General features: G+C 37.7%; 5 protein-coding genes and 2 pseudogenes across 6 annotated transcripts; 1 reads left to right on the top strand and 6 right to left on the bottom strand.

Annotated features, from left to right (window-relative positions):
- Positions 1 to 37,159: 37,159 nt before the first annotated feature.
- On the bottom strand, positions 37,160 to 84,540 carry LOC110200785 (vomeronasal type-2 receptor 26-like). The gene is given in 6 exon segments (XM_020976185.1): positions 37,160 to 38,506; positions 56,330 to 56,453; positions 57,623 to 57,841; positions 69,996 to 70,802; positions 80,602 to 80,893; positions 84,299 to 84,540. Coding segments are annotated over 6 exon segments (2,592 nt in total). The 3' UTR covers positions 37,160 to 37,598.
- On the top strand, positions 38,841 to 39,218 carry LOC110200726 (large ribosomal subunit protein P1 pseudogene; annotated as a pseudogene).
- A 16,534-nt stretch (positions 84,541 to 101,074) lies between the features above and the next one.
- Positions 101,075 to 208,270, bottom strand: LOC110200738 (vomeronasal type-2 receptor 26-like). Its single transcript, XM_078148883.1, is given in 11 exon segments — positions 101,075 to 102,021; positions 107,409 to 107,532; positions 108,677 to 108,961; positions 125,097 to 125,674; positions 130,360 to 130,435; positions 141,905 to 142,776; positions 145,242 to 145,365; positions 147,381 to 147,599; positions 153,487 to 154,287; positions 178,135 to 178,426; positions 208,026 to 208,270. Coding segments are annotated over 11 exon segments (4,563 nt in total).
- Positions 162,424 to 162,858, bottom strand: LOC110200786 (large ribosomal subunit protein P1-like). Of its 2 annotated transcripts, XM_078148949.1 has the most exons (2): positions 162,751 to 162,858; positions 162,424 to 162,675 (listed from the first exon to the last, which is right to left on the bottom strand). In XM_078148949.1, exons 1-2 carry the CDS (start codon positions 162,818 to 162,820, stop codon positions 162,476 to 162,478), a joined length of 270 nt encoding a protein of 89 aa, XP_078005075.1. In that variant the 5' UTR covers positions 162,821 to 162,858; the 3' UTR covers positions 162,424 to 162,475. The 2 variants fall into 2 exon arrangements, with proteins under 2 accessions (XP_078005075.1, XP_078005074.1); XM_078148948.1 differs by having other exon boundaries at positions 162,424 to 162,858.
- Positions 190,887 to 194,549, bottom strand: LOC110200678 (uncharacterized; annotated as a pseudogene).
- Positions 208,271 to 212,431: 4,161 nt separating the features above from the next.
- Positions 212,432 to 220,668, bottom strand: LOC144455472 (membrane-spanning 4-domains subfamily A member 4A-like). Its single transcript, XM_078148884.1, has 5 exons — positions 220,579 to 220,668; positions 219,579 to 219,636; positions 215,371 to 215,544; positions 213,149 to 213,228; positions 212,432 to 212,623 (listed from the first exon to the last, which is right to left on the bottom strand). Exons 1-5 carry the CDS (start codon positions 220,666 to 220,668, stop codon positions 212,432 to 212,434), a joined length of 594 nt encoding a protein of 197 aa, XP_078005010.1.
- A 6,711-nt stretch (positions 220,669 to 227,379) lies between these two features.
- On the bottom strand, positions 227,380 to 240,350 carry LOC110200716 (membrane-spanning 4-domains subfamily A member 6A-like). Its single transcript, XM_020976129.2, is given in 7 exon segments — positions 227,380 to 227,987; positions 228,223 to 228,324; positions 231,260 to 231,496; positions 235,613 to 235,669; positions 238,124 to 238,258; positions 240,192 to 240,289; positions 240,292 to 240,350. Coding segments are annotated over 7 exon segments (771 nt in total). The 5' UTR covers positions 240,338 to 240,350; the 3' UTR covers positions 227,380 to 227,891.
- Positions 240,351 to 245,384: the final 5,034 nt, after the last annotated feature.

Genomic DNA, 245,384 nt, shown 5'->3' on the forward strand with positions numbered 1-245,384 from the left:
TTGACCTCTGTGTCACATGAGTCTTTCAAATAACCTTGATGACATTAGAAGGCACTGAATCATTATCATTTTGTGGCCTATTAATAAGTGATATGAGATTCTCTAAACAAAATCATTGGAGCCAGGAGACAACCTTGAGGAATGGGAGTGGATTCTAACATTTGGAAGGGGAGGAAGAAAAACCCCATTCCTGAGGGAAAATGTTCTTAGATTCTGGGGACAAGAAGGGCATACACGTGGATTTCTTATTTCCCATTTTTTCTAATTAATGCAAAACATTTTGAGCCCCCCATTACCTGAGAAAGGCCTAAAATCTAAATTGACTAATCGAGAAAGGCATTTTTTGGATCACTCTGAGCTTAACCTACCATAATGAATACCTGTGTCCTTTGGCATTTGCTTTGCTCCCTGAGTGAACCCAAAATGCCCCTTCCTTTGTCAGCAACTGCAAGGCCAGACCAAGCTAATCAGGAACATTCTTCTGTTTATGACTGACCAGGATGCCTTGAACTGGACACTGTCTTGAATAATGGGACTTTTCTTATCTTGGTATTTTATGGATACCTGGTATCTATGTATGTATATAAATGTATATCTATACATATATACATCTATATCTATATATTATCAAGTTAATGATAAAAGAACATAGACGTCCTGAATATATAATTTTAATTGACACCTTGACATTCTCTTATCTTCTTATATTTACAATCCATCCTATTAAGAAATTCCTTTCTCAAATTATGGTTAACACATATGAAGATTATAATTTTGATTGACACAGGCATCCTGAGTTGGGATTACTCTAAGTATGTAAAGGATCTCCTTCAGCTTGTTTACCCCTAAGTTCAGAATCATTTTCTGACTCCATGTATGCATGATTCTCTGGCTTAATTAGAATAAATAAGCATATCATAGCACATGTGTGGCCTGATTCTGTTTGTGCCTTGGTCGAATCTTTAGTAAAGTGAACCCTCATTCTGTTTCTTCTTAGGACAAACCTTCAGTTAAGAGGGAAACTGATTCTGTTTCTTTGGATCAAACCTTTGGTAAATGGTTGACATTAGCTAATAGTGTTCTATAATAGAACAACTTGGCAAAGGGGAGCCATCAAGGAGCAGGCTCAGTGAGTGGTGGCAGAGGACAGCTCTGTCATTAGAGTTTTGTGAGTGAGGGAGAAACCAGCCTTTTCTGTTAGAAGATAAAGAATTAAGGCTAACCACTGACCCAGGAAACCTAGATGACTGAACTTCCCAGCAGATGCTTTGCATCTAGGGGAAACAGCTTGGGCATATCCTTAGAAAGTCGGGTTCAAAAGAGCCTGAGAAGTGGGTTGCCAAGACCAAATGTGTTCCTAAACAGCTACGTCTCTACAAGTGTATTCTATGTAGGCCCATTTTCCGCACTGGTGCTGGGCGCAGTTGTATTGTAAACCTCTGACTTATGGCAAGGGGTTATTTCGTTATTAGTGTTTATATCATGCTATCTCAGGAATGCCCTTGCTCTGAGCTGATTATGTCTACTGTTTGACTATTCAAACTAAGCACACCAGAACCTGCTCTTCATGTGCAATTTCAAAAATTTGGTCACATGGAGCACCTTGATCCCTGAGCAGTAATCATTTGGGGGACTTAATTTCTAAGTTTGGGGAATAACAAAGAGAAGGCTATAATTGGATGAAAGATTGTTAAAGGGGAAGAGGTCTTATCTTGATTATTTTTACAATCACATTTCTCTTGTTTTGTATGATCTTTTTAAAAAATACATATATTTTTATTTTTAGTCTGGGTTTCCCTATCTTACCCAGACTGGAAGTGCAGTGTATACTCACAAACCTGGCACAAGTGATGATTAGAATAAAATTTTGACCTGCTTCACTTCTAACTTGGGCCAATTTGCCTCTCCAGAGCATCCTCAGCTGCCCACCCTCTTCCTAGAGGCTCTGGTACCCTATTGTTACCAGATTTAGTTCAGATGCTCAATTGGCTTGAGCCCTACTGTAGCTCAGAGCTCCACCAGCCTCTGCCTTCTGATTAGCAAGTCGAAGGTCCTTGCCCCAACACACCAGGTTTATGTTAACTTTTCCCTCTGATTATGTAGATCACTTTATTGTACTTCTTTAACACAGCTATCCTGAATTATTAGATCCTAATGTCATCTTTTTACGTGTCTTACTCACTTTTGAAACTTTAAATTCCTTGAGAGCAAGGAGAGCAATTTTTACATATTTACACATTATTTCTTCCCTAGTATCACACGGAGCACTCAGATCAAGCTTACTAAATGCTTGCTATGTTGGAAAAGTTATTTCAGGCAAGAATAGGAGACTGATGGGTGGGTTTACTTTTTTCTTTCTTTTTTTTCTTTAAATTTGGTTTTGTTGTGCTGTCTTCTGCCTTGACATAGCTTGCATTTATTTAAAAGTGTGCATGTTGTTTTCTTAAGTAGACTATTCGTTCATTGAGTTAGAGACTGGATGGTTTTGACCTATGTTTGTAGTGCCCTGATTCTAGTACAATTCCTCATCTATACCAAGGACCTATCGAATGTTTGCCTAGTTTGAATCAATGAATCTGTTAGAAGACTCTTCAGATGACTGCTGCTACATGACACAGTGGGTAGCTCTATTTAGGGCCCACCTCATGGTTGGCAGGCTCAGAACACCAAGGTTTTAGCATCCAATTCAGCCACAAGTAGATTTTATGCCTTTGAACAAATTATTTGTCTTGGCCACTTGCCCTCAACTTTAAAATGAGAATCTTGATGTGAATAAATATCCAAAGTTCCTCTCAGAGCTCACAAAGCTCATCCTGTTACGTTGTTAATGTTTTCGTCTACAAGGATTTTAAAATTTTCTTTGTATGAGCTTCTTATTAATTTCTTTTTGTATATATTCGCTTCCACCTAGACTAAATGATCTCTAAGATTCCTTCAAGCTACACATCTATGCTCATATGTCACATTCTTGCCACCTTATTGGTATAGAAGCATCAAATCTTATTGGTTTAGGAATCTTTCCTTATTGGTAGAGATGAATGCTCTGTCCCACATGAGGGCCAGGGTAGAGTTGGTGAGAGTGAGAGAGCTCCAACCTTCTTCAGTCCCCTTTGGTCTCTTCAAGTTTGAAATCTTTTTCAGGACTTCTTCAAGCATTGAATCACTTCAGACACTTCTGGCTTCTACCTTCAAGAAGAAAAATGAGAGAGGAAAACAATTTGGAATTATACCCAAAGACTTATTAAATTGCCTATACCCTTGTTTTACTTATTTATTTTATTGTTCGTTTTATTCTGTATATTAAATTTTAAATAAATAAAATTTTTAAAAAAGGTAGAATAAGCCAACCCCACATCATATTGCTGAAGGAAAGTCTTGGGAAGACATGAGAAGAACAGGTAGTCTCCATCTTGTCCCTATCTCCAGCTAGCTATACTAGAGACTTCAGGGAGTTTCGCATGGGTGAAATCTAGAACTTTCTATCTCAGTTGAGCTCAGTTAACTCACTCCCAATAGAGGAGCTACTTTACTCTGTATTGTCTAATATGTATTCTCCTATGTATACCTCTTATGATTTCTGTTTTCCTCTGATTTGGATAATTTCCCCCCCCTCTATTTGCTATGTATATTCATTTTGGAACTGGCATTAGGTGGGAAAGGGGTCAAACCTTGATATAGATCTTAGGGTCACCTTTCCCCAAATAATAATGACAAATTAGTCAGAAGTTAGACTGAACTCTATCATACCTCATAGACTAATAACATTTAAAGGACCAGACAGGTATAATTTTAGTAGAGTAATCCCTCTCTCTGAGGCAAGGTAGCCCCTAGCTTTAACTTTTTGCTTCCTCTCCTACCAAGAATGCAGGCTCCCTGGGATACAGGTGGTAGGAGAAGAGGCTAGAGATATCTATTCTGCCTTCCTTTGAGTCACACAAGGCCTCCCATTACTACCCTATGCCTTTGCTACAAGTGAGCCTCTCTTAACATTATTTTGTTTTATGCTATACCATACTGTGTCATATAATATAAAAACAAATAGCAGTTGCCCACAAGAATAACATTCTAGATATTAAATGGAACCAGTATTATATATTCAAGAGACAAAGAGACTTTCCTTCACTTGAGGGGGTTGAGATTGTTCCTGAATGTACAAAAACATATTATTCTTGAACAATTTTCCTTGACCTTGCTAAATCAAGTAGGGGAATAAATCTAACCCTGGTTTTATTAATCATCTGAAAATCTAAAATAATACCTGTCTATGGTTCAATGACTTAGTAAACAGTGAGAGTTAATATCAGCATGGTTGCTAGTGAACTTGACTTTTATGAGCTTTAATTTCTTCAGTTTTCAAATGGGGGATGGTGGCCTCTGATGTCCCCTCTAATTCTATGTTCCTGTGCTCATCTTTTCCTATGCTTTTCTCCCTCTTAAGTTCCTCATTTTGGTAATGGCATCGCCATTCTCCACATCATCTATGCTTGTATCCTCAGAATCATCTTTGGCTCCCTATTGCCAAACCAGTCAGTGGGCAAGTCTCTTTTTTTCTTTAAGAGTAACTGGGTTGTTTGAACGATTATTCCTCATGCAAGAAAGATAATGTCAGCTTGCTCTTCCCTCTGCAATTTGCTGCTTTCCCTTGTTAAATTTGGCCAACTGTGTCTTAAACCTCATTCCTTGATGTTTATCTGATATCTCTAGACAAGTGATATCAAAAGGGAGCCTTTAAAGCATCCATAAGGATCCACTCACGCTACATATTTACTTGCAACACTATATAGTAATATTATCTGTGTTTTGTTGAATTTTTATTTATTTTGTCAAATATTTTCCAATTTCATTTTAATCTTTTTCACGTTCTGGAGTGTTGTGGGGCTACAAGCAGCTTGGGGATTGCATGATTCACTTCTCTGCTCTAGACTACTCTGCTTACAGGATCTACTCAGGACATATTTCTGGGTGGCTTCTTTCTAATTGCTTCTTTTCCTTTGGCATGCATCATCCAGGATCCCCTCTACTTTCCAATGACTTGCCAACAGTTCTCACTCAGGTACTCAAGCAATTAAGAGTTTCCCAGGCAGAGGATGCCAATTCTGCCTCCCCCAAATCTCAGGCTTCCAAATTCTTTGCTCCATTTCGATTGTAAAAAAAAAAAAAAGACAGTTCACTTGAAAACTGGCACCACTTCATGACCGCTCTCTCTGTAGCCAGTCTCTTTCTTTCCATTCTGCTTGTACACTTCTGACTACTGACGATTATTGTAAAGACGGATTCTCAAGATAACTGTACCTTTGCAGAAAGTTCTTCAACTTTCTCATTACTTATAGAATACAGACCAAATTTTCTTCCCTCTTTGAAGACTATCACTGATTTTTGTTGCAATCTACCTTTCCAAGGATTTCTTATCCTTACGAACTCTAATTTCCAGACAAATTAGACTATTTCATCTTCCTCTTCCCTCTATTTCCACCTCTAATGGTTCTTGCTCTTACAATGTCCTTCACTGAGAGTTCTGACTAATTATCAGGGCCCATGCCATAGTGTCAGGTGATGGCACAAAGTAAAACATGATTTGGACTGGGACTGTGTAACTTTTATAATCTTTTTTTATCCTCAGTGCTCACACTAGGACTTTGCAAACAGTTAGTGCTTGGTAAATGCTTCTGTAATTGGATTACAATTTCATTCAGGAAAATGGGGATGAAAATAAAGGGGGCAGGGTGGGAGGAGAACTTGAGCCCCAATCCAAGAAAAATGATTGGATATGATATTTCTCTGACTTCTAAATGTTTGTATTTTCTGTGGGAGGGTTTCTCTAATGAACTCATGGAATTCTCTGTTCTGTAATGTGGCTTATTATGACAAAGGTGGTTGGGTAACTGGAAATAATTATATTACTGTGAGTTCTTTTTAATAATAGTATTATTCATTTACCAAATATGAATCCATGTAAATATAAATATATATGTAGACTAGATAGACACATATAATATTTTATTGTGTATTGTATAAATACATATATGTGTATTGTTTAATACATATACTTTATTACATCATTATATTATGTATACTATTTGCAAAATGCAAAAACAGATATTATTTGAGATATAAAGATTTAAAACACATCTTAGCTTAAAAGCCTAAGGGCCTAGCTCCTGTCACTGACAACCACACTTTCTACCCTTGTCCCCTGCCCACATGGGCCCTCTGCCTGATGTAACTTCTGTCATTATCACTGCAAGATATTTTTTGTTGACAGAGGAAGAATAACTTTTGGAGGCCCCACCCTGGCTTAGGAGGGGTCAGGAAGCTTTGTGGTCCTCTCAAGACCCATGAGACATACCAAGGCCCTTAGGATAGAAAAGAGTGAAATACATTACAAAGCATAGCTTTCACTTATGTTTTTCACTCTAAACAAGGGATCCAGGTGCAGACCTTCTGGGCAGCATGCTCTCCAGAGCTCCTCCCTCGCCACCAGAGTTCATGGTGTCTGGCTTGGGCCTCAGAGACAGGCTCATTGTTTTTTTTGTTATCCTCCCAAATGGAGGCACAGAATGACAATCTTTATTCTATTGTCATGGATAATTCATAATAACCTAGGAAACAATGTGAGCTAAAAGATTTAGAGCAAAAAAGTATAAGAAACAAGTCACTAGACTCTCCGTCAATCTAAAGATACTGACTACAAAGTGAGACAGATTTTTATGTATTAAAAACAATTAAATCAGACCAAATTAACAGAAAACAACAGGGTACAGACCATGGTACAAAATTAAGTACTCTGATTTTGAATTGGAGGAAAGATGAGAGACTTTACAAGTTGGGTGGGCAGAACAAACAGACGTAGTTTCCTGAAATCAGAAAAAGAGGTGTTCCACTCTTCCGCCATGACTATATTCAATCAAAGGAACATGGAAATAATTACTGCTCCACCAGCAAGGTGTCAGTTCTCAGTTAAGATATAGAGGTTGCTTGAGATGTATAATTGTGAGAAAACACCTTGCATCATTCTTCAGATCTGACAGGGTTTCTGGTCAATATAAGCTGGGTCTTTAGGTAAGGGTCTCTAAGCAACAGGTAGAGTTGGTCCAGCTTCCCAGCCACACAGAGCAAGGTTCAAACAATGCGATAAAGTTTTCTCATGATTCTCATAATTGAATGAAATTTTCTCACAAGGCAGAAATTTTTTTTTATTAGACCCATAATTGAATAGAAAGGGAATTGAGCTAATTCTGGAATTGAGTCACAAGATGGAGTCATTGTCATTCACTCCGTTCCCACACTACTGAACATTGTTTTGTCTTTGCAGGTGAGAGTTAGAGGTTAGAATTTGAGCATCTGATCAGGAAGGAGAAACTCTAGCTACAGCTATGTATGCCCATAGAAATGTGAGTAAACACGCCCTCCCTGCTGGGCCTACTCCTGTCACGTACTCAGGATTTGAGTCATGACAGATTTCATCCTCATCCCCAAGTCTTCTCAAAAGTGAAAAGAAAATCTTCATTTGCTTCAGTGCAATTATTTTACTTATGCTTTTAAAAATCATATTTATCTGACATTACTTTCCCCTAACATGTAAATAGAAGCCTTTCTTGAACATTTGTGGACAGCCAAGCAAAAAGTTCAACCCATTGTTCGTATCTTGAATTTTCATCTCATTCTGTATCTCTAGCCCCTCACTTGTCTTCCGAGACGTAAGAGGTCTATTTCGTCATCTATCTTCCAGAGTCACCATTGATCACTGTCTTGATCAGAGTTCTAAAGCCTTTGAAACTCTCTTCCTTTCCCAATATTATTGTAGTCATGACATAAATAGTTTTGTGATTCTTTTATGTCATGCTTTTGAAGTTTACACTAGTCAGTATATGCCTCTAAATCTGTCATTATCCTAGTTTCATATGGCATAAAAATATTCCATTTTACTCGTGTCATGATTTATTTAACCATCCCCCCAACCATTAGACCCCTATTTTGTTTCTAGCCCATTGTTGTAACCAAAAAGCAAAGCCTCACTCCACCATAAAGCACTTCCATCTAAATAAAATTGTATACTAGTCAAAATAAATAAAATATTAATAAAAAAATCTCTATGGCAAGGACTGAATTGGAAGCCACACTGATCTCTGGTCTACAGAGGGTGGAAAAGGCCTAGAAAGTGGAAAAGGCTGGAAGTCACAATTTCTCAGGAATTGACTGAGGAAGGGGTTCCAGGGCCAACACAAAAATAAATCTGTTCTTTCTTCAGTCATGATTTGGGGACTTGGAAGATGATTCCCTAGTCAGGAGTGATGCAATCAGGCTGACTCTGTCCTTCCTGATGTTTTGCTTTCCCTGGTTAAATCTAACCAGGTATCCCTTATGACTCAGCCCTTGTAATATTTTGCCCCTGCCTGTGCCTCTGAACTACAGTTCTCAGGATGATTTCTGTGGGTCAGTTCTGATTGTCTTTCTTCAGTCTGGCTTCAGCCTTTTCCTCTAGATCATATTGTCCAGAGCGGCCTCCTCCTTCTCATGTATCCTATAGAGAGCTTACAATTTATTATTTTTTCTAAAACATAATTCTGGTGATCCTACCCTAGCAGAAATATGTCTGATGGCTCTCTATTGCACATGGTGGAAAGACCAAACTGTTTCCTCTGTCATCAAAAATGCTTATTTGGTTCTGCTCCGAGCTAAGCCTGTTTCCACCTGCACCTTAGTTCTGGACAAACCAAATTCTGGCATCGCCTCAATCTCGGCTCTCACTGTTCTCTGTTCTTGTAATGGCTTTGCTTTGCAGTTTTACCCCTCATTCTTCAAGGCCAAGTCCAAATATTATCTTCTATTAGCCTTCCCTGACCCTGACCCCCTCGGTCAGATATCATCTCTCTCTTCTCTGACGCAGGCCAATGTAATATAGGAGAGAGATAGTTTTGCTTCCAATTTGCGAAGAGGCACAGGAGAAAATCTGCGTTGAAAAAGATTTCTTACCACATTATATTACATATGCATATGTACTGCACACGCGTAACATTTGTTGGTGTCACTGTTCAGTCGTTTTCCAGTCACGTCCAACTCTACGTGACTCCTTTTTGTGGTTTTCTTGGCAAAGATACTGGAGAGGTTTGCCATTTCCTTCTCCACCTTATTTTACATATGAGGAAACTAAGTCAAACAGGGTTACAGGGTCACATAGCTAGTAAGTATCTGAGGCCAGCCTTGGACTCCAGTCTGCCTAACTCCAGTCTTGGCACTCTATTCACTGTGCCACCTAGCTACTCCATGTATAACATACATATATGTTCATATGTGTTATATCTCTATAAACATCTATTCATGCATACGTTCACTATGGTATGGGTAGGAGGAGAATTTGACGGTACACAGTTTAGAGAATAGCAGTTGTGGAAATGAGCCAAACTATTCCTTGATTTACTTAATTTGCCCTATGAAGCTGGTGGTATATTCCACTCTTTGCTTTTAGTGAGGGAAGTGACTTACTTAGCTTAAAATCTTGCATTAATTTGAGTTTTTATTCAATTAGGCAGTAGATTGAGCTCTGGATTTGGGATTAGGAAGAAATGGGTTCATATCCTGGCTCTTACTAGCTATGAAGGCCTGGGCAAGGCATTTAATGTTTTTCATCCTCACTTTCCTCATCTTCAAAACAGGGATAATAATGCTACCTACTTCACAGGGTTGCCTTAAGAATGGAACTAGATGGACATATGTAAATAGCTATGTAAATGCTAGTTTTAATTATTAATATTAGTACTGCTCATTCACTCAATAAATGTTTGTTAAGTATTTATTATAGAGAAAGGACTGAGGTAGAGTGTATGAGTGATAAAAGTTTTAAAAGCCATCTGATTTGGGAGCTGGAGATGCCAGGCCATGGCACAGATGATTACACTTTCTGACCTTGTTACCTCACACAGGTCTCTGCCTGATGTAATTTCTGGTAATCCATAATCACCAGAGGAGCCTGTTTGTTGACAGGAGTAGAACCCTGGGAGTTCCCTTCTCCCTAGCCCCAACCTCATTCTCAGGAGGGGTCAATGGGTCTTTCGGTCTTCTCACAACTTGTGAAATTAACTAAATCCCAGGAGATAGGAAGTATATTTGGAAGCATATCGCCAAGCAAATTTTCTACTTATTACTAGAGACTCAGGTGCAGAGCTCCAGGGTAAGGCAGGCCTCCACAGCAATTCATCCTCTGACTAAGGTTCTTGTATCTGGCTAGTGCCTAAGGGACAGGGTAGCTGGCCTCCTGCCCATCTCCATTGACAGTGACACTAAAAACAAACTTATAAGTTCTAAGTTTTCAGCCTGGAAATATACCCTAATTTTCCCAGCTAATCTACATCTTTGGACCAAACAATTTATGGTGGAATTTAAGAAGGATAAATGTAAAAGACCACAATTTAGGTTTAAAAAAAATCATCTTTTCAAGTACCTGATAGAAAAATCATGGTTAGGTAGGCAAATATCAGGAAAAAAAAATCAGGAGATTTTAATGGAGCACATGCTGAATATGAGTCAGGGTCACACAGATAGTAAATGTCTGAGGCTGAATTTGAACTCAGGAAGACAAATTTTCCTGATTCCAACACCGGTGCTGTTTCCACTGTACCACTTATGGGCAAAGGGATGAGCCAGATGTTTTCCAGGTATACTTTCCAGCACTAAATACTCCAAGTTGTTTAAAATCCTTTAAAGGAACATAAAATTAAAGAAAAAATGAGATTTAATTCTTGACCTATGACCCTTCGGGGTAACTGCTCAAGCGACCTGATAAATCGTGCTCTTCTATCAGAAGCACAATCCTTACTCATTGAATTCAAATAGCCCTACAATTTCCAGAAAGCATATAATACCGCCCACCTCCTGAAAAAAAAATGGTCTCTACCCCACTAAAGGATGAGTTTGAGGTGCACAGAGAAGGGAGCAGTATTCTCAATTCTGTTACCCTCATGAAGGGAAAGACTCCTCTGTTGTCATTGTCATCTGATTATGGTCTCAGATCCAACCTATTAAACTTAGATGCTATGGAGCATCCAGGTCCACTTTAAACTTCACGTTGTATTAAACACAGGGCGTTATGAGTTTTACTCGGGTGCTCATCCTCTTCTTCTCACTGCAGTAAACACCACCAGCACTTCCTGGCCTTCAGTTTGCTCTAGAGGAGATCACTAAGGACTCTCATTTGCTCCCCAACACCAGCCTGGGATATTAACCCTTCAGTGACCCTCATGATGGTGGCTCTAGCTGTGGAGAACTCCTTGAGGCGGCTGTCAGCACTGCTCAGAGCTTGCCTAATTACAGCTGTGATGGGCAGCACAAGTCAAGGCTGTCCTCAGGGGAGCTGCCGCTCCACTTTCCATGGTCGGCTGGCACCCTAGCCTCTCTAAGGTCACACAGACTGTTCCTACAAGAATGGACTAGAACCCTATTCAGAACTTCCTTATTATTCAGGTGGTTCAGTGGACAGTGTGGTAGGCCTAGAATCAGGAAAATCTGAGTTCAAATCTGGCCTTGGATACTTAACTAGCTCAGTGACCCTGAGCAAGTCACTTAACCACTATATGCCTCAGTTTGCCAAACTGTAAAATGGGGATATTGATAGCACCTACCTCCCAGGTTTGTTATAAAGCTCAACTGAGATAACATTTGTAAAACCCTTAGCACACATCTGATACACAGTAGCTACATCATGCCTTGTAAATAAAATGCTAAATAATGTGGTAGCTTTCCAGGATAATTGATTATCTTGTTTCTAGATCAGAAGTGTCAAACTCTAATAGAAACAGAGCCTAGTCTCCCATAAGGATCGACACTGGCCTATCAGTTCTGGCCAAATTAATCCCCACATTTACTTATAAAACCACATATCAACAGTATTGATCTTGTATTGTAGTTTTATTTATTTCATGAAATATTTACCCATTTAATTTAAATTTTCCAAAAGGTCATTTAAACCATCTGAAGCCCATAGGGGCAGAGCAGATCAATCACTACACTTGGCCTATGGAAGAGCTAAGTTCAAATCCTCCTTTCCACACTTGCCGTGGGACCCAGAGCACTTCACTAAACCTGTCTCAGCCTCCATTTCCTCAGCTATAAATGGAAATAATAATGGGACACACCTCCCAGGGCTACTGTGGAGATCAGCTGAGAGAACATACGTAAAGTGCTTTGTAAAACTTAAAATAGGATGTAAATGCTGCTTATTATTGTCATTTACTTGAATATTTTGTGTATCTGCAGTCATTGGAGGAATTGGCATTTGCCACTGGGTCAGTGCATATTTCAGGATGGCCCCCAGAACATTCTTATCTACATCTTCCCTTTTATCTTGTTATGAAGCACTTTACTTGTGATCTCAACTTTCCACTGTATTTTTGAAATTTTATATATATATGTATATATATACACACACACGTATACATATACATACACATACATACATACATACATACACATACATACACATATACAGATATGTGTGTATATATGTGTATGTGTGTACGTGTATATACATACATATATGTATATGTATTATATATATACACACATATATACACACACACACACACACACACACACACACACATATATGTATATAAAAGCTCTCTAAGCTAGCGAATCGTGAACTCCACTAAGGTCTACCCAACAGTAAGAATTTTGAACAGAGTTCTAGCAAGAGGGTTAGCTTGCTGTCTCTGGCCTAGCTCAGCTAAATTCTGAGAAGCTCATTCCCATCAGATGGCTCTTCAGGTGATGAATTATTCGATGATGTAGACACTTCAGTAATTCAATATTTTAATGACTCTGTTATCTGCCTCAGTTAATTCATCTGTAAAATGAGGAAAATAATAGCATCTACCTCTCACAGTTATTGTTTTATATTAATTTATTTTCATTTATCAACAATCACTTCCATATGATTTTGAGTTTAAAATTTTTCTCCCCCTTCCTCCCCACCACCCTCCCCAAGATGGTGCACAATCTGATATAGGCTATACATATACATTCTTATTAAACATATTTTCACATTAGTGATGTTGTAAGTAAGAAGTAGAACCAATAGGAGGAACCACCAGAAAGAGGAAACAAAACTCAATAGAAGGAAAAAAATAGCAAATAGTATGCTTTGAACTGCATTCAAATTCCATAGTTCTTTCTTTGGATGTGGACAGCATTTTCCATCATGAGGCCTTTGGAGATGTCTTACATCCTTGTATTGCTACAAAGTGTTAAGTTTATCAATATTAGTCATCACACAATATGGCTGTTATTGTGTACAATGTTCTCCTGTTCCTGCTCACTTCACTCAGCGTCAGACCATACAAGTCTTTCCAGGTTTTTCTGGTCAGCCTATTCATCATTTCTTATAGCATAATAGTATTCCATCACATTCGTATACCATAACTTGCTCAGCCATTCCCCAGTTGATGGGCATCCTCTCAATTTCCAATTCTTTGCCACCACAAAAAGAGTTGCTATAAATATTTTTGTACATGTGGGTCCTTTTCCCATTTTATGATCTCTTTGGGATACAGCCCTAGAAGTGCTATTGCTGGGTCAAAGGGTATACACATTTTGATAGCCCTTTGGGCATAGTTACAAATTGCTTTCCAAAATGGTTGGATCATTTCACAACTCCACCAACAATGTATCAGTGTTCCAATTTTCCCACATCTTCTCCCACATTTATCATTTTCCTGTTTTGTCATATTGGCCAATCTGATAGGTGTGATGTGGTACCTCAGAGTTGTTTTGATTTGCACTTCTCTAATCAATAGTGACTTAGAGCATATTTTTATGTGACCATAGATGGCTTTAATTTATTTATCTGAGATCTGACTGTTCATATCCTTTGACAATTTATCAATTGGGGAATGACTTGTATTCTCATAAATTTGTTTTAATTCTCTATGTATTTTAGAAATGAGGTCCTTGTCAGAGACACTGGTTATAAAAATTCTTTCCCAGTTTTCTACCTTCCTTCTAATCTTAGTTGCATTGGCTTTGTTTGTCTCATAGTTATTGTGAGAATAAAATGAGATAACATTTGTAAAGCAGTTTTTACAAACCATAAAATGTCATATAAATACTGGCTGTCTTTTCATTGTAAGGATGAGGGACTTTCCCATAGTTACACAGTTAGTAAATGTTTGAACCCAAGACTTCTTGGCTCTCAAGGCCCCTCTCTATCTATGACTCCAAGATGTTTCATATATCATTCTAAGTTCAAGCTATTTCATTATTCATGGCTTTAATGGAGGCTAAAACCTTAGAAATATTAATAACACTAAATTATAATAATAAAAACAACAGCGGTAATATATTATTGCTATCTTCATTTTGCAGATGAGTGAACTGAGGCAGAGAAAGTTTAAGTGTCACAAAGAGGTCAGCATCACATGTTTGCCATGGGATTTGAACCCATATCATCCTGACTTTACTGAGTCCTATCTACTGAGTTGTCTCCTGAATATAAACAAAAGAAATGCACATAAGCTGAGCTTTCTAAAATATGATACTAAGTTTTCAGTCTGATCCACCAATTATGCAAAAGTTTTTCTTGAAATTCACTTATGGCATTCTTTTATTCCCATTAGGGAATTATTCTAAAAGTCTAATTTTTATAGTTTAATGGTAACAATAGGTTTAAAACTCGATTTGGAAGATTTTGTTTTAATTTTATTTTTAATTCGTGGAATAAAACAACATTCCCATAACACAGTTGAAATAAGAAAGGAGGATTGTACATGAAACTGCAAATGTATTATGCACAACATGCTATTTCTTTCAAGTACACAACAGACATCTTGTAAATTTCCTTTTTTCTGCACCCCCCAGCCTCGTGCCAGACTAGAGTTGGCTACTATCACACACCTATAACAATAGGTATACATGCGTGCACACACACACACACACACACACATATATAAAACTATTCCACACATACTTCTATTTATCAGTTCTTTCTCTGGATGTAGATTGCAGTCCTGTATATAATGCTCTCTTTGTTGTACTAATTTTGCTCTTCATTATTTCATGCAAATCTTTCCGTGTTTTTCTAAGATCGCCAAACTCATCATTTCTTACCACACAGTAATATTTCATCACAATCGTATGTCACAACTTCTTCAGCCATTCCCCAGTTGATGGGCACCCCTGTGATTTCCAGTTCTTTGTCACCACAAAGAGAGCTGCTATGAACATTTTAAAACACATAGCTTATTTTCCTTTCCCCATAATCATCTTTGGAAACAGATCAAGCAGTGGTATTGCTGGGTCAAATGCTTTAGGTAAGTTTAACAACTCTTTGGCCATAATTCCAGATTGCTCTCCAAAATGATTGGGTCATTTTTACAATTCCACCAAAAATGAATTAGTCTCCCAATTTTTCCACATCCTCTCCATTTTTTACTTTCCCCTTCTATCATTTTAGCCAATCTGGTAGGTGTAAAATGATATCACAAACAAAACTCTGCAAGGAGAGATAGTAAAAAATGCCCCATTTAAAATAACTCTGGACACTATAAAATTCTTGGGAGTACACCTTCCAAAACAAACTGAAGAACTACATAAACAAAATTATTAAAAAACCTTTTTAAACAAATTAAATCAGATTTAAATAATCAGAAAGGAATTAGTTATTCATGGATAGGCAAGGCCAATATGATAAAAATGAAAAATTTTCCCAAACTAGTTTATATATTCAATGACATCCTAATTAAATTACCAAAAATTTATTTCACTGAATTAGAAAAATAAAAACAAAATTCATTTAAAAAAACAGAAAGTCAAGAATATCAAAGGGAATAATGAAAAGAAAGTGTGAAGGAAGGATGTTTAGCAGTGCCAGATCTTAAATTGTATTATAAGACAATAATTATCAAAATGATCTGGTTTATTAGCATTAAAATGCTATATAAGTTTGTTGTCATCTTTTTGAACTTTTTATTTTTTACTTTCAATTGCATTTCAATTATCTGCCAACATGTTATAACCACTTTGCAAGTTTCATGAGGGTGGGTACTACGGTAGATTCATTTCATATGGGAGGACAGATCTAATTAGGAACATTGAACATAAATGGAGAAGTGACTTGTTGCCCAAGTGTTCCATGCTCTGGTATACTGTAACACATATATTTTCCGTGTGCTCTGCTGTCCTTTATTTTAATGGCTGGCTCATTGGTCTGTGATTGTGCTCATCATTAGGTACACTTTCAACTCAGTTCCTGAAGGGTAATCTGTCAAATCAGCAAGCATTTACCAAGCACTGTTGGGCATCGTGTTGGTGACTGTGACAGTCAATAGGGATACAGTAATGGAATGGTCTCATTATTTCCCCACTAATGCAGGCTTTATATTGTGCAGTATAAGCACAATAAAACCGCGTGCAGTATAAGCACAATAAAACCGCATGCAGTGCCATTTCATTGCACCTATTTGACACTGTAAGCTAAATTCCTTTAGACCCACATGTACAAAAATATTGATAGCAGCTCTTTTATCTGGTGGCAAAGAATTGGAAATTGAGAGGATGCTCATCAATTGGGGAATGGCTGAACAAGTAGTGGTATATGAATGTAATGTAATGGTATTGTGCTGTAAGAAATGATGAGCAGGCAGACTTTAGAAAAACCTGGAAAGACTTGTATGGACTGGAAGTGAGCAGAACTGGAGAACATTGTACACAGTAACAGCCATGTTCTGTGATGACTAACTTTGATAGACTTAGCCCTTTTCAGTAATGCAAGGATCAAAGACATCTGCAAGTCTCATGATGAAAAATGCTATCCATATCCAAAGGAAAAAAACCCCAAAACTATAGTTTGAATGCAGATCAGAGCATACTATTTGCTATTTTTTCTTCTGTTGGGTTTTGTTTTCTCTTTCTGGCGGGTCCTCCTATTGTTTCTAATTCTTCCTTACAACATGACTAATGTGAAAATATATTTAATAGGAATGTATATGTACAGCCTATATCAGATTGCATGCTGTCTTGGGGAGGAAGGGGGGCAGGGAAGAGGAGAAAAATTTAAAACTCAAAAGCATGTGGAAGTGATTGTTGGTAAATCAAAATAAATTAATAAAAAATTTAAAAAAAGATAAATTCCTTGACAACAAGGATAAGGCCACTTATAAATCTCCATAGGCTCAGTATGAACAGATGGGAGCACCTTATGAAGAAAAGTTTATGACAGAGAAATGGAATTATGTCATCCAAGAAAGAAGATGGTATGATTACATGGTAAGATCAACAAGAACTGATGTAGATTGTGTGATCTCTTAGTGTCTTGGTGATTTTGAGAGAAAATGGGGAGGGCACCTAGCAATAGAATGGTCCCACTATTCTGAACTCATGAGGAAAAGTGGGTAAACATCACTCAGGATGGAAGAACCAGCGTAGCCCACATTCCCTTTTTCTGGAGGGAATATTCACAATGAGGAGATCCAAGACCCATAAGAGTGTTGTGAATACTAGAACATCCACTGTACAAACAAGATATAGGACCCTGTCTGATGCAACTTCTGGTAAACCAGAATCACTGCAAATATTTGGCCTGGTGACAGCAGGAAAACTTTGGGAGACCTCTCTCACTCAGGAAGAGTGTTTAAGAGTCTTATGATCCTCTTAGAATTCTTTGGGAATACTAAAGTTCCAGAGACACAAGGGAGGGGCATAGATGATGAAATTTGTTTTCCTCTTGAGGTACTTTTTTTTTCTGAAAGAGAAACACAGGTACAGAGCCATTGCATTATGGCCCACAGAGCCCCTTACTCCTTAACTGAGGTCATCATGTTTGTCTCATACTTAGGAAAACAAAGGTAGTCCTCTTTTCCACCCTTACCCCGAAAGTCACTGAAAATGATGCCTAAGAGGCAATAATGTCCCTAAACACATATTGTTCTTTCCATTTTTTGCTTGTGTTTATAAACATAAGTGTATCTCACTTAATGTCTCACAAGTTGTGAAAGATGATCAAAGACTGATCTATCAGAGTAGATACTTTATCCCCACAAAAAAAAATATGTTCATAAAGCTAAAAGCAAAGATATTGGCCTAATTGTTTTCCCTTGCTCCTTAGTTCTTTATGGATTCTGGGTGTGGGCCACAAGCGTGGGTGAACTTGGTCTCATGTTTTCTAAGGAGTTTCTGTTCTCATTTCTGAAGTTTCCTCTTTCTGAGTACTGGATAGCAAAGCATCCTCATAATTTGAAAACACATACATACATACATACGTACACACATACATGTGTACGTACACAATATACTTATATGTGTATGTATATATGTATATATGTGTGTATATGTGTGTATATATGTGTGTGTATGTGTGTGTATGTATACATATATGTATATATATGTACATATATATGTACATATATAAAATGTATTTGTGTGTTTGTAATGAGGATTGTCCCCGATATGTAAAATGGGGATTCTGTTGTGTGGCTCAAAGCACACAACAGTCTTTCTCCAAGGGGTATTTTAATTCCTGTCAGGAAGAGAAGCAAGAGGTTGATGCCAGAAGCTTGATCACTCTGCCCTCATCAAAGAGAGAAGGTACTGGGATAGAATTGTCTCTATCTGCTCCCTTATATTTTGTTAGTCTAGGGGATATGGTTTTCAGGTTTTCACTGATCACTGTTCAATAATAGTAATGGGGATCTCAAGCTTTATATCTAAAACTTGATTCCCTAACTCTGCATACATGTTCCACAATGAACACACATTGGAAGTAGCAAAGAATCCCACTAATCTGAATGGACAGCAACACAGTAAATCAAGAAAGTATACATTGCAGAATATATACTAGACCAAATAGAGTGAAGGAATGTTGGGATGAGGTCACTCAGATCAACCAAGAGAGAAAAGAGAGAGAGAGAGAGTTCTAGATTTCACCCCAGTGGAAATTCCCTGAAGTTTCTAATGTAGCAAGTTGGATATAGAGATATGATAGAGACTATTACATCCTTTCATGTTGGCTTTTTCCCAGAGTCTTATTCTCACTTTAGTAACCTGAAGTGGAATTGACATCATCCATCTTCTTTCTCAAATCTGGAAGCCCAAAGTGTCTAAAATGACTGCAGAACCCAAAGAGCTGAGACTGGAGTTCTCCTTTCTCCTGGGCTCTCCTTGACTATGGCGCTTTCCTCATGCAGACACAGGGCATTGATCTGTATCAATGAAGATGAGTGTGTCAAGATGAGAGCTGGGTTACATAAACATGCAAATATGCATATGCATTAAATATATAGATGTATACACACATGTGTGTATGCACACAGAAAGGTAAAAAAATCATATCCATATTTATTTACACAGTCTCTCATACTTCTATGCTCCTTGAAGAGTATGTTTTTTTGAGCATAGTGGGGAAAGCCTCTGTCCAAGCTCAATCACTCTTATTATTTTTCTTTTTAATTCTTCTACATCCTCTTGTTCAGTTGCTTTCAGTTGTGTCTGACCTCTCTTTTGGTTTTCGTTTTTGTTTTGCAAAGATATTGAAGTAGTTTGCCATTTCCTTCTTCAGCTCATTTTACAGATGAGGAAACTGAGACAAACAGTATTAAGCGACTTGCCCAGGATGACATAGCAAGTCAGAGTCTGAGTCCAGATTTGAATTCAAGGAGATGAGTCTTCCTGACTCCAAGCCCAGCACCCTATCTACTGTGCCACCTAGCTTCCCTACATCCTACAAGGTGGTTAACCTTCTCATTTTTATCCCATAAATTCCTTTCACATAATCAATTGGATTTACCTTTCCTTTCTCTCAGCTATTCTTCCAATGCAATTGGATTCCTTTGTCCCTATCTCTTAGCATTTATTTTCCTTGCTTTCAAACTGAAATCTAATCTACTTTGGGAGGGATATAGGAGGAACTCTATAGTTCAGTAGTCCCATTAAATATTCCTATAGAAAAAAACAATTTAAAACAGTTATTCTAAAAAAATCATGCCTAAAGTAAATATCTTAATATTGTTTACTTCTTCTTCATCTACAAGTGAAAGGGCCTGATAGAGATTTCATTATCATATGCCTCCAAATGAAATTACTCATGTAACATCTTGATCAATGACGTGGAAAAGGAAAAGATGGTAAACGTCAGATTTACAGATGATATAAACCTGAGAGTGATGCATAACACATGGACTGAGTTATGATACAAAATTCTTGACAGGTTGTAAAATTAGACAGAATCAAGTAAAAGAAAATTTAATATTAATACATGCAATTTTGCATTTGATGTCAAAATGGAATTCATAAGTAAAAAAAAAGAAGGCAGCATATTTAAATGAAACTTATCTTTAAAAAAAGATATGAAGACTTAAATGCTCAGTGTATCTCAGCATTTTGACAAAGCAACCAAAGCAAATAAACAAAAAACTCAATATTACCTTGGGCTGGCTTAAAAAGAGAAATTACTACCAGTGTTATGGAATAAAGTTATAGTGGCCCAATGGATAGATCAAAACACCTCAAGTCAGAAAGACCTGAATTCAAAACCATTCTCAGACAATTTTTTCTTCTTCTTTTAAATTTTTAATTAATGTATTTTGAATGATCAACAATCACTTCCATAAGCTTTTGAGTTTTAAGTTTTTCTCCACCTCACTCCACACCTCCCTCCCCAAGACGGCATGCAATCTGATATAGCCTATACATATATATTCCCATTAAACATATTTTCACATTAGTGATGTTGTAGATAAGAATTAGACCCAATAGTAGGAACCACGAGGAAGAGAAAACAAAACACACAACAGAAGAAAAAAACACTAGCAAATAGTGTGCTTCAATCTGCATTCAAACTCCATATTACTTTATTTGGATGTGGATAGCATTTTCCATTATGAGGCTTTTGATGATGTCTTAGATCCTTGTATTGCTGAGAAGGGTTAAGTCTATCAATATTAGTCATCACACAACATGTCTGTTACTGTGTATAATGTTCTCCTGGTTCTGCTCACTTCGTTCAGCTTCAGACCATACAAGTCTTTCCAGGTTTTTCTGAAGTCAGCCTGTTCATCATTTCTTATAGCACTATAGCATTCCATTATATTTATATACCACAACTTATTCAGCCATTCCCCAATTGATGGGCATCCTCTCAATTTCCAATTCTTTGCCACACAAAAAGAGCTGCTATGAATATTTTTGTACCTGTGAGTCCTTTTCCCATTTGTATGATCTCTTTGGGATATAGCCCTAAAAGTGCTTTTACTGGGTCAAAGGATATGTACATTTTGATAGCCCTTTGGGCATAGTTCCAAATTGCTCTGGTTGGATCAATTCACAACAATGCATTAGTGTTCCAATTTTCCCACATCTTCTCCAACATTTATCATTTTCCTGTTTTGTCATGTTGGCCGATCTGATAGGTGTGATGTGGTACCTCAGAGTTGTTTTGATTTGCATTTCTCTAATCAATAATGATTTAGAGCATTTTTTCATATGACTATAGATGGCTTTAATTTCTTCATCTGAGAACTGTCTGTTCATATCTTTGACCATTTATCAATTGGGGAATGACTTTGTTTTAAATTTGACTTAGTTCTCTATATATTTTAGAAATGAGGCCTTTATCAGAGAGATGGGTTGCTAAAATTCCTTCCCAATTTTCTCCTTTCCTTCTAGTCTTGCTTGATTGGCTTTGTTTGTGCAAAACCTTTTCAGTTTAATGTAATGAATTATCCATTTTGCTTTTTAATTTCTCTATCTCCTGTTTGGTCATGAATACTTCGGTTCTCCATAAATGTGATAGATAAACTGTTCCTTGCTCTCCTGTTTGCTTACAGTATCAGCCTTTATATCTAAATCATGAACCCATTTTGACTTTATTTTGGTATGTTATGTGAGATTTTTATCTATGCCTAGTTTCTGCCATACCCTTTTCCAGTTTTCCCAGCAGTTTTTTAAAGAGTGTTCTTATCCCAGAAGCTGGGGTCTTTGGGTTTATCAAATAATAGATTACTATAGTCATTGACTACTGTGTCTTGCATATTTAACCTATTCCACTGATCCACCCTAACTCTATTTCTTAGCCAGTACCAAGCAGTTTTGATGATTGCTGCTTTATAATACAATTTAAGATCTGGAATTGCTAGGCCACCTTCCCCTGCATTTCTTTCATTAGTTCCTTTGATATTCTGGACCTTTTTTTCTTCAAAATTATTTTTTTCTATATTTCTTTTATTACTAACTATAAAATAATTTTTTGGTAGTTGATTGGTATGGCACTGAATAAGTAAATTAGCTTAGGTAGATTGTCATTTTTATTATATTAGCTCGGCCTACCCATGAGCAACTGATCTTTTTCCAATTATTTAGATCCCACTTTATTTGTGTGAAAAGTGTTTTGTTTGTAGACTTCCTGAGTTTGTTTCAGGAGGTAGACTCCTAAATATTTAAAATGTCTACAGCAAGTTTAAATGGATGTTCTCTTTCTATCTCTTGCTGTTGGACTTTGTTGGTAATATATAGAAATGCATGATTTATGTGGGTTTATTTTATAGCCTGCAACTTTGCTAAAGTTGTTTATTATTTCAAGTAGTTTTTTACTTGATTCTCTAGGATTCTCTAAGTATATCATCATGTCATCTGCAAAGAGTGATAGCTTTGTTTCTTCTTTGCCTATTCTAATACCTTCAATTTCTTTTTCTTCTCTTATTGCTAAAGCTAACATTTCCAGTACAATATTGAATAACAGTGGTGATAATGGACATCCTTGTTTCACCCCAATCTTATTGGAAATGCTTCTAGTTTGTCCCCCTTACATATTATGCTTGCTGAAGGTTTTAGATAGATGCTATTTATTATTTTAAGGAAGACTCCATTTATAACTATGCTTTCTAGTGTTTTTAATAGGAATGGGTGTTGTATTTTGTCAAAAGCTTTTTCTGCATCTATTGAGATGATCATGTGGTTTCTGTTGGTTTTGATGTTGATATGCTCAATTATGCTGATAGTTTTCCTAATATTGAACCAATCCTGCCTTCCTGGTATAAATCCCACCTGGTCACTGTATATTATTCTTGTGATAAGTTGCTGTAATCTATTTGCTAATATTTTGTTTAAAATTTTTGCATCTATATTCATTAGAGAAATTGGTCTATAATTTTCTTTCTCTGTTTTGACTCTTCCTGGTTTAGGTATCAGCACCATATTTGTATCATAAAAAGAATTTGGTAAGACTCCTTCTTCACCTATTTTCCCAAATAGTCTGTATAGTATGGGAATTAATTGTTCTTTAAATATTTGATAGAATTCGCATGTAAAACCATCGGGTCTTGGAGATTTTTTCTTATGGAGTTCATCAATGACTTGATGGGGTTATTTAAGTATTTTACTTCCTCTTCTGTTAATCTGGGCAATTTTAATTTTTGTAAATATGTATCTGTCTCACTAAGATTGTCAAATTTGTTGGCATATAGTTGGGCAAAATAATTCCTAATTATTGTTTTAATTTCCTCTTCCTTGGTGGTAGCTTCGCCCTTTTCATTCTTGATACTAGTATTTGGTTTTCTTTATTTTTTTCATTAAATTAACCAAAGATTTATCTATTTTACTGTTTTTTTTCATAAAACCAGCTCTTAGTTTTATTAGTTCCATAGTTTTCTTAATTTCAATTTTCTTAATTTTTCCTTTGGTTTTCAATATTTCTAATTTGGTGCTTAATTGAGGATTTTTAATTTGTTCTTTTCCTAGTATTTTTAGTTGTATGCCCAATTCATCAATCTCATCTTTTTCTCTTTTATTTATGTAAGCATTTGGAGATATAAAACTTCCTCTAAGAACTGCTTTTGCTGCATCCCATAAGTTTTGGTATGTTGTCTCATTATTCTCATTCTCTTGAATGAAAATATTGATTGTTTCTATAATTTGTTGTTTGACCCAACCGTTTTTTAGGATTAGATTATTTAGTTTCCAATTTTTTTAGTTTATCTTTCCATGGCCCTTTATTACATACAATTTTTATTGCATCATGATCTGAAAGGGATGTATTTAATATTTCTGTCTTTCTGCATTGGATTGTGAGGTTTTTATGCTGAGAAAAAAAGTATATTCCTTTCTGTCCCCATTCAGTTTTCTCCAGAGGTCTATCATACCTAACTTTTCTAATGTTCTATTGCCCTCCTTAACTTCTTTCTTGTTCATTTTGTGGTTAGATTTATCTAGTTCAGAGAGGTCGAAGTTGAGACCACCCATAAGATCTTTATATTACACATTACTACTACTACTACTACTACTACTACTACTACTACTACTACTACTACTATCACTACTACTACTACTACTACTACTACTACTACTACACATACCTACACACATATATGCACACACACACATCCTTCACCCTTTGGAATTCTTTTCTTCATAAATATACCATATCATGTTATTAAGTTGTTTCCTCCTTTTAATCTAAGAATTCTAGTCACTCTTCTATAATGATTCCATTCTATGCTTCTTTAGATACCTTTAACAAGTAGAAGATAGGAATCACTACGAATTCATTGTATAACCACAGATTTGGTTCAATTTCACACTGACTTCTCTATGTCCCCTATCTCCCATTTTCACAAACACGCAACCACCTATTGTACTATTCTATCATACAAAATACATTAAATTACCTTTAGGAATATGGGGAGACTGCTCTGTTCTTAGTATACCAATTCAACTCCATACCTTCCCTTCTCCTGATCATTTAATTATTTAAATTTTTTTCTTCCTTTAGGTTTTCTTGTGCTTTGATGGTTCTCCTTGTTTGACAGAACTGGAATATACCTTCTTGGAGGGAAGTAAATGTTTCCCCTATTAGAAATTTTTGTGCAGAGACTTAAGAACTTTTAATGGAAACATTATAGGGAGCAATATTGATCAGGTACAAATTCAGAGTGTATTCCACAAATTTTAATTTTATGATATGAAAAGTCCCATCAATTTGCAAAATTGCAAAAATTATGTTCTTTATGACCCAACATCACCAATATCAATTAATTAACAGAAATTAATTCAGTGACTTCTACGTACCAGTCATTCTACTAGGTTCTTGAGATAGACATGTTAAACAGGAAAAAAAATCCTACTCTGAAGGAGCTTCCATCATCATTACTGTTACTTTTTTCTTTCTATTCATTTAGATCAGCTATGGTCCATTTGATCCACTACTGGCTGATAAAGTCAAACTGCCACATGTCTATCAGTTAGCAAACAGAGACACCACTCTTCCCATGGCAATAATTCAATTGATGTTGCATTTGGCTGGACTTGGGTGGGGCTGATTCTTTCAGATGATATCATAGGAGAGAATTTCTTCAATGATGTGAAGGAGGAGATGGTTAGGGATGGTATTTGTGTGTCCATTAAGGAAACAGTTCCCTAAAACTTGCTGTATAAATTCAATCAAGAAATAAAACTTCTTTCTAGGATCTTTGTATCATCTTCCAACTTGATTATCATCTATGGAGACACAAATTCTCTATGAGAACTTTTCCCAGCAATGGATTATTTTCTACTGTATGGGGGGGTTGTTGGTTACCACCTCCTCCTGAGATTTTGCTCTAAATCCAGACACTATAACAAATAATATTTTCACAGTACAATAATATTTTCCCATGCTAATAATGAGGTTCCTGGTTTCACAGATTTCCTAACATCAGCAAATCCCATAAAAATCCTGAAGACATTTTCTTAAAGACTTTCTGGGAGACAGTCTTTACTTGTACCCTTTCAGAAAAAAAGACCTGGAGAAATGGTGTTTTATTCTTGCCCAAAATATAACTCCTTGGGGGATGTTGAGCTTGTTTTTTTTTTTTGACATCATTATGTCTGACTTGAGTTTTAACATCTACAATGCTGTGTATGCTGTAGCCTGCGCTCTCCATTAAATCCTCCACACTCAGTCAAAAGAAATATTAAAATTGGACCAGTCCCACAACTTTCTTGGAAGGTAACATTTCTATTCTGTTCCTGGGTTCAGCACAGGAAGCTCTTTGTCATTCAAGGGTTGGTTGTCCATTCTGTGAATATTAATCACAATGTCCTGAGCCTTCAGTTTTCCCAATTTTCCCATGTTATTTTTCCCTTTATGTTTTTATACACAATTACATGTTATTTTGAGTGAAAAAGAGGAGATTCCCCCTGATGATAACAACCATATAATTCTGATCTGATTTGATAACTTTGATGAAATTGTTGATGCTTTTCTTTCTATACATCAAATTAACTAATCATTAGATAAGTATTTAGCAAGTACCTGTAATTTGTCAGGTAGTAGAGATAAAAAAGAGGTAAAAGGCAATCTGTGTCCTCAAGGCACTCATAATATTAATGGGAGAACCAGTGCGCAGATATATACAAAGAGGCCATATATAGGATAAATAGGATGTAATTTCATAAGGGAATACACTAGAAGAAGAGAAGTTAGAAGAGGTCTTATGGACTTCCACTTCTGGGAGCCAAGATGGTGGAGTAAAAAGAAGGTTGTTTTCACCCTCCCATATCAACCTCTAAAAGCCCAGAAAATATCACCCCAGGAAAAACCCTGGAACAGCTGAACCAGAAGAAAGATGAGGGCAATATTCCAGTAGCCCAGGTAGCTTGAGGGATTAATGAGAAAGGCCCCTCTTGCCCTGGGGGAAGGGAAGCAGTATGGAATGGGAGGTGTCCCAGCAAGTTAGCAGGAAGCCCCACTTTAGCATACCAGGAGGATATATTGAAACCCAGGTGATGGAGCAGGCAAACACCACTACCTGGACCCCCAACTGCTCAGTGCAGTCAGGGAACCAGTGAAAACCAGCTCAGAAAACTACCAGGTGTCTCTGCATTCTACAGTAGTCTCCCATGGCCTCAGCAAAAATCTATGATGCTCTTTAAGGGGCCCCAGGTGGATAAACATCCTGAAACATCCATCTGAAAGGAGCTGAAGAAAATTAAAGGAAAGGAAAAGCAGGCAACATCCAGGGGCCAGACTACCAATCCCTCTCCTAGAGTTCCAGCATTGCTGACTCCAGTCCAATCTCAGTTAAGTTGCCAGAACCCTACAGCTGCCAATATCAGAGGACCTAGCACACAAAGCCAGTGACAGTCCCAAGCCTCCCAACACAAGAAGCATGGGTCAGCGCCCTCTGCTCCCCAGCAGGAGAGCTCAATCTTTAAAGTCCAGCAAATAAGCAAACACCATGAATAAGAAGGCAGAAATTCTGAAGAGGACAACATTGTCAACAAACCCACATCTGGAACCTCAATAAGGAATATGAAGTGGTCTGAAGCCCAAAAAGCCTTCTTAGAAAAGCTCAAGAAGGATTTTAAAAGTCAAATGAGAGAGGTAGAAGAGCCCTTAAACAATACAATTGACCAAATGGAAACAAAGCACCCTGAAGAAAACAAGTCCCTAAAAAATACAATTGGCCAAATGGAGAAAGAATTAGAATTGGGCCAATGGAAGCAAACGACTCTGTGAGAGACCAAGAACCAGTCAAACAGAAACCAAAGAATGAAAAAAAAGATGAAAAAGTAAAATACTTGATTGGTAAAACAACTGACCTGGAAAATCAACCCAGGAGAGACAATTTAAAAATTATTTAGACTTAGATATAGATATAAAGTCTTGTAATTTCAGAAAAAGCATAGAAGAAAAGGCAAAATAAAACATCTCTGCATTCTTCTCTTCCATGTTTTTTAACCTGGATTCCCTTCTCTGGTCATAAATATTTTCTTTCTTTTTTGCTTTTTAATCATGCTTTCTTCTTGAAATTAAAAAAAGAAAGCCTCAATTTCCTTTCCATTGGTGCCTCAGCACCAATGCCTGCTGGCCCTCCATGTCTTTGTTACAAGTGCCTTCTGACAGGACTGACACTTAAATTTCTCCAAGGAGCCATGACCGAGTTGAATGAAAACTTTTCCACTTGGCAGCGGCTGTGAGGAGTCATAGAACCTGCCAGCTGACATGTAGGGAAACAGTGATTTTGTTTCACATTTTTTAATGAATTGAAGCAAGATTGAAATCTTTCCAAAGGCCAGCAGGTCTCGTCTTGCACAGCATGAAATGTGAAAAGGAGATGTGTTTTTTTCTTCCCTAATATTCAGTAAGGTGTTGAGTATAGAAGGGATAAGGCTGGGTATAGGAGCATAAATTGAGAGTTGAAAGTGAATACGCATTTATTAAACACCTACTATGTGCCAAGTACCATGCTAAGTGCTACAGATGTCATTTAATCTTCAGTAATCCTGCGGTTATTATTGTTATGATTCTCCATTATTATGATCTCCATTTTGCATTTGGAAAAACTGAGGAACGCAGAAGTAATTTGACCACAGACAGTAAGTGCTTTAGTATTTATCTGTACACAAGTTTTCTTGACTCCAGGGTCCTTGCTCCATCCACTGAGCCACCTATTTATCTCTAGAAGAGATCTCAAGGCATTATAAACCAAACCTTTCCTTTTTAAATGAGAAAATTTCAGAAGGGTTAAGTCACTTGCCCAAAGACATCTCCAGGTAGTAAAAGGAAAGAGCCAGAATTGAAACTGGGTTCTCCTGTAGCTAACAGAAATTTAAAATAAAAATAAAATAAAACAAATGCATCCAATTTATTTGAGTTCTCTTTTTAGGGTAGAATATTGCAATTTCCTTTTCCCTTTGATTATTTCAAAGAATAATATTGAGTGAAATTTGAATATAACCAACATATCAATTCAGGATAGCATCACCTATCTCCAAAATGGAGTAATTAAATGTTAAGGATGCAATGCAATTTTACTAAAATGCCAGGTTCTTCTGTAGTTCTTGACAAAACAGTTGTGTATCTCTCCCAGGACGGACCTCAGAATGCTCCCATGTCTATTTTTCTTTCCCTCTTTCTCCTTACCTTGACTACATGTGAACTTCTCAATCCAAATAGTTCCTGGACTGACTTATCTGTCCTAAACTGAACAGAAGGGATTATTGAAGAAATATTTTCAGTTAGTCATAGTTGGAATCTGTATTTGTCTTTTCCAGTATGGACTTAGCCCGACCATGTGTTATTTCTTCTCTGAAGAAAAAATCATATGAGATTATGTTGTCAAAACAAAGAAGGATCAGTGTTTTCCCTCCTACATCCAGAAGAAAAAACATCTTTGGCGAGATGGAATGAAAAGAGAGTGAACAGGATTTCACCAGTTCCTTGATCACATCTTAAGTTTGTCATTTGTACAGCTAATGTGGCCCCTGAGTTCCATGTGTATCTACAAGTGTTGCTTTCGATCATTTCCCCTTTTCTTCTCTGTGAGAATTCATTCTGGAGAGTGGGAAGACTTTTATGAACTGATCCAATGAAGTGAGTGGAACCAGGAAAACAATTTAAAAAGTAACAATAATATAAGATAATCAACTGTGAAACTTGGGAACTCTGATCAACACAATGACCCACCACAATTCCAAAAGAGTCATGATGGAAAATGCTATTTACCTCCAGGGAAAGAATTGATGGACTCAGGTTGCAGAATGAAGCATATTTTTTCTTTCTTTCTTTTTCTTTTTTTTTCCCAGAACATGACTAATGCAAAATTTTGTTTTGTTTGACTTCATATGTGTAACTGATTTTGTATTTCTTGCCTTCCAAAAGGGTGAGAGAAAAGGTGAAGAGTGCAAGAGAATTGGAAAATTAGCATAAAACAAAAACTGAATGCAAAAATGAAAAAAAGAGATTGTAAGTCATGGAACATGATATTCTATAAGGCAAAGGAGCTTGGATTACAACAAAGGATCAACTACCCAGCAAAAATGAGCATGATCTTTCAGAGGAGGAGATGGATATTAAATGTAATAGGAGACTTCCAGACCTTCCTGATAAAAAGACCAGAGCTCAACAGAAAATTTGATCTTCAAATACAAGACTCAGGAGAGACATAAAAAGGTAAACAGGACAGAAAGATACAATATGTTTTTAATAAGGGCAAACTGTTTACTAGGGAAGATGACACTTATAACTCTTGAGAACTGTATTGTTATTATACCAAGTTGAAGGGGTATACATAAAGGGGGTGGAATAAGTTGACTTTGATGTAATGATAAAAAAAAATCTAATCAAGTGGGTTAAAAGGATCCAAGTAAGTAGATTAATCTGATCTAAGAAAATGGTACTGAGAGAAAAGGAAAGGAAGAGACAGACAAGGGTAAATTACACTACAGAAAATATATTTTGTATATTTAGAGCCTTGATACTATCAACCACAGTGCTTCAGCTAGGATAATTATGTAACAAACTTTGGTAAAATGAATGAATAATAGTAACAAAAATAGAAATCAATAATATTGTGAGTCTGAAAAATCTGATAGATCACAATAAGTACAATAGGTCAGTGTTCCAACAGTTAACCGTGAAGGGTGCCCCTACAGTAGAGAACTAGAGTTCTGTGATGGGTGCAAGTTCTGCAACCTTTGATTCATGTCACTTAATGTCCAGTGATTGTGAGCATTGTCAGCATTTTGATTAATCAATGTAAGCTGCCTTGTCAGTGCTGACTCCCAAGCCAGAGAGGCAGCTCTTGAGAAAGCTAAATTATTACTACATTCATTACTCATATCATATTTATAAATATGAAAATTATAAATTCCCTTCGAATCTTTAATATAAGGATTCAAAACTATTCTGAAGGATTCATAATGAACAATGCTCACTACCCCCAGAGAAAGGCCTGATGGAGTCTGAAGGTAGATGGAAACAATTTTTTTGAAACTTTATGTTTCTTCTATTTTTCATTTGTGTTTTTTTTATTACAACATGGCTAATATGGAAGTGTTTGAATGACTGCACATGTATTCTGTCTTCTATCAGCCCCACTCCTTTGATTATCCCTTTCTCCTCCTGGTTCCCCATAGGGTAAGATAGATTTTTGTGCCCAACTGAATGTCTTTACGATTCTCTCTTGGAGCCAAAGAGAATAAGATTCAAGCATTTCTGACTAACATCTACACAATCTTTTTCTCCATTATGTAAAACAACTTCATTTATCACATCTTTTATGTGAAATAATTTTCTCCAATCTTTCTCTCACTTCCCCTTTCTCCTAGGGCATCTCTCATTCTCAACCCTTCATTCATTTTTTCAAACCATCCCATCAGGGTCAACTCAAACTCTTGCCTTCTGTCGATGTATACTCTTTTAATTTCCTTAACAGTGATAAAATTCTCAAGAGTTACAATTATCACCTTCCCTTATAGGAATGTAAAAATTTTAACCTTAATGATTCTCTTATTATTTCCCTTTCATTTTTACTTTTTTTATACATCTTGAATCTTGTACTTGAAAGCCAATTTTTCTATTCAGCTTTGATCTTTTCATCAAGAATGCATGAGAGTCTTTCATTTCGTTAAACATCCATGTTTTCTCCTGAAGGGCCATGCTCAGCTTTGCCGGATAGGTTATTCTTGGTTGTAATCCTAGCTCTTTTACCTTCCAGTATATTATATGCTGAGTCCTCTGCTTCTTCAATATGGTAACTGCTAAATTTTATGTGATCTTTTCTGGACTCCTTGATATTTGGGTTGTACACTTATGGATGTTTACAGTATTTTCTCTTTCACCTAGGATTTCTGGAATTTTACTATAATATTCTTGGGAGTTTCCCTATTGGGATCTCTTTCAGAAGGTGATTGGTGGATCCTTTCAATTTTTATTTTACCCTCTGCATCTAGAATATTAAGTTAGCTTTCCTTGATGATTTCTTGAAATATGATATCTAGGGTATTAATTATTTTTCCTTAGTCTATATTCCATTTCAGAGTTCTCCAATGAGGTATTTCATATTTTCTTCTTTTTTCCTTCTGATCATTTTATTATTTCTTGGTGCCTCATGGAGTCATCAACTTCCACGTACACAATTCTAATTCATAAGGTATAATTTCCTTCAGTGAAATAATGTACCTCTTTTTCCATTTGGCCAATTCTATTTTTGAGGAGTTGTTTTCTTCAGTAGATTTTTGTGTTGATTTTTTTCATTTAGTTAATTCTACTTTTTAGGGTGTTATTTTAGCAGTATTCTTATGCCACTTTAACCAACCTGTTGACTCTTTTCATAATTCTCTTTCATCATTCTCATTTATTTTCCCAAATTTTCTTCTACCTCTCATTTAATTTTTAAAATCTTTTCTTCAGCTTTTCCAAGAATTCTTGTTGAGTTTGTATCCAATTCACATTTTTCTTTGAGGCTTTCCTTGTATGTGCTGTGAGTGTTGTCTTCTCTGTTTCTGTCTTGATTTTCCCCATTGTCATAGTTACTTTTTACTGTCAAGTTCTTTTGTTGTTGTTGGCTCATTTCCCCAGCCTATTTCTCGAATTTTAACTTTATGTTATGGGGTTTGATCGGGGGGGGGAGGCACTATACCAAGCTTCATTTTTTTTATTCCTCCTGCTATTTTCAGAGCTAATTCTGGAGGTTGTGTAAGTTTTTGATGCCTCTGAGATGTTAGGATCTAAGGAGAGGTCCAGTCTAGTCTCTCCTGTCCTGCTGTCTGATTTTTACACCAAGAGGAAACTTGTTCCCCTCGGAGCATCAGCACTACCATGCCTCCTGGCCCTGAGACTATGACCAGGTCCCCACTTTCCCACTGCCACAACTGCCAGTGCTCCCCTATGTCTTGGAATTGAGACCAAGGTCCCTACTTCCCTGTGAGTGACCAAAAACACTCCTGTCTTCCCTGACCCTGCAACCAGTGCCCCTAATTCCCTGAAGTAACAAGTGTTATCATTTCTTTTGGCCCAGTGACTGTGACTGGAAACTGCATAGGGATAATGCAACAAGGTCCTAAACACAGCACCAGCAATTAGTCCCCTGCAATCTCTTTCTGACCAGTTGTCTGAACTACCCACCATCCATGGGCTGAGAGCTCCTGAAGGTGTTAATGTCTTCCAGTGGTTCCCTGCTGACTTGCTGAGCACAGTCTGTGCTGCACTGTCCACTCTGTCTTCCAGGCTAGCCCTACCACCACCCTGATGAGACAGATTTTCCTGCTGACCTCCTAATTTGTCTTAAGCTTGTAAATAATTTCACACAATGTTTTGTATTTAATGGTTGAAGTAAAGCAAGATCTAAAAAAAATTACCATCATTACTTAATTTTGTTCCGCTGTTATTCTCCCTAGTTGCAGAAGTGGCCAAACATGTAGATATTTAGCGATATATTATTGAATGTAATATTTCACGTAGACTTGGATTGACTTTAATGAAAGCTCCACAAAAAGGTTCTGGATAAAACAAGGCCTAGTTACTTGGAGTAATCAGGAGTTGGGTTTTGGCAAGGCACAAATAGAAGTGCTTGTTACTGTTTGGGAAGTCATGAAATCACAGAATTTCAACCATGGAAGAGACCAGATATTGGGCCATTCTTCAGTTTTTTTGTCTTTCATTTATTCATGAAATACATATTTGCTAAATATTTTTATGTGCTATCACTATTCTAGGTGCTAGGTATCAAAATGTAAAAATTAAATCTTCCTGTGTGTTTGTAGCTTACATTTGATTGTTGGGAAACAACATGTACTCATACATACATATATAATAAAAATACAAAATATATACACAAAAATAGATTAAAAATAAATTGCTGGAGGTTGGTTACAGTAAATGAAAGGCTCAGGTCACACTTCTTGTAGCAAGTGGTATGCAGGATCAGTTTTGAAGTAAGCAAAGAACTTTGAGTGGTTGAATATCCATGTTAGGTCCTGCCACCCATGGGTAATGGACTGTGAAAAAGGTATCATTTTGGAAACAGGTGTTATAATTTCATGTATGAGGTACTGAAAGTAAATCAGTTTGGATATAGATTGCTTAAAGGAGAGTGTATGTAATAAGACTACAAAGGGAATGAGGCATACATCAGAGACTGAAAGGCTATCAAAACCCAAAAGATGAGCTCTTATTTGCTTTTACAGGCACTAATTTACTATTGGTGTTTCTTTGTTCCTACAGCAGAGGAGTGACATGGGCACACACACCTGTGCTTCAAATGATATTCTGGCAGTTTTGTGAAGACCCAAACCCCTTTCCCAAGGTTAATACATACAACATACATGGTGAGGGGTCTTCTACTCTTTAATTGAAGATCTACATTGAAGAGGACCACACAATTTCCAAAGGAAATCCATTCCATATTTAGATAAGTTTAATCATTAATGTGTGTTTCCTTCCATTTACTCAAAATTTGTCTCTCTGTAAATTCTACCCATTACTCTTCATTCTAAACTTGAGATCTAAGCCAAAAAATATAGTAACATGAGTCCTACAAATCAATAGCCTTTCGTCCATGATAACATGTTCCTCCTGGGTTTTTTGAACCACTATGATTCATTCTAACTGATCATAACTGACATGGTCTCAGGGCCCTTCATCGTATTTCTTGTTCTTTATCACCACTTTTCCAACTACTTTCCAGCATTTTCTACAATGCTGTGCCCAGAAAGTACCACAATACAACACAAGTTGTCTGATTACAGTCTTATACTGAGAGACTTTCACATTCTTTGTACTAGGAAAAAATTGTTCTCTTTAAATTATTTAATATTTCTCTACAATGTTTTAATACTTATTTTCTGATATAGTAACCACACCTCAATGGTGATATTTTTGTGTTGTTGATTTTGAAGGCAGAATTAAAAATGTATTTAGTCCTATTAAACATCTTAATTCAAAAACTGAGTTAATAGTTTTAATATATACTTTACTCATATATGCTTTTTTGAATACTCCATATGCTTTTTGTGTGTGTGTTACAGGAATAGTTTAATGTTACACGTATAATGATAGGACTTCAAAATGGAGTCATTTAGACTAAATGGCCCTAAAGCCCATAAAGCTTTTAAGCAAAGATAACCTTTTGTACATTTCCATGGTTAGTCTCTTGTCAGGAAGATGAGTCTTGAAACTTTGATTGGATAAAATTCTGGACTGAATGGAGTACTCTGAATTAGTGCTTTTCTGGTGTCTTAGATAGTTAATGTTAGACTCTTTCCCCAATTTGTGGTCTAAAGATATAGAAACTTTCTCTACCTACATCTCACCAAAGCATTGCATTGATAAGTAACCCTGAGAACTTTGTTACATATAGGTTTGATAAGTAATACTTATTCCTCCATTTGGCAGCAATAACCCTATTTATAAGGAATATAGTATTACCACCTAAACTCTTCCTTTCAGTGTGTTTTCTCCATGATGTGTCTCTTTAACACTTATCCTGGGTAAGTTTCTTGAATTTGTAAGGATGAATCTCTGATTATATTGCCATATAGTGTATACACACACACACACACACACACACACACACACACACATACACACACTTACACGTGGTTCTTATTTGCCTGCTTGCTGAACTGAACTATAATAAAGCCTTTAATTTTATCTGCTTCCTGAGTACCAATCTGTAGAAATTTCCAGACCCAGGTCTTTGCTTTAACCAAAGCTGTGAGGCCAAATAAAACACAAAAACTCTATCTATGATGCCAGTCAGATAGAAATATGGCTGACTACATATCACCCAATCAGAAAGCAAAAAACAGAAATAACTGCTTATTTTGGTTCTCCACCAGTCCAGGTTGGAGCTGTTTCAAAGAACGACTTGTCAGTGTTTATCACTGCCTTCTGAGACAGGGAGAAGAAGCCCACTATGATTAGGTTCTGGGCATATTTTTGTGATGCTTTTGCCTCTTGGATATTATTCTCTGTCTTCTCTGTGGATGCATGAGGAAAGGAGGTCCATTTTCTTGTATCTTGGTGAAAGTCAAAAAATGTGTTGACCAGAATCTGAGTGTCAGGGTCTCTGAGGACCATCCTACTCAGTAACTCTGCATCTACATCCTCCACCTTGAGTTAAAAATTGGTGTGAAAAAATAAGTTTGGGAATCTCCTTCCCTGCTTTCAGTCTCTTGAGCCTTTGAAGCCTACATGGGTCTTGAGATGTCCATAAGACTCTGTAATCTCTCTCAAACGACGGTTTGGGGAGGGGCAGCTAGGTGGTACAGTGAATAGAGTGCCAGAGCTGGAGACAAGAAGATTCATATTTTTTTGTGCGTTCAAATATGACCTAAGAAACTTATTAGCTGCATGACCCTGAATAAGTCACTTAACCTCATTTCCTCAGTTTCTTTAATCTGTAAAATAAGCTAGAGAAGGAAATGGCAAACTACTCCAGTAGTTTTTGCAAAGAAAACCCCAAATGGGGTCACAAAATGTGAGTGAAAATTAAAAATAAACTGAACAACAACAACATAATAGAAGCTCAAAGTTTGTCTCACCACATCATATAGAAGGTTTCTCTCTAACATGTACTCTGTCATGTATAGTAAGCACAAAGAAGTAAGGGAAGCCTATTTAGCATATATTACCTACATAAAATTTCTCTCCAGTATGAGAAACCTAAAGAGAAATAAAGTATGAGCTTGTGAAGAAGTGTTTTCCACATTTATTATATTTATAAGATGCCTCCGTAGTAGGCATCCTCCATTATTCGACAACCTGACTGTCATCAGCTGATTTCAAATGTCTGCTCCCTTTTCCTTGCTGACTTAAGAACTCGATCTCTTATCTCTGTATTTTCCAGAATGGTATTCCCAAGACTATGTCTTTGGAATCTCATTTACTCAGAAATAAGCTTCTTTTGGGATACCTCCTCAGTCTCCTGGATAGAATCCTCGTTAGGACTTAGGAGAAGCCTGGAGATTCTCTATCAAGGATGGTAGGTAAGTGCTTCTGAGTTTCTCACCTTACCAGCACTCCCTCAGTGCTGGGCAGCTCTCAATAATATTCCACAAAAGTTCATGGCTATGCAGAGACATGATTGATGGAAAGTCATTGCAAGTGTGGCAGATAGATGGTTAAGTGCATAGAGCGCTGGGTTTGGATTCAGAAAGACTCATCTTCCTGAGTTCAAATCTAGTTTCACACACGTACTAGCTGCGTGACTTTGGACTAGTCACTTAATCTTGCCTCAGTTTCCTCATCTGCAAAATGAACCAGAGAAGGAAATGGGAAACCATTCCAGGATCTCTACCAAGAAAACCCCAAATGTGTGGAGAATTGGACACAATTGAAAAATGACTAACCAACATCAATGGGAAATACAATTTCTTTACTTTTTCATTGACCACAAATCACTTTATTTGAGCCTTTAACATTGTCTAGGAAGTTATGTTACAGATTTCTATCTCTCATGCGTGTGTTCAATTCATCTATTGAGACTGGCAAATGTAATGACTTATATGACAGAGATACAGAAAGTGTAAAGAAAATGTAATTCCAACTTTGTAAATGAGAAATTTCTGAGTCAGAATCTTAATTGGAGTTATCCAAGGATAGAAATTTAATAAATGCCAAATAAGAAATTGGAAACACAATCTTCATATTTTTCATTTATTTTTTCCACTATTATATGTAGTCTCAGAAATCACCTAATGTGATGCCTTCACAAGGCTAATAGATTCAAATGAAAAATAAAGAGATGATGAAAACAGAAATTAAATGCTATTGGAGCTAAACATATTTGAAATATTTTTTAAGACAAGAAGTCAAGAGATACCACTCTGTGACTAATTGGGAGGAGGCTGAGAACACCTTACTTCCCAAGAATAGCTGCCCTTTTCAATATCTCCAGGGTGTTTCTATCTGACCTCAGAAGGATCACATAGCACTTGGGAGAGAAGATGCAAATGAGAATACCAGCACTGGAAGCCAAGATGGAAAAAACTTCCACGGCTGCCATGGCCTTCCCCCTGGTGCTCTGATATGTGGGCAGGAAGGATATCCAGACACTGCAGAATACAAGCATGCTGAATGTCAGGAACTTGGCTTCATTGAAAGCGTCTGGCAGATTCCTGGCCAGGAAAGCCATGGTGAAGCTCTCTAAGGCCAGGAAGCCCACGTAGCCAAGGACACAGTAGAGGATTATGATCGAGCCCTCATTACACTGAATGACAATGAAGCCAGTCTCAGAGTGTAAATCCATCTCAACAAATGGGGGGTATGTCCCAAGCCAGATGCCACAGAGACACATCTGTATTACAGTACAGATCAAAATGAGAGAATAAGATGCCATGGAGCCCAGCCACTTCCTGAGCTTGCTGCCTGGCTTTGTGGCCTTGAAGGCCAGAACCACAATGATGGTTTTAGCTAAAATGGAGGCAATGGTCACTGTAAACACAACAGCAAATGTGGTTTGTCGCAGGACACAAGTGGCCGTGTTAGGACAGCCAATGAAGAGCAAGGAGCAGAGGAAGCAGAGGCTGAGGGAGACCAGAAGAGTGTAGCTGAGACTGTGGTTATTGGCTTTGACTATGGGGGTGTCTCTGTGCTTCACAAAGACTCCAAGGACCAGAGCAGTGAGGAAGAAGAAGCAGAGAGCTGCACAGGCCAGAGCCATTCCAAGAGGTTCTTCATAGGTTAGGAAGGTCATAGTCTTGGCAAGGCATCTATCCTTCTCCTTGCTTTATTGATATTCAGGGCACTGCAGACAATGTTCTGTATCTGCAAACAAACAAAAAAGTGAGTCCCACTGTATCCCATGTAGATAATAGTTTCATATCTCTAATAAAGCACGGTTTTAGTCATTCCACATAAAGCTCAGCCTAGTCAATCTTTTGTAGTCAGAAGGACAAGAAGGCTTAATAAGACAAACATATTTTAGTGCCTTCATATCTCCACATATGGAGAAAATAATGTATTAAAAGTATTGATTCCCTCTTCAGTTGTCTGTAAGGTGCTTGGTTCCTTGAAAGTTAAGGCCGTGTTGTGGTGACCCCTCACTTCATCTGGCAACTAGCATCACTACAAACAAGTCTCTCCTCATCGTTCTGCTGAAATGGCCATCTCCAAGCTTGCTTGCATCTACTTTGCCCTCATCCTTCACAATGATGATGTTACAGTCAAAGAGGATAAAATCAATGCCCTCATTAAAGCAGCAGGTGTAAATGTTGAACCATTCTGGCCAGTATTATTTGCAAATGCCCTGTCCAATGTCAACATTGCAGGTCTCATCTGCAATGTAGGAGTTGGTGGACCTGTCCCAGCAGCTGGTGGTGCTGCTCCTGCTAGCACAGCTGCCCCAGCTGAGGAGAAGAAGATAGAGGAAGCAAAAAATGAAGAATCCGAGGAGTCCGATGATGACATGGGCTTTGGTCGGTTTGACAAAACATTTTTTGTAACATTAAATAAAAAGCTTAACTCAAAAAAAAATTGATTCCCTATCATTTGTTTACTAGACAAAAAATTAAACTGTCTATAACCCTATTCCAACATTAGACCACCTACAATGATCCCTAAGGGGTTACTTTATGGATAATCATACATTTTCACAATACAAATAAGACATTCAAATAATTTCTTCTGTAATTTTTTTTGTTAGATGAAGGCCACATGATGAATTCAATGAAAAAGACTTTTTTAATGCGTTTATTTTAAATCAAGAGTGTAATTGTGAGTCTTTTGGGTCCTATATGGTACATGATTCTGCTTATGGAAATAAAACATTCTTTGGTTAAAATAATTTGCATAAATATATATATGTATATGTATGTATATATGTATATGTATGTATGTATGTATATATATGTATATATATATATGTATATATATATATATATATATAAAACCAGAAACTGTATTCACATATGACCATGCTTCCCTAATTTCCACAGTTTAGTGAGGATTTGAAACCTGTCTCTTTAATGTTTTCCACTCATTACTGTTATACCTTTGTTGTGTATATGTGCATTCTCCAGTCTCATGCACTTTCATTTTCACGGGGTCTGTATCTTATATTTTGTACACAATGTTGTTTTTTATTGTTTGTTATTACATTATACTATCATTAACTTTTAGGTTTATTTGAGCTTATGAGATTGGTAGAAAGTGAAACACAGAGATAGAAGTAAAAGCTTATGGGAAAAGGTGTTTCTCTGAGTCATTAAATAAATAGCATTTAATAAAATGGTATTGTGGCTTAGTGATAATTCATTGGTCAACTGGAGGGATGTTGCAAATTTAGTCTTTATTGTGGAAATATTAGGGAAAATACCTTTCTTCCAATAGACAGTGGGCTAATAATACATAAGAAGTAATCTGTAATAGGTAGAAAGAAGAATTATGAGTTATACATAATATATACATGGAGTACTCCACTCGTATCACCATTTCATTCATATATCAGCACCAACAAATGTTTACAACATTCTAATGCTACATCCCATCAGGGAATGGAAAGCCCTAGATTTAAGTATATTAGCTCCCAGAGATTTTACTCAACCATGGCAATCAATGAAGAAAAAGAAAATTAGGAAAAGCGAACATCCTAAAATGTGATCCTCAGTCTTCTATACTCTACCCAAGATATGCATTGGAAATACCTGAATCATGGAAGAAGAAATAAGTCTCTGGAAAGTAGTTTATATGTCAGTTAAAAATATTAAGGACTTTTTATTACTGTACTCCAAATGTGAAATGTTTATCAGGTGAGCAAGGAGATGGCATATTGCAGGAAGGCCTGAAAGGTATAAATATTGACATTCTTGATGTATGAAGCATGAAAATAAAAGGAAGATAGAGCTGAATGGAAAGTTGTTTCAAACCTTTATCTTTGAGATTAAAAACTTAATGGATTTGCTGAAGTGAGAGTATTTTGAGCTATTTTAGATTCTAAAATACAATGAAGGTTTTAGCCACAGACAGGAGTAATGCAGAGTTTCACAAGGCCTGTGAAATGTGAAAAATTCATGTTGTTGTAATTGTTAGTCTTTCATTCTTTTTTTTTAAAGATTCATTAATTTATTTATTTTTAATCTTCAACATTCACTTCCACAAGATATTGAGTTCCAATTTTTCTCCATCTCATCCCTCCCCCAACCCCAAGACAGTGTGTATTCTGAATACCCTTTCCCCTAATCTATCCTTCCCTCTATCTCACCTAAATCTCATATCCCTTTCCTCTTCTATTTTACTATGGGGGCAGGATCGATTTCTATACCTCATTGACTGTATATCTTATTTCCCAGTTGCATATGAAAACAATTTTTAACATTTGTTTTTAAAACTTTGGGCTCCAAATTTTATCCTTTCCTTCCTCTTCACCCACCCTCATTGAGAAGACAAGCAACTCGATACAGGTTATACATGTGTAGTCATGCAAAACACTTCCATAGTAGTCATGCTGTGGAAAACTATATTTCCCTTCATCCTATTCCCCCCCTTTATTTTATTCTCTCTTTTGACCCTGTTCCTCCTCAAAACTGTTTGCTTCTGATTACCCACTCCCCCAAACTGCCCTTCCCTTTACCATCCCCCCACTCTCTTATCCCCTTCCCCCTATTTTCCTGTAGGGTAAGGTAGCTTTCTATACTCAATTGAGTATATATGTTATTCCCTCCTTAAGCCAAATCCAACGAGAATAATATTCACTCATTCCCTCTCACCTTCCCCCACTTCCCCTCCACTGTAAAAGCCTTTTCTGGTCTATTTTATGTTAGGTAATTTGCCCCATTCTACCTCTCCCTTTCTTCTTCTCCCAGTACAATCCTCTCTCACACCCTAATTTTATTCTCCAGATATCACCCATTCATGTTCAACTCATCCTGTGCCCTCTATCTATCCATCTATCTTTACATATAATTTTTCCCTCCAACTACCCTAATACTGACAAAGGTCTCATGATTTACAAATATAATGTTTTCATGTAGTAATGTAAATGATTCAATTTCAATAAGTTTCTTATGATTTCTCTTTCTTGTTTACTTCTTCATTTTTCACTGTAGTCTTGTATTTAAGTCAAATTTTCTATTCAGCTCCGGTCTTTTCATCAAGAATGCTTGAAAGTTCTCTATTTCATTGAATAGCCTTTTTTTCCCCCTGAAGGATTATACTCAGTTTTGCTGTGTAGGTAATTCTTGGCTGTAACCCTATTTCCTTTGACCACCAGAATATCATATTTCAAGCCCTCAGATCCCTTAATGTAGAAACGGCTAAATCCTATGTTGTCCTGATTGTGTTTCCACAATACTTGAATTGTTTCTTTCTGGATGCTTGCAATATTTTCTCCTTGACCTGGGAACTCTGAAATTTGGTGACAATATTCCTAGGAGTTTTCCTTTGGGAACCTCTTTCAGGAGGTAATTGGTGGATTCTTCCAATTTCTATTTTACCCTCTGATTCTAGAATATCAAGGCAGTTTTCCTTGATACTTTCTTGTAAGATGATGTCTAGGTTCTTTTTTTGATCATGGCTTTCAGATAGTATAATAATTTTTAAATTGCCTCTCCTGGATGTATTTTCCAGGTTAGTTCTTTTTCCAATGAGATATTTCACATTGTCTTCTATTTTTTCATTCTTTTGGTTTTGTTTTACAATGTCTTGATTTCTCATAAATTCACTAGCTTCCAATTTCTTATTCAAATTTTTAAGGAAGTATTTTCTTCAGTGAGCTTTTGGACTTCCTTTTCCATTTGGCCAATTATTTTGAAGGCATTTTGCTCTTTATTGGCTTATTGGACCTCTTTTGCCATTTGGGTTAGACTATTTTTTAAGGTGTTATTTAAGGGGTGTGTGTGTGTGTGTGTGTGTGTGTGTGTGTGTGTGTGTGTGTGTGTCTCCTTTAGCAAAAACAAGTTGACTTGTTTTTCGTGATTTTCTTGCATCACTCTCATTTCTCATTGCAATTTTTCCTCTACTTCTCTTACTTGTTTCTCAAAATCCTTTTTGAGTTCTTCCATGGCCTTGAGATGATTCATGTTTTTCTTGGAGGCTTTGGATGTAGTAGCTTTGACTTTATTGTCTTCTTCTGGTTGTATGTTTTGATCTTTGTTACCAAAGAAAGATTCCATGGTATGACTTTTTTTTTTTTTTGGCAGTCTGCTCATGATCCCGGTCAATTACTTGACTTTCAAACTCTTTGTTAAGGTAGGGGTCTGCTTCCAGTGTGGAGAATGTACTGTCCCAAGCTTCCATGGTTTTGTGCAGCTGTTTTCAGAGATACTTCTAAGGACCTGTAAATTTTCAGTTCTTCCAAGTTGGTATGATAAGGGGCCAGGTGTTTACTCCTTTCCTGGCCTGTGCTCTGGTCTATGAGTGAGCACAAGCACTCCTTTATTCCTTGGAACTGTGAGGAGAATTCCATTTTCACTGCCACTGCAAGCTCCACCATGCCAGCACTCCTCCTACCCCCAGTATCGCCACCCAAAACTGTGACCCAGATCCAAGCAAGGTCAAAGCAAGGGAATCCTGCCTCAGCACCAGCAAAGAGATCCCTGCAATCCCCCTCTGATCAGCCACTTGATTACCCCTAAATCTGTGGCCAGGAAGCTCAAAAGCAGCCGCTGCCCCGTGTGCTGGGACCGGGGCTGAGACCAAGCTTCTACCTTGCTGTGTTCACAGAGTTTTCCTACTAACCTTCTAAATTTTCTATGGCATTTGTGGGTTGAGAAGTCTTTAGTCCTTCATTCCTGAAGAGGACCATGACATCAGAAAGTTGATGCCATGACTTGAAAATGAATTGAATTTAAGGGAGGGTTTTGCAAAGTCATAATCCTCACTCTCTCCTCTGGAGACATCTGGGTTCTGTGACAAAATATAGATCAGGACAACTGGAGATGGTCCTAAATGCAATGGAAGACCTTGCCTTTCTTTAAGTTAAGGTCTTTCCCAGGTTTCAGTTTGATTTACACAATGCCCATTCTGGGATTAAGGTTAAGTAAGAAATGAGGCAAAGAATAGCCCCTTTTACTTAGTAAAAAAAAAAAAATCAGTCAGGGGGGAAAGCCCTCAGGATTTCTGACCAAAACAGAAATTATTGGTATTTACATTAATCCTGAATTATCAAGGCCCAACAATGACCAAGTAGGGCTTGTGCTGGTACCTATTGTTGTCCAATCAATGACAGCCAGAATGATTTGAGTTGATGCATGATCTTTAAGAATGAAATTAAGAGAGATGAGGTTTTTCTTCCACTTCCAGGAGCCAAGATGGAAGAGTGAAAAGGTAGTCGCTGTCACTGTCCCCTATCAACCTCTGAAAACCCAGAAAATATTACCCAGAAAAAAAAAACCCTGAAACAAATGAACTAGAAGAAAGAGAGGGAGTAGTAGTTCAGCAGCCCAGCAAACGGATCTCCCAGTGCCTCAGCAAAAGTAAGGGAACCAGCACTACAAAAGGCCCCAGGCAGATAAGTGCCCTGCAGCATTCATCTGAAAAGAGCTGAAGAAAGCAACCTAAAGTCCGAGCCTTGCTGATTCCTGCCCAACAAGAGGTAAGCTGCCATAACACTACAGCCTCCAATTGCCAACATAAGAGGCCCCAGCACAAAAATCCAGTGACCAAGACCTAGGCTCCCAACACAAGAAGCTTGGGTCAGTACCCTCTGTTCCCCAGCAGGAGAGCTCAATCTCTTTAAAGGCCAGGGAATAAACACCATGAGTAAAAAGAATTGTCCCATAGATTCATCTTATGAGAAGAGTAAAGATCAAGACAGAAATTATGAAGAGGACAATATTGTCAACAAACCCACATCTGCAACATCAAAAGGGAATAGGAACTGGTCTGAAGCCCAAAAAGCCTTCTTAGAAAAGCTCAAATAGTCAAAAAGTCTTAATAGTCAAATGAGAGAGGTAGAAGAGTCCTTCAAAAAATACAATTGAATTGGAAAAAAATACACTGAAGAAAACAAGTTCCCCAAAAAACCACAATTGGTCAATTGAAGAAGGAAGTACAAAAACTAACAGAATAAAACAATCTGTTAAAAACTAGAATTGGACAAATGGAAACTAATGTCTCTATGAGAGAGCAAGAATCAGTCAAACAGAAACAAATAAAAATGAAAAAATAGATGAAAACGTAAAATACCTCATCAGTAAAACAACCACCCGGAAAATCGATTCAGGACATACAATTTAAAAATTATTGGACTACCTGAAAATCATGATGAAAAAAAGAGCCTGGACCGTATCTTTCAGGAAATCATGAAGGAAAACTGCCTGGAAGTCCTAGAACCAGAAGGTAAAATAACCATAGAAATAATATGCCACCCACCACCTGAAAGAGATCCCAAATTGACAACGCCAAGGAATATAACAGCAAAATTCCAAAATTACCAGATGAAAGAGAAGGTGCTGCAAGCAAGAAAAAAATTTAAATATCATGGAACCACAGTCAGGATTACACAGGACCTTGCAGCTTCTACATTAAAAGACGCAGGGCATGGAACATGATATTCCTTAAGGCAAAGGAGCTTGGAATGCAGCCAAGGATCAATACCCAGCAAAAATGAGCATCATTTTTCAAGGGAGGAGATGGATATTCAATGAAATAGGGGACTTCCAAACCTTCCTGATAAAAAGACCAGAGCTCAACAAAAAATTTGATCTTCAAGTACAGGACTCAAGAAGGACAAAAAGGTAAATGGGACAGAAAGATACAATATGTTGTTAATAAGGGGGGTGTTTAAACCCTACAAGGGAATATGACATTGCAACTTGAGAACTGTATTGTTATTACACCATGTTAAAGGAGTATACATAAAGAGGGTGGATATTAGTTGACTTTGATGTAATGATAAAAAGAAATCTAATCAAGTGGGTTAAACGGATCCAAACAAGTGGATCAATTTGATCTTAGAAAATGTACTGAGAAAGGAGGAGGCAGACAAGGGTAAATTACATTACAGGAAAAGACACAAAATCCTATTACAGCAGAGGGAAAGAAGGGAGGGGGGAGCATTGTTTGAACCTTACTCTCATCAGATTTGGCTCAAGAAGGGCATAACATAATCAGTTAGGTATAGAAATCTAACTTGCCCTATAGGCAGTAGGAGGGAAAGGGGAAAGAAAAGGGAGGGGAAAGAAAAGGGAGGGGGGAAAGAAGGGAGGAAGAAGCAGTAAGAGTAAAGGGGAAAAGGAAAGGGATAATAAAGAGGAGGGACTGAAGGAGGTGGTGGTCAAAAGCAAAACACTAGTGAAGGGGGAAAGGAAAAAGGAGAAAGAAAAGCATAAATGGGGGAAAGGATGGAGAAAAAACACAGATAGTAATCATAACTGTGAATGTGAATGGGATGAACTCTCCCATAAAAGGAAATGGATTGCAGAATGGATTAAAAACCATAATCCTACAATATGTTGTTTACAGGAAACACATTTGAAAAAGAGTGACACATACAGGGTAAAGGTAAAAGGCTGGAGCAGAATATATTATGCTTCAGCTGAAGTAAAAAAAGCAGGGGTAGCAATCCTGATCTCAGACAAAGCAAAAGCAAAAATAGATCTAATCAAAAGAGATAAGGAAGGAAACTACATCCTGCTAAAAGGCACCATAGACAATGAAGTAATATCATTACTAAACATATATGCACCAAATGGTATACTGTCCAAATTCTTAGAGGAGAAGTTCAGGGAGTTACAGGAAGAAATAGACAGCAAAACCATACTAGTGGAGGACCTGAACCTCCCCCTCTCTGCACTAGATAAATCTAACCACAAAATAAACAAGAGAGAAGTTAAGGAGGTGAATAGAATATTAGAAAAGTTAGGTATGATAGACCTTTGGAGAAAACTGAAGGGGGATAGAAAGGAATATCCTTTTTTCTTGCAGTACATGGCACGTACACAAAAATTGACCATGTACTAGGGCATAAAAACCTCACAATCCAATGTAGAAGGGCAGAAATATTAAATGCATCCTTTTCAAGATCATGATGATGCAATAAAAATTATATGTAATAAAGGGCCATGGAAAGATAGACTAAAAAATAATTGTAAACTAAATAATCTAATCCTAAAAAATGATTGGGTCAAACAACAAATTATAGAAACAACCAATATTTTCATTCAAGAGGATGACAATAATGAGATAACATACCAGAACTTATGGGATGCAGTGAAAGCAATTCTTAGGGGAAGTTTTATATCTCTAAATGCTTACATAAATAAAATAGAAAAAGAATGAAATTGAGACATGGTATAGATCTTAACTTAAAAAGACAAAGGTATTCCACTCCATCTAGGGCCACCTCCAGTAATCCTGAAAAAATATTACTAATATATCAAATATACAGACTACCAGAGGACCAAATAAAGAACTTAAATAACTAATATCAGATGAAGAAATTGAACTAATTGTAAAAGAGCTACCCAAGATAGGGGTAACTCTTGTGCCTGGTGAATTCTCAGGAGATTTATATAGACCTTTAAAAAAATGATATCAATACTACAACATTATTATCAAGAATTTAGAAATATTATCAGATGCATTTAATGAGGCAAATGAAGACCAATACAGCTACCGAGGAAGCGTAAAGCACAAGAAACATTTTTTTATCATTAATAAATATTAACTTAAAAATTTTAAGTAAACTCTTGTCAAATAGTCTACAATGATTTATCCGAGATACTGTTCTACCTGTTTAAATTGGATTTATATTACAGATGAAATAGTAGTTCAACATTTAAAAATATGTAACATTACATTTAAAATATCCAAAATTTAAAAAAAAAGTCCCTCCATGTGCAGAAAAATGCTTTGACAAAATAGAACAAATGTTATGCTGGAAACTCTACAAAACAAATGTGAAAAGGGACTTTTATAATATCACAATACACATCTTTAAAAAAAACATTTTATGCAAAGACATTTACTAGAAACTTTCCCAATAAGTACAGAAATAAAGAATGACAAATCTCCTTCTTATTAATTAGTATAGTTCCAGAAATGTTGCTAAGGGCATTAGAATGAGAGAAATAAATTAACACATAAGGATAGGTATAGAAGAGGTAAAACTATTCATATTTCTGAATGTTAAGATGATTTGCTTAGAAAATGCAGCAAAGATACTGAGAAATTAAATAGAGTTATCAAAGCAGCCTAGGCAAAATACTTTTTTTAAAAAAATCTATATTTTATATAATGAAAAATCAAAGAGCATATAATAAAAGAGGAAATCCCATTCTCAATACCTGCAAAGTACATAAAATCATCTATCAAAGTGTTTGTAATCTTTGTGTTGACTCCATTATGAAGAGTTCTTTAAAGAAATAAATAACAACTTAAATAACTGAAGAAATATCTGTACTTCTGGCTCTCTTGTTTTAATATGATAAAATGAAAATTATCCATAATTTCCAAGAGGCAGAGGTAAAGAGAGATTGTAGTGCAGGAATGGGAGAGAGCTAGGGAATGGAGATGGACCACTGCAGCAGGTGAAAGAGGAACTGACTGAGGAAGTAAAGTTTCAAGCTTCTGATCATGGCAATTTATGAAACAGTGCATGTCAATCGCGCAATGGATAAGGATCAGGTATTCTTAGCTCTGACTTTGGGCATCAAACATAGGGGAGAAATTTTTATTCAGCTTTTGGGCAGGCAAGCTATGTGAAGTCACAACTGTGACCTCACCTCTCCTTCCACCTGCAGGAAAATAGCCTTTCATAAAAACTCCGTAGAGTACTCTAGGTAATCTTTCACCAAGGGAGTTTTTCATGAAAACTGCCACCAGAGTTTGTACTGCTATTCTTGATCCCAAAACCATCCATGCTGAGGTAAGGTTTAGATATTAAGCTTGGGATTATTAAAATTTCTCCAAATTGGGGGAGAAGTTTAGTATTAATTTTCCCTGTTGGATTAGGTTTTCCCCCAGGATCTGGAAAGATTAGGATTGGGCTTTCCCATAGGGGTAGGAAAGGATTATGAATTCCAGTGGTAGTAAAATATTGGTGGTTTGCCTTGGATAGATTTTTGGTAGTTTAAACTGATGGATGTCCAAGATAGTTACAGGAATGATTTGAAAGCATACAATTGTAATATGGGATGTCTGGTATACACGTGCAAGTGATTTAATTTACAATTTGTTTTGCTAATTTGGCTCTTTTGACCACTACAAATTTTAAAGAAAATATGGCTAGCAAGTATGTGTTTGCTCTATTTAATATTATTTGTAGATTCTGCTCCCTTGAAAGTTTTTTTAAAGGGGGAAATGCAGCTAGTCTGAAAAAAAATACCTGATAAAAATCTGTAGCCATACAGTTTAGTATTCTGAAGCATTTCTCCCAGGTGCTAAACTCTATGACCCAGTAAGCAGAGCTAACTCCCACTTAAAGCTTTCAAGGGGAGAGTAAATTAAAAAGAAAATAAAAAGAAACTTCAAGATATTTTTCCTCTGTCTTTTCAGCCGTGATTGTGCTGCACAGACATAAAGTCAAATTATGAAATAAAAGAAAATATCTTTTTCTAGTTTGTAGAACTATTAAAAAAAATCATGGTTAGTAGATTTTGGAGACTGATCACCACAATGTTTAGAGACTAATCATTTCAAGATACCAGGGGAGAATTCCTGGAACTTAGATTAATGCCAGGAACTCACTCCCTTCTCTTTGTCCTATCTGATACGGCACCCAGCAGAAGCTTCATATATGCTGAAATATCTTACTAAATGTTGAGATATCACCCTGTAAAAGTTGTTTTAAGGAAAAATAAGAATTAAATGTTGACGTTTCAGGGGTAAAGAACACGGATCTCTTTTTCCCCACTCTGAAGAGTGATAGACCTGTAGTTTTATTATAATGAAGAAAGGCAACTAGTTTGAAAATGATACATGAGAGAAGGGAAAAAAAAACAGTTATGCAGTTTTTATTTTATCAATACCTCTTATTAACTATTCCCGGATAATGAAAAGAGAAAAGATTGTTCAAATCAGTGGGCAACTGAAAAATGAGGAAAATTTAATTAAACAATAGAAAGGGTGATTAACTGAAGAGGGGTCCATGAGGAGACCCCATAAAACACGCTCATCGTCCCTGATCCCAATTCATGTTATAGATAACAGGTGGATACGCACAATTACCTGTCTGTGAGAAAGTGACCAGAAAGCAGAATTGTCTTTTAGGAAGGCTGAAGTAGAACTATCAAATCATTATTTAACAGGATTAATTGTTGAGGCAAATTAAAAGCAAACTCAACAAAGAAAATTAGAAGGAAACGCTTCATTGCTATTAACAATGGGTTCTAAATTTGACAGCCAAGGTTGCTAATAGCCCTAGAAAATTAAGATTTGGATTTTGTGGTTGTAAATCCAAATTTGATTTGCTTGAGATTGGTTCTATAACTAAATTATGAGATAATAAAATTATTCTCTTCTTAATTATGGAATTGAATTTTTAAAAATATGCTGGAAAAATTCAGGGAAGCCTGAGTTACATTCCATTTTCTGAAATGTATTAGCTGTATGATCATAAACAAGTTATCTCTTTTACCTCAGTTTCATGATCTGTAAAAAGGAAAATACTAATGGCACCCACCTCCCAGGATATTTGTGAGCATTAAAATGATATAACGATGGTAGGCACTATATAAATGTTCACTATTATTACTATTACTAATACTTCTTTAACTGAATATAATTACATTACAGATTTTAGATGTTATAAGTATCAAATGCCAAATGCAATAAAAAAATAAAAACATTGGCCAGGTAGGCAGTGTAGTGAACAGAGTGCTGAGGCTGGAGACAGTCATTTTCATGGGTTCAAATCTGGCCTCTGAGACATACTAGCTATGTGACCCTAGATAAGTCACTTAACTCTGTCTCATTTTTTCATCTATAAAGTGAAGTGGAGAAGGAAATGCTGAACCACTCCAGCATCTTTGCAAAGAAAACAAAGAGTCACAAAGACATGAAAATGGGGTCACAAAGAGTCATACATGAATGGAAATCTAAACAAGAAAAACAACAATAAGTTTAATGACTTTTTGTGGGATAAATTGGAAATGCATTTGAGTGAATTGACATCACCTGACTGATAATAAGTATTGTTTTATGATTTAAATACATGATATTGTATATGTAATGATTGTATTTCTAAGTACTCATATTGTGAAATTTGGGAAATCAAAAATACTGTTAAACAAACAGCATTTTTTTTGTTACTGGATGTTGTTAAGTTATGAATTAAGCTTTTAAACGAATGGGGTAGAAGAAATAGACAAGTTAAAACCATTAAATACCTAATATGGCATATTGTATTTTAAGTAATAATAAGAAATTTATTATGAGAAAGTTTTCATTTTAATTTTTCATTATCACTTGTGAAAATTATAAAAATGTATAAGGTGGCTTGAAGATGGAACTGCAACACATTAATATGAGTCAATTATCTGATATTCACTATATAACTGAAATACCAGAATATGGGTAGTTTTAATTTAAAGTAAAGTAAGATAAAATTTTATAGATTCATATGCAAAAAATTTGTAAATAAAATGAAACTGCTATAGAAACATTCACAAATTAATAGTATTCAAGCTGTAAACTATGGTCAGAGAAATCTTGCTTTTTGAAATTAAAAACTCTTGGGTCTATAATTTACTATTATTTTGAATTTTGATTAGATGGATAGTTTCTAAATTATCATGAAGCCAATAACAGAAAATTACATGTCCACCAGTCCAAAAGCTTCCAGAGGTGGATTCTGACCCTGGGAAAAGTTGAAGAGGTGACCTTGTTGTGGCCTAAAAGAGGATAATCTTGACTCAATTTCCCTATTGTACAATATCCTTTTTCAACAGGAAATTTTCTCACTTGGTTAACCCTGAGCCTTACTCTCATTAACCTGTGACTATATAGTTGGCTATCAGATGACTCATACCTGGAATCAAACAGAGCTAAAGGAGTTTTCCCCCATTATGGTACACATCAGGTCAGTCTGTGTTCCTGAGCAGACACTCTTGACATTGCTATAACTATATCTTTTCTTTTGCTTTCATAACAAATGTCTATAATCAGGACTGTTGAGCAGTAGAAGCTATATAAATACTAATAGATTGGTACTAGGAAATGGCCGAGTTGCAAGTATAAAAAACCTTGCAATATTACTGTGTATTTGTGAGCATACTAAAAGGGGAAAATATTTTCCTAAAGGGTGAATTAGACAAAGTAATAAGACAAAGATGTAATAAAAAAAGTTTTATACTAAAATGGAATAATAAATTTTGAGAAAGTAATAGGATTAAACTATTTTCTTTAAGAATCAGGTAGATAGGAAGATGGTGGAGTGAAAGCATTGACTTGCTTGAGCTATCCCCAAACCTCTCCAAATACCTATAAAAATGGCTCTAAACAAATTCTAAGGCAACAGAACCCACAAAAATACAGAGTGAAGCAAATTTCCAGCCCAAGACAACCTGGATGGTTGACCAGAAAGGTATATCGCGCTGGGTGAGGACAGAAACGCAGTGTGGCACGGGCAGGCAGGCCACAGTAAACCTGGAGCAGGCCTCAGAGGACTGAATCCTGGGCAGCTGTGGTGGCTTCCAGACTTCTCAACCCACAAACACCAAAGACAACTTAGAAGGTCAGTGGGAAAAGTCTGTTTCTGCAGTGAGAGAGGAGCTAGGTCAGAGCCAGCTCCAGAGCACAGAGCACGGGCTCCAGGGCAGTGGCTGCATCCTGAGCTTCTGGCCCACAGACTGAGGTGGAATCCAGTGGCTGATCAGAGGGAGATTTCAGGGATCTATTTGCCAGTGCTAAGGCAAGAATCTCTTGGTTTCCTGTCCTTGGATCTAGGTCACAGTTGTGGGCAGTGGTCCTGGGGTGAGGAGGAGTGCTGGCCTGGTGGAGCTTGTAGTGGCTGTGGAGAGAAACCCCTCCTCACAGTTACAGGACAGAAAGGAGTACTTGTAGTCACAGACCAGGAAAGCAGTAAACACCTTGCCCCTTATCATACCACCTTGCAAGAACTGACAATTTACAGGTCCCTAAAAGTATCTCTAAAAACAGCTATATAAATCCCCTAAGCTTGGCACAGTACATTCTCCACATTGGAAGCAGACTCCTACCTTAACAAAGAGTTTAAAACCCGAGTAATTGGCCAGGATCATGAGCAAGCAGCGCAAAAAGAGTCAGACTATATTATCTTACTTTGGTGAAAAAGAAGATCAAAACATACAACCAGAAGAAGACAACAAAGTCAAAGCTCCTACATCCAAAGCCTCCAAGAAAAATATGAGTCAGTCCCAGGCCTTGGAAGAGCTCAAAAGGGATTTTGAGAAGCAAGTAAGGGAAGCAGAGGAAAAACTGGGAAGAGAAATGAGAGTGATGCAAGAAAATCATGAAAAACAAGTCAACAGCTTGCTAAAGGAGACCCAAAAAAATACTGAAGAAAATAACACCTTAAAAAATAGCCTAACCCAAATGGCAAAAGAGGTCCAAAAAGCCAATGAGGAGAAGAATGCCCTAAAAAGAAAAATTGGCCAAATGGAAAAGGAAGTCCAAAAGATTACTGAAGAAAATACTTCCTTAAAAATTAGAATAGAGCAATTGGAGCTAGTGACTTTATGAGAAATCAAGACACTGTAAAACAAATCCAAAAGAATGAAAAATTAGAAAACAATGTGAAATATCTCATTGGAAAAACAACTGACCTGGAAAATAGATCCAGGAGAGAGAATTTAAAAATTATTGGACTATCTGAAAGCCATGATCAAAAAAGAGCCTAGACATCATCTTTCAAGAAATTATCAAGGAAAACTGCCCTGATATTTTAGAACCAGAGGGCAAAATAGAAATTGAAAGAATCCACCTATCTCCTCCTGAAAGAGATCCCCAAAGGAAAACTCCTAGGAATATTGTAGCCAAATTCCAGAGTTCCCAGGTCAAGGAGAAAATATTACAAGCTGCCAGAAGAAACAATTCAAGTATTGTGGAAACACAATCAGGATAACACAAGATTTAGCAGCTTCTACATTAAAGGACCTCAGGGCATGGAATATAATATTCCAGAGGGCAAAGGAGATAGGATTACAACCAAGAATCACCTACCCAGCAAAACTGAGTATAATCCTTCAGGGGAAAAAATGGTCATTCAGTGAAATAGAGGACTTTCAAGCATTCTTGATGAAAAGACCAGAGCTGAATAGAAAATTTGACTTTCAAATACAAGACTCAAGTGGAACATGAAGAGGTAAACAGGAAAGAGAAATCATAAGAGACTTATTAAGGTTGAACTGTTTACATTCCTGCATGGAAAGATGATGTTTATAACTCATGAGACCTTTGTCAGTATTAGGGTAGTTGGAGGGTGAAAAATTATATGTATGTAGATAGATAGATAGATAGATAATAGATAGATAGATAGATAGATAGATAGATAGATAGATAGATAGATAGATAGAGGGCACAGGGTGAGTTGAAGATTAAGGGGTCATATCTGGAGAATAAAATTAAGGGATGAGAGAGATTATACTAGGAGAAGAAGAAAGGGAGAGGTAGAAGGGTAAATTATCTCACAAAAAAAAACAGAAAAAAAGTCTCTTACAGTGGAGGGGAAATGGGGGAAGGTGAGAGGAAATGAATGAATCTTATTCTTATGGGATTTGGCCTAAGGAGGGAATAACATACACATTCAATTGGGTAGGGAAATCTCTTACCCTACAGGAAACAGGGGGAGAAGGGGACAAGAGAGCAGCAGATGATAGAGAGGAGGGCAGATTGGGAAAGGGGGTAATCAGAAGTAAATACTTCTGAGGAGGGACAGGGTCAAAAGAAAGAATAGAGTAAATGGGAGGGCAGGATAGGATTAAGGGAAATAGAGTTAGTTTTTCACAACATGTGTACTATGAACGTGTTTTGCATAACTACACATGTACAACCTATATTGAGTTGCTTGACTTTTCAATGAGGGTGGGTCGGGAGGGAGGAAGAGAGAAAATTTGAAGCCTAAAGTTTTAAAAACAAAAGTTTAAGAAAAGGTTTTCACATGCTACTGGGAAATAAGAAATATAGGAAATGGGGTACAGAAGTCTGTCCTGCCCTACAGGAAAATAGAAGGGGAAGGGGATAAGAAAAGTGGGGAGAGATAGAAGAGAGGATAGACTAGGGCAAAGGATATTCAGAATGGGTTGGGGGGAGGTGTGAGATGGGGTGAAAATTTGGAACTGAAAAACTTGTGGAAGTGAATGTTGAAAACTAAAAATAAATAAATTTATATATAAAAAAAAAGGAAAAAGACCAACATGCACAAATATGCTTATAGCAGCACTTTTTGTGGTGACAAAGAATTGGAAATTGAGGGGATGCCCATGAATTGGGGAATGGCTGAGCAAGCTGTGGTGTATGAATGTAATAGAATACTATTGTGCTATGATGAACAGGCTGACTTCAGAAAAACCTGGAAACACTTGTATGTTCTGATGCTGAGTGAAGTGAGCAAAACCAGAAGAATGTCACATACAATAACTGCCACTTTGTGTAATGACTAATATTGATAAACTTAACCCTTCCCAGAAATACAAGGATCTAAGACATCTCCAAAGGCCTCGTGTTGGAAAGTGCTATCCATGCAAAGAAAAAACTGTGGAGTTTGAATGCAGATCAAAACATGGTATTTGCTATTTTTTTTCTTCTGTGGAGTTTTGCTTCCTCTTTCTTGTGGTTCCCCCTGTTGGTTCTTATTCTTACTTACAACATCACTTATGTGAAAAATTGTTTAATAGAAATATATATGTATAGTCTCTGTCAGATTGTGCACTGTCTTGGGGAGGGTGGTGGGGAGGAAGGGGGAGAAAAATTTTTAACTCGAAAGCACATGGAAGTGATTGTTGAAAAATCAAAATAAATTAATAAGTAAACCACATGCAAAAAAACTATCAAAAAAGTCACTGTGATCAGAAGTTTGAACCTTTGTTTTATCAGTCATTTCATCTTATATCTGGCTCAAAATGGGATGTTACACAGAGCAGTATGAGTGGACATGAGAGTGTGTTAAATGGCATGTTGTTTAAAACTGGAATGATAAGAGGCAATATTTTATTTTAAAGATAATAGGGAACCACTGGAGCTTATTAAGCAGAGAAGTGACATACCTAGTGATTTTCAATTTTGTGGTTTTGTGTAGTATGAAAAAGATAGGACAGAGACTTGAGGCAGAGATATGAATGGGAGGCTAGTGTGAAAGTCCAAGTGAATAGCTGAATACAGTCTCTTATCTCATTAGAGAGGAAAAGAGAAGATGTATCCGAGAAATGTAGAGGAGGCTGAACTAAAATGATGTAGCAATTGATTTAATGGGGGCATGTGCCCTCACCAGAAAGAAGGTAATTTCTTCCGGGCAAGAATCAAGGCTTTCATTATGCCCTCTTTCAGTATATAATATTGTGATATTATCTGAAGAGACCCAGAGTATGTGGGCATTGAACAATATTGATTGAATAAGTTCAGTATTATTTTAACTCAGAAAATATTATTTTGGTAAGTGAAACTCACATCAAGTTAAGATTAAAAAATACAATGTCTATCACTTTGGGAATTTATCTTTTATCTTTAAAAACCCACCTGTCTGGTTGGAAATTTCCCCTTCAGGGCATTTGGTGCAATCAAAACAGCAGATGGGCTGGCCTTCTCGGACTGTCTTCTTGAATCCAGGGCCTCAGCTCAGACTGCATTTGGAACTTGGAGTCTGAATTTCCATCAAGGAGAAAGAGAAACAGTCAGTGTAAGAATGACAGCTGAAAAATAGATGCACTGAGGTAATGATGACTTCAGACCTCTTCTTTGAAAGACATTTCGAAAAAAGGACTTGCGATTCTGCAGGGCAAGGATAATCAGTTTTTCGGTAGAGACTTTCTTCCTGTTTTTTCCTCTTCTATGCCAGATCATGTTTTCCCCAAGTGATGAATTGAACAGGCTCTTCACTAGACACAATCTCTTTGATTCTTTTTCAACAGTAATCTTTTGCTTACACATTTCTCTTCAAGTGCTTGATACTAGTGCATCTCAAGTGCATTTCTTTTTTTCTACAAGTAATCCTGGGATTATTCATTAGCTGCCCAAGAGGAAACAGTTCCTTAATTTTCCCCCTAACAAACCCTGTTCTTTGTGTTTTGCTAAAGGATGCTGAATTTTTCAGCGATTCATGACTTAAGAGAGTTTTTAGTGTAAACTTTACACTATAATGAAGAGTTACACTATAATAAACAGTTCTGTTTGATTGGATCTAAGTAAGAATCAGAGGTTTGAATGCCTGATCTTATTCTTGGGCTGATATTGGACACCCCCCCCCCCTCCAGGGACAACTGCAGGGAGGTCGGTAGGATTTACAAAATCACACAGATAAATGGAACTGCATAGATACATATGTTTGACATCAGCAGATGACATACCCACTACATTTAAATTAAACTTTTCTAAAGTCAATCATTTTATTCATTGTGAACACAAACTCAGGATAAAATAGTTATGTAATTACAGGGTTTCAGATATTGAGGAACTTTTGGTGCAATAGGTTCCTTTGGGAATTCTTTTTTCCTTCCACTTTCCACTGTCTTGTTTTTCTTTTTTTAACTTGCCCACTTGATTTGGTACATTTCAAGGCTTTCGTATATGATGAATTCAGATCTTTATGTAATTTGGCTAGAAAGAAGTGAATGTAGTACTGAGAAAAGGAAGTCAGAGAAATTATAGTCCTATCTAACTTAGAGCAAAAAAGAAGAGTGATTGAATGCTACCACCTTGTTACAGTAATATCCAATGTCTTTGGGGAACTACACAGGACCAATGAAGTAAAAACAGTATGCAGGACTCTAACAGGCTGATTTATAGAGCTCGTATTATTCCTTTTCCTCTTACCTGAGAGAAATCTTCTGGCCAATGTATGTCTGCTTCATTAATGCTGAGTCCCTGATCACGAGGGATAACCTCCCCTACTTTTACCAGTGTCTCAATTCTACCAGGTAAGAATCTAAAATTCAAGATATCGTATTTCTCAGCAGCCATCCTGGATCCATCTCCACATGACTCATCACTGTCACTTTTGACAAGATTGACACACTTCAGGAAGTGGTGAAGCTGAATGCAAGGAAAGGAATGTCTTAATCATTAGGGAAAGAATTCATGCCCATGTCCCATGCTTTACTATCAGCATAAAATAGGCTCCTAATTTGGGGCTTCCAGAAGTTGTCATTCTCTTTTCTTATTTTTTTTATTCAGCTGTTCTCAGGGCTTTGTACTCTTTTTCTCCTTTTTCCTAGGAAAACATGGACAACAGAAGAATAACAAAGCCAGTAAACAATCATGTGTTATAGGTATTAAAGTTACCTCAAAAGCCATTTCATCTTACCTTCACCAAATCCTCATTTTCTTCTAAATATCTCTTATCTTATGCATTCTGAGTTCTTTTGTAAAAACCTGTGGTCACAGGAAACTCAGCACTTCCTGCAAACAGAAGCTCACCATTTCTTCCCCATTATGTTGTGAGCTCCTCAAAAGCTAAATTTTCTTATGCCTTTCTTTGCATGCCCAGAACATAGCACAGTTCCTGGTATGTAGTGGATGCTTCGGAACTATGTATTGATGATTTGAGTTTTCAGAGAAATCTTCCTTCTTGTATAAAAGCTTCTTTAATTAAAAATGTCTATTAGAAGTCTCTTCAGTGGTTGATAGTGTGAACTTATGAATAAAGGAGAATTTGACATTCATAGTGAAGCAATACAAGGTAAAAAGGAAAAGGAAATACAAATGATTAAGAGACTAAACAATTTGGAAAATTCAATGAAGCAAAATAATTAGGAAAGAAAATAATTGCAATAGAAGAAAATGTGAAAGAAGTTACAAAATGATTGACTGTAAGGAATTGAAACAATGACACAATCTGAGTAAAATTTGAGAAACAGAGGTTTCAGTAATAGACAGAAAATTATTTTAGATGAAAGAAATCTGGAAATCATAGTGCCATGGAAAGTATTGAAGAAAAATTCTGACGGATTAAAAATGTAGACTGAAAAGAGTGAAAAGAGCTGTGGACTCTGAATTCTTCTCAATGAGAAATATTGTGGTCAGATTTCATTATTCCGTGGAAAAAAGAGAGAATTTAACAGGTCATAAATTAGAAACACATGTCTGTTGTTGAGTCATGTCCTACTTTTTGTGACTCCATGGACCACAGGACACCAGGCCCTACTATCCGCCACTATTTCTCAAAATCTGTCCAAGTTCATGTTCACTATTTCCATGACATTATCTTTCCTGTGCCATCTTTTTCCTTTTTCCTTTAATCTTCTGCAAGATCAGAGTTTTCTCCAGTAAGTCCTGTCTTCTCATTATGTGGCTGAAATATTTAAGTTTCAGCTTCAGAATTTGAACTTCCCATGAAAATCCTGAATTAATTTCTTTATGTGTTGCTGATTTGGTCTCCTTGCTGCCCAAGGAAGTCTCAAATTTCTTCTCAGGCACTTCAATTCAAAAGCATTGACTCTGCAGCACTCAGTTTTTCTTATAGTCCAAGTCTCACAGCTATACATGACCAGTGAAAAACCATAGCTTGGACTATGAATTGTTGTTGGCCTTTGTCAACAACCTTTAATTTTGGTGATTATTACATATATTACTGTAGACAAGACTTCCTTAGAAGATATGTAATAGCTTTCATAATCAACAAAAAGCTGAGAAAAGTAATACTGGGGCATTATCTCAAAAATGACAGAACATTATTCAAATCCAAGACAAACTGTTCAACATCACAATAATAGAAGTCTGTACTCTAACCACTGATAATGAAGAGGCCAAAGTGGATCAGTTCTATGAAGAGCTACAACATCTTTTGGAAATAGCATGACAGAAAAGATATTGCGTTCATCATAGGGGATTAAAATGCTAAAGTAGTAAATCAAAAAATAACTGGAATGAAAGCAAATAAAGAATACATGAACACCAATTGGCATTGAACAAATTTTCCAATTGAGAATAGTAAATGAGAAAAGCAAATAAAATATATGAAAAATCAAGCAAACTTAGGTTTCAGTATAAAATTTCCTATCTAGCCATACTGAGGTTATGCTATTTTGGAGGCTAAAGGGAATTGTGGGTGGGTGAGTGTGTGTATATGTTTGCATGTATATGCACACATGTATTTATAGATGTATAAATATTTACATACAAATACATACACATGCATATACATACATGTATATATACACATATAATTATATGTGTACATATATGTATATATAATATCTATCTATAGCTATATACAAACTTGAGAATTTCAGAAATTCCTGAAATTTGGGCAAAGCTTACAAAGAAGCTGGCCATTACTAAGGCAGTGTCCTTCAATGAAAGTGGACACTCATATAATAGACAATTCAATAGTAGGACAAAAAGTCATGATTATGTTCACTTTTAGGTACGACAGAAGAGATAAAAAAAAATGATCAGTAAATCCAACAGGAAAGAATAAAAAAAGAAAAAGAAAATCTGGAAGAGGAAAGAGAGAAGCATGGATATGAGTATTTATTGTCCTTTGAAAATGAGTGTCACAGTCTTCTGGGAGCCCAGATGGCAGAGCAATCAGGATATTGCCTAAAGTCTCCCATATTCACCTATAAACAACTATAAAATTGCACCCCAAAATGAATTCTAGAATGCACAAACAACAAAAGGAGTGAAACAATTTTCTAGCCCAAGACAGCTTGGAAGGTCAGCAGGAAAGATCCATCTCCAGCAGGTACAAAGGGAATGCAGTGAAGGGCAGGTGCATTCCAGACAAGCCAACAGCAGCCCTTGCCTCAGCAGGCCATTAGGAGACCCTGAGCCCCACTGCACCACTACACAAACAGATAGATGTTGGCATCAGGCTCCACTGTGTGCATCAGCCTAACACCAGGTGAATAGGCAGGTGTCACCAACAGACACTCCAATTTGTCTCAGTGCAGCACCAGGCAAGTGTGCAGACACCACCACCAAGCCTTCCCACAGACCAAAAGGCAGCACCAAGTAAAAGGGGAGATGTCAGCATCTGGTCTGCCAACATGCCTCAGTCCAGCACAAGGAGAGCTGCTAGAGCCCTGCAGCCCCAGTGCGGCAGAAGGTTGCCACATGCGCCTGAGGACAGCACCAGTGCAGCACCAGGTAAAAAGAGAGGGCCTGAAGGCTCTAGCACAAGAAGCTTGTGCCCCTTCAATCACAGGAACAAAACTCAACTTTAAAGGTGAAAAAAAAGTCTAGGAAAGTTGAACAAAAAACAAAGAAACAAAACTCATGGCAATAGAACGTTATGGTGACAGGGATAATCAAGAAACAGACTCAGAAGAGGACAACAATGTTAAAGCACCTACATGCAAAGCCTGTCAAGAAAAACGTGAATTGACCTTCAGCTTAAGAAGAGCTCCTGGAAGAAATGAAAAAGAAGTTTAAAAATCAAATAAGAAAGGTAGAAGAAAAACTGGAAAAAGAAAAGAGAGCTCCCACCTTCATGCATTACTCTTGTCAGTGAATCTCTAGAGTCACTCCACCTAAGCCAAAATGGTGGAGTAAGCAGTAAATCACTCTCTCATTTTCACCTCAAAACAAACATAAAATAATGGCCCAAAACAAATCCTAGAATAGCAGGACCAAGCAGAAAATGGGGTGAAACAATTTTGCATGCAAGAAACTTGGTAGATTGGAAAGAAAAATCTGTATGGTAAAAAGATCTCAGGTAAAAAGGGAGCACAGCCCTGGACAGGAAGCATCCCAGAAATCCAGCAGCAAGCTCCATCTCAGCAAACCAGAGGGAGAGCCTGAGTCACAGTTCAGTGGAGCAGGCAAATGCCAAAACTAGGAACCTCCCCTCTCATGTGCCTCAGCATAGGCAGAGGAATGGGCAGACTGTAGCTCCAAGAACCCCCCACATGCTTCTTCAGCTTAGCCCTGGGAAATCAGGTAGCTCCCAGCTGCCAGAATGCCACACGCTTCAGTTTAGCCCCAGGTAGACACAGAAACACCCCAACAGCCTCAGCACATGCCAGACACCAGGATTAGTTCTCTGGCTCAGCACTAGTTATGATGCCAGGCCCATACAGCTTCCAGTAGCACCAGCCACCCTTCACCCAACCCTCTTAGTGCAGCAACGGACATGAGGAACCCCCTTTAGCCTCAGTGCAACATGAGTGCAGCACCAGATAAAAAGGCAGCCTCTGGAACAAAAGCCTGAGATGGTGCCCTTTCCACTCCAGGAACAGAACTCAAATTTAAAAGGAAAGGGAAAAGCCAAAAAAGATGAACAAAAAAAAACAGCAATGAAATGAATCTGACCATCGAAATATATTATGGCAACAGAGAAGATCAAGACATAAACTCAGAAGTAGGCAACAATATGAAACCTCAAAGAAAAATGGGAAGTGGTCTGAAGCCCAGAAAGAAATCATGGAAGAGCTCAAAAATGGGATTAAAACCCATACAAGAGAGGTAGAAGAAAAATTGGGAAAAGGAATGAGAGTGATGCAAGGCAATTGTGAAAAGTCAACAATTTGGAAAAAGAAAACAACTACTTAAAAAGTAGAGTTGGCCAAGTTGAAAAGGAAGTTTCAAAGCTAATAGCAAAACAACTTCTTTAAAGTTAGAATTCGGCAAGTGGAAGCTAATAATCCTCTGAGACATCAAGAACTAATCAAACAAATTCAAAAGAATGAAAATGCAATAAAATGTATAATACCTCATTGGAAAAACAACTGACCTGGCAAATACATCCAGAAGAGACAGTATCAGAATCATAGGACTACCTGAAGGCCATAATGAAAGGAGGAACTGGATTGATTCTTTCAAGAAATTATCAAGAAAAAAAACCTGCCATGATATCCTCAAACCAGAAGGCAAAATAGGGATTGAAAGAATCCACCAATCATCTTAGGAAAGAGATCTCAAAATAAAAACTCCAAGTAGCATTAAAGCCAAATTACATAACTATCAGATCAAGGAAAGAAATACTGCAAGTGGCCAGAAAGAAATAATTCAGATACTGGGGAGCCACAATCAGGATTACACAGGTCTTAGCAGCTGCAACATTGAAGTATCAGAGGTCACAGAACATGATATTCCAGAAGGCAAAGGAAGCAAGAGTACAACAAATAATCACCTACATGGTGAAATAAGGCATTATACTTCAATTATACTTCAAAAATGGTCATTTAATCAAGTAGGATTTCAAGCTTTCTTAAGGTGAAGACGAGAACTGAACAAAAAAAAAAAACTCCAATATTAAGACCCAAGAGAAACTTAAAAAGGTAAAAAGTGAAAAGAAAACAAGGAATTTAATGGGGTTAAACTGTTTACATCCCTACATGGGAAGATGATACTTGTAATTCTCAGAAATTGTACCACTAATAGTAGAAATAGAAGGAGGATACATAGACAGAGGGTAAGGTGAATTTGAGGGAATGACATAAAACAATAACTAAGGGATGAGAAAAAGGAGTACACTGGGTGCAGAAGGAAGAGAGAGATAGGATGTAGTAAATTATTTCACATCAAGAGGTGCCAAATTGGAAATTTTGATAATCAAAGGAGAGATTAACAAAATTGAAAGTAAAAACAAAACAAAACAAACTACTGATCTAATAAATAAGACTAGGAACTGGTGTTATTTGTGGGAAGGAAAAAAAAAACCAACAAGAAAAAAGATAGATAAATCATTAGTTAATTTGATTTTAAAAAAGAAAGAAAAAAATTCCAATATAAAAAAGAAAAGGTTGAATTCACCACCAACTAAGAGCAAATTAAAGCAATCAATAGAGAATATTTTGCCCAATTATATGCCAATAAATATGAATATCCAAGCAAAATCAATGAATATTGATGTAAATATTTAGTGCCCAAATTAACAGAAGAGGAAATTGAATACTTAAATTTCACCATCTTAGAAAATGAAATTGAACATGCCATCAATGAACCCCCTAAGGAAAAAGTTCTCAGGGCCAGATGGATTCAAAAGTAAATTCTACCAAACATTTCAATGACAACTAATTGTAATAAAAACTATTTGGGAAAATAGGTAGAGTCCTACAAAATTTCTTTTATGACATAAATGTAGTGCTGATACTTAAACCAGAAAGAGCTAAAAGTGATAAAGAAATTGTAGATCAATTTCCCTAATGAATATTCATGCAAAAAAATTAAGTGAAATACTAGCAAGTATGTTGCAGCAATATATTACAAGAATGATGCACTATGACAAGGTGGGGTGTATACCATGAATTCAGGGCTAGTTCAATACTAGAAAAAAGTATCAGCATAATTGAGTATATCATTAATGATACCAACAAAAATCATATTATCTCAACAGATGCTGAAAAAGCTCTGGACAAAATACAGAACCCATTCCCATAGAGAGCATAGGAATAAATGGAGCTTTCCTTAAAATGATAAATAGTGTCTATATAAAATCATCAGCAAGAATTGTCTGTAATGGGGATAAGCTAGAAGCCTTCCCAATAACATCAGGAATGAAGCAAGCATCCCCACTGTTACCATTACTGTTTAATATGGTACTAGAAATGATAGTTATAGCAATAAGAGAAGAAAAAAATTACAAGAATGAGAATAGGCAATGAAGAAACAAACCTATCAGTATTTGAAGATGAGAGAGAATTTTCTCTTTGCAAAGAGAATCCTAAAAAATCAACTAAAAACTACTTGAAATAATTACCAACTTTACCAAACTTGCAGGATGTAAAATAAACCCACAGAAATTATCAGCATTTCTGTATATTACAAACAAAGCCCAGAATGAAGAGATAAGAAAAGAAATTCCTTTAAAAATAACTGTAGACAATGTAAAATACCTGGGAGTTTACTTATCAACACAAACTCAGGAACTATATGAACACAATTATAAAGCACCTTTCACACAAATTGAGTCAAATGTAAAAAAAAAAAAGGGAAAATATCAATTGCTCATGAGTAGGCCCACCTAATATAATAAATATGAGAATTCCATTTAAATTATTTTGCATATTCAGTCTTATGCCAATCAAAGTACTAAAAAAAAATGTTTTATAGGGGCAGAAAAAATAACAACAAAATTCATCTAGAAGAAGAAAAGGCCAATAATCTTAAGGGAGTCAATGAAAAGAAATGCAAGGAAAGTGACCTAGCCATACCAGACCCAAAAGTATATTATAAAATGGTAACCATCAAAACTGTTTGGTACTGGCTAAGAAACAGAGTGGTGTGTTTGTGGAACAAATAAGGTATACAAGATACAGTAGTAAATGAACATGGTAACATAGTGTTTGATAAATGCAAAAATCCCAATTTATGGGATAAGAACTCACTCTTTAAAAAAAGAAACATGCTGGGAAAACTGGAAAAAAAAAAGACCAGCATGGTAGAAACCACGTATAGAACAAAATCATATGTTGCATACCAAGATAAGGTCAAAATGGGTACATGATTTAAACATAAAGGTGATATCCTAAGCAAATTAGGAGAGCAAGGACTAGTTTACCTGACAGATCTTTGGAGAAGGGAAGAATCTATAACCAAACAAGAGACAGAGAATACTAAGAAATGTGAAATGGATAATTTGGATTACATTAAATTAAAAAGGTTTTGCACAAACAAAATCAGTGCAACCAAGATGAAGAGGAAAGCAGAAAGCTAGGAAACAATTTTCATATCAAGTGTCTGTGATGAAGGCATCATTTCTTAATTATCTAGGGAATTGAGTCAAATTTATAAAAATAAAAGTCATTCCCCAATTGATAAATGGCCAAAGGATAAGACAAGGCAGTTTTAAGATGAAGAATCAAACTTATTTGTAATCATATGAAAAAAGCTTTAAATCACTATTAGAGAAATAAAAATTAAAACAACTCTGAGGTGGTACCTCTTATCTGTCAGATTGGGTAATATGACAGAAAGGGAAAATGGTGAATGTTGGAGGGGATATTGGAAAATTGGGACTAATGCATTGTTGGTGGAGTTTTGAACTGATCCAACCATTCTGGACATCAGTTTAGAACTATGCACAAAGGGCAATCAAATTAAGCATACAATTTGATCCATCAATACCACTTCTAGGTTTATATCCCAAAGAGGTCACAAAAAGGAAAAAAAAAAAGATGTCCATGTACAAAAAATATTTATAGTATCTCTTTTTTTGTGGCAAAAAAGTGGAAATTTGGGGGATACCCCTCAATTGAGGGATGACTAAACAAGTTATGTTATGTGATTGTAGTGGAATACTATTGTGATGTAAGAAATGAGAAGCAGGAAAATTTCAGAAAAAAAAAACATAAGAAGTGAGCATAACCAGGAGAACATTGTATATAGGATCAGTGACATGTGCAATGATTGACTTAGCTCTTCTCAGCAATACAATGATCCAAGACAATTCCAAAGGACTTATGATGGAAAATGCTATGCACTTCCAAAGAAAGAAGTGATTTAGACTGAATGCAAATTGAAGCATACTATTTTCATTTTCTTTATTTTTACACGGTTCTTTTCGGACTCTTCCTTCTTTCACAAAACAACGATTATGGAAACGTATTTTACATGACTGGATATACATAACAGATAAAATTGCTAATTGTCTTAGGGAGGGGTTAATGATAGCAGGGAGATAATTTGGAAAAAAATATTTTAAAAATGAATGTTAAAAATATCTTAACATATAATTAAAAATAAAAGACTATTAAAAATGAGTGAAATCCAACATTAATGAAGAAAAGGGAATAAGTGGTCGAATAGATTTTCCTTGTCATCTAAGTAAATAAAAGAATACTATCAAATTAACTCATTGAAAGTTATCCATCGTGAAGAGCCATTATGACAGAATATCAGCAGCAACACAGCTAAATTCTCTCAATATTTTCTTCCAAACACTCATCAAATCAAGTTCTGGAGCAGCATAGCCCACAAAAGGTCACGGTAAGACCTTTTTTTTTTTCAGCCCAAGACCACTTACAGGGTTGGAAGGAGAGGTCTGTGACACTTATAGTGTGCCCTGGAACATAGGGGACATCGCAACAACAGAAGTACTGGTCATTGGAGGCAGCTACAACAGGAGCTGCAGCAGTTTCAGCATCCTAGCCCAAAGACATTTGAGGGAAGAGAGGAGCACTAGCAGTAGATACTATAGAAGAGCAGGGGACCTGGTCACAGTTCAGAAGCTGAGAGGAGTGTTTGTGTCTGAAGCTGAAGGAGACGAGGAGCAATTTCTGGATAAAGACCTGATGCCAGACAAGGAGAGTGTTTATATCTCCCCCTGAAAACCACTACCTTGAAAGCAGGGATAACAGGCAGACACCCAGAACTAACTCTGAAAATAGCTGCATCAAATGGCCTGACCCTTGAGACAATGCCCCTACACCCACCTCAAGAGCAGAATCCAACTTCAAGATTAAGAAATGGACTGGGAAAATGAGCAAACAACAACAAAAAAGAATCTGATCACAAAAAGCTTCTCTAATGGCGTGAAGTACACGTTCAAAAGAAGAAAATGTGAAAACATCTATAAGCAAAACCTCGAAGAAAATTTTAAATTAGACTTAACCTTAACACCTTAACAAGAATTCCTGGAAAAGCTAAAGAAAGAGATATGAATGGTAGAAGGAAAATTGGGAAAAGGAAATTAGTCTTACACAAGAAAAAACAACTAGAGTGAAAAAAATAACTTAAAAATTGAATTGGCCAAATGGTGAAAGTAGCACAAACAATCATTAAAGAAAATAATTCCTTAGCAAACAGAATTAATCAAGGAGCCAAGGTGGTAGAGTAAAGAGAGAGAAATGCCTGAGTTCTCCCAAATTACCCTCCAAGCAACATTAAAATAATAACTTTAAATGAGTTCTGGACAGGCAGAATCAATAAAATGATGGGGTACACATTTTTCAAAACAAGACAACTTAGAAATTCAACAGAAAAGTTTTGTCTCACTAAAGTGGGAGTGGAGCACCCCATTCTCAAGCCATCAGCTCTCCCAAAAATGTGTACACATAACAAGCTCCTAATTTTAATAAGCATTATTCAATTTTTTCTCTGTAACTTTCTTAAGTTTAGACCATCTACAAAACAATAAGTCAAGACTTGTTTTATAGCAAAAAAAACCCCCCTATTCTAGAAGTTTCCCAGGTTTCAAAGACAAATATGGCATTCTACAATAAGGTGGAGGAGGAGCAGCAGCAGCACTAGTCATCATAGTAAAAGCAGTAGAAGAAATTGTAGTATTTTTATTGTTATATAAATTGTGCATTGTGTTATATAGTTTATACTTTTATATGTTATATAATTATGATATTATACAATTAATTTTTATTTTAAAATGCTAACTATAACATTTTTATTGCAACTAGAATTTATATAATAACCTCTATGTGCCATCTTTGTGTTAGTTTCTCAGTATTGTTCCCTTTTATCCTTGTAACAACCCTGACAGGTGGACTTTATTATTATCACGATATTATAGATGATGAAACTGAGACAAATAAAAATTATGTGACTTGACCAATGTCACACAACCATTTTAATTGAGGTCTTCCTGATTCTAGATTCAGTAAACAACCACCAGAATTGTCTGATTCTTCTTCTTTTTTTTTAAACAAGCATTTATTTTTATTTTATTTTTTTATTTTTGTTGAGGCAACTGGGGTTAAGTGATTTGCCAAGGGTCACACAGTTAGTAAGTGTCATGTAGCTAAGGCTGGACTTGAGCGCAGTTCCTCCCGACTCCAGGGCTGGTGCTCTATCCACTGTGCCACCTAGCTGCCCCAAGTTGTCTGATTATTAAGAGAGAAAATAACAGCCAAGAAAGGGCAGGAGATTCTCCCACTGACTTATGAGCACAGAACCACAACATCAAGTGCTCTCAGAAACTTTACTCATTTGGTGCAATGATTGGCCCTTGGATTATATTCGTACCTGCCCTAGGGTGACTATCCTTTGCCTGTCCAATTTGTTAACTGACAGCCTCATTTTGTGACCTGACAGATGGCTTGCAGGGATCTCTATCTCTCATGCAAATCCAGATGAAAGAACTGAGAAATTGCCATTTTATTTTTTCAGTATTCTATTGCAAAATGCATTCTTTCCAGAAGTCAAAACAAGGAAATAGTAATTGAGCAGTAATTTTTCTACTGTCATTTATTTTTCATTTTTCCACCCACCCAGAGATGTATCATCAACTCTCCAATCATACTCTTCCAAAGAATTTAAAATCTTAAAACAAAAATAACCTTTTCTATTTACCTCATTTTCCTCACCAGACTCAGCTTCTTTTGATCTTTGGTTCTCTTCGCAGTATCCTTACAGCAGTATTTCATGTTTTGTCTGAAACATCTGTTGCCTGTCCATTCTTCCTTTCCTTGTAATACGATATACACCTCTAATTTGGGAATGGAGTTTCTGTGCCTTATCATTGGCTTATACAAGCAAGTACTTTTTTTTCTTCCTCATTAATATAATTTCTCTTTGTCACTACTAAATTTATCTCTTGGGAAGCCTTGTTTATCCTGAGGTGACTAGTGAAACTTCAGGCCATAGAAATTATCATTAATTGAGATTTTAAAAATAGACTCTTTGAATCTAGACTGCTTATCATTTTGTGGCCAGATATCTTCTCTCCTTTTCAGAACTCTACTGAGCTGTGATCATTCCCTATGCACACAATTTCCCAACACTTCCAATATATTAACCAGTCCTTCCAAGAAGTAGGAATAATATCTAGGATACAATTTCCATTAATGAACTCTTCTATCTTTTAAAAAATGAATGCATTATTGAAGCAAGTATACCCATGTACCAATATCAATTATATGAATCAGAATATAGCTTTTGACAGAAATTAAAAGAAAATTTATCAGTTAGAAATCCCTTAAAGCACCGTGACATCTGCAGGATCATGAAACAGGCCACTGCAAAGGCCCTAAATAGAAGCAAATTTAATGAAACTTTCCTGCCACATGGACTCATAACCAGAGAAATATATATATATATATGGAAGAAAAACAACAATTTCACCAAGATTACTTTAACAGAGTTGAAAGAAATGGCTATTATTTGAGATAATTTCATCATTTCCAACCAGAATACAATTTAAACACATATTTAAAAAAAGAAAAAAATATTAAAGAATAAGAGGTAGTATTTAAGTCTCAGGTCATTGCTGTATCATTTATATTTCTGATAATTAGCCATTGAATGAGGTGAATAGACTGTGCTAAGCCCAAGGGTAGAAGAGAAGTGTTACCTTCCAAGAAACAGCTGAGTTCACTCCAAGTTCGACTGTCTCTTTTTCCTTTGTCTGTAGCATTTGATGGAGAGCTTGGGCAATTAAATATACTGCTTTGTACGCATAAGAACTCTCTTCCATTATGCATATGTCTAAATATACATGGGGTACATGTGCCAAGGACAAATATTTTTGGCATAAAGGATGTATCATTTCTACAAGACTTTCTTCTGAAAGTTTACAACTAAAGACTAACTCCCAGAAAGTCTTTAGGAAAATATCTTCAGGGTCCACACTGGGATTCAAGCTTCTTAGGAAGTCTGTGAAACCAGGAACCTCAATCTTGGAAGGAGAAAATATTATTGTACCATGATAATGGTCAATTATTTCATAATTAGAACCTACAGAAAAGTCCCAGGAAGAGGTAGTGACCAACATCTTCCCATACAATACAAAATCAATCATTGCAATACAAAATTCTTGAAAACACTCTGCATCTCCATAAATGAAAATCACATTTGATGATGATACAATCATCCTGAAAAAGAGTTTAATAGCTTCCATATTTTCAATGACAAAGATTGTGGGAACACTTTCCTTAAAAGCCACACACAGACCATTCCTGACCATTTTCTCTTTCATCTCATTGAAGAAATATTCCCCCCTTGTGTTATCAGAAGGAATCAGTCCAATCCAAGTCCAGCCAAAATGTAGCATCAGTTGGATGACTGCAAGATGCAGAGCGGATTCCCTGCTGCCCATCTGATAGACATATGGATACTGAGCCTTATCAGTCAGGAGAAGATCAAATGGGCCATAGCTGATCTAAATGAAAATAAAGAAGAAATAACTGTAATGCTGATGTAAGTTCCTTCAGGCTACAAACATTTCCTCTTATACAGTTGTATCTCAAGCAACTATCAGTGGATTATACATAGCAAGTGCTGAATAAATCCTTTTTTCTGTTTTGTTTTGTTTTGTTTTTTTGTTTTTGCTTTGTAAATAGTATTTTATTTTTTAATCACGTGTAAAGACAATTTTAACATTCATTTTTACATAAAGTTTTGAGTTCCAAATATCCTACCTCTCTATCCCTTTCTAAGACAGCAAGCAATTTGATATAGGTTATGCATATTAAATCACGCAAAACATATTTCCATATTAGTCGTATTGTGAAAAAGGAAGCAACAAAATGAAAAAAATGAAAATATTGTTTCAATTTGCGTTCAAACTCTATCAGTTCTTTTTCTGGATATGAACAGCATAATTATATTGAAGAGAAGAGCTAAGTCAAGCATAGTCGAGCATCACATAGTGTAGCTGCTAGCGTATACAATGTTATGGTTCTACTCACTTCATTTTGTATCAGTTTACATGTCATAATGTTCTCTAGCTCTTCTTTGGTCATAAATTCTTCCTTCTCCTTAGATCTGAAAGGTAAACTATTCGTCGCTTTCCTAATTTGTTTATGGTATAACCCTTACTGTTTAAATCATGTACCCATTTTGATCTTATCTTGGTATACAGTGTATAATTCTGGCCTATACCTAGATTCTGCCATGCTGTTTTTCAGTTTTCCCAGCAGTTTTTGTCAAATAGTAAACTCTAATCCCAGAAGCTGGGGGTTTGGGGTCTATCAAACACTATGTTACTGTTGTCATTTATTACTGTGTTTTGTGTACCTAATCTGTCCTACTGATCCACCACTTTATTTTTTATCCAGTGCCAGATAGTTTTAATGGTTATTATTTTATAATGTAGTTTGAGATCTGGAATGGCTAGGGTACATTCCTTTGCATTTTTTTATTAATCCCCTGGATATTCCTGACCTTTTGTTCTACTAGATTAATTTTGGGTTTTTGTTCTAACTCTATAAAATAATTTTTGTAGTTTGGTATAACACTGAATAAATAAATTAATTTTGATAGAATTGTCATTTTTATTATATTGACCAGCCTTACCCATGAGCAATTGACATTCTTCCAATTGTTGGTTGTTCATTTTAATTGATAGGTCATGTCATGTGGATCCTAGACACTGTCAGGCAAGAGAAAATCAAATGGGCCACAGCTGATCTAAATGATAATAAAAAAGACTGGGATGCTGATTCGAGTTCCTTCAGAGTAGAAATTTGTATCTCAAGCAACTATCAGTGGATTTTACATAGCAAATACTAAATAAATGCTTGCTTGCTTGTTTTTTGCTTTGTAAATACTGTTTTATTTTTTTCACTCACATGTAACAAGAATTTTTAACATTAATTTTTATGTAAAGTTTTGAGTGCCAAAAGTTATACCTTGCTCTTACCCAAGACCCCTCCCTAAGATGGCAAGCAATTTGATATATAATTATATATGTGCAATCATGTGAAACATATTTCCATGTTAGTCATGTTGTGAAAGAAGAAACACAGAAAATGAAAAAAAGTGAAAATATTATGTTTCAATTTCAATTCAATGATGATTCACGTTTCTTCAGAGTAGAAATTTATCCTCCTTTACATTTGTATCTCAAGCAACTATTCCTGGCTTGTGCAGAACAAGTACTTAATAAATGATTGTTAATTTTAATGAATAGATCATACCTCTGGTATTTTAGAGTAGGTAAATTTGTAGGTGAATTGGACATTTCAAGTCACATAGTTACCAAATTACCAAATATAATATTTTGAAGGGAACTATGAATCTGTACCAGACCAAGAATCTTTTTTCAATGTTTCCATCAAGCAATTACTAAGACTGTGCTTGAAACTTTAAAATGAGAAAAAGGTCAGTTACCTTCAAAGGGACCATTACACTTGTAAACAACTCTATCCTTTAGAAACACTTTTCTTAATTTTGTAATTAAATCAGCCTCTTTGGAATATGTACTTGGTGCTCTTTTCTCTTTCATGTTGATTCAAATAGAATATCATTAATATGTCTTGCACAAACATGTCAGTTAAGTACTTGAGCATTGTTACACGATCTTTAACTCTTCTCACCTCTTCTTCAGCTCAAACGTCAACAATTTCTTTGCTCATCGTTCTTTGACATTCATTCCATTCCACTTAAGATTCCAGGGAGGATGGTAAGTCCCTGGGACAAATAACTGTGTCTCAGAACTTGTTCTAGAAGAAAATGTTTTCTAACTGAAACCCAGTCAGAGATGAGATATGGAGACTTCCTCACACTGAAATCTACTGCTGAGGTTGGCATTACACATTATCCCTAAGCTATTCACAAGAAATCTATGAGATAAGCAGTGGTTCACTCTTCCATATGCATCAAACACTCAAATGCCAGATGTCTAACTACAAAATCCTCTCCTGGATCGCACTTTCAGTCACCAAGTTTGTTTTTAAGGCAAGAGAATATTTCATATGCAGTTTCTTTGTTGTATCCTTCCTCCCCACTTTTCCAAGAGTGAGATGATAAAAGAACTAGTGCTAAATTCCAATTTCAGTTAAAGCTTCCCATACTGATGTCCTTGTGAGCTGAACCACCTATTGCTAAGGGTTTGGGAGAACATACTCTCATTCTAGCTCTTTCATCATTTTAAGTGGGAAGGTGAGAACCTAGAAGAATAATACTTCCCCATCCAATGACATAAATATATCAGCTTATTCTTAGTTTCACGTATATAACAAACATATAAAATACAGCTCTCAGTCATGGTAATTTTTCTTTCAGAAAGGTAATTATGAAATGGCTTTCTCTTATGCCCCCAGTTAGAAAGAATATCCTTTGGGAGTTGTCCTAACTGCCACATGCTAAGAAAGTGTACTCTCGGGGCAGCTAGGTGGTACAGTGGATAGAATACCGGCCCTGGATTCAGGAGGACCTGAGTTCAAATCCAGCCTCAGACACATAACACTTACTAGCTGTGTGACCCTGGGCAAGTCACTTAACCCCATTGCCTAGACAAAAACCAAAAAAAACCAAAAACCAAAAAAAGTGTCCTCTCTCTCATTGGTTAGATAAATGCAAATTAAAACAACTATGAGACACTGTCTAACACCTATCAGATTGGCTAAAATGAGAAGAGGTGAGAATGATAAATGCTGAATGTCATGTGGAAAAAAAATAGGAACCAATACATTATTGGTGCAATTGTGAACTGATCCAACCATTTTGGGGAGCAAATTAGAATTATGCCCCAAAAATTATAAAACTTAGTATGGCATTTGACCCAGCAATACCAATACTAGGTCTTATTCCCAAAATAATGAGGGAAAATGATATGAACCTATATTTTGTAAAATATTTGTAATAGCTCTCTTAATGGTGGCAAAGAATTAAAACTGAAAGGATGTCCATCAATTGGGGAATGTCTGAATCAGTTATGGTATATGGTTTTGATGGAATACTACCATGCCCTAAGAAAAGACAAGCAGTTTAATTTTAGAAAAAAACTTGGAAATACTTGCATGAAATAATTCAGAGTGAAGTGACCAGAACCATGAGAATACTGTAGAAAGTAACAGCAATATTGTTTGAAGAGTAACTGTGAAAAACTAAGCTATTCTGAATAATATGAATATTCAAATTGACTTATAAAGGAAAATGCTATCCACCTCCAGAGAAAGAACTAATAAATGGAAATATATATGTATGGTTTCACATATATATGTATCAAATGTTGGCCTTCTGTAATGACAAGTTGGCAGGGAGATTGGGAGACAACTTAGGACTCAAAATGTAACCAATAAATTAATTAAATTTTTAGAAATATATTTCTTTTCATGTGTGGCTCTCAGACGATCTGAGACCTAATGCTGCATATAAGATAGGAATAGCCTCAACTGTTTACAAGAAATAATATTAAATCCAGGAAATGGATGTTTAACAAAAATTTAAAAAAAAATCATTGCAACAGAAGTAGTACAATGTCTAGCCACACTTCATAGGCGGTTTTAGTGACTCCTAGTCCAAATAATATATTGCCTAAACCATATGCATATTCCACAATGGCACATAAAACTACATTAAATAAAAGCAAATAAAGGTAGAATTAATAACAATGGAAGACCTACTAAACAACATGATAGGCCAAATAGTAAAATAAGCAAGATACAGAAGTGAATGGTACTACAAAAACAGACATAATTCCAAAACATCAAACATATTGCATGGGAAATAGATAAATCGAATACTGCATGAATATGCCTACTTTTTTGAACATATTCTGTTATATTCAAGATATACATTACAAGGTGAAATATTGGCAGTATTGTGTGATCATTTCCCCAACTTCAGTTTATATGTTCTAAGCTAGACTAGCAACTGGAGAGATAATTTAACCCTCACATGACCTACAGATCGGTCTGTCCACACACCTGAGCAAGTCAATGATACAGAATCATAATCTTCACTACCATGGTATTCATTAACACCTAATATTTGCTGATAAATTGCCTGGCTAATTAGTTCCCTTACTATGTTCTGAGCAAATTGCCTAGCTGCAAGGAATTTCCACATGTGAACTATTATGCCGAAATTGTGTTGTCACTGATTCTAGTCAACTTCTTTTTTGTCTGGTTTTGTTTTATTTTCGTGAGGGAGTTACTTTGAATTGTTATATTTATTTATTTAATTTGTATTTCTTCATTCTTTCAACAGTTTCAATAAAAGCCAAATTAACCTTTCTTACCTGCTTTAGGAAATGATATATACGCAGATGTGTGCATGTCAAGCTGCCATCTACTCCCTCACCTCATTTGAGTATATTTCTAATATGTACAATGTAGTGCTTGGTATTGTCCTCAAAGTAAATCGAAATTAGCTTTTTTTTTGTGGTGAGGCAGTTGGGGTTGAGTGACTTGCCCAGAGTCACACACCTAGTGAACGTTATGTGTTTTAGACCACGTTTGAACTGAGGTCCTCTTGACTCCAGGGCCGGTGCTTTTCCACTGCACCACCTAGCTGCCCCCATAATAAACTTTTCAAATCAAATAATAACACAAATAAAAATTATATTAAAATTAGAGACAAATTATTTTAAATTAAACATGAGAATTCAAACCTTGACAATGGCTGATAATTTGTTTTTTGAAATAAAAAATTGTAAATAGAAAATAGAGAAAAATTGATCACAAGAGACCCACAATGTTATTATCTTATCACATTTTTTATATATCTATATCTATATCTATCTATCTATCTATCTATCTATCTATATATATAGATAGATAGATAGATTTACTTGTTTTTACTTTTCAACATTCACTCCCACAAGTTTCTGAGTTCCAAATTTTCACCCCATCTCATCCCTCCCCCCACCCCAAGATGGCATTCATTCTGAATATCCCTTCCCCTAGTCTGTCCTCTCTTCTATCTCTACCTCCTTCTCTTATCCCCTTCCCCTTCTATTTTCCTGTAGGGCAGGATAGACTTCTGTACCCCATTTCCTGTATTTCTTATTTCCCAGTTGTATGTGAAAATAATTTTTTTTAAACATACGTATTTAAAACTTTAGATTTCAAATTTTCTCTCTTCCTCCCTCCCCACCCACCCTCATTGAAAAGGCAAGCAACTCAACATAGGTTGTACATGTGCAGTTATGCAAAACACTTCCGTAGTAGATATGTTGTGAAAAACTAACTCTATATGCCTTAATCCTATCCTGCCCTCCCATTTCTTTTATTCTTTCTTTTGACCCTGTCCCTCCTCAGAAGTATTTACTTCTGATTACCCCTTTCCCAATCTGCCCTCCTCTCTATCATCCCCTCTCTTGTCCCCATCTCCCCTTATTTTCCTATAGGGTAAGACAGATTTCTATACAGTGTATGGAATGTGTGTTATTACCTCCTTAAGCCAATTCCTATGAGAATAAGATTCACTCATCACTCTCACCTTCCCCCATTTCCTCTCCACTGTAAGAGACTTTTCTTTTCTGTTTTGTTTTTTTGTAGCATAATTTACCCCATTCTACCTCTCCCTTTCTTCTTCTCCGAGTATAAACCTCTCTCATCCCTTAATTGTTTTCTCCAGATATGACCCCTTAATCTTCCACTCACCCTGTGCCCTCTATCTATATATACGTACATATAATTTTTTTTTCTCCAACTACCCTAATACTGACTAAAGTCTTGTGAGTTATAAATATCATCTTGCATGCAGGAATGTAAATACTTCAATCTTAATAACTCTTATGATTTTCTTTCCTGTTTACCTCTTCATGTTCCACTTCAGTCCTGTATTTGAAAGTCAAATTTTCTATTCAGCTCTGGTCTTTTCATCAGGAATGCTTGAAAGTCCTCTATTTCACTGAATTACTATTTTTTCCCCTGAAGTATTATACTCGGTTTTGCTGGGTAGGTGATTCTTGGTTGTAATCCTATCTCCTTTGCCCTCCAGAATATTATATTCCATGCCTTGGGATCCTTTAATGTAGAAGCTGCTAAATCTTGTGTTATCCTGATTGTATTTCCAGAGTACTTGAATTGTTTCCTTCTGGCAGCTTGCAATAGTTTCTCCTTGATCTGGGAACTCTGGAATTTGGCTACAATATTCCTAGGAATTTTCCTTTGGGGATCTCTTTCAAGAGGAGATCTGTGGATTCTTTCAATTTCTATTTTGCCCAGGGCAGTTTTCCTTGATAATTTCTTGTAAGATGATGTCTAGGCACTTTTCTTTTTTTGATCATGGCTTTCAGATAGTCCAATAATTTTTAAATTCTCTCTCCTGGATCTATTTTCCAGGTCAGTTGTTTTTCCAATGAGATATTTCACATTGTTTTCTAATTTTTCATTCTTTTGGATTTGTTTTAAGTGTCTTGATTTCTCATAAAGTCACTATCTTCCAATTGCTCTATCTAATTTTTAAGGAAGTATTTTCTTCCATAAGCTTTTGGACTTCCTTTTCCATTTGGCCAATTTTTCTTTTTAGGGCATTTTTCTCCTCATTGGCTTTTTGGACCTCTTTTGCCATTTGGGTTAGACTATTTTTTAAGGTGTTATTTTCTTAAGTATTTTTTTGGGTCTCCTTTAACAAGCTGTTGACTTGTTTTTCATGATTTTCTTGCATCACTCTCATTTCTCTTCCCAGTTTTTCCTCTATTTTTCTTACTTGCTTCTTAAAATCCCTTTTGAGCTCTTCCAAGGCCTGGAACTGATTCATATTTTTCTTGGAGGCTTTGGATGTAGGAGCTTTGACTTTGTTGTCTTCTTCTGGTTGTACATTTTGATCTTTTTCGCCAAAGTAAGATAATATAGTCTGACTCTTTTTGCACTGCTTGCTCATGATCCCAGCCAATTACTTGAATTTTAAACTCTTTGTTAAGGTAAGAGTCTGCTTCCAATGTGGAGAATGTACTGTGCCAAGCTTCAAGGGTTTTTACAGCTGTTTTCAGAGATACTTTTAGGGACCTGTAAATTGTCAGTTCTTGCAAGGTGGTATGATAAGGGGCGAGGTGTTTACTCCTTTCCTGGCCTGTGACCACAAATACTCCTTTCTGTCCTGTAATTGTGAGGAGGGGTTCTTCTCTACAGCCACTACAAGCTCCACCAGGCCAGTACTCCTCCTCACCCCAGCACTGCTGCCCAGAAGTGTGACCCAGATCCAAACACGGGCAAAGCAAGTGATTCCTCCCCTCAGCACTGACAAAGAGATCGCTGCAGTCCCTCTCTGATCAGCCACTGGATTTCCCCTCAGTCTGTGTGCTGGAAGCTGGGGAAGCAGCTGCCCCCACCCCAGGGCCACACTGTTGGGGAATGGAGCTGAGACCCTGCCTTCCTCTCTTGGCACCACAGAAACAGACTTTTCCCACTGACCTTCTAAGTTGTCTTTGGCATTCGTGGATTGAGGGGGTCTGGAAACTTCCACAGCTGCTCAGGATTCAGTCCTCTGAGGCCTGCTTCAGGTTCCCTGCAGCCTGTGTGCCCACACCATGCTGCGCTGTGCTCCCAGTCCGGCACGATATACCTTTCTGATCAATCATGCAGGTTGTCTTGGGCTGGAAATTTGTTTCACTCTGTCTTTGTGTGGGTTCTGCTGCTTCAGAATTTGTTTAGAGCCATTTTTTATGAGTATTTGGAGGGGTTTGGGGGAGAGCTCAAGGAAGTCACTGCTTTCACTCCACCATCTTGGCTCCACCCCCTTATTACATTTCTTAATGTTAGGCTTTGCTATATAAAACAGATCTATGTATATATAGCCTGTGTTCATAGGAAGGATTTGATAGATAGTGCATTTATGAAATATTTTATGCTACTTGTTAGCAGGTGACACAAATGTATACATTGATATTTAGATTATGTACATATATTAGTATAATTTGTGCGTCACTTAATCAGTATACACATTGTGACCCAAGAAGGCATTAAGAACTGCGCAAAGGAATAAGGATGTTTTAAAATATTCATGTATTTGTCCCTAGCTTCTAGTACAAGACATCTCACGTGTCAACATTTCATACAGGTATTTTGAATTGAAGTGTATTGAATCACACTTGGGTAATTACTCAGGGTTTTCATTGATTCCGGTTACTCCCTAAAATAAAATCCCAGGGTTTGAACCAATCCTCAAAGAACCCTGCTCTAAAACATGTGATCCTGCATCACCAATGATCTGTAAAGAAGCAAAATGATGAGAAGCTCAGAAGATAAGGTAGAACAACAGCAACAGGACAGCAGCAACAACAACAACATGCTGTGGCATACGAACATCAATGAATCTACCATAAAAAAGTCGTGAAATGTATAGTCTCTGAACTGTCGGGTGCGTGCCCTCATCCTCTCTGCTCATGGAGGGATTGCTTTATACACATACGAGGAGAAGGCATCTTGACTTGGAAATTAATCAACTCTTATTTCCGGTTATATTGTCCTGTTGTTTCCCAAATGGCACAGCACTCAGGCTGTATCTTGTTCATCATTATTTTCTGTGATTATCCAGGTAGAAAACAGACATTAGGCCCAGGATAAAGAGTTCTTCATTAGAAATAAATAGAAGTGAATGTATAAACTATTTCTGTTTTGAAGGATACATCACATATTTGGCAAATCAGGCCCAGATTCAGGAAGGAGACCAATTCTTAACTGAAATGTGATCACTGCAAACACGGAAATGTATGGTGCTTGTTAGCATAGACGGCTGAAGGGAAGTGCTAGAGCTTAATTCTTGTATGGAAAATGCACAAATCATTTTAAAATTAAAAAAAAATTACAGAGTACTTTCCTGGAGAATTTTCTGAGGTCAGGGAAAGAGAAATCTTTCTTCCATCTAAAGTCTTCAGAATTTTATACAAATATAAAACAATGAACTAAGAGTATTTGTTGTTTTGTGAATAAGTCATGTCCAACATTTCATGACCATTAGGGTTTTCTTGGCAAAGATACTGGAGTGCCTGACCTAAGAGAATAGTGACCATTAGGTGGGCAGATTTTTACTTTACAAAACCATCAGAGCTAAACCAAATACAGCATTATAGGACCTCTTCACAGAGAGGATAGAGTGAGTTCCTTGATGATAGAGACTTTTTTAATTTTTTTTGTGTGTCTCTTGTTTTCAGAAAAGTACCTGAGAACTTCCTGGGAACTTTTCGTTTCATTGACACTGCAGAAGGATAAATCATACAGAATTTGTTGTTTTAAACACAACGAACATATTGGATTAAAATGGACAGCAGTATTGCTCTTCCTTACCTGTGGGACTTTATAAAGTTTTAGAATGGTGACCATAGACTTGGACAATGAAGATGACATCCCACCAATGACAGCCACTGATCTGGGCTGCCTGTCACAGCTGTAGTTAGCGATGGTTGGGCCTCTCCCTGACAACCATATCAAGGAGCTCTCCACAGCTAGTTTCTTGTTATGGTAGTTATTGAACAACTGGTATCCCAGTGTTATGTTGGGCAGCAGATGGGGGTTCTTGTTGATCTCATCCACAGCAAATTGAAAAACAAGAAAATGTTGGTAATGGTTCAGCATTACCCTAAAATGAGAGGAAGAAAGTAAAGAGCCAGGTAAAACTCTATGTGCACACAAATAGCAAAGTGTCATAGTGGTTAGAGCAATGGACACAGAGTCAGGAATTTCTGTTCTAAATCTTGCCCCTAACATTTATTAACTATGTGGCCCTGGGCAAACCATTTCACCTCAGTAACCCTTAATATCTTATAGTGTAAAATGAGAGCCTTGGACTAAATATCTTCTAAGATCCTTTCAAGAACACAGAAAAGAGAAAATTATATGCTTTAGACCTTAGATAATGTCTAGTCTTGAAAGAGAATTGAATAAACCAGAAAGTCTGAATTTCTGTCTTGTGATTTTGAGGAAAGAGTTGTGTGAACAGAAGTTTCTAATTCTGAATTTGTAATTTGGAAATATTTTAATGGCCCCTTGGACCATACAAAATATATTATATAGGAATAGAAACATATGTTGATAGTGTGGCTTCTGGATGTCATCTAATTTCTAATTACATTTTTGGGTGAAGATGGAATATGTGTATTTAAAAATACTTTTCATGACCATTTAATTGGTTACACTGAAAGATTCATTGTCAAAAACTGATTTCATTCTTGCTAAAATAATTGCGTAAGCCAAAGCAAGATTTTCAAAATTTCCTGTTTCAATGTATATTTATTGACTCTGCAGTCAATTCTCCTGTCTTTATTCAGGTAAGGAAACAGTGTTTCTTTTATAAAAGTTGGATAACTGAGACCCAGGGAATCAGTGAACCAATCAATCAACACTTACTAAGCACCTACTATGTACCAGGTACTGTGCTAAGCACTAAGGACACAAAAAACAGCAAAAAAGAGTCTCTGCCCTCAAGGATATTGCAATTTAATGACAAAGACAGTATGTACATATGGAGGGTGGGAAGGAGAGAGAGGGACAGACAGAGACAGAGAGAGAGAAAGAGAGAGAGAGAGAGAGAGAGAGAGAGAGAGAGAGAGAGAGAGAGAGAGAGAGAGAGAGAAAGAGAGACAGAGAGAGAGAGAGACAGAGAGAGAGAGAGAGAGAGAGAGAGAGAGAGAGAGAGAGAGAGAGAGAGAGAGAGAGAGAGATATGTTAAGAGAGAGAACTATGTACAAACCAAGTGAAAAATAATTAGGAAAGAGAAGGCACTAGAATTAAAAGTGGTTGGAGAAGGCATCTTTTAGAAAGTGGGATCTGAATTGAGATTTAAAGGAAGCTGGGGGGGTAATATCTCTCACAGAGGGTGGAAAGCATTACAGACAAGAGGAAAAGTCAGAGCAAATACTCCGATCCAAGTGATGGAGTTTCTTCTCCATGAAACAGCCAGAAGGCCAGTGTCATTGTATCTAAGGATACATGGGGGTGGAGGAAGTAAGGTGTAAGAAGATTGGAAAGGTAGGAGGGGGCTAGATAAGACAGTGCTTAGAATTCCAAACAGATAGTATTATATCTGATCCTGGAAGCAATAGGATGTAATTGGAGTTTATTAAGTGATGAGGCGATATAATAAGACTTGTGTTTTAGGAAAATCACTTTAGTGACTGAATAGAGGATTCATTAGAATAGGGAGAGATTGAAGGCAGACAGACCCATCAACAGACTTTTGCAGAATGAAGGTATGAGGTGATGAAGGCCTCCACTAAAGAAGTGGCAGTGTCATAAGAGATAAGGAGGTATATTTAAGAAACATTGCAAAGGTGACATTGACAGGCCTTTGCAACAGCTTGGATATGTGGGGTGAGAAACAGGGAAGAATTGAGGAACACTCCAAAGCTGGGAGTCAGAGGGCATCAGAGGATGGCATGGCCCTCTACAGTAATAGGAAAAGTACAAGGGGGAGGATTTAGGAGCAAAAGATTTTCCTTTTGGAAATACTGAATATAAGATGTCCACTGTATGTTTAGTTTATCATATCTGAAAGGCAGTTGGTCACATGAGATATGAGGTCAGCAGAGAGTTTGGGGCAGAAGAGGTAAATGTGAAAATCATCATCATAGGGATACTATTTAAATCCATAAGAACTGATGAGATAACCAAGTGGTATAGTATGGTGGGTTAAAGAAAGAAGCCTGAAGGACACCTTTAGTTAGTGTGATCTGAAGAGGATCCAGCAAAGGAGAAAGAGAAGGAACAATAAGAAAAGGAGGAGGAGAACTAGGGAAGCATTGGCCCTAAAACCTAGTGAGAAGAGAGCATCAAGGAGGAGACAGTGATCAGCAGTGTCCAAGGCTGCAGAGAGGACAAGGAGAATGAGGAAAAGGCGGAAAAAATGCTCTCAAAGTCACGGAGTAGTCAACTGAAAGACACATAATGCAGTTCCCAATTAGTGGAAACTGAAATCTTTAACACCTGGTTTCAAGCACCTTATAAGCATTTATAAGGCCCCAACTAAAATTCAGGCATTGTCAAGGCATGGGCATGTAAAGACATATGTGAAACAACCCCTGTCCTTTTCCCAGATAGTAAATAAAACAATTTTGAGGCCAAGGTAATTTTTTACTTGTTAATCCCTAGCTCATGGCCTGTATATGATGCTCAGATTATTCAACTGAGTGAAATTGCCCTGCGGTTTATGCTCCCATGGAAAGGATGAAAACTGCTATTAATGAACCTTGTCTGATATACATGCCACTTGTAGCTATTGTAAACTTTCTATTATTTATTGTTATAATGATAGGACTTCAATATAGAGTCATTCACAGTAAGTGCTTCTAAAGCCATCAAAGTTTAAAAGCAAGGACAGATTTTTTTTTCCTTTTCCACTGTTTGCCTTCTTCTGAAGCAGTTAAGGGTTGAAATGTTTCATTGATGAAACTCTGGACCAACTGAACTATTCTGGATTTGTTCTCTTTATTGGTGCCATAGATAATGTTGGACCCTTCTATCACTTTGTGGTAATACCAAATACAAATGCAGAAACTCCTCCTATCCAAACCTCATGCAAGCCTAGCATTGATATTTGACCTTGAGAACTTCTTTGAAACATATGGGTCTAATAAGGAATATTTCCTCCCATGTTTGGCATCAATAACCTATCTTTAAACAAGCTCTTTCTGCACAAACTCATTTTGCCACCTGAACCCCACCTTTGAGTGGGTTTCCTCCCTGACATGTCTCCCTAAGGCTTTCACTGGGTGAGTGTCTTGCATCTATGGGATGAATCTCTTACTGTTGATATTGCCATTTATAGTGTGTGTGTATGTATAGTCACTGTTTGTCTGCTTGCCACACTAGACAAGAGCAAACTTTTAGTTTACTAGCTTCCTGAGTATCAATGTTCTAGGAATTTTCAAACCCAGATCTTTGCTTTAACCAAAGCTATGAGGCCAAATAAAGCACAGCTCTATTCACAATGCTCGTCTATCAAAAATAGGAGTGATAATTCCAACAGTCAGAAATGAAAGAAACTTACCATGTATTTGCACCAGTCCAGATAGGAGGATATCTGAAGGATTTCTTTTTAACAGGACCACCATTCTCCAGAAACAAGGAGAAGAAACCAGCTATGACTAAGTCCCCTTCCTTTCTGTATGTGGGCCTATATTCTCTTTCTAAACGACAAGGACTCTTTACCATCTGGCACACAGAAAAAGAAAACTGCAAAAGCAGGATGACCAATAAGTAAGAGGAGAGCCCCAGCTTGCCCAAGCCCATAGTCAATGTCCTATATCTCTAAAGAACCAAGCAATACGGTATTGAAAGGGGATTGGAGGTTTTTGTTCATGCATCTAGAAAAATATACTCAGTTATGAAAGATTTGTCTTCACTATTAGGTGCTCAAGTTTTGAACAATCCCTCTCACTTGGGAAAGCAGAATATGGGACATGAGAGAGGACTCTGTTTAGGACAAAGACAAAATCTAGAAGGATCAGGGGATTTTTATGGGATGTTTTTGCCTCCTGGATATTTTTCTCTTTGATCCCTGTGGATGGATAAGGAAAGATGATTCTTCTTCATGTCTCTTGGGTGCAAGTCAAACAAATATGTTGACCAGAGTTTGAAAGTAAGGACCTCTAGAGATCATCCTGTCCAACAAGTCTGCAGCTGCACCTTCCACCTTAATGTAAAAACTCAAGTAAAAACAGATAAATTTGGGAATCTCTTTCCCTGTTTTCAGTCCCTGGAAGACTTCATGGGTTCTGACATGTCTGCCAGAATCTGATCCCTCTTGAACTAAGCATTAGGGCTTCTAAGAGCACAACTTCCATTCTCCCCAAGGTGAATCTCTGCAGTGACCCAACATTAACAGATATTGCATCATGAGAGACCAGAGTGACATGACAAGTTCAGAAAGTGTGAATGATAGTGACAGGGCATAGGCCTACAAGTTCCCAGACAGAGAAGCATCTTACATTTTTCTAGTCTTGATAATATGAATTATATCCTTCAGCCACTGGAAACACATGCTAAACCACTGGTAAATGAATAAATAATGGTAATAAAATAGAACTCCTGATAATGTTTTTATGTTGATAAATCACATTCTTCAAAACTCTGCCTTTTACTTCACAAGCAAATACCATGGACTGAGTAGGGCAATTCTCTCACATGCAATTAAAAGGATTCTGAAAGATGGAAGCTCATCACACCACAGCTGCTCTATTTGAGTTATGGTCCACTCAGTCTCTTCACTCTCATCCCCTATAGGCTAACATTAATGTTAAATAATTTATCTGTGATGAACGTTCATTGAATCCTGATCCTATGGAAAGCATTATGTTGGCACTAAAGACAGAACTGACAACATCGCAATAAATCAATGGTCTCCTCACTGTCAGCTTTCTCTCCACAGATTGTGATCACAACCCTCATGTGCCTATCCTGGGGGACTCTTGTCTCTATTTCTCATCAATTTACCACTGGAGAACCATACTTTGTCCTGTAGTTTTTCGCTAATTTTTCCCAAGATGACAAAAGTACCAATGGAGCAAACGTGCACTTCATTAGTTATCACTATTCTTACCAAGTGATCCAGGAGCATCATATTTTACCAATGCATTTAATAAATGACTATATTTTCACTAATTTTCCTTTATAAGGCCTCTATTATAACATACTCCCATCTGGTTATACCTATAAAAAGAGATTTTTTTTTAAAAATCATCTCGCCCTTTTCATCAAGGAGGTGGATCTCACCTTGTAATGTTAAAACAACCTAATGTTCTGATCCTGCCTGAATTAACCAATTAGCACCAATTTCATTAAGATATGATTAGCTACAGATGACTTGGAACAAGGCATACTGTTATCTCAACTCAACAGTACCTGGCAAATTCTTAGCACAAAATATATGATTAATGGAAACTTTTTCATTTATTGCTCTCAGGAGAAAGGTTAGGAGAATACAAAATGATTTGATGTTATTCTAAAGTAAAGATGAGCAAACTACAAGTGCATAGATCCAAATATTCACCTATGGACAACATCTTGGCAGCTGTGATATTATTATGATATTTGGGGTAATAATTTTTTTTTACATTATTAAATAAAACAAAATATGTTAAAACATAAAAGTCATTCTCAGCTGATGTACATATACATACATATACACACATACATACATATATGTATATATACACACACTCACACACACATAGACACACACATACATAAACACATAGACACATACATGCACACACACACACACACACACACACACACACACACACACACACACACACATATATATATATATATATAACAGGCAGCATGATGGGTTTGTCACAAGTCTTAATTTAACAAATTACAAACTCTGTACTAAGGCAACATGACAGTCTATGAACTAGAAGATTCCATTGAACATATGGATAACTTTTTGTCTGAGGAGTGGATACAGACAAATGAGAAAAATAGCGGGAAGGTTGGCATCTACCACCCCATGACAGTCCTTCCCATAAAGATTTGGAAAATGCAGCTAATCTTACCCAATCAGTAAATCATGAGTAAATCACAGCCAAACACAGGAGAGTATAAAGGGATAGAAAAGAGGGATCTATGGACGAGACAAAGAAAGGGGTCTATGACTACCGGAGTTAAATGCCACTGGGGGCATTCAACGCAGCAACTAACAAAGGAATGATAGTGTATACCAGGGTAAGGAGAGAACCAATCCCACATGAAACATTCACCCTTGGAAATTAGAAAGGAATAAACACAAAGAATTCTGAGAAGATGACAATAAATTACCTGGATCTCCCAAATTCCCTAACAAACAATTTAAAATAATGACACAAAGTGAACTTTAGTTTGGTAGGAATAACAAAAAATCAGAGAAAACAGTTGTTCAGCCTAAAATAGCTTTGAAGAGTATTAGAAAAGATCTGAACTCCTAGAGTGAGGTTTGAGCTAGATTGAATTCTAGAGTGGTGGTTTGACCTGATTGAAGTGCAGATACTTCAGGGAAGATACCTGTGAATCAACAAAATCAAGCCCAGGGGCCAGAAGAGAAGGGGGCAACAGCCTCAGCTTCAGGAACTTTCACCCCATGGGTAGCATGGAGGTCTGATGGCTGATCAGTAAAAGACTGGTGTGTTTTCTGATGGTACTCGACCCAGGGCCCAGGTGTACTTACCAGACATAGTCCCCAGTTGTGACTGTAAGTTAGAAGAAGGAGTGATTACATTCCAGTGAGTCAGGTCACAGATTACTGGGGTTGCTGTTGGCTATGATCACTTGCTGTAGAGTGAAGTCCCTACTTTCAGTTTCAGAGCAAAGGCATATGCTGGCAGCCCCAAAATGAAACATGGAAATTAAGTGCATTTGTCATGCCACAGTTATTGGGTGCCCTGGTTTTGGCTTAGGGATGAAGAGGAGTACCTGAAGTCTGATTCCCAGATAGATCTCAGAAAACAATAGAATGAAAAACCTGAAGCTTAAGACATTATCTCCCACATCTCAATAATGGAGTCTTATTCTAACACTAAATTTAGAAATAAGCCACTAAAATATGAGTTTGCAAAAGAGAAAGAACCTGACCATAAATAGCTACTATGTTAACAGAAAAGATGTAGTTTAAACTCAAAAGAAGACAGTGAAGTCAAAATAGTTACTTTCATTTCAAAGAAAAAAAATGTAAACTGGTCAGAAGCCCAAAAAGAATTCTTGGAAGAACTCAAAAAGGACTTTAAAAATGAAAGAGGAGAGGTTGAGGGAAAATCAGGGAAAACATAAGAGTAATGCAAGACAATCAAGAAAATGATTAAAAGAAAGTCAAGCAGGTGGAAAAACTTATGGAAGAAAATGACTACTTAAAAATTAGAATTGGACAAAGAGAAGGTAATGACTTTAAAAGACACCAAGAAATAAGAAAACAGTCTAAAGAATGAAAAAAAAAATAAGGAGAATGTAAAATATCACATTAGATGAACAACTGATTTGGAAAACAGATCAAGGCGAGACAATATAAGAACTGTTGGACTTCTTAAAAGTCATAGTGAAAAAAAGAGAATATAGAGACTACACTGTAAGAAATTTTTGAGGAAAATTGCCCTGAAGCTTTAGAACTAGAGGATAAATGCAAATTGAAAAAAAAATGTACCATTTCCTCCCTGAAAGAGTTTCCAAAATGAAAACTCACAGGACCATCATTGCTAAGTTTCAAAGCTCCTAGGTTAAGGAGAAATACTAAAAACAACTAGGATGAAACAACTTTTATAACAATAATGGTGCTACAGTCATGATGATACAATTTCTTTTACATTAAAAGACCAAAGGGCAGGGAACATGATATTCCAAAGAGCAAAGGACCTAGATTTGCAACCAAGAATAACTTACTCAACAAAGTTGAACACAATCCTGCATGGAAAAAAGGGATATTTAATAAATTAAAGGACTTTCACGTATTCTTGAGGAAAAGAGCAGAACTGAACTTGAAATTTGATCTATAAGAATTAGGAGAAGCATAAAAAGATAAACATTAATGAGTCATTATAAAAGATTCAATAAGATTTGAACTCAGTTCCTCCTGAATCCAGGGCCAGTGCTCTATCCACTGTGCCACCTAGCTGCCCCTTATCTGTAACTCTTAAGAATTTTATTATTGCCAGGATAGTTTGAACAAGCATACATAAATAAAACCTTGGGAATTGAGTTCAGTGCAATGGAATAATCCTAAAAAAAAAATTGGTTAGGAAGGGAACAATTATCTCATACTAAAAAAAATATGAATGGAAGAACAAATACAAAGAAGGGCAGCAGGGAGTAAAGAGCTAATAGTGCTGGAGCCCTATTTTTATTAAAACAAAAGTTTTTAGTACCGTGTCAAAATCAGTTACAAAAGAGACACACCATGTTTTGAGGGGGACAGCACTAGCAGCTCAGAGAGAATAGAAAAGACTTCAAGGAAACTTAGAATTCCAAGACAAAGGTGGTAAGGAAAGAGTTCATCCCAAGCATGGAGACAACATTTGCAAATCATGAAGATGAAAGACAGAGCGTGGACCATAAAAAAGCATGTTCTCTTTGGTTATATTAAAATGTGTGTGAAAGATTATATAGAAAATATATTTAGATATTTAGGTTGGGGCCAAGTTATGAGGAGTTTTAAACACTTGTTCAGTTTACATTTGTCAATAAAGTACCAAAACACAACTGGAATTTTGCAAATATGAAAGTATCATGGCAAAACCTCTGATTTAGGAAAATCCTTTGCCAGCTCAGGGGAGACTAGTGGGCCTCAGGATACATATGAGCAGTTAGATTAGACAGAGAGTAATTAGAAGGTTATTGAAATAGTCCATAGAGGATGTGATAAAGTTTCAAACTAGGGTAATGATTGAGTGAGTGGAAATGGGCCAAGTGGGTCTCAAGTGACTGTGGGTTGGCAAAAATTATGAGTGAGCAAGTGATTGGCTAAAGAGTAAGAAAGAAAAAGAAGTTGAAATTCATACTCAACTTTAGAATCTGCATGATTTCAACAAAAGTTGGAGGCTCAGCCAAAATCTGGAAGTTCTAAACAAGGTTTTTGTTTAGAGCAGAAAAATAGAGTTCTTTTAATGAAATGTCAAGCATGAAAAGTCTAGCAGATACTCAGCTTGAACTTTTCAATAAAAAATGTTTCCATAGGATTGGAGCTCAGGATATAGGCTATGCATCTGTGTATGTGTATAGTCCATATATATGAATTCTTCCTCATTTTTATTGATCTCATTAGGGTGGTGGAGGAATGTAGAAACAGTGGTAGTATCACCGGGGCAAATGGTATGTGTAGTTTTATAAGGTTTTTTGGTCATAGTTACAAATTGTTTCCCAGAACATCTAGACCAATTAACAGCTCTATGGAAAGTACGTTAATTTACTTCTCTTTCTAGAGACTTCCAGCCTTTCTCATTTTCTTTATGTTTTGATTTTGCCCACATGTTGGACATTAACTTATGTCCTAGCATTATTGTAATTTGCATATCTTTTATTATTAGTGCTTTGGAATACTTTTTCATATACTTATTGTCAATATGAATTTATTCCAGACCTATTCATACATTCTGGCCAAGAGTCAATTTGAAAGTAGATATTACTTTAAAACATTGACTCAGTTAATTGTGTGTATTTGAAAAAGAAAACTTAAAAAAAAAACTTTCTACAAGGATTTTCCCTATCCCCCAGTTTCCTGCTTCTCCTATAATTTTAGCTGAATTGGAGGTTTGGGGTAATTTAAAAATAAATATATATAATCAAAATTATTCATTTTGTCTCCTGTAAACCTTTCTTTTCTTTTTTTCTCATAAACTCTTTCCCTATATAGAAATCTGACAGAGAAAAGATTTCTTCTAAAATTCCCTACTGTCTTTATATCACTCTTTCTATTGAAGTCATGTGCCCATTTTTAGCTTGTCTTGGAAAACAGTGTAAGATGCTGGTAAATATGAAGTTTCTTCCTCACCACTTCGTTGTTGTCATAGTTTTTGTTGAATAATGAGGTCTTGCCACCAAAGCTGGGATCTTTGTGTTTGTTGAAATCTATGACATAGATTTAAGATCTGGTCCTCAAAGGCACCCTTCCTTCCCAGATTTTTTCCCTTAATTCCCTTGAAATCCTTGACATGTTGTTATCCAAATTAATTGTGTTGCTATATTACCTTACTATTCATAGTAAACCTTAGGTAGTTTAGTTTTTATGGCACTGAATATGTAAATTAATTCAGGCCATATTGTGCTTTTTATTATATTGATTTGGCCTACAAATAAGCAATTAATATTCCTCAAAAAAGATTTGTACTTTCCCCCATTGATAAATGGTGAAAGGATATAAAGAGGCAGTTTTCAGAGGAAGAAATTAAAGCTATCTATAGTCATATGAAAAAATGCTCTAAATAACTATCGATTAGAGAAATGCAAATCAAAATGATTCTGAGGTACCACATCACATCTATCATATTGACTCACATGATAAAACAAGAAAAATGATAAATGTTGGAAAAGATGTGGGAAAATTGGAACACTAATACATTGTTGATAGAGTTGTGAACAGATCAAATCATTCTGGAGAGCTATTTGGAACACTGTATAATGTGCATACTCTTTGATCCAGCAATATCACTTCTAGGGCTGTATCTCAAAGAGATCATAAAAACGGGAAAAGGACTCACATGTACAAAATATTTATAGCCACTCTTTCTTGATGGCAAAGAATTGGAAATTGAGGGGATGGCCATCAATTGGGGAATGGCTGAACAAGTTGTGTTATGTGAATATAATGCGGTAATATTGTGCCATAAGAAATGATAAGCAAGCAGACTTCAGAAAACCCAGGAAAGACTTGTATGGACTAACACTAAGTGAAATGACTAGAACCAGGAGAACTGTGTACACAGTAACAGCCACATAGTGTGATGAATAACTTTGATAGACTCAGCTCTTCTCAGGAATGCAAGGATCTAAGACATCTCCAAAAGTCTTATGATGGAAAATGCTATCAAGGCAGGGGGTGGAGCCAAGATGGTGAAGTAAAAGCAGTGACTTCCTTAAGCTGTCCCCCAAACCCCTCCAAATACCTATAAAAATGGCTCTAAAGAAATTCTAAAGTGACAGAACCCACAAAAAGACAGAGTGAAACAAATTTAAAGCCCAAGACAACCTGGATGTTTAATCAGAAAAGTATATTGCACAAAGTGGGAAGAAGAGCGCAGTTCAGTGTGGGCATGCAGGCAGGCAGGACTCAGAGAACCTGGAGCAGGCCTCAGAGGACTGAATCACAGTCAGCTGCGGTGGTTTCCTGACTTCTCAACCCACAAACACCAAAGACAACTTAGGTCACTGGGAAAAGTCTGTGACTAAGGTGAGAGAAAGAAGCACAGTCTCAGCCCCAGTCCCAGAGCTTGGCCCTGGGGCAGTGGCTGATATTTGAGCTTCCAGCCCAAAGACTCACAGGGAATCTAGTGCCTCTGCTGGGGCAGGATTCTCTTGCTTTACCCGAGCTTGGATCTGGGTCACAGTTCTGGGTGGTGGTCCTGGGACAAGGAGGAGTGCTGGCTTGGTGGAGTGATGGTGGACAGAAAATACTCCTCACAGTTCCAAGGCAGAAAAGAAGGCTTATGGTCACTCATAGACCAGAGTACAGGACAAGAAAGGAGTAAACACCTTGCCCCATATCATACCACCTTGGAAGTACTGAAAATTTATAGATCCCTAGAAATATCTCTGAAATCAGCTGCATGAAAGCCCTGAAGCTTGGGACAGTATATTCTCTACACTAGAAGCTGACCTCTACCTTAACAAAAAGTTTAAAACTCAAGTAGTTGGCTGGGATCAAGAATAAACAGAGATCCAAAAAAAGTCAGACATAGAATCTTTCTTTAGTGACAAAAATCAAAACATACAACCAGAAGAAAAGAACAAAGGCAAAGCTCCTCCATCCAAAGCCTCCAAGAAAAATGTGACTCAGTCCCAGGCCATGAAAGAGCTCAAAAAGGAATTGAAGAAGCAAGTAAGAGAAGTAGAGGAAAAACTGGGAAGAGAAATGAGAGTGATGCAAGAAAATCATGATAAACAAGTCAACAGCTTACTAAAGGAGACCCAAAAAGATATTGAAGAAAATAACACCTTAAAAAAATAGCCTAACTCAAATGGCAAAAGAGATCCAAAAAGCCAATGAGGAGAAGAATGCCTTCAAAAGCAGAATTGGCCAAATGGAAAAGGTAAGTCCAAAAGCTTACTGAAGAAAATACTTCCTTAAAAATTAGAATGGAGTAATTGGAAGCTAGTGACTTGATGAGATATCAAGACACTGTAAAACAAATCCAAAAGTATGAAAAAATAGAAAACAAGGTGAAATATCTCATTGGAAAAAAACAACTGACCTGGAAAATTGATCCAGGAGAGAGAATTTAAAAATTATGTTTACATTCCTGCATGGAAAGATGACATTTGTAACTCATGAGACCTTTGTCAGTATTAGGGTAGTTGGAGGGGAAAAAATTATATGTATAGATAGACAGATATAGGTATAGATATAGATATATCTATATCTATTTCTATCTACCTATCTATATATAGAGAGAGGGCACAGGGTAAGTTGAAGATGAAGGGGTGATATCTGGAATATAAAATTAAGGGATGAGAGAGGATTATACTGGGAGAAGGAGAAAGGGGGGAGGTAGAATGAGGTAACTTATCTCACATGAAATAGATAAGATAAGGCTTTTACAGTGGAGAGGAAATGGGTGAAGGAGAGAGAGAATGAATAAATTTTATCCTCATAGGATTTGGCTTAAGGAGGAAATAACATACACAGTCAATTGGGTATGGAAATCTATTGTACCGTACAGGAAAATAGTGTGGAGAAGAGGACAAGAGAGCAGGGGGATGATAGAGGGGAGGGGGTAATCAGAAGTAAACACTTCTGAGGAGGGACAGGGTCCAAAGAGAGAATAGAATAAATGGGGGACAGGATAGGATGAAGGGATATATGCTTAGTTTTTCCTTTCTCAATTTGCTTGCCTTTTCAGTGAAGGTGGCTGAGGAGGGAGGAAGAGAGAAAATTTGGAACCCAAAGTTTTAAAAATAAATGTTAAAAATCTGTTTTCATATGCAACTGGGAAATTAGAAATACAGGAAATGGCACATAGAAATATATCCTGCTGTACAGGAAAATAGAAGGGAAAAGAGATGAGAAAAGGGGGGATAGATAGAAGGGAGGTCAGATTAGAGGAAGGGGTATTCAGAATTCTTGCCATCTTGGGGTGGAGGAAGGGATGACATGGGAAGAAAATTTGGAACTCAAAATCATGTGGAAGTGAATGTTGAAAACTAAAACAATAAATAGATTTTAGAAAATGAAAAAATAAAATGCTACCCACATCCAGAGAAAGAACTATGGAGTCTAAACACAGATCAAAGCATATTATTTGCTCTTTTTTTCCCTTCTGTTTTGTTTTGTTTCTTCTTTCCTGTGGTTCTTCCTATTTGTTCTAATTCTTTACAACATGACTAATGTGAAAATATGCTTAAAAGGAATACATATGTAGAGCCTATATCAGATTGCATGCTATCTTGGAGAGAGGGAAGGAGGGAAGGGAGAAAATTTAAAACTTGAAAGCTTATGGAAGTGAATGTTGAAAATTAAAAATAAATAAATTAATTTTTAAAAAATGACTAAAAGGTGGGACTTATTCAGTAGAGAATGAGTATGTTTGAAAATGAATGTGAGGTAAAATCCAAAGGCACCAATAAAACTTGAGGGCAGAGAAAAAAATAGATTTTCACTTGTGCAAAGACCCTTTTGTGATATGGTTTATATGTAAGCACTGTAACATTAATACAGAAACTTTATGCAACGGGAACAATATTTCTTCTGTGTGTGTGTGTGTGTGTGTGTGTGTGTGTGTGTGTTACCAAGTGAAATACTTTGTCAGTAGTTATTTTAAATGAAATCTCTCTCTCTGTCTCTCTCTCTTTCTGTCTCTCTATCTCTGTCTCTCCCTTCATTTTTCTCTCTTCACTCTTCTTCACTCTCTCTAAAATATATCGATGTTTAAGTACTGATATGTGTGTATGTTTATCTTCTGGATAAATTTTACTGGTAATATGTTGTCATTAAGTCATGTCAACAATTTGTGACCTCATCAACTATAACATACATATATACGCGCATATATATATATATATATATATATATATATATATATATATGTATATATACACACACATACACACACTATAATATGGTTCTTCTATCCTCCACTGTCTCAGCAAGTCTGTCCAAGTTCAGGTTCATTGTATCCAATTTGTGGGCGTTTCTTTTCTTTTTTCCATTTTGTAATTTTTATTTTTTTTTAATTTTGTTTTCCATATGCTTTTGAGTTGAAAATTTTTTCTCCCTTTTTCTCCCTCCCCACCCTCCCCAAGACGGCACACAATCTGACATAGGCTTTACATTTACATACCCATTAAACATATGTTCACATTAGTGAAGTTGTAAGTAAAAATTAAAACCAATAGGAGGAACCATCAGAAAGATGAAACAAAACTCAACTGAAGGTAAAAATAAGTGAGAGTGATTCGACTTCCATAGTTCTTTCTTTGGATGTGGACAGCATTTTCCATCCCGAGGCCTCTGGAGATGTCTTAGATCCTTGTAATGCTGAGAAGGGTTCAGTTTAACATTCTTAGTCATTGCATAATGTGGCTGCTATTGGATACAAAGTCCTCTTGGTTCTGCTCACTTCACTCAGCATCAGACCATATAAGTCTTCCCAGGTTTTTCTGAAGTCCGCCTGTTCATCATTTCTTATAGAACAATAGTATTCCATTACATTCACATACCACAACTTGCTCAGCCATTCCCCAATTGATGGGCATCCTCTCAATTTCCAATTCTTTGCCACCACAAAAAGAGCTGCTACCAATATTTTTGTACATGTGGGTCCTTTTCCCATTAGTTTGATCTCTTTGGGATATAGCCCTAGAAGTGCTATTGCTGGATCAAAGGGTATGCACATTTTTGTAGCCCTTTGGGCATAGTTCCAAATTGTTCTCCAAAGTGGTTGGATCATTTCACAACTCCACCAACAATGTATTAGTGTTCCAATTTTCCCACATCCTCTCCAACATTTATCATTTTCCTGTTTTGTCATGTTGGCCAGTCTGATAGGTGTGATGTGGTACCTCAGAGCTGTTTTGATTTGCATTTCTCTAATCAATAATGATTTAGAGCATTTTTTCATATGACTATAGATGGCTTTAATTTCTTCATCTGAGAACTGCCTGTTCATATCCTTTGACCATTTATCAATTGGGGAATGGCTTGTGTTCTTATAAATTTGTCTTAATTCTCTATATATTTTAGAAAAGAGACCTTTATCAGAAAGACTGGTTGTAAAAATTCTTTCCCAATTTTCTACCTTCCTTCTAATCTTAGTTGCATTGGCTTTGTTTGTGCAAAAACTTTTCAATTTAATGTAATCAAAATTATCCATTTTGCTTTTCATAATGTTCTCTATCTCCTATTTGGTCATGAATTCTTCTGTTCTCCATAGATCTCATAGGTAAACTATTCCTTGTTCTCCCAGTTTACTTATGGTATCAGCCTTTATATCTAAGTCCTGAACCCATTTTGACTTTATTTTGGTATATGGTGTGAGATTTGGGTCTATGCCTAGTTTCTGCCATATTCTTTTCCAGTTTTCCCAGCAGTTTTTTCAAAGAGTGGGTTCTTATCCCAGAAGCTGGGGTCTTTGCGTTTATCAAATAACAGATTACTATAGTCATTGACTACTGTGTCTTGCATATTTAACCTATTCCACTGATCCACCTCCCTATTTCTTAGCCAGTACCAAGCAGTTTTGATGAGGCGTTTCTTGTGCATCCTGATGGCTGTTGTTTATAACTTAGTTTGAGCTTTGTATCCATTTTTGATCCATTATTTCCCTTGATATTCTAGATCCGACATTTCTTCAAATGAATTCAATTATCATGAGCTTCTTTACAGTACGTTTCAATGTTCAGTAAAGTATTAGATCTGTAAACTGACTCTCATAGTGTTGTCATTTATGTATTATTGGCATATTAATCAAGCTACCAAAGAATTGCCTTATAGAGTTAAATAATGTCACAGAATAAGTGAATTAATTTAGATATTATTATTATTTTATTGTATTGGCTTGGCCTATGCATGAGCAATTTCTATTTAATCCAATTATTTAAGTATTTCTATATCTGTCTCAAGTGCTTTGTAGTAATGTCCTGTATGTGCCTTGCCAGGTAGACTCTCAGGTAGACATCTTGTCTTCTTGGTCCTCAGGACTACCTTGATTCAGTTTCCTTAACTCATTGACACAGGTAGAGGAAATTGTATGGGTTTAACTCCAAAACTGAGGAAGCTAAATTTGTTCCAGGCTTATGGGTCTTGTGAATGCTCTGGCCTAGAAAATAGGAGCTTCAAATGGAAGAATCCAGGAGTGGAACCAAATGTTATGGCATGTCTTCAACTTACCCTGGAAGTAAGAACATCTCCTCACTCTCACTCATCCCTGCCAAGGAATTTTCAAAGGACTTAGCTCTTAAATATAGTTTCTAAATTTGTAGCAGCCAAAGGGACCATAGTCGTATGGCATATTTGTGAATGCAATGTGAGAGCAGAGGGAAGCCAAGAGCTATGAGAATGTCTGTCCTGCTGGCTTGGTGACATTAGCTTCAGATCCATTTTCTGTAAGAATTACCTAGTGGCCAGTTCCTAACATTTTGTCTTTCTCCTACTTTTTGTTTTGCTTTTTGTGTACATACTTACATATATACATACACGTACGTATATGTGTGCATATATATGTATGTATATGTATGCATGTATGTGTGTGTATATGCATGTGTATGTATGTGTGTGTGTGTGTGTGTATGATTTTTTTTTTCTGGAAAGTAACTCCCCTTGGAAATTTACTGCTATGGACTGAAAGTCGTTAAAAGAAAAAAAAAGAACAGAGGCACAAGCTGTGTTATTTCTGTCCTCTTCTCTGTTGCAGTGTCATCATATAGTCCTCAGTTAAATAGCACATCCAGTGCCCTGTTTATTTCTTAGAGGAAGGCTCATAATTTTATCAACCAATTTTCCATCTAATTATTCTGACCCCATAGAAACATTTAAAGATGTCACAGAAACAAAGTAGATGGGTAATATCCTGACCAATAGAGACTAATAGAGCATGAAATAAATAAATAGTATCACCTCAAAACCAACACAAATGGAGCAGGTTTCTGGAAAGCTTTGCAGCATACCCTACTAAGCATTGTATCCCCAAAATATTCTTAAATAAAGCTTTCATGAGGAAAATCATCAGCAATTATAGTAGAATTGTCAAAATTTTAAAGTGGACCTATATTCATCATGTATGACACTGACCTCATGTCTTTGAACACAAATGTAATATGAAAGGAAGGGTAAATTAAAATCTAGTAGTATTTGCAAACAAGAAAGGATAGACAGGAAATACATACTACAAGTGTCCCAATTTTTATAGTATCATGGCATTAATACTAACGCTAGGTCTGTACCCCAAAGAAATGAAGGAAAATAGAATAAGGACCTATATGTTAAAAATATTTGTAGTACCTCTTGGAGTGGTGTTGAACAACTATAAGTTGAGGGGATGACCACTAATTGAGGAATGGTTGAACAAATTGTGATATATGATTCATGTGGAATATTAATAAGCTCTAAGAAATGATGAGCAGAATGGTTTCAGACTACCCTAGGAAGACTATATGAAATGATGCGAACAAAAGTAAGCAGAACCAGTACACTGAACCCAGTAACAATAATAACAACAATGATAACAACAATTGGTTACCTATGCTAACCAATGCAATGATCAGACAAAATTGCTAAGAACTCATGATGATAAATGTTATCTAAATTCAGAGAGAGAGCTGAAGAACTCCAAGAATGGAGTGATCACATTATTTTTTAAATTTTTCTTGATTTGCCACATGATTATTATAAAAACAGTTTACATGACTTCACATATGTAATAATTATTATATTATTTGCCTTCTCAATAAGTAGGCAAGAAGCTTTAGGAGGTAAAACATTTGGAACACAAAGATTAAAAATAAATATTTTAAACAAATATATATATATACATATATATATTTACAAAAGAAATAAAATAAGCAATATGACATATTCCAAGATATTAAATTCAGGAAAATATGTTTTAAAGAGTGATGAAAAAACAATGAAAAACTATTGATGCATGACTACTTTCCCATTTTTATCATGTCTTATGAAAATCATCTCCTGATATACCTAGGAAATATTTTCTCAAAATATTAGGAGGGAGTGGCTTGTGAGAGATAGTGTCAGAAGCCCAAACTCTTCAAGGTTACTCCTAGAATGCAAAGAGGAGGAATAGTACTCATACCTTCGAAGCCCTAAGGTAACATGCCTGTGGGAGTGCCAGAGGAAGTCCTATGCAATAATCCTATGAAGTTTTGAAAGCCTGGATTTAAGACCTTTCTTGACATGTCCTGGTTATGTGCCACCGAGCAAGTCACTCAATCTATCATTAATAATAATAACTAGAATAATCATAACAACATGTAAATTGTGTCTATTATGTGCTGAGAATTTTGCTAACCACTTCACAGAGATCTCCTTTGATCCTCACAAGTTTAAGAAGTGGGGGCTATTATGATCCCCATTAATCCTCTAGTATCAATCAACCACTTAAACAATTGGTTTCTAGATAGGATATTTATTGAGAAGGTAGAACAATAATAGTGGATATAAAACATTCCCCCAAACTGGGGTCATCTCCTCTCTTGAGCACTCCAGCAGTCATACTCCCAAAGAACACGTGACCAGACTGTACCTTGTGAAAGCTGGATGTAAAAACTGTTTTTTTTTATTTTAATATAATTTTATTTTATTTTTTACCTTTGCAGAGTTCTCATAAAGTTCCCCTTACGTACAGTTCTCTTCCAGGCTCCCATGATCCATATCTACCATAAATATCTTTGTCAGGATGGATCACAATTCTTGAGGGTACAGCCCTCCTCGGGAGGCAGGCTTTCCACCTTAGTCTACAGGGCTTTCCCTTATCACTGACCACTAATCCTCTGGCAGATGCATCTACCTATAGGCTAGGGTTGCTTGCGGCACCTTTCTGATCACTCTTCTCGTTGTTGTTCATCCTACCCTGCTAGTAGAGGCCCAATCACATCACAAGGGGGATGTCTTGACTTGTGAGTGAATTGGATTTAAGTGACGCCAGGCTACGCAAAGTCAGCCTCATTTTCTCCTCCAGGTTCATTGAGGTCAGTGGAAAGACACAGGTCAAGATGACTATCATTGGGCCTGATGCCTGATATGTTTCCTAAACTATCTAGTGGCCTGAGCATCAAACTCCCATCTTCTTAGGTACTCAGGCCTGGGAAAGACTTTAATTTAGAAAGGCCAAGTTTACTCACTGCATCCTAGAGAATCACCAGTTATCTTGACTTATGTCTCACCAATGGCTTTCAATGACTCTGGAAGACAGAGTGAGGCTGACGACTTTGTGTAGCTCTTCCTCACTTAAAGCCAATTCACCCACAAGTAAAGGAATCACTCTCATGATATCATTAGTCCATGTCAAGACTGAGGGACAGACATAAGCAACGAAAATTATAAGGGAACAATGGGGCTTTGGCAAAAGTTTTCTACAATAGAACGTAACTCTAGAGTTACACAATTGGTGGAAAGGAATGGAAGGTATACTAAATTCTACACGTGATCATTAGTGATAAATCAACTTACTAAGCAAATAGACTGGGTCTTGAACATTTCCCAACAAAACTTCTCTCATGCGTATGTTAAATTCATCCAATATCATTTGATAAATGCAATGACAGATAAAACACAGATAAACAAATTGAGGAAATATTATAATTCTAACTTTGTAAATAAGAAATCAATGACTTATCATGCTGGATGAACTTATACAGGGTTAGAATTGGAAACTAGGCAATCCTATCTTTACTCCATTGGCTTTTTCTACTATTGTTTGAAATTATCATTCATATATTAAGTGTCTGTGACAGATAAATTATTTCAATACAACTGATATAATACTCTTTTTTCAGAAATCAAGTAATATGCTTTCCTTCGAAATGTTGCCAGAACCAAATGAAAAAAGAAAGAGATGATGATAAAAAGTAGAAGGTATATAAGCTAGATGCATTTGGGATATTTTGTGAAGACTATAAGAGCTCAGGAAGAACTTCAGTGTGATTTGTGAGGAAGAGATTGAGAACACATTACTCCTGATGGATTGGCTTTGTTTTTCAGTATCTCCAGGGTATTTGTGTCTGACCTCAGAAGGATCACATAGCACTTGGGAGCAAAGATGCAAGTGAGAATTCCAGCACTGGAGGCCAAGATGGAAAACACTTCCACGGCCACCATGGCCTTGCCTTTGGTGCTCTGATATGTGGGCAGGAAGGCTATCCAGACACTGCAGAACACAAGCATGCTGAATGTCAGGAACTTGGCTTCATTGAAAGTATCTGGCAGATTCCTGGCCAGGAAAGCCATGGTGAAGCTCCCTAAGGCCAGCAAGGCCACATAGCCCAGGACACAATGGAAGGTAAGAATGGAACCTTCATTACATTGAATGACAATGAAGCCAGGTTCAGAGTGTATGTCCATCTCCAGGAATGGGGGATAGGTCCCAAGCCAGATGCCACAGAGACACATTTGGATTAGAGTACAGATAACAATGAGAGAATAAGATGCTGTGGAGCCCAGCCACCTCCTGAGCTTGCTGCCTGGCTTTGTGGCCTTGAAGGCCAGAACCACAGTGATGGTTTTAGCTAAAATGGAGGCAATGGCCACTGTAAACACAACTGCAAATGTGGTTTGTCACAAGAGACAAGTGGTGGTGTTAGGAAGGCCAAGGAAGAGAAAAGAGCAGAGGAAACAGAGGATGAGAGAGACCAGAAGTGTGTAGCTAAGACTGCGGTTATTGGCTTTGACTATGGGGGTGTATCTGTGCTTTATAAAGACTCCAAGGACCAGAGTGGTGAGGAAGAAGAAGCAGAGAGCTGCACAGGCCAGAGTCATTCCAAGAGGTTCTTCACAGGCCAGGAAGGTCATGGCCTTGTCAAGACACCTGTCCCTCTCCTTGCTTGAGTAGTGATCTTCAGGGCACTGCAGACATTGCTGTGCATCTGCAAACAAGCAAACAAACAAAAAAAGAATCTTACTATGGCCCATATGAAATCAGAGTTTTATATCTCTAATAAAGCAAAGTCTTAGTCATTCTATGTAGAACTCAGTCAGCCTCATTTTTTACTTCTTTGTAGTTAGAACAAGATATAAGTTTAATAAGATAAACACATATTTCTGCATATGAAGAAAATAATGCAGCAAAAGTAATTCTTCCTTATCATTTGTTTACTAAACAAAAAATTAAATTGCCTATAACCCCATTCCAATATTGAACCACCTATAATGAGCCCTAAGGGATTACTTTTGCATAATCCTACATTTTCACAATAGAAATGAGACAATCTCTTGTCATTTTTTTTCTTAGATCAAGTCCACATAATGATGAATTACATGAAAAAGACTTTTAATGTGTTTATTTTAAATCAATATTATAAGTATGAGCCTTCTGGGGTCTTTACGGTACCTGTTTCTGCCTATGGAAAACAAACATTGTTCAATTAATGTAACTCCCATAAAATTAATTTTTTTTTAAATTGGAAACAATATCTTGCACATATGACAATGGTTCTCTAGTTTCTACAGTTTAATGAAGATTTGAAACCTGTCTCCTTCATGTTTTCCACTCTTGTCTTTGGGATATAGCCCTAGAAGTGCTATGGCTGGGTCAGAGGGTATGCACATTTTTATAGCAAAAATATCCAAAATTTAAAAAAAAATCTAATAACATGCAGAAAAACACTTTGACAAAATAAAATGAACATTTATGCTGAAAATCCTACAACACAAATTTAAAGAACTTTTATATTATCACAAGAATACATTATAAAAAACCAAACAAATATTGCTTGCAAAGACATGTACTAGAATCTTTCCAAATAAGTACAGACATGAGGTGAGAATGACAATTCTACTTCTTATTAATTGTTATTGTTCCAGAAATGGCATTAAGAGCATTAAAGTGGGAGAAAGAAATTAAAATGTAAAGATAGGTAAAGATTAGGTAAAACTGGCTTTATTTTTGAATGATATGATGATTTACTTAGATAACACAGCAAAGATACTGAGAAAGAAAATAGAATCATCAAAGTAGGCTAGGTAAGATAAACTTTCAAAATCTGTATTTTTATTTAAGGAAAAATACAAGAGAATACAAGAGAAGAGGAAATTCTGTTCCCAATACCTACCAAGTACATAAAATATGAAACCATCTATCAAAGTATTCATAATTTTTGTGTTGACTCAACTATGAAGAGGTCTTTAAAAATAAATAACAGATTAAATAACTGGAGAAACATTCTGTGCTCATGGCTTTCCTGTTACAATATAATAAAAATGAAAATAATCCAGGATTTCCAAGAGGCAAAGGTAAGGAGTGATTACAGTACAGGAGTGGGGGAGAGCTAGTAAATGGAGGTGAAACCTGGTAGTAGATGAAAGAAGAACTGTCTGCGGAAGTAAAGTTTCAAGCTTCCGATCATGGCAGTTTATGAAGCGGTGCATACCAGTTACATAATGAATCAGGACCAAGTCTCCTTACCTTTGATCTTGGACAGCAAATACAGGGGAGAAAGATTTTTATTCAGTTTTGGCAAGCCAAGCTATGTTAAGTCAGGACTCTAACATATGCTGGAAAAAATCAGGGAAAGCTGTTACATTTAGATTTCAGAAATGTATTAGCCATGTGATCTTAAGCAAGTTATCTCTCTTTGCCTTAGTTTCCTGATCTATGAAGAGGAAAATAATAATGGCACACATCTCCCAGGATATTTGTGAGGATCAAAATGATATGATTGTGAAGTGCTTAACACAGTGAATGGCATATGGAAACCCTGGATTGTTTTATTTTTATTACATTATAACAGGAAAGCCAGGAGCATAGGATATTTCTCCAGTTGTTTAATCTGTTATTTATTTCTTTAAAGAGCTCCTCATAATTGAATCAACACAAAGATTATAGGTAGGCACTATATAAATGTTTATTACTATTATTACTTCTTTAATTGAATGTAATTACATTACAGATTTTTGATGCAATTTGCATAACATGCCAGAGGCAATGAAAAGATTGGCTAGCTAGGCAGTGTAGTGAATAGAATGCTGAGGCTGGAGTCAGTCATTTTCATGGGTTCAAATCTGGCCTCTGAGACTTACTGTCTGTGTGACCCTGGACAAGTCACTTAACTCTCATTCACTTCCTCATGTGTAAAGTGAGCTAGAGAAGAAAATGGCAAACCATCCCAGTGTCTTTGCCAAGAAAACCCAAAATGGGTCATAAAGAGTCAGACATGAATGGAAATAACAACAGAAACAACAATAAGATTAATGATTTTTTTATGTAGGATAATTTGAAAATGCATTTGGATGAATTGATATCACTTGACCACTAATTGGTCTTGTTTCCCATTCTCAATACATGATATTACATATGTTATTATTATATTTCTAAGCACTCATATTGTGAAATTTGGGAAATCAAAAGTACTGTTAGACAAAAATTTTATATAAATGATTTTTAAAACTATTTTACATGTAAGCGGAAAAAATAAAATTATATTAGGTGATAAAATAGATGAATCATTTATATACAAAAAAACCCAAATTATTTGGAACCAGAAAACAAAGCCCCCTTCTGAGCCACTGTGGGAATGTTGCTAATTCCAGAATTTCCAGGAGAAACTCTGTCCAGTGACCACAGGATTATGTGGGATGATTGAGACTTAAGATGATCTAACTAAATGCATATTGAGAATAGGTTACTAGGATAAAAGGAGACTTGATGCTATATAATATTAATGGTCATCATTATATTACTTTTGCCTTTTGTTTCACAGTATTTATGTTGGAAAAGTTTTCTTGGTTACCTTGGTGACATAAATCTGTTCCCTCAAAATTAGTCCATTGTGGAAGACATCTGAGTAGTTCTGAAAACTTTTGGTTCCACAAATTTGTTCCACAAAATAAAAAGATAGAACATCATCTCAGAGGGATTGTTGAGCAGCAACAGTAAACAAAAGTCAGGGTAGAGCCATTGTTATCCTAAGACAACTTAAGAAGAGCCCAGGAAAGACCAGACATCTGGGAGGCAGAGGTTCAGCCTGAGTGAAGTGTAAACCCCTCCACACCAACTCTGAGCAACTGGGGAAAAAACAATCTTTCATAACCAATCTTTCAGATAGGATGTAACTAGGCTGAAATATTGCTGTGGTATAGGACATGATGAGCTGTTTGATTGAGAAGAACATGGAAACACCTGGACTTACATAGGAAGATGCTCTCTACCTTCACAGCAAAGCATGACAAATGGAAATGTGCCTGCTATGATCATATACGTGTATGAGTATATATGTGCATGTTTATAGATATCTGTGTGTATGTATACACACACAGACACACACACAGACACACACATATATATCAGCTTAATTGTATCCTTCTTTAGGGTGGGGGGAAGTGAGGAGGAAAATTAAATAAAAAAGTGGACAGCAGAGGACAAAAGGGTAGCTGCAAGGAAGCAAAGAAAAGCTGTACATCTTTGAAATTCATGTTTTTTATTTCATATATTATAATCATATATTATAAATATAACATATTATATTTATTTTATATTGAATCCTCTCATGTTCTGCTGTTTGATTTTTTTCTCATTTTCTATTTAAGTTTAAAATAAATTTCAAAATTTCAAAAAAAAAGAAAGAAAAATTATAGAAAAAATTACTTAAGCTCAGAGCATATTACCTTCACTCCTGGTTATTCCCACTTAACATACATACATACATACATACATATATATATATATATATATACATATATACACGCATATACATACACATATACACACACATATGTCCATTGTGAGCCACCTAAGTACTTTTATCTGTAGCCTGAATCACATGATTCTGATTATGAATATATGAAAAAAAAAACTTATGGATTGGGCTCAGATAAATTCTCCACGGAGGGAATGGGCTGGCCTCTAGTCCCTAAATCAAAAAGGGAATTGAGGTATTTCAAGCAGCAAGAGGTTATGCCAGGTTGAGTGAACCACATTGACTCTACCTTGTGACTCAGTTCTGGAGCTAGCTCAGTTTCCTTTCTATTCAATTATGGGTCTGGTCAATTTCTCTAGTGAAAAGACGTTATTCAAGTATGGAAACCATGAGAAAAGCTGATTGCATTGTTTGAGCGTAGGCCTGCACGTCTGGGAAGTGGTACCACTTCTGCCTGCTTTTAGAGACCCTTGATGACAGACCGACTCTCTGCTGACAAGAAACCTGGTCAGATACATAGGTTTATACAAGGAATTGTCTCACAATTTTCCACCTCAAGCAATCCGTTTGTTTTATCTGAAAACTGGCCCCACACAGGTCATGAAGTTATTGTTTCCACATTCCCTTGATAGTTTACAGGCATCTGGGGGGAGTGGGCCACCACTTTTTCTGATTCCAGGGAATTATACCTGTTTGCCTTCCATCTCCCAACTTGGAAAGTCCCTAATCTTTCCACAAATTGGAAATCAGATTACCAAATTGTGTAGCCTGTAACTAAACAGGTTAACTGCTTTCTTTTAATTAATTATTTTTTCTGATTAATTTTTTAACATATAAAAATTTGTCTCCCCCTGTTTTGGGGGTCCAGTGTCAAAGCTGCAAAGGCCTGGTCCCAATTTGTTATGTAATTGGCATCATGCATTCCTTAATATTTCACTGTGATCAGAAGTTTGAACCTTTGTTTTTCTCAGTCATTTCATCTTTTATCTGGCTCAAAATAGGATGTTACACAGTGCAGTATGAGTGGATCTGAGAGTATGTTAAGCGGAATCTTGTGTAAAACTGGACTGGTCATGATAAGAGGTGATGTTTCATTTTAAAAGTAATAGGGAACCACTGGAATTCATTGAGCAGGAAATTGATAAAACTTGTGCTTGTAGAATTTCAGTTTGGTGGTTTTGTGTACTATGAAAAGGTAGGACAGAGACTGGAGGCAGAGAGACAAATGGGAGACTAGTGCAAAAGTCCAAGTGAAGAACTGAACAAAGTCTCTTATCTCATTAGAGAGGAAAAGAGAAGATGCATCCAGGAAATGGAGAGGGGGTTCCACTAAAAAGCTGTAGCAATTTATTGAATAGGAACCTTTACCCCCACCAGAAAGAAGGTAATTTCTTCTGGGCTAAAACTAAGGCTTTCAGTATGCCCTCTTTCGGTGTATAATATTTTGATATTACCTACGAAGAGTAGAGTACATGGACATTGAATAAAGTTGATTAAGTTCAGTATAATTGAAACTTAAAAAAATATTATTTTGGTAAGTAAAAGTTGCTTCAGGTTAAGATTTAAAAAATACTATGTTTATTACTTCAGGAATTTATCTTTTATCTTTAAAAAGCCACCTGTCTGGTTGGAAATCTGCCCTTCAGGGCATAGGATGCAATCAAAGCAGCAGATGGGCTGGCCTTCACGGACTGTCTTCTTGAATCCAGGGCCACAGCTCAGACTGCACATGGAAGCTGGAGTCTGGGTTACCACCAGAGAAAGGGAGAAAACATCACATTAAGAATGATTGCTAGAAGATAGATGCAATGAGGTGATAATGATTGCCAACCTCTCCTTTGGAAGGCAATTAGAATAAAATATTTGTAACTCTGCAGAGCAAGGATGAGAAATTTCTCAATAGAGAATTTCTTCCTATATTTCCCTCTTCTGTGCCAGATAATCTGTCCCCTGAGGGATGAACTGAACAGATTTTTTAATAGGCACAATCTCCTTGATTTTTTTTAACACTAATCTATTACTTACACATTTCTCTTCAAGTACCTGATAGCAGTATATCTCTAAAATGCACTTCTTTTTTTTCTACAGGTAATCCTGAAATGATTCAGTGACCTCTTGAGAGGAAATAGTTCCTTATCTTTTCCCCAAAACAAACCCTATTCTTTGTGTTTTACTAAAGCATTCTGAATTTTTCAGGGATTCATGAATTTAGAGAGTTTAGAATGCAAACTTTACACTATAATGAACAGTTCAGCTTGATTGGATCTAATTAAGAATCAGATGAATTGATGCTGACCTCATTTTTAGATTGACATATGGAGCTTCCACTGGGGACTACTGCAGGGAGTGGGGGTGGGATTTATAAAAACACACAGGTAAATGAAATTGTGAAGATACATACTCTTGACATTGACAGAGGACATACCCAATACATTTAAATTAAACATTTCTAAAATTACTGATGATTCTTGTCATGAACGTAAACTCAGGATAAAATAGGTATGTAGTTGCAGGATTCCAGATATTGAGAAGCTTTTGGTACAATAGGTCTCTTTGAGGGGAAAAATTCTCCACTTTCCACTATATTGTTTTTTTTTTAAACTTCCTCACTTGATCTGATACATTTCAAAACTTTTGCTGTATGGAAAATTGAGATCATTATGTTACTTAGCCAGAAAGAAATGAAGGTATTACTGAGAGAAGAAAATCAGATAAATTAAAGTTCTGTCTAACTCAGAGCAAAAGAGAAGAGTAATTGAATGCTACCATGCTGTTACAGTCATATCCAATGTTGTTGGAGAATTTCACAGGGCCAATGAAGAAACAACAATGTTCAGGCCTCTCTTACGCTAATTCACAGAGCTCATATTATTCACTGGTTCCTTACCTGAGAGAAATCTTCAGGCCATTCAATATCTGCTTCATTAATGCTGAATCCCTGACTGTGAGGGGTCACTTCACCCACTTTCACCAGTGTCTCAGTCTGATCAGGGAAGAACTTAAAATTCAGGATATCATATGTCTCAGCAGCCATCCTGGCTTTATCTCCACATGACCCATCACCGCCACTATTGACAGGATTGCTGCACTTCAGGAAGTGGTGGAGATGAAGGCAAGGTAAGGAATTTCTTAATTATTTGGGAAAGAATATGTGCCCATGTCCCAGGCTTAACTATCAACAAAACAAAAAATAGCCTCTGAATTTGGAGCTTCCAAAAGTTGTCATTCTCTTTTTTCATATATTTTTTTTTAAATTTAGCTCTTCTCAGGACTCTGTACTCTTTTTCTCCTTTTTCCTAGGAAATGGACAACAGAAGAATAACAAAGCCAGTAAACAATCACATGTTACAGATATTGAAGTTACCTCAAAAAGCCATTTAATCTTCCCTTCACCAATTCCTGTACTTCTTCTAAATAACTCTGACTTTTTTAAAAATTCTGAGGTCTTTTGTTAAAACCTGTGGTAGGATGGGAGGAAATTAAGTAAAGGTGGGGGGACTAGCAGAATAAAAGGCTGATTTGGGTAGGTGGTAGATAGAAACAAAACACTTTCAAGGAGGGAAACAGAGAAAAAAAATGGAGGAAAAACAGGAGGGAAAATAGCATGGAGGGAAACACACACAAATTATAACTGTTAATGTGAATGGGATAAGCTTTCCTATACAATAGAAGCAGATAAAGAGTGGATCAAAACCCAGAATCCTACAATATGATATTTATAAGAAATACACATAAACAAAGAGATACACACAGAGTAATGATGAGAGGCTGGAGTAGAATATCTTATTCTTCACCTGAAGGAAAAAAAAGGAGAGGTAGCAATCCTGATCTCACATAAACCAAAGCAAAAATAGACCCAATTAAAAGAGATAAGGAAGGAAACTACATCTTATTAAAAGGTACCATAGACAATGAAGTAATATCAATACTAAAAATATATGCACCAAGTGGTTTAGCATCCAAATTCTTTTTTTCATTCAAATTCTTCTTTTTTTACTTTTTAAAATTTATTTATATTTAGTTTTCAGCATTCACTTCCATGAATTTTGAGTTCCAAATTTTCTCCCCATCTCATCCCACCCTCCACTCCTAGATGGCATGCATTCTGAACACCCCTTCCACTAATCTGCCCTCCCTTCTATCTCTCCCCTCCTTCTCTTATCCCCTTCACCTTCTATTTTCCTGTAGGACAGGATAGATTTCTATACCTCATTTCCCGAATTTCTTATTTCCCATTTGCATGTGAAAACAATTTAAACATTTTTTTTGTAAAACTTTGGGTTCCATATTTTCTCCCTTCCTCCCTCCCCACCCATCCTCACTGAAAGGGCAAGCAACTTGATACAGATTGTACATGTGTAGTCATGCAAAACACTTCCATTCTGGTGATGTTGTGAAAAGCTAAGTATATTTCCCTTCATCCTATACCGCCCCCCCCATTTATTCTATTCTTTCTTTTGACCCTGTCCTTCCCTAGAAGTATTTGCTTCTGATTATCCCCTTCCCTCTATCATCCTCCTGCTCTCTTGTCCTCTTCCCCCCACTATTTTCCTGTAGGGTAAGATAGATTTCCACAACAAATTGAATGTGTATGTTATATCCTCCTTAAGCCAAATCTTATGAAAAAAACATTCACTCATTCCCTCTCACCTTCCCCTGTTTCCCTTCAACTGTAAAAGCCTTTTCTTATCTGTTTTATGTGAGACAATTAACCCCCATGCTACCTCTCCCTTTCTTCTTCTCCAAGTATAATCCTCTCTCACCCTTTAATTTTATTCTCCGGATATCAGCTCTTCATCTTCAATTCACCCTGTGCCCTCAATCTATATAATGTATATACATACATACATACATACATACACACACATAGACATACATATATATTATATAACATTATATACATATATATACATATATGTATGTATGTATGTATGTATGTATAAATATAAAATATTTCCCCTCCAACTACCCTAATACTGAGAAAGGTCTCATGAGTTACAAATATCATCTTTCCATGCAGGAATGTAAAGAGTTCGACCATAATAAGTCTCTTGAGGTTTCTCTTTCCTGTTTACCTCTTCATATTTCACTTGAGTCTTGTATTTGAAAATCAAATTTTCTTGTCAACTCTGGTTTTTCCATCAAGAATGCTTGAAACTTCCCTATTTCACTGAAGGACCATTTTTTTCCCCTGAAGGATTATATTTCATTTTGCTGGGTAGGTGATTTTTGGTTATAATCCTATCTCCTTTGCCCTCCAGAATATTATATTCCATACCCTCAGACCCTTAATGTAGAAGCTATTAAACATTGAGTTATCCTGATTGCATTTACACAATATTTTAATTGTTTCTTTCTGGCTGCTTGCAATATTTTCTCCTTGACTGGGGAACTCTAGAATTTGGCTACAATATTCCTAGGAGTTTTCCTTTGGGGATCTCTTTCAGGAGGTGATCAGTGAATTCTTTCCATTTGTATTTTGTGCTCTGGTTCTAAAATACTGGGGCAGTTTTCCTTGATAATTTCTTGAAAGATGATAACTAGGCTCTTTTTTTTGGAACATGGCTTTCAGATAGTCCAATAATTTTTAAATTCTCTCTCCTGGATCTATTTTCCAGATGAGTTGTTTTTTCTTTTTTTTTTTTTAATTCATTTATTTTGAATTATCAACAATTACTTTTGAGTTTAAAATTTTTCTCCCACTCCCTCCCCACCATGCTCCCCCAAACAGTGCACAATCTAACGTAGGTTATACATATACATTCCTATTAAACATATTTTCACATTAGCGATGCTGTAAATAAGAATTAGAACTAATATAGAGGAACCACCAGAAAGAAGAAACAAAACTCAACGGAGAAAAAAACAGCAAATACTATGCTTTGATCTGCATTCAAACTCCATAGTTCTTTCTTTGAATATGGATTGCAATTTCCATCACGAGGCCTTTGGAGATGTCTTAGATCCTTGTATTGCTGGGAAGGGTTAAGTGCATCAACATTAGTCATCACACAATGTGGCCGTTATTGTGTACAAGGTTCTCTTGTTTCTGCTCACTTCTCTCAGCATCAGATGATACAAGTCTTTCTTGGTTTTTCTGAAGTCAGCTTGTTAATCATTTCCTATGGCGCAATCAAATTCCATTACATTCATATACCACAACTTGTTCATCCATTCCCCAATTGATGGGCATCTCTCAATTTCCAATTCTTTGCCACCACAAAAAGAACTGTTATAATTTTTTTTTAACATGTGGGTCCTTTTCCCATTTGTATGATCCTCTGGGATATAGCCCTAGAAGTGCTATTTCAAAGTCAAAGGGTATGCACATTTTGATAGCCCTTTGGACATAGTTCCAAATTGCCCTCCAAAATGATTAGATCATTCCACAATTCCACCAAAAATGCATTAGTGTTCCAATTTTCCCACATCTTCTCCAATACTTATCATTTTCTTGTTTTGTCATGTTGGCCAATCTGATAGGTGTGGTGTGGTACCTCAGAGTTGTTTTGATTTGCATTTCTCTAATCAATAGTGATTTAGAGTATTTTTTCATATGACTATATTAAATGGCTCTAATTTCTTCATCTGAGAACTGCCTGTTCATATCCTTTGACCATTTATCAATTGGGGAATGACCTGTATTCTTGTAAATTTGACTCAATTCTCTATATATTTTACAAATGAGGCCCTTATCAGAGAGACTGCTTGTAAAAATTCTTTCCCAGTTTTCTACTTTCCTACTTCTCTTGGCTTCATTGGCTTTGTTTGTGCAAAACCTTTTCAATTTAATGTAATCAAAGTTATCCATTTTGCTTTTTGTAATGTTCTATTTCTCCTGTTTGGTCATGAATTCTTTTGTTCTCCATAAATCTGATAGGTAAACTATTCCTTGCTCTCCCAGTTTGCTTTCAGTATCCGCCTTTATATCTAAATCATGAGCCCATTTTGACTTTATTTTGGTATATGGTGTGAGATTTTGATCTATGCCTAGATTCTGCCACACTCTTTTCCAGTTTTCCCAGAAGTTTTTGTGGAAAAAGTGGGTTCTTATCCCAGAAGCTGGGGTCCTTGGGTTTATCAAATAATGCATTACTATAGTCATTGACTACTATGTCTTGCATACTTAACCTATTCCACTGATCCACCATTCTGTTTCTTAGCCAGTAACAAGCAGTTTTGATGATTGCTGCTTTATAATATAATTTAAGACTTGGAATGGCTAGGCCACCTTCCCCTGCATTTCCCTTCATTAGTTGCCTTGATATTCTGGACCTTTTTTTTCCCAAATGAATTTTGTTATTATTTTTTCTAGCTGTATAAAATAATTTAGGTAGTTTGATTGGTATGCCATTGAATAAGTAATTTGGTTAGGAAGAATTGTCATTTTTGTTATATTAGCTTGGCCTATCCATAAGCAACTGATGTTTTTTCCAAATATTTAGATCTGACTTCATTTGTGTGAAACGTGTTTTGCAATTTTGCTCATATCGTTTCTGGGTTTCTTTCTGTAAGTAGACTCCTAAATATTTTACAATGTCTACAATAAGTTTAAATGGAATTTCTCTTTCTATCTCTTGCTATTGGGCTTTGTTGGTAATATATAGAAATGCTGATGATTAATGTGGGTTTGTTTTATTGCCTGCAACTTTGCTAAAGTTGTTTATTATTTCAAGTAGTTTTTTACTTGATTCTCTAGGATTTTGTAAGCATATCATCGTGTCATCTGCAAAAAGTGAGAGTTTTGTTTCTTCTTTGTGTATTCTAAAACTTTCCATTTTTTTCTTCTCTTGTTGCTAAAGCTAACATTTCCAGTACGATATTGAACAACATGGACCTTCTCATTTAACCCCCAATCTCATTGGAAATGTTTCCAGCTTGTCCTCATTACATATGATGCTTGCTGAAGGTTTTAGGTAGATGCTATTTATTATTTTAAGAAAGAGTATTCATTCCCATGCTTTCTAGTGTTTTTAATAGGAATGGGTGTTGTATTTTGTGAAAAGATTTTTCTACATCTTTTGAGATGATCTTGTGTTTTCTTTTAGTTTTGGTGTTGATATGATCAATTGTGCTGATAGTTTTCCTAATATTCAAACAGCCCTGCATTCCTGGTATAAATCCTACCTGGTCATGGTGTATTATTCTTCTGATAAGTTGCTTTAACATATTTGCTAATATTTTATTTGATTTTTTTCATCTATATTCATTAGAGAAACTGGTCTATTATTTCCTTTCTCTTTTTTTGACTCTTCTCAGTTTAGGTATCAGCATCATATTTGTATCATAAAAAGAATTTGATAAGACTCCTCCTTCACCTATTTTCCCAATTAATCTATATAAGTATTGAAACTAATTGTTTTTTAAGTGTTTGATAGAATTTGCTTGTAAATCCATCTGGTCCTAGGTATTTTTTCCGAGGGAGTTCATCAACGCCTTGTTCAATTTCTTTTTCTGAGAAGGGGTTAAGTATTTTATGATTTCTTGGTGTCTTAGAACATCATCAGCATATCTTTCCCTAATTATTGTTTTCAAGGACTTATTTTCTTTCTTAAGCTTTAGATTATCTATTTAAACAGCTGCTTAAAAAGCTGTTGAAAAATACAGCACCCATTCATTTGTAGAACATGGGAATGAATGGAGCTTTCCTTCAAATGATAAATAGTGTCTATATAAAACCATCATCAAGCATTATCTGTAATGGAAATAATCTAGAAGCCTTCCCAATAACATCAGGAGTGAAGCAGGCATGCTGATTGTCACTATTATTGTTTAATACGGTGCTAGAAATGATAGCTATAGCAATAAGAAAAGAAAAAAATGAAGGAATGAAAATTGAGAAGGAGAAAACAAGACTGTCATTCAGATAAATGATAGAGAATTTTCTCTTTGCAGAGAGAATCCTACAAAATCCACTAAAAAGCTACTTGGAATAATTAACAACTTTAACAAAGTTATAGGATATAAATTAAACCCACACAAATCATCAGGATCTCTATATATTTATAACAAATCCCAGCAGCAAAAGGATAGAAAAAGAAATTCCATTAAAAATAACTGTACATAACATAAAATACTTGGGAGTCTACCTGCCAAGACAAACTCAGAAACTTTGTGAACACAATTATACAATACCTTTCACACAAATAAAGTCAAATCTAAAATATATGGAAAAAATATCAATTGCTCATGAGTAGGCCCAGCCAATAAAATAAAAATGAGAAATCTACCTAAATTAATTTAAATATTGTCTTATTCCAGTTAAAGTATGAAAAAACAGCATTTTATAAAGAAAGAAAAAAATAACAACAAAATTCATCTGGAAGAACAAGAAGTCAAGAATATCAATGTAATTTATGAAAAAAAAATCAAGAGAGTTGGCCTAGCCATACTAGATCTCAAACTATATTATAAGGTGGTAATAATCAAAACTATCTGGTACTGGCCAAGAAACAGAGTGGACTAGATATGGTACACAGTAGTAAAAACCCAAAGATTCCAGGTTCTGGGCTTAGAACTCACTATTTGACAAAAAAATGCTGAGAAGAGTAAAAAACAATATGGCAGACACTATCTACAGAGCAACATCTCAAGCCCTATACCATGATAAGGTCAAAATAGGTACATTATTTAAATATGATGGGTGATAACCTAAGAAAATTAGGGGAGCAAGGAATAGTTTACCTGCCATATTTTTGGAGAAGCAAAAAATCTACAACCAAACAATATTTAGAGAGCATTATGAAATGTGAAATTGATCATTTTAATTACATTAAATTAAAAAGATTTTGCACAAACCAAACCAGTACAACCAAGATTCAGAGGAAAGCATAAAGTTAGGAAACAATTTTTGCACCAAGTGTCTCTGATAAAGGCATCATTTCTCAATTATATAGAGAACTGAGTCAAGTTTATAAGAATACAAGAAATAGTTAAAGGATATACAAGGCACTTCTGAGATGAAGAAATCAAAGCTATTTATAGTCATATGAAAAAAATGCTTTAAATCACTATTAGAGAAATGAAAATGAAAACGACTCAAAGGTAGAACCTCCTACCTATAGATTTTCTAATATGACAGAAAAGGAAAATGATGAAGGTTGGAGAGAAGCTGGAAAATTGGGGCTAGTGCATAGTTTGTGGAGTTACAAACTGATCCAAACGTTCTGGAGAGCTGTTCAGAACAATGCCCAAAGGGCAATCAAATTGAGCATATAGTTTGATGCAGCAATACCTCTCCTACGTTTGTATCCCAAAGAGCTCACAGAAAAGGAAAAAAGACATCCATGCACAAAAAATATTTATAGCATCTCTTTTTATTGAAGCAAAGAAGTGGAAATTTAGGGGATGCTACTCAATTGAGGAATGGCTAAACAACTTATGGTATATGAATATAATGGAATACTATTGTGATGTGAGAAATGACAGGCAGGAGAATTTCAGAAAAAACCTGGAAATGATTATATGAACTGATAGGAAGTGAAGTCAGCAGAGCAAAGAGATCATTGTACATAGTATCAGCAACATTTTTTTTTCAAGGTGGAAAGCAAAGGTTACCTTTATTACAATCTCGAGAGATGGCTGTCTGCTCCTTTGATACACATGGAGAGAGAGAGAGACCAAGTAACAGGGGCCGCCTCCAATACAGTCTATATAGTATTGGTATTAATTGTTCTTTAAATGTTTGATAGAATTCGCATGTAAATCCATCTGGCCCTGGAGATTTTTTCCTAGGGAGTTCATAAACGGTTTGTTCAATTTCTCTTTCTGAGATGGGGTTATTTAAGTATTTTACTTCCTCTTCGGTTAATCTGGGCAATTTATATTTTTGTAAATATGTATCCATTTCACTAAGATTGTCAAATTTGTTGGTATATAGTTGGGCAAAATAATTCCTAATTATTGTTTTAATTTCCTCTTCCTTGGTGGTAGCTTTGCCCTTTTCATTCTTGATACTAGTAATTTGGTTTTCTTGTTTCTTTTTTTAAATTAAATTAACCAAAGTTTTATCTATTTTATTGGTTTTTTCATAAAACCAGCTCTTAGTTTTATTTATTAGTTCAATATTTTTCTTAATTTCAATTTTATTAATTTTTCCTTTGGTTTTCAATATTTCTAATTTGGTGTTTAGTTGAGGATTTTTAATTTGTTCTTTTTCTAGTTTTTTTAGTTGTATGCCCAATTCATTAATCTCCTCTTTTTCTATTTTATTTATGTAAGCATTTAGAGATATAAAACTTCCCCTAAGAACTGCTTTCACTGCATCCCATAAGTTTTGGTATGTTGTCTCATTATTGTCATTCTCTTGAATGAAATTATTGATTGTTTCTATGATTTGTTGTTTGACCCAATCATTTTTTAGGATTAAATTATTTAGTTTCCAATTATTTTTTAGTCTATCTTTCCATGGCCCTTTATTACATATAATTTTATTGCATCATGATCTGAAAAGGATGCATTTAATATTTCTGCCTTTCTGCATTGGATTGTGAGGTTTTTATGCCCTAGTACATGGTCAATTTTTGTGTATGTGCCATGTACTGATGAGAAAAAGTATATTCCTTTCTATCCCCATTCAGTTTTCTCCAGAGGTCTATCATACCTAACTTTTCTAATGTTCTATTCACCTCCTTAACTTCTTTCTTGTTTATTTTGTGGTTAGACTTATCTAGTGCTGAGAGGGGGAGGTTCAGGTCACCCAGTAGTATGGTTTTGCTGTCTATTTCTTCCTATAACTCCCTGAACTTCTCCTCTAAGAATCTGGATGCTATACCATTTGGTGCATAAATGTTTAGTAATGATATTACTTCATTGTCTATGGTGCCTTTTAGCAGGATGTAGTTTCCTTTCTTATCTCTTTTGATTAGATCTACTTTTGCTTTTGCTTTGTCTGAGATCAGGATTGTTACCCCTGCTTTTTTTACTTCAGCTAACGCATGATATATTCTGCTCCAGCATTTTACCTTTACCCTGTATGTGTCACTCTTTTTCAAATGTGTTTCCTGTAAACAACATATTGTAGGATTATGGTTTTTAATCCATTCTGCAATCCATTTCCGTTTTATGGGAGAGTTCATCCCATTCACATTCACAGTTATGATTACTTGTGTCTTTTTCTCCATCCTGTTTTCCCCCTATTTATGCTTTTCTTTCTCCTTTTTCCTTTCCCCCCTTCACTAATGTTTTGCTTTTGACCATCTCCTCCTTCAGTCCCTCCCCCATTTTATTATCCCTTTCCCTTTTCTTCCCCTTTACTCTTACTGCTTTTTCCCTCCCTTCTTCCACCCCTCCCTTTTCTTTCTCCCCTTCCTTTTCTTTCCCGTTTTCCCTCCTACTGCCTATAGGGCAAGTTAGTTTTCTATAACTAACTGATTATGTTATGCCGTTCTTGAGCCAAATCTGATGAGAGTAAGGTTCAAACAGTGCTACCCCACTCCCTTCTGTCCCTCTGTTGTAATAGGACTTCATGCCTTTTCCTGTAATGTAATTTACCCTTGTCTGCTTCCTCCTTTCTCAGTACATTTTCTAAGATCAGATTGATCCTCTTACTTGATCCTCATAATTGGATCCATTTAACCCACTTGATTAGATTTGTTTTATCATTACAACAAAGTCAACTAATATCCACCCTCTTTGTGTATACTCCTTTAACATGGTGTAATAACAATACAGTTCTCAAGGGTTGCAAGTCTCATATTCCCTTGTAGGGGTTTAAGCAGACCCCCCCCATTAACAACATATTATATCTTTATGTCCCATTTACCTTTTTAAGTCCTTCTTGAGTCTTGTACTTGTAGATCAAATTTTATGTTGAGCTCTGGTCTTTTTATCAGGAAAGTTTGGAAATCTCCTATTTCGTTGAATATCCACCTCCTCCCTTGAAAAATGATGCTCATTTTTGCTGGGTAATTGATCCTTGGCTGCATTCCAGACTCCTTTGCTTTATGGAATATCATGTTCCACGCCCTACAGTCTTTTAATGTAGAAGCTGTAAGGTCCTGTGTAATCCTGACTGTACTTTCATGATATTTAAATTGTTTCTTTTTGGCTGAAGAATGAGTGATTTAAAGAATGTCATAGAAAGAGTAAATAATTTTATCAAATGATAATAAAACAACATACTAAAATTTATGGGATGCAGCAAATCAGTAATCAGATGAAAATTTCTCTAAATGTTTACATCAATAAAAGGGAGAAATAAGTCATTCCCCAACTGATAAATGGTCAAAGGATATGAACAGGCAGTTCTCAGATGAAGAAATTAAAGCCATCTATAGTCATAAGAAAAAATGCTCTAAATCACTATTGATTAGAGAAATGCAAATCAAAACAACTCTGAAGTACCACATAATACCTATCAGACTGGCCAACATGACATAACAGGAAAATGATAAATCTTGGAAAAGATGTGGGAAAATTGGAGCACTAATTGGTGAAGTTGTGAAATGATCCAACCATTTTGGAAAGCAATTTGGAACTATGCTCAAAGGGCTATAAAAATGTGATATCCTTTGACCCAGCAATAGCACTTCTAAGGATGTATCCCAAAGAGATCAAATAAATGGGAAAAGGACCCACATGTACAAAAATATTTATAGCAGCTCTTTCTGTGGTGGCAAAGAATTGGAAATTGAAGGAATGCCCACCAATTGGGGAAAGGCTGAACAAGTTGTGGTATATGAATGCAATGAAATAATATTGTGGTATAAGAAATGATGAGCAGGTGGACTTCAGAAAAAACCTGGAAATACTTGTATGGGCTGATGCTGAGTGAAGTGAGCAGAACCGGGAGAACATTGTACATACCAACAACTATGTTGTGTGGTGACTATTAGATTTCATATCTCTTTCCTCATTTGGCCAATTGTGTTTTTTAGGGACTTGTTTTCTTCAGTGTACTTTCCTTCCAGTTGGCCAACTGTATTTTGTAAAGATTCTTCTACCTCTCTCATTTGATTTTTTAAATCCTTCTTGAGCTCTTCTAAGAAGGCTTTTTGGGTTTCAGACCAGTTCATATTCCCTTTTCAGGTTCCAGATGTGGGTTTGTTGACAATGTTGTCTTCTTCAAAATTTCTCCCTTGATCTTCACTGTTCTCATTATATGAATCTACAGTACGTTCTTTTTTACTCACGATGTTTGCTTATTTCCTGGTCTTTAAAGAGATTGAGCTCTCCTCCTGGGGAGTAGAGGGCACTAACCCAAGCTTCTTGTATTGGGAGCCTTGGGCCTGGTCACTGGCTTTGTGTGCTGGGGTCTCTGATGGTGGCAATTGGAGGCTGTAGGGTTCTGGCAGCTCTCCTTGTATTGGGCTGGAATCAGCAACACTGGAACTCCAGGGATAGGATTGGGTAGTCTGGCTCCTGGATGTTGCCTGCTTTTCCTTTCCTTTTGCTTTCTTCAGCTCCTTTCAGATGGATGTTGAAGGGTGTTTATCCGTGTGGGGGCCTTTGTAGTGCTGTTTCTCTTAGTTTTGCTGAAGAATGGGGAGACCCGGTTACTGTAGAATGCCAAGGCACCTTGTGGTTTCTGAGCTTGTTTCCACTAGTACCCTGCCTTCACTGAGGCACTCTGGGGACCAGGTATTGGTGTTTACCTGCTCCACCACCTGGGTTTCAGGATCTCCTCCTGGCATGATGAGGTGGGGCTTTCCACTAGCTTGCTGGGACACCTCCCATTCTGTACTTCTCCCCTTCCCCAGGGTTATAGGGGCTTTTCCTGTTAATCCCTACAGGTACCTGGGCTACTGGACTGCTGCACCCCATTTTTCTTCTGGTTCAGTTGTTCTCTGGTTAGGGTTAGGGTTAGGGTTACGGTTAAGGACTTGTTTTCTTCAGTGTACTATTTTTTCCCCCAAGCTGGCCACTTGTATTATTTAAGGACTTGTTTTCTACAGTTAATTTTTGTCCTTCCTTTTCCAAGCTATTGACTCTCTTGCATACCTCTCATTTCTTTTCTCATTTTTTCTTCTACCTCTCTCATTTGACTTTTAAAATTCTTCTTCCCTTATTTTCCTGAGGCACTGGGAGACCCATTTGTTGTAGAATGCTGAGGTACCTGGTGGTTTTCCAAGTTGGTTTCCACTGATTCTTCTACCCTCAGTTTGGCACTTGGGGGTTAAGTGTTGGTGTTTCTATTGGCTTATACCCTACTACCTACAAATACCCTACAAACACCCGCATTCTGAAAACAATCTCTCACTTTATCTTTCTATCTTCCACAAACTAGCATCCTATAAACCCTTGAAACAGCCACCCACAACAGGTTCCTATACTGTCCCTCCTCTCACTCTTTCCTTAACACCTTATTATCTGGCTTCCAGGTCCGCCATTCCACCAAAACTCCATTTGCCTTAACCCACTGGAGAAATGGCAAACCACTCCAACTTGCTTGCTAAGAAAACCCCACATGGGGTCATAAAATGTCAGATATAACTGAACAAGTAATAAACAGGTCACAGTGCTGATGATTTCCTTGACTATTTTCTATCCTTCAAGTTTGCTTAAGTTGTTAATATTTTCAGCTTGGTTTTGAATTGATTCTCTAGTGTTTGCTGGGTATTTCACTTTATCAGCTATACTTTTCATTCTTCATTGTCTATTTGTATTCATCTCATGTTTTTTTTCTCATTGTCTCCTTTCTCAAATCCTATAGGAAAAGATTTGTTTGTCCCTGTTACAGATAATGTTTGCACTTGGTTTTAAATAGCTATAACTAATAATTTTAAGGAAGAATCCATTTATTCCTAGGCTTTTCAAGTTGTTTTTTATACAAATGAGTCTTATTTTTTCAAATGCTTTTCTGAATCTATTAAGACAATTGTGATTTTTGTTCTTTTTTATTGATGTGGTCAGTTATGCATCTAGTTTTCTTCAGGTTGAAACAGACCTATATTTATGCAAAGAAATCATACTTCTCTCTGCAATATATTGCTTTAATCTCCTTCCTAGTATTTTATTTAATATTTTCCGACAACGTTCATTAAGGTAATTGGTCTATAGTTTTCTTACTCTGTTCTTGTTCTCTAGGTTAGGGATCAAAACCATATATGGGTCATAAAATATATTTGCTATGACTCTTTATTAATCTGTTTTTTCCAAATACTTTATACAGTATTATTATGAACTGTCCCTGAAAACTCACAGAATTCACTCGAAGATGCATTTGGTTCAGGGGATTTTCTTATTGGGGCACTTGTTAATATTTCGTTCAACTTCTTTGTCCATGCTGTTGTTGTTGTTGTTGTCTAGTTGTTTTTGACAATTTGTGCTCCAATGGGCCATAGCATGCCAGGTCCATCTATTCCCCAATATCTCTCAAAGTCTATCTGAGTTCTTGTTATTTATTTCCACAACACTATCTATCTATCTCATCCTCTGATATCCCCTTTTCCTTTTTTTTTTCCCCTTCAATCATATCCAACATCAGGGTGTTTTAAGTGAGTCCCAACTTATCATTATGTGCATAAAGTATTTAAGCTTCAGCTTCAGCGTTTGACTTTGCAGTGAATAGCCTATATTAATTTCCTGAAAAATGGTCTGATGCCATCTCGTTGCTGTCCAAGAGAGTTTCAAAAATCTTCTCCAGCACCACAATTCAAAAGAGTCAAGCCTGGAGCGCTCACCTTTCCTTACAATCCAACTCTCAAAACCTGAGTTTTCTCGAGTTCAATTGTTTCTGATTCCCCCTTACCCCATTTCATTGTTTTACTTCTCTATTTTTAAAAAATAACGAGTGGTTTAGATGACTGCAGTTTATATTATAGTTTGAGGTCTGTGAGTGCCATTCCTCCCCTTTCATCTAATGCTTTATCTCCCTAAATATACTAAATTAGTTATTTCTTCAAACTAATTCAGTTAAAATATCATTAAGTTCTATAAAGTCATAATTTGAATATTCAGTAAGCATCAGATCAGTAAACTGACTTTCATAGTGTTGGCATTTACTTAATAGCAATCAAATTACTACAGATTTACTTCATAGAGCTGGGTAATGTGACAAAATAAGTAAAATTAAATATTTTTATTTGATTATATTTCATTGCCTTAAACACGGACAATTAATATTTATCCAATTATTTAGATATTTCTCTATTTGTCTAAAGGTATTTCTCATAATTTCCATATAATTCCATTGTCTTGTTGGATAGAGCCTCAGAGATTGTATACTGTTTGTAGTCATATTACAAGGAATTTCTCTTTCTAGGGCTCTCTGCTTCATTTGGTTGATAATAAGTAGAAATGTTAATCATTTGTGTGGGGTTATTGTATATCCTGTATCTTTGCTGAAGTTATACATTATATAAATCAGTTTTTAAGTTGACTCTCTCAGATTCCCTTAGTAAAATATATTATCTCCAAAAAGCGATAGACACATCTTATCTTCTTCTTGGTCCTAAGGATGACTTTTATTCATTGTCCTTAACTCACTGATATGGGGATGGGAAATTGTGTGGGCTTAACTCTGAAAGAGAGGCATGTAAGTTTGTCTCTGGCACATGGGTGTTGAAAATTATCTGGCCGAGGATGGGGAATTTGGATCAGGAGAAATCAGAAAGGTAACCATACAATATAGAATGTCTTCCACTAACCCTGGGAGTACTGACACTCACTCTCTGCCAAAGAAATCACAAAGGACTGAGATCAAAAGTTTCTAAAACTATAGAAGCCAAAGGGGTCATAGACTTGTGTCATACTTGTGAATGAACTGTCAGAGCAGAGGAAAGCCAGGACCAGTGAGCATACTTGGAGTGCTGGATTAGTGACATTAGGTTCAAATACATTTTCTCCAAGAATTCACTAGGGACTAGTTCTTGGCTTTTTGTCCTTGTACTTGGCTTTTTTTTTTTAACTTTTCATTTATATTACTTGTTCTAGAAGAAAGCTGACCTTGGGAAAAAAAAGCAACCATCATCCTGGGGTTTTTCTTCCTGTCTTTGAACTAAAATTCCCTAAAAGAAACAAAGAAAAATAAAAGAAAATGACAGAGATCTAGGATGTGTCATTTTGTCCTTTTCATTATTGCACAGACATTACCACCTTCTTTTAAAAGAGTAAGACATCCAGTATCCCATCTAATTTGTAGAGGAGGTCTCAGAATTTTACATATCAATTTTCCATCAAAGCATTCTGAGTCCAGTGAAATGTTCACATATGTCACAAAAACAAAGCAAATAGTAAGATGCTGCCCAGTGAAAAGTAATGGGGGATGGGATGAATAAAAATATGACCTGAAGAACAGCTCAATTGAAGTAGATTCCTGGAAAAAAAAAGTGAACTACTAACACATGACTACTTTCTCATTTTTATTATGTCTTATGATATAAACTACTGATATATCTAAAGGTATTGTTGCTAAAAATATCAGAAGGAACAATAAGGATTTAGCAAACATTTTCTGGACCAGACCATGACTTCCTAGTTTTATAATTGATGGAAAGAAATGAAAGGCATAAAAACTTCTTGTATATGTTCATTGGTGAAAAACAACCTTAGTCAGCAAATGAATTAGTTCTTACACATTCTCCAGCAAATAATCTCTTGGAGTTATGTTCAATTCATCCAATAATATTTAATAAATGTAATGACTGATATCACTCAAATGATATCACACAAATAGAGAAATGGGAAATTATAGTTTCAATATGGTAAATAAGAAATCAATGACTCTGAATGCTGTAAGGACTGATAAAAGGTTAGAATCTGAAACCAAGCACTCACATCTTTAAGTTCATCGACTGTTTCCACTATTGTTTTAAATCATCTTTATATATTAAGTGTCTGCCGTAGGTAAGATATTTCAAAATAAGAACTATGTTTATTCAGAAGTCAGTCAATATGACTCTCTTCAAAATGCTATTAGGTTCAATTGAAAAAGAGATGATATTAAGAGAAATTTGAAGGCACACGAGCTAGATATATTGAAAATATTTTATTAAGACTGTAGGAGCCAAGGAGCTACTTCACCGTGATTAGTGAGGAAGAATTTGAGGACATCTAACTTCTCAGTGAGTAGCTTTCTTTTTCAGTATCTCCAGGGTATTTCTTTCTGACCTCAGAAAAGATCACATAGCACTTAGAAGCAAAGATGCAAGTGAGAATCCCAGCACTGGAGGTCAAGATTGAAAAGACTTCCACGGCCACCATGGCCTTGCCATTGGTGCTCTGATATGTGGGTAGAAATGCCAACCAGACACTGCAGAATACAAGCATGCTGAATGTCAGGAACTTGGCTTCATTGAAAGTGTTTGGCACATTCCTGTCCGGTTAAGCTACTGTGAAGCTCCCCAAAGCCAGCAAGGCCATGTTGCCCAAGACACATTAGAAAGTAAGGATGGAGCCCTCATTATGTTGAATGACAATGAAGGCAGGCTCCGCATGAATGTCCATCTCCAGGAATGGGGGATAGGTCCCAAGCCAGATGCCACAGAGACAAAAATGACAGAATAAGATGCTGTAGGGCCCAGCCACCTCCTGAACTTGCTGCCTGGCTTTGTGGCCTTGAAGGCCAGAACCACAGTGATGGTTTTAGCTAAAATGGAGGCAATGGCCACTGTAAACACAACTACAAATGTGGTTTGTCGCAGGAGACAAGTGGTGGTGTTAGGACGGCCAATGAAGGGCAAGGAGCAGAGGAAGCAGAGGCTGAGGGAGACCAGAAGAGTGTAGCTGAGACTGCGGTTATTGGCTTTGACTATGGGAGTGTCTCTGTGCTTCACAAATACTGCAAGGACCAGAGTGGTGAGGAGGGAGAAGCAGAGAGCTGCATAGGCCAGGGTCATTCCAAGAGGTTCTTCAAGGACCAAGAAGGTCACAGTCTTGGGGAGGCATCGATCTCTCTCCTTGCTTGGGTACTCATCTTCAGGGCACTGCAGGCACTGCTCTGCATCTGCAAACAACCAAAAAGTGAATCTAAATGTATCCAATATGGATCATAGCTCTCTATCTCCAATAAAGCACAGCTTTAGTCGTTCTACATCAAGCTCAGCCTCATTTTGAACTCCTCCTTCTAAATCAGAAGGACAAGTATTCTAGAGGATGAATAAGATAGACACATTTCTTCATATGTCCATATATGGATAAAAATATGGTAATAGTATCAATTCACTTTCATATGTTTACTAAAAAAAAAATAAACTGCCTATAATCTATTCCAGTATTGATCCACCTACAATGACCCCTAAGGGGTCACTTTATGGATAATCCTATACTTTCAAAATAGATATAGGAATTGAAAACACACTGAAAATAGTAATTCTGTCTTTCTCCTACATAAAGGCCATGAATTAATAATGAATTACACGGAAATACTTTTTAAATTTGTTTCTTTTAATGATAACTACAAATCTGGATTCTTATGGTATGTACACGATTCTGCTTATACAAATCAAATATTCCTCATATAAAGAAATTTCCCTAATGATTTTGATTCTTTTAATCAAAAAAATATGTTGTGCACCCATGACAATGGTTCCATAGTTTAAGTATTATAGTGAGGATTTAAAATCTTTCTCCTTCATATTTTCCATTCATCAGTATTATAATGTCATTGTGTACATATGCATTCCTCCAGCCTCAAGAACATTTCCCTGGGGATATTATAGGAAAATTTGGGAGCACACAGGTCAAAGATAAGGCTTCTGTAACATATGAAAATTTCAGGACAAATTTTCTGGGTGATTACTAATCAATTTTATTAATTATGTCCAGCAGATAACTAGTAAAATGATGGTCACTTGGCTTTCTCTCATTAACAACGACAACAACAAAAAAAAACACAGATAAGCCACTCAATGCTTACATGACCTTGAAAGAGTGGATGATCCCACAGTTGAAAATTAACTCTGATTAATTAAGAATTAATAAGAGAATGAATATTATAGTGAGAGATGGGCTTATTCTAATGAGGAGCTGATGATGTGAAAGTGATCATGTCACTCATCTCAAGCCACACCACTTCTGCCTTGGACAACCTATATAAACGGATCCACTCAGTCAATGAACAATGAGCAATAGTGGGGTAGGAATTCCATCCAGATAAGATGGTTTAAGTGGAGAGAATTTAGGGAGCAGGGTCAGAAACGCCCTTGAAAGATTATACTTTGAATGAAGAAATAGAAAAGAAAAAAACCTGGATCCTCACCCTCCCAATATTAATTGGTTATTAATATAGGAGAGAAATAACAATTTTTTCTCACCGTACCCAGCCAGAAAGCAACAACCACGCACAAGGAATGAGGGAGGGAGGGAGAGAAAGAGAGAGAGAAAGAAAGAGGGAAAGACAGAGAGAGAGACAGAGACAAAGAGAGAGAGAGAGAGAGAGAGAGAGAGAGAGAGAGAGAGAGAGAGAGAGAGAGAGAGAGAAATGATGATGTGCTTTAGACGTTAGAATATGTCCAGTCTTGAAACAGAACTGAAAGACACGGCACTCTGATTTCCTATCTTTTTGTTTTTGTTTTTATTTTGTTTTGTTTTTATAATTTTTTTTCCCCAAGGCAGTTGTCTTAATTTATTCTAAGTACTCATGTGCCCTAGCTTATAAACAGAATACTACAGGCAGAGCCAAGATGGCTGAGTGAAAGCAATGACTTGCTTGAGCTCTGCCCCAAACCCCTCCAAATACTCATAAAAAAATGGCTCTAAACAAATTCTGAAGCAGCAGAACCCACAAAAAGACAGAGTAAAACAAATTTCCAGCCCAAGACAACCTGGATGATTGATCAGAAAGGTGTATCATGCCAGGCTGGGAGCGCAGCGCAGAGCAGAGTGGGCGCACAGGCTGCAGGAAACCTGGAGCAGGCCTCAGAGGAATGAATCACGGGCAGCTGTGGAGGTTTCCAGACTCCTCAATTCACGATTGCCAAAGACAACTTAAAAGGTCACTGGGAAAAGTCTGTTTCTATCATTGCTGAGAGAGGAAGTCGGGGTCTCAGCTCTATTCCCCAAGAGCATGGCCGGGGAGGTTGGGGGCAGCTCTTCCCGAGCTTCCGACCCACAGACTGAGGGGGAATCCAGTGGCTGATCAGAGAGGGACCGCAGGGATCTCTTTGCCAGTGCTGAGGCAGGAATCTCTTGCTTTGCCTGTGCTTGGATCTGGGTCACAGTTCTGAGCTGTGGTACTGGGGTGAGGAGGAGCTCTGGCTTGGTGGACCTTGTAGTGGCTGTGGAGAGCAACCCCTCCTCACAGTTACAGGACAGAAAGGAGTACTTGTGGTCACAGGCCAGGAAAGGAGTAAACACCTCGCCCCTTATCATGCCAACTTGGAAGAACTGAAAATTTACAGGTCCCTACAAGTATCTCTCAAAACAGCTATACAAACCCCCGAAGCTTGGGGCAGTACATTCTCTACATCGGAAGCAGACTCTTACCTTAACAAAGAGTTTAAAACTCAAGCAATTTCCTGGGATCATAAGCAAGCAGTGCAAAAAGAGTCAGACCACAGAATCTTACTTTGGTGAAAAAGAAGATCAAAATACACAACCAGAAGAAGACAACAAAGTCAAAGCTCCTACATCCAAAGCCTCCAAGAAAAATATGAATCAGTCCCAGGCCTTGGAAGAGCTCAAAAGGGATTTTGAGAAGCAAGTAAGGGAAGTAGAGGAAAAACTAAGAGTGATGCAAGAAAATCACAAAAAACAAGTCAACAGCTTGCTAAAGAGACCCAAAAAATACTGAAGAAAATAACACCTTAAAAAATAGCCTAACCCAAATGGCAAAAGAGTCAAAAAGCCAATGAGGAAAGAATGCCCTAAAAGCAAAATTGGCCAAATGAAAAGGAAGTCCAAAAGATACTGAAGAAAATACTTCCTTAAAAATTACAATAGACAATTGGAAGCTAGTGACTTTATGAGAAATCAAGACACTGTAAAACAAATCCAAAAGAATGAAAAATTAGAAAACAGTGTGAAATATCTCACTGGAAAAACAACTGACCTGGAAAATAGATCCAGGAGAGAGAATTTAAAAATTATTGGACTATCTGAAAGCCATGATCACATAAAGAGCCTAGACATCATCTTTCAAGAAATTATCAAGGAAAACTGCCCTGACATAGTAGAACCAGAGGGCAAAATAGAAATTGAAAGAATCCACTGATCTCCTCTTAAAAGAGATCCCCAAAAGAAAACTCCTAGGAATATTGTAGCCAAATTCCAGAGTTCCCAAGTCAAGGAGAAAATATTACAAGCTGCCAGAAAAAAACAATTCAAGTACTGTGAAAACACAGTCAGGATAACACAAGATTTAGCAGCTTCTACATTAAAGGACCATAGGGCGTGGAATAAAATATTCTGGAGGGCAAAGGAGATAGGATTACAACCCAGAATCACCTACCCAGCAAAACTGAGTATAATCCTTCACGGGAAAAAATGGTCATGAAATAGAGGACTTTCAAGCACTCTTGATGAAAAGACCAGAGCTGAATAGAAAATTTGACTTCCAAATACAGGACTTAAGTGGAACATGAAGAGGTAAACAGGAAAGAGAAATCATAAGAGACTTATTAAGATTGAACTGTTTACATTCCTGCATGGAAAGATGATATTTATAACTCATGAGACCTTGGTCAATATTAGGGTAGTTGGAGGAAAAAAATTATATGTATGTATAGGTAGATAGGTATGATGAGCCTACATGCTTGCAAAATTTACATTTGACCAGAGAGGTTCAAGAATGTGATTCAAATTTATCAAATATGGACCTGCCATGCCAAGTGCTGTGCTTTATGAAAACCCATTGGGCAGCTGAGGGGAGACTAGCAAAATGCAGAAGAGATGTGGCAGGAGAGCCAGTAGGGGGCCATTTCAAAACATTCCATGGAAGAGGTGACCAATTCTTGTCAGGAAGTCATCGAGTGATGGGAAAATAGGGAACAGGAATAAAAGATTGTAGGTTGGTAGAAATTATGAGTGTACCAATGTTTGGGTACGTATCTTTATCAGACACTAGATTAAATGAAGAGATAATGTGTAATTATGTGAAATATGTATTTAATGCAAGAAAAAGGGCAAGAGCAGATCAAACTAATGTCTTCTGTTTTGTTTTGTTTTTTCAGTATATTTTAAGGCAATATCCTCAGCTGAGAATGTGGAGAATGAGGTAATATTCGAAGTTTGCAAATGTAAGTTAAGATGTTGAATAGCTGCTGTAGAAAAAAGAATCAGTAGTCTCTTGACAAACAGTACATGTACAACCTTGCAGTAGTGAAAGCCTAATTCAGTCAAGACAACATAAATTTGTAGCGGATCCATTCTATAATGTTGTATGACTTTTTAAAGTGTGTTTAACAGCACCTGAGTAGGATTTGAAGAACTAGATACTGGGAAAAATCTGGATTTGGGGTTTGTCAAGGCTCACGTAGAAATTGGTGGTTCTGTTTTAGAAGTTGTGTCTTTCCATAATGGAAAGACTATCTATTTTTCCTTTATTTTTTTTCCCCTTTACTTCATGGTCTTTTATGTACCAGTCATTATTGTAAATACTAGGGATAAAATATAAACAATTTAAAATTCTGTGTATTTCTACCTCATGTTTGAATGATGGGAAACCACATATATGTGCGCAAAAATAAATACAATGGAACTTCTGGGTTTTCATTACAGTTACCGGACAGCTCAGAGTAACCTTGTAGTAAGGGATATCCAAAACCAACTTCAAAGGAATCAAAAAATTTCAAATGTTCAAGTACATGTGAAAGCCTCTTCCAAATGTGGGTAATTGCCTATGCAAAGATATTACAAATGGAGTTGTGGTTTCCTGTAAGAGGTGCAGCAAGTAAATCAGGTGAGAGTCAACGTACACTACTTGAAAAGGAGTGTCATACAGTAAGCAAACACAGGGAAATGATGTCAGGGATTGAAAGGCTATTGGAATTCAGAAAATGAGCTCTTATTTACTCTTACAGACAAGGAATAGCCAGCGGAATTTTTGATGCCTAGAGCAGAGACATGAGCACACACACCAATGATTTCAAATGTTCTGGCTGCTCTTTAACAACTCAAGCTATACTCTCCAATGTTAATTTTTACCAAATGTATAATGAGAGACCCTTTTATGTAAAAGGTGCATTAAGGAGGACTCCACAATCTCCAAATCAAGCTCATTCCATATTTGCATGATTTTAATCATTAGGAGGTTTTTACCCTCCCATCAACCCTAAATTTGTGTAATCATCTTTCTTAAATATGACCTGGACAGGTAAGTTAAAGAAATGAATATTTCAAATCAACAGTCTTTGATTCATGGTCAGAGTTATCATGTTGCCACTTGGGTTTTTTGAACCATTCTGGTTCATTCAAACTGATTTGCAGGTGACATTGACTTAAGGCCCTTTGCCATATGTCTTGTCCTTTTCTACTTCCTCTCCAAGTTTTGACACATTTTGTACACTGATATGCCCAGAAAATAACATAATAAACCAAATGTCTTCTAACTATAGCTTTATACTGAAAGAAAATCATATTTTTGTAATAGAAGAAAACTTCTCTCTTTAAATCACTTAAAACTTCACTGCAGCTTTCAAATATTTTTTTTCTGACAGTAACCACATCTTAATCCTGATATTCATATGCTGTTGGTTTTGAAGGAAGAATTAAGATTGTGTTCATCACTATTAAGTTTCTCCTTACTTCATTCATTGCAATCCTTGTACCTTCTAAGATTATACATTGTCCTGAGTTTCTCGTGCCATGTTTTATCAAACCCTCCTAGCCCTGGGTCATCTGCAAACATGATAAACTCTTCTTGTCCTTCAGCAAGCCCTTGGAAAAGATGATGCTCAAGTCATTTCATTTGAAATGACTGAAGTTCTTATTTTGCATAGAAAAATTGATCGGTGAAAAACTATTTTAGCTTTTAAAACAATTAACACTTTTAAGACATCCTTTACTCATGTGATCGCTACAGTACCATCTCCATCCCCAGAATAGAGGCATGATCAGAATAAAGACAAGATGAAGTAATTCTGGCAGAAAATATAGAAAATAAGCAAAAATATTTGACTAGAAGAAGGTCTGAGAAGGAGAACTTTGTGGGAAGAATATGAGGAGCTGTAATATCCTGCCATGCAAAATGGAGAAGAATAAAATGAGAGTAAGGGAAATAGGTGAATAAGACTTCCCATGTCCTGATCTTAGCAAAACTCCACCTACTGGGTATATAAGACACACAGAAAGAATCACAAATATTGTACATTTCACACATCTTATTTTGGAGATATCCTAGAAGAAAGCCCTATGCCATTACCACTGACCTCATTGTAATAGCCACTGAAGGACAACTCCCAAACCAGGTCCAAACACTATACCCCCTCCTAAAATATCAAAACCATCAGAGAGTTAAGAAATAGTAGGAAAGGAAAGGAAAGAAAGCAGAGTAAAACAATTAAGGATAAAAATAAGGAATGAAAAGATTATATTGAATCTCCATCTCTAAACCATCAAAAAGAGCAGTCTCATTAGTCAGAGGAGGAATTATTTGAACAAATAATCATCTCAAGTAGAGGCAACATTGCAATGATATCAAATAAAACAATTCTTGATGCCAAGGTCATTCTTTATTTGTTAGTCCCTAGATCATGGCCTGCAAATGGTATTCTGGTTGTTCGTTTGAGGGAAATTACCCTGTGGTATATATTATGTAGACATAAAAGGATTGAAAACTCAGTGAAATTAATGAACTTTGTCAGTGGTGTGCTGCACAACACTCCCGTGGGTACTATAAACTTTACGTGATTTGGTGCTTTAGATATGTATTTAACGTTATAAAGTTAGAATACAAATATGGCATCATGAAGGGTTAATGTATAAGATCTTCCCTACCCACAGCCCAAGCCAAGGGACAAGGAACTTCCCTAATGTATTGTTCAGGGATTTCTTTCAACTCGAACCCACCTTGGGGAACTACTCCTTAAAAAACAAGTCTTGAGGTAAACATCCAGGGACTTGGCCAGTTCCTGGTATTGATCTGAGACATTTTTTGACATAATAAAGATGGTTCCTGAGGATGGCAAGTTTCAGCCAAAACTCTCAGGTCCTTAGGATTAATCACCTATTCCTTGGCTCCCTGCCTTCTTTGTGTAGGGATGATAACAAGGGTCTTTCTTGGGAAAGCGACTTGGGTAGTCTCCCTTTGAGAGCACGCTCTGCAATAAGGACTTTCCCAACTGAGACCCCGACGGCTGTGATACAGGACTCCCCCAGCCAAACGTTCAGGAGTTGGTGCTTCCTTGGATTGGTGATGTATTTCTTCTTCTTTATCTCTCTATCTATCTTTTAATAGCCTCTGCTTCTAACATCACGTAATCATGTGCAATCACATTTACATGCATGTATGTTTATGATTATTGTCGTTATTAAATCATTTATAAACTAGGAAAAGTGTGAACATATCTTTATGGGTACAGATCTGAACCCCTGAAATAAATTACAAGTGCTGTGCAGCCCGTAACACCTTACTGTTACACATCACTTAGACTAAGTGGTTATAAAGCCCATCAAAGTTTATAAGCAAAGAAAGGCATTTTATCCTTTTCCACTAGTAACTTTCTGTCAGGCAGATGAGGCTTAAAGATTGGATAAAACCTGGAAATGACTGACGTATTCTGAATTCATTTTCTTTTCTGGTGCCTAGGAGAGTCAATATCCGGTTCTCCTCTCAGTGTGTTAAAGATGCAGGAACTCCCTCTACCTAAACCTCACACATGCCTAGCATCTGTAATCCACCTTGAGAACTTCTTTCTCAGAGACAAGTCTGATAAGGAATATTTTCTCCCATATATGGCAGAAATAATCAGTTGTCAACCAGCTCACGCTTAGGAAATATAGTTTTGCCACCTGAACCTCAACTTTGAGTGTATTTCCTCCCTGATGTGTCTCCCTCATCCTTGTACTGGGTAAGATTTTTTCTTCTATGTGAATGAATCTCTGACTTTTTATAATATGGACAGCCTTTATTTCTCTGCTTGCATTGAAAAAAGAAACACTTTCAACTTATTAGTTTCCAGAATACTAGGTTCTAGGAATTTTCAAACCAAGGTTTTTTCTTTTACTAAAGTTGTGAGGCTAAATAGAACACAACTCTACCGACAAAGCAATCGATCAGATATGTGGATGACTATTTCATCAGTCAGGAAAACAAAAACAAAAACAAAAGAAAAAACAAACAAAAAACCACTTTGCTTTTGGACCACTCAAGCGTGGAGAATATTTGAAGAATGCCTTGCTAATTTTTTCCTCTATCTTCAGAAACAAAGAGAAGTCGCTCCCTATGACTAGGTTCCTTTCTTTTCTAAATGTGGGGCTAGATGCTCTTTCTACATGACAAGGACTATCACCCATGTGCTACTAGAGAGAAAACCACAAAAGCAGGATCACAAATAATACAGAGAATGAAAGCCCTGGTTTCCCCAAACTCATAATCAACATCCCAAATTTCTAAAGAGGCAGGGAATGAATAGTGTGAGGTGACTGTGGGTCATTGTTCATGAATCTATGGGCACATTCTCTGTTGCTAAAGATTTTTCTTTCCTAATAGATGCTCAAGCTTGAAACAGTCCTTCTCAATTGGGAAAGCAGAATGTGAGGCATAGGGTAGATCTCTCTTTAGGACAAAGGCAAAGCTAGAAAGAGTAGGTAATATTCATGGGGAATTTTTGTCTCCTCGATATTATTCTCTTTGTTCCTTGTAGATGGATATGGAAAGGCAGTCCATCTTGAGGTCTCTTGGATGAAATGCAAACAAATATGCTGACCAGAGTCAGTGAGGGTTTCTGGAGACCATCTTCACCAGCAACTCTGCACTTGCTTCCTTCATCTTTTTTTTTAAGCACTATCAGTCAGTCAATAGACATTTATTAAGTGCCTAATATGCATCAGGATCTGTGCTAAATGCTAGGAATAAAAAGAAAGGCAAAAGACCTTAACTGCCCACAAAGAGCTTACAATTTAATGAAAAGAAAGTGCAAACTGGTTCTATGTTTTTTTCCAGAAGGCAAAAGTAGGAAAAAGTGGGTAAAATTACAGAGAGATAATAAGCTCAGTATAAGGAATAACTTCCCAATCACTTTAGCTATGGGGAAATAGAATGGATTTTATCGTTAGAGTGAGTTTCTAGTCCATGGGAGATGTTGAAACACAGGCAAGATGTATAGGTTCCACTTGTCTCTGGTGCCTGTCAAGATGAAAATGACAGATTTTCTATGAATTTTCTATGAATCCTCATCTCAATAGCCAGTTTCCCAGAGCATGAAAGCTCTTTGTGTTCCACTTGAGTCTTATATTTGAAAATCAAATTTTCTATTCAGCTCTGGTCTTTTCATCAAGAATGCTTGAAAATCCTCTATTTCACTGAATGACCATTTTCCCCCCTGAAGGATTATATTCAGTTTTGCTGGGTAGGTGATTCTTGGTTGTAATCTTATCTCCTTTGCCCTCTGGAATACTATATTCCATGCCCATGGTCCTTTAATATAGAAGCTGCTAAATCTTGTGTTATCCAGATTGCGTTTCCACAGTACTTGAATTGTTTCTGGCAGCCTGTAATATTTTCTTCTTGACCTGGGAACTCTGGAATTTGGCTACAATATTCCTAGGAGTTTTCCTTCGGGGATCTCTTTTGAGAGGAGATCGGTGGATTCTTTCAATTTCTATTTTGCCCTCTGGTTCTAATATATCAGGGCAGTTTTCCTTGATAATTTCTTGAAAGATGATGTCTAGGCTCTTTTTTTGATCATGGCTTTCAGATAGTCCAATAATTTTTACATTCTCTCTCCTGGATCTATTTTCCATGTCAGCTGTTTTTCCAATGAGATATTTCACACTGTTTTCTAATTTTTCATTCTTTTGGATTTGTTTTACAGTGTCTTCATTTCTCATAAAATCACTAGCTTCCAATTTGTCTATTGTAATTTTTAAGGAAGTATTTTCTTCAGTTATCTTTTGGACTTCCTTTTACATTTGGCCAATTTTGCTTTGTAGGGCATTCTTCTCCTCACTGGCTTTTTGAATCTCTTTTGCCATTTGGGTTAGGCTATTTTTTAAGGTGTTCTTTTCTTCAGTATTTTTTTCAGTCTCCTTTAGCAAGTTCTTGACTTCTTTTTCGTGATTTGCTTGCATCACTGTCATTTGTCTTCCCAGTTTTTCCTCTATTTCTCTTCCTTGTTTCTCAAAATCCCTTTGAGCTCTTCCAAGGCCTGGGACTGATTCACATTCTTCTTGGAGGCTTTGGATGTAGGAGCTTTGACTTTGTTGTCTTCTTCTGGTTGTATATTTTGATCTTCTTTGTCACCAATTAAGATAATATAGTTCGACTCTTTTTGTACTGCTTGCTCATGATCCCAGACAATTTCTTGAGTTTTAAACTTTAAGGTAGGAGTCTGCTTCCATTGTGGAGAATGTACTGTCCTGAGCTTCGGGGGTTTATATAGCTGTTTTCAGAGATACTTGGAGGGACCTGTAAATTTTTAGTTCTTGCAAGGTGGTATGATAAGGGGCGAGGTGTTTACTCCTTTCCTGGCCTGTGCTCTGGTCTATTAGTGACCACAAGCACTCCTTTCTGTCCTGGAACTGTGAGGAAGGTTTCCTGTCCACAGCCACTAAAAGTTCTACCATGCCAGCACTTCTCCTCACCCCAGGACCGCCACGCAGAACTGTGACCCAGATCCAAGCACGGGCAAAGCGAGAAATTCCTGCCTCATCACCAGCAGAGAGATCCCTGCAGTCCCCCTCTGATCAGCCACTCAATCCCCGCTCAGTCTGTGGGCTGGAAGCTTGGGAAGCAGCTGCCCCCTGCTCAGGGCCAGGCTCTTGGGGAATGGAGCTGAGACTCCGCCTTCCTCTCTCAGCACCGCAGAAACAGACTTTTACCACTGACCTTCTAAGTTGTCTTTGACATTCGTGGATTGAGGAGTCTGGAAACCACCACAGCGGCCCAAAATTTAGTCCTCTGAGGCTGGCTCCAAGTTTGCTGCAGCCTGTGGGCCCATGCCTCACTGTGCTCTGCTCCTAGCCCAGCATGATATGCCTTTCTGATCAATCATCCAGGTTGTCTTGGGCTGGAAATTTGTTTCACTCTCTCTTTTTGTGAGTTTTGCTGCTTTATACTTTGTTTAGAGCCATTTTTATAGGTATTTGGAGGGGTTTGGTGGAGAGCTCAAGCAAGCTGTTGCTTTCATTCCACCATCTTGGCTCCGCCCCCTTGCTTCCTTCATCTTGAAAACTTCAAAAACTCAAGTGAAAAAATAGATGTTTGGAAATCTTCTTCCCTACCTTTAATCCCTGGAGTCTTCACACCTTCCAAGGGTTCTGAGATGTCCATAGAACTTTCAGTTCTCTCTCAAGCCTGGTTTAAGGGGCCTTCCAGTGTTCTCCTTCCATTCTCATATGTCTTCAGTGGCTCAAAATTACCAAATATCCCATCAGTCTAAGGACACTGTGAAATGACAGGGTCAGAAAGTGTGAATGATAATGACAAAGCCTAGGACCACGAGTTTCCAGACTGAAATGAATTTTACATTTTTCTTGCACTGATAATATTAACCAAAGCGCTTTGACCATTGAAAGTACACATGAAATAATTGGTGAATGAATGAGTAATAAAAATCAAAATAGGAATCTCAGTAGTGTTTTTAGGTTCATAAATTATATACCTCACAGGTCTGTCTGTGACATACTAGTGGAAACCATGGGCTTAGTGGAGTAATCCTCCCACAGGCCATTAAGAAGGAATGTAGGAGGCGGTTGAGTCAAGATGGCTGAGTAAAGGCAGGGACCAGCCTGAGCTCTCCCCTGAACTCCTCCAAATAGATTTAAAAATGACTCTAAACAAATTCTAGAGCAGCAGAAACCACAAAAAGACAAAGTGAAAGAAATTCACAGCCCAAGACAACTTCAGGTTGGCAGGAAAGGTCTGCTGCACCTTGGAGATAGAAAAGCACAGTGCAGCAGAGGCAGCACCAGTGTAGACCAGGCCCCAGCAAAGCAGGAGCAGGCCACAAGGCAACTGGATCACTGGCTGCAGTGGCCATTTCCAGACCTCTCAGCCCATAGACACCAAAGACAACTTGAAAGTTCAGCAGGACGAGTCGGTCACATCTGGGTAACAGTGGAGTGCAATCTAGTGCAGGTCTCGCACACAGCCCCAGTCCCAGCAAACCAGGAGCAGGTCTTGGGATGGAGCAAATAAGCAGTGGCAGCACATATGAAATCCCATTTTGAGGATGTGAAAAGTTTTTGTAGGGGCAAATGAGCAAGTGAATTGATCACAGTTACAGGACAAAAAGGTGAGCTAGTACTTGGGCCTGCTACTGAGCAGAGGCTCCACCTGGGTAAGAAACAGAGCACCGATCAAAATCCCAAGGGCCTACCTCTCCCATGATCAAAGCTTGGAATCATGAAAAACCTCCAGACACCCAACATTAGCCCTGAAAACAATAACAGGGAAAGAGTGAAGCTTCAAACTGTGGTCCCCACTCAGCAGGTGAGCAAAATCTAACTTAATAAGAATTCCCTTTTTTTTTTCTGAAAACATTCCATTTCTCATTTTTTAAATTTTTTAATTTTTTTCCCTTTTTTATTAATTTATTTTGATTTATCAACAATCACTTTCATAAGCTTTTCAGTTTTAAATTTTTCTCTACTTACCTCCTTACCTCCCTCCCCAAGACAGCACACAATCTGATATAGGTTATACATATACATTCCTATTAAACATATTTTCACATCAGTGATATTGTAAGAAATAGAACTAATAGGAGGAACCACCAGAAAGATGAAACAAAAGACAACAGAAGAAAAAAATAGGAAATAGTATGCCTCAATCTGCGTTCAGACTCCATAGTTCTTTCTTTGGATGTGGATAGCATTTTCCATCATGAAGTCTTTGGAGATCCTTGTATTGCTGAGAAGTAAGTATGTCCATATTAGTCATCACACAGTGTGGCTGTTACTGTGTACAACATTCTCCTGGTTCTTCTCATTTCATTCAGAATCAAATCATACAAATCTTTCCAGGCTTTTCGGAAATCTGCCTGTTCATCATTTCTTATAGCACAAGAGTATTCCATTACATTCATATATCACATTCGTAATTATGATTACTATATGTGTCATTCTCTCCATCCTTTCCCTCCCGTTTATGCTTTTCTTTCTCCTTTCCCCTTTTCTCATATGACTATGTATGGGTCATAAAGTATATTTGCTATGACTCCTTAGTTAATCTATTTTTTTTTCAATTACTTTATACAGTATTTCAGTAAATCATTCCCGAAAAGTTTGATAGAATTCACTTATAAGTGCATCCAGTCTTGGGGATATTTTTCCTTAGGAAATTTGATAATATTTTCTTGATTTCTTTGTCCATGATGTTGTTGTTCTTGTTGTGTAGTTGTCTCTGACTCTTTGTGACCCAATGGATCATAGCCCGCCAAGTCCTTTTATGTTCCACTATCTCTCAAAGTCTATCCAAGATCTTGTTTTTTATTTCCACAACACTATCTATCTATCTCAGCCTCTGCCATCTCCTTTTCCTTTTCTCTTCAATCTTTTCCAACATCAAGGTGTTTTCAGTAAGTCCCATCTTATCATTATGTGCACAAAGTTCTTAAGCTTCAATTTAAGTGTTTGACCTTCCAGTGATTAGCCTACATTAATTTCTTGAAGAATTGACATATTTGATCTCTTTCTTGTCCAAGGGATTCTCAAAAGTCTTCTTTAGCACCACAATTCAAAAGGGTCACATTTGGAGTACTCACCTTTCCTTAAAGTCCAACTGTCAAAACCTAAGTTTTACTGAGTTCAATGGTTTATGATTCTCCCTTTCCCTATTCCATTGTTTTACATTTTTATTTCTAACAAATATCAAATGATTTACATGACTTATGTTTATAATATGATTTGAGTGCGTTTCCTTCCCTTTCATCTTATTATTTAATTCCTTATTTCCCTTAATATACTAAATCAGTTTTTTCTTCAAACTAATTTAGTTAAAATATTATTAGGTTCTGTTAAGTACTCATTTGAATGTCTGGTAAAGCAATAAATCTGTAAAATGACTTCCATAATGTTGTCATTTCCTTATTTAATGTTATATTAATCAAAGTACCAAATAATTACTTTATAGAACTGGATAATGCCACAGATTAAATATATTGACTTAAGGATTATTTTCATTTGGTTATACTGGAACAGCCAAACCATGAGCAATTAATATTTATCCAATTATTCAGCTCTTCCCATATTTGCGTGAATGGATTTCTCATACTGTCCATGTAATTCCTGTATCTTATCAGATAGACTCATAAATATTTTATACTGTCTGTAGGCATATCCCCAGGAATTGCTATTTCTGGGGCTTCCTGTTTTATTTGGTTGGTAAGAGACAGAAATGCTAAGAAGTTGTATGGGTTTGTTGTATATGCTGCTACTTTACTGAAGTCATTAATTATTTCAATTCATTTTTAAGTTGACTCTCTAAGCTTTCTTAGATACTATATCATATCATCTGCAAAAAATAATAGACACATCTTGTCTTCTTCTTGGTCCTTGGGATGACCTTGATTTATTATCCTTAACTCACTGACATGGGGATGGGAAATTGTATGGGCTTTAATCTGAAAGTGAGGAATGTGAATTTGTCCCAGACTCATGGGTCTAGAGGATTTTCTGGTTTAGAAAAGGGAATCTGGAAAAGGAGACACCAGGAGTGTAACCATATAGTATGGCATGTCCTCCACTTACCCTGGAAGTGAGCAGATCCCCTCACCTAACATTCACCCCTGCCAAGGAAATCAAAGGACTGAGCACCAAGCTTCTAGATTTGAAGAAGCCAGATGAGTCATAGAATTGGAGTATACTTTTGAATGCACTGTGAGAACCGATGAAAGCCATGAGTTATGAGAATGTCTGCAGTGTTGGGTTGGGGACACTAGCTTCAGACACATTTTCTGCAAGTCTTATTTAGGGGCTACTTCTTGACTTTTTGTCTTTCTTGTATTTGATTTTTTAAAATTTTTCCTTTATATTATTTGTTCTGGAAGAAATTTATCCTTGAAAATATCACTACTATCATCCTGTGGTTTTTCTCCTATCTTGAGACTGAACATCCTTTAAATAAAAAGGAAAGAAAAGGACAGAAATGTAAGGTGTGATATTTTTACCTTTTCTTTATTGCACAAACATTAATGAATTCTCAAAATAAAATACATCCAGTACCCCATCTAATACTTAGAGGAGGTCTCAGAATTTCATCAATCAATTTTCCATCAAAGATTCTGAACAAAGAGAAACACTCAAATATGTCAGAAATAAACAAATGATAAAATGCTGCCCCCAAAAAAAGTAATGTGGAATGGGATGAATAAATAATATGACCTAAAATAATCCCAATTGAAGTAGATTCCTGAAAAAAAAATAACAACTCATGCATGACTAATTGCTCATTTTTATTATGTTGTATGACACTACTGTTATATCCAAAGTATAATTGCTAAAAAGTGTTAGAAGGGAACACTAAGGCTTTGCCAAAAGTTTTCTAGATCAGACCATAATTTTACAATTACATAATTTATGGAAGGAATGAAAAGCATGATAATTTCTGGTATATGTGCTTAGGTGACTCAGCAAATGGACTAGGTCTTAAACATTCTCCAGAAAATTTTCTCTCATGGATACATTCAATTCATATAATATTTGATAAATGTATTAACTGATACAACTGAGATATACAAATTGGGGAAATTATATTTTGAATTTTATAAAGAAGAAATCAGTGACTCAGAATGCTGGATGGACTTATAAAAAGCTAGAATTGGAAACCAGGTACTCATATCTTTAAATTCATTTTTTCACTACTATTATTTTAAATCATTATTTATATATTGTGTCTGCCATATGTAAGGTATTTCAAAACAAGAACTGATCTAATTCCCCGTCTTTTCATAAATGCTATGATTTATTTCAAAATGCTATTAGATTCAAATGAAACAGAAGGAGAATTTGTTAACAGAAAATTGAAGATACATGAGCTAGGTATATTTAAAATGTGTTATTAGGACTATAGCAGGAAAGGAGTTATCTACTGTGATTGGTGAAGAAGAGTTTGAGATCTGGCTTCTCAGGGATTGGCCTTCTTTTTCAATATCTCCAGGGTATTTCTGTCTGACCTCAGAAGAATCACATAGCACTTGGGAGCAAAGATGCAAGTGAGAATCCCAGCACTGGAGGCCAAGATGGAAAACACTTCCACGGCCACCATGGCCTTGCCCTTGGTGCTCTGATATGTGGGCAGGAAGGATATCCAGACACTGCAGAACACAAGCATGCTGAATGTCAGGAACTTGGCTTCATTGAAAGTGTCTGGCAGAATCCTGGCCAAGAAGGCCATGGTGAAGCTCCCCAAGGCCAACAAGGCCATATAGCCCAGGACACAATAGAAGGTAAGGATGGAGCCCTCATTGCACTGAATGACAATGAAGCCAGTCTCAGTGTGTATGTCCATCTCCAGGAATGGGGGGTATGTCCCAAGCCAGATGCCACAGAGACAAATTTAGATTAGAGTACAGATAACAATAAGAGCATAAGATGCTGTAGAGCCCAGCCTGAGCTTGCTGCCTGGCTTTGTGGCCTTGAAGGCCAGAACCACAGTGATGGTTTTAGCTAAAATGGAGGCAATGGCCACTGTAAACACAATTGCAAATATGGTTTGTCGCAGGAGACAAGTAGCAGTGTTAGGACAACCAAGGAAAAGCAAGGAGCAGAGGAAGCAGAGGCTGAGGGAGACCAGAAGAGTGTAGCTGAGACTGCGGTTATTAGCTTTGACTATGGGAGTGTCTCTGTGCTTCAGAAAGACTGCAAGGAGCAGAGAAGTGAGGAGGGAGAAGCAGAGAGCTGCACAGGCCAGAGTCATTCCAAGAGGTTCTTCATAGGCCAGGAAGGTCACAGTCTTACCAATGCATCTGTCCCTGTCCTTGCTTGGGCACTGCAGACATTGCTCTGCATCTGCAAACAAAAAAAAGAAAGAAAGAATCTCACTATATTCCACATAGGTCATAATTTTCTATTTCCAGTAAAGCACAGTGTAAGTCATTGTACATTGTCCTCAATCTCATTTTGCACTCCTCCATCTAAGTGAGAAGGATAAGATTTCTAGAGGATACATAAGATAAACATATATTTCAGTATCTTCATAGCACCACAAATGGATAGAAACATATGGTGACATTATCTACTCCTTATCATGTGTTTACTAAAAAAAAATAAACTGTCTATTATCCATTCCAATATTAAACCACCTACAACGAGCCCTAAGGTATCAATTTATGGATATTCCTATATTTTCAGAATAGAAATGACGCATTGAAACCAGTAATTCTTTCTTTTTTTTCCCCATAGATAAAGGTTACAACTTCATAATAAATTAGATAGAAAGACCTTTTAAAATGTTTCTTTACGTGCAAGGTTATAACTACAAATATTCTGGATTATTTTGGTACATGATTCTGTTTATTCAAATCAAACATTCTTCAAATAAAGTAATTTCCATAATATTTGTATTTTTTTACATAAGAAAATATATTATGCATCCATGACAGTGGTTCCCTAGTTTCCACAGGAGAGTAAAGATTTCGAAACTGTCTCCTTTCTGTCTTCCATTCATTATTCTTATTCTTATTATTATTATTATATTATTTTGTGTATAGGCATTACTCCAGCCTGAAGGACTATTGCTCTCATAGGGCCTGTTTTGTATATATTATACATACCTGTATATTTCTTTTAGTGTTTGTTGAACTATTCATAAATTGTACAATCATTAATTTTAGGGTTTATTTACAGTTATGAGTTTGGGACAAATCCAAAGAAAATTAAACAAATTCCTATCAAATAGTCTACAGTGATTCACTCAAGATATAATTCACCTTCTGCAAGCTGGATATATATTAGAGATATAAGAATAGTTCAACATTAGAAAAACTGACATTAAATTTAAAATATCCAAAAGTTAAAAAAAAACTCATCACATGCAGAAAAATCCTTTAACAAAATAAATACTTATTCTTAAAACACTACAAAAAATGTAAAGATGGACATTTTATATCATAATAATATGTCTTTAAAAAGCGAACATTATATGCAAAGTTATACACTAGTATCTTTCCCCATAAGTATAGGAATAAAGGTAAGATGACATATCTCCTCCTTATTAATTAGTATTGTGCCAGGAAGGGTATTAAGAGTATTAAAATGAGAGAAATTAAAACATAAAGATAGAAAAAGATGTACAACTATGCCTATTTTTGAATGACATGATTGTTTACTTAGAAAATCCTAGGGAATCAGCAAAGATGTACCTGGGAAAGTTAATAGAATCATCAAGTAAACTACTTATAAGCTCTTTCATTTTATATAATGAAATAATCCAAGAGGTTATAAGAGAAAAGGAAATCTCATTCCAAAAACTGCAAAAGTGCATAAAATATCAGAATATCTATGGAGCTATTTAAAATTCTGTAATGATTCAATTATTAAAAGTTCCTTAAAAAAATTAACAACAATTTAAATAACTGAAGAAATAGTCTATGCCCCTGGCTTGATCATAACATTGTAATAAAATTGAAAATTAAAATCCAAGGATTCCAAGATGCAGAAGTATGGAGTGAGTGCAATACCTGAATGGGGGAGAGCTAACAAATGGAGACAGGACCTTGTATTCAGTGAAAGATTAACTGATTGGGAAAAAAAAAAGGTCAAGTTTTTCAACAAATCTGTTTACAAAACAATGCATGCCAATTATATAACAAATCAGGACAAGACCTCACCGGCTTTGACACTGGACCTCAAATGCAGAGGGATTGGGGCAGGGTGGGGGGAGTGTCAGATGTTTATCCAATATTTTTTGTGAGCTAAGCTTAGTTGAGTCAGAACATCAGCCTCAGGAAAATAGCCTTTAAAAGAAAACAAAACAACGACAACAATAACAAAAATCTCTCTAGAGTACTCTGGTTAAACTTTCACCAAGAGATGTTTTCATGAAGACTATCTCAAGAAGCTATATGCTTACTCTCAATCCAAATTCATGTGTGCTTAAGTAATGTTTAAATTTTGGGTCTTAGATCCTTAATATTTTTCTTTAAAAATGTGGAAGTTTTAGATTAAGCTTTCCTGCGGGAGTGGGGAAGTTTACAATTACATGATAAAGATGGGGAAGCATTAAGGGCTGCAGTAGTGGTAAAATACTGGTGGGTTCTGTTTGGATAGATTTTTGATATGGTGAACAAGCGGATGCTCCTAACAGTTACGGGAGATCAATTCCAGTGACTGAAAGTGATTGAATAAATGCAGTTTTATTTTAATTCAAAAATATTATTTTGGTAAGTAAAAGTCACTTCTGGGTAAGATTAAAAAGAACAACAACAAAAAAGGTATCTATTGCTTTGGGAGAAGGACTGTTCATAAAAACCCACCTGTCTGATTGGAAATCTGCCCTTCAGGGCATAGGGTGCAATCAAAGCAGCAGATGGGCTGGCCTTCATGCACTGTCTTCTTGAATCCAGGGCCACAGCTCAGAGTGCACGTGGAAGCTGGAGTCTGTGTTTCCACCAAAGAAAGAGAGAAAATGGCACAGTAAGAATGACTGATGAAAGATAGATGCAATGAGGTGACCATGACTTTAGACCTCTCCTATGGAAGACATTTAGAATAAAGAATTTTCAATTCTTCAGTGTAAGGATGATCTACTTTTCAACGGACACTTTCTTCTCGTATTTCCACCTTTCACTCCAGATCATCTTTTCCCCAACATATCTGTACAGATTCTCCACTAGGCAAAATAAAGCTCTTTCATTATCTTTTTAACTGTAATGTCTGACTGGCTTGTTTTTCCCCCAAGAGTAGGAGTAGAATTCTAAACTACGATCCATTTTTGGCCATGTAACGCTGAAATACTTCATTGACCTCATAAAGGGAAATACTTATTTTCCCCCAAAAGATCTTTTTTTTGTATTTTCATAAAATATCCTGAGTGATTCAAAGAATCATGACTTTTAAAAGTATGCACTATAATAAACTAATTAAACAGTTAATTTAATTTAAGAATCAAATGATTTAATTGGCTAAACTTATTCTTGAGCTGGCATTTGGAGCCTCCTCTGGGGACCACTGTTGGGGCTGGGTTAGGATTTGTTAAATCACAGAGACAAATGAAACTACATATTTTTGACATTAGCAGAAGACATAACCACAACATTTAAATTAAGAATTTCTAAAAGTCATCATCCTTCTTGGGACCACAGACTAAGGATAAATTATTATTATTATTATTATTATCATCATTAATTTTAGACTTAAATACTAAAATTTAAATACACAGTAGTAAAATAAAAAGAAACATTATAAACTTCAACATTAAAACTTTAATACAAAATAAGAAAAGAAAAAAAGCATGCCATGTGCCCAGCAAAATGTGAGTATTCAAAATATATAGCGATAAATTTCTATTTCAAGAAAGCCTATATAATAAATATTACATGTTGTGTTGAGAGCTGTTCATCTTTGCTTTCTTGTAAGTTTGCTTTTGTTCTCTGCTTTACTCTTTTTACTTAGTTCTTTTATTTCTCTGCCCCCTTCAAAGGCTACAACTAAAAGAGATTATATATGTATACACATACACACACACATATACACACATACATATATATATTCATACATGTATATTTTTACAAATATATACATGCATACATAGACATATACTTTCCCTAACAAATTCTATTCCTGATCTTCGTTTTTATGTTTTGCTTATCTTTTGTTTCCTATCCCTCCAGACTCCTCTACTTCACTTGTCCACTCTACCTTGCTCTCCTATTAATCTACCCTCCCACCCAAGGATCCCTTCCTTATCTTCTCATTTTGATATATCTAAACACCTAAAGTTTCCTGTGGCTGTGGCCAAGGCAGCCTCCCAGCCCAGCTAAGCCCAGCATTTGACACTTGTTTAAGCAGACATAGCCCTGAGATGTTTACTCTTCACAGGAACCAAACCTCATGCAAGGATTTTTCTTCTCCAATTGTTGCAAGAGGACCCTAGTTCTGCCCCAATTCTTATTTATTTTTACAGCTCTATGTTCACCCTAAGGTGCAATTTCATCTCTTTTGCTGGAGGAAATCTTGAGTGCTTGGGATTTTCAGTCCTACTCTGCCATCTTCCCAGAATACTCCTCAGGATAAATTATTTGTGTAGTTGTAAGATCCCAGATATTGGGTAGTCTTTGGTGCAAAGGTCTCTTTTGGGTGAAAAAACTTACTTTCCTCTTCATTGATATTCTTCACATTTGACATCTTGATTTGGAATATTTCCTAATTTTCTTTGTATGAACAATAAAAACCATTACGCTACTTAGCTGGAAAGAATTTGAAAGTAGGATTGAAGAAAGGAAACGAGAGCTCTGTCTTACTCAGCATAAAAGAAGACTAAGTAAATGCTAATACCCTGTCATGGTCATGGCTGGTGTCTATGGGAAACCTCCTGGTGCCAATGTAGAAACAACAATGTCTAGGACACTGAATAGGCAACGTGTTAAAGTTCTGATTACTCACTTATCATTTACCTGAGAGAAATCTTCTGGCCAATCTATGTCTTCTTCATTAATGCTGAATATCTGACCATGAGAGATAACTTCACCCACTTTCACCATTGTTTGAATCTGACCAGGGAAGGCTTTAAAATTCAGGATATCATATGTCTCAGCAGCCAGCATGACTCGATCCCCACATGACTCATCACTGACACTAGTTACTGGACTGATGCAATTGATGAAGCGGGGGAGCTGAAGGAGAAGACAAGAATTTCTTAATCCTCAGGGAAGGAAAGGTGTATGCCCATGTCCCAGGCTTGATTATCAACACAAAATAGGCTCTGAATTAAAGCTTTGAAAATTTGTTATTCTCTTTTTTCTTCAAATTCTTCTTCTTGAGTTCCTCTTAGAGTTCTGCTCTCTTTTTCTCCTTTTCTGTAGCAAACCATGGAATATGGAAGTATAAAAAAGTCATCAAATCATTATGTGAGAGATATTGCATTTACCCCCAAATCCATTTCGTTTTCCTTTCACCAAATCAGGAATTTCTTCCACATATCTCTGATGTTTTGCATTCCAAGTTCTTTTCTGAAGCCTGTCATCACAGAGGACTCAGTACCTTCTACAAGCAGAAGCTTACCATTTCTTCCCCATTAGATTGTGCGATCCTCAACAAGTGGAACTTTCTTTGCCTTTCTTTGCATCCCTAGAACTTTCCACATTTCCTAGCGCATAGTGGCTGCTTAAGAAATTTGTACTGATGTACTGATTTTTAGCGGAAATTTTACTCCTTGTACAAAATTCTCTTTAATAGAAAAAAAAATATCCAATGTAGGTCTTTGATGTGGTAGGTAAGGTGAACTTCGAACAAAGGACAATTGCATAGTGATGCAATTCAAGGTAAAGAAGGAAAAGGAAATAGAAATGATTGAGTGTAAACAGTTTAGAAAATTCAGTGACGCAAAACAAATAGGAAGGAGAAAATTTCAGTTGAAAAAATTATGAAAGAAATTTCATAATAATAAACTATAAGGGGATGAAACAGTAAGGCAATTTGAGGAAGATTTGAGGAGTAGAGATTTCAATAAAATTACTAGTTTGGATACAAAGTATCTGGATGTCACATTTAATGGAATATATCCAAGAGAATTTCAGAGAGAGATTGAAAATGTAGAACGAGAAAGATGAAAACAGAATTGAAGTCTACATTATTCCCACTGTGAAATTTTGTGGTAATATTTCAATATTTTAGGGGAAAAAGAAAGAATCTAACAGGCCAGAAATAATAACATAACTTTGTTGTTCAGCCATTGTCATCTCAGCCATTTACTTTCAATCTTTTCTAACATCAGGGGCTTCTCCAATGACTCCTGTCTTCTCATTACTTGGACAAAGTTTTTAAGCTTCAGTGTCAAGACTTCACCTTCCAGTGAACAGTCTACATCAATTTCTTTATTTATTGATTCAGTTGATGTCCTTGCTGTCCAAGAGACCTCAAAAGTCTTTTCCATAATCATAATTCAAAAACACCTATTCTGAAACACTCAGCGTTCCTTATACTCTAAAACTCACAGATATACATTGCTACTGAAAAAAAAAACACATAGCTTTGACTACACAGACCTATTTTAGCAAGTTTAATTCAGATAATTATCACATGTACTAATATGGGTAAGGATCTCTTAGAAAAAATGGAGTAGCCTTTATAGTTAAAAAGAAAAGAAAAGAAAAAAGAAAAGGCGAGAAAAAGCAGTATTCAGTATCATCTAAAAATGTTCAGAATGATATCCATTGGAATCCAAGGCAAATCACTAAGCATCATAATAAAACACGTCTATGCTTCACCCACTGATGCCAAACAAGCCAATGTTGTTGGTTCTATGACGACCCACAACATCTTCAAATAACACCCCACCCCCCCAAAAAAAAGAAAAAGAAAAAACAATGCCACCTTCATCATAGGGGATAGAAAAGATAAAGTAGGAAATCAAAAGAAAATTGGAATAATAGGCAAGTTTTCCCTTGTTGTACAAAATGAAGCAGAAATACATAGAAGAAAGCTGAATTATACCTTACAAATTTTCTAATCCAGAAGCGTAAATAAGAAAAATAAATAAAATATAATACAGGGAAATTCAGATGCACTTAGCTTTCGATACAAAATTTCCTATCTAGCCAAACTAAATATATGAGTGTATTTTTGCACATTTGTGTATGTGTGTATACATGTATATTTAAGTAAATAATAGCTGAGAATTCCAGAAATCCCAGAAAATGGGGCAAAGCTTACAAAAACAAAAACAAAAGAAAAACAAAAGAAAAACCTCGGGCATCACTGAGAGAAAGTGTCTTTAGTAAATTTCATGGAAGCCAACAATCAAAATATTAAGAAGTAATTTGTAAGGGGGAGGGTCATTATGTCCCCTTTAAAGTGGCAGAAAAGTATAAAGAGAGTACACACAAAATTGATCAGAACATGGGCCAGGAAGAGATAAGGCGGGGGGGAAAGAACCTTGAAGGGGAAAAAAAAGGGAACATGGTTGAAATATTTAGTGTCCTCTGTAAACGAACATCACAAACAAAGTCCAAGGTAATGAAGAAAATGGAGAAGAGACAGTAGATAATCTTTAAATATCCTGGCTAAATAGAAAGTCATTGAAATTAGCTTATTAAAATTATTTATCAGGCATAGGCAGAACGGCAGGGTACAGGCAGCAACCCGGTTGACCTCTCTCTATGTTCTCCTCCAAATATGCATCAGATCAAATTCTGGAGCAGCATAGCCAACAAAAAAGTCATGATGAGACATTTTCTCAGTCCAAGACAACTTACAAGGTTGGAAGCAGAGGTCTGTGACATTTTGTTGGGGTCTAAACCAGAGGGAACATTGTAAAAAATAAAAGCAGTTGGCATTGGAGGCAGCTGCAACAGTAGCTGCAGCAGCTTCAGGAAGTCAGACAAAAGATTTTCCAGGGCAGAGAAAAGTACTAGTTCCTGAGGCTGTGGAGGAGCAGGGAGCTGTGCACAGGTCAAAGGCAGAGGGTAGTGTTTTTCCTCGCAATTGCAGAAGAGTAGAGTTGCTTCTTAGGTAAAGATGAAATCACAGACAAAGAGAGCAGTCAATACACTTGTCCCTGGAAAATATTTGGTTTTTGACTCATTCGATGTCCTTGCTGTCCGAGAGACTCTCAAAAGCCTCTTACACACTTTCTTAGAAACACCAATATCATGTAGACCCCCAGAATTGGCTCTTAAAAGAACTGCATGAAAAGAAATAACACTTGAGACAATACCCCTATACTTACCCTAAAACCACAGCTCAACTTTAAGATAAAGTTCACAATCAAGAAACAGTCTTGGAAAATGAGCAAACGACAACAACAAAAAGAATCTGACCTTAAAAAACTCTAATCATGGCAATAAAGACCATGACACAAACTCCAAAAGAGACAGCAATGTCTAAACAGGAAAATTCAAATTACACGTAACCATAACAAGAATTCCTGAAATAGCTAAAGAAAGAAATAAGAGTGGAAGAGGAAAACTTGGGGAAAAATGAATGCGATACAAGAAAAACAACTTGGTCAAAGAGTCACAAAATAACAGGAGAAACAGCAACTTAAAAAACAGAAGAAAAAAATAGAATTAGGAGCAAAAACAAGATGACAAAGGAAAGTCAGGAAATTCCGCACAAAGCAACACGAAAGTAATGCTTCAAAAATAAATTATAGAGTAGTAGAACCAACAAAAGGAAGGAATGAAACAATTTTTCAGCCCAAGACAACTTACAAAATCAGGTGGAAATGTCTGTCTCACTGGTGAGGCATGTGGATTGCTGGCCAGAAAAAGCCATCCGTCAATAAGCCAGCAGCTTTCTCTAAAATGTCAAAACTCATAAGTTTAATGAACATTATTGACACTTTTTTTTAAACATCACTTTGTTAGTAGATAATCTTTCTTTCTGGATAATCAACAAAACAATAAATCAAGAATTGTTTGATAACAACAACAACAACCAAAAAAACCTCTTCCAGTAGTGTGCCAGGATTCAAAGGCAAGTGCGCTCTCCTATAGGTAATATTAGTAGTAGTCATCAAAGTAGTACCTGTAGTAGTTTCCCTACTGGTCATAGTAGTAGTAATAGATGAAGTAGTAGAAGTAGTAGTAGTAGTAGTTGTAGTAGTAGTAGTAGTAGTAGTAGTAGTAGTAGTAGTAGTAGTAATAGTAGTAGTAGTAGTAGTAGTAGTAGTAGTAAAAGTAGTAGAAAAATGACATTCATTTCATTATTATTATATAACTGTACATTTTAGAATGTATTTTTCATTATGTATGTTATATAATTACATGTTTTAAAATTTCTATTTTATAAAAGATAATCATGATAAGATTAATTATCTTTTTTTTTTTTTAGTAACATAAGCACTTATATAGTTCTTACTATATTCCAGAGTCTGTGCTAGGTAATTTACAAATATAACTTTCTTTTATCCTCATAACAAACTCAGATTTAGGTAGAGGTATTGTCATCAAAGTAGAGTAGAAAAAACTGAGACAAATAGAGATTAAGTGACTTGCCAAGATTACATAGTTATTGTCTGAGGCCAGATATTAGTTGAGGTCTTCATGACTCTCTAGACCCAGCACTAAGTCAATTACCAGAGTTATCTGGTTCTTAAAAGAGGAAAAGCAAACAAACAAACAAACAAAAATAAAACAATAAAACAGCCATTTCACAAAAGGAAGGCTCTTCTCCCTCTGATTTATGAGCACAGACACAAACACTCAAGTGTCCTCAGAAATTAAACTCAAGTGATCGAATTCTCAGCCCTTGAGCTGCATTAATCTTTGCCTTGATCTAACTTCTACCAGTCCATTTACTAAGCTCATTTTGTTGAGAGATTGGTTAGAGGAATCGTATTATGTGATTCACACCCAGACCAAACAATCCTTTTTCTAGTTTTTTTATTTCTGTATTCTACTGCAAAACTCACTCTGAGTGTAAGATAAAATGAAGAAATAACAATCGAGCAGGCATTTTATATTGTCAATGATCATTTTTCCATACACTCAGAGCTGTGTTCTCATCTCTAATCATCCACTTTCAAGCAATCTAAAACTGCAAAAAGTAAAAAATAATTACTTTTTTTATTAACCTCATTTTCTCACCAAAGTCAGATAATTCTGATGTTTGGTTCTCTTGGCACTATCTGTATAGGAATATTTCATTCTTGCTTTTTTTTTCCATTGGTAATCTGTTACATTATCCTTCTTCCTGCTCCCACATATATGATGTATTCATCTGAACTGGTGGTTGAATTTTTGGTGCCTCATCATTGACTTTACAAACAAGTCTTATTTTTCTTCCTCATTGGTATCATTTCTCTTTTTGACCACTGAATTACTATCTTGGAACTTCTTATCTATTGTTTGATGACTGATTCCATAAAACTTCAGACCACAGAAATGTTCTCACTGAGGTGTTTGAAATATTCTCTCTCCAAATCTAGACTGCTGATCATTCTGTACCCACATGTTCTCTCTTCTATTATAAACTTTACTAGGTTATTAACATTCTCTATATTCCCAGTTTCCAAACATTTCCACCACAGCAAGTAGTTCCTTCAAGCTCTAAGACTCATATCTAGGAAACAATTTCTAGTAATGGGTTGCTGTACATTAAAAAAAAAAAAGACTGCATCATTGAAGCAAATATATGCAGGCACAGATATGAACTCTGCTGCTTAGCTATAGGGGTTGATAGAAGTTAAAATAAAATTGATCAAGTAGAAATCTCACAAAGCACCTTGACATTTGCATTGTCATCACCCAGGCCACTGTAAAGGCCCTAAATTGGGACAGATTTAGTGAAACTCTCTGACCACATAGACCTATACCCAGAAGAACACCAACAACTTCATCACGGTTGTTATTTCAGATTTGAAATAAATCTCTTATCTGAGGCAATTTCATCATTTCACCCAGAATTCAATGCAATCACAATTAAAAAGGAAAACTATTAGGAACGAAGCAATCATATTGAAGTCTCAAGTCATTACTGCATCATCTATTCAACAGATAACTAGCAACAGAATGTTGTAAGTACCCTATGCTAAGCCCAATAATTGGAAAAAAATGTTACCTTCCAAGAAAGATCTGGGTTACTTCCAAGTTCTGATATGTCTTTTGCCTCAGTCTGGAGTATTTGATGGAGAGCATGGGCCACTAAATACACTGCGTTGTAAACATTAAAACTGAGTTCCATTATGATCATGTGAAAATTAATAGAAGGTAAATTTGTCAAGGGAATGCCTTCTGGGCACAAAGAATATGTCATTTCTGCATGATTTTTTTCTGAAAGTCTACAATTAAAAACTAATTCCCAGACAGTCTTTAGGAAAATATCCTCAGGATTCACCCTGGGATTCAGACTTCTTACAAAATCAGTGAAACCAGGAATCTCCATCTTGGTATGAGAAAATATTATTGTACCATGGAAATGGCTAAACATTTCAAAACTAGAATCATCAGAAAAATCCCAAGAAGAGGTGGTGACCAACATCTTCCCATAAAGTACAAAATGAACCAATACAGAAGAAAGTTCCTGAAGGGAGTCTGTATCTCCATAGATGAAGATCACATTTGATGAGGATGCAATGGTCCTAGAAGTGAGTTCAAAATCTTCTCCACTTCTAAAGTTTGGGGACACTCTTTCCTTAAAAGCTACACACAGACTATTCCTGTCCATCTCCTCTTTCAGATCACTGAAGAAATTTTCCCCTCTCTCATTATCAGAAAGAACCAGCCCCACCCAAGTCCAGCCAAAATGGAGCATCAGTTGGATGAATGCCAGGTGAAGAGTGGATTACCTGCTGCCCATCTGACAGACATGTGGATACTGGACCTTATCAGTCAGGAGAAGATCAAATGGGCCACTGCTGATCTAAAGGGAAAATAAAGAAGAGTGGCATGATGATTTAAGTTCCTTCAGAGCAGGAATTTCTCCTCCTTTACTTTTGTATATCAAACAACTATACGTGGCTTACACAGTGAAGGTAATGAATAAATGCTTCTTAATTTTGATTTAAAATTTCAAGTCACAACATTACAGCATGATGGAATATAACAATGTGAAGGAAATTTTGAAACTGTCCCTGACCCAGAATCCTTTCTCCAATGTCTCCATTAAGCAATTACTAAGTCTGTGCTTGATACCTTCCTATGAGGGAAATCAGTTCCCTCCAAAAGGACCATTCCTCTTTTAGACTACTCTGCTGATAAGAAATATTTTTCTTAACTTTGTAAATAAATCAGCCTCTAGCATCGATATGTAGCTCCTACTAGTTTCATATTAATTTAAGTAGAATATTCTTAGTGTCTCCTGTATGAACCTGTGAGCTAAATATTTGAGTACAGTTGCATTTCCTTACTAATTCATCTCACCCCTTCTTTACCTCAAAAATCAGCAATTACTTGACTCAGCTTTTCTGATACCAAGAATTGTGCCTCAAAGCTTGTTCTAGGAAGAAATTTTGTCTAGCCACAACCCAATCAGAGATTACAGATAGAGACCTTCTCATACTGAAATTGACTTCTAAGATTGCCACTATACATTCTCACTGCCATCTATGAAATAAGCAATGATTGACTCCTCAGTATCTATTGAGCACCCAGATGCCTGATCTCAAACCATAAATAAATAAATAATACACTGGTATTGATGCTTCAGTCGTGTGATTTGTCCTTCAGGCAAGAGAAAGTTTCATACCCAGAGTGTCTTTGTTATATCTTTCATGCCAAATTTTCTAAAACTGAAATAAAGTAATTAGTGCTAAACTCTGATTTTAATCAAGTTCCCAGTAACTCAATCTGCAAGGATATGCTGATCCAGGTTGCCAAACTGATGTGCTCATGAGCTGAACCTGCTATGATTAAATGTTTGGGAGAATAGAGTCTCATTCTAACATCTTTCACCCCATTAAGTGGGAGGGTGAGAAACTGGGACAATGGTCCTATCCCATAACATTTTGTAACATCATATCATTAAGCACAAATCTACATTAAACATGTATAAAATGGCCCACAATCATGGTAATTTTGCCCTCTGAAGAGTAATCATGAAATGGCTCTCTCTTATACCTCCAGTTAGAGAGCAAATAACTTTTTTAAATGAGTTGGGGTCTTTGTATCTGCTATATGCTAAGAAAGTATCCTCTCCTTGATTGGATAAATGCAAATTAAAACAACTATGAGATACTTTCTCACATCTATAAAATTGGCTAAAATGAGAGAACAGGGACAGCACAAAGGTAGGAGGGGATGTCAAACAATTGGAATAGTAATATACTGTTGGTGGAATTTTGAACTGATCCAACCATTTTGAAGAGCAATTTGTAATTACATTTGAAGAGACATAAAACTATCAGTATAGTTTGACCCAGCAATATCACTATTGAATCTATTTCCCAAGATAATCAGGGAAAAAGGAAACAAATGTGTGTGTGTGTGTGTGTGTGTGTGTGTGTGTGTGTGTGTGTGTGTAGCAGGTTTCTTAGTGATATCAAATTGATGTCCATCAATTGGGTAATGGCCAAATAAGTTATGGTATATGATTGTAGTGGAATATTACTGTGTTGTAAGAAATGACATAAAGGTTGATTTTAGAAAAACAAAACATGAAAAGACTCCTATGAAACAATACAGAGTGAAGTGAGGAAAAAAACAAGAGAGCATTGAACATAATACCAAAAATGTGGTTCAAATACTATGTTTGAATGACTAAGTTATTCTGAGTAATAATAATGTTGAAATTGCCTATGAAAGACTGATGAAGTCACCTCTACAGAAAGAACTGACATATATATGCACACACATATATATATATATATATATATATATATATATATATATGTATGTGTGTATGAATGTATGTATATATTCTATTGTTCCACCTAAAATCTATCTCAAAAGTTGGCCTTCTTGAAGGAGAACTAGAGAGGAAGGGAGAGATACAACTTGGAATGCAAAATGTAAAAAATAAGTAAGCAATTAAAAAAATGATGTATCCCCTCTCCTACGTGGGTCCTGAGATGATTTGAGAACCGGTGCTGCAAACATGTGGATACTATGCAATAGAAGTCAAGAAAAGCATAACATTAAATGGAGGAAATGTGTGTTTAAAAACAATAAAATAAATAAAATAAATTTCTTGAAGCAAAAACTATTACAAAATCAAGCTGCACTTTATACATTGTGTCATTTACTACCAACTCAAATAGCCTACAGCATGTACCACAAACACATTTCTCAGTTGCACATGATAATATTTTAAAAATAAAAGCAAATAAGGACAGAAATAATAATAATGGAAGACCTACTACACCACTTAATAGGCCATAGAGCAAAATAAGAAAGGTACCCACACAAAAGGTACAAAACAGACATAATGCCAATACAAAGCAAGCACTTAGCCTGAATGTTAAAGATTTTCTTTATATGTGTGTATTATGAAAATGCTCAGTCATACTCAAGGCATACACTACCTTCAATATCTTAGCTAAGAATAGAAACCAGGCAGATAATTCTAACTTTCTGAGACCTGCAAATTTTTTTTATCCTTATACTTGAGCTAGTCCATGATATAAAATGATCATAATCCTCATGACAATGATAAATTTAAGATCAAAATCTGCCCTGATGAGACTTCTCTGTATAGTTCTCATTCTGTGTTCAGAGAAAATTGTCTAAGCACAAATAATTTCTATATCTGAAATATTATGCTGAAGTGGTGTTTCCACTAGATTTAGATTATTTGGAAGGGTTGCTGTATTTAATTTTAATTTTATTTTTCTAAATGACATAGAAACTCAACTAGTTAATTTTTTTTTTATTATTTTAGCTCCCAATTTTCTTTTTTCTTTTTTTAACATAAATTTATTTATTTTTAGTTTTCAACATTCACTTCCACAAGTTTTTGAGTTCCAAATTTTCACCCCATCTCAACCCTTCCCCCGCCCCAAGATGGCATGGATTCTGGATATCCCTTCCCCTAGTCTGTCCTCTCTTCTATCTCTTCTCCCCTTCCCCTTCTATTTTCCTGTAGGGCAGGATAGATTTCTGTACTACGTTTCCTGTATTTCTTATTTCCCAATAGCATGTGAAAACATTTTTTTAAACATATGTTTTTAAAACTTTAGGTTTCAGATTTTCTCTCTTCCTCCCTCCCCATCCACCCTCATGGAAAAGGCAAGCAACTCCATATAGGTTGTACATATGCAGTTATGCAAAATGCTTCCATAGTAGACATGTTGTGAAAAACTAACTCTGTTTCCCTTGATCCTATCCTGCCCTCCCATTTATTCTATTCTTTTTTTTGACCCTGTCCCTCCTCAGAAGTATTTACTTCTGATTACACCCTTTCCCAATCTGCCCTCCTCTCTGTCATCTGCCTGCTCTCTTGTCCCCTTCTCCCCCCTATTTTCCTGTAGGGTAAGACAGATTTCCATACCCAATTGAATGTGTTTGTTATTCCCTCCTTAAGCCAAATCCTACGAGAATAAGATTCACTCATTCTCTCTCACCTTCCCCCGTTTCCCCACCACTTTAAGATACTTTTCTGGGTTTTTTTGTGAGATAGTTTACTCCATTCTACCTCTCCCTTTCTTCTTCACCTCGTATAATCCTCTCTCATCCCTTAATTTTATTCTCCAGATACAACCCCTTAATCTTCAACTCACCCTGTGCCCTCTATCTATCTGTCTACATCTACATACATATAATTTTTTTCCTCCAACTACCCTACTACTGACAAAGCTCTCATGAGTTATAAATATCATCTTTCCATGCAAGAATGTAAACAATTCAATCTTAATAAATCTCTTATGATTTCTCTTTCCTGTTTACCTCTTCATGTTCCACTGGAGTCCTGTATTTGAAAGTCAAATTTTCTGTTTAGCTCCGGTCTTTTCATCAAGAATGCTTGAAAGTTCTCTATTATTTCCCTGAATGATCATTTTTTCCCCTGAAGGATTATACTCAGCTTTACTGGGTAGGTGATTCTTGGTTGTAATCCTATCTCCTTTGCCCTCCGGAATATTATCTTCCATGCCCTGCAGTCCTTTAATGTAGAAGCTGCTAAATCTTTTGTTATCCTGATTGTGTTTCCACAGTACATGAACTGTTTCCTTCTGGCAGCTTGTAATATTTTCTTCTTGACCTGAGAACTCTGCAATTTGGCTACAATATTCCTAGGAGTTTTCCTTTGGGGATCTCTTTCAGGAAGAGATCGGTGGAGTCTTTCAATTTCTATTTTGCCCTCTGGTTCTACTGTATCAGGGCAGTTTTCCTTGATAATTTCTTGAAAGATGATGTCTAGGCTCTTTTTTTGATCATGGCTTTCAGATAGTCCAAAAATTATTAAATTCTCTCTCCTGGATCTATTTTCCATGTCAGTTGTTTTTCCAATGAGATATTTCACATTGTTTTCTAATTTTTCATTCTTTTGGATTTGTTTTACAGTGTCTTGATTTCTCATAAAGTCACTAGCCTCCAATTGCTCTATTCTAATTTTTAAGGAAGTATTTTCCTCAGTAAGCTTTTGGACTTCCTTTTACATTTGGCCAATTTTTCTTTTTAGGGCATTCTTCTCCTCATTGGCTTTTTGAATCTCTTTTGCCATTTGGGTTAGGCTATTTTTTAAGGTGTGATTTTCTTCAGTATTTTTTTGGGTCTGCTTTAGCAGGCTGTTGACTTGTTTTTCGTGATTTTCTTGCATCACTCTCAGTTTTTCCTCTACTTCCCTTACTTGCTTCTCAAAATCCCTTTCGAGCTCTTCCAAGGCCTGGGACTGATTCATATTTTTCTTGGAGGCTTTGGATGTAGGAGCTTTGACTTTGTTGTCTTCTGGTTGCGTATTTTGATCTTCTTTTTCACCAAAGTAAGATTCTGTGGTCTGACTCTTTTTGCACTGCTTGCTTATGATCCCAGGAAATTACTTGAGTTTTAAACTCTCTGTTAAGGCAAGAGTCTGTTTCCAATGTGGAGAATGTATTGTCCCAAGATTCAGGGGTTTGTATAGCTGTTTTCAGAGGTACTTGTAGGGACCTGTAAATTTTCAGTTCTTCCAAGGTGGTAGGTGTTTACTCCTTTCCTGGCCTGTGACCACAAGTATTCCTTTCTGTCCTGTAACTGTGAGGAGGGGTTGCTCTCCACAGCCAGTACAAGCTCCACCATGCCAGCGCTCCTCTTCACCCCACACTGCTGCCCAGAACAGTGACCCAGATCCAAGCACGGGCAAAGCAAGAGATTCCTGCCTCAGCACTGGCAAAGAGATCCTTGCAATCCCTCTCTGATCAGCCACCGGATTCCCCCTCAGTGTATGGGTGGGAAGCTTGGGAAGCAGCTGCCCCGCCCCACCCCGGGCCACGCTCTTGGAGAATGGAGCTGAGACCCCACCTTTTAAGTTGTCTTTGGCATTCGTGGATTGAGGAGTCTGGAAACCTCCACAGCTGCCCAAGATTCAGTCCTCTGAGGCCTGCTCTAAGTTCGCTAGAGCCTGCACGCCCATGCGGCGCTGAGCTGTGCTCCACTCCCAGCCAGGTGTGATACACCTTTCTGATCAATCATCCAGCTTGTCTTGGGCTGGAAATTTGTTTCACTCTGTCTTTGTGTGGGTTCTGCTGCTTCAGAATTTGTTTAGAGCCACTTTTTATGAGTATTTGGAGGGGTTTGGAGGAGAGCTCAAGCAAGTCACTGCTTTCACTCCCCCATCTTGGCTCCGCCCTGCTCCCAATTTTCTTACCCCCTGATTCTGCTTCTCTCCTTGAGATTGCAAACAATTTGCTGTAGATTATACATGTGCAGTCACGCAAAACATTTTCATATTTGCCATATTTGAAAAGAAAATGAAGATCAAAACAAAACAAACCCAAGAAATAATACAATAGGAAAAAAATATGCTTCAATTTGCATTTGGACTGTGTCACGTTTTTCTCTGGATGTGAACAGTACTTTTCATCTTAAGCTTTTTGGAATTGTCTTGGAGTACTGTATACCTGAGAAGAGCTAAGTCAGTCATAGTTTATCACCAAACAATGTTGCTGTTATCATGAACAATGATTTTCTTGTTCTGTTTATTCATCATTAGTTTATTCAAGTGAAATCCACCTGCTCATCATTTCCTATAGTACAATATTATTCAGTCACAATCATATAATACAACTTGTTGAATTATTCCCCAGTTGTAGGGCAGGACTCAATTTCCAACTCTTTGAGCTGAGCTGTTATACATATTTTTATACATGTACGTATTTTTCCCTTTCTTCTGATCTGTTTGGGATACAGACCTAGGAGTGGTATTGCCAGGTCAAAAGATAAGCTTAGTTTGATGGTCCTTTGGGTGTAGTTTGAAATTGCTCTCCACAATGGTTGGATCAGTTCACAACTCCACCAATACTGTTGTAGTATTCCAATTTTCACACATCTTATTCAGCGTTAATCATTTTCTTTTTGTGTCATGTTAGCCTACCTGATAGGTATGAGGTGATACCTCAGAGTCATTTCACTTTGCATTTCTCTAATCAGTAGTGATTTAGAGCATTTTTTCATATGACTGTAGATAGCCGTGATTTCTTCTTCTGAAATTAGACTGTTCATTTCCTTTGATAACATATCAGTTATGGAATGGCATTCTTCTTCTAAATTTAACTCAGTTTTCTACATACTTGAACAATGATACCTTTAGTACACAAATTATTTTTTAAAGATTTTTTTCCCCAAAATTTCTTGCTTTTCTTCTGATCTTGGCTCTATAGATTTTGCTTGGGCCAAACCAATTTTTTTTTTAATTTGATGCAATCAAAATTTTTGTCCATTTGACATCCTTTAATGCTCTTGGTCTCTTCTTTGTGCACAAATTATTTTTTTCTTATCAATCAGATAGGTAAATTATTTGATAATCCACTAATTTGCAAATGATATCATCCTTTATGTCTAAATTATCCACCTATTTTCACTTTAACTCAGCACATGGTGTGATGTGTTGATCTATACCTTAATTCAGCCAAAGAGCATTCCAGTTCTCCCAGCAATTATTGCCAAATAGTAATGTCTTGTCACTTACTACTGTGTATTGTGTACCTAATCTATTCCACTTTTCTACTTCTGTTTTCCTTAGTGAATACCAGATTGTTTTGATGGTTACTGCTTTGCAATAAAGTTTTAAATTTGGTGATGCTCAACTATCTTCCTTCACATTTTTTTATTCACTTGTTATTCGTCACCATTTCATCTTCTAGGTGAATTTCGTTATTTTTTTCTATCTTTCTAAAAGCATTTTAATAACTTCATTTAAATGGCAATGAATATATAATTTAATTTAGATAAAATTGTCATTTTGATTTCGTTGGCTCAGCCTACCACTGAGCAATTAATATTTCTCCAGTTTTTAAGATCAGATTTTATTTGTGTGAAAAGTGTTTCATTATTGTGTTCATATAGTTCTTGACTTTGTCTTGGCAGGCAGACTTCCAAGCACTTTATAATACCTATAATTATTACAAGTGGAATTTCTCCTCCTGTCTCTTCTTGTTGAACTTTATTGGTAATACATGGAATTGATGATGATGTATATGGGGTTGTTTTGTATCCTACAGCTTTGCTGAAGTGCTTAATTATTTCATCTAGTCTTTTAGCTGATTCTCTAAGATTATCTAAATATGCCATCATATCATCCCCAAAGAGTGTTAGTTTTGTTTCCTCATTGCCTATTCTAATTCTTTTCATTTCATTGTCTTTTCTTACTGCAATAGCTAACCCTTCTAGTTTAACATTGAATGAATCTATTGATAGTGGGCACTCTGCTTCACCCCACATCTTATCAGAAAAACTTCTAGCTTGTACCCATTGGAGATAATGTTTCCTGCTAATTTTAGATATATGCTATATACATATATACATAATATATATATATATACATATATACATATATATATATATATATATATTTAAGGAAAGCTTTACTTATTCCTATGCTTTCTATTGTTAGAATAGGAAGAAGTATTGTGTTTTCTCAAAAGATTTTTCTTTTTTTTTTTAGTTGAGTTAAGCTTTTTATTTAATGTTATAAAAAATATTTAGTCAAACAGACCAAAGCCCATGTCATCATTGGATTCCTTGGATTCTTCTTTTTTGGCTTCCTCTTTCTTCTTCTCAGCTGGGGCAGCTGTGCTAGCAGGAGCTGCCCCTCCAGCAAGGGCAGCACTACCAGCTGGTAGGACAGGTCCACCAGCTCCTATGTTGCAGACCAGACTTGCGATGTGGACATTGGACAGGGACTTTGCAAATAATCCAGGCCAGAACGGTTCAACATTTACACCTGCTACTTTAATGAGGGCATTGATTTTATCCTCCGTGACTGTAACCTCATTGTTCTGAAGGATGAGAGCAGAGTAGATGCAAGAGAGCTTGGAGACGGCCATTTCAGCAGAAGGATGAGGAGAGACTTGTTTGTAGTGGTGCTAGTAACTGGATGAAGTGAGGGGGTCACCCCAAGGCCACCATAGTTTCTGAAGAAGAACCAAGCACCTTAGAGACAACTGAAGAGACCAAAATATTTTTCTACATCTGTCGAGATAATCACACGGCTTTTGTTGTTTTTCTCACTGACGTGTTCAATTCTGTTCCTAGCTTTCCTACCTGTGAAGCAGCCCAGTATTCTTGGTATAAATCCTACCTGGTCTTTGGTTGTGATCCTGTTGATGTGTTGCTGTAATTGCCTTGCCAGTACTTACTTAAAATTTCATGTCGATATTCATTAGAAAAATTGGTCTATTCATTTATATTTCATTTTTTGTTCTTTCTGGTTTAAGTACAAGAACCATATTCAAGTTATAAAAAGAGTTCGTAGGAACCCTTTTTCGCCTATTTTTCTAAATACCTGATATAGTATTAGAAGTAATTGTTCTCTAAATGTTTGGTATCATTCACCTGTAAATCCATCTACTCCTCAGGATTTTTTCTTAGGGAACACTTTTATAATGTATCCAATTTCTTTTTCCTAAGATGTGGTTGTTTAAATATTCTGCTTCCTCTTTAATTAATCTGGACAATTTTATTTTTATAAATTTTCATCCATCTTATCTACATTTTCAGATTTATTAAAATATAATTGTGCAAAAAAGATCCTAATAATTGCTTTTATTTCATCTAAATTTGGTGCTAAATTTACCTTTTTCATATTTGATATTGGTAATTTGGTTTTTTCTTTTTTTTTATCAAATGAACCAAATGTTTCATCTTTTTCAGTAGTTTTTTTCATAAAACCAACTCTTAGTTTTATATATTAGTTCAGTGTTTTTCTTTCAAATGGATCATTCTCTCCTTTGATATTTAATTGGATATTTTTAAGAATTTCTTCTCTTTTTAGTATTTTTTCCATGCCCACTTCCTAGATTCCCTCTTTTTGCATTTTACTGGTGTAAGAATTAGATAAATATCATTTCCCTTGAGTACTGCATTGGCTGTGTCTCATAAATTTCGATATGTTCTCTCATCATTATCATTCTCCTTAATGAAATTGTTGATTGTTTCTCTATTTTTGACCCACCAATACATTCAGATCAAATTATGTGTTTCTAATTAATTTTAATCAATTTTCCTACAGACATTTATTGTACATAATTTTACTTCATTGCGATAGGGAAAGGATGCATTCAATATTTTTTTTTGTTTTTCAGCATTTAGGTATGTAGTTGTGATACCCTAAGATTTACTCAGTTTTTGTGATGTTGCCATGTACGTATGAGAAATGGTATACTCCTTTATTAACCTTCAATTTTTCCCAAACTTTGATCATATTTAACTTTTGTAAATTTCTATTCATCTGTTCAACTACTTTCTTATTTATTTTATGATTAGAATTATCTAGTTCTGAGAAAGGGAGATTGAAGTTCTTGTTCCCCTTTAGCCAGAAATGACATCACTGCTCTTAGCCCTGGGGTTTTGAACTGATCCATGCTTTCCTATGGTTATAATTGCTAGTGCTCCCCTGTGTCTTGAAATTGACAACAAGGATCATATTCCAAAATGATTGACTACGCTGGAACTGTGACCAGAACCCTGCTACCCTGCAACAGCAATTCTTATATCCACTGGGACTAAGACTGGAAACTGTTAAGGGCAATGCAAAAAAAAGAAAAACCCTGAACCCAGCACCACAAAGGGTACCCTGTAATCTTCTTCCAATCAGTTGTCCAACAACGATCCCCCACCAATCCATGGGCTAAAAACTCACAACGTTGCTAAAGCCAAGTATGCAGCTGCCTAAAAGATCTATTGCTGGCACCTAAGCAGTGTGCAAAGCACACTGACTGCTTTAGTGAAAATGACTTTTCTTACAGACCACCTAAGTTACCTTCAGCTGGAAAATTGTTTTCTCTAAGATTTGTTGGGTCTGACAATCTAGAATTTGATTTGAAGTGTTATTTTATAGCTAACTGCAGGGAGCTGAGAGAGGGAGCTAACTGAGAGAGCCTCGCTGATTGCTTATCTAGTTCACCGTGTTCGCTCCAACTTCCCTTACTTTAGTTGGTTGTTGGGATGTAGTAACTAGGGCCTTCTTTATGTGGATTGAATGTTTGTGAACATTTATCCGAGTGATCTACTCTTTGCCTCTCTGGATCATAAACCTTTTTTGTCCCCTCAGAGTATACTGGTGTCTTCTATGGTCAATCTGCTCATTCAGGAGCCAAATTAAATCACCAACTCACGATAAGTTGTGACAAACTATATTTAGGAGACCTCCTTCCGTCTCAACACCTATAATGTAAACAAAAAGTTGCCGTGCCTCTCCATATCTAGGTGCAGAGTAGTTTCCCATCAGTCTCCCAACTTCCCTGTTTCATTACCAACAAAATTTCTTACTATGACTGTGTCACTTCCTGATAGGAAACATAAGAATATCATTAATTTCTTTTGATAGTTTTCTTGCATGATAATGGAAACAAGCACTGAGGGGTTTTTTTTTTCAACTTTTCCATCAACTGAACAAAATATTGGCCATGATTCACAAAGCTGGATTTTGTGGCCTGGTCTTTGAATACATACCACGTCAGCATCATGCTGTAAGAACCAATCTATCTCCTTATTGATATTCCAACCCACCTTCTCTTTCTCATCACCTAGCCTGGTAGAAATCCCAAAGCACAATAACTGTACTGACTACTCCACTGGTTGAAGTGAAGCATGCTCTTCAAAGAATTGCACTCACCATTTAAATCTGTCCTCCTATAATTCTTCTGCAAAGTAGCAGAAGTGATCAAAGTTGTAGATATTTTGTTCCATACTATTTAAATGACTATTCTGAACACACTTATATTCACTCCCATTACAGTTGACACTCCATTGACACATAAAGCCTCTGCATAAAACAAGGGCTAAATATCCCTTACTTCATTTGCAGCAGCAATTATTAAGGCAATTCTAAGCTCAACCCAGTATATCCTCAATATAAATGTTTGTCATTCAGTATTTTAGGGATGAAACTGCCAAGAGTCTATATGGGTATTTGCTTCAAATATCTCCCATACAATGACTGAATCATGATTCATACATGGATGAAGGAATGCAACTCATGGCAGCAATGCAATCCACGTTGTCACTTTCTAGCCACATATATGACGTCCTACATTCCACACTGTCCAGTGCTGTTTTGAATCACTGGTGACGTAATTGTCAATGTTTCTTGAGATTACAGTGACCTCCATTCCTGTTCCATTTTTTTTTTCCTGAGCCAGCTCCTGTGGTCCTCAGCCTATGAAATACCAAGTTCTGTTTCACTTCCAAAGTGTGTTTAAAATTGTTTGGTCTTCATTCATTTAACAGTTTTAATAGAAGTCAAATGTACATTTCCTACCTTCCCCCGATGATGATGTATATACGTATTTCAAATTGCCATGGTCGACCTCATTTCATCTGAGTATTTTTCCAATGAGTACACTGTTGTGCTTGATATTCTCCTCATAGTCAACCATAATTGGGTGTAGTATCTCTTTGAAATCAAATGATTACACAAATAAAAATGATGGTAAATTCAGAGGCAAAAATTATTTTAAATTCAAGATGAAAGAGAAACCCTGGTAATAGTTAATATTTTAAGTTCCTTTAAAATATTGCAAGACAGAGCAAAGATGACAGAGTAAGGCAAGAACTTGCCTAAAGTCTCCAAAATAATCCTGAAAACAACTGTAAATCAATGACTCAAAATGAATTCAGGAGTGGCAGAAACAAACAAAAACAAAACAAAACAAAAAAGGATGGGGCCAAATAATTGTCCAGTTGAAGACAATTCAGAAAGTTAGTAAGAAAGCTCTGTCTCACTAATGTAAAAGGAGAGCATACTCAAATCTAGGTGGTTCCAGACAAGCCAGCAGCAAGGCCACTAATCCTAGGACAGTCCAGCTGATAGGTCCTGCAGCCCCAGAGCAAAAAGCTTGGGACAAACACCACACCTCCATCCTAAAAGCAGAGTCCAACTTTAACATAAAAGTAAAAATGAAATGAAATAAAATAGGCTGGAAAATTAATGCACACACAAAAAAAGGAAGTTGTCTATAGAAAGTTACTATGGTGACAGTGAAAATTAAACACAAACTCAGAAGAGAACAACATTGTCAAAACAGCTAGATGCAAGGCCTCAAAGGAAAAAAAAGCGAATTGATTTCAAGAACAAGAGTTCCTTGAAGAATCATTTTTTTAAAATAAAACAAGACAGAAGGAAAAATTGGAGAAAATAAAACAAATGAGAGGATGTCCATCAATTGGGGAATAGTTGAACAGGTTGTGGTATGTGAATGTAATGGAATGCTATTGTGGTATAAGAAACGATGAGCAGGCCAACTACAGAAAAACCTGGAAAGAATTATATGAACTGATAGCGAGTGATGAACAGAACCAGGAGAATATTGTACATAATAACAGCCACATTATGTGATGATTGACTTTGATAGACAATTCCTGGGTAATTAAGAATCAATTTTTTATACCTATATGTGTGTGTGTATGTGTGTGTACATACACATATGTATATATGTATATATATTATATACATATATATATATATATATATATATATATACACATACATACACACACACACACACATATATATATACATACACACACAATACATCCAGTGGTATAGGATACAATTTTTTTTGTTTGTTTTTAGGTTTGTTTTTTTCTTTTTGGCTAGGCAATGGGGTTAAGCAACTTGCCCAAGGTCACACAGCTAGGAAGTATCAAGTGTCTGAGGCCGGATTTGAACTCAGGTCCTCCTGACTCCAAGGCTGGTGCTCTATCCACTGTGCCACCTAGCTGCCCTGATGCAAATTTTTAAAGAAAACCTTATATGAATTAAAGGAGTATATAGAAAATAGAACTATACTAGCAAGGGAAATTAACTTTCCACTCTCAGAAGTAGATAAACCTAACCACAAAATAAAGAAGAAAGAAGTTAAGGAGGTAAATAGAATTTTCGAAAAGTTAAATATGGTAGATATCTGGGGAAACCTATATGTCAATGGAGAGGAAAATGCATGTTTCTCCGTGGCACCTACACAAAAACTATCCATGTATTAGGGCATAAAAAACTCACAATCAAATTCAGAAAAGCAGAAATACTAAATTAATCCTTTCCATATCAAAATTTAATAAAGTTACATTTGTTAAAAGGTCATGTAAACATAGATTAAAATTAATTGGAAACTAAATTAGCTAGTACTGAAGAATAAGTGGATTAAAGAAAAAAATCACAAAAGCAATCAATAATTTCATTAAAAAGAACGTCAACAGTGAGAAAACAAACCAAAATTTGAAATATGTAGATAAATCAGTATATAGAGGATTTTTTTTAATCTCTAAATGTTTTTATAAGTATAACAGAGAAAGAGCAAATCAATGAATTGGACATGAAACAAACAATAAAAACAGAAAAAAAATTAAAATAACCAATTAAACACCAAATTAGACATCCTGAAAAACAAAGGAGAGATTAATAAAATTGAAAGTAAGAAAACCATTAAATTAATAAATAAAAAAATCACTGGTTTCATGGGGGGGGAAATAATAAAATACATTAACCTTTGGTTAATTTTATTTTCTAAAAAGAGAGAAGAAAACCAAATTACCAGTTTCACAAATGAAAAGTGAATTCAAAATCAAATAAATAAAATTAAAACAATTATGGAAAGCTAATTTGCCCAAAATATATGGGAAAACTCTAACAATCTAACAGAAGTGGATGAGTCTTTACAAAAATATAAATTGCCCAGATTAAAAAAGAGAAAACAGAATGCTTAATCATGAAGCATATCAAATAAGTAATCAATGAACTCCCTAATTACACATTACCGAGCAAGATAGATTCATAAGAGAATTCTAACTATTTTGAAAAACAACAAGAAAAAAAATTCCAATACTTTCTAAACTGTTTGGGGAAAAAAATAGACAAATAGTGGGCACTATCAAACCCCATTTGTTATATAAACATTGTGTTGATACCTAAACCAGGAAGAGTTCAAAGAGAAAAGGAAAAATATTCTAAGACAGAGAAAAGCAGAGTGAGAGCTTTCATTTATAAGGAAACTTGAAATAGAGGACAGAGAAAAGTGGGTGATAGCCTTTTACCAGAGACATGACTGTGTAGTAGCAGGATGGTAACTCCTAGAATCTCTTGGCAAGAGAGTAGTTACAGAAGAAGATAGAATGAATATAGAAGAGATCCTGGAACCAGGAGGCTAAAAATCAAAGCCCATCAGATCTGGAAATGGGAGAGGTTGACAACATAATTATGGAGGAGGTTTGTGCAGCTACAGTGAGAGCCAAGGATGTGATGGTGGGTTTGCCAGTAGAAGTATCTGTGGTACAGTTCCATCCACAAAGATGGCATCTGCTACATACCTGGTGGAGGAATATGTAAGTTCCAATGGATAACCAACACTGAGTAATGGTTTTTACTACTGAGAGAGTAGAGAGGGAAAAAAGGACTAGAGATGGGCCAATATGGCCTCAGGAGAAAAGAGTTTATGCAGAATGCAAGAAATGTGGATAGACATCACTATTTTTGACCCAGGGTGACTCTTATCATGTGGCACAGTAAAATGTGACATTGGTTTCTTAGGAACTTTTTTTTAATTGAGATGATTCACTCAATGAAAACATCAATGACACTGATATTGATGTTCTGGCTATAAATGAATGCTTAAAAATAAGAGTCAGGAGAACAGAAAGGGAGACTTCCTGTTACCATTCTTAAAGATTAAATCAAGACTTCAGAGAATTGATTTCCCCACATGCCCATTTGAAAATAGAGGAGGTGGACTGCTGACTGAGGATTTGCTCTTTGAAGACTGCACATTCACCTTTTGCTGCCCATGTAGCATATGCAAAATAATGAGTTTACAAGAAAATTTGGGCCATAATTACTCATTGGCTCCTAAAATAGGGATGATACTAGAAGATGGAAGAATATCCCTAATTTGGCCATTTGCTTTTTTTTCCCCTCCCAAATGCTGATTTAGGGAAGAAGTGTGGAGAGACCAAAGGCATAATGAAGAAAAACTGGCTGTTCTCCCCTGCCTCACCCCATACATTGTCATGTGTCACTGAGCATAGGCTACCTGAATTTATTCTGATCTTAGATGAATAATGATCTAAAGATAGAACTGAACAGTTTCCAACATGGTGAGGTTCAAATAATTAGAAGGATTCTTAGAGGTCCCTTGAGAACACATTCTTTGAAAGGACACCAATATCCAGAGTCACTGTAGCTGATTCTAATATAGCCTAAGAGCACTAGGGCAGCAAACATCATGATCCCAATAAGCAGAAAATTGACCCACGAATCAGAATATCAACTTCTGCAATGAGCCAGCCCAAATGAGCCAGTGTGACACTATGAGAAGCCTTTTGTATGCAGAATCAGTTTTGTCTCTTTAGCCCTTCCTTTAGAAGAGTGAATAAATCACCCTGTTTCCATAGTTCCAATTGTTGGGTTGTTAGAAGGCAGACAGTATACGAACAGCCCTCTTCCCGCAATCTTACATTACATAAAGACAACTGGAACATATTTTTGTGTAGCACTTTGCCATCTTACTGCATGAGAGCATAAGAAAGGAACCCACATGAAGAATGACAATTTCTGGTTCAAAAAAAAAAAAAGAAGTCAACCTCTAAACCTGCTAAAAGGTTAATATATATATATGTGTGTGTGTGTATGTGTGTGTGTGTGTGTGTGTGTGTATAATATTGTATATGTGTGTGTGTGTGTGTATGTTTGCTAAACTGTTCACTTTGTGCCTTGCACGGTGCCAAGAGCTTGAGACAGAACCACAAAGAATGGAGTAAATGCCTTTAAGTAGCTTAATGTATGAAAGCACAGAAAAACAAGGAGAAGAGAAAGGAGAAAGTCCTCTTGGGTGTTGGGCATAATGAGGAAATCGAGTGATTCAGAAGCAGAAGTGATACAATAAAGCAAGGTTTACCTGAATACCTTTCTAAAAATGGGAGTATGGCAGGAACTTGCCCACAGCCAAAAGGACTCTAAGGATTGTGGAAAGTTCTGGGATACCAAGGACACTTTGTGGTGAAAAGGAAACTTTTGAAGGAATGATGAGAAAGAATGTTTTTGCATACAAAACATTTTTTGAGTGATTACTCTCTTGGTTGGTTGACAGTTTGTAATAGGTCTCTTGTTAATAGTCCAATCTACTACTCCATTGGGTCCAAGTTGTGGCATTGCTTCTACTATTGTCTCTTCTATCAACTCTAGGTGATAAAGAGACCAAGAATGAAAATTTTAACCTTTCAGTACTTAAAAGTTCAAAAACAATTCTATTCTACATCTAGATACTTATTCACAAATGCTAAGAAAAAAGAATAAAAGAAAGAAGTACAGTATGTTTAAATATACAAAAAATTGAGAATTAAGTATAGGGTAAGCTCCTGGAACTCCTTTCAGAACAAAAGTATTTCAATTCCATGTCTGAATTTAATGGAAGGTGAAGGGGAATGGCCAATCAGACCAGTTCGATTAAGCATGAGCAGACTTTCTCTGCCTGCTGCCTTGATGATTCAGAACTTTTCAGGATGACTCAGACCAAGGACCAATATTTCCCTGTCTCAGGCCTTCAATATTGTACTGGAAACCTTAGCTTTAGCAATAAGAGAAGAAAAAGAAAATGAAGGTATTAGAATAGGCAAAGAAGAAACAAAGCTATCCCTCTTTGCAGATGACATGATGATATACTTTGAGAATCCTAGAGAATCAAGTAAAAAACTACTTGAAACAATAAACAACTTTAGGAAAGTTGTAAGCAATAAAATAAACCCACATAAATCATCAGCATTTCTATATATTACCAACAAAGCCCAACATCAAGAAATAGAAAGAGACATTCCATTTAAACTTATTGTAGACATTATAAAATATTTAGGAGTCTAGCTCCTGAAACAAACCCAGGAACTATATGAACACAATCACAAAACACTTTTCACACAAATAAAGTCAGATCTAAATAATTGGAAAAACATCAGTTGCTGATGGGTAGGCCAAGCTAATAGAATAAAAATGACAATTCTACCTAAGCTAGTTTAATTATTCAGTACCATACCAATCAAACTACCAAAAATTATTTTATAGAGTTAGAAAAAATGGTAACAAGATTCATTGGGAATAACAAAAAGTCTGGAATATCAAGGGAACTAATGAAAAGAAATGCAGGAGAAGGTGACCTAGCCATTCCAGATCTTAAATTGTATTATAAAGCAGCAATCATCAAAACTCTTGGTACTGGCTAAGAAGTAGAGTGGTAGATCAGTGGAATAGGTTAAATATGCAAGACACAGTAGTCGATGATTATAGTAATCAATTATTTCATAAAACCAAAGACCCCAGCTTCTGGGATAAGAACACACTCTTTGAAAAAAACAAAACTGCTGGGAAAACTGGAAAAGAGTATGGCAGAAACTAGGCATAGAACAAAATATCACACCATATACGAAAATAAAGTCAAAATGAGTTCATGATTTAGATATAAAGGCTGATAATATAAACAAACTGGGAGAGCAAGGAAGAGTTTGCCTATCAGATCTATGGAGAACAGAAGAATTTATGTCCAAACACGAGATAGAGAACATTATGAGAAGCGAAATGGATATCTTTGATTATATTCAGTGAAAATTTTTTGTGCAAACAAAGCCAATGCAACTTAGATTAGAAGGAAGGTAGAAAATTGGGAAAGAATTTTTGCAACCAGTCTCTCTGATAAGGGCCTCATTTCTAAAATATATAGAAATTTAAGTGTGATTTATAAGAATACAAGTCATTCCCCAATAGATAAATGATCAAATGATATGAACAGTTCTCAGATGAAGAAATTAAAGCCATCTATAGTCATCTAAAAATGCTCTAAATCACTATTGATTAGAGAAATGCAAATGAAAACCACTCTGAGGTACCACATAACATCTATCAGATTGGCCAACATAACAAAACAGGAAAATGATAAGTGGTGGAGAAGATGTGGGAAAATTGGAACACTAATGCATTGTTGGTGGAGTTGTGAAATGAACCAACCATTTTGGAGAGCAATTTGGAACTATGCCCAAAGGGCTACAAAAATGTGCATACCCTTTGACCCAGCAATAGCACTTCTACGGCTATATACCAAAGAGACAATACAAATGGGAAAAGGACCCACATGTACAAAAAGATTCATAGCTGCTCTTTTTGTGGTGGCAAAGAATTGGAAATTGAGAGGATGACCATAAATTGGGGAATGGCTGAGCAAGTTGTGCTATATGAATGTAATGGAATGCTATTGTGCTATAAGAAAAGATGAGAAGGATGGCTTCAGAAAAATCTGGAAAGACTTTCACTTGGGGGCAGAGCCAAAATGGTGGAATGAAAGCAGTGACTTGCTTGAGCTCTCCCCCAATCCCCCCCCCAAATACCTATAAATAATGGCTCTAAAGAAATTCTAAAGCAAAAAGACAGACTGAAACAAATTTCCAGCCCAAGACAACCTGGATGGTTGATCAGAAAGGTATATTGTGCCGTGCTGGTAGAAGAGTGCAGTTTGGCATGGGTGCTCAGGCCACATTGAACTTGGAGCAGACCTCAGGACTGAATCGCCGGCAGCTGTGGCAGTTTCCAGACTTCTCAACTCACAAACGCCAAGGACAATTAAAAGGTCAGCCAAAAAAGTCTGTTTCTGTGGTGGTGAGAGAGGAGCATGTGTTCTCAGCTCCATTCCCTATTGTGTCACCGGGGCTGTGGCTGCCTACTGAGCTTCTGGCCCACAGACAGAGGGGGAATCAAGTGGCTGATCAGAGGGGGATTGCAGGGATCTCTCTGCTGGTGCAGGATTCTCTTGCTTTCCCCACGCTTGAATCTGGGTCACAATTCTGGGTGGTGGCCCTGGGGCAAGGAGAAGCACTGGCCTGGTGGAGCTTGTAGTGGCTGTAAAGAGGAAATATTCCTCACAGTTCCAAGGGAGAAAAGAGTGCTTGTGGTCACTCACAGACCAGAGAACAGGCTAGGAAAATAGTGAACACCTCACCCTTGATAACAGCACCTTGGAAGAACTGAAAATTTATAGGTCCCTAGAAGTATCTCTGAAAACAGCTGCACAAAACCCCTGAAGGTGGGGACAGTACATTTTCCACACTGGAGACAGATTCCTAACTTAACAAAAAGTTTATAACTCAAGTAATTGGCCATGATCATCGGTAAGCAGCACAAAAAGAGTCAGACTATATTATCTTACTTTGCTGACAAAGAAGATCAAAATAAACAATCAGTAGAAGATAACAAAGCCAAAGCTCCTACATCCAAAGCCTCCAAGAAAAATTTGAATTGGTCCCAGGCCATGGAAGAGCTCAAAAAGGATTTTGAGAAGCAAGTAAGAGAAGTAGAGGAAAAACTGAGAGTGATGTTAAAGGAGACCCAAAAAAATACTGAAGAAAAAAACACCTTAAAAATAGCCTAACCCAAATGGCAAAAGAGGTCCAAAAAGCCAATGAGGAGAAGAATGCCCTAAAAAGCAAAATTGGCCAAATGGAAAAGGAAGTCCAAAAGCTTGTTGAAGAAAATACTCCCTTAAAAATTAGAATAGAGCAATTGGAAGCTAGAGATTTTATGAGAAATCAGGACACTGTAAAACAAATCCAAATGAATGAAAAATTAGAAAACAATGTGAAATATCTCATTGGAAAAGCAACTGACCTGGAAAATAGATCCAGGAGAGAGAATTTAAAAATTATTGTACTATCTGAAAGCCATTATCAAAAAAAGAGTCCAGACATCATGTTTCAAGAAATATCAAAGAAAACTGCCCTGATATTTTAGAACCAGAGGCAAAATAGAAATTCAAGGAATCCACCAATCACCTCCTGAAAGAGATCCCTAAAGAAAACTCCTAGGAACATTGTAGCCAAATTCCAGAGTTCCCAGATCAAGGAGAAAATATTACAAACAGCCAGTAAGAAACAATTCAAGCATTGTGGAAACACAATTAGGATAACACAAGATTTACCAGCTTCTACATTAAGGGACCGCAGGGCATGGAACATAATATGCCAGAGGGCAAAAGAGATAGGAGTGCAACCAAGAATCACTTACCCAGCAAAACTGAGTATAATCCTTCAGGGGAAAAAATGGTCATTCAGTTAAACAGAGGACTTTCAAGCATTCTTGATGAAAAGGATAGAACCAAACAGAAAATTTAACTTTCAAATACAAGACTCAAGTGGAACATGAAGAGGTAAACAGGAAAGAGAAATCATAAGAGACTTATTAGAGTTGAACTGTTTACATTCCTCCATGGAAAGATGATATTTATAACTCATGTTGACACCTTTGTCAGTATTAGGGTAGTTGGAGGGGAAAAAAATTATATGTTGTGTATATGTGTGTGTGTGTGTGTGTGTGTGTGTACATACACACACACACATACACATATAGATAGATAGATAGATAGATAGATAGATAGATAGATAGATAGATAGATGGCACAGGGTGAGTTGAAGATGAAGGGATCATATCTGCAGAATAAAAATAAGGGGTGAGAGAGGATTATACTAGGAGAAGGAGAAAGGGAGAAGTAGAACAGGGTAAATTATCTCACAAAAAAACCGAAAAGAAAAGGCTTTTACAGTGGAGGGGAAATGGGGGAAGGTGAGAGGGAATGAGTGAATCTTATTCCTATAGGATTTGGCTTAAGGAGGGAATAACATACACATTCAATTGGGTATGGAAAGGAGTCTTACCCTACAGGAAAATAAGGGGAGAAGGGGACAAGAGAGTAGGGGAACAATAGAGAGGAGGGCAGATTGGGAAAGGGGGTAATCAGAAGCAAACACTGCTGAGGAGGGACAGGATCAAAAGAAAGAATAGAATAAATGGGGGGCAGTGAGATAGGGTTAAGGGAAATAGTGTTAGTTTTTCACAACCTGACTACTATGGAAGTGTTTTGCATAACTGCATATATATAACCTATATTGAGTTGCTTTCCTTTTCAATGAGGGTTGGTTGGGAGGGAGGGAGGGAGGAAGGTATAAAATGTGGAACCCAAAGTTTTAAAAACACATATTTTAAAAAAAGTTTTCATATGCAACTGGAAAATAAGAAATACAGGAAATGGGGTACAGGAATCTATCCTGCCGTACAGGAAAACAGAAGGCGAAGGGGATAACAGAAGGGGGGTAGAGATGGAAGGGAGGGCAGACTAGTGAAAGGGATATTCAGAATGCATGCCCTCTCATGGTGGGGGAGGGATGAGATGGGGTGAAAATTTGGAACTCAAAATCTTATGGAAGTGAATGTTGAAAAGTGAAAATAAATAATTTTTAACCCCCCCCCCAAAAAAAAAAGAAATGATGAGCAGGATGACTGCAGAAAAAATCTGGAAAGACTTGTATGGACTGAAGCTGAGTGAAGTGAGCAGAGCCAAGAGAATATTGTATACAATAACAGCCACTTTGTGTGATGACTACTATTGATAAACTTACCCCTTCCCAGCAACACAAGGATCTAAGACCTCCAAAGGCCTCATGATAGATGCTATCCACATTCAAAGAAAGAACTACGGAATTTGAATGCAGATGGAAGCATAGTATTTGATATTTTTTTTCTTATCTGTTGGGTTTTGTTTCCTCTTTTTGGTGGTTCCTCCTATTGGTTCTAATTTTGTTTTCTTTTTTTACTTACAACATCACTAATCTGAAAATATGTTTAATAGGAATGTATATGTATATCCTATATGTGACTGTGTGTCTTTTCGGGGATGGGGGTGGGGAGGAAGGGGGAGAAAAAATTTAAATTCAAAGCATATGGAAGTGATTGTTGTTAAATCAAAATAAATTAATTAAAAATGAATAAGGCTGATTTTAGGTGTTTCAAGATAAATTTATTTCAAACCCATGCTTCTAGGACAGTGCACCTCAAATATCACTGCATCATAAATGTGTTTTGAATTGAAACATACTCGATGACATTTCGGTAAATTACTAAGGAATTTGATGGATCCATGTTGCTCCCTGAAAAAAGTTCTTTTTTAGCTAATATTTGTAGGATATTATGGGGGAAAGCTATAAATATGGATCACTGTGATCTTTGAAAATTTCCAAATTGTGAGAATTCTAAAGGATAAGGAAGAAAAACAGTGATAGCATAAGTTACTTTTGGCATAGAAATATCAATAAATTTGCTATAAGCAATTTGATGAAATACACAATTTTCTACTTCTGTGATGCATTTATTTATCCTCTCTGCTCAGGGAAGGATTGATTGCTACACAGGAAACTGAGATCTTGACTTTGCCTTTAACCTACTCTGATTTCTCTGACATTGTCCTGTGGCCTCCTAAGTTGGATCACACGGAGACTGTATCTGGTTCATCATAGTATTCTGAGAGTATGCAGTTAGAAAACACACATTAGGCATTTCATAAAAAGTTATTTCTTAGAAATAACTTGAATTGAATATATAAACTATTTGTGTTCTGAAGGGATACATCATACACTTGGAAAATCAGGCCCGGATTCAGGAAAGAGACCAATTCTTAGCTGAAATTGGAAGATCACTGTAAACACAGAATTGAAAGCTGCTTCTTAGCACAGACTGCTGAAGAAAAGTACTAGAGATTCATCCTTTTAGGGAACATATACAAATCAACTTTAAAGTGAAAAAGAAATGAGCACTTTCCCTGGGAATTTTCTGAAGTGAGGAAAAGAGAAATCTTTCTTCCATCTAAAGTCTTCAAAGTGCTATTCAACTATAAAAAATAAATGAACTAGGAGTGTAGTGACTTTTTCTTTTTGCTTGGCAACGTGGTTAAGCGACTTACCCAGCACGACACAGCCAGTGAGTGTTTTGTGTCTGAGGCCAGATTTGAACTCTGGTGCTCCTGAGTCCAGAGCTGGTGCTCTGTCCATTGGGCCACCTAGCTGCCCTCATATAGTTACTTTTAATTTGGCAGATTTTTACCTGGTTCAAAATCATCAGAGTTAAACCAACATAGCACCACCTCATCTAGAGGACAGAGTAAGTTCCCTGGGGGAAAGGAATGTTTCCTCCTTATTTGTACCTGCTATTGTCAGAACAGTGCCTAACTTGTTGATATTTTGGTTTTATTGACTCACCAACCCTGTACCAGAACAGATTATAAAGGATTTGCTGTTTTAAATACAAAGAATGCATTGCATGAAAATGAGTGACAATATTGGGCTCCCTTACCTGTGGAACTTTATAAAGTTTGAGAATGGTGGCCACAGACATGGACAGTGTAGATGACATCCCTCCAATGACTGCCACTGAATTTGACTGCCTGTCACAGCTGTAGTTAGGGATGGTTGGACCCCTCCCTGACAGCCATATCAAGGAGCTCTCCACAGCTAGCTTGTTGTTCTGGAAGTTACTGACCAACTGGTATCCCAGTGTTATGTTGGGTAGCAAATGGGGGTTCTTGTTGATCTCATCCACAGCAAATTGGAAAGCCAGCAAATGTTGGTAATGTTTGAGCATTGACCTAACATGAGAGGAAAAATGTGAAGAACCAGACAGAACTCTACATGCACAGAAACAGCAAAGTGTCAGAGTAGATGGAGGGTTGGATATGGAGTCAGGAATTCTTGTCTAAAATCTTGTCCATAACACTTACTAACAGTAAGGCCCTGAGAAAAAAGGCCTATAAGCGTCAATTTCGACATCTGTAAAATGAGTAACTTAGACTAAACATCTCCTAACATCCTTTCAAAACACACACACACACACACACACACACACACACACACACACGCAATGATATACTTTAGACATTAGAATATGTCTAATCTTGAAATGCAACTGAACATACCAAGAAGTCTGAATTTCTATCTTGTGCAAACATAGGAAAAAAGCCTCTGATTCTGAACTTGCAATTTGAGATATTTTTAATGCTCCCCTTGGCCATGAAAACATATTACCTAGGAATAGACAAATATCCTGATGGCATAGTTTCTAGAAGCATTGTATTGATTTTCAAGTTTATATATTGGAATGAAAATGGAATACATGTATTTCAAAAGTAGGATTTTTATGCAAATGTGAAGGGTAATATTGAAGGATTCTAGGTGAAGTACTCATTTCCGTCTTGCTGAAATAACTACCTGAGTTAAGCAGGAAGAATACAAAAATTTAGAATTTCAGAGAAAATTTATTCACCCTGACTAAGGAAACTGCTTCTGTCTTGGAAGCTGGATACCTGAGAACCAGGGAATGAATCAATCAACAGTTAGTAAGTATCTGCTGTGTGCAAAGTACCATGCTAAGCAGCAAAGACAGATTCCTTAGGGACACCTAGAGTTAGTCAGTGTGACGTGAAGAGGATCCATCGAAGGAAACAGAGAAGGAGCAGCAAGAAAAGTAAAAGAAGAATAGGGGAAACCTGGTCTCTAAAACCTAGAGGGAGGTGAGAGCAGTCAGCAGTTTCAAAGGCTGTAGACAGGAGAAAGAGAATGAAAAAAAGAAGTTACATAAATGATCTCAAATTCACAATATGATAAACTGAAAGGCATAAACCAGAGAATGAAATGATTAACAACTGATTTCAATCACCTTATAAGCATTTATGAGGTCCCTACTAGGGTTCAGGCATTTGCAAGTTATGGGGATGTAGAGACAAAAGTGAAAAAAAAAACTGTCCTCAAACAAAAAATAAGCATTCTTGCCAGCAGAGAAGACATGTCCACATAGTAATCAGTATGTTAAATTATAGACAAAGGTGACAAAATGTGATTTGGAGGAAGTCCCTAATAGCTTACTGGAAACAGAAAAGACTTCATCTTAAATGAGTTGAAATTTAAATGAAAATAGGAATTGTGAGACACGGAGGTGAGGAAAGATTGCATTCCTAGAATGGGGAGAGCATTCACAAAAGCATGGAAATGAGACATGTAGTATGGAATATGAAAAATAGTGTTATCACTTTGGCTATTTTAAAAAGGTCATGAAAGCTGATGAAGTCTAATAACTATAGATATTTAGGTGGGGACCAAGGTATGAAGATCTTAATCGTTTGTGAAGTGTACATTTGTTCTTAGAGATACCAAAAATGATTCAAATTTAACAAAAGAGGATGTGTCATACCAAGGGCTGTACCATGGACATCGGTGTGGATTACCAAATGTCAGAAGAGATGTGAGGCAAGCCAGACAGTAGTGGGCCATTTCAATGCTCCACAGAAGAGATGACCAATTCTTGTTGGGAAGTCATTGAGTGAGGAGAAAGGGGGCACAAGTATAAAAGATTGGAGGTTGGTAGAAATTATGAGTGCAAATAATTGGATACACATTTTAATCAGAAACTAAAGTAAATGATGAGATAATGGACAAAGAAAATGATAAAGAAAAGAGAGGGGACTAATAGCTTCTGTTTCGTCAATATATTTTAAGGCAATGTCCTCACCTGAGAATGTGGATAATGAGGTGATATTGGAAGTTTGCAAATGCAAATAAAAATTTTGAATAGCTGCTGTGGAAAGTAGAATAAGCAGTCACTTGGGAAGCAGTACATGGATTACCTTGCAGTAGTGAGAGCCCAATTGAGATGATGTAATATAAAGTTGTAATGGATCTGATCTACAATGCTTTATGACTTTCTTACATCTTTAATAGTACTTGAGTAGTATTTAAAGAAGTAGTTACTGAGAGTAATCTGGAATTGGGATTCATCCACATACAAATACATATATTTACATATATATGTGTGAGAATGTATATATATATACATGTAACTTTTTATGTGCTAATGATTGTTCTAAGTGCTAGGCATTAAAACTTAAAAATTTAAACAGCCTGTGTATTTCTACCTTACATCTGATAGACAAGAAACCACACAGACATATACACAAAAAATATAAAATATGTATATAAAAATAAATACAATGAAATTGGTGGGATTTTGTTACAGTAACTGGAAAGCTCAGGTTAGGTTTCTTATAGCAAGTGGAACTCAAGATCAACTTTAAATGAAGCAAAAGAATTGAATGTCCAAGTACATGTGAAATTATCATCCAAACATGGGTAATTTCATAAGCAAAGACATCATAAAAAGCTGTGTGATTTCACATATGAGGTGCAGCAAGTAAATCAGGTTGGATTCAATGTGGATTAATTGAAGTGGAATGGTGTGCAATAAGTCTACACAAGGAGATGAGGCCTGGGTCAGAAACTGAAAGCCTACTGGAACTCAACAAACGAGCTCTTATTTTCTCCTGCAGACAAAGAATACCTAATGATCTTCTTTGGACCTAGTGCAGAGCAGTGATATGGGCACACATCCCAGTGTTTTCAAATGTTGTTCTGGCAGCTCTGTGAAGACCCAAATCATATGCCCCACAAAAGTTATCTGTACCAAATATATGATCTGGGGTCTTCTCCCTTTTTATGTAAAACCTCCATTGAGGAACCCCCCCCCCAATATTGAAGGGTGAGCCATTCCAGATTTGTATAACTTGAATTATTAGGAATTGTTTCTTTCTATATACCCTAAATTTGTTTAACCATCTCTCTTAGTTATGACCTGGAGAACTAAGCCAAGTATAAAAAAAGAATCTTCCAAACCAATTGGCTTTTGTCCATGGTAACAGTTATCGTATTTCCTTTTCTTTTTTAAACCACTCTGATTTATTCTAAATGATTTTCAGGTGATATGTGCCTTAAGGCTCTTTGCCATACTTCACGTCCTTTTCTACTTCTTCTCCAATTTTTTGCAATCTTTTTTACAATGTTGTGCCCTGAAAGTAACATAATAAACCAAATGTTGTCTAACTGGAGTCTTGTACTGAGAGACCATCACATTCTTTATAATAGAAGACCATTCCTCTCTTTAGATCACTTAATACTTCACTACAGGCCTCAAATCATTCTTCTGATCATAACCACACCTCAGTCCTGGTGTTCTTATGTTGCTGATTTTGAAGGCAGAATGAAGAGTGCGTTTCTCACTGTTAAATTTCTCTTTACTTAATTCAGTGCCATCCTTCGGCTTTCCAAGATTGTGTCACAGCCTGAGCTTCTCATGCCATGTTTTATCAAACCTTCCTAGCCCTGTGACATCTGCAAATTGGATAAACTGCTCTCTTGCCTTTCACCAAGGTCTTGGAAAACATGATACTTAAATCACCTCATTTGAAATGACTCGGGTTTTTCCCAACGTACACAGAAAATTGATCTATAACAATTTTTTTTGACTTTTAAAAAAGGAAAACCCTAATAATTAGAACTTTTATGATATGCTTCATTCATGTAATTGTTGCAGTACTTTCTGCATCCCCAGAGTAGATGTATGATCAGAACAAAGACAAGATGAAGAAATTCTGGCAAAAATGAAGAAAATAACCAAAGATAATTAGAAGAAGGACTGAGAAGGAGAACTGTGAGGGAAGACTACTAGGACCTGTAATATTCTGCCATGGAAAATGGAAAATAATTAAATAAGAGTGAGGGAAACAGTCATCATAGATTCCCCATGCCCAGGTCTTAGAAAAACTTCACCTGCTGGGTACCTAAGAAATATAGAAAGAATTAGACATATTATGCATTTTACACACCTCAGGTAGGAGATATCTTAGAAGACAGCTCAATGCCATGTTAACTGACCTCATTGTAATGACCTCCTAAAGGCAATTCCCAAACCAGGCCCAATCACTATGTCCCCTCCTAGAATTTCACAACTATCAGAGGGTTAAGAAAGGAAAGGGAAGGAAAGAAAGCAAAGTAAAAGGATTGGGGATAATAATGAAGATGGAAAGGATTATATTTAATCCCAGTCTCTAAATTGTCAAAAGGAGCAGTCTCATTACTCAGAGGAGGAATTATTTGCATAAATCATCACCTCAAATATAGTCTGCATTACAGTGATAGTAAATTAAAAACACTTCTTGTTGCTAGACTTGTTTTTTATTTGTTAATCCCTAGATCATTTTCTGCAAACTGTGTCCTGCTTTTTCATTTGAGGGAAATTTACCCATGGTTTATAGTTCCTAGAAGGAAAAAAAAAAAGGATTGAAAACTCAGTGCAATTATTGAACCTTGTCAGTGTTCTGATAGACATGGCACTTGTGGTCATTGTAAACTTGTGTTTTAGGTATATTTTAATGTTATGCTTATAGTGATAGAACTCCAATATGGAGTCACTTAGATCAAGAACTCCTAAAGTCCATCAAAGTTTGTAAGCAAAGACAGATAGTCTTTTCCCCTGGTAACTCTGTCAGGCAAATGGGGCTTGAAGTTTCGGATTGGATGAAACCCAGAAATGTCTGGAGTATTGTGAATTTGTACTCTTTTCTGATGACCGAAATATTTAACACTAGATGCTTTCCCTAGTTTGTGTTATAAAGATGCAGAAACTCGCTCCACGCAAATTTCACCTAAGTGTAGCATTCATAAGTGACCTTGAGAACTTCTTCCTCACATATGGGTCCAATAGTAATATTTCCTGCCATATGTGGCACCAATAACCAGTTCTCAACCAAGCCCCATCGTAGGGAATATAGTTTTGACACCTGAACCTCACTTTGAATATATTTCCTCCCTGATGTGTCTCCTTTATCCTTGTACTGGGTCAGTTTGTGTTTATTTTTTTTTTATCTGTGGGGATGAATCTCTGTTTATAATGCCATATCGGTTGTGTTTATATGGTCTTTTTTTCCCCCTCTACTCCCTGTGCTACACGTTAATGAAACCTTTAATTTATCAGCTTTCTGTCTACCAGGTTTCTAGAAATTTTCAAACCCAGGTCTTTGCTTTAACCAAAATTGTGAGGCTAAATAAAACACAATGCTACCAACAAACCACTCAGTCAGAAATATGGATTACTATTTCATTAATCAGAAAAAAAAGAAACAACACACACACACACACACACACACACACACACTTACTTTGCTTCCACACCACTCCACTTGGAAGAAACTTTGAACATTTGCTTGTTAGTTTTTTCCTCTATCTTCAGAAACAAGGAGAAGAAGCCGCCTATGACTAGGTCCCCTTCTTTTCTATATGTAGGACTGTAAGTTCTTTCTATATGTCGAGGACTCTTCATCACCTGGTACTCAGAGACAGAAAACTGCAAAAGCAAGGTCACAAATAATTGACATAATAATAGTCCCACGCCCATGGTCAATATCCCAAATCACTAAATAGCCAAGGAATTCAGTGATGCAAATTGACTGGAGGTCATTGTTCATGTATCTATAGGCCCACTCCCTGTAATTAGAGATTTTTCATTCCTAAGATATCCTTAAGCTTTGAACAGTCCCTCTCATTTGGGAAAGCAGATATGCAACGTGAAGCAGGCCTCTGTTTAGGATAAAGGCAAATGCTGGAAAGAGCTGGGCACATTTACGGGACATTTTTGCCCCCTGGAGATTATTTTCTTTGTTCCCTGTGGATGGATAAGGAAAGGAGGTCCATCTACATGTCTCCTGGGTTCAAGTCAAAAAATATGTTGACCAGAGTCTGAGAATGAGGGTCTCTGGGTACCATTCAGCCCAGCAACTCTGCACCTGCATCCTTCATCTTGAAAACTTCATAAACTGAAGTAGAAAAAAAAATTGTTTGGGAATCTGCTTCCCTGCCTTCAGTCTCTGAAGTGTTCACACCTTTCATGGGTTCTGAGATGTCCACAAGAGTAGTATCCCTCTCAGGCTAGGTTTCATGGGCCTTTGAGCATGCTACTTTCATTCTCCCCAAGCAAAATCTCTTCAGCAGATTAAAATTACCACAAGTTGTGCCAGTAAGAGGACAGTGTCATATGAAAAGGGCAGAAAGTGAAAGATAATAATGAGGCCTAGGCCCACAATTTTCCAGACTGAGATGAATTTTACATTTTTCTCACCTCGATAACTTTAACCAAAGTGCTTTGATCACTGGAAATTCACACTAAAGGTGAATGAATGAATGAATGAATGCTAATAATAATCAAAACACAACTCTCAGCAATGTTTTTGGTTAATAAATGCCATTCCTCCCAAGAAAGTGTGTTGCTCGCTAGTGGAAACCATGGGCTCTTTAGGGTAATCCTTCCACAGGAAATTAAAAAGGATTGTAGCAGGTGGAAGTGTGTCACACCACAACCGCCATACTGTAATTGGGGTCCACTCAGATTATTCACATCACTAGGCCAACATCAAGGCTAAATAACTTATGAGCAATGAACCTTCATCAGGTCCTAATGCTGCACCAAGCGTCACTGACACTACAAACTAGACTCACCCCAATAAACCAATGGTCTCCTCGCTGTGGCCTTTCCCTCAGTAAGTCGTCATCATAAGCCTGATATGTCTGCCTATTTTCAGGGACTCTTGTCTCTTCCCATCAGTTTCCCACTGGGGGACCACCCCTTCTCCTGCAATTATTTCCTAATTTCTTCCCACATCACAAAAGTACCAGTGGACCATAGCAGCGCTTCATCAATTATCATTACTTTTACCGGATGATCCCACCACATTGTATTTGGTCAATGCATTTAATGAATGATGACCTTTTCACTGGTTTTCCTTTATAAACCATTTATTATAACATACGCAAGTCTAGTGACATCTATTTTTTTTAATTTAAATCAACTTTTCCATTTCTTCAAAGAGATTACTTTGTCAATGATTACCTCTTAATGTTAGGATAATCCAATATTGTGATCTTGACTGAATTAAGTAGTTAGCACCAATTTCCTTCTGAGCCTGGGATTAGCTACAGACAAATCGGATAATGGCATACAATTGTATTTGCAGTCCTTTGCACATAATACATGACTTATAAATGCTGGTTGACTGATTGCTGTCAAGAGCAATTTTGGGAGAGAACAAAATGATTTAATCTTACTCTGAAATAGAGAGTTGAAAATTTTAAGCACATGAGTCTAAATATGGGCCTATGGACAAAATCTGATCCTCTGTCCTATTTTTGTGGCATTTAGGAAAATTTTTTTTTCAGTTTTTAAAGAATATAAAATATTATTTGATAACATAAAAGCCATTCTTAACTGATCATCTGAATAAAAGACAGGCAGAAGGAGATATATGTGTGTGTGTGTGTGTGTATACACACACATATATATTATATATGTTCTCAGCTGAACATAAAAAAAAACACATTTGTATGAGGAGTGTGTAAAGCTAAATGGGGAGAAAAAAACAGAAAGAACTGCCATCTAGGGTCTCAGCAGAGTTCTTCCATAAAGATTTGGAAAATGTAACAAATGTTGTCCTAATCAATAATTCATGACCAAATCACAGTCAAGCACTTTTCCACACAGAGTGGGCAGAAAAAGATAGAACAAGTGGATGTACACACAAGATAAACAGAAAGGTGTATGGCTACTGGAGTTGGGCCTCACCATAAGGCATGGCACCAGGAGCCCTCAGTGAAACAACTGATAGAGCACTGAGCCTGTCTACCAGAGCAATGAGAGGCCCTAGTCCCACATAAAGCAGTCAGCCTTGGCAATTAAGAAGGAATATATATGAAATGACAGGTGGCAAGGAGAAGTCTGAAACTTTGGGTTGGGCATAGCCCAGAGAGCTGCAACACCAGTGGCTGGACTGGGAGGTAGTTGTGACCATAGAAGCAGATACAGCTTCAGGATTTCACAGCCCAGATATAATAAGAAGATGGGAAAACTGCTCAGAAAGAGACTACAGAGGAGCCCTGTGCGTCATTTGGAAACTCCTTTGCACATAACAAGTCCCATTTCCAGGATGTGGAAATGTGTTTGCGGGTGCAAAGGAGCAGGTGAATTGATCACTGTTAGTGGACAAAGAGGAGTGCCGGTACTTGTGCCTGCCAGTGAGCAGAGGCCCTAACGGGGTAAGAACCAGAGCACACACCCGGATCCCGGGCCCACACCTTTCCTCAGATCAAACCAACTTGGAGCCACGAGCTATGCTAGCTCTGAAAACAGCAACATGGACAGAACAAAGCTTAGGACAGGGGTCCACACTCACCAGCTGAGTAGAAGATAACTTAGGAATCTAACTTAATACGAATTCCAAGCATTTCAGAAAACTTTCTACTTGTCATTTCTTAACAGCAAAGTAATATTCTATCACAATCATCTACCACAACTTATTCAGTGCTTCCCAAATTGGTGGGGCATGCCTTGATTTCTCTTTCTTTGCAATTCAAAGTGAGCTGCCATACCTTTTTACAACCAGGTCCTTTTTGCTTTCCACTCATTTCTTTGGGATACATACCTAGTAATGGTATTTCTGTGTCAAAGGTTATATAAAGTTTCATAGCCCTTCGGGCATAGTTCCAAATTATTCTCCAGAATGGCTAGACTATTTCACAACTGCACCAACAGTACTTGTTGCTTTTTCTCCAGTCATTTCAGTCATGTCCAACTCTTTGTAACCCCATTTGAGGTTTTCTTGGCAAAGACACCAGAGTGGTTTGTCATTTCCTTTTCCAGCTCATTTTACAGGTGAGGAAACTGGACAGAATTAAGTGACTTGCCCAGGATCACACAGCTAGCAAATGTCTTAAACTCATAAAGACAAGTTTTCCTGACTCTAGACCCAGTCCTTTATCCATTAGGTTAACTAGCTGCTTAACTAATAGTGCATTAGTGTCCTAATCTTTCTACATCCAATCAAATATTTATTATTTTCCTTTTCTGTCATCTTGGCCAATCTGATAGGTATAAGGTGGTATCTCAGAGTTCTTTTAATATGCATTTCTCTAATTGATAGAGAGCTAAAGCATTTTTTTCAGGTGACCATTGATGGCATTAATTTCTTCCTCTGAAAGTTGGCAATTCATAGCCTTTGATAATTAATCAATGGAGGAATTGCTTGTATTTTTTCTAACTCTAGCTCAGTTTCCTGCTTATTTGTGAAATGAGAGGTTTATCAAAGACATTTGCTCAACAATATTTTTCTTGTTCCTGCTTTCCTTCCAATTTTGGCTACAATAATTTTGTTTGTGCAAAAAATTTTTACTTTCATGTAATCAAAATTATTAATTTTACTTCCTTTGATCCTTTCTATCTCTAGTTTGGTCATAAATTCTTCCTTATCCTTAGATTTGACAGGTCCATTTTCCATGCTTTTCTAATTTATATATAAATTTATGTCTAAATCTTTTATTCTTTATGACCTTATCTTAATATTCAGCTTATGTGAATAATTAATTAAATTAATTAATATAGTATGTAATTACATATTTTATATGCTATAATATGATCATACAATAATCATATAATTAATTAATTAATATATCAGCATGTGATGTTGGTCTATACCTAGTTTCTTCCTAATTGCTTTCCAGTTTTGCCAACAATTTTTTTCTGAAATAGTGAGTTTTTAACCTAAAAGCTTGGATAACTGGTTTTATCAAAAACCGGATTGCAATTGTCTTTTATCACTATATTTTGTGTACTTAATCCATTGTAGTCATCCACTACTTTATTCCTTAGCCTACTACTGAGTAATATAGTCTATCATCTGCTGTTGCAAGGCTGCTGTCCTTCACATTTTTCATTGATTCCCTTGATATTCTTTACTTTTTGTTTTCAGATCAATTCTGTGTTATTTTTTCTGTCTCCATAAAAATAAACATTGTTAATTTCATTGGTCTGACACTGAATAAGCAAATTAATGTGGGTGTGATTGTCATTTTTATTATATTACTTTGGCCTACCTGGGAGTAATTAATATTTCTCCAATTGTTTAGATTCATATTTATTTGTGTGATAAGCATTTTGTTATTGAGTTCATACTGTCTCTGGGTTTGTCTCCCCCGACAGATGCTTAATTTTTTTTTAACTGTCTGTCTTTATTGTAAATGGAATTTTTCTAGCTCTTTCATCTGGGTTTTTTAGTGGTCCATAGAAGTACAGGCAGCTCGATAGCTCAGTGCTGGGCCTGAAGGCAGGAAAACATGAGTTCAAATGTGATCTCACACACTCACTAACGGTGTGACCCTGGCCAAGTCACTTAATCTACATTTACCTTAATCCCCTGGAGAAGGAAATTGCAAACCACTCCAATATGTTTGTCAAGAAAACCTATATAAGGTCGCAAAGTGTTGGACATGACTGAGCAAGTTAACAACTTATCACAGCACTTGTGATTTGCGTGGCTTTATTGTTTATGCTGCAACTTTGCTTAAGTTGCTAATTGTTTGAAATTGGTATTGAATTGATTCTCTAGATTTCTCTGAGTATTTTATCATGTCATCCACAGTGTTCATTCTTCACTGCCCACTAGTATTCATCTTTGTTTTGTCTCACTGTTGCTTGACTCAAATCCTAACTGGAAGGCATCATGTTTGTCCCTGCTAAAGATTGTTTGCTCTTGGTTTTAGATAATTACTACCAAATTTTTTTTAAGGATTTAATCCAGTGTTCATTCCAGATTTATGATGGTTCTCCTCAATCAGTATACATGTCATAAGAACAGCCTATTAAATAATTTGCTAACTGATGATTCTTTAATAATGCATTATAGCACTACTTTAATACTTCTCTCTTCTAAATGAAGTTCTCAAACAGCAATTGTCAGTATTGATAAAAAAAAACATATTATGATTTTTAAAAAAGGACACTATCAAGGTATCTCATAATTTAAATACATTTCCATTTATAAAAATGCTAAAGGCTTGAATCTGTTTCTTTACTAGATTATCCCTCCCTCTCATCTCATACAGATTAGTGTAGGGCTGCTGCAAGAATGCTAGGCTACTGAGTTTTGTTTCATCTTTCTGATGGTTCCTCCTATTGGTTTTAATTTTTACTTACAACTTCATTAATGTGAAAATATATTTAATAGGAATGTAAATGTAAAGCCTATATCATATTGTGTGCCATCTTGGGCAGGGTGGGGGAGAGGAAGGGGGAGAAAAATTTTGAACTCAAAAGCATATGGAAGTGATTGTTGATAAGTCAAAATGAATTAATAAAATTTTTAAAAAAGAAAAGTATATAAAAAAAGAATGTTAGGCTGCTGGCACTGATTTTTCCTTCAATATTAAAAAAACTGAGACAGTATTAAAGAAAAAAATGGTTACATAATATGACATTTTTCAAATAAAAAAAGAAAACTAGATGAATAAATTCCACGCTTACTAACAGTCTTCCTTTGAGATACCACTCTAAAAGCGACTACTGAATAAATTACAACCTTATTTAAACCCTTACATCAGAAAGTGATGACCTCTCGAAAATCCATACTAAAGGTAGCTTTGTCAGGAATCTAAATGTATTACATTTTTTTTGAAAGTTACACGTTGAATTTATTATACACTTAAAAGGAAAAGTAAACTATACAAAACCGAGATTTCTCATTTCATGTACAATCTTCTTTTTCTGTTCTATGCTGATTTTATATAGTTTTAAGAAAACTAAATTTTAAAAAGACCAAAGACACAATGTAATACATTTTTAAAAGAGCTTTCCAAGGTAAGATATAATGAACAAAAAACGTTAATCCTAGCCTTCATGTACACTGTATGCACACATATATTTCTGTTATGATGCACATTCGAGACTCATCCTGAAAGTCTTCAGTTCCTATTATGCAAAGCACAGCTGTGCTAACTTCAGTACAGAAACCATAATCCCACATCTACAAAACAAAGTAGAATTAGAGGCAGTTTACAGTCTTATAGAAATTTAACCAACATGGCAACCACGCCAAAGGAATTAAAACAGACTGTACATTTCAGAAACAACCAAACAATAAAAATGCAAGAATAAGCGTCGTATCATGAATTAAACTCAACAAATGGATGGAAATGTCAATGCAATAAATGGGATTACAAAGGCACTTCCCTGTACAAAATGGGAAATGAAAATCTCCAGCCTATATATAGGGACGTTGAAGAGTGCGTAACTACTGTACAATCTCAACTTTAAGAAAGAAAAATAAGCAGGATTTAATCAAACATCTATAGGATTCAATGTGATCCACTTTTACAAAATACACCAGAAAAGAAAAGGAAAAACAAAAACTAAAAAAATAAAAACCTTGACAAAGTCTCATGTTTGCTTTTATGCTGCTTTTCTTGGTTCTTGAGCTCTGTATTGGCTCAGGCGATCCTGTGGTCAGACGCCTCCTTGCTGTCACTGTTCTAGTTTGTGAGAACGCTCTTTGCTTCTGCTACGTTCCCGGGATTTTTCTGTGCTGGGACTGTGTTCCCGTTTTCTTGACTTTTCAACACTGCCAGTTTTTCCTCGACCGCCACTCCTGCTTCGTTTATTTGATTTTTCTTTACTCTCATTTTTATGTTTATTTGCCTTCTTTGCTCCGGCTTCGACTGCACTGCCCTGTGTTTCTACTTCGATGTTTTCTTTCCCTGCTTCCACTTCTACTATTTTTTTTCCTCCCTTTTGGAATCTTTTTTTTTTGTAGCTGTTGTTGTTGTCATCCCTGTGCTTCTTTTCGTCTTTGCCCTTTTTATGCTTCTTCTCTTCCACCTCACTCCTACTTCTCCGCTCTCTAGACCTTTCCCTCTCTTTTTCTTTCATTGCCTCTTTCTTTGCCATAATCACGGTCTCTGCTCCGGCCACTCTCGTTCTCTTTTTCACGATCTCTGTCTCTCTCACCTCCCTTTTTGTCACCACCCTGACTCTGACTTCTGTGCCTGCCTCTGCTCTTGCTCCGCCTGTGCTCGAGCCTACGATCTGTGCTTCGGGATCTTCGCCTTTCTTTTTCCCTCTCCTTGGCCTCAGGTTCTAGTCGCTGCCGTCCTTCTCTCTTTCTAATTCTCTGTCAAAACTAGAAGAACCTTGACCTTCTCGATGATGGCTTCTACTGAATCTTCTGGGGGATCTGCTTGGGCTCAGTGACCTTCGTGGTGACCTTGAACATCTACGTTCAGTATGCCAGTCTATTTCTTCAATCCCTTCCTTCTCATCCTCCTTGATTTTTCTAGGTCTTGTTTTAATTTGTTGATCAATATTTTTCTGAACTGGAACAGGAATTATTGGAAATAAGGGAGAAAACCACTCTAATTTGGTAAGAAAAGAATGAAGCATTTTCCCAATGATCATTACACAGCCTCCGCCAGCCTTCACATCCAGGTCCTCTTCATCATCAAGGAAGTATTCAAACCAGGCCCAGAGATCTGTTGGGGGCTGTGTGTACCTTACATACAAAAATCCAAGGGCCCTCAGATGTGGAGAATCTGTATGTGTTATGAGATCCGTCACCTGCTTGAGAGTTTCAAAGTGTCTAACAGGCAAAAAGCTGTAGAAACAATTCCTCCGGTTCCAACAACCTCGAAACCCTCCGCACATCCCTGTGGGCTGCTGCTTTTCTGCTCCCCCCCCCTCATCATGTGTGACCTCTACCTGCGACCCTGGACTGCTCCCGAGCAAGACTGAGTCAATCCTTGAAGTAGGTCTCGTCCACCACCTCGTGGTAGACTTGAGCTCGTAGAGCTGCACCTTGAATAGGGCGACGACAGGATGTTGGTCAGGATCGTGGGGTTCAGGTTCATGGTCTCGTTGTCCCAGAGCCGCAGTAGATTCCCAGGCTAGCAGAGGGGTTGGGCTTAATGGAGCCGCCGCCGCCGCCGCATTGCTGCTGCTGCTGCTGCTGCTGCTGCCGGTGCTTCTGCAGGGCCGCGGCCGTGGCCACCTGGTGCTGCGGCGGCGGCTGACTCTAATAAACATTTTGGGAAAGGATGCGTTTATTCCTGTGCTTTCAAGTTTGTTTGCTTTTTATTTTTTTAAATGAGAAAATTTTTGTATTTTCTCAAATGTTTTTTAATCAATCTATGGAGATAATCATGATTTTTCTTCTTTTTGTTATTTATATGATCCGTTTCGCAAAACATCATGTTGGTCATAAGATATGGTCTTTGTGGTAAATTGCTGTAGTCTTCTTTCTGCTATTTACTTTTATATTTATATGCATCAGTATTCATTAAGAAATTTAATTTATTGTTTTCAACTCTGTTTTTGCCTCTCTAGTTTAAGGATAAAAACAAACAAACTATATTTGGGTCCTAAAAGACATTTGCTATAACTCCTTATTAATCCCATTTTTCCCTAAATACTTCATATGGTATTGTGATAAATTGTTTCTGAAAATTTTAATAGAATTCTCTTCTAAATACGTCTGATACTGGGGATTTTTTCCTACAGAACGTGTCAATCATTCAAGTTCTTTATCCATGATGTGGCTCTTGTTGTTATGTGGTTGCATCGAATTCTTTGTGACCCAATAGATCATAGAAGGTAAGGTCCTTCTATCCTCCCTTGCCTCTCAAAGTTTGTCCAAGTTCTTGCTCTTCATTTCCGTGACACTATCTATCCATCTATCCATCTATGCCATCCCTTTTTCTTTTTGCTTTCAAACATCCGCAACATCAGGGTCCTTTCCAGTGAGTCCCATCTTCTCATTGTGTGGACAAAGCATTTATGCTTTAGCTTAAGTGTTTGACCTTCCAGGGAACAGCCTGAATTAATTTCTTAAAGAATTAGCAGATTTGATCTCTTTTCTGTCTTAGGGGCTCTCAAAAGTCTTCTCCAGCATCGAAATTCAAAAGTGTCAAGTCTGGAGTGCTTAGGTCTCCTTACATTCAACTTTCAAAACTTGAGTTTCCATCAGTTCAGTTTCTGATTCTCTCTTCCCCTAATCCACTGATTTACTTCTCTATTTTTAACAAATGTTCAATGATTTAGATGGCTGCTGTTTGTTATATAGCTTGAGATATATGAGTACTAATTCTTCCATTTCATCTTGATATTTAATTCCTTGTTTCCTTTCATATTCTAGATCAGTCATTTCTTCAAATAAATTTAGTTACAATGTTATTAGGTTCTGTAAAGTCCTAATTTGAATGTTTGGTAAAGTATTGAATCTGTAATCTGACTTTCATAGTGCTGTCATTTACTTATTTACTGATGTAACAATCAAACTACCAAAAATTTACATTATAGAGCTGGATAATGTCACAGGGTAAGTAAATTAATTTAAGGAATCTTTTCATTTGATTATGTGGATTGGGCTAACCATGAGCAATTAATATTTATCCAGTTACTTAGATCTTTCTCTATTATTGTGAAGGGCTTTTTAAATAATGTCCATAGAGTTCCAGTGTCTTGTCAGATAGACTTTCAAATGTTTTATACAGTCTGTAGATATATTACGAGGAATTTCTCTTTCTTGGGCTCCTTGAATCATTTGGTTGGCAATAAACAGAAATACTAATAATTTATGTCCTTTTATTGTATATCCTGCCACTTTGCCAAACTTATTAATTATTCTAATTTGTTTTTAGGTTGACTTTTTAGGGTTCCCTAGGTATAATTTAATATCATCTGCAAAAAGTGATAGACACATCTTTTCTTTTTCTTGATCCTCAGGGTGACCTTAATTTGTTGTCCTTAATTCACTGACATGGGTATGGGAAACTGTATGGGATTAACCCTGAATGTGAGGCATTAAATTTATCCCAGGCTTATGAGTCTGAAGATTTTTTTTTAACCTAGAACAGAGAATTTTAAACAGCAGAAACAAAGTGTAACCATATGGTATAGAATGTCCTCTGCTTTCCCTGGGAGTAAGATCTTCTCACCTGCCAGTCACCCCCTGGCAAGGAAATCAGAGAGGACTGAGCCCTAAGGTTTCTAAATCTATAAAAGGTGTCATAGGCTTGTGGCATGCTTATGAATGCATTGTGAGAACAGCGGAAAGTCAGGAGCTGTGAAAATGTCTGGAGTAAAGGGTGGTGATGTTGGCTTCAGATACATTATCTCTAAGAATTACCTTAGGGACAGTTCTTCACTTTTTGTCCTTCTTGCATTTGGATTCTTCTCCTTCATATATTTTTTTTGTTCTGGAAGAGAGCTGCCCTTGGAAATATCACTAAGTATAATTCTGGGTTTTCTCCACCTGTCTTGGAACTGAACGTCCTTAAAAAGAATAAAAAAGAAAAGGTCAGAGACCTGGGCTGTGGTAGTTTTGTCCTGTTCTTTCTTGCAAAAACATTAGTAAATTCTCAAAAAACCCCAAAAAACCAAAACATCCAGTACACTATTTCTTAGAGATCTCATAAGTTCATCAATTATTTTTCAACAAGTATTCTTAACCATGAGAAACAATCAAAGATGTCACAAAAGAAAGCAAATGGCAGGATGCTGCCCAAAAAAGTAAGGGAAGATAGGATGAAAAAATAACATGACCTCAAAAACATCCCAATTGCATTAGACTCCCGGAAATAAATGCAGAATATCAACTAATGCCTTACTACTGTCTCATTTTTATTATGTCTTATGACAATCTACAGCTGATATATCCAAGGTGCCATTACTAAAAGTATTAGAAGGAAACAATAAATCTTGGGCAAATGTTTCCTAGACCAGACCATGACTTTACAAATATATGACTGATGGAAAAGAATGAAAGGCATAATAACTTCTGGTACATGTTCACTGGTGACAAATCACATTTTCAGCAAATTGTTTAGGTCTTAAACATTCCCCAATGAATCTTCTCTCATGGATATGTTCAATTCATCCAATAATATTTGATAAATATAATGACTGTTATAACTCAGACACAGAAACTGGAGAAAAATTATTGTTCCAATTTTTTTAAAATAAGAAATCAATTACTAAATGATGTATGGACGTATCAAAAGTTGGAACTGGAAATCAAGCACTTATATCATTAAATTCATATTGATTTTCCACTATTATTGTAAATCATCATTCGCATATTGTCTGCCACATGTAAGGTATTTCAGAGCAAGAACTGGTCTAATTCAACCACTATTCAGAAATCAGGCAATATGACTGCTTTCAAAATGACATAAAGTTCAAATAAAAAGGAAATAGATGATGCTAACAGAAAATCAAGGTCACATAAGTAAAACACATTTAAAATATTTTATTAAGGCTATAGGTGCCCAAGAACTACTTCACTGGGATTGGTGAGGAAGAATTTGAGAAGATCTGGCTTCTCAGGGATTGGCTGAGCTAGTGCTGATTTGAATTGATAAAGGAGTTTCCTCCTTAGAAACTCCATGTCCCGATGAAATCTCACATAGGGGGTTGTTTTCCCCCTCCACGCACTCCCAATAACATCAACACCAAGTGTGCAAGGTCTATTTTTGTCTTTCTTTATATCTCCAGGAGCTGGTGCCCAGGGAGTGCATAAGAAATGTTTCTTGGTGCAGTCCTTGTGTCCACTTTACAGATGAGGAAAACTGAGATCTGAAAAGATTAAGGGGCTTGTCAATATCACATAGCCCTAATGACAGTTCCAAGGCTATGAAAATAAGCTATGAGCTCTTGGTGCTGCCCATCCTCCCGCAGCTCCCATTATTTCCCGGGTTTATGTTGCCTCGTAGTCATGGTGTCATGCAACTTTCTTTCTCTTCCTCCAGCATCGTAAATGGCCCCATGGAGTCCCAGGCAGCACCACAGGGAACAGTCCTGACCATTTGCCAATGAGGCCCCAGGGATGCCCATCAGAAATCAGGTATGGAGCTGGCCAAGGCACCCATGCATTTCTGTCAGAGGAAAAAAACCCTGGAGAAGTTCCTGAAGGGGAATTCAAGGCCTCGAGGGTGAGGCAGTGTTGTGCCAGACTCCCCCTCCCCGGGCTTTTGTCATCTCCTGAGGGCTCAGCTGCCTTTACCCAGGGAGAGCCAGGTACCTGGGAAGTGTTCATATAATTCTAGCAGGACCATTTATGTGTCTAGGAAAGGGCCTGATGGGTCCTGATCCCAAGAGACAGAGACAGAGATTCCCTAGGCTATGTCTCACCTGTGTGAAAATCCCTGTCTAGAGTTCACTAGTCCTAAGAACTTGCAGGGAGAAGTGAGGAGGGGATTGAGAACCAAGAACCATAGAAGCTGCTTCCAGTAAACTGGTTTATCCAAAAATAAGCAGAGAATTGATCCATGAACCATAACACCAACGCTTGCAAATAACCAAACCATATGAACCAGGGAATGACTCCCTGGTCAATCTTTTGCAGGCAAGATCAGGTCCGTCTCTTCAGTTTTCCTTCAGAAGAATCAGTAACTCATTCGATCTGTTTCCAGAGTTCCAAGTTCTGGGTCGTCAAAAAGCATAAAATATAAAGAGAGTTCTGTCCCTAAAACATATTACAGCAAGGCGATTGCATTGTATTTTTGTGCAGTACTTTGTCATCTTGCTAAATGAGAGCACAGCCAAAAGACCGACCTAAAGAGCTACAATTTCTGGTTGAAACAAACAGAAGTCAATCTGTAAATGTGTTAAAAGGCAACACAGAAAACCAGCTCTTGGTTTTATTTATTAGTTCAGTAGCTTATTAATTTCAATTTTCTTAATTTCTTCTTTGGCTTTCAATATTTCTCATCTGGTGTTTAATTTAGGATTTTAATTTGTTCTTCTTCTACTTTTTTTAGTCGTATGTCCAATTCATCAATCTCCTCTTTTTCTATTTCATTTATGTAAGCATTTAGAGATATAAAACTTCCCCTAAGAATTACTTTCACTGCATCCCATAGGTTTTGGTATGTTGTCTAATTATTGTCATTCTCTTGAATGAAGTTACTGATTGTTTCTATGATTTTTTGTTTGACCCAATCATTTTTAGGTTTAGACTATTCACTTTGAAATTACTTTTAGTTTATCTTTCCATGGCCCTTCATTACATATAATTTTATTGCATTATGATCTGAAAAGGATGCATTTAACATTTCTTCCTTTCTACACTGGATTGTGAGGTTTTTATGCCCCAGCAAATGGTCAAGATTTTTGTGTATGTGCCATGTACCACCAAAAAAAAAAATTATATTCCTTTCTATCCCAATTCAATTTTCTCCACAGGTCTATCATACTTAACTTTTCTAATTTTCTAATAAATTTGACTCAGTTTTCCATATATTTTAGAAACAAAGCCTATATTAGAGATGCTGATTGTAAAAAGTATTTCTAAGTTTTCTGCTTCCTTCCTAAACTTGAATGCATTGGCTTTGTTTGTGCAAAAACTTTTTAATTAAATGTAATAAAAGTTATCCATTTTGCATTTTGTAATGTTCTCTGTCTCTTGTTTGCTCATGAATTCTTCCTCTCTCCATAGATCCAATATAAATAGAAAAATGCTTGGTTAATTTAATTTTAAAAAAAAGAAAGAAGAAAACCAAATTACCAGTATCAAAAACGAAAATGGTGAATCCACCACCAAGGAAAAGGAAATTAAAGCAATAATTAGGGACTATTTTGCCCAACGATATGCCAATAAATTTGACAATCTTAGTGAACTGGATAAATATTTACAAAAATATAAATTGCTAAGATTAACAGAGGATAAAGTAAAATACTTGCACAACCCCATCTCAGAAAAAAAAAATGAACAAGACATTGATGAACTCCCTAGGAAAAAATCTCCAGGGCCAGATGGATTTACATGCGAATTCTATCAAACATTTAAAGAACAATTAATTTCAATACTATATAGACTATTTGGGAAAATAGGTGAAGGAGTCTTAGCAAATTCTTTTTATGATACAAATATGGTGCTGACACCTGAACCAGTAAGAGTCAAAATAGAGGAAGAAAATTATAGACCAATTTCCCTAATGAATACAGATGCAAAAAATTTAAATAAAATATTAGCAAATAGATTACAGCAACTTATCACAAGAATAATACACTATGACCAGATGGGATTTATACCAGGAATGCAGGGCTGGTTCAATATTAGGAAAACTATCAGCATAATTGATCATATCAACAACAAAACTAATACAAACCACATGATCATCTCAATAGTTGCAGAAAAAGCTTTTAACAAAATAAATCACCAATTCCTATTAAAAACACTACAGAGTATAGGAATAAATGGATTCTTTCTTAAACTAATAAATAGCATCTACCTAAAATCTTCAACAAGCATCATTTGTAATGAGTATAAGTTGGAAGCATTTACAATAAGATCGAGGATGAAACAAGGATGTCTATTATCACCACTGTTATTCAATATCGCACTGGAAATGTTAACTTTAGCAGTAAGAGAAGAAAAATAAATTGAAGGTATTAGAATAGGCAAAGAAGAAAAGCTATCACTCTTTTTTGTTTTTTACTTATTTTTTATTTTTTTTTTAGGCAATAGGGGTTAAGTGACTTGCCGAAGGTCACACAGCTAGTAATTGTGAAGTGTTTGGTCTGAGGCCAGATTTGAACTCAGGTCCTCCTGACTTCAGGGCCAGTACTCTGTCCACTGTGCTACATAGCTGCCCCCTAAAGCTATCACTCTTTGCAGATGACATGATGATATACTTAGAGAATCCTACAGAATCAATTAAAAAACAATTTGAAATAATAAACAACTTTAGCAAAGTTGCAGGGTGTAAAATAACCCACATATATCATTGGCATTTCTATATATTACCAACAAAGTCAAACAGCAAGAGATAGAAAAAGAAATCCCATTTAAAGTTACTGCAGGCATTATAAAATATTTAGGAGTCTGCCTACTGAAACAAACCCAGGAACTATATGAACACAATTACAAAACACTTTTCACACAAATAAAGTCACATTTAAATAACTGGAAAAACAACAGTTGCTCATGTGCAGGCCAAGCTAATATAAGAAAAATGACAGTTATACCTAACCTAATTTACTTATTCAGTTCCACGTCAATCAAACTACCAAAAATTATTTTGTAGAGTTAGAAAAAATAATAACAAGATTCATTTGGAATAACAAAAGACCCAGAATATCAAGGGAAGTAATGAAAAGAAATTCAGGAGAAGGTGGCCTAGCAATTCTAGATCTTAAATTGTATCATAAAGCAGCAATCATCAAAAATGCTTGGTATCGGCTAAGAAATAGAACGGTAGATCAGTGGAATAGATTAAGTTTGTTTTTATTTTATTTTAATCTTTTTTTCTTTTTTCTTTTCTTTTCCTCTATTTAATTAATTTATTTTGATTTATCGACAATCACTTCCATATGCTTTTGAGTTTAAAATTTTTCTCCTCCTTCATCCCCACCACCGTACACAAGACAGTGCACAATCTGATATAGGCTATACATATACATTCCTATTGAACACATTTTCACATTAGTGATGTTGTAAGTAAGAATTAAAACCAATAGGAGGAACCACCAGAAATAGGAAACAAAACTCAACAGAAGAAAAAAAAATAGCAAATAGTATGCTTCAATCTGCATTCAAACTCCATAGTTCTTTCTTTGGTTGTAATTAGCATTTTTGATCACGAAGCCTTTGGAGATATCTTAGATCCTTGTACTGCTGGCAAGGGTTAAGTTTATCAATATTAGTCATTACACAAAATAGCTGTTATTGTGTACATTGTTCTCTTGGTTCTGCTCACTTCACTCAGCATCAGACCATACAAGCCTTTCCAGGTTTTTCTGAAGTCAGCCTGTTCATCACTTCTTATAGCACAATAGTATTCCTTTACATTCATATACCACAACTTGTTCAGCCATTCCTCAATTGATGGGCATCCTCTCAATTTCCAATTCTTTGCCACCACAAAAAGAGCTGCTATAAATATTTTTGTACATGTGGATCCTTTTCCCATTTCTAGATCTCTTTGAGATACAGCCCTAGAAGTGCTATTGCTGGATCAAAGGGGTATGCACATTTTTATAGCCCTTTGGGCATAGCTCCAAATTACTCTCCAAAATGTTTGGATCATTTCACAACTCCATCAACAATGCATTAGTGTTCCAATTTTCCCACATCTTCTCCAATATTTATCATTTTCTTGTTTTGTCATCTGGGCCAATCTAATAGGTGTGATGTGGTACTCAGAGTTGTTTTAATTTGTATTTCTCTAATCAATAGTGATTTAGAGCATTTTTTCATATGACTATTGATAGCTTTCATTTCTTCATCCGAGAACTGCCTGTTCATATGCTTTGACCATTTATCAATTTGGGAGTGATTTGTATTCTTATACATTTGTCTTAATTCTCTGTATATTTTAGAAATGAGGCCTTTATCAGAGAGACTGTTTGTAAAAATTCTTTCCCAATTTTCTACCTTCCTTCTAATCTTAGTTGCATTGGCTTTGTTTGGCAAAAACTTTTCAATTTAATGTAATCAAAATTATCCATTTTGCTTTTCATAATGTTCTCTGTCTCCTGTTTGGTCATGAGTTCTTCTGTTCTCCATAAATCTGATAGGTAAACTATTCCTTGCTCTCCCAGTTTGCTTACAGTGTCAACCTTTATATCTAAATCTTGAACCCATTTTGACTTTATTTTGGTATATAGTGTGAGATTTTGATAAATGCCTAGGTTTTTTTTTCCAGTTTTCCCAGCAGTTTTTTTCAAAAAAGTGGGTTCTTATCCCAGAAGCTGGAATCTTTGTGTTTTTCAAATAATAGATTACTATAGTCATTGACTACTGTGTCTTGCATACAGAATAGGTTAAGTTTGCAAAACACAGTAATGAGTGACTATAGTATTGTTGTTCTTTGTTTTCTCTTTGTGGTTCTATTTCTTAATTTACATTTTTTCTTAATTACAACATCTCTAATGTGAAAATATGTTTAATAGGAATGTATATGTATAGCCTATATCAGATTGTGCACTGTCTTGGGGAGGGAGGTGTGGAGAGAGGGGGGAAAAATTTAAACCTCAAAACCTTATGGAAGTGATTGTTGATAATTCAAAATAAATTAATCAAAAAAAAAAGGCGACATACATTTGTTGAAGTGCTCCCTGTGTGCCTGTCCCTGTGCCAAGAGTTTGTGATGCAAATATAGGCAACAACAATAAAAAGAATCAGTGCCCTTAAGCAGCTTATCCTAGGACGTGGAAGAGAGTCCCTGAAAGGGCGCAGAAGATGAGGAGAGGAGCAAATGAAAAGGTGGATGTTGCGCAAAACGGAGAAGTCCAGAGACTCAGAAGCAGAGCACATAGAATGAATGTTAGTGAACGTGGAGACCTTTTACACAATGAGGTATGTCAGGAAGTCACCCATAGACAAGAGGATTCTAAGGGTTGTGGGGAGTCCCGGGACAAAAAGACCACTTTCAATGTCATAAAAAGTCTTATAATGGGATCAGTAGAAAGAATGTCTGTGGATACAAAACACTTCTGCACTAGTTACTCCCTTACTTAGATCAGCTAACACTTTTTAATGGGTCTTGGCCAACAGGTCAAACCACTGCTTGGTTGGGTCCAAAATGTGACTCGGCTGTTACTATAGTTTCTGCTACCAATCCTAGGTGATGAAAAGACCAGTGATAAAACGTTCCACCTTTCAGTTCTTAAAAGTTCAAAAACTGTTATGTTCTATTTCTGTCAGGGGTGGAGAACTTGTGGCCTTAAGGCCTCATATGGTCTTCTAGGTTCTTAAGTGAAGCCCATTGACTGAATCCAATTTTTACAGAATAAATCCTTTTAAAGAAGGATTTTGTTTATTTGTTTGTTTTTTAAGGAAGATTGTAGTGTAAAATTTGGATTCAATCAAAAGGCTTCTCTTAAGGACCTAGAAGACCTTAAGCCTGCAAGTTTTCTCCATGACTAATGTGGAAACAGGTTTAACATGATTGAACATGTATAACCTATATCAGATTTCTAGCTGTCTTAGGTAGGGGAAAGGGGAAGGAGGGAGAAAAATTTGGCACTCTAAATCTTATTTTAAAAAAATGAATGCTCTGGGCTGCCCAGGGCTGGTTTCTCTAGCTGGATGCACGTGTCCTAGCAGAGAATCACCCAGATTCTTTGATGCTGGAGACTCTACATCGGAGCCTGCATCAACATGAAAAGCTGGCAAATAAGGATCGTGACTGAAATAAGGAGAAGAGAGCGGTTCTGTGGTGTTCTTGGTCACATATTTATGGAGTTTCTGAAGGGCAGTGGAGACTACTGCCAGGCACAGTACGACCTCTATGCAGACAAGTGAATTGTAGAAATTCATTACTACTCCACCAAGAAGCCCCCTTAAGAGCGGTTAACCTGGACACAAAGTGTTGAATTGAAATTGGCAGAGCATTTTAAAAGAGTTCTGGCCTGGATGGGGTAAACCTCAGTGCACTGCCTTCCTTTTGCCTCATTATTACTGGGTTGAAGAATTACCGCTTTTTGTTAGAAGGTTCATTTCATTTCCCATTGCTCTGAACTTCATACTTAAAGCACAGGGAATTTCAAGTAGAGTATAGTGAAGGAGACTTCCGTTTCTTTACATCACTTCTGTATTCAAATTTTTAAACCCTTTCATAACCTTATTGAGTGTTTTTTAACTAAATTGACATGGCTCGAATGGACCTCCCAGTTCCTGTGGAAATCACGTACAGGAGCGTGAGATTCCTTATTACACACAACCTAACCAGTGCAACCTTAAACCAATTTATAAAGGAACTCAAGAAGTTACTGCCACTGGACTGGACTGCCTGCTGCAGCCGTAGTTCAGGACAATTGGACCCATCCCTGACAGCCACATCAAGGAGGTCTCCACAGCTAGTCTGTAATGATGGAAGTTAGTGAGCTTCAATTAACAGGCCTTGGAAACAGCTTAAATATGAGGGAGAGGGATACAGAAGATTGCAGGATTGCTCCAAAGTTAAGAGCCAGAAGGCATTGGAGGACAATAGTAGGGAGAGAGTTCAGAGAAAAAAGAGAATGATTCCCAATTTGAATGTACTGAACTTAAGCTATCCATTGGACATTTAATTCAAGATATCGAAAAGACAGTTGGTGATATAAGATGTGTGAGGTAAGCAGAGAGTTTGGGCCAGGACAGGTAAATCTGAGAATCATCAGCAGAGAGATGCTTTGTAAATCCTGGGAACTGATAAGATAACCATGTGCAGTAATAGAGTAGGTTAGTGACAGATCCCTGAGGGATACCTACAGCTAGACAGTGTAATCTGAAGAGGATGCGGCCAGGTTAAAAGAGAAGGATTAGTTAGGAATGGAAAAGGAGAATAGAGGAAACATAGTCCCTAAAGCCTAGAGAGAAGAGAACACCAAGGTGGTGAGAGTGATCAACAGTGTTAAAAGATGCAGAGAAAAAATAGGAAAATGAGGAGAAAGAGTTAAATAAATACTCTCAGGCTCATAATGTAATAAACTGAAAGAAAGAAACTGAAGTTCCCAATGAGAAGAAACTGAAAGGATTAACAAGTGATTTTAGTCAGCTTACAAGCATTTATGAGGCCTCTACTAGAGATAAGGCATTTGCAAGTCAAGGGGGTGTAGAGACAAGAGTAAAAACAAAAAAAGAAAAATACCTATTTTCAAAGGGGTTACATTCTAGCCAAAAGAGAAAACATAGTCACATAATAAGCAATACATTAAATTGGAGACAAAGGAGACAAAATATGATTTGGAGAAAGTCATTAACAGTTCTGGGTAGGGTGGAGGACAATAAAGACTTCATTTCAAGTGAGTTGAAAATGAAATGACAATAGGAATTCTGAGACATGGAAATGAGGAGAGATTACATTCCTGGAATGAGAGACAGTATTCCCCAAAGCACAAAAATGATAGATGGAGTTTGGAGCATGAAGAATGATGAGGTCTCTTTGGCTTTATTAAAAAGGTCATGAAGGTTAGTGAAGGATAATAAATATAGATATTTAGGCGATGCCCAAGGTGTGAATGTGTTAAATGCTTGTGAAGTTTATCTTTGACCAGAAAGATACCAGATTGTGATTCCAATTCGGCAAATAGGGAACTAACCTCCAGGTGTTGCACTTTGTGAAAATCCCTTGCACATCTTTGTGAGACTAGCAAATGCCAGAAGAGATGTGTAGGAGAAGAGCCATTAGGGGGCCATTTCGATACTCCATAGAAGGGGTTGCCAATTCTAATCAGGAAGTTTTGAGTGAGGAGAAAAAAAAGGAACGAGTGTAAAAAATTGCATTTTGGTAGAAATTACAAGTGTACAAATGATTAGATATATATCTTCATCAGAAACTAGATTAAATGGAAAGAGAATGGGCATTTAAATGAATAGTGCATTGAATATAGAAAAAGGGAAGGAGTAGATAAAACTTACATCTTCTGTTTTGTCAATATATTTTAAAGCAATGTCCTCAGGTGAGAATGTGGAGAATGAAATGAGGTTTTTAATAGGTACTCTGGAAAGAAGAATAAGCTATCACTTGGGAAGCAGTACATGGATTGCCTTGCAATAGTGAAAGCCCAATTGGGATGACATTTTCTAAATTTGCAGTAGTTTTATTTTATAATGCTTTATGACTTTCTTAAGTCAGGTTAATAGCACCTGAGTAGTATTTGAAGAAGTAGATACTGGGAGTAATGTGGAATTGTGGTTTGGCAAGGCTCAAATCGAAATCATTGGGACTGTGGGAAGGCACTTAATCACAGAATTACTACAATACAAAAGACAAATCATTGATGCATTTTTCAGGTTTTTTTTCATCCATCTATTGAATATATTTGTGAGTGTATGTGTGTGTATGTGGGTATGTATCTGTGTGCATATATGTGTGTGGATATGTGTATATACACATATATATTTGAACATAAACAAAAACTTTTACGTCCATCAATGTCCTAAGTGCTAGGGATCAAAATGAAAAAAAAAATCCTATTTATTTCTACCTTTTCTTTGATTGATAGGAAACTACCTACACTCAAACAATAATAAAAATACATAATATGTACGTAAAAATAAGTGCAGTGGAATTTCTGTGGGTTTAATTATAGTAACTAGAAAACTCAGGGAAAATTTCTTGTTGCAAGTGGTACTCAAGATCAGCTTTAAAGAAGCAAAACATTCTGAATATCCAAGAATATATGAAATAATCTTCAAAGCATGAGCAATTGTCTATGCAAATATATCATGAAAGGAAGTGTGATTTCATATATGAGGTGCAGCAAGTAAATCAGGTTGGAGTCAATGTAGATTCCTTGAAGGGGAGTGTTATGCAATAAGCCTACAAATGGAAATGAGGCTTGGGTCAGAGAATGAAAGGCTATTGGAATTCAGCAGATCAGTTGTTATTTTATCTTATAGGAATTGAGAACCTGGTGGTCTTCTTTGGGTCTGGAACAGAGGAATGATATGGGCACACACACCAATGTTTTCAAATGCTGTTGTGGCAGTGCTGCAAAGACTCAAACCATACATGACCGAGGTTAATCTCTATAAAATATAAGATAATGAATCTTCTGTCCTTTTATCTAAAATCTCCATTGAGGAAGATCCCACCACCTACCTCCCTTAGTTATGACCTGGAGAACTAAGCCAAAAAAATAATAAATCTTCCAAATCGATAAGCTTAGGTCAATGATAAGAGTCATCTTGTTGCCCTGGTTTTTTTTTTTTAACCACTCTGATTCATTCAAAATAACCTGCAGGTGACATTGACCAAAGGCCCCATTACCATGCTTCTTGCCGCTTTCCACTTTCTCTCCAACTTCTTGAATCATTTTCCACAAAGCTATGCCTAGAAATTAAGATAATAAATCAAATGGGGTCTGATTAGTGTCTTTTACTGAGAGACCATCACAGTCCTAGTGAAAGAAAATTCTTCTCTTTAAATCACTTACTAGTTCACTACAACCTTCCAATAATTTTCCCTGCAGTAACCACACTTCAGTCCTCATATTATGTTGTCATTTTGAAGGCAGAATGAAGAGCACATTTATCACTGTTAACTTTCTCTTTACTTGATCCACTTCCGTCCTTGAGTCTTCCAAGACTGTGTAGTGTTGTGAGTTTCTCACGCCGTATTTTATAAATCTCTCTTAGACCTGTGTCATCTGCAAATTTGATAAACTTTCTTCTGGTTCTTTACCCTAGTTCATGGCCTGCAAATGGCTTCTGATTAGATATTTGAGAGAAATTGTCTTATAGTTTATATTACATAGAAAGAAAAGAATTGAAAACAGTGCAATTAGTGAACCTTGTAAATGGTCTGATAGATATGGCACTTGTGGTCATTGTAAATTTATATAGTTTGGTGTTTTAGATATATTTTAATGTTATACTTTTGTGTGGCACAGCGACCCTAACCCAAATGAAACTCAGAGACTTCTCAAGGTGGAAAGCAGAGGTTACCTTTATTACAATCTTGCGAGATGGCTGTCTGCTCCTTTGATACACATGGAGAGAGAGAGAGAGGGAGAGAGAGAGAGAGAGAGAGAGAGAGAGAGAGAGAGAGAGAGAGAGAGAGAGAGAGAGGGAGAGCAGCATAACAGGGGCGCCTTATAAAAGCAAATCTCAACCCACCACGCAAAGTTTCCACCCACCATGCAAACAAGTCTCCACCCACCATTATCCCTTACCCCCTTAACTGGGGGTGGGCTTACATTCTAACTGGGAGGTGGGGCTTACAATCCAGCGGAGAAATTCAAAGACAAGGAAAGAGGCCGGAAGCCAAGGGCAAATGGCTCAGGTTGGGGTTGGGGCAGGGCTTATTTTTTTCTGTTACATGCTTAAAAACAGGGTCTGAGAGGGGAGGATTCTGAAAATAATAATCAAAAATTATTGACCTTTTGAGGAGGCTTCACCTCTGAGAGTTCATCTCTCACACTTTTAATGATAGAACTCCAATATGGAGTCACTTAGATCAAGTGGTCCTAAAACTCACCAAAGTATGTAAAGAAAGATAGACATTTTTACCTTTTCCCTTGGTAACTCGCTGTCAGGCAGATGAGGCTTGAAGCTTTGGATTGGATGACACTCTGGACTCATTGGAGTACTCTGAATTTGTTCTCTTTTCTGGTGCCTGAGATAGTGAACTTAGATCTTTCCCCCAATTTGGGGGTATAAAAATGCAGAAACTCCCACTATCCCAGCGAAGCCTAGCAGTGATCAGTGACCTTGAGAACTTCATCACATATGGGTCCAATAAGGAATATTTCTTCCCATATTTGTCATCCATAATCGGTTCTTCTCCCAGCTCATTCTTAGAGAATAAACTTTCTTTACCTGACCCTCAACCTTGAATGCATATAGAATATTTATGGATAGCCCCTATTTCTCTGTTTGCTGCACTGCTCATCAATAAAAATCTTTACTTTTTTAGCCTCCTGAACATCAGGTTTCTCTAAATTGTCAAAGCTAGGTCTTGCTTTAAACAATGCTGTGAGGCTAAATGAAACACAATTCTACCAACAAACCAGACAGTCAGAAATATGGATGATTATTTCATTATTCAGACAAATTAAAAACAACTTACTTTGTCTCTGGAACAATCCAGATTGGAGGACTTTGGAAGAAATATTTGTCATACGGTCCCGCTGACTTCTGATACAAGGAGAAGAAGCCCCCAATGACTAGGTCTCTTTCTTTTCTATAAGTGGGACTGTAAGCTCTTTCTATATGACAAGGACTCTTCCCCATGTGATACTCAAAAAGAGAAATCTGCAAAAGCAGGATCACAAATAACCTAGAGAACAAGAGCCCCAGTTTTCCCAGGCCCATGGCCAACATCCCAAATCTCTAAAGAGCCAAGCACTGTAGGATGACTAGGGGTTGTTGTTCGTGCATCTCTAGGCACATTCTCTGTTGCTAAAGATTTTTCTTTCCTAATAGATGCTCAAACTTTGAACAGTCCTTCTCCTTTGGCAACGTAGAATATGAGACATGCAGCAGGCCTGTTTAGGACAAAGGCAAAAGATAGAAAGGGCAGGGCATATTTACAGGACATTTTTGCCTCCTGGATATTATTCTCTGTGTTCTCTATGGCTGGATTAGGAAAAGAGGTCCATCTTCATGCATCTTGGGTGCAAGTCAAACAAATATGTTGACCAAAATCTGAGAGTGAGGTCCTGCCTCAAAGCTCTGCACCTGCTTCCTTAATCTTGGAAACCTCAAAAACTTAAGCATTAAAAAAAAAAGTTTGGGGATCTTCTTCCCTGCCTTCAGTCCCTGGAGCCTTCACAGCTTCCATGGGTTCTGAGATGCTCACAGGACCCTCTGATCTCTCTCAGTCTAGGTTTCTTGGGCCTTCCAATGTTCTACTTCCATTCTCCCCAAGCCAAATATCTTCACTGGCTCAAAATGACCGGTTGTTGCATCAGTCAGAGGACAGTGTGACCTGACAAGGGCAGGAAGTATGAATGACAGTGACAGGGCCTAGGCCCCCAATTTCCCAGGCCGAGATAAATTTTGCATTTGTCTTGCCCTTTTTTTTCCTTCTTTCTCTCCCTTCTCTCTCTTTCCTTTTTTCCACTGGCCCAGAGTCATATTCGACAACCAAGCATTTAAAAGTGCCTTCAGTGTGAGATTCTGCCACCCCCTATAGAGGGAGGAGAATGTGGCAGGAAGAGCCCTTTTCTGGGAAACGGACCATTTCCAGTCCAGGTTCCATCATTTATCAACTGCATGTCCTTGGAAAAGTCATTTCCCCTCTTTGAGATATAGAGGTCTACTATTATAAAGTGAGACTAAGACAAAGAAAAAAAAATTGCTTGCTCTTTTTAAGGGGCAGCTAGGTGGCTAAGTGGATGGAGCACCAGGCCTGGAGTGAGGAAGACCTGAGTTCAAATCTATCCTTGAACATAATTAGTTAGCTGTTTTAACCTGGGCAAGTTGCTTCACCCTGTTTGCCTCAGTTTCCTCACCTTTAAAATGGGCTGGAGATGGAAATGGCAAACCACCCTAGTATCTTTGCTAAGAAACCCCAAATAGGGTCATGAAGACTTGAACACAATGAACATTCTTTGTGAGGAAGGGGCACTGAAGAGACAGTGTGGGCAAATGGAAATAACCCAGACTTGAAGCAACTGAACCTGTGTTTAAATTCCAGTTCTGCTACATGTGTGACCTCTGGTTCTTTCTGTAAAAGGAACAGTTTAGATCAGAGGATCCCCAAAATTCTTTCCAATTGGAATTCCTATCACTAAGCTTTTATTGATATTAGGTAAATGCTTGGAGATTGATTGATGGATCCTAAGGTCTCTAAAGGTCTCTGTGCTTTACAAAATCTTCCTCATTCTTCCATAAAACCTTGTTCCTGAAAAACTTTTCTCTATTGCTGGCATTTAATATTCACAATTAAAAAGGAGAAATCCAGAAGTGGAGAACTGCTAGGTTCTTTCCCATGTTTTCTGCCTTCAAGAATATTTCTCACTTCTTGTCTTCATGCAAGAAACCCTGGAAGTACCCAATCAGCTTGTATTCCTCAGAGCATCTTAGTGTCAAATGCAGAGAAAGAGGAAAAGAAAATAGTAGGAAATAATATTTATCAAACTGAGCACTGAGTTAACTGTCTCAGACATTCACTAGCCATGTTTCTTAACAGTGTCTGGGGTTCGGTATTCTTTTCCATAAAATGATAGGATTGGGTTTGACTATTTCTGTGTAATGCATGTCTTTCTACCCATGTTCCCCTTAAGACAGGAAAAGATAGAGGAAACATGAGAAGGGAAGAGGTATGGGACTGGGGAAGTGAGATGTGGAAGGATGCTGAATAGAAGGAGCTGGACTGAACGGAAGCAAGGCTGGGATGGAAGTGGGAGCCAGAGAAGGAAGGGAGATTGCTCAGTGGGGGGTGAAACTCACCCAGGCCAGTCCTTGGGTCATCAGCCCAACTGGGAGGAGGGCTGAGCAATGGAGAACTCTCCACCCTTCAAGCTTCCAAAGCGCAGCTGCTATGGGGAATCTCCTCCCTCTCCCTCCTCCCTCCATCCATTTAGAAGGGAATAAAAAAAAATGTGTTTTTTTTTCTATCCCTATTACTGCTAATATTTTGGAAGTGTGATTCTCTTTTTATAGATGAGTTTGCACCCCTTGTCTACTGCCATGTTGCTACCTGTATCAGGGAGTGCATGGGAGGGGGGCCCTGAGTGGTTTTGTATTTCATAGATGATCTCGTTAGTACTCTGCAGATCTGGTCCTGGCTAGGTAAAAGAACTCTCTGGGTAGGACAGCTGTGTGGTGCGGTAGACAGAACACCAACCCTGGAGTAAAGAAGACCTCAGTTTAAATCAGATGTCAGACTCTTACTAGTTGTATGATCCTGGTCAAATCACTTAACCTGGACTGATATAAGAAACCAAAGCAAGACAAAACCTTCCTGGGTGCTATCAAGTCCTGGGTTATTTTTTCAAAGATTTGGTAACTCTCCCAAGCAGAACCCTAGCACTTGAAATTGGGGCTTACTTCATTTCCCCTAGAATAATGAGCTGATTGCTGCTTCTGGTGTTGCTGGGAGCTGGGATGTGCTTGTCCCAGAGGCTAAACTCCATCCCTTCCATCTGAAGGGATGGGGAAGTTAGGAGGAGCTAGAGAGAGCCTGGTTCCAAACTGGCCCCAAAGGGCAGGATCAGAGACCTGTGGGCTCCAGCCCTTTCTGTTTAGAAAGCACAGACACACCCCCCCCTTGTCCTCTAGCGTAACCCCTGTGGTTAGGTTAGAAAAGGGTAGGTTTCTAGTAATTCATTCTAAAGCCACCTGAAGAGAAGGTTGAGGATCCAGAGGGTCTGAGGCTGGAGCAGTTTAATCAATTAAGCAATCTATCAACATTTATTAAGCACCTACTATGTCCCTGTGTAGGACAGTTGTGAAAAATGTGTGAGACATTGTGAAGAACACTGGGGTTCAGAAGAGGATGAAAGAGTTTCAAAAGCAGGTCAAGCTCAGGGAATTTGAGCAGGATGATATCCGCTTAGAACACAGGAAAGCTGAGTTCAGGAAAGTTCTATGAGAAAAGGGATGCAGCTAAGCTGGGGATCAGGTTTCTGGAATAGCAGTAGAATCATCATTGGATTAAGGGAAGGACCTGGGCCCAGGATCCACTGGCTTCTGATTTCTCTGAGGAAAAGAGAAATAGGCGTAATTTCTTTGGTCTTGACCTGAGGATGTATGGTAGGATAAGTGAACTAGACAATGATTTTTAACAGCCTGGCCAGTGATGCGAGTCTGTGTGGATCTAAATCTAAAAGGAGGTTAGGCAGCCTCTCTGAGTATCCCCAGAGGTCCCCAGAGAAGGAATTCCAACTCTTTGTGTCTTGACCTGTCTTCCTACCTACCTGGGGTCAGTCCTGGAGAAGGATGAGGTAGAGCAGATGCAAGAGTGTAGAATGTGGATCCCAGGATTTTGGTGGATGATCACTGGACCCACTTCTATCAGCAGTGGTAGCAGAAATTCCCGAGGCTGGAGAACTTTCCTTGTGGCCCCCTTTGCTCCCCTTCATCTGCATGGGAGGGACTGTGTCCTGGTAGAAGGATTATTTCTTTGGAATCAAAGATTCAATCCCAGCTGTGCTACTTACAAGCTGTGTGACCTTGAGGTAGTCACTTTTCCTCTTTGGGCATCAGTTTCTTTATCTGCAAAGTAAGAGTTAGTGGACTCGATGTAATGTAATCGTCCCCTTCCTTTCTAAATCCACTCATTTTCATCCCTCCCTCTGCCCTTCTGTGACCTTGATCCTCATCATCCTGCCACAGTGGCTGATGCTTAGGGGAAGCTGAGGACAAAGGTGATCTAATGAAGGTTCTGCTGATACCGTCCAGTATATGCCCTGAAGGAATTAGTGGACTGTTCTCATGCCAGAAAAGGGAAGTGAGAAAGAGGCTATAACTGACTGAGGTTGCACTTTTATCAAAGATTTTCAAGAAAATGTAATCATTTTCCTGTCTTTAGTTGAGAAATATTGATTCCAAGAAAGTACCATTCATGGTGATGGGGAAGCTCATGATTTGAATGCCAAAATCCATTCCTGGAAACTTATCCTCAGCATCTGAGACCTGAATCACCAACACTTCTTTGTGAATTTCATCAGTTGGGACTTCTTGCACATAGGGAGAGAAAAGCATTGTGAGTGACCCACAAAGTCAACAGAAACTAACCTCATAAATCCCAGGTTGGAATGCCTGGGGAAGCTGGCACTGGCAGACAGGTGCAGATGATGCTTTCCCCAGCCCCAGCTTCTCAGCACAAACTTTGTCAGCCTGCCCTCCCACCCTCCCTGGTTGGTCCCTGCTTTTCTCCTTTGGAGCAAACAGAAGACTCTTCTCCTGCTCTTCTCCTCCACAGGGATGTTGTGCCTGCTTCATCAAAGAAGAGATGATGGTTTGTGTTGATAGGAAAGCACCAAAGTGGTTAGCAGACTTCCGCTGCATAGTATGGACCTGCCAATTAGCCTCCAATCAGGACAACAGGCTATGATGCCCAAGTGTAGGAGGGAGATATCAATAATCCAGGAGGGCTGTATGCCAGAGGAGAAGTTGTGTCTTCCTTGCATGCTCTCTCTGAAGCTTGCACAGTTTCTTTAAAGTCCAGTCCAAGCCTTCTGCTTGCATGTCATGCATAAAGGCACATGGGACTGTGGGTACCATCTGGCATCAGGTACTTACCCTGCTCTGGTAACAATAGGTCACATGACACCCATATCCTGAAAGGGAGATGGTGATGGTGAATTCCAAGATGGTGAAATCTAGCAATCATCCATTGATACTTGAGAAACAAAATAGGGGGTGTAATTGAGGGGGGAAATTAAATATTAAAGAAAAAAAAAGAACAGGAAAGAGTGAGGGGTGAGGATTTTAGTGAGAAGGAAGGAAAGTTACCAAAGACTAGCTAAGGCCAAGGATAGAAACAAGGAGGCCAGGCCTCTAGTAGCAGTTTTAGCCCTACCTGACTTCATGATATGGAGTAACACCCTGGACCTCTAGCTTTCCTTTTTATTTTTTTAAATCTATATATCATGACAACGGTCATGATCATGACACAGCAGATAGAGAGCTAGCCTTGGAACCAGGAAAACCTGGGTTTAAGTCCATCCTCAGACACATAATAGCAAATCACCTAACCCTCAGTGCTCCCAGGTAACTCTCCAAGACCAGACATAGCAGAGTAATTGATAACTTTTGTTAATATGGGGAACTTCCTCAGCAATAGGCCCCTTTACCCACAATCACTGCACTTCCCAAACAAAATCAACCATGCCTGCTCTGCCCTATGTCTCTGGAGCCTCTGTAATGGTACCATAAGAAATCCGTCAGAAAGTGAAACACTGTGTATAGGGGATATGAGTACAAGGGACAAAGTTCTTGGGTTTCCACATTGGATGATGGAATCCTGGAAGAAAAAAGCTCAAGTCGCAGGTATACCCATGCACACTCACACTCACACACATGCATACACTCTCACACACACATGTGCACACATGCACACATACTCATACACAGAAACATATCTCACCATAGCAATTCTCAAGACCTGGCTTACCAGGAAAGAGTCCTGACCATCCTGGACACAGTGAGCTCCAAGAGCCAAGAGTGCCTCCTCTCCACTGGGTATCTCCTTCACTGATGCATGAAATGACCTTGGCATGCAGTGGAAACAATGTCAGATCTTCTGCCAGAATATATGAATTCAAATCAGGGCTCTGCCGTTTACTGTATTGCTCTTGGGACCTTAGGCAAGTCATTTTCCCAAGCTGCACTGTGAGCTCCAGGCTCCTGGCTTGTAAAGGAGGCTTAGATGATGAGCCCTTTAAGGCCTTGTGTAGAGCTGGAAGCTAAGTGAGCGTTGGGACGGCCATGTGGTACAGCGAGAGGTGTCCTGAACATGGAGCCACGAGACTTGCCCTTCAAACCCAGCCCTGCCCTTTGTGGCCCCTCTGAGGCCTGGCTCTCCTGCTTGACTTTGAAATGGGGCTTTTGACTGGAAAACTGAGTCTCCTTCCAGTTCTAAACCTGTGACTTTACGCTCCATCTCTGGTTCTCAGGTAACCCATCTTTGGGCGAGACCACAGTCACAGAACTCAGAGACCATGAGATTATTTTTCAGCTATTTTACTAACTGTTCAAATGTAAGGGGTTTCCTCTATTATGCTTTGTACTTTATTTTATGAATTTAAAAATATGGATGCTACCCTAAGAAGGGGGTACGAAAAAGGTCCAGGACATACACACAAACAAAGTCTTGGTGATCTCAAGCCTCCTTTTAGCTTTAAATCTATGGTCATCTAAGGGCAGCTGGGTGGTACAATGGATAGAGCTTCATGGCTGAAGTCAGGAAGTCCTGAACTCAAATCTGTCCTTCCACACACTTACCAGCTGTGTGACCCTAGGCAAATCACTTAATTTTTATTTGCCTCAGTAGTTTCCTTATCTGTAAAATGAGGATAATAATAGTACCTACCTCATAGGATTGTTATGAAGATCAAATAAGGTCCTATTTATAAAGCACTTAGCACAGTGCCTGGTACAGAGTAAGCACTATAAAAATGTTAGCTTACAAACTTCTCTGCACCTCAGTTTATCCATTTGTAAAATGTGGAAGCTGGACATGATGATCTCTGAGGCTCCTCTTTGTTCAACGTCTATGATCCAATGAAATGTTTATGGGAGTGGCGTGAAAGATGAGAGAATGCCAAAGATAAAGTCCATCTTACTGGAAGACTATAAACCTTATCAATGAAATCTTGAGTCACTAGAGAAAATGTGGATCTTCCAAAGGTAGAGACTTCCAAGATTCCTACTAAATCTGTCTGCCCATCCCCAAAGGCCTCAGAGTCTCCCAAGTAGCCCAAAGACAAGGTTATATTCTACTTTAGAGTTCTTACTCCCACCCAGCTCAGGGAATGTATTCCCAAGTAAGGTAGAGAAGCCCATAGGATAGACATCAGACTCAGTGGCATAATGATGAAAGAAGTAATATGTAGTGTCTAAACTGTCCAGAAGTAAATAGATCCCAATCTCTGAGATGAAGGCACTGACAATGTTCAATCTCAGGCTGCTCTCAACTTGAATAGAAAGATTCAAAAATATTTAGAGAATCTGTAATGAACCTGCCCTGTTACCAGAGCTGCCAGATGCAGGGTTGTGTAAGCCCTAGGGAGAAAAAGAAATCAGATTTGAGATGCATATATAACTGGGCTCCCACCCTAAGTGGGTCACTTCCTCCCTGGGTAACCACTCTAAGGCCCTTCCCTTCTCTTTGGGTCTCTGTTTCCTCCATGGAAGGGGGTGGACTAGATGGTTTTCCAAATCAAAATTCTACGAAACTAATCATATGAAGTAGCAAGAGGAAGAAGAAAGAGGAAATGGCCCAAAGAGAAAGGAAAGTGATTGAGAGACTAGAGATCCAGAGCTGTCTTTACTTAGGCCTGGGATGCCCTCCCCCTTCCCTGCTATCTCTTGGAATGCTGAGTTTCCCTCAAGGCTTCAGCTCAAGCAGTATGAGCCTTTCCAGATTCCCCAGCTGCCAATGCTTCCCACCACCCACAGCCCTTTGTCTCTACTTCTGTCTACCTATATGACTAGACACAGATTTGCGTGTGTTATATTTGTATATGTGCACATCTATCATTAATATGCAGATAAAATATGAATGCTATATTAATCTGTATAGTGATACACATATTTATATACTTAGATGTTCCTCCACCAGCTAGACCATGAATTCCTTGAGAGCAGGAACTAATTTTCTTTGTTTTTCTTCATATGAAACCCACTATTTAGCACTGTGTCTGGTGCCTAATCTGTGTTTAAAAAATTTTTTGTTGACTTAACTACCTTGTCTATGTATTTCCAAAGCCATAGTATAAGCTTAATAAGAGCTCCCCTACATTGGAAGAGACTAGATTTCAACCAAGGTCCATCAAATTGCTGGAGATTGTTAAAAAATGCTTATTGAATGACTGAGACAGCAATGTAATTTTTAATTCAATTCAATAAATATTAGTCAAGCACCTACTAGGTGCCAGGCATCATGCTAAACACTGGGGTTACAAAAAGAGGCAAAAGACAAGGAGTTTACAATCTTGCCCTCAAGGAGCTTACCTTCTAATGGAACAGAAAATAGGCAAACAAAATGTATGAGGCAAGCTACATACAAGATAAATAGGAAATAATTAACAGAGGGAAAGCACTGAAATTAAGAGGGGCTGGGGACAGCTTCCTGTGGAAGGTGGGATTTTAGTTGGGACTTAAAGGAAGTCAATAGTAGTCACATCAGTAGTTGGAGCAGAGGAGAGAGAGCATTCCAGGCATGAGGACAGCCAGAGAGAATGCCTGGAACCAAGAGGTGGAGTATCTTTTAGGTGGAACAGCAGGGAGGTCAGTGTCACTGGATTAGAGTACATCCTGGGAGGAAGGAGTGAAAAGACTGGAAGGGCAGGAGGGGCTGGGTTAGGGAGGGCTTTGAACACCAAACAGCCATGAAAGCTGAAGAAAGCATGAGTCTGGTTCTACCATTTAGTATCCCACATGACCCTGGAGCAGTCACTTAACTTCTGTTGCTCGGTACCTTACTTTCTAAAATGATTGTGTTGGACTAGGCGACCCAAAGGTCTCTTAGGCCTACAAATCTTAAGATTCTGTCATCCCAGGGCTCTTTTAATTAGGCAGAAGAAGAATTTTGGGGAGAGGGGAAATATCTGCTCAGGATGGGGGAAGTGAGGGCCCTCCCAGTATCATCTGACCTTCCCCCAGTCCTCAAGGCCAGTCTCCTTAAATTGGGGCCAATTTACTTCAAATCAGTTCCACAAACCTTCATTAAAAGGTGACCACCTGCTAGGCATTTTGAAACAAAGACAAAATAAATGAATCAATTGCTGCCCTCCAGGTGTTTCTATTCTCTGACTTACAAGAATCAGAGTAGGGCTTTCTGGGATTCTGACTCTGAGGCAGTTTCAGTGGGGCTTAGAGAAGATTTGGAGCTGTTATCACCAACCTCCCCAGACCCTGAGTCTCTCCCTCAACTTTCTCCTAAAGTCTTTCTCCCAAGCTCACTATCATGTGGTCTCTGCCACTATTCCTGAATTATGGTCATGGGATAACATCTCCTATGATCATAGACTGAGAGTCGGAAACGACCCCTAGAATCCACCTAGTCCAACCTTTTTATTTTATAAGTGAGGCCCAGATAGGGGGCAGTAACATGTCCAATGTCACACTGATAAATGGCAGAGTCAAAATTGGAACCCAGGTCCTCTGACTCCAAATGTAGCCACTTTCCCCAACCTACTAATTCGAGCTGCTTTCAGGCCAGCCAATTTGGAAAGCATGGTTAGGCCTTTTTTTTTTTTTAAATGGAATTTTACTGTTAGCTTTTGCTTCTATAATGAATAGATTTCCCTGGATTTCTTCTTCATCTCCTCCCAAATTAAAAAAAAATTAGAAAAGGAAAAGAAAAAAGTCAGCAAAACCAACCAGTGCAATAAATGTATATGTTATAATATGCAGTACCCCCCACCTGTAGGCAGTGATCTCTGCAGAGGAAGCGAAGGGGATTATTTTCGCATGTCTCTTTCAGATTTGTTCTTTAGGATTTTGTGATATTAAGCTTTGCTTATACTGGGTATACTCTATCGAAATTGAAAATGGATGTTTCAAAATCATGGAGAACAATCATGGACCCTAGGAAGAGATGTTCCCAAAGTGCTGCTCTGACCATATCACCCCTCCTACTCAGATAAACTCTAGTGGCTCCGAATTGCCTCCAGAATCCGATACAAAATCATGTTTGGCATTCAAAGCCCTTCAGACCCTATCCCCTCATCTCTTTCCAGTCTTCTTACACCTTATTCCTATCACCAGGCTCCAGGCTGCTGTTCCAAGAACAAGACCCTCCATCTTCCCCATCTGAGCATCCTCTCTGACTGTCTCCATGCCTAGAAGGCCCTCCCTCCTCATCTCCACCTCCACACCACTCCCCCGTGGTTTCCTTCAACGCCCAGGTAAAGTCTCAGCTTCTCAGGAAGCCTTTCCTAGTCCCTCTCTATTCCAGTGTTCCCCTCTGGTACTTCCTATTTATCCCTTATGGAGGTTGTTTGTACAGAATTGTTTGCATGTTGTCTTACACATTAGACTGTGAGCTCCTTGAGAACTGAACTGTCTTCTTCCCTTCTTTGCATCTCTAGCATTTAGCAAAGTGCCTCAGGCATTAAGAAATGCTTATTGACTGACTGATTGACTGACAGAAATAAGAAGGCATCTTTCATCTAAAATACCTTTGCTGAGGTAGAAGGTCTACAGGCCTATGACACTACATATATTTTGAAAATTTTTGAATGCATTGGTGGGTTTTGTGGATTTTTTTCTTCTCTTTTTCTTTTAAAAATTGTTATATAGATGTTCTTTGGGAAATCTAAGGGGAAGAATAGGGTAGACATTTAGATAATATAAAATATATCAATTGAATTTATTTTTAAAAATAAAAATTAATATTTTACATTGGTAAAGTCATTGTACATCATTTTCTTGACTTTGTTTACCCTTCTCTGCATTTAGTTTATGAGGCTCTTTTCATGTTTCTCTTTTCCCATCATGCTTTTTATTTCTTATAGTACAATAATATTCTATGACATTCATGTCCCACAGTTTGTTCATCCATTCTCTAAAAGACAGGAATCTGCTTTGTTTCTAGTTCTTTGCTACACACACACACACACACACACACACACACACACACACACACACACACACACACACACACACCAGCTGTTTTCACTATTTTGTTGTAACTGGAGCCTTTCTTTTTGGTCAATGATCTCTCTCTTTGGGGTAAAAGCCTACTAGGAGGATCTCTGATCAAAAGGTGTGGACATTTTAGTCACTTTATTTGTATATATTTCCAGAATAGTTGTACCAATTCACAGCTCCATCAACAACGCATTAGGGTGGTTTTCAAAACTTTCTGCGCTTTCCGAAGACTTCCACCCCCTCTAACAAATCTTCCCTCAGAGTTCCTATAGAAAAGGTGAAAACTGTTGTCCTCTTCCACCCTACTCACTACCACCTCCTTCCTTCTTGAGCTGAAAAGAAAAATGTCCACTCACCATGTCTTTTGTGGTCTCAGCAGCAATGGAAAGGGAGCCGGAGAGGATGAATTGCTAACATGAAAAGGACTATCGTAGTGCCTACAACCCCCATCCCACCTCCATCAAGCTCCCAAGTTTCTCATAGCAGGCCCACCTTCTACCATACTTAAAACAGGTAACTTGTGATGGGCACATTCAGGCAGTAGAGCACTGAGCTAGCTGGAGAGCCAGTCTGGCTGCAGACAGAAGGATTCCAAAGTACTCTAAGGCCTCTAAACAGAAGGTGACAGAGAGCAAGGGAAGCTAGAAGGCCTATGCTGGGGGCGGGAATCTTACCTTTCAGAGAGCCCCAGCTGGCACCACTGACCAAAAAGGGGAAAGTCAATGTGGTCAGGAATTCTTAATCTAGGGTCTGTGAACTTCAAAAATATATATTTTGATAAGAATATTTATTTTGTAATCTTCTGCATTTTGTTTTATGCCTTTCCAAACATGGTTCTGAGAAGGAGTCTAAAGGCTTCACTAGCCTTCCCTACAAGTCTATGATACCCAAAAGGTCAAGACCTCCTGATTTACATGGTTGGGAACTGTGATGTCACCATGTTTTTCTTCATCTAGTAGTATTTATAATGTATGAAGCATTTATTATAGTGCCTGGTATATAACAAACATCATATAAAGGTTAATTATTATTATTATTATATAGCACTATGAGCCTAGGATAGTGCTAAGCATTTTATAATTATTACATCATTTGATCCTCACAACAACCCTGGGAGGTGGGTGCTGTTAATATCCGCATTTTACAGTTGAGGAAACTGAGGAAAACAGAGGTAAAGTGACTTGCCCAGGATCATACAGTTAATAGGTGCTGAGGCTAGATTTGAACTCGGTTCTTCCTGACTCTAGACCTAGTGGTCTAGTTGCCCCCATGATTTTTTTCATGAGGGGAACTTATGCTCCAGCTAATTCAGATCAGCAACTCATTTGGACCTCAGCCTCTTAGAGACTTGCTTGGGTCACTAAGGGACTAGCCAGGCGCCCATAGCCAGTGTGGGTCAGAGGCAAGATTGAACCAGGGTTGCTTCCTGGTTCTCTATCCATGTTGCCTTCAACTATGCAGGGCTAAATGGGGCCACAGATAGAGCAAAGAAGAGCTTGAGATCTCACGGACTGCTTATTTCCAGTCCTATGGGATCTGATGAGAATGGCACACCCAGCTGGAAGAAAGTATGTAAGGGTGCTTAATGGATGCTTGTGGAATGAATGAATGAATGAATGAATGAATGAATGAATGACCCCCTAACTGGAGATGAAGTTGTGCTATAACTGAAGGAGCACAGACTCTGTATCTAGGAGCCTGTAGGATTCTGGATCTAGAACCAAGGGAGACCTCAGATGGATTTTTTCCCTATCCCAAAGAGTTACTATAGGAAATAGTACCAAGACTGCAAGTGAAGGAATTGAGGTCCATCCTAACTAGAATATACCCTTCTAACTCATCACGGACACGTTACCCAGAGCTTCAGAAACAGGTACTAAAGTCTGATACCCAGTGGGATCTTCCCAGTCTGAGAAGGACTCAAGTCAACAGGACTTGCAGCAAAGGCCCCCAGGGACATCCCTCAATGTCAGTGACCATCCCTCTGGTTCAATGAAAAGTTGTGTGCAAAGTTCTGAACTAGGAGGAGAGGGGAGAAAGCTTTCCAGGGTGTGTGTGACTGAAATCAAGTAGTACTTAAAAAGGGGAAGTTGGGCAGGTGCTTCCTGATTGAAAGAAGAAGAGGAGAGACATTCAAGTTAAGCTGTTCACTTAAAAATGCACATGTGTCTGTGTGTGTGTTTGTGTGAGGGTGTGTGTAGGGGTGTGTGTGTGTGTGTGTTTGTGTGCTGGGATTAGGGAGTGGGTAGGGAGATTAGACTTTTATTATATAGAAGACACGGCCAAGGATTCCAATAGAAATTGGGTGATTTTCAGGATGGAACACCCCATACCATAGACTTCTATGACCCTGTGCCCAAAAACCAGCAAGAGCGCGCTATGGGCTTGTACTTCTAGGCACAAACCTACAAGGCTGTTGAACTGGTTCTGTCATAACCAACTGTTGCAAGATGAAAACAAAACAGTGGGTTTAAGCTGAGGAGTTAAGGTTGCCCTTCCCCAGAGGGAAGAAGGGGGAACACGGAGAAAGAAACAGGAATGGTAAAGAGTCTATTTGCTGCAGGCCCAGAAAACAAATAGGACTCTGATAATTACTGTAGTCATCCCCCTCTATCTCATCCCTGAACCAGCTCTTCAATGACAGGAGAAATGGAATAGCATATGTGACATGAACTTCATGGGGTCTTAGGTACAAATCCCACCTCTGATACCATCTGGCTGATCATGGGTCAATCACTTCAGGCTCTCAGCCTGAGTTTCTTCATGTTTATAATGAAAGAGAGAGCCTAGAAGAGCTTAAGGCCACTTCTAGCTCTAAATCTATGATTTTGTCAAAGATGAATGAGGTCTGCTTACTCTAGACTACTGTGTTTGTAAAGGTTTCCCACTCTCTTTGTCTTTCTGGGTAACATAGTGGTAACTATAACCACTCTGGACAGCCTGGTCTGAACTGAAAGTCTGGTCTGAGTTGGCCTTTGCTAGAACATATGCGATATGGGGACCAGAACCAGCCTAAATGAAACCCAAAATGTTGGCAAGATAGTGGGCACATATGTATCCTTACTATCAACCACTGGATAAGTTGATGTCTCTAAACTAGAATTAGAGCTAGCCTCTCTGTCCCTAGAATTCCAGACTGGACTGGCCACAAAATAAACCAAATGCCTTGGGCACCAAATTTTGAAAGAGGTTTCTAAAAGGGGTCATGGAAAAGGAAATATTCTGATGTGTACTCACGAAGCCTGAGAAAGAATGGGAGATGTACAAAATGGGGAAACAAACCATGGTGATGGACTTGTTGGCTGGTTGTTTTCAGTCATAGCCGACTCTTTGTGCCCCTGTTTGGGGTTGGGGGTTTGAGTGGTTTGCCATTTCCTTCTCCAGATCATTTATGGATGAGGAAACTGAGGCAAACATAGTTAATGACTTGCTTGGGTTCACAGGCTAGAAAGATTGGATGTGAACTCAGGTTTTCCTGACTCCAGGCCCTGTATTCTATCCACTACACCACCTAGTAGCCTCTTGTAATGGAGATGAATGTCAAAGCCTGGTATGATCCCATATCCTCACCAGAAATCTTCTAGCAAAGGATGAAAAGCAAATTACAATGAAGTGAAGAGGACATGGGTTTAAATCTTACTTCTGATGCTTAATAACCCTGTGACCTTAGAAAAGTCACTTGAGGCAGCTAGATGGTACAATGTAGCCTAGACTCAGGAAGACCTGAGTTCAATTCCCACTTTAAAGACTGATTAAGGGGGGCAGAGCCAAGATGACAGGGTAAAAGCAGTGACTTGCTTGAGCTCTCCCCCAAACCCCTCCAAATACCTATAAAAATGGCTCTAAACAAATTCTAAAACAGTAGAACCCACAAAAAGACAGAATGAAACAAATTTAGAGTCCAAGACAACCTGGATGATTGATCAGAAAGGTGTATCGTGCCGGGCTGGGAGAAGAACACAGTTTGGAGTGGGCACGCAAGCAAGGCAGGCCTCAGCAAACCTGAAGCAGGCCTCAGAGGACTGAATCATGGGCAGCTGTGGTGGTTTCCAGATTTCTCAACAAATGAACACCAAAGACAACTTAGAAGGTCAGTAGGAAAAGTCTGGGTCTGCAGTGAGAGACAGAAAGGCAGTCCCAGCCCTGGTCCCTGAGTGTCTGCCCCAAGGTGGCAGCTGCTTCCAGAGCTGTGGGCCCACAGACAGACAGGGAATCCAGGGGCTGATCAGAGGGGTATTGCAGGGATCTCTCTACTGGTGCAGGATTATCTTGCTTTGCCCACGCTTGGAGCTAATTCATAGTTCTGGGTGGAGATCCTGGGGCAAGGAGGAGTGCTGGTGTGGTGAAGCTTGTAGTGTGGTAGAGGAGAAATCCTCCTCACAGTTCCAAGACAGAAAAGAGTGCTTGTGGTTACTCATAGACCTGAGCACAGGTCAGGAAAGGTGTAAACACCTTGCCCTTAATTGTACCAAGTTGAAAGGACTGAAAATTTACAGGTTCCTGGAAGTATCTCTGAAAACAGCTGCACAAAACTCGAAAGTTTGGGAAAGTGCATTCTCCACAATGGAAGCAGACCCCTACCTTAACAAAGAGTTAAAACTCAAGTAAGTGGCTGGGATTATGAATAAACAAAGGTCCAAAAAAAGTCAGACCATAGAATCTTTCTTTGGTAACAAAGATCTAAACATACAACCTGAAGAAGACAACAAAGTCAAAGCTCCTACACCCAAAATCTCCAAGAAAAATATGAATCAGTCTCAGTCCATGGAAGAGCTCAAAAGGGAGTTTGAGAAACAAGTAAGAGGAGAAGAGGAAAAACTGGGAAGAGAAATGAGAGTGATGCAAGAAAATCATGAAAAACAAGTCAACATCTTGCTAAAGGAGACCCAAAAAAATACTGAAGAAAATGACACCTTAAAAAATAGCCTAACCCAAATGGCAAAAGAGGTCCAAAAAACCAATGAGGAGAATTATGTGTTAAAAAGCAAAATTGGCCAAATGGAAAAGGAAGTACAAAAGCTTACTGAGGAAAATACTTCCTTAAAAATTAGAATGGAGCAGGGGGCAGCTAGGTGGAGCAGTGGATAGCGTACCAGCCCTGAAGTCAGGAGTACCTGAGTTCAAATCCGGCGTCAGACAATAACATTTATTAGCTGTGTGACTCTGGGCAAGTCACTTAACCCCAATTGCCTCAGTAAAAAATAAATAAATAAATAATAAATAAATACATAAATAAATTAACAAACAGATAAATAAATAAATGACTTAGAATGGAGCAATTGGAACCTAGTGACTTTATGAGAAATCAAGACACTGTAAAACAAATCCAAAAGAATGAAAAAATAAAAAACAATGTGAAATATCTCATTGAAAAAACAACTCAGCTGGAAAATAGATCCAGGAGAGAAAATTTAAAAAAAGTTATTGGACTATCTGAAAGCTGTGATGGAAAAAAGAGCCTAGACACGATCTTTCAAGATAGTATCAAGGAAAACTGCCCTGATATTCTAGAACCAGAGGGTAAAATAAAAATTGAAAGAAGCTACCAATCAACTCCTCAAAGAGATCCTTAAAGGAAAACAGCCAAATTCCAGATTTCCCAGGTAAAGGAAACAATATTGAAAACAGCCAGAAAGAAACAATTCATACTTTTACAGTGGAGGGGAAGTGGGGGAAGGTAAGAGGGAATGAGTGAATCTTACTCTCATTGAGTTTGTCTTAAGGAGGGAATAATATACAAACTCAATTGGGTATGGAAATCTATATTACCCTACAGAAAAATAGGAGGGAAGGGGATAAAAGAGGGGGGTTGATAGAGAGGAGAGTAGATTAGAGTTGGGGTAATCAGAAACAAACACTTTTGAGAAGGCACAGGGCCAAATGAGAGAATAAATGGGGAATGGGATAGGATGAAGGGAAATAGAGTTAGTTTTTCACAACATGACTTTTATAGAAGTGTTTTGCATGACCACACATATGTAACCTGTGTCAAGTTGCTTGCCTTCTCAATGAAGATGGGTGGGGAGGGAGGAAGGGAGAGAATTTGGAACCCAAAGTTTTAAAATAAATGTAAAAAAAAATTGTTTTTTACATGCAACTGGGAAATAATATATATAGGCAATGGGGTATAGAAATCTACCCTACCCTGTAGGAAAATAGAAGGGGAAAGGGATGGGGGGTAATAGAAAGGAGGGCAGATTAGGAAAAGGGGCATTCAGAATGCAGGCCATCTTGGGGTGGGGGAGGGGAGAAAAGGGGGGAAAATTTGGAACTCAAAATCTTATGGAAGTGAATGTTGAAAATTAAATATTAATTAATTAATTGAAAAAATATGAAACACATCACTTATCATTATCATAATTGTAGCACCAACTAGCATCATCAAAAATTGTTTGTCAGTGACTCATGATCCTGTTCTCAATTTTATACAATGACAACCAGGACTAGATGGTTTTGTAAGTCCTATATGGCTTTAAATTCTGTACTTCCTTTTACTTGAGCGTTTACTTGCTCTCAAGGAGTCTCCGATCTTTCTGTGGTTGCTAATTTTAATATGATAAGTTTAATGTTTTAATAAGGTTTTAATGATAAATTTAAAAAAAATAAATACTGGTTAACTGACTGTATGCACCCTGAAAGCAGCAATTATAGCTCACACCATGCTTACATTCCCTCTCAGAAGTAGAATAAGCAGCCTGAGATTCCTTCTTGGTCTGTTCTCCAACAAGACTCCATGGTCTTTTCCATCACAGGCTAGGATTAACCCAGAGGCTGTGATCTATGACTTGGGCCCTGAATGGGTTTTTTTTTTCAGGCTGATTTTTCATATTCCCCTTAATGTACTCTGAGGTGCAGCCAAACTGAGTGACCAGGTATTTCCTAAAATCAACATTCCATCCCCTCTTTGTGTCTTTGAATGGACTATTTCCTGTACCCAGAGTGCACTCCATCCCCACTCCCATTTCTTAGAATCCATAGCTTTTGTCAAGGCTCAGCTCCCACGGGGCTTCCTCAGGAAGCCTTTTCTGAATTCCCATTTATTAGTTCTCTATTATAGTCTCTATCTCTTTGTCCTTGTCTGTCTCTCTCTGTCTCTATCTCTCTCCTTCCTTTTCTCTCCATCTCCCTATTTCCCTTGCTCTCTTTCCTCCTCTTCCTCTCTCCCTCTCTTTTCCTCTCTCCTCTCTCCCTGTTCTCTCTTCCCTCCTTTCCCAATGCCTCTCTCTGCCTCTCTCTGCCTCTCTCTCTCTCTTTTCTCTCTCTGTCTGCCTGCCTGCCTGCCTATCTGTCTCTGTCTGTCTGTCTGTCTGTCTGTCTCTCTCTCTCTCTTTGAATTACCATTTGCTATATCCCCTGGTGGAATATAATTCCCATGAGGATGGGGACTGTTTCACTTGCATGTTTTTCATTCTGAGCACCCACAGAGCACAACAGCATTACAGAGAAGGGGCCTGGTCAGTGTTTGCAGAGCAGAGGTGATTTGTCACCTCTCTCTGACACTTCCTACCATCCCCTTCAGTTCTCTCTCTTCCCCAGTCATCTTTCCCTACTTTACCTGCCCTCCTGATATTTTCCTGCTGACTTCTTCCTCTCTTTTTTGTCTGCATCTATGGAGAAACTTTGGGAACCTATGAGGGCACCAAGCTTAAGTACAGTAGCAGAGTTGCCTCTCAGGGCAGAATTTTTCAGAGGAAACAAGGTCCAATCCAACCCTGACATCACTTTGCCAGGTTCAAACCCTTCCCAACGCAGAGGAGTGAGATGAGAGGGCCAAGACCAGAAGGAAGCCATCAATATCAGCCTTCAGAGGAACAGCCACTCTTAGAACAGTTGGGACCCGTCTTCCAATGTCCATGTGCACAGAGGGATGTATTCAGATTATAGACAGGAAGAGGAATGAGGGAGGGCTAATAGAGAAGAGAATGAAGGACCCCTTTGTGAACTTTTCCCTTGGGTAGAGGTGCAAATGTTAAACTTAGATCCCTCCTCTTCCTTATTTTGAAGTCAGAAAGGAAGTGCCTCTTTCTCTTCCATAGATAAGCCCTGGCCCTTGGTTTTTCTAAACCTGGTTTCCAAGCCTCTCCTATCATATCTGCCCCTGGAGCTTCCTATTCCTTTAAAATAAAATTGAGAAGCAATGGAGAAAACAAGTCTTATAGTTGAAAATTTTATTAGTAAGCAAATCACAGCAGCATTCCCCTGATTTAACCTGAAGCTTCATGTCCTTTGTATATAGACAGGCAAAGTGAATGTGGAGACTTAGCAAGAGACTGGGCCCTCAGCTCTCTAGCCCAAGCCTGTGAGCAGCAAAAGGCAAACATAAGAAGGAAATAATATGGCTCTGTTTCACCAGAAGTGGTAGCTGCATTCACCCGATCTGGATATCCACAGCTCATATGATAACAGCAGGGGAGTCCAGGGTGGAGGGGAAGTGCTCAACAGAGATATTCTTTCTTGGAAACCCTCCATGACGCTGAGGCCAAGGATGAACTTGGGAAGTTGACAATCCATGCGGAAAAAAGAAATTTACATTAAAGGAAAACATGTTTTGCCTCTCCATCCAAATTGAAAGTTTACAGGACCTTGAATCACAGTTCTCTTGGGTATTGGCTCTCTTATGTGATGGTGACCTGCAAAACCCTCAGAAGGAAACCCACATCATCTTCTAAGTAGATGCCCCCAGTTCTTCATAGGCAGGGTCATGAAGAGCTGTCCTTAAGCTGGAATTGATATGGTGACCATGTGGTAGGAAGAGGACTCTCTGGAAAAAGCCAAAGGGAATGCAGTCAGACGTATCATCCTTGCCACCAGCCCTCCAGGACTCCTGACCCAATCACTGGACTCTGTCTCGGGAAGGACATTTTCACTTTAGCTGCAGCTTCAACAGGGGCCCATCCTATGCCCCCTCACCACCACCTACCATCTGGCCCCAGAAACAGAAATCACTTGGCCTCTCCAGGGAAGCCCTGCCTGGCTGGGGTGGGTAAAGTGCTCACCCCATTAGAGTCTACTGACAGTCTCCTCCAACTGAAGATAGCAGCAAACACGGCAACACTTAACTCCAAACCAGTGAAGATCAACATCACAGACAGAGTCCCCTGTGAACAGAAAGGATGGTTTGGGACCTGGGCCTGTCCTGAGACAAGATGGCTTGTGGGTCCCCTTGGACAACAGCCTTGGGGACAGAAGTCACAGGGAATTCTAACAGAGAGAGCAACTTCCTCTTCCACCCAGGGATCATGGGCTTCCAGGAAGCAAAGCAGAGGCACCGGGGGCTGCTAACTAGTCCTCAAAGCAGAGAGCATGAGGACTGGCCATGCCCCCTTGTCCTCTGCTCCTTTCCCATCAGCCTGACATACAGGCAAGGCCTTGGGTTATACATCATGGTATTCCCTGCCCATATGGACAGACTTGGAATTGTAGGTCCCCTTAGAGACAGGCATGATATGCTGACCATTTCCCATGGAATCAGTTGACTTTGGGGCCCAAATGGTTTCTTCACTTTGTCTATACTGGCAAATCAATAAAAGAACATATAGGAGAGAATTAGGATTCCTTTCCCCAGTTCCCAGGTGTTAATGAAATATTAAACTACCTGCACAAGTTGCATCTGAATCCTGACCCCTTTTTGACCTGTAAACTCTTTTCTGGCTGAGGCGAGGAAGGAATATCTCTACTATAGAGAAAACCAATTAGCCATATCAAAGGGAAATTTAAACAGCTAAGTCTTGGGGGAGGTTAAGGCTGTCCAGGCTTTGGATAGCTGTGTAGTGAGGCTCCTAACCAGCGGAGGAGGAGATTTTTCCCTAACTCTTCCCCTGTCACCCCCATCAATAGTGGTGGCATCTAGCATCAGGTGCCACGGAGCTGCCTATCCACTCCGTTAAAGGCTTTGCAAGCTGGAGGCTGGCCGCATGTGGGTCCCTGACTGGAGGGTCAGGGAGGAGCAGAGGGGATCCTTCACTCCCTGCTCCATCCCACTGTCCAGGTAGATTTGAGAAAAGCTGCCAAGGAAGAAAGCTCTTCCAGGCCCCTCACACATCTATGCACGTATGGGCCTGGGTAACATTGGACACTAAGGTTTTTCCCACTGTCTTTTTGGGAGAATGTGTCCTGCACTAAGGAAGGAGATATTGTGGAACTACTGTCCTTGCTGTGTTACTTAGAGAAATGCCTTTGATGGATGTCCTTGAACCTCCTGGTTGGCAGTTAGCAGGAAGCCCACCAGGGGCCCTCCATAAGGCACATTAGCAGAATTAACTACCCATGGGGTTACTGCTGGAATCTGAGTAGCAGCCCTCTTCCAGGGACCCAACATAGGAGAGTGAATATAAGTTGGGCAGTGACTTGAGGGATGTTACAAGGAAGAAATAGCTCGTATGGATGTTCCCAACTCAGCTTTCAAATGGCTCGGTCTATCTGAGGAATCAGGGGGCTCTCAACCTAGAAATTCCCTGGCAAACTGAAGGGGTGTGTAATGGGGCATTGGCTTTGTGCCCCTTGGGACAGCTTCAGAGCTGGCACCAGAGGAAGTGAAGTGCTCTCTGGGGAGCAGGGGGAGTCCTTCCGAGGGCTGAGGGAGCCAAGCCTGCAGGTGTGCTGGGTGGACCTTTGCACACTCGATATGGCATGAAGAAGGTTGCATCAGCCCCATCTTGTTCCTCATCCTGTAGAATCCAAGTAAAACAAACGATGGGACTGGGGGCTCTCTGACTCTCCCTCATCTTTTCGTTTTTCTTGGTCTTATTTTTTCCTTATCGAGTCACTGTATTGGGCAGTCAGGTGGTGCAGTGGGTAGAGTCCTGGGCCTATAATCAGGAAGACTTATCTTCATTAATTCAAATTTGGCCTCAGACACTGACCAACCATGTGACCCTGAGCAAATCACTTCACCCTGTTTGCCTCAGTGGCCTCATATGTAAAAATGACCTGGAGAAGGAAATGACAAACCACTCCATTATCGTAGCCAAGAAAACCCCAAATGGGGTCACAAAGTCGGACACAATTGAAAAGACGGAACAACAAAAGGCAAGCAGTCTACGTCCCCTTTATCACACAACTCAGGTGACTAGTGGCAGTGCCAGATAACTGAGAGCTCTTAGACTTGGCCTGGGCTAGCCCCAGGTTCAAGTCCTCCATCCAATCTATGATAGCTCATGGCCTGTGGGCAAGTGGATTAATTTGCTGAGCTTTGGTTTCCTTATCTTTCATTGCTGTTCAGTCCTTTTGCAGTCATGGCAGACTTCATGACCGCATCTGGGGCTTTCTTGGCAAAGATGCTGGAGTGGTTTGTCATTTCCTTCTTTTCATTTTTACGTATGAAGAAACTGAGGCAAACATGGTGAAGTGACTCCCCCAGGGTCATACAGCTAGTATGTATCTGAAGCCAGATTTGAACTCAGGAATATGAGTCTTCCTGACTACAGGCCCAGGACTCTATCCACTATACCACCTGTTAGATGGAAGCAATGGTATCTGTCTCATGTGTTTTTAGGAGATTGAAGTGAGATGAAGACTGGAAAGCACTGGGTAAACTGAGGTAGTGTGTCTTTAAGATTTACTGACCCATAGTTTTGTTGTGTAAAAATATGGGATTTGCCTGGCCAGAACAGCAACTTACTGTGTTGGAGAATTTCTGAGAACACTGAGGACTTCAGTGACTCTCCCCACCCCCACTTTTTCTCTGTCCTCCCTTGTCCCCTCTCCTTCTTCCCCTTTGCCCCCTTCACTCACCTTTCTACATTCCATCAGGACCTGGCTCCTCAGCCCCAGCACAGTGCCTAGCATGCAGATTATCAGAGGTCTGCCCAACTCCTCTACCATGTTACCCTCTCCACAAAAGGGCTTTTTTTAGTATTAGATTTCACAACTCCAGCATTCTCTCTCTTCCCTCTTTGGGAACCTTTGAACTTTCCCCAAAGCCCACCAGACCAAGAGTCTGCCCAACACGGGTGACATCTTCTGGCACCAACAAGAATTCCAGAAATGGAAAAGGAATCACTGAAAACTAACACTGGGTATAAAAATGCTTACAGTGAGAGCAGAGCCAGCCACCTGGCATGCCCAGGGACTGGGAGCAGGATAGTAAGGATGGTAACCAGGGGTAACAACATCTTCCTGTCTTTCTTGGTCCTGCTGTTGTGTGTTGAGGACTTGGTGAACACACTGAGCTAAATCTTCCTTCACCTCTGGTAGGACAACAGAGAGCAAGATGAGCCCAGCCGTGGCCTCGATGGCACAGATCACGTTTGCAGCCAGGCTGAAGCGGGTCTGAAAGAGAAAGCCCCGATATACCTGATATACCTGCATGGAGGCCAGGAACCGTGTGGGCCCCTGGGAGGAGAGCAGGGAGTAAGGGAGATCCTGAGCTTGGAGCTGGAAAAGACCTTCAGAGTCCTCAAGTCCCAGCCTCACCTTAAAGAGGAGAGAGAAGGGAAAGTGACCTGCTCTGTGACAAATGTGGCTGTCAGTGGACAGAGCGCAGAAGCAATCTTGGGGCCTCTGGATCTAAGTACCATGTTCTTTCAAACACTACCTCTGAGACAGAGAGAGAGAGAGAGAGAGAGAGAGAGAGAGAGAGAGAGAGAGAGAGAGAGAGAGAGAGAGGGGCAGACAGACAGAGACAGACAGAGACAGAAAGAGAGAGAGGGAGACAGAGACAGAGACAAACAGAGACAGAGAGATGGAGAGATAGAGACAGACAGAGACAGAGAGAGACAGAGGAGATACAGAGAGACAGAGAGAGAAACAGAGACAGAGACAGAGAGAAACAGAGAGACAGAGAGACAGAGAGAGTGCCCTCTTGAAGTCTCTTCCCTTTAATTCTCTCTGACTCTCTCTCTGTCTCTCTCTCTCTGTCCCTCTGTCTCTCTGTGTGTCTCTGTCTCTGTTTCTGTCTCTCTCTCTCTCTCTGTCCCTCTGTTTCTGTTTCTGTCTCTCTCTCTCTCTGTCTCTGTCTCTGTCTGTCTCTCTCTGTCTCTGTCTGTCTCTCTCTGTCTCTGTCTCTCCCTCTTCCTCCTCCTCCTCCTCCTCCTCTTCCTCCTCTTCTAAAGTCTACAATGGCCCTAGTATGCCTCCCATCTCCTCTGGGTCAGTGGTGTCAAATTCACATAGAAACAGACTGACTTTGAAAACCATAAATTAACATTATCTGTGTTGTATTGTATTTCTAGTTATCTTCTGATAACCCCCTCCCCCCAATCTGCCCTTCCTTCTATCATTATTTCTAGTTATCTTGTTAAACCTTTCCCAATTACATTTTAATCTTTTTCAAGTTGTGTGGGCCATAAGGGCCCTGAATTTGAGGTATCTGCTCTGGGTGGCCTATCTTTTCTCAGAGCAGGACCAGCTACACAGATGAGGCCCCAGGAATCTCCCAGAAGCACAGGTCCTCAGAGATTCCCTAATCTGAGCCCTGCCTACATAGTAATTTTCTCTCCAACATATATGAGAAGCAGTTAATTATCCTGCACTGTTACTATCTCCAATGACAGGGAACTCTCTACTTCCCAAGGTAGTCCATTTCACTTTTGAACAGCTTTGTTAAGAAATTGTCTTTCAACTCATATAAATCATTGGCTTTTCTACATGTTACCAATAAAGCCCAATGGCAAAAGAGAGAAAGAGATATTCCATTTAAAGTTACGGTATACATTATGAAATGTTTAGGAATCTACCTGCTGAAACAAACCCGGGAATTATATGAACACAATTACAAAACACTTTTCACACAAAGTCAGAACTAAATAATTGGAAAAACATCAGTTGCTCATGGGTAGGCGAAGCTAATAGAATAAAAATGACAATTTTACTTAAGTTAATTTACTTATTCAGTGCCATACTAATCAAACTACCAAAAATTATTTTATAGAGCTAGAAAAAATAATAACAAGATTCATTTGGAATAACAAAAGGTCCAGAATATCAAGGAGACCCATGGAAAGAATTGTTTGGGAAGGTGGCCTAGCTGTTCCATATCTTAAATTTTATTATAAAGCAGCCACCATCAAAACTGCTTGGTACTGGCTAAGAAATAGAGTGGTGGGGGCAGCTTGGTGGCGCAGTGGATAGAGCACTGACCCTGAAGTCAGGAGGACCTGAGTTCAAATCCAGCCTCATTCTAAACACTTGACACTTACTCGCTGTGTAACCCTAGGCAAGTCACTTAACTACAATTGCCAAAAAAAAGAAAAAAAGAAAAAAGAAATGGAGTGGTGGATCAGTGGAACAGGTTAAGTATGCAAGACACAGTAGTAATGACTATAGTAATCTACTATTTGATAAAACCCAAAGACCCCAGCTTCTGGGATAAGAACCCACTCTTTGAAAAAAACTGCTGGGAAAACTGGAAAAGAATATGGCAGAAACTAGGCATAGACCAACACCTTACATGCCATACCAAAATAAATTTAAAATGGGTACACAATTTGAATATAAAGGCTGATACTATAAGCAAAGTGGGAGAACAAAGAGTAGTCTACCTGTTAGATTTATGGAGAATAGAAGAGTTTATGACCAACCAAGAGACAGAGAATATTATGAAATGCAAAATGGATAATTTTGATTACATTAAATTGAAAAGTTTTTTCACAAAGCCAATGCAACCAAGATTAGGAGGGAAGCAGAAAACTGGGAAAGAATTTTTACAACCAATGTCTCTGATAAAGGTCGCATTTCTAAAATATGTAGAGAACTAGGTCAAATTTATAAGAATACAAATTATTCCCCAGTTGATAAATGGTCAAAGGATATGATCAGGCAGTTTTCAGAGAAAGAAATTAAAGCTGTCTGTAGTCATATGAAAAATATACTCTAAATCACTATTGATTAGAGAAATGCAAACCAAAATAATTCTGAGGTACCCCACCTATCAGATTGGCCAACATGACAAAACAGGAAAATGAGTAAATGTTGGAGAAGATGTAGGAAAGTTGGAACACTAATGCATAGTTGGTGGAGTTGTGAACTGATCCAACCAATTTGGAACTATGCCCAAAGGGCTACAAAAATGTGCGTACCCTTTAACCCAACAATACCACTTCTAAAGCTGTAGCCCAAAGAGATCGTAAAAATGGGAAAAGGACCCACACGTATAAAAATATTCATAGCAGCTCTTTTCATGGTGGCAAAGAATTGGAAATTGAGAGGATGCCCATCAATTGCAGAATGGCTGAACAAGTTGTGGTATATGAATGTAATGGAATATTATTGTGCTAGAAGAAATGATGAGTAAGACTTCAGAAAATCCTGGAAAGACTTGTATGGACTGATGCTGAGTGAAGTGAGCAGAACCAGGAAAACACTGTACAGAGTAACAGCCACATTGTGTGATGACTAACTTTGATAGACTTAGCTCTTCTTAGCAATCCAAAGATCTAAGACATCTCCAAAAGTCTCATGATGGAAAATGCTATCCACATCCAGAGAATGAACTATGGAATCTGAATGCAGATTGAAACATACTATTTGCTCTTTTTCCCCTCTGTTTTATTTTGTTTCTTCTTTCTTGTGGTTCCTCCTATTGGTTCTAATTCTTCCTTACAGCATGACTAATGTGAAAATATGTTTAATAGGATTGTATGTGTAGAGCCTATATCAGATTGGGATATATCCCTCTTGGGGAGGGAGGGGGAGAGGGAGGGGGAGAAAAATTTAAAACTCAAAAGCTTATGGAAGTGATTGTTGAAAAATAAAAATGAATTAATCAAAAAAATTTTTAAAAAATTTCTTTCATCGAGACAATTCTTCTCTTCAACTAACTTGCACCCCTTGCTTCTACCTCCCCCACTAGTCATTACTTAGTTCCTACCCACTCCTTTCCCAGCAGCCCCTTCCTTAAAAAAAAGGAGAGAGAATAATCCAGGTTATTTTGACTACAAGTACTATGCTCTCTTTACTCACAGATCCCCCTGAAAAGACCTTGTTTTAAGGAGGTTAAGGAATGGGGGTAGGTTTTTTTGTTTTTAGCTACATGGTGGCTCTTAGGCCTTGCCCCAGAAGACAACAATATTAAGGGTCCAAGGTGTTCCATGTAGGGTAATGCAGCATGAAGAAAGAGGACTAACTGGGTTCCTAGCACCCCCAGGTTCTATCCCGGGTTCTTCCAATGGATTCCTGTGTCACCTTCAGCAAATGACTGCCCCTCTATGTGCTAAGTTCTAAAGGTGAGGGCAATCTTAGGGATCATTGAGTTCAAGCCTCTCATTTCATAGATGAAGAAGCTAGTACTGAGAAGGAGCAGGGGCATGGTCATAGTCATTCAATCAGGAACTGAGCTAGCTTCCAGGGCTCCACGCACTGCACCATGTCTGGCTGACTTGTCTTGCCGATGGGACGAGGCAGCCAGCTCTCTAGCTTGCCATGTCCTCAGATATTTATGATACTCACCAAAGATTTCGTTTTCTTCTTTTCTGATGCTATAGACAATGATCCAGAAATGATAAACTGTAAAGGAGAATGCACAAGGGTCAATCCTAGGGCCACAGGGAGACACAACCCCAGGCCACAGGGTCCACTTAGCCAGCAGGTGTTTCTCCATTGGCTAAGGGCTGACCCCTAGGGCCCTGGGCCAGGCAAAGGACATACTCTGAGGTTAGGCTTGGGCTGGGTCATACTTGCACTCCAACAGGAGAGAAAGGAGAAAGCTCCAGCCACAGCTATCCACCATCCTAGTGACCAGAAGGCTTTTACTGTGTTCAGGGGTTAGAAAACCAGCACCTTCTGAAAGGGGAGAGAAGGGCTTTGAAGTTGATTTAAGAAAGTGAAGCCATGGGGAAGGGTGGGGTGAGTAGCAAACAATGGGCAGAAGATGCTGAACACTGTAGGGAGCAGCTCATTTGGTGCAGGAAGCACCTGGCCAAGGCCAGGGAGTCCCAGGAAAACAATGGGCCAGAATGAAGAGGGGAGCTTGGACCCTCATCAACCCTTACTCAGACCATGGACTCCCAACTAGCTGTCCTAACTCTGGTCTCAAGCCTCACCAAAACCTCCTTCCCACAATAGCCAAAACCTCTTCTTAGGGCACAGGGCTGACCAGAGTTACTCTTTAGCTCACCGACTTTGAATGGCTCCCTATCACTCCCAGGCCAGGCCTTCTTGACCTTTCTGCAACATGAGCACCTTGGGCAATGTCTCATGAAGTTGATGGAGCCCAGCCCAGAATCATGGTTTTCAGATGCGTGGAAGGATTATAAAGAAACCCAATTTGTGAAATGCAATTATCAAGATAATTAGAAAATAAATTCCTAGGCCTCTTAGGTTAATAATCCTTGCTCTGTATATACTCCGAGGCCTAGCACTTCTAAGATATTCCACAATCTGGTAACAACCTACTTTCCAGCCTAGTTCACCTCCCTGTGAAGCAATATGGTTCAATTGAAAGAGTGCTGAGTTTAGAAGCAAAGGACCTGGGTTTGAATCCTAGCACTCTCAGTTACCACCAGCTTTATTTGGAGTAAATCTTAACTGCTTTGAGCCTCAGTTTCCTAATCTGTCAGATTAGGACTGTCAGCCTCGGTGACACAGCTATGATCCGCCCAGCTCTAGTCTCAGATTCAGTGACACTCTCCTCTGCTCACTCCCTATTCTAGCCAAGGAGAATTATCTGTTGTTGCCCTGTCTTGGGCTGATCTTTCCTCTCTCCCACGGCTGGAATGTCCTCCCCCTCCTGCCTTCAAGGCCCAGCTCCCTGATGTCCTCCCTGATTCCCATGGCAGGAAAGGGTTACCCACAGACCCTCTCCTCTGGCCCCCTCTACTCCTGTGACTTGGGTCACACTGATTTGTATGGGTGCCACACCCCTCAGGGACCCCTAAAGCTCCAGGAGAACTAAGAATGTCCTTTATCGTTATCTTCCCATTTCTAGCATCTAGCCCTGGACCCACATACAGGCAGTGCGTCATGAATATACACTGAACTGAATGTGGTTTAGTGAGAACAAGAAATGAAACCTGGCAGGAAGCCCTGGGACTTATTCATTAAGGGGGCAGTAGGAAGCCACTGGACAGTGAGTGATGGTAGAGCAGCCTGGATAAAATGGCAGAAATAATCATTCACATTCTAGTGCTTGGTATAGCCCAGGCCATCAGAGAGAGGTTATTGGAGTCCAGAGGTAAGATAAAGGGCAGTGATGAAGGCTTTATTGGCAGGGACAATGGGTAGGGAGTAGTATAGTGGATAGACCACTGGGCTGAGAATCAAGAAAACTCATCTTCTTGAGTTGGAATTTGGGCTCAGAAACTTACTAGCTGTGTGACCCTGGGCAAGTCACTTAACGTTGCCTACCTCAGTTTCCTCATCTGTAAAATGAACTGGAGGAGGAAATGGCAAACTGCTCAAATATTTTTGCCGAGGAAATCCCAAGAGAGGTCACAGAGAGTCAAACACATCTGAAACAACTCAACCACAAAGGGAAATACATGGACAGACTTGAGTGTTGGAATGCAGAAAGGAGCTGATGGATTAGGAAAACTTGGTGTCAAAAACGGGCAGATTTCCTAGAACCCTCATGGCTCTGCTCTCAACTTGAGCACTTTTAAAAATAAAATCCAGCTTCTTAATGAGTGGGGGAGAGAGTGGAGGGAAAGAGAGAATTTAGACCTGAAAATAAAATACAATTTAGTAAAAAGTATTCTATAAATTAGCTTCCTTGTTTGCCTTCTGCCAGGTGTCCCCCACCCCCAGCCTCTGTCCTATCCCCCCAAAGCCATAGGATAAAGAACGCCACCCCCCCACTTCCGGTTAGTAGTGCAGAGGATGAGAATAAATTTCCCAGCCCCTCCTGACCACAGGCCTTCTACCTGTTGGGAAAGCAGTTGGACAGAGAGAAAGGTACCTTTATACCTTGCCCTCCTCCTGCCTGAGTCACCCAGATGAAATCGTGGAGGGGCCTCTACTTACCGACACCCCACCTACAAATGGGTAGCCAGACTTCACGATTTTGGAACAGGAAGGACTGAAGTAGGATGAATCATGCGCGCATGCCAAAATGATGCCCACACCCAAAATCATCAGGCCAGTCAAGATCTGGACGGTCTGAACAGCAAGAAAAAGAAATGGGAACTTTTTTAGGACAGATTCATTCCTGTTCCTAAGGGAGAGGGATAACCTGGCCCTGCAAACCCCAATAAGTGTCCACAATGACCAGATCTGGGGCTTTTAACCTGGGGTCCATGAGTTTGTTTGGTTTTTTTTTAAATATTATTTAAATTATATTTCAATACAGTTTTTTTCCTTTGTAATTCTATATATTTTATGTTATGAATCTAAAAACAGGATTCTGAGAAAGGGTCCACAGGCTTCACCAGACTACCCAAGGGGTTCATGACAAAAAAAAAAAAAAGAAGGTTCACAAGCCCTATCCTGGGCAGAGTTAGACTGAAACAGGGGATCCGAGGTATCATATAGCTTCTGAGCAACCTCTCCAGAAGCCACAATTCCGTTCTGCTCTGGTAACAGCCCCCATGCTCATTCCCCAGATACAACTGCCCTCGTACAAAGCCCCCGGTGCACCCGCTGCCTGAAAGCAGCTGCCTTCTGCAGCCATGACCTCCAGTTTGCCCAAATACCTTTCTTGGGTGGATGGAACACAAACAGCCAAGTCCCACAGATCTCAGGGTAGGAAAGGACCTCAGTGTCCATCTGGTGCAATCCACGCCTCAGTGAAAACAGATTCCTCGTGACACTTCAGTGACAAGTGGTCATCCAATCTTTGTCTACAGATCTCCCCCAGCACTCCATTCTGCCTTCAAGCAAGGCCAATGACTCCCAAACAATTATGATAAATCATCCCCTTTGCTGCATCTCCTCAAACTCCTAGTTATGCTCTCTGAGGCCAAGCCCAATATGTCTAACCTCCTTTCATCTCCTTTTAGATACTTGCCCATGGCTGTTACAGCTTCACTAAGTTTTCTATTCTCAAGGGATATCTACATGACCGTTTCCTTCAACTGTTTCTAGGGTCCAGCTTAACAATGTCCTTCCAACAGAGTGTCACTCTGGACCGACCACAAAACTCTAGATTTGGTCTGACCAAGGCAGAGAACAAGTCTGATATCCACAGATGTGCTAATAAATGTTTAACCAACTCTTCAGTTAAAAAAAAATGTATGCAAAAGACACTTTGAAGTTTAACTGACTTTATTAACATTTTCTCCATCACTTTCCTAAATTTAGATAATCAACATCACAAAAAGAACCAGTCTCTACCAGTGGTGTTTGCTAATACCCCAGGTGTAAATGTTCACCCTGAAAATACAAGTGGCTCCCACAGGCCATCCGAGCTGGTTCCAGCCCACTTCTCCTTCCATTGCCTTATTCCTAGACACTGCCTTAAGGGAGCCTGGGCAAGTTATGTTTCTGTGGTACTCAGCCTTGGTCAGACCACGTCTGGGCTCTTGGGCTCAGCTCTGGGGGCCATGTACATCCAAGGTTACAGCTCCTGGGAGCCAACGGTGGCTTGACCTCTCCCTTGTTCATCTACTATCCCAGAGGAAGAAGCAATTGTGCATTCCTATTCCTGGCCTGAGAAAAGCCACAGAGGTGACATGCACCTCCCCTCTGTTTTCTAGTCCAGTGAGGTTTCCAGTCATGTTTCCTGATGATAGCAGCAGGAAGGTCTGTAAGAACTAAGCATTCTTACATAACCAGAGGGCATGCTAGTGTGGAAGGAAGGATTGTGTAACTTTTCCTCAATTTCTTTCTCTGCTGGTGGCCTAAATCAGGAAGTTTGGGCCTTTTTCTGCAGTTTCACCCTAACCCTTGCAAAGCTGTCATAATTTTCAGCCCCTTAGGCCTGCAAAGAACAGGCTAGAGATTCCCCAGGGAAAATCTGTGTTTCTTCTCCCCTCACCCCAAATTCTTCCAGGTGTTACTGGCACCCAGCTAAGGGATCTCCAAGCCCAAGGTAGACCTACAAGCTTGGGATGTGGCTGGCTTCTCTCACACTCCTTTTTGAAAGAGCTCTTACCCCAAGAGCTTTGGACTCCTCCTTAAGCCCTTTCTTCTGGTTGTCGTTTGACTCAGAGGAAGGTCCAGGCTGTTCCATCTGGGGGATACTGATTCCACCGGGGTTACAATCATGAATGTGCCAGAGGGCACAGGTTGAGATGTCATGATGTTGTAGCTGGTGCTGGAAGAGATAATAAGGTAGAAAGTGGGAGAAGACAGTGGTGGGAATCTTGGACCCTGGCACTGTGGAGTTCCTCCCAGCTTGCTTGATGAAATTCAGCCAGTCCTCCCACAAGACATAGATCCGGAAGTCAACAGCCAAAGACTCCCATGGAGTTTAGAGGCAACTCATCACAAATCTGTCCAGTCTTTGCATTGGCAGCCTGTTTATCTAATCTAAATCAAGCCACTCACTGAATCAATCCAAACACTTACTGAGAACCATATGGTATATATAACCCCCGTCTGCAGTTCAGTTTGTGATGCTGACTAGCTGTGTGACCACAGATGAGTCCCCTAATTTATCTTAGCCTCAGTTTCCTGATCTGTAAAATGGGGATAATAATATCCATATGCCCTATACACAGGGCTGAGGTGAAAAAATACATTTGTAAACCTTGAAACAACATAGAAATTTATATATTACTATGTCAGTCTGAAGGACAGGAGAAAAAGAGAAATAAGGATTAGTATTAAATTATTAACAATAATTAACTAGCATTTATATGGAGCTTTAAGGTTTGCAAAGCATTTGAAAAAATATTCTCTTTTGGTCCTCACGATGACACTAGGAGGTAGGTGCTATTATTATCCACATATTACAGATGAGAAAACTGAGGCAAATAGAAGTGAAGGGATTTGCCAAAGATTTGGCAGCTAGTGTCTGAGGTCAGAGTTGACCTCGGATCTTCCTAAGTCTAGGTCCATTGTATTACCTAGGTACCTAATAATAATAAATTACGAGGATGTAATAATTGATTAAATTAACAATGAAATGGCTGTTTTATTGAATTTCTTCAATATTTCAGATATCCCTGGTTTTCTGAGGGGAAGTTTTCCCTCTAATGCAAAACTAAAACTGTTCCCCTCCTTGGAAGACTTTGCCTTTTAGCACTAGTCTTATAATGACTTGATAAAACAGTGGGATCAGACTGGGATCTGAAAAGGACCTTAGATGTAACTGAGTCCAACCATCTCATTTTACATAAGAGGAAAATAAAGCCTAGAGAAGGGAAGAGATTTAGACATGGTAGCACAAGTAGCCAGTGGCAGAGTTGGCATTTGAAACTAGGTCCTCTTATCACAGGTTCTGTTATCCTCCTATCCTTAGGGCAGCTATGTTGTGCTTCAGTAAATACAGCACTGGTCCTGGAGTCAGGACGACCAGAGTTCAAATCTGTTCTCAGATTCTCACTACCTGTGCGACCCTGGGCAAGTCACTTCACCTTGTTTGCCTCCGTTTTCTGATCTGTAAAACAAGCTGGAGAAGGAAATGGCAAACCCCTCCAGTATCTTTGCCACGAAAACCTCAAATAGGGTCATGAAGAGTCAGACACGACTGAAAAACAGCCTCTTATCCAGCTGCAACATTCTTTGCCCTGAGCCCATTGCTTGCTCCCTTGTTATGTTCCCCAGATAGGAAGTGAGCTCCCGGATCATGGAAGCTGTTTGGTTTTCACTTTGGTGTCCCTAGAGCCTAGCATAGTGCCTTGCCTAGAGTAGGCACTTGACTGCTTATTGAACAGAACCCCTTTTCATACATTTATAGAAAGGATCCAGAATCACATAGCTGGAGGAGACCCCACATACCATCTACTCCAAGACATCTCAAAGAGAATCCTTCTTTGTTACACTCCTCATAAGCCAGCATCCTGCCTCCTCTGGAAGCCTCTGAGTTAGGAAGAATTCACTACTTCCCCAGCCTGTTCCACTTTTGTTCCTTTCTAAATATTAGGTACAATTGTGTTCCTCATGTCAAGCCAAACTCTGGACTTCACGAATTGCCACTTGCCCCTCCTGGTTATGTTCTCTGGAGCCTAGAGGAGATTAAGCCAGACACAATCCCCAGCCCCTCAGCTGAGGACTCTGCCCCTACTTCACAGAGAAACCTGAGGCTCTCAATGGGAACTCCCTCTTCTCCTCTTCATCTCCCAGACATCATCTCTCACTCTCTCTGGCAAAGCCTGGCACTTCTCCTTGTCAAGGAGTCAAGGACCATCCTTCTGCATGTACCTTTGATTCCTCTCCTTCCCAGCTTCCCTAGTAGATTGCATCCTTAATCCCGCCCCTTCTCTCTCAAATTGTCAACATCGCCCTATATACCAACCATGGCAAGCATCTGAAGTTTTATAAAGTACTTTACAGTATTAATGTCATCTGATATATGAGAAAATCACAAGAAGCCTGGAAGGTAGACTCTATTATTATTCCCATTTTACAGATGAGAAAGTGAGGCAGATAGAAGTTGTGACTCGGTTAGAGTCTCAAAGGTAGTGTATCTGAGGCAGGATGCCAGCTCATGTCTTCTTGCCTCCAGGTCCTCTAAGCTCTATCCACCATGCCACCGAGGTGCCTCTACCTGCTCCTTCCCTACCAACTTCAAACATAGCTAAGTCTCCTCTGTTAAAAAAAAAAACAAAAAAACAAATTTCACTAGACCCTCCTATGATCTCATGATATACGTGTGTGTATGTAGACAGACAGATCGACGGATGGATGGATGGACGGATGAATGACAGACAGACAGATAAACAGGTCTGCTCTTTCTAAGACAAACTCCTTGAAAGCCTTCTCTTCACCCACTGTTACCTCTTTTTATGCTCTCACTCCTCTAACAGTCTGAAATTTAGCTTCTGAGCTCATCACTCAAAAGAAGCTGCTCTCTCCAGTTACCTGTGATCAAATCAGAGGATATTCGTAAAGCACTCAGCACAGTGCCTGGCACACAGTAGGCACTATGTAAATGATGATGAAGATGGTGATGACCTCTGAATTGCCAGAACCTTCAGTCTTTTTTCAGTCTTCATCCATCTCAACCTTTCTGCTGCATTTAACCTAATCCTCTTGTTTTATAGATAGGTAAACTGAGGCCTAGGGAACCTTGCTGGCAATCTAATGGAATCCTCTAGGTTTATAGATGGGTAAACTGAGGCCTGGGGAGGAGGGGAAGTAACTTGCCCAAGGCCACACAGGTAGTCAGCATCAGAAGTGAAAGTCAAACCCAGAGTCTCTGAATCTATAGCCAACGGTCTTTCAATTTCATCATGCTTGGCTTGGAGGTCTGTCAGAGGAGGCTTTGAGGTCAAATAATAGATCAACACAGACAGCCTAAATCAGTTAAATATTCTCTAAGGCCATAGAATTGTGAATCAAGAGGTGGAAGGGAGCTCAGCAGTCATCCAGTCTCAGTTTCTCATTTTACAGATGAGGAAACTGAGGCCTGGAGAAGTGAAATGACTTGCCTGAGATCATAGAGGAAAGAAATTGCTGAGCTGGGCTTTGAATTCAGATCTTTTTATCCAGCACTCTTTGAATCCAGAGTTCCTTCTATTGAACCACAATGCCTTCCAACTGCATCCCTTCTGGTTTTATGTTCTATATTTGAAGTCTCCTCCTAACTCTGACGTTCTCTGTTCACTCTCTCCTAGCTAGGATACTTTATCCATGATCCAATGAGCCATCGGCTTGTTCTGTTCACAAGAAGAGGAAGGAATATTTCTAGGAGGTGGAAGCCTAAAGGGTGTACCCCTCTGCTTCTTTCAAGCACGTTAAACCAATGGTGTCTGAAGTGTATATGCCACATAGAAGGGGGGACCCAAGGTCACGCATCTTTATTCACTTCTCTTAGGGCCACATGGCTAGCTATACTCCACCACTCTGTGTGAAAATGCACAGGGTGCATTTTGATGCTTCAGTGAATGCCTGGCAATGATATTGCTAAACAATGCTGTTTCAGCAATGGCTGTCAGAAATCTCTCTCTGGACACTCCTTTGGGCTTATCCATTGTTGATCTCTTTGCTTTCCTAATCTCACAAGCACGTCAATCTGTTTTATCTATTTTGAAACTTCTCCTGCCCTTGGTGATCATGAGTCTTCCAGATATTCAATTTTCTCATCTGTAGAAGAGGGTTCATATTACTCATAAAACCCAGCTCATGGAATTGCTTCAAGGGTGGAATGAGATGGATTGAAAATCTAAGACCCTCAATAAATGTTAGCTTTTGTTATGATCTGTTGTTATGTGAATACCAGTACACAACACAGACATACCTCACCTTGCCTGGATCTCACCATTTTCTCATAATACTAAAACCAAAGCTGGCATGGGAGAGGCAGTGTGGTGCAGTGGACAGAAAGCTGGATTTAATCAGAGATCTTTGATTCAAATTCCCAATCAACCACTAACCACCTGTGTGACTTTGGACAAGTTAGTTACCCTCTCTGAGACTCAGTGTTCCCATCCATGGCCTCTAAAATCTGTTCTAACTTGAAATCTACGATGCTATGATTCCCCAAAATCACAAGAAGGGATTCAAGTCAAGGAAAGAGGATCTGTGGTACCTACCTGTCCCCAACGACAGCTCTTGCTGAGTTTCTGCTGGTGTCTGTCAATATCTTACGATGACTTCTCTCCTCTGAGGAGTTCTGGGTCCCAGATGGGGACTCCTTCTGGGTGTGCAAGTCCTTGTTAATGAAACACTCTTTGAGGCTTTTCTGTCCCTTCCTCTATCCGGTATTTATGGTCAAACAGGATGTGATGTTTGCAGCAGAAACAGCTGATTTATGGAAAGGGTATATGCTTCCTTCTTCTGAACAACTTAATTGGATGTGATAAGTATCTCAGAGCACAAGCAGTGACTTCCATCCCTTTTCTTGAAGCCAAAGCTTTTAGGCAAACTGAAGCAGAATTGGACCTCTCTGTTAAATAATTGCAACCTCTTTTCTCTCCTTTATCTCACTCCAAGACTGGGACTGTTTTATATGTATCCTCAAAACCTAGCACAGTTCCTATATATAGTACATGCTTCATGAACGTTTGTTTGATTGACTGACTGAGGTGGGTAGTTTTTCTTCTCCTTTTGGCTAGATTTGCAGAACATACCAGCACTTTTCCTTCTTTCTTTTTTTTTAATTAATTCATTTTTAATTATCAACAATCACTGCCATAAGCTTTTGAGTTTCAAATTTTAAGTTTTTAAATTTTTCTCTCCC

Source organism: Phascolarctos cinereus, unplaced genomic scaffold (genome assembly GCF_003287225.1).
Source record: "Phascolarctos cinereus isolate Bilbo 61053 unplaced genomic scaffold, phaCin_HiC Scaffold_9;HRSCAF=440, whole genome shotgun sequence".
Taxonomy (NCBI): Eukaryota; Metazoa; Chordata; class Mammalia; order Diprotodontia; family Phascolarctidae; genus Phascolarctos; species Phascolarctos cinereus.

Excerpts from the sequence above, each read along its gene's own strand:
- LOC144455472 (XM_078148884.1), bottom strand. The coding sequence starts at position 220,668 with ATGGATAGAGAACCAGGAAGCAACCCTGGTTCAATCTTGCCTCTGACC. Across the intron at positions 215,545-219,578 it reads GACCACAAAAGACATGGTGA|TTGAGAGCAGCCTGAGATTG; the intron begins GTGGACATTTTT and ends TTTCTATTCAAG. Across the intron at positions 212,624-213,148 it reads CCTATTGTTACCAGAGCAGG|TGTGGGTCACTCACAATGCT; the intron begins GTAAGTACCTGA and ends TTCTGTTGACTT.
- LOC110200786 (XM_078148948.1), bottom strand. The coding sequence starts at position 162,820 with ATGGCCGTCTCCAAGCTCTCTTGCATCTACTCTGCTCTCATCCTTCAG.